Source organism: Bos grunniens, chromosome 8, assembly GCF_055505025.1.
Source record: "Bos grunniens cultivar Pamir isolate PY7600 chromosome 8, Bosgru_T2T1.0, whole genome shotgun sequence".
NCBI lineage: Eukaryota > Metazoa > Chordata > Mammalia > Artiodactyla > Bovidae > Bos > Bos grunniens.
In genome coordinates this window covers 101,332,144-101,596,512 of record NC_141172.1, presented here as the reverse complement: position 1 = coordinate 101,596,512, position 264,369 = coordinate 101,332,144, and the positions used below count along the sequence as shown (strand labels likewise).

General features: G+C 39.9%; 3 protein-coding genes across 23 annotated transcripts; 1 reads left to right on the top strand and 2 right to left on the bottom strand.

Annotated features, from left to right (window-relative positions):
• The first annotated feature begins 11,958 nt into the window (after nt 1-11,958).
• On the top strand, nt 11,959-30,581 carry INIP (INTS3 and NABP interacting protein). 11 transcript variants are annotated; one of them, XM_086315996.1, is made up of 7 exons: nt 14,871-14,946; nt 18,541-18,583; nt 19,805-19,980; nt 22,309-22,456; nt 24,471-24,573; nt 26,629-26,719; nt 29,843-30,581. In XM_086315996.1, the coding sequence occupies exons 5-7, from the start codon at nt 24,536-24,538 to the stop codon at nt 29,936-29,938; spliced, it is 225 nt and encodes a 74-aa protein (XP_086172122.1). In that variant the 5' UTR covers nt 14,871-14,946; nt 18,541-18,583; nt 19,805-19,980; nt 22,309-22,456; nt 24,471-24,535; the 3' UTR covers nt 29,939-30,581. The 11 variants fall into 11 exon arrangements, with proteins under 11 accessions (XP_086172118.1, XP_086172121.1, XP_086172124.1 ...); XM_086315995.1 differs by lacking the exons at nt 18,541-18,583; nt 19,805-19,980 and adding an exon at nt 12,480-13,315; XM_086315998.1 differs by lacking the exons at nt 18,541-18,583; nt 22,309-22,456 and adding an exon at nt 12,480-13,315 and having other exon boundaries at nt 19,859-19,980.
• A 23,739-nt stretch (nt 30,582-54,320) lies between these two features.
• On the bottom strand, nt 54,321-184,131 carry KIAA1958 (KIAA1958 ortholog). Of its 7 annotated transcripts, XR_015132137.1 has the most exons (6): nt 183,870-184,131; nt 120,365-121,556; nt 111,649-111,733; nt 88,374-89,423; nt 70,636-70,808; nt 54,431-56,269 (listed from the first exon to the last, which is right to left on the bottom strand). XR_015132137.1 is itself a non-coding variant. In XM_086315970.1 (5 exons), the coding sequence occupies exons 3-5, from the start codon at nt 111,710-111,712 to the stop codon at nt 55,463-55,465; spliced, it is 1,044 nt and encodes a 347-aa protein (XP_086172096.1). In that variant the 5' UTR covers nt 111,713-111,733; nt 120,365-121,556; nt 183,870-184,131; the 3' UTR covers nt 54,321-55,462. The 7 variants fall into 7 exon arrangements, 5 of the variants coding, with proteins under 5 accessions (XP_086172096.1, XP_086172093.1, XP_086172094.1 ...); XM_086315970.1 differs by lacking the exon at nt 88,374-89,423 and having other exon boundaries at nt 54,321-56,269; XR_015132135.1 differs by lacking the exon at nt 111,649-111,733.
• A 6,352-nt stretch (nt 184,132-190,483) lies between these two features.
• HSDL2 (hydroxysteroid dehydrogenase like 2) lies at nt 190,484-251,194 on the bottom strand. Of its 5 annotated transcripts, none has more exons than XM_086315984.1 (11): nt 250,907-251,194; nt 233,728-233,891; nt 232,506-232,604; nt 225,848-225,962; nt 223,684-223,787; nt 220,183-220,281; nt 210,783-210,977; nt 208,945-209,016; nt 201,511-201,660; nt 197,957-198,085; nt 190,484-191,202 (listed from the first exon to the last, which is right to left on the bottom strand). In XM_086315984.1, exons 4-11 carry the CDS (start codon nt 225,880-225,882, stop codon nt 191,090-191,092), a joined length of 897 nt encoding a protein of 298 aa, XP_086172110.1. In that variant the 5' UTR covers nt 225,883-225,962; nt 232,506-232,604; nt 233,728-233,891; nt 250,907-251,194; the 3' UTR covers nt 190,484-191,089. The 5 variants fall into 5 exon arrangements, with proteins under 5 accessions (XP_086172110.1, XP_086172107.1, XP_086172111.1 ...); XM_086315981.1 differs by having other exon boundaries at nt 251,085-251,194; XM_086315985.1 differs by lacking the exon at nt 250,907-251,194 and adding an exon at nt 245,842-245,943.
• Between the last annotated feature and the right edge of the window lie 13,175 nt (nt 251,195-264,369).

Genomic DNA, 264,369 nt, shown 5'->3' with positions numbered 1-264,369 from the left:
TTTTTTTAACACCCAGGCCACCTTCCCATAATCAAGATCTTATTTTATTCAGACTGCACACAGCTTTCTCTTCAGAATGCCAAGTAAGAGTGAAAAGGGACCAATATTTGAATTCATGATTGCAAACTCTAAGTGGGTGACCATGAGCAAGTCACCTAACCTAAATGAACCCATTTCCTAAACCAAAAAGGACAAGAAGCAGGTAATAAAACTTACTTTACTTGGTGGTTGTGAGAACAAAATAGCATTTGCTATCTAACATTCCCAGCAAAATGCTGGCATGGATAGATGTTCCCTAAATTTTAATCCCCTTTCTTTCCCTCTGTGCTTTCTCTACTATTCTTATGAAATGATAATCATAAAGCTTTCATAAACATGCTACTCTCCAAACTCCTCTATTTGCTCATTTGGGGTCAGTGTATCATTTTTCTATGCTCCTACCATTTAAAAAAACCAAAAACAAAACAAAGTCTCTGAAAGCCCATATGAAACAGTTTATTTTCCAGTTTCCTGGTTGGTCAATGGCTTGTGGCCACAATGATCCAGTGGGTAGTCATCAAAACTAAAGAAAGTGAACTTCTATGGAAAACATTTTAGAATACAGTTTCCACCATTCAAATTTAGCCCAGGACGGCCTATTCATACTTACCATTTCCTGTTGTATTTCAGTGTTCTTTGTGGTGGAAAACTGTCACTGAAATAGAGCCAGTGTCCCGGACTATGCGCCTGTGCTTCTACTAAAAGTTTTTCAGAGCAACATGGTGGCAAGGAGGAAATGTGAAGTGTCTGTGTCGGAGCGAAAGGTTGTACTGTTGACTGGAATTTATGGAAGGAAGCTTGGGTTTCTAGGGCTCAGCTCTGAGGAAAATGCACTGGATGTGTGTGCATAGGGGAGGTGCCCGCAGAACCCAAGAACACAGCATGGGGCCTTCCCCCACCTCCCAGGCCCCTAATCCCTGTCCATAAGGACTCCCAGGCACTTAGGCTGGAACCTTGCAGAAGACAGGGCCTTAGGCCCCAGAATTCGGTAAGTACGCCTGAATCCTGAAACGTCATAGCAAGTCTCAGGGCTTTCCATGAGCACCCAGACCTCAGAAACAAAGCAGAGTCACAGCAAAGCATTCTCTCTTTCCCTCCCCTGGTACAGCATGTGCTTAGGCCTTATTCATGTTTGTGTTAGCTGCTTATCCTCTTCTGGTTTTTCATACAATCATAGCTTTATTTTATATGACATCCCAAACCCTGCCTCAAAATAACACCACCACTTCTGAAGTGGACGGCTGATGAGGACAAAGGAGGGTTTCAGAGGGCATTCAGAGTGACATGTAGAAAGCCACAGTGGGCCGCCTCCAACAAGAGGGGCAACTGAGAAGGCGCTATCGCCAACAGAGGCAAAATTGTGTGCACAGTTGAATTTAGCCAGTGATGTCCCAGGAGAAAGCAAAAGCCAGAAGGTCCACTGGAGGCCTTTTGCAAACAAGAAATTAGAACTTACCCCAGAAACAGCAGAGAAGCTTGTGGGTAAGTGAGAGGATTGTTTCGTCTTTCCATGTAGAAACTCCTAGCTTGAAAGCGTGGAGACCCTCTGCAGCAGGGAATGTAATACAGATGGTGGAGCTGGTGCCTAAGAACCACCAGTGAGTTTGTTAAGATGCAACTTTCTAGACCCACCTAAGAGAGTCTGATTTAGGGATGATGGTGTCTGGAATCTGTATTTCTTAAAACAACATCCTAGTGATGCTGATTCTGGTCTATACAGACTATACTTTAAGAAATACTGTTTCTCATAGCTCCACCCATTTCTCTAAATCATATACTGATATGCCTCTTTTTGTCAATAGCACTTTTAAACTTGTTACTTTGGAAAATTTTCCTGTTTGATGAAAAGTTGCTTAGAAAGGCAATTTTCTCTTATAAAATTCTAATTATTTGGTCCTTTTGCCCTTAATTTTATGCTTATTTTTATTGACCATTTACCAGGTGCTTAAAATCTGGGCAAAGAGCTCAGATGAACTATCTGCTGACAGATTCATATCAGCTCTGGTTGTAAAGACCCTCACAATGAAGTAGATGTTTTCCAGAGCTCCCCACTCCAGACTTCTCTAGCTAACCCTGCAGGCTTCCCAGAGCTTCATCTGGCCACGGAAATGTGATTCATTGCCAGTACAGAGTTACCTGACTGTCTTTACAAGATGGCTCTGGAATGCGTAGGTGTATGTATATTCCTTGTAGTGTCTACCCATTTGAGAGGCTAGGCTGGAGAAGAGTATTGAGCTGACGAGTACTGGAAGCCTTGGTATTGAGGCTTATTAGTGAATCTTTGGACAGAATGGAAAGCCTGTTTATTAGCTGTGTGACCCGTGATAGTCTTTGGTTCCATCACGAGGAATGATCTTGAAAAGCATCTAGAAAAGGAACATTCAGACATCATATGACTCAACAGTTCCACTCCTAAAACATACAAACAATGCATATGTATATTCATCAAAAGATGGATTCAAGAGGGACTTCCCTCATAGTCCAGTGGTTAAGACCCCTTGCTCCCAATGCAGGGGGTATGGGTTCCATCCCTGGTCAAGGAGCTAGATCGATCCCACAAGCTGCACAGCATGGTCCCCTCCCGCAAAAAAGAAAAGATGGATTCCAAAATCTCAAAAGAAGCAGATATTTATAGTAACCAAAACTAGAAAAAACCCACCTGACTGTCAACAGCGTAGTGACACAAATATAATGTTATACCTCAAGGAGAATGAAGAAACAGTGGTGGGGAGATCCCTGGTGGTCCAGTGGTTAGGACTCTAGGCTTTCACTGTGTGCGGTGGTCTGGCTTCAATCACTGGTATGGGAAACTGAGATCCTGAAAGCTGCACAGCGTGGCCAAAAAAAAAAAAAAAAAAACCAAAACAGATGCAACATGGTGAATGAATTTCACAAACATAGTGTTGAGTGAAAAAAGCCAGATATGAAAGAATGTCTCCAGCTGATTCCATTTGTATAAAGTTCAAAGACAGACAAAACTGATGTACTGAGGTAAAAGTGGGATAGTGTTACCTTTGTGAAGGTTTCTAAGGTAATGGTATTGTTTCTTAATAGGGAGGCTGCTGCTGCTGCTGCTAAGTCGCTTCAGTCGTGTCCGACTCTGTGCGACCCCATAGACGGCAGCCCACCAGGCTCCCCCGTCCCTGGGATTCTCCAGGCAAGAACACTGGAGTGGGTTGCCATTTCCTTCTCCAATGCATGAAAGTGAAAAGTGAAAGGGACGTTGCTCAGTCGTGTCCAACTCCTAGCGACCCCATGGACTGCAGCCTACCAGGCTCCTCCATCCATGGGATTTTCCAGGCAAGAGTACTGGAGTGGGGTGCCATTGCTTTCTAGTTCTTTGTAAAAATTCATCAAGCAATACCTTTCTGATCTGTGAGCCCTTATGTAATACATCAGTAAACAGCTTACCTACATAAGGCATCTAGTCTATGACCCTCACTTCCTAAGTGTGGAAGCTGAGGCTCAGCGGTGTTAAATAAACTGCGTGAGGTTGACCAGTTAATTCTACTGCTCGTGCCCCTCCTGATGTGGTGTGGGTTAGCAGAATGCTACTTCAGGTAAAGCCAAAAGGCAAAGGAGGGAGGAAGTAAGCAAGAAGGAAAGAAATGTGAGCAGCTGTGAGTTGGCTGTCCCTCCTTTGCCCCTCATGACTGCTTGTGTCCCTGTCTTCCTCTCCCTTCAAATGCAGCCTTGTGAGGCCCTGATGCCTGGAGCTGCTACTGCCATCTTGTGGCCACCAGCGAGACGTTCCCAATACCCCGAGGATCACTGAGCGCATAAATGTAAAGTGTGTCTTTGATGGCATCATTGAGCCACTACACTTAACTCCGGCCTTCTTAAATGGAAAATGCACATCCCAGGACTTCCCTAGTGGTGCAGTGGCTAAGACTCTGCACTCCCAATGCAGAGGGACCGCGTTCAATCTCGGGTCAGGGAACTAGATCCTACATGCTGCAACTAAGTTTGAATGCTGCAACAAAAGATTCTGCATGCCTTGTCAAAAGATCAAAGATCTTGTGAGCTGCAACCAAGTTAAGACCCAGCACAGCCAAATAAATAAATATTTTTAAACACAAACACACACACACACATCCCTAAAGTCTCAGGCAGTTTAATGGGGATCCCTGTAACGTGCAGCTGAACTCATCCTTAGGGATTCAGAAGATGAGGAATACAAGCAGGCAGGGCAAAGTCTAAGAAGAGAGCATGCCTTGGTGGCAAGCAACGTTCCCAGCAGCAGCAGCATCCTTCAATAACATGCATTCCCAAAAATGCGAGGTGAAAACCAGTTCTTGGGTGCCGGTGAGGGGAGCAAATAGTCTTAGACATTACAATGGCTGTGGCCTGGCAAAGCTCAGTCCCCCCACCCCCAACAAAATCTGATTCCTTAGTATTTAGTTATTTATTTTCGCTTGGGAAATCTGAAATCTCATTAACCGTTCCCCTCTACAGGTAATGATAATGAAAAAGAAAAAAAGGTGGAAAGGAAAAAAACACTACTCTCTAAAGATGCAGGAAAAGCTCTAAAATAGAAGAGCAGTTTCATGCATTGGAGAAGGAAGTGGCAACCCACTCCAGCGTTCTTGCCTGGAGAATCCCAGGGACGGGGGAGCTTGGTGGGCTGCCGTCTATGGGGTCGCACAGAGTCGGACACAACTGAAGCGACTTAGAAGCAGCAGCAGCAGCAGAAGAGTTCCTGCTTCCCTAAGGCAGAGCTCCTGAGCCTTCCCCAAACCTTTGAACGCACCACCAGCTCTTCCCAGATCCTTGCCACCCTGGTGGCTCAGGGCAGGCCTGCTCTGCCCAGCCCCTTCTGTGCTTTATACACGGTGATAAACGATCATGCAGGCCCACAGACTCATCTTCATTATACAGAGGTAGTGAGACTGTGCAGGCATGAGGCCTTGTCTTTCTAACTGCTAAGCAGTGTAGCAAGATGGTGCTGAAAGTTACACTCAGGACCCAGATTTATGGGCTTCCCTGGTGGCTTAGATGATGAAGAGTCCACCCACCATGCAGGAGACCTGGGCCCAATCCCTGGGTTAGGAAGATCCCCTGGAGAAGGGAATGGCAACCCACTCCAGTATTCTTGCCTGGAGAATTCTATGCACAGAGAAGCCTGGCAGGCTACAGTACACAGGATTGCAAAGAATACAACATGACTGAGTGACTAACACACACACACAGCAGATCCAGATGACTGTGTGCGTATGCTCAGTTGTGTTCAACTCTTTGCAACCCCATGGACTGTAACTTGCCAGGCTCCTCTGTCCATGGAAAATTTCCAGGCAAGAATACTGCAGTAGGTTGCCATTTCCTTCTCCAGGGGATCTTTCTGACCCAGGGATAGAACCTGTGTCTCCTGCATTGGCTGGCAGATTCATTACCACAGTGCCACCTGGGAAGCCCCCAGATGACTGAAAACTGGCTAAATATCAAGGACAACAAACTTTATTTTTCATATCTGGGGGGGGTCTGTTGATATTTAATATGAGTAGCAAAATAAATATATAAACAGTTTATAAAATTAATTTCTCTTGCCTTTATAGCAGCAAAATATTTACATTATAAGATGATAAGATTTTTCACATAAATGGTGTGTTCAAAGATAAACCGAGGTGACTGGGAGATTGGGATTGGCATATAAAACTACAATGTGTAAGATGGATGACTACAGAGAATGACTGTATAGCACAGGGAACTCTACTCATTACTCTCGTGACCTGAATGGGAAGGAAATGCAAAGAAGAGGGGATATATGTGTACATACAGCTGCTTGACTTTGCTGTTCAGCAGGAACTAACACAACACTGAAAAGCAACTATGCTACAATTAAAAAAAAAAAAAGATGAACTGAGATGTATTCAAAGTTCTAAGAGTATTTCTCAAAAATTGTAAGAGTTTATTCAAGCAAAAATCTACTTGAATCAGACAGCGCCAAACCGGAAGTGGTTAGGAGTGCTCCATGGATAGGAGCTGGGGAGAGACTTCAGGAGAAAGGGCAGAAGTAAAGAAGTGATGGGTTGTCTCTAACTTAAAGACTACTTGGCTGTTAGTGATTGGTTGTTCAATTTCATAACCTTGAGTCATTTACAGGCTTACCTTTGGGTTTGCCACAGCTTTAGAGCCACCTCAGCCTAATGGCCTCCTTGTTTAATTTAACAAAAGTAACGTCAAACTGGACAAAGTCTTCCAAGTGATTGTACTTCTCAAGACAGTTTTAAAAATTAATTTCAATTTGAAGAAAACATGTTCTCTGGAAAGTAAACAACTGAAGTTGCTGATTAAATTCTTAATATTTAGATTCAGAAATGAACCAAATTTTACATATCATATTAAAACACGGAAATGGGGATACATATGATAAATGATTATCATAGTACATTAAAATATATTTTATATCATAAATTATCTTATATTGCAATTTATACCATCTCTTAAAGCAATAACTAGAGGCAGACAGTAAAGAATCAGTATTATGCTTCACTCTGGGTTGGGAAGATCCCCTGGAGAAAGGAAAGGCTACACACTCCAGTAATCTGGCCTGGAGAATTCCATGGACTTTATAGTCCATGGGGTCGCAAAGAGTCAGACACAACTGAGCCACTTTCACTTTCCTAGTACATATAAACCGATACATATACAAATATGAGAGTACAATTGTTTAATATTGCAAAAATGTCCCTCAGTCATAGTCCAACTGTACTAACTCATGAGCAACTCCAGAATCACAAGTGAGAATAAGAAGAAAAGCAAAGAAATGGACATTCAGCACTAAAGAGAAATGACTGTTGGTTGTGCAAGAATTTATTGAATTCACCTGGTATTTAGAAGTTAATAATTTGTTTTCCTTCTTACCTAAGGACTTCTGCTCCTTAACTATTCCTTGCACCAAAAAGCAGTGTCCATTTTTGACCTTGTGAGAAAATAGAAAAAATATATATTGGTTTCTGCCTCCCATTCCCCACCTCGTTCCTGGCACAGAGTTCGTGAAACTCTTGTGAATTCCTAAGTGATAAGAACACTAGGAGCATCTGCTATTCTAATTGCTGGCCTTTGCCTCTGGTTTCTGAAACAGGGTTCTTAAATCCATTGGAACTTTCTGGGTAATAGGATTGGGTTTGTTCTAATGAGGTGATTCTGGGTGGGCTCCTGGATGGTAGTTAAATCACCACCGGAAAGACCAAGTCATGATCAGAAGTTTGGGATTTTCAGCCCTATTCCCCAGTCTCCAGAGAGGGGAGAGGGGCTGGAAATGGAATTAATGATTCACCATGCCTACATGATAAGGCCTCCATAAACATCCCAAAGTATGGGATTTGGAGAGCTGCCAGGCTGGTGAAGTCCCCACATACCAGGAGGGTATACACCCCAACTCCACCGTGACAGAAGCCCTTAAGCTCAGGATCCTTCCAGACCTCACCTTATGTATCTCTATCTGGTTGTTCGACTGTATTCTTTATCACTGCTAAGCACAGGTGTTTCCCGGAGTTCTTTGAGTTCCTCTAGCATATAATCAAATCCTGGTGGAAAGGAGGTAACAGGAACTGCCAATTCGTAGCCAAGTCAGACAGAAGTTGTGGGTAACCTACTTGTGATTGAGGGGACTGGGGGTGGTGGTGGGGGCAGTCTCCTGAGACTGAGCCCTTACCCTATAGGGTCTAATGCTATCTTCAGGTGGATGGTGTCAGAATGGAGTTAAATTGCAGAGCACTCAGCTGGTATCCAGCTTCCCAGGTAGCCTGGCAGTAAAGAAGAATCTGACTGCCGATGCAGGAACCGCAGGTTTAATCTCTGGGTCGGGAAGATCCTCTGGAGGAAGGAATGGCAACCTGTTCCAGTACTCTTGCCTGGGAAATCCCCTGGACAGAGGAGCCTGGCGGGCTGCAGTCCACGGAGTCACAAAGAGTAGGACACGACTGAGTGCAGCACAGCTGGTGTCTCAGAACAGTGTGAACCAGCCCCCCCCCACTTCTGCTGTCGGAAGTGCTGTGAGTGTGACAGTAGTGTAAAGGAGACATACAGGAGGGAGACTGCGTTTTTCCCCAACCCAGACCTCAGTGTGGACAAGACCAATAAACCTGCACAGGATTTCAGCCCAGCTGCCTTTCGCTTTAGAAGCAGAGGGCAAGAGATATGAAGTGTTTCCATGGGGCTTGAGTAGTGTTAGGAGCAGATGTTCTAGGCTCTAGGTTGTGTTGGGCCAGTGCCAAGGGCCAGAGGTTCTCATCTGTTCCTTAAAGAACGTGCGTGTGAATGGAATATTACTCAGCTATTAAAAAGAATGCATTTGAATCAGTTCTAATGAGATGGATGAAACTGGAGCCTATTATACAGAGTGAAGGAAGTCAGAAAGTAAAATACCAATACAGTATGTTAACAAATATATATGGAATTTAGAAAGATGGTAATGATGACCCTATATGCGAGACAGCAAAAGAGACACAAATATAAAGAACAGACTTTTGGACTCTGTGGGAGAAGACGAGGGTGGGATGATTTGAGAGAACAGCATTGAAACATGTATATTACCATATGTGAAATAGATCACCAGTCCAAGTTTGATGCATGAAACAGGGCACTCAAAGTCGGTGCACTGGGACAAACCAGAGGGATGGGATGGGAGGGAGGTGGGAGGGGGTTCAGGACGGGGGACACATGTACACTCATGGCTGATTCATGTCGAGCAAAAACCACTACAATATTGTAAAGTAATAACCCCCAATTTAAAAAAAAACAAACGTGTGTGTACATGTGTGTATTATGCAAGACCATCTAAAAGGTGGAGGCAGGAGCCTCTTTTGCTTGGGCCTATTGGTAGTACTGGGCCAAATGAAAGCCAAGTGACTTCACATTGTGCCAGAGATGAAAGTTTACAATCTTGAATAGAGAAAACTGGTGGAAGAGGCAAGCAAACCCAAAGATGCATGCAGCTGCTAAAGGCATCCTCTTGACACTGTGAATAGTGGCCAAGTTTGCCAATACATCAGTGTCACATAAAATTTAATGTAGTAATCTGAATGAATCAATTTTGTGAGTTTTTTTCTGTGATTAAGTTGTAAACAACTCTTACTTTTGATAAGTATTGTCATATTTACCTTGAAAATCTTATAAAGATAAGTGGGAGTTGTTGCCTTACAGGTGTTAGGAATAAAGTATAGAAAATGATCATACCTGGTGTTGCCAATGAAAAGATTTCTCAAAATGATAAAATGATGTTTGCTCTGGGATAATCACATGCTTTAAACTGCATCAGTGTAAGAAGAGAGATAGGCATGTTATTAGCTCAAAGTTATAGTCACATATTTAGATATTAGATGGTAGATACTGTTCAAGAAAAATGAAAATGGAGTCAGAATTGCTAAAAGACCTCTTTAAGTATAGCCAGGGTAATTCCTGGAAGTCCAGTGGTTAGGACTCTGTGCTTTTACTACTGGGGAGTTGGGTCGGGTTTGATCCCTTGTGGGGGAACTAAGATCCTTCAAGCTGTGTAGTGGGACCTAAAAAATTTTTCTTTAAATAAAACACAGCTGGGAGGCCACTGAGGAAGTATGCCTTATGTACGTCTCAGCCCAGATGGCAATCTGACCTTTGACCACTTACTGTCTTATTAAGAAGCATCCAGAGCATCTGCCCAAAGTTCCAGAAATTCAAGATATTTAATGGACCCTCGCCTTAAAGCAACTTGTGACAGCCATCCCTTCAGGATACACATTCCCTTTCTTCTGTCCGAGCGCATGGCTCTGTACTTTGTACTCTTCTATTATGGCTTTTGCCTTTATAAGCCCCTGACACTTTATCTTCCCCAGAACACTCTTCTGGTTTTACCCAAATCTGTCTCCAGAACTGCAATTCTTAAACCCCCCAATAAACTCTTATTTGAAGCTTTCTGCATTATTTGGATTGACCTTACTGAGTAGGAGCCTTCCTTTAAAACCATGGGGAAATACTGTAATAGCTCTTTTAACAGGATAATGTTGGTGCAAAAATTTCCTGTCCAATTTGTCTAGTATCATCCACATTGCCCAATATGCTACTTTGCATGTAGAAAGTATTCAAGGAAATAGCTGCTGCTGCTGCTGCTAAGTCGCTTCAGTTGTGTCCGACTCTGTACGACCCTAGAGATGGCAGCCCACCAGGCTCCCCCGTCCGTGGGATTATCCAGGCAAGAACACTGGAGTGGGTTGCCATTTCCTTCTCCAATGGGTGAAAGTGAAAACTGAAAGTGAAGTCGCTCAGTCGTGTCCGACTCCTAGTGACCCCATGGACTGCAGCCCACCAGGCTGCTCTGTCCATGGGATTTTCCAGGCAAGAGTACTGGAGTGGGGTGCCATTGCCTTCTCCGCAATTACCACAATTACGAAATAGCACAATTACCAAAAAAGAAGAAAAACTGCAAAACAATATATATACATATATATATATATATATCATATAGAGAGCAAGATAGAATGTTCACATTTTTATAAGTTTTAAACAATTGAATATGTTTTAGGAATTCAATGTAGCAAAATTTTAAAGATATGTATTGGAGCAATGACAACCAAATTCAGGAGAGTGACTTACCTCAGATATGGATTGAGAGGAACACAGTGGAGGAAGGGTGTCTGGAAGAATTCAAATATACTTGAAATGTTTTGTTTTTCAGCCAGTAAAGTAAGTTCCATGGTGTCTATTACATTATTATATATTTTTATAAGTCTGAATCATTTCATGAAAATGCAACCCAGACAAAAAAGTCTTTCCAGCATTTGTTTCTCAGGTACTCTCGCATGTGCTCTGAGTGAAAAGAAATGTATTACTTTCCTGTGAAGGCTGTAACAGATGACCACAGACTCGGTGTCTGTACACAATAGAAATTTATCCTCTCCCGGTGTTGGAGATGAGAAGTCCAAAATCAGTTCGTGCTGAAACTAATGGAGGGGAGAATATTCTTGCTTCTTTCGGCTCCTGGGAGCTGTCAGGAATTCACTGGTTTGTTGCTTCATCACTGCAGGCTCTGCCTCTGTGATCACACATCTTCTCTTCTGCCTGTGTCAACTCTCCCTCTCTCTCTTATAAGGATGTTTGTGATTGTGTTCAGGGTTCACCTGGGTAATCCAGGATACTCTCCCCACCTCAGTACCCTTAATGAAATCACATCTGCAGAGACCCTTCTCCCATATAAGATAACATTTATATGCATAGGTTCCAGAATTCAGGATTGCATGCTGACCACAAGGTCCTGGGGGGCTGCCCAGGTGGTGCCAGTGGTTAAGAATCAGCCTGCTAAAATCATTTGACGAAAGGATTAGATCAGCTTTTCAAGCAAAAGTGAGATTCTGGCCTACACACTCAAAAGCATCCTATAGAAAAGGACACATCATTCAGCCTGTATTTTTATTAAACTTCTATTGTAAATGAACGGAAGGGCACATTTATGCTTCATTATGTTTAAAGATCCATCAGCAGGTGTACCTGCTTAGCACTCTTCTGGGGATTTTGAGGACACTGGCATGTCCTGGAAACCTGGTCCCTTACAGGTGACCACATTAGAGGAGATGACATGAAGCACTACACTGCATTCAGGCTGCCAGGCCCCAGAAGGGCTTAAAGAAGTGTCATGAATCCTCTATATAGCCCATGAAAACAGTAGGGTTCAGTCTATTTAATTAAAGGGACAGAACAGTGGCAAAATAAAAGTTTCTATTTTAAGTCAATCAGCCTGGACTTCCCTGGTAGTCCAGCTGTTAAGAATTCTGCCAATGCAGGAGACACGGGTTTGATCCCTGGGTCAGGAAGCTGGAGAAGGAAATGGCAACCCACTCCAATATTCTTGCCTGGGAAACTCCATGGACAGAGGAGAATGGTGGGCTATAGTCTGTGAGGTCACAAAAGAGTTGGACACAACTTAGTGACTAAACAAGTTATCATACTGGCTTCAGAAGGAGGCACCTCACAGACTGTTACCTGGGAGTTTCCTTACCAGTTAACAGAGCCCCAGGTATATCACATGCATTCCTTTTGTCTTGGACTTTCCACTAGTAGATATGTAGGATTTACATACTTATCAAACCAGTCAATCCTAAAGGAACCAACCCTGAATACTCATTGGAAGGACTGATGCTGAAACTGAAGCTCTAATACTTTGTCCACCTGATGCAAAGAGCCAATTCATTGAAAGAACTTGATGCTGGGAACGACTGAGGGCAGAAGGACAAGGGGGTGACAGAGGACGAGACTGTTGGATGGCATCATCAATTCAACAGACATGAGTTTGAGCAAACTCCAGGATATAGTGAAGGACAGGAAAGCCTGGCATGCTGCAGTCCATGGGTTGCAAACAATTGGACACAGCTGTGAGACTGTACAACAACAACAAACTTACCTGAACTATTGACTAGATAGATGGGTGACACAGTGGTAAAGAATCTGCTTGCCAACGCAGGAGACTCAGGAGATGCAGGTTTGATCACTGGGTCGAGAAGATCCCCTGGAGGAGGAAATGGCAACCCACTCCAGTATTCTTGCTTGGAAAATTCCATGGACAGAGGAGTCTGGTGGGCTATATATAGTCCATGTCATGTCGAAAAGAGTCTGACATGACTGAGCAGGCACATTGACCAATATATCCAGTAAAACACAGATCTTTTTTTTCTTTTCTTTTTTAAGAGTTTACATTTTGAAAACTTTAACATTTTCCTTTTTCAAACTGTGGTTTCAGATCTGACTAGACAATGTATTGATAGGCATGCAGCTCTACTGTGCTGGCATCAGGCTATCCTACAAGGAGTGACTTCTTGATCTGAGATGTGGCATATCCACTCCTTAAATACACATTATTGCAACTGCACAGCAGTAAAAAATTTCTACAACTTTAGTGCTTATGTTTAATTAAAGTAGAAAAGTATCCCCGGGATTTGTGTACACTAAGATGCGCAACCCCAAGATGGTTGTTAAAGCTCGCTCTCCGAGTGCCAACCGCAGCTCCGCCTCAGTCCCAACCTAAGGGGATTCACACTTGCTGGGCTGGTGGCTTTTCTCCCCCCAGCGGTCTGGACGGAATAGCTACTTGCGGTGCTAGGGACCCATTCTGTCTCTGCCCCGCCCCTACGTCACTGCGCGCCCCGCCCTTTTCGGGCCCGCCCCCGGCCTGCAAGCTCCCTGAGCCTCTCTGGCTGCCACTCTTTGGAAAGGAAGTGGCGTATGCAGGAGGTTGGCAGTTAAAGTACGAATCACCGTGAGGAGCGGCAGTTGGGTCCAGGCGGGAGGCGGGACTTCCGCTCCCTCGTGGGTAAGTCTCCGGGAGGCGGAAGAGCAGCGGGCGCGGGAGGGTTGTAGAGTTGCAAGTTGAGCTCGAGTTGCGAGTCTTTAAGTGGTCGCGCCCCCTTGGAGAACGCGACCTGACGGCTAGGCGGTCCTGGCTCTTCCGCCTCGTGGTAAGTAGGATCGCCTGGCGGCACCGGTTATGGAGGTGTGTGGCCCCGTCGCTGACCTGCTGCCGCCATCCCTTGCTATAGGGTAGTGGCTTCCCTGTCAGCTTTGCCTCCCAGCATTCACTCCCCGTGTTGTCCTGGGTCTCGGCCGCAGCCGCAGTGCCAGCCCTCCACGCACGCCCCAGGGACCCTTCTGAGACGCTGGTACAACCTTGTCACGTCCCTGCTTGACGTCCCCCATCACAAGATGGCCCTCTTGTTCCTCCCTTCCTAACCCGGTTTCGCCTCCTCTGTACTTAAGCCGCAGAAGACACCTAACATTATTTTGTTCAAAACCGACATGTGTTTACTAGCTCTTGTCCTTTCGTGCGCATATTAAAAGGCATACCTCGTCGCCAGTAGAATCAGTTCGTCTCTGCTCACAGAGCGTTGTTTACGCCTTGTAAAAAGCGCGTGTTAAACTTTTAGTATGGTTGCTTGAATGAGACAGTGTTTTCCCACTGGATTATACATTTCATGAGAGCAAGAATAGGGTGTGCTCATTTGGGATCTACCCAAGGCCTAGTTCAAAAGCACGAAGTTTAAAACTAACAGTATTCGCACTAGCTTCGTGACCGTGGGCACAATCTCCCCATTTATAAAGTGGTGATAAATAAGATAACTAATTTCAGTCATATAGTGTAGAGTGCAGAGTATATACTGGAGAAATATTCGGCTTTTTTCCCTTTTTAGCCTTAAGTAGTATACACAGTAGTTGTTAGCTGCTGCTGCTGCCGCTGCCAAGTCGCTTCAGTCGTGTCCGACTCTGTGCGACCCCAGAGACGGCAGCCCACCAGGCTCCCCTGTCCCTGGGATTCTCCAGGCAAGAACACTGGAGTGGGGTGCCATTGCCTTCCCCGAGTTGTTAGCTAGGTATCTTAAATGAATCCAGAGGCACTATAGTTGAGAGGTTTTTGCTTCCTAGCCCTGTAATCGCATTGATACCATCAATTAGTTGATACATTTGGTAGTATTTGGTAAACATAACCTAATGATGTAATTAAAGAGAGTAATGCTAACTGTTGGTATCAACATCTGCAAGAATAAACATTTGACTTTCACTCTCTAAGTGGGCTTCCCAGGTGGTGCTAGAGGTAAAGAACCCATCTGACAATGTGGAAGACATATAAGACGCTGGTTCCATCCCTGGGTCAGGAAGATCTCCTGGAGTAGGAAATGGCAACCCACTCCAGTATTCTTGTCTGGAAAATCCCATGGACAGAGGACCTTGCAGGCTTTAAGGTCACAGAGTCAAACATGACTGGAGCAACTGAGCCCTCTAAATAACTTGAGGTTCTTGCTTTAAGTTGTGTGCCTTTCAGACATATGTTTCTGAAGAGATGAAGATAAGTGTGTACACATTATTTTTTACAGGTGTTTGTAAAGTGCTGACCCCTGAACATAGTTGAAACAGAAAATAGGAAGATGGCAGCAAACCCTTCAGGACAAGGTAAGTGCATCCTGGAATTTCTTTTATTCCTAGGAACTTTTCCCTTCTGTAGTAAAGTATTTTGATAGAAAATTTAGCATAGGGCAGTTATTGTAGGCAGAATTAAAAATGAGTAGCAAAAAAAAAGACTAGCAAAGTAAAATCGCATATTTGAAGCAATTCCATCATTTTGTCTATATGTCAGTCAGTTCAGTCACTCAGTCATGTCCGACTCTTTTCGACCCCATGAACCAAAGCCTGCCAGGCCTCCCTGTCCATCACCAACTCCCAGAGTCCATCCAAACCCATGTCCATTGAGTTGGTGATGCCATCCAACCATCTCATCCTCTGTCGTCCCCTTCTCCTCCTGCCCTCAATCTTTCCCAGCATCAGGGTCTTTTCAAATGAGTCAGCTCTTCACCTATATGTAACATCCTTAATATCTATTAATCCTATATATTCAGTTCAGTCACTCAGTCACGTCGGACTCCTTGTGACCCCATAGACTGCAACACGCAAGGCCTCCCTGTCCATCACCAACTCCCGGAGTTTACTCAAACTCAGGTCCATTGAGTCGGTGATGCCATCCAACCATCTCATCCTCTGTTGTCCCCCTTCTCCTCCCGCCTTCACTCTTTCCCAGCATCAGGGTCTTTTCAAATGAGTCGGTTCTTCACATCAGGTGGCCAAAGTATTGGAGCTTCAGCATCAGTCCTTCCAATGACTATTCAGGACTGATTTCCTTTAGGATGGACTGGATGGATCTCCTTGCTGTCCAAGGGACTCTCAAGAGTCTTCTGCAACACCACAGTTTAAAAGCATCAATTCTTTGGTGCTCAGCTTTCTTTATAGTCCAACTTTCACATCCATACATGACTACTGGGAAAACCATAGCTTTGACTAGATGGACCTTTGTTGGCAAAGTAATGTCTCTGCTTTTTAATATCTTGTCTAGGTTGGTCATAACTTTGCTTCCAAGGAACAAACGTCTTTTCAGTTCATGGCTGCAGTCACTATCTGTAATGATTTTGGAGCCCCCAAAAATGAAATCTGTCACGGTTTCCACTGTTTCCCCATATCCCATGAAGTGATGGGACCAGATGCCATGATCTTAGTTTTCTGAATGTTGAGTTTTAAACCAAATTTTCACTCTCCTGTTTCACTTTCATCAAGAGGCTCTTTTTTTCTTCTTTTTCTGCCATAAGCGTGGTGTCATCTGCATATCTGAGGTTATTGATATTTCTCCCGGTAATCTTGAGTCCAGCTTGTGCTTCATGCACTCCAGCATTTCTCATGATGTACTCTGCATATAAGTTAAATAAGCAGGGTAACAATATACAGCCTTGATGTACTCCTTTCCCGATTTGGAACCAGTCTGTTGTTCCATGTCCAATTCTAACTGTTGCTTCTTGACCTGTGTATAGATTTCTCTGGTTAGGTGGTCTGGTATTCCCATCTCCGTAAGAATTTTCCAGAGTTTGTTGTGGTCCACACAGTCGAAGGCTTTGGCATAGTCAGTGAAACAGTAGATATTTTTATGGAACTCTCTTGATTTTTGATGATACAGCAGATGTTGGCAATTTGATCTCTGGTTTCTCCGCCTTTCCTAAATCCAGCTTGAACACCTGGAACATCTAAATCCTATATTTTAATCTGTGTTAATATTGCTCACATTGTAAACTTAGGTCCTCCTCTGACATTAGTTCTCTTACTTTTTTACTTGAGATAAGAACCACTTTTAAAGAAGTTAATGTTGTCATTGGGCCATATCCATGCCTTTATTTTCATTTGCTTGAAAAACTTTCCATACACATTTCATGTGTGTTAAGAGCTCCCTTAAGCAAATCAAGTTAGAAACATCCCGAGTAAGGAGTTTTTGTTTTGTTTAAAAATAAGTTTTCAAAAACAAAGTTTAATCTCCAGAAAGTATTCAGTTCCACCTTGTGAAACTTACAAACTTACAAACCTACTTGAAAAATTGAAACTTCTGTTTTCCTCTCCGTATCAAAATTAAGCGTCTATTTGACAGATCTTATTTTTAAACTAAGCTTAGTCGTGTTTCATTTTAAACGTCATGTAAACATGTTTGTGTCCAGCTCACACTCACTGTACTGTCTGTGAGAATCATCCATGTTGTGCCTTGTATCAACTGTTTATTCTTTTTTACTGCAGACTAGTATTCCATTGGGGAGAAGGCATTGGCACCCCATTCCAGTACTCTTGCCTGGAAAATCCCATGGACGGAGGAGCCTGGTAGGCTGCAGTCCATGGGGTCGATAAGAGTCAGACACGACTGAGCGACTTCACTTTCACTTTTCACTTTCATGCATTGGAGAAGGAAATGGCAACCCACTCCAGTGTTCTTGCCTGGAGAATCCCAGGGACAGGGGAGCCGTCTCTGGGGTCGCACAGAGTCAGACACGACTGAAGCAACTTAGCAGCAGCAGCAGCAGTATCCCATTGCATGAATTTACCACAGTTTCCTTATTCGTTTTCCTTTTTGGAGACTTTGGGATTCTGTCAGTTTGCGTCATTGTGAATAAAACTGCTTTGAATATTTAAGTCCTTTTGCAGATATTTGGATAAATAGCTAGGGGTGGAGCAGTGGAGTGTACTTTACATTCCTTCTGGTAAAGTGTGATATTTCTGGTTGCTCCCTATAGAGCACTATTGGTCTTTTCAATTTTAGCCATTTTAGAGGGTGTAAAGTGACATCTCATTGTAGTATTAGCTTGCATTTCCCTGATGACAAATGTTGAGCACTTTTTAATATGCTTATTAGCCATTGCAAATCTTTTGTGAAGTGTTTATTCAGACTTCCTTTTGCTTATTTTTTTAAAAAATTGTTTTTATTATCAGTTTTTTTTTAAGAGTCTAGATACAGGTTCTGTGTCACTGCTAATTACATCACCTAGATCATTTTGGAGTTGGTTTCTGTTGACCGCATTTTTTTTTTTTTTTTTTTTGGAGCATGGGTCACATTTTTCTTTTTCTTACTGTAAAAGTGAAAGTCACTCAGTCATGTCCGACTTTGTGACCCCATAGACTGTACAGTCCATGGAATTCTCTAGGCCAGAATACTGGAATGGGTAGTCTTTCCCATCTCCAGGGGATCTTCCCAACCCAGGGATGGAACCCAGGTCTCCCACATTGCAGGTGGATTCTTTACCAGCTGAGCCACCAGGGAAGCCCAAGTTTCTTACTACACTTAGTGACTTGTTATGAAATCTGGGTACTATGACTAATAGGTTATAGAGACCCTGGATTCTGTTATATTCCTCTGAAATGTGATTTTTGTTCTAGCAGATGGCTTGGCTCAACTCATACTCCAAACAAATTCTTGTCTCCTTTACGTTGGGCTGCAGCAGCTCAAATCTTGCTCACTTTTTTTTTTTTTGTCTTAAACAACAGTCTTTATTTTTACACAAAGCAGTCAAAATGGGGCAGTTCCTCAAAGGGTACTTGGAATTAGAAAATCCATCCTGGGTGTGAAAGTTTAAGTTGCTAAGTTGCGTCCAACACTTTGTGACCCCATGGACTGCAGCCTGCCAGGCTCCTCTGTCCATGGGATTTTCAGGCAAGAATACTGGAGTGAGTTCCCATTTCCTTCTCCAGGGAATGTTTCCCAGGATTGAACCTGAGTCTTCTGCCTTGGCAGGTAGGTTCTTTACCACCAAGCCACCTGGGAAGCCCTTTATAGAAGTGCGGTATTGTAAAAACCTAGCTGTGGTGACCGCTTTACTGGGTGTAACCAGCTAATGCAGTTCTGTTCTCTCAAATACCCAAGAGTGATTTGTGTGTTCTATGGACTAATTACAGGTCAGCCTTCCCCTGTGGTCTTTGACCTCTTTTCAACAGGTTATAGGGATTCAGATTAAAATTTTAATTTGAACCAAAATGAAACTAAGAGAAATCCATTTTGGAGAGAAAATATGCTTCCAAAAGTCACATCATGAAGTCCAAATGAAAACAAAATAAATGTTTTTATCCTTCTGTTGTAATAGCACAGATATTCAAGATTTATAATTTTTTTAAGCAGTTGGAATAAAACACAGTCATTTTTACTGTTGCCTTTGATTGATCCGTAGTCAAATCCACTGTGAAACATCCCCTAAATAGAAGCAAATTTAGGTTAGTCCTTTGACTTCTGTTGCTCTTTTGTCAGTGATTTTTTGGTGTCATGAGCTGCTGCTATTAGACACCAGCAGAGGGAGTCCATATCATGTTGTGTAGACTCTGAGACTCTCAGGGAAAAGAAACTATTTGGAGCTACTGCATTTTACTCTTTATGTTAAATTACTTCTGTACTGTTTATGTGTATTGGAACTACTTACTATGAAGATTGAAGACAAAGTTCCATAATTATCTGACAATAATAACTGAAAGAACAATGACGTTTACAAAAATCTTCATCTGTGTGGTGTAATGTATTAATGTCTCTACTGTAGGGGACAGGCCATCTTTTATTTAGATCTAGCAGTCTTATCATACTACAGTAGCAATCTGAACTGCTAAATTTCACAGGCTCTTCAGACAGTTACTGAAGTCTCTCAATTCTCCTTAGCGTTCATCATAGTGTAGAACATTTGATGGGTTCATAACAATTATTTGATTGATAAGTAACATTTTGAGAATTTAATATGTAGAGGCAGATTGTCAAACTGGAATTTGGCCAAGTACCATTCCTATGGAAAGAGGCTCTCATGACTGGCAAATATCAGAGTCCTTGATCATGTGTTGGCAGTTGGGAGATTCGTCTAACCTGATTTTAGCTACACAGAGAAACCTGGTGAAAAACTAAGTAACATCCTAGTTCTTTTAGTTCTTTTATCGTTATCTCATAATGCTTGGAGTAATAACTGTAATTCCTGTAATCCAGTGATGGGAACTATTGATTTGGGCCCACTTCGGATGTTCGTGGCTGTGATTTCAGGATGCTGTGTAGGATTGGAGTAGCGTAGCTCCTGGGAGGTGTCTTGGTGACCTCAGACCCAAGTATCTAAACCATCTATGTTCCAGAAGGAAAGCAAATTTACCCTTCAGGCTTGTGCTAAGGTATGCTACCTCTCAATTAAGAATTTATCCTAGTGATGCATAAAAATCACCTTAAAATTCTTATATTTGTACCTTTTTTAAAGATGAGAGTGTGGATGCAAAGACACAATTTGGAGTTGATTTTTTAAAGCTAGATTTCTAAATAAATAAAGCGAGATTTTTTTTTGTCTCATTTTTCATTGCCAAGGCAAAGGCACTACAGTAGTTTTCTGGTGCTGGAATTGATCTATAGGCCCAGGTTCAAATAGGAATGAAACTGAATTGAGGCAGAATGTTACATAAACTAGAATGAGATTGTTTGTATAGTAAAAGAGAGCTTGTGATCCCCAGGTCCATTCAGACTGACCTGGGAGGCCAGTCATGTGAGTGTAACCTTGAAAGCTGTGCTAATCAGTTGTACCCTTTGTAATGGAAACCTGTTTACTGAAAGAGAATTGTCAGAATGGGGCTGACAAGAATCTAGTGAGGGACTTTTCCCTGGTAGTCCAGTGGCTAAAACTCTGGGCTCCCAATGCAGGGGGCCCAGGTTCGATCCCTGGTCAGGGAACTAGATCCCACATGCCTCAACTAAGACTCAGCGCAACCAAATAAATATATATATATATTTTTTTAAAGAATCTAGTGAGGTTAACAAACTAAATGACAGAGAACACTAAGTGATAATAAAAGTAATAGCTAGTATCTAGTAAGCATTGGAAGGACTGATGTTGAAGCTGAAACTCCAATACTTTGCCCACCTGATGCAAAGAACTGACTCCTTGGAAAGACCCTGATGCTGGGAAAGATTGAGGGCAGGAGGAGAAGGGGACGACAGAGGATGAGATGGTGGGATGGCATCACCGACTCAATGGACATGGGCTTGGGTGGACTCTGGGAGTTGGCGATGGCCAGGGAGGCCTGGCGTGCTGCGATTCATGGGGTCACAAAGAGTCGGACACGACTGAGTGACTGAACTGAACTGAATGAATCACGTGGCAGGCAGTATGCTAGGTACTTTATTTATATTTACTGTATTTCATATAACCATCCTTCAAAGTTGTCATTGTTATGCCCATTGGTCCTGCATAGTGAGGTAATTTTCCCAATATTAAATAGTAACTGGTAGTACTGAGATGAGAACCCAAATTGAGTCTGTGCCCAGGTTCCCTGTTGATTGTTTCCCACACTGCACTTTTGCTGTGGGTTAGAACATTCTAATTAGAGCATCCAAGAAAAAATTGGGAGCTCTAAACTAGGGGCAGAAGACCTCATCTTTATTTTTGTATCTCTTATGCAGCTGTTATTAAGCAGAAAATCCTTACTATAAACTCTAAAATATAAAATCTTAACTATAAAATCTAAAAATAAACTATTTACTATAAATAAACTCAGAGAAATGAGTTTATCTGTAAGAGGAAATGAAAAATGAGTGAGGAGGAAAGGGTGATTCAAGCAGAAGAGATTTCATCATCTTATTTAGCCACTGATGAAGACAAGGAACCTCAATGGATAGAAAAAGAGGCAGCAGCTTAAAGGGATAAGTCCTTGGGGTCTAAGAGAGAAAGAACTTGAACACAGGGAGATCACCTGATCAGACATCAGGGCTTATTCTTTTCCCTGATCTGTGTTTTCAGTAAATTCTGAAAGGTGGCTAAGAGTTGAATAATTTTTTTTTAAGAGTTGAATTTTTTAATCTTGCAAGTTATAGGAAGTGTTTGCCATTAACTAGCAATCTAGAAGACCAGATACTGCTACTACTTAACTCAGACTTAGATGCAGGCAATCTCTCCTGAATTAGTATAAGCTTGAAACACTGAATACATTTTATGTATCATTAAGGAGGCAGAATAATATTCTGCCTTCCTACCCTCCAAAAACGTGGCAACCTGCTCCAGTATTCTTGCCTGGAAAATTCCATGGACAGAGGAGCCTGGCGGGCTACAGTATGGGGTTGCAAAGAGTTGGACATGATTATTCCTTATTTCCTATTGATTCTCTGATTGTCCCGTTGATTTAACTGCCCAAAAAGCTCTTGGGTTTGTTATGTCTGTTCATTTCTCTGGCCATAAACAACCTCTCATCTCTAGCTTGTTCTACTGGCTTTTTTTCTCTTATCTAGTCTATTCTCAACCTTGTAGCTTCCATGATCTTTCTACCAGGGGAAGGGTTATTTTGTCCCTCCACCCCTAGTTAAACTAATTCGTCTAACATTTCAGCTCAAGCATTCCTTCCTGGAGGAGACTGCTTTGACACTGCTCCCCCTCCTTCCAGTCTGAGTCAGGCTGATTCAACATTGAGTCCCACAGTGATTGTTATAAATGCTGATAGAATTTTATTTCTTTATTTCAGACTGCTCATCTTAGACTTTAATTATACATTCATCTGTGTAACTATTTGATAATCTCTATCTTCACTGGAATGTTTAAAGAACCATGAGAGCTAGAATGAAGTCAAGTTGTGACACATTGTTGCATTCTTAGCATCTGCCTTAGCGCCTGTATGTATGTCATTTATACACAATAAATAACTTAAAACATGTTGAACTAATAGTTTATTAGTAAACCAATAAACTAATTGGAGGAGTGGACTCCTCCAATACTAAACGGCTGTTTTGTTTTTTTGAGGACGGGACTCACTAAGCTTGTAGGGTCTCGGTTACCCAGTCAGGGATTGAACCTAGGCCATGGTACTGAGAGCGTGCCGTGCTGACCAGTAGGCCACCAGGGAACCTCCCCCTAAACAGCTCCCTCAGGATGATATAGTTCGATTCACTGTAGAGTTGTGAAGAGTATATAGCTTGTAAGATAACTATTTGAAAGATTTGAGTTTTTTAAATATCTTTAAAAATAATCAGTTATGAAAGCAGTATAATAACTGTAATTGGAAAGTATATTATCCATACCCGCACTTATCAAACAGTAATTTTCATTCTTTAGTTTTAGATTTTTTCAATAAAAAGATTTCCTGTTAGTCCTTGTTTAAGTGTCATAGAACTATTCACACAATGTGAATTATTAGCTGTTAGGTTTTAAGTGCAATTTGATGTAATGCTGGTTATTCCAGAATATTTTTAGTGACACAGAAATGTGTGGTATTAAAATGTTTCTATAAGTGAATGTGGAAATGAGGGTACATATGATTGTGAATGGAGACAGAGTTATAGTTCTAAAAGTGGAACTTTTAGAGTGTGCTGCATTATAAAATAATTTTATTAGGAAAAAGTTTAGTTATGAAGAAATAGTATTTCCTACTGTACATGAGATAATATGTTTTACTACCCTTATGCTTCTAAGAATGTAAAAGTTACCTTTACCTTTAAGATACATGTAAAACATCATAAAAGTAAAATACTGAATTATGGCAAGGATGGTTTGTCTTAAAACAGTGCATGTAGTTGACTGTAATAGAAGTTCAGTTTTATATATCTATGCCCTTGAGTTAAGTTTGTGCAAACCTTGACAGTGGGAGAATCTTGCTCTAGAAAATTATACTTAACTGCTTCACATAACTCACCTTCCCAGGTGGCTCAGTGGTAAAGAATCTGCCTGCCAGTGTAGGAGACTCAGGTTCAATCCCTGGATCGGGAAGATTCCCTGGAGGAGGAAATGGCAACCTGCTCCAGTAATCCTGCCTGAAAAATCCCATGGACAGAAGAGCCTGGAGGGCTGCAGTTCATGGGGTCGCAAAGAGCCAGACATAACTGAGTGACTAAGCATAATGCACTTCATGTAACAAATAGACTACCTAGTATTTTGCCTTAAGTTTCAAGTTTGAAATAAGCTATTATTGTTACTTAAGTTCTATTGACTATATATGTCTATAATATAGTAAATGTTTTGTGCAAAAACTGACACATAAATTATTTTTGAAAGGTCAAGAAGGAAGTACAATTTTGGGACATCAGACAAGATCAGAAAATAAGAGCCCTATAGACCTGACCATAGCCTTTCCCTTTCAGTTACGTTCCATCTCTCTCGCAGAACTGTTTGCTAGTCAGTTGCAATTCTTTGACTTGTTCCTTGAAAGACTGTGTGTGTCATTTCTGAATGAAAGTGTTGAGAAAAAGAAATACTGTTTTGACCTGAGTATATCTAGTACTTTTCATGCTTTCCACTTCCAAGAAAGAGGCATTCATAAAGACTCCTAAAACTGAGAACTAAGAAAATCTCCACTTCAGAGATTGACTGAGCAAGGGAGAGATTGGTCCCTGCAGGATTTGGGGCCGCAGAGATTTTAAGAAACAAATGCTGTTACCCATCTTTGGCGATTAAAATTCTGTAGAACTCACTCTTAAAAGTCCTCAGTCAGTATTATACTTTGCTTTTATCTGCATATAATGCCGTTACAGTTGGTTGAAGACAGGCAGTAGAGAAGGAAACTGCTTACTAGTAGTTTATTATCATGTTAGAGAATAAAGTTTTGCTTTCTGGATGTCTAGGTAGCCTAGGCTTATAAAATAGCTCTAATCTGTTTTCTTTCTTTCTCATTCCGCCCCCCCTCTCTTATTTTAGGTTTTCAAAACAAAAATAGAGTTGCAATCTTGGCAGAACTGGACAAAGAAAAAAGAAAGTTACTAATGCAGAACCAATCTTCAACAAATCATCCTGGAGCTAGGTATAGAATAATCTGGTTTTTATATTTAGTGATATAAAAAGTGTCTTGGACAGAATTAAAATTGGTTGGCAGTGATTTGTTTCTTTAACATGTGACGTTTTATTTCCTAGTTGGATTTGAAGAAATTAGATTTTTAAAAATTGATTAGATTTTAAATATTTTCATTCTAATCAGAATATTTAATTTTCTCTACAGGCTACTTGCAAAAAAAAGAAAAGAGTTTTGTGTTTTTTGGTTGTTGTTATTCATGAAATTATTGTTAATGTCCCACTTTTTAAGCATTATGCCAAGTAGGTAAAATTGAGGTAGCTTAATGATCTTTATTTCATTTCTGCCATCTTAAATCTCTTCCCTGACACCCATTATTCTTTTCAGCCACCACCTTAACTTCCCCTTCTCTCTTTCAGGCAGATCTCTTAAAGGAGTTGTCCGTACCTGCTCATCTCTGCTCTCTCACTTACTGACTCCTTAGCTTACTACAGTCTGACTTCCAGGCCTCCCCACCCTAGCCCCAAAGAATGGGTTGGAACCCAGGTCACTTGCAGCTTCCTTGTGGCTAAATCTGATGAACCAAAGTCCTTTTCTTGTTAGACTGCTTATCATTATTTGAAACCACTGATTTCTTCCTTTTCAAAAAATGGAAATGTAGTTACTGTACAGTATTGTGTTAGCTGCAGGTTTACTGCATAACGATTTGACATCTGCGTACATTGTGATCTGATCACTACAGTAAGTAACCATCTGTCCCTACACAAAGGTGTTACAACATTGTTGATCACATTTCTTATGCTGCATATTACATTCCTGTGACCTCTTTATTTTCCAACGGGCTGGTGCCTCTTAATCCCCTTTACCTGTTTCTCCCACCTCACACCCCTTCCCTCTGTTAACCAGTTGTTTATCTGTGAGTCTGGTTAATTTTTTAATTTTTATTGGCATATACTTGATATACAATATTGTGTTAGATTCAGGTGTATAGAAGTCTGTTTTCGTTTTGTTTTTTAGATGCCACATATAAGTGAGCTCATATGGTGTTTGCCGTCACAAATGACAAGCTTTTTATTTTTTTATTCCATTGTATACAGCTTCCTCCTCCTTAAAGGACTCTTCTTGGCCTCCATTCATTCACTGTTACACTGTCCTGGTGTCTACTTTAGCCATTTCTCCACCGCCTGTCTCTCGAATGTTGGTGTTCCTCTGAGTTCTGTTCTAGAGCCAGTCGCCCAGTCTGCGTCTTTTCACTGGCAGTTGCGTCCACTTTCACAGCCTGTTATTTATGTGCTGATAACTTTTACACGCTTACATCTCTAGCCCATTCCTCTCTCAAGCACCAGACTGCCTCCTGGACATCTGCACTTTGATGTCCTACAGGCATCTCACACTTGGTGTGTTTCATACTGAACTCATCTCCCCTCTCTACCTACTTAGTATTCTTGGCTTACTTGTTGCCATGAGTGGTACAGATCTACTAGTAATCAAAGTCAGAAACATGACCTTTAATTGTTTATTATTCCCTCTCACTTCCGTCTCTAAGCATTTATCATTCTCTTATGTTTAATTTCCTGGCCTAGGAATCGAATTTCTTGATTTCTTTCACAAGGCTGTACATGTCCTGGTACCTGCCTTCCTTCCTAGACTCATTTTTTGACAACCCACTTCTCCCCTCTCCAGACCTCCAGTCCTACTGAACCATAAATTTCTTCAAATGTGTCAGGTTTGAACCCTGCCTTCGTATGCTCTACCATCTGCTTGAAATAGTCAGCTCTTTAGTTTTCATCATAAATGTAACTTTATGATAGACCAGAGTACCTCAAATCAGTTTGAAAGCAGAAGGCCATAAATCATTGATAAAAAGGAGATAATCTGAAGCACTAGTAAATAATATGTATGGGCTTTTCCATATAAATTACTGTAAACAGTGGAAGAAGGGAAAAAGACTTATTCAGGAAGGTGTTTTGGTTTTTAAATAATCCCTATATGGAATATCTAATGAAAAATGTGATTCAGAAGTAAAGGAGTCTCTAAATAGTCAAGTAACTAAGATTCTCATTTTAGCATTGCGCTCTCGAGACCCGCCCTCAACAAGGACTTCCGGGACCACGCTGAGCAGCAGCATATTGCAGCCCAGCAGAAGGCAGCTTTGCAGGTAAGAAAAGTGTGACTGACATTCTTCTCTCACCAGAGATTTCCCGGGGCTTGGAAACCAGCACAGTTCTTATTTTGTATTGCATTGGAGCAGTATCAATAAAAATGTTCCATACATAATTGCAGTGGTTTGCTGATGTTCAGTCATGCCCAAAGGATTTGAAGGAGCAATACAGGAGTAATGAAAGTATCTTTTATATTGTTGAAGTGGTCATGATTGATTTTTTGCCGCACCTGGGAAGAGACTGCTTGTGCACAAAAGAGTGTAGGATATTTGGATGGCCTGAATGAACGCAAGAAGCCAAACTGGCTGGCTAGTTTAATAGTACATACATATTTTTCAAATTGGTCATGCTGTTATGTCCTTTGATAGTCTTACTGATTTATTGTTGCTTGGATTCTTTTTTTAATGGTCAGCATATCTGTTTTGAGTGGTGCTAGTCGTAAAGAAGAGATAAGAAAGCCTTCTTCAGCGATCAATGCAAAGAAATAGAGGAAAACAACAGAATGGGAAAGACTAGGGATCTCTTCAAGAAAATCAGAGATACCAAAGGAACATTTCATGCAAAGATGAGCTCGATAAAGGACAGAAATGGTATGGACCTAACAGAAGCAGAAGATATGAAGAAGAGATGGCAAGAATACACAGAAGAACTGTACAAAAAAGATCTTCACGACCCAGATAATCACGATGGTGTGATCACTGACCTAGAGCCAGACATCCTGGAATATGAAGTCAAGTGGGCCTTGGAAAGCATCACTACGAACAAAGCTAGTGGAGGTGATGGAATTCCAGTTGAGCTATTCCAAATCCTGAAAGATGATGCTGTGAAAGTGCTGCACTCAATATGCCATCAAATTTGGAAAACTCAGCAGTGGCCACAGGACTGGAAAAGGTCAGTTTTCATTCCAATCCCAAAGAAAGGCAATGCCAAAGAATGCTCAAACTACCGCACAGTTGCACTCATCTCACATGCTACTAAAGTAATGCTCAAAATTCTCCAAGCCAGGCTTCAGCAACATGTGAACCGTGAACTTCCTGATGTTCAAGCTGGTTTTAGAAAAGGCAGAGGAACCAGAGATCAAATTTCCAATATCCGCTGGATCATGGAAAAAGCAAGAGAGTTCCAGAAAAACATCTATTTCTGCTTTATTGACTATGCCAAAGCCTTGACTGTGTGGATCACAAGAAACTGTGGAAAATTCTGAAAGAGATGGGAATACCAGAACACCTGATCTGCCTCTTGAGAAATCTGTATGCAGGTCAGGAAGCAACAGTTAGAACTGGACATGGAACAACAGACTGGTTCCAAATAGGAAAAGGAGTTCGTCAAGGCTGTATATTGTCACCCTGTTTATTTAACTTATATGCAGAGTACCTCATGAGAAACGCTGGACTGGAAGAAACACAAGCTGGAATCAAGATTGCCAGGAAAAATATCAATAACCTCAGATATGCAGATGACACCACCCTTATGGCAGAAAGTGAAGAGGAACTAAAAAGCCTCTTGATGAAAGTGAAAGAGGAGAGTGAAAAAGTTGGCTTAAAGCTCAACATTCAGAAAACGAAGATCATGGCATCCGGTCCCACCACTTCATGGGAAATAGATGGGGAAACAGTGTCAGACTTCATTTTTCTGGGCTCCAAAATCACTGCAGATGGTGACTGCAGCCATGAAATTAAAAGACGCTTACATCCTTGGAAGGAAAGTTTTGACCAACCTAGATAGCATATTCAAAAGCAGAGACATTACTTTGCCAACAAAGGTTCGTCTAGTCAAGGCTATGGTTTTTCCTGTGGTCATGTATGGATGTGAGAGTTGGACTGTAAAGAAGGCTGAGCACCGAAGAATTGATGCTTTTGAACTGTGGTGTTGCAGAAGGCTCTTGAGAGTCCCTTGGACTGCACGGAGATCCAACCAGTATATCCTGAAGGACATCAGCCCTGGGATTTCTTTGGAAGGAATGATGCTAAAGCTGAAACTCCAGTACTTTGGCCACCTCATGCGAAGAGTTGACTCATTGGAAAAGAGTCTGATGCTGGGAGGGATTGGGGGCAGGAGGAGAAGGGGACGACAGAGGATGAGATGGCTGGATGGCATCACTGACTCGATGGACGTGAGTCTGGGTAAATTCCGGGAGTTGGTGATGGACAGGGAGGCCTGGCGTGCTGCGATTCATGGGGTCGGTCGCGAAGAGTCAGACACGACTGAGCAACTGATCTGATCTGAGTGGTAAAGAACCCACCTGCCAATGCAGGAGACATAAGAGACACAGGTTCAATCCCTGGGTTGGGAAGATCCTCTGGAGGAGGGCATGGCAACCCACTCCAGCATTCTTGCCTGGAGAATCCCATGGACAGAGGAGCCTGGTGGGCTGTAGTCTGTAGGGTCGCAAACAGTTGGACACGACTGAGCAAGACTTAACTCTTAATATGGAAATCTGACAACCCATCATCTTAAAAAAATTGACTGTGATGAACAGTTTTAGTATTTCATTGATCTTGGATAATTTAAGATTCTCAGAGACCTTGGACAAGACAGTGTTACTGATGCTTTTAAGCCTTAGAATCTCAGAATTGCAAGGGACATTACACTAAAGATCATCTCCCTTTAGACCACCTATAAACAGTCCTTTGTTTAGTGACAAAGGACATCACTGGTGGTTTTGTTATTTACATTCCAGCATTCTCTACAAAATGTTGGCATCTTAATCACCAGCCATCAGCTGCCTTCCCCGTTCTCCTTCCAACTTCTGCCGTTCTTTCTCACTCTCCTGCTTTATTGACCAAGGGCAGAGCACTCTGGGACCTTGTTGCTAGTTTTCCTTCCCACTTGCAGGAACAAAGTAATTCACGTCTTTGACTCAATTACTGACTGATGAGAACCACAACGAAGAGAGTAGGGAGGATAAATTAGTACCTGGTGCAACTTGTTAATGTGAATTCTTTATTATTGTAGATCTTCTGTGTATTTAAACAAAATTAGCAGCAGCAGAACTGGCTTTTAAAACAAATTTGGTCTTAAGCACTCAGAAAGGGTAAGTAATTTTAATGCCTTGGTTGAAGAACTGTGACTCTTAATAACTAAATTGCCTTTTTTTCTTTTTTTTAAACCTCTCTTAGCATGCACATGCACATTCATCGGGATACTTCATAACTCAAGATTCTGCATTTGGGAATCTCATTCTTCCTGTTTTACCTCGCCTTGACCCAGAATGAAGAAAACATTTGTAACGGAAGTGACTTTGTAATATCAAATGCCAAAGCTACTATCATTCAGTGCTATACAAACTGTGACTTTCAGAATTTTAGTGGACTTTTTTTAATATGTTTTGTTTCTTTAAAAGAAAGATATGTTTAAGTGAAAGCAAAAAAAGAAGGCTGACCAGGATGATGAAAGCTCTGGAAGCTGTATTATCTGGGAACTGATGCTGCTGCTCAGGACTATAATCTGTGTGTAAGGCAGTTTGATTTTTAATTCTGAATCAGACCCCAAATTGGGTGTGGTCACAAAACCCACCTTCCAAACTAGTTGGACTGAATATATCATGTCTACAGTAGAGTTTCAAGAACCATTTAAAGTACTTTATAAACAAATGAGGGTGCTTTTTAAAAATGTGAACCAATAAGCTTAAGCTACATTCACATTTGCTGTTTATAGAATTGATATCAGTGTACCTTTTGTGTTTATAGTCATCAGATCCTAAAATATCCTTTAACTAGTTTCCCTATTCTCAATTTTAAAAGAAAACCCAAGATGCGAGTAAGTTACCAGCCAGTCGTAAATACCTTTTATAAACCTATGCCACTGTAAATTATGTGATTAAATGCTATTAAAAACAATAAGAAATATAGCTTTAAATTTTGTACATGCTCTTATTTAGTGTTACTACATAAATGGTGTGCCTGAACAGTTTTATTGCCCATTTTTGCTCTAATTAGAAGCAAAGTTGAGCCCCTTTTCAGTTAAAGAGGAAAGAATTAGGTTAAGCAAGTTTCTCAACATGATACAACTTTGAACAGAATACAGGATGCTTACTTAAATATGCAGTCCCCACAACTGACCTTCAGTTCAGTTCAGTCCAGTTCAGTTGCTCAGTCATGTCTGAATCTTTGCGACCCCATGAACTGCAGCACGCCAGGCCTCCCTGTCCATCACCAACTCCCGGAGTTCACCCAAACCCATGTCCATCGAGTTGGTGATGCCATCCAGCCATCTCATCCTCTGTTGTCCCCTTCTCCTCCTGCCCCCAAATCCCTCCCAGCATCAGAGTCTTTTCCAATGAGTCAACTACCTTAGTCCTACGCAATTAGTGTCTCTAATTCAAAATAAAGTCTGAAAACCATGGGCTAGAGAATTCAGTGTTCACCATATCTAAAAATCCATACATATGTACGTCCCTGAACCTTAGAGGTCATTGAGCTAACAGTATTTTTTTTTATTTTTAATAGGATTGAAATTACGTTTTATACTATATCACAGATATAGTATTTTTTATAACTGACCTCATCTTGGGCTTAAGTCCCCATCCTGTCTGGTGGTAGGATGAGATTTTAAACTGGAAGTTACAGTTTGAGTCAAGAATTAGAAAAGTTTATGTCCCTTTTTGAACAGATTCTCCTTCCTTCCCTTAGGTATTTGTTCCATGCACTCAGCCCCATCTCACCTAAACTGTATGAAGCAGGAGTGGACAGTTCTAGATATGGCTGTGCCATTTAGATTCTCTCTGTTGAGAATTGGGACTGGTTTTCCTCATTTGCAAAGTTGGCAGCTGTCCCCACTGTAATGGTCACCGTTACAGCAAAGGTGCCCTTTCTCCCACTGCTGGCGAGCACCCGGGCCTTTGCCTCTGCCTGTCCAGGTTCACACAGCTAGCCTTGGCCCTTCTTTTCTTGAATCAATGTAAGTTACTCTTCCGTGCAATCCCTGAGCAACTGGCATCATTCTAAATCTACTGATGCTAGGGATATAACATTTTTGGATTGAATAGTTTTTATACTATTGATGCTTCTACCAAACATGTAACTTTTATAACCTGGGTGAAAAGATCTTTTTTCCCAGTGGTATCTTTTCTGGTCTCAGCCCTTATATATCACCTAAACATCTGAATCTTTCAGTCCTGTCTTATAAGCACTTCCTCTACCCCTCTCCTTACAAATTCAGTTCAGTTCCATGCGTATTTACTAACGCCTGCTCTGTAAAGCGCTGTGCTTTAAGGGGAAGAGCTAAGACCTGCTCGTAAAGAAGCCGCAGTGCAGAGGAGCCCACTCTGGTGCAGCATCGAGGAAGCAGCATCCAGTGTGGGGCCCGGAAGCAGCCAAACCTGAGCCACGCGGTCTAGTCAGGCCTAGAAGGTACTAATGTGGTCTTCCCTGGCAGGGAGAGAAGGTCTGCCCCAGGCAGAGCTCAGGATTTCATCATCAGAGTAGGGGCTGCGACAGCAAGGACCACAGAGGATAATGGGGAGGGTGGCAGTGGGCTCCAGTGGTGCTCCCTCGGTTGCAGGTGAGTGTGGCTAACCCACTTAACCTTAGGACTTGCCTGTCGCTCTGTCTCGTCTGTAAAAGGGGAACAATGCACACACGGCCTAATGCATAAAGTACCTAGACCAGTATTTTTCAGAGTGCAGGTCTCAGTACATTACCGAATTGAGAGACCAACTAAATGGCTGAATGGGGTGTGGCCCGCTTTGTTTTTTTAATAGAAAATAACAGAGTACATGGCATGTAGAACTAGGAGGTTTTGGTTCGTGAATCTTCCTTTTCTGTGCGTTTGTGAGTTTACTTTATCATAGGCTCCACCTGCATGTAAGGCCTTTGAGGGCAAGGGCTTTTGTTCTTCCTGTTTACTACTGTATCCTGCTGAGAATAGTATTTGGCATATAGTAGGTGGTCAATACTTAATGAAGGAATGAATGAATATGACCTGAATTGTGATGTAAAGGGTATTTTTTTTTTATATACTATGAGTCATGGCAAAAATGTTTTGAAAGCCACTTCTAAATAATACAGATGATAGTGCTTTGTATGACTCTGGAATAAAAACTGAAATGACTCAGTAATTTCAAAGGCTGATTTTTTTCCTGAAAAAATTTTAAGCTGTCTCATTAAGTTGTCTTAGTTCTTTGCTTTACTTTGGCAATAAAAACTCAACCTTGCTATGCATTTAAGACCTGTTGAGGCAAATGTTTTGGCAGATATGGTTACATTCAGAAACGGAATATCAACAGAGGACGTCAGTTCGTTAGTGCAGCTGGTCCCCCTAATTGGAATCCCTTCAGCGGGCATGAGTCCCTTTTCAGTAGCATTAAGCCCAACTAGTGTCTGCTCAGTGCGGCTTCCTCACCTCTGTGTGCATAGTGACTGGTGTGCAGTAGACACCCACAGTTTTTTAAATGAGCAAATACAGAATGAATTGTGCTGGAGAAGACTCTTGAGAGTCCCTTGGACAGCAAGGAGATCAAACCAGTCAATCCTAAAGGAAATCAACCCTGAATATTCACGGGAAGGACTGATGCGGAAGCTGAAGCTCCAGTACTTGGGCCACCTGATGCGAAGAACTGACTCACTGGAAAAGATCCTGATGCTGGGAAAGATCGAGGGCAGGAGGAGAAGACGGCATCAGAGGATGAGATATTAGATAGCATTACCGGCTCAATGAGTTTGAGCTCATTGAGCTCATGCTCATTACTGGACATGAGTTTGAACAAACTTCAGATAGTGAAGGACAGGGAAGCCTGGCATGCTGCAGTCCATGGGGTTGCAAAGAGTCAGATACGACTTAGGAACCGAACAACAACGAAAGAATGAACATGGATGGAGGAGGAGAACCTCACTGTCCTCAAGAATCTGACAGTTTAGAGCAGGCGACACTAGTAGCAAAGGCTAACAGCACACCAGTACTGAGGAAGGGACGACTACATGAGCGTAGGACTAGTGAAGGCTCCTTCAGAGAACAGTCATTTGAATTTGGCTTTCGAAATGAGAGATTCGGCCAGGAGTGGTGGTAGACCAATATTCACAGCATAGGAAAAACCTGCACAAAGGCAGGCAGGAGAGCTGGTGTAGGGGGCGTTGTGAAGCAACCAAAAGTCCTGTTTGGTTGATTTCTTTGGACAGATTTGGATAAATTGGTTCAGTTCAGTTGAGTCGCTCAGTTGTGTCCAACTCTGCAACCCCATGAACCACAGCACGCCAGGCCTCCCTGTCCATCACCAACTCCCGGAGTCCACCCAAACTCATGTCCATTGAGTCAGTGATGCCATCCAACCATCTCAGCCTCTGTCATCCCCTTGTCCTCCTGCCTTCAGTCTTTCCGAGTCAGCTCTTCGCATCAGGTGGCCAAAGTATTGGAGTTTCAGCTTCAACATCAGTCCTTCCAATGAACAGCCAGGGCTGATCTCCTTCAGAATGGACTGGTTGGATCTCCTTGGAGTCCAAGGGACTCTCAAGAGTCTTCTCCAACACCACAGTTCAAAAGCATCAATTCTTCTGCACTCAGCTTTCTTTATAGTCCAACTCTCACATCCATACATGACCACTGGAAAAATTGGTATACAGCAATAATTAGAAATGAGGCCAAACACAGGCTGTACTCATTCTAGAGAGTTTGGAATTCCAGGGTGAGGCAAATGTCTCTAGCCTGACATAAAACAGCTGGGAGCAACTGAACATTTTTGAGCACAGACAGGTACAGAGATGAACAAATTAGGCCCTAACCAGCTCTGGGGAAAGGGGAACTTGGAAGGCACCAGAGGAATATTTACTCTCAATTTCTTTTGAGAATTCAGACAGGCATGCTCTCGTTACATCCATGCCTCAGCTCTAGTCCCATCCAGCTCCGCTCTCTTCCATTTAGTTCTTGGATCCTTAACTCAAATTTCTTGTTTTCTCACCTCCTTCCACCCCCATCTGCCTTTCGTCTCTCCCACAGCTCTTCCAGAGTGCTACCTCCAAGAACCGTTAAGAAAGAAGAAGCATGGCACCCTTGCACAGTATTCGTTGAGTTTGCATGATGGCTCAGTTTATGAGTAGACAGACATTCTTAGTAATCTACTTGTTCTCCTTCCTAATAGTGTGTGCATGCTCAGCCGCTCAGGCATGTCCAACTCTGTGACCCTAGGGACTGTAGCCTGCCAGGCATCTCTGTCCATGGGATCCTCCAAGCAAGAATACTGGAGTAGGTTGCCATTTCCTACATCAGGGGATCTTCCCAACCCAGGGATTGAACCTGCATCCCCTGTCTCTTACATCGGCAGGTGGATTCCTTACCATCAAGTCACCTGGAAATCCCATCTTCTTGACAATACTCAGATTTTATTCAGCATGAGCCTTCCCCATTACAGCCAATATGCTGACTGTCTCAGCAACAGATGGGCCTTACATGCTCCAAACTGATCAGGACAACTCCCTTTTGCCATAGCCAGTCGACACACGGCATTTCACAGACCATGAGAACTAGTTCAAGAGTGGACATGTTACCCAAATTCAACCCCAGTGAGACTGCTGGAGAGGTTTTCTGGGTGTATAGAGGTGTGTTTACATTTTTCTGAGACTGCTACTAAAAGGGAGTCATTCTAAATGTCTCAGTTCAGTTCAGTTCAGTCCCTCAGTCATGTCCGACTCTTTGCGACCCCATGAATCGCAGCACACCAGGCCTCCCTGTCCATCACCAACTCCCGGAATTTACCCAGACTCACGTCCATCGAGTCAGTGATGCCATCCAGCCATCTCATCCTCTGTCATCCCCTTCTCCTCCTGCCCCCAATCCCTCCCAGCATCAGACTCTTTTCCAATGAGTCAACTCTTCGCATGAGGTGGCCAAAGTACTGGAGTTTCAGCTTTAGCATCATTCCTTCCAAAGAAATCCCAGGGCTGATCTCCTTCAGAATGGACTGGTTGGATCTCCTTGCAGTCCAAGGACTCTCAAGAGTCTTCTCCAACACCACAGTTCAAAAGCATCAATTCTTCTGCGCTCAGCCTTCTTTACAGTCCAACTCTCACATCCATACATGACCACAGGAAAAACCATAGCCTTGACTAGACGGACCTTTGTTGGCAAAGTAATGCCTCTGCTTTTCAATATGCTATCTAGGTTGGTCAAAACTTTCCTTCCAAGGATGTAAGCGTCTTTTAATTTCATGGCTGCAGTCACCATCTGCAGTGATTTTGGAGCCCCCCACCCCCAAAAAAAGTCTGACACTGTTTCTACTGTTTCCCCATCTATTTCCCATGAAGTGATGGGACCGGATGCCATGATCTTCATTTTCTGAATGTTGAGCTTTAGGCCAACTTTTTCACTCTCCACTTTCACTTTCATCAAGAGGCTTTTTAGTTCCTCTTCACTTTCTGCCATAAGGGTGGTGTCATCTGCATAACTGAGGTTACTGATATTTCTCCCAGCAATCTTGATTCCAGCTTGTGCTTCTTCCAGTCCATGTCTAGAAGGAAATTATGCATTTTTTTCCTGAGTATTCTTGGCAGCCACCATGTGACCATGAGGTGAAACCAGTCTTAGAATGAAGCCACCACCATAAGAGGTGCAACAGAGAAATATAAAGAAACTGGGTCCTTGAGGACGTAACTGCACAGCTGAGTCAGTTCCTAAAGTGCTGCCCTTCCTCTTTGGAAGGGTATGTATGGGAGTAATAAGCTCTCATTATTGTTTAAGCTAGATTAAAGTAGCTATCTAAACACAAGATGTGGAAAATTCTTCAAGAGATGGGAATATCAGACCACCTGACCTGCCTCCTGAGAAGTCAGTACACAGGTCAAGAAGCAACAGTTAGAACTGGACGTGGAACAACAGACTGTTTCCAAGACAGGAAAGGAGTACATCAAGGCTGTATATTGTCACCTGCTTATTTAACTTATATACAGAGTACATCATGAGAAATGCTGGACTTCATGAAGCACAATTTGGAATCAAGATTGCCAGGAGAAGTATCAATAACCTCAGATATGCAGATGACACCACCCTTATGGCAGAAAGTAAAGAAGAACTAAAGAGCCTCTTGATGAAAGAGGAGAGTGAAAAAGTTGGCTTAAAACTCAACATTCAGAAAACTAAGATCATGGCATCTGGTCCCATCACTTCATGGCATAGATGGGGAAACAGTGGAAACAGTGACACACTTTATTTTGGAGGGCTCCAAAATCACTGCAGATGGTGATTGCAGCCATGAAATTAAAAGACACTTGCCCCTTGGAAGAAAAGCTATGACAAACCTAGACAGCATATTAAAAAACAGAGACATTACTTTGCCAACAAAGGTCCATCTAGTCAAAGCTATGGTTTTTCCAGTAGTCATGTATGGATGTGAGAGTTAGACTATAAAGAAAGCTGAGTGCTGAAGAATTGATGCTTTTGAACTGTGGTGTTGGAAAAGACTCTTGAGAGTCCCTTGGACTCCAAGGAGATCCAACCAGTCCATCCTACAGGAGATCAGTCCTGGGTGTTCATTGGAAGGACTGATGTTGAAGCTGAAACTCCAGTACTTTAGCCACCTGATGCGAAGAGCTGACTCATTGGAAAAGACCCTGATGCTGGGAAAGATTGAGGGCAGGAGGAGAGGGGGACGACAGAGGATGAGATGGTTGGATGGCATCACTGACTCAATGGACATGAGTTTGAGTAGGCTCTGGGAGTTGGTGACAGACAGGGAGGCCTGGCATGGGATTGCAAAGAGTCGGACATGACTGAGCAACTGAACTGAACTGAAACACAGGATGTATGACCTTGCTAAGTGACCTCTTAGGCACACAGCTAGCGGGTGAGAGAGCACAACTCCTCCCACCTCGCCTCCGGTGCTGCCCCCATTGCTGGCCTTCTGTTCTCAGTCAACACCTGAGTGAGCTGCCAGGGCTTCCCTTCCTTGCGGTTCAGCCTCTGGCCATGCACCCGCGGCCCCCAACCCTCCCACAACGTGTCCTTTCCTGATGATACCCTGCTGTGATCTCTGGAATTCCTTTGGTTCAATCACCAAAATACATCTACAGGTGTGAGCTCTTCCTAGTTCCTGCCTTCCTCTCAGGGTCTACAGGTCTCTGGTGTCTCTCAGGGGGGCAGATCAGGGGTTCGCATCCCGGCTGCAGGTTCACCTAGTGTCGGGCTCAATGACCATTGCCACTTTAGAACATTTATTTTCTTTCAAAATTCACTTCTTAAAAATCCCTGCCCCCTCCTCCCCTTAAAGACGCCAGCACCGCCATTGCCAAGGATCCTGCCTAGGCGCTCCCTTACCTTCCTTCAGGTCCTGTGTCCTACTCCAGATTGTCTCCTCCCCTGTGTTATCCCTGCTACTGTCCTGTGGATACAGGCAAACACTTTGGTGTGAACTAATACCCTAGTCTCCCAGGGTTCCAGAGGACATCCTGGGTTCCAGAGACTGCCCTCCCCCTTCTCCAGTCACCACTTGGGCCATGCTCCTTACCTGGATGGGCCATACCTCCTTACCTTACCTTATCCCTCTTCCTTCCCAAGTTCCACTGCTATCATCTTGTTCCAAGCCACCAACACCATATACCCAGACTACTGTGTGTATGCATGCTAAGTCGCTTCAGTCGTGTCTGACTCTGCGACCATATAGACTGTACCCCGCCAGGCTCCTCTGTCCATCCGGGGTAGAATATTGGAGTGGGTTGTCATTCCCTTCTCCAGGGGATCTACCAGACCCAGGGATTGAACCTGTGTCTCTTTCATCTCCTGCATTGGCAGGCGGGTTGTTTACCTGGAATCACCTGGGAAGCCCCTCTAATTGGCCTTCATCTCACCTCACAGTTGAGAATTTCAACACAGCAGCCAGAGTGATATTCAGCTGGCCAAAGAGTTCCTTTGGGTTCTTCCATAAGATGTTATGGAAAAACCTGAATGAACTATTTGGCCAACTTGATACTTTAAAAATGTACGTAAGGCCTCTGAAAAGATGATCAGCATCTCTAATCATTAGGGAAATGCAAGTAAAAAACCACAGCGAGACCACTTCAGACCCAGGACGGCTGTTGTAAAACAAAAACAAAACAAAACAAAACCCAGAAAACAAGTGATGGTGAGAATGTGGCGACACTGGTGCACTGTTGGTGGGAGTGTAAATGGTGCAACTGTTGTGGAAAACAGTAGGATGGCTCCTCAAAAAATTAAACACAGAGTTATCATGTGATCCAGGGATTCCACTTCAGAAGATCTGAAAGCAGGGACTCAAACAGGTATGTGTGCACCCACATTCATACCAGCATTATTCCCAAGAGCCAAAGGCGGAAATAACCCAGATGGCCATCATCGGATGAAGGAACAAAGTGTGGTATATACATACAACAGGATATTCAGCCTTAAGAAGAAATGAAATTCTGATACATGCTACAACATAGATGAACCCCAAAGCCATATGCTAACTGAAAGAAGCCACAGAAGGACAAATATTGTATGAGTCCACTTGCATGAGGTGCCTAGAACAGTCAAATTCACCAGAAACAGAAAGTAGAGCGGTGGTTACCCAGGGGCTGGGAGAAGGGGGAAATGAGTTATTGTTTAATGGGTACTGAGTTACACTGGGAGAAGGCAATGGCACCCCACTCCAGTACTCTAGCCTGGAAATCCCATGGACGGAGGAGCCTGGTAGGCTGCAGTCCATGGGGTCGCTAGGAGTCGGACACGACTGAGCGACTTCACATTCACTTCTCACTTTCATGCATTGGAGAAGGAAATGGCAACCCACTCCAGTGTTCTTGCCTGGAGAATCCCAAGGACAGGGGAGCCTGGTGGGCTGCCGTCTATGGGGTCGCACAGAGTCGGACACGACTGAAGCGACTTAGCAGAGTTACGCTACTGGGTGGTGAAAAAATTTTGGAAATGGATAGTTGTGATGGTTACATAATAATGTGAATGTACCTAACGCCACTAAACTGTAACATTTAAAAATGGTTAAGATGATAAATTTTATATATATTTTACCATAATTTTAATGTAAGATCATGTCTTTAATAAGTTTCCATCTCACTAGGAGTAAAGCCAAAATCTTCATAATGGATTACGAATCTACAAAATGTTGTCAAATGAGTCTATTTGTTGGAACAAAGAGAATTTAGCTGAAAACAGGCAATCAAAGTTAAAATTTTCTCCCCCTTGAATCTTAATATACTCTCTTTTTCCCTTATAGTTAGTAAGCTTTTCTACTGAGAGGCTGTTGATCTCCTGAAAATGGCCAGTGACCAAAATGACGATTGGAAATTTGAGCCAAAAGTTATATGTGCTTTCACCTCGTGAAAACTAACAGTTTAGTTAGTTTTTCTAACTCGTGTTAAAACTAACAGGTTTGACTGATAATGAATGTTGCTCCCTGGTCCAGAGTGATACTCTCTGCCGCTCTGGTTAGACAGACTAGCCTGGTCCATCCAACAGAAAATGGTTTGACCGGAGATGCTCAGTGGTTCCACTCTGCCAGGAGGTGGTGATATTTTCTCAGACTCTGCTGTCTGCCTTAATGTCAAGTAAAAGTAACTTTGAAGAGATTGGGATATCCCCCAGGTGTTCACTGCTGATCCCTCTGCTTGGCACGCTCTTCTTCCCTTTACCCATGCTGTTATCCATGTAGCTTGCTCTCTCAGAGGTCTCAAGTCTTTACTTAATGTTATCTTTTCAATAATGCCTTCTTGGACCACTGTATTCAAAACTTCATCTATCTCAAAACAACCTTGCTTACTTTTTCTCTGTGATGCTTGGCACCCTCTAATATAGAATGTAATTAACTTTTTAATTATCTGCCTTCTCCCACTAGAATATAAGGGCTGTAAGTGCAGATACTTTTCTGTGTGTGTGTTTTACTGATATATGCCCCCAGTGCTTAGGATGCGTGCATACTCAGTCACTTCTGTCGTGTCCTACTTTTTGTAACCCTATGGACTGTAGCCTGCCAGGCTCCTCTGTCCATGGGATTCTTCAGGCAAGAATACTGGAGTGGGTTGCTGTGCCCTCCACCAAGGGGTTGTCTCAATCCAGGGATTCAACCCACATCTCCTGCATCACAGGCAGATTCTTTACCGCTGAGCCACCGGGGAAGCTGTGCTTAGGATAGTGTCTGGCAAATTATAACAAGTGTTCATTTTAATGAATAAATGAAATAAGTCTAATCATCCAAAGAGAAAACTGGCATCTTGGTCCCCAGCATGGACCCTCTCCCCAAGCAAATGTACACACAGACATTCAAACTACGCCTATAATCTTAGGGGATTCCTAGACTCCTTGAAGCCCAGCCATGGGTGCCAGTTAAAACCCTTTGGTCAAAACCAACATAGCTGTACCTCTTTGGATGATTTTTCAGTGCAATCTTTTGGAAACCATCTCCATGCCACAGATGTTATATCTACTGGGAGTCTCCCAGGAGATTCCAGAGCCTTGCAATATTGTAGCAAACACAGTGAATCTGGCAGCCATAATTCTGTTAAGAAAACAGGAGTGTGTGCCAGCCCCTCATTATTCATTACTGAGCTATTAATTCAAGTTCTCTTAGGAAAACATCCAACAGTGGAAAGACAGGCTCTGAGCAGCCACAGCTGAAGCGCAGCCCCTTGCCTGCTCTCCAAGGTTAGCCAATTCGTGGGGCAAAGGCTCAGCTGCTCCCTTTGAACACACCTGGCTCCTTGGGGATGGGAGTGGCCCTGTAGGGTGACAGTGACCAGCTAGTAGGTCCAGTTCAAAGTTGCTAACTCGAGAGGCTGCTAACCCAAGAGCATCGGCTGCTCCTTAGAGGAGGAGTTCACGTGTCCAGCATGCTGGACGAAAACTGAAGATCAAGACTTTCACAAAAGAAAGGGGTGAAGGTAGAGGAGTGGGTGGAAGGAGAGGGTATGCCAGGCAGAGGTGAAGGAGGCGCTGGCCCAATGCAGAGAGGAGAGAATGGGGTAACAGCACGAGCCGGCATCCACATGGAGGATATGGAGCTTTATCATAAGGGCTTTGGAGAACCATGGGTGGGAAAATGACGTAATAAGGTGTGCACGTACTGAGATTTTCCAAAGGAGCAGTGGAGGATAGAATCGTGGAGGCATGAAAACCACTGAGGTTGATGTATGTCATCCTGGGGCAAATGGTATGGGCTGACCAAGCTGGTGGCAGAAAGGAGAATGGGAAGGGAAGAAATTCAAGAATTATTCCCTGTAGCCCAGATGGTAAAGAATCTGCCTGCGATGCAGGAGACCCGGGTTTGATCCCCGGGTTGGGAAAATCCTCTGGAGAAGAAACTGGCAACCCAAGCCAATATTCTTGCCTGGAAAATCCCATGGGCAGAGGAGCCTGACGGGCTACAGTCCTTGGGGTCACAGAGAATCTGACATGACTGAGCAACTCACACTACTAACACTAAGTCAGTAGTGGGATTATCCAGAGACGGAAACACAATGGAGGATGGGAGGGGAACGCGGGAAGAGGGAAGACGGAGGTCGGAGAATAACTGCCAGGCTTCTGCCTCGGGCAGCACGGTGGACATGGGTGCCATTTCCTTAGGGAGACGTGCCGGTGGGCCAGGGGGCTGGGGAGCCTTTCTCAGCTGGGCTTCCGCTAGAGCCGTAAGCGCTAAGGCCTCACCATCTGGAAGGAAGGAACATCTCTCCCCTGATCTAGAAAGGCACTAGCTGTCCCTGGGAGAACTGAACGAACAGGCAGTTGAGTCGAGTTCTGCGTTCTGTGGTTTGGATGGAGAGCCCCAGTTGAGAAAGGTTTCGATAACATAGGTCTGCTTATGCTCAGGCCCTGGGAGTGGGTGAAATCACCCTGACCAAGTGTATAAAACTGAGTCAGTATGAATGAGAGTCAACGGATGAGATGCCTGAAAAAGAATCTAGAGACGCAGCGAAAAAACTTGGAGACAGTGAGGCCTTAAGTCATGGAAGCCAAGGAGAATGGTGGCCAAGCTGCTTCCCACAGGGTGGTTATTGTGTTACGCTAGAGAGGATTCTTGAGGTGTATATGGGTGAACATTTTTAACTTCAGTAGTTATGTATTTTTATCTCAATGTACTGCAAGTAATACAGCAATTATGTGGCAATATAAATAACCAGGCATGCGTGTGCGCTAAGTCGCTTCAGTCATGTCCAACTCTTTCCGACCCTATTGACTGTACCCCAGCAGGATCCTCTGTCCATGGGATTCTCCAGGCAAGAATACTAGAGTGGACTGCCAGGCCGTCCTCCAGGGGATCTTCCCAACCCGGGGATCGAACCCGTTCTCTCTCACGTCTCCTGCACCGGCAGGCAGGTTCTGTTATTAGTGCCGTCTGGGAAGCCCATAAACAAGCGTAGCTAATGGTTATTATTTTTTGACAGTTGCTAGGTACTGGTCATTGTACTAAGTGCTCTATATATGTTAAAATCCTTATTCAATCCTCACCACAACCCTACAAGGTAGGTATTATTATATCCATTTTAAAGATGAAGAAATGGAGGCAAAGAGAGGTCAAATACCTTGCCCATGATCACAGAACTAGGAAGAGGCAGACTTGGAATCTGAACCTGAGAGGTTTGACTCCAGGAACTCTGATTTTTGAAGAAGTACTTATTTCTAGCTTTAAAATAAATTCAAGTTAAAAAAAAAAAGGATCATTAAAAAAAATAGTAAATAACAGAATAGCTATCACAGAATTGTGGAGGAGGGACATGAATGACTGGCACTTGGGCAACAGTGCCCTGTCTGGGTTGTTACACTAAGGGAGAAATGCGTGACAGAGGACTGTGCATAGTCTGCACATATCCTGAGACTGTAGGACAAAAGGAGCCATCCGGATCATGCTGTCCCCTGCCTAGGGGAAGACTCAATTATATCCTTTCAATTCTGGGCCATTGTCCTAGGGGACCGACAACAGCAAACCACAAATACAGTATTAACTATTAACTGTTGAAAATGTTATTTGCTATTGGTGGGTGTTAGATTCTGTAATAATGTCCTGAAAGATTCACAGGGTTCTTTAAATGTGACCAAACTCTTACACATTATTACCATACTTAAGTGTATTAGAAATGTGCTAAATTACTTCCTTGATTGCATTTGGAACATTTCAACAGCTGAGTACATTGTAAATACTCCGGCAGGAATTTTTATTTCTCATCCTTATTTCTTTGGGATCCCATGAGAAATACAAGAAGCTTGTTTATTGCTGAAATAGATCTTGTTTAATGTCTTTCGTGTCTGTCCCTGGTGTGTTCCCAGCAAAAATGGTAGTGAAAATGGTCCTAAGCAGAGCAGGAAATAAAATGGAAACCGAGCAGAAACGGAAAAGGAAATGTGCTGGGGAAGGTAGACAGGCTGCACACCGGCTGGGGCTCCAGGTTCTAATCTGGGAGAGTGAGAAAGAGGAGATGGACAGACCGAAACAAGCCAAAAGGCATGGGTCACGAGAGAGACCCTCAGGCATTGAGAGATACTGTCTTGACACCCAAGGGAGAGTGGGGGCACCAGGCCACGGACACGTCTGTGTCTGTCCACCCTACATTTGCAGCCTTGCTGGCCCTTGTCTGCAGGTTCTCTGTTCTTCCAAGATTCTGGTAGCATGTAGTTTCCAGAGCAACACCGTGAGGAGTATTTGTCCTCAAGGCCAAGAAAGCCCTGTGCTACCCCAGGCCCTTGGGACCCCAGCTCAGGGTGGCCATCTTCACAGCACTTTCAGTGTGGTGGATCACATCTCCATCGTTAGAGACCTGTTGTACCCATCTCCACATCATACCTAAGACCACGGGAATCAGGAGTTCCCCAGATCTTCTCTCTATATTAAACTGAGAGACAAAAATGTGTTCCCATCTGGTAGAAATTTCACTTGTTTTTGCCCTTACTACTGCAACTCAGCATTCTTGCCTGAAAATTTCCCTCGGGTATTATCTAGAGGATCTTTCTTATCAGCATCGTTACTCTTGACTTTCCTTAGGTCCTTCTTTTCAGCTTGAAAATTCTGTGAATCTCTACGATTGGTGAGGAGGGTTGGGGAATCTCTAATAAAAGAATTTTTTTGTGTGTTTGTTTTAAACTCTGCCTTAGAGAAAATTTCAAATATATCTACAAAAACCCAGGAGAGTATAATGAATTCTCCTGTACCCAATGATCTGTTTTCATAATGATCTACTCTGAGGCCAGTTTATGTACTATCTACACCTCCACCTTCTCTATCCCTCTGGATTATTTTGAAACAGATTCCTAACTATTTTAGCATAAATCTCAAAAAGATAACTTTTAGAAATCTAGTGCAGAAGTTTTTAAATGTGGGTTTATATGTGTAATGTTGCATGCAAATATGGATCTTCTTCAGAAGATGACCTATAGCGCTCATCAAATTTTTTAACTGGTTCAGGAGTCTTTTTAAAAATTATAAGCAAAACAATGAGCAGAGATGAAATTTGCCTTTAGGGTCAATAACTGTGAAGGAAACTTCTCATCTTTTCACTATTACCACATTATACTTATCCTTAAGTATTTTTCAGAAACTTGTTTCTTAGGAATTATTTTAACTCTTATATATCTAGAGAGCAGTAAATTTCAACTTTAAAAGGCTTTAGGATTAAATGCACTCCCTTAAAACCATAAATGCCACCTGATGCAAAGAGCCAACTCACTGGAAAAGACCCTGATGCTGGGAAAGACTGAGGGCAGGAGAAGGGGGCAAGAGAGGATGAGATGGTTGGATGGCATCACCGACTCAATGGACATGAGTTTGAGCAAACTTGGAGAGATAGTGAAGGACAGGGAAGCCTGGGCATGCTGCAATCCATGGGGTCGCGGAGTCGGACACAACTTAGTGACTGAACAACAACAAAGTCATAAATACTAATTTAAAGAGCAGAAAAACATTAGAGACATATATACAATGGTCAATATACAGTCACTGAAATTTATTGCTCTCTCTATATACAACAGTTAAGATCATTCCTAACAAACAAGTTTCTGAAAAATACTTAAGGATTTGAGTTTCCCAAATGGGCTCTCAGCCCACCTAGTGAAGAAACTCAAGTCAAAGAACCAGAGGGAGAGTCAGTCAGAACTATTTCACCCAGAGCAACAGCCAGGAGACACAGGATACAGGTACAGAGCAGCTCAAAATATCCTAACATTTTGCAAAATACAAAGGAAAACATATTTCCAGAAACATGATACTAAAATAAAAAAATCCAGAAACCATACATACTGCTGAGTAAGTTAAAATGACTCAGTTATTTTAATAAAACAGACATAAAATATACATTAACATTTTATTTTTAAAAATCTGGGTTAAACAGTCAAGCTGCATGTACGTAAACCAAACCGAACAATACACCAACAGCTTAAAAAAAAAACCCAGAACCTTGCAAACCGTTAAGACTCCACTAGACTATCAATGAGAGGGCTGGGCTAAATGAACAAGAAACCCTGACACTCTTATGACAGAAAATCAAGGTTTTGCACGCTTTCCCACTCAGGAGATCACATGTGCACAAAAATAGGAGTAAATGTGCAGGCCACACTGGAGGAAGAAAGAAAAAGTTGAAAATGATACAATAAAATAATTCAAGGTACTGACCATTTCCTCTGTCATTCAGAATGATGTTCCCAGTATTAAGAAATTATGGACAGCCTCTCTACATTAAAAAAAAGATCCAAGACAACAAAAACATCAGGACACAGTTTTGTTGCTATCTTTTGGAAGATACAACTACAGAGAAAGCATTACCATTTTAAATAAAAGCATCGTGTTTCTTGTCCAAATAGTTAGAGTGAACAGACTTTTGTCAGTTATAGCCAAGCAAGAGGAGACCCTGCGAAAGGTTACACTTGGAATTTATCCGTAAGAGACTCCTTCCATCTGGAAGAGGTTTTGCTGTGCTTCAGAAGAAAAACTAAACAAATGCAAAGCAACCCACTCACTTTTCTATCGCTAAATTTAAAGCAAACGTGCTAAGGCTGTTTAAAATGTAAATTCCAGTTTCAATTGTCATGACCACTTGGGGGCACAGACAAAACCTTCATACCACCAGGAAGGACCTGAGCAAGGTCAACGATACTCAGTATTACTGGGTGTTTTCAAGTCTGTCCAGTGCAACCAAATGAAAACCAAAACGAAGCAACCCAGGTTTAAGTTCTAACACTGACACTGTAGACCCTGGAAGTAACTTAGTGAGCTCTTTTGTTTTTGTTTTTACTGCTTTTATTCTCTTACTGTCTGAATTTAAACACAATTACGTAAAACTTCAATTACAGCTGAGGAAAGCCCCTCAAATGCCTCTGGCCAGTTTCCTGTTGTTGAAACTGAACTTTTCTGGCATTTGTACTCTTGTAAAACAAGTTTCATTTCTCCTGGTCTCTTGTTACAACACACATTTATCTTCTGTAATTTTCTACTTTTGCACCTGCTGTTAGTTCTGAGTTTGGGAATAGTGGAGAAGCACACAGGACGGCCTCCGCAAGCTCTGGTCTGGGCTCTCAGACCCCAAGACAAACGTGGGGACCCCCCTCCCTGTTCTCATATGGAAGCAAGGGACCATCAAGATAGTGTTTTAAATGGTAGTGAGGAAAATAGAGCAATTATACTTGTAAAAAGATATCTAAATTTTCTATTTATACTATGAAAGTGAAAGTTGCTCAGTTGTGTCCGACTCTGTGACCCCATGGACTGATAGAGTCCGTGGAATTCTCCATGCCAGAACACTGGAGTGGGTAGCCTTTCCCTTCTCCAGGGTATCTTCCCAACCCAAGGACTGAACCCAGGTCTTCTGCATTGCAGGCAGATTCTTTACCAACTGAACTATTTGGGATCAAGTATTACTTCAGTAATTAAAAAATGAAGAAATATGATGCTGTGCGGTGGCAACTGTTTTTCATTTTCTTGTATTAGTTCAGTCCATTTAGTGAGTGAGGACTTTGGGCATTTTGGGATACGTGGCTTCTGGCCATATTATCTATTTAAAAGCAAACATATCTTTCTTCTAGTGGGTAATGATCTGATACTGCAGAGTCCCTTGAAATCATATTCAGTAAAAAAAAAAAAAAAAATTAACCAAGCTTTGTAGGTTGCAGTATATCTTTATAAGAATAGTACATAATATGGTTTCTTTCTTGAATGTCATAAGAATATGTCCCTTATCTTTACACATAAACTGTGTACAACACATAAATGTTATCATATCCCAGAGTCACTTTCCCCCTCAGAATTCCCTATTGTTTCCTGGCACTTACTTGGTGCAACAGCGAAAAGTCAGTCTGGAGTCTGACTGAATGAAAGGCTGCAGGATTTTTCATTCTCTCTCCCTGGTAGTTTAAAATTTTGCCAGGAGGTGATTAGGAACAAATTTCACTTTTGGCCTGGAATGCAGTGAGACCTTTCAATCTAAACACAGATTTTCATTTCGTTCAGGGAAGGTTTCATTTTTATAGTCTAATGATTTTTTTTGTCAATCTGGTCTTTCCATCAGGAAAGCAAATGTCAGTAGTATTTAGCTAATGTTCTGTTTTTTGAATCCATTATCTTTCCCATATTTTCTTCTCCTGTTTCTTTTGAAAGAACATTAGGAAGAAAATATCAAGTTTGTCCTTCACGTTTAGTTTTTTTTTTTTAAGCATCAGTATTATTTTCTATTTCCAATGTGGATTTTAATCTGTTACTGTGTTTTTAGCTCCCTTGAAATCCTTCTTTCTGGTCTTTTTCATTGTATTCCACTGTCTTTCTCGTTTAGTCCATCCCCATCTTAAGGTAACATATTACTGCCACATAGAAGTGATTCTTCAGTTCCTTCAAATATGACACAGAGAATTCTAAAATTTTGTTCCCTGCAGGAGATCACTTTCATTTTCAAGTGTTCTGGAAGCTATTCATTTTCCTTGGTTCAGTCATTTTTTTTTTTAATGCCCCGTTTTTTTCTCTATTCTCATACTTAAATGCTGTCCTTATCCCTCAAACTCCGTATTTGCCTTTGGTTATGCCATCTGTCCACCTAAGTGTTTGTCAAATCCCTTCTTTTGGATGTACAGGTTGAGGGTAAAGAGATGTGCATATTTCCAAGCCCAATTTCTACTTTCACACTTTGCTATTGAAGTGGCATCCTCTTCCTTTTTACTGCTTGGTTTTCTGGATCTCTCTATGATCCTACACTGTATGTGAAAAATCACAATATTTGCATATTCTGCTACTTGCTTATCTACTGTTCCCGTGTTTTTCTCAAAACGCATGATGCCACTGATAGGCCCTCTCTGCTTTCTGCTCACGTGTTAGCCCCAGGACTTGGAGTTGGACTGAATGAAGAGGAGGTGGCTGGGGAGACGGAAGAAAGGGCGGGATAGAGAATCTGGTTAAGAGAAAGGATAAGCCAGTTACTTCTCTAGCGCCAGGGCTTTGAGTAAGGAGACAGACATGGTTAATGAGAACAAGTATTAAATACCTTTCAGATTTTCTGTTTCACAGAACCTCTGTTTCATGAGTCAAAACAAAAGAAAGCAGTGAGCTACAACCTGAAACGTTTTTTCTCAGTCCGCCTCCAGATGCCTTGTAAATTGTAAGATTTCTCCTAGATTCTAGAATTGAGAGGCAGCCTTCTTCTGGGTCTTTATGAGTGTTTTTCTGGGAAGGCTGGAACTCACCAGAGGCTTCTGCTAGCCAGATGTTCTGCCAGACGCAGTCCCGTTAATGAATTTTAAAAAAATCCAAATCTTCCCAGCTATGGTATAGAAGGAAGATTCTGGATTAATTTTCTAGTCTTCACTCCACTACTTATTGTCTTGCTGACCTTGGATGGGCTCTTTGGTATCTCTGAGTTTCCATTTCTTAATGGTAAAATAGGGGGATTTGCCTAGGCTATCTCAGAGTTAACAATCAAAACAACCAGAGCCTTTTGTTTTTTTAAGTCTCATAACAGAAAAACATGTACTCATAAAGGAAAGAACAGAAAACAAATGACTAAATAAGTATATTTTGCTATAAGCATGCTTTAGCCTAAAGATTGTAAAAATTCTCTGATGTCAAAATTAAAAAGCAAAAGTAAAAACCCTGAGCATATAATTGTGACGTAGGTTAGGAGGTCCTTTACATTTCAGCAGTAATACCCATGTCAAAAGAGGTACACTTTGTAAACGACTTGACTTTTATTAGACTAAACTGGCATGATCATCTCCCTTTAAGGTGGACAAAAGATAACACAAGTAATTTACTGGATAAACACAGAAGGTTCTCGATAAGCAGACTATGTCATACTCATTCACAAAAAACAATCAGGCTTTCCAGGAATTATTGAATTATATAAAAATACTGAATTAGTGAGAAAGCACATACAAGGTATGACACAATATGGTTTGAGAAAAAATATTTCCCAAACAAGCAGAAACTGTTTAATTTTTCAAAAGCTCTGTGATAGGGAGTTCACTGGTGGTTCAGTGGTTAAGACTCAGGCTTCCATTCCAGGGGACATAGGTTGATCCCTGGTTGGGAAGCTAACATCCCACATACTGGACAGTGTGGCCAAAAAATAAACATTAAAAAAAAAAAAAAAAAGCTCTGTGATAAATTGACCTCTTTGGGCCTGAAGAAGGTAGTTTAGGGTTGGGGTTTTTGTTTGTTTTTTTGGCTACCCATGTGAGATCTTAGTTCCTGACCAGGGATTGGGGTTGGAGTCCATGTCTCCTGCTCTAGGAGCATGGAGTCTTAACCACTGGACCATCAATGCCTTGAGCACATTTGGAGTGAGAAGACTTGGGCTCAAACTTAAGTTCTCCAATTTATTAACTCTGTGAGACTTAGGGAGATTTACTTAACTTCTCTGAGCCTTGGTTTCTCAGTTAATAGGAATAATTAGACCTAGCTTGCAGAGCTGTTGTGAGAATTAAATGAGAATACAAGGCAGCCATGAGAAGCACTTACCATAGTCAAATCTGAATCTTTCAGAAACTTATTGGAGTAAATCAGTAACAATAACTACGGCTAAATGTAAATTAATCAAATCTGTTTTACTGTTTTATTTAGGAGCCCATTCTCATCTCAATGTCAGGGAGGGATCTACCTAATTGCTTTTAATATTAATGGAAGCAATATGCATCTACATATAATCCAGTGATCTTTTTCTGGGTCTTAATAACTATTTCCTGAAATTATTAATTTCCAAATGAACCACATTAGATAAATAATAAAGTATTTTAATTGAGCATAAAAATCTGATTCTGATCAACAATGAAAACATAAGGAACTTCTCTGGATTTCTTGGGCTGTAAAGAACTAGAAGTGCTGAAAACCATCATCATCATAATTGGTGAACTTGGCCAGGACAGGACACCTCCCCCAGAGGAGTTTTAGGAAACCCCCCGGTGTCAGGATACATGGGTACAGAACAGAGCAATTTCCAGATAAACTAGTTCTCATCTCCCAAAGCCACCTCTTCTCTTAGAAAGGGAGTTCGGCTTTAGGTCATCACCAGTCTCCCCCTCATATTTTTGCTCAGATAATAATTATATGGGAAAATACAACAAAGATTCCTACCTAAGAACTCTGCCTAAACAAATTTGTTTTCTCTTAAAATAGAGCATCATTAAAAGATCACCCCCAAAGTAAAAGCATTTAAAGATACACATGAATTTGAAACTTTTAATGTATTCTTCGGCTCAGGGCTGTTGGTTACAGTTACTCAGTATGTATGGGCCTTAACTTAGACTAAACTGGAGCTCCTTAGAGGAAATGAGGTAACTCTTCTTTGAGGTCTTCATTGTTTGTATTCCTGGATGGCTAAAGGTAATTGGTTACTAGCTCAAAAATGGTGAGCAATCCAGATTTCAAAAAAAGCAACAAAGGGATGTATTATCTGATAAGCGTAATATTTAAACATTTTAAGTGGTAACAATACATGTTAATTACCAATGGTCATTAGGTGTTGGCCTAATCTAAGAAAAATAATCAATATTCTGCTGCCTCCAGAGGTAACAAAATATTAATTTTAAGGAGTTGTGAAACTTGAAGAAAATTATTATTCCTAAAGAAAGCATTCCAATATACTGAGAAGCACTCATTGAGGAGACTAAGTGTATGGTCTTGAGGAATTAGGAATTCTGCCTCCTGGTTTTGCCACTTCCTGACTAGATGGCCTTAAGGAACTGCAGGGACGTTAACACTGACCACTCTGGAGATGATCAATTCCAATCATCTCACCGCACAGCTGAGGAAATGGAGACCAGCACTGACCACCCGAGGAGAGAAGGCGCTGCCAATCTGGCCATCCTTCCTGTATAGCCAGAGGCTTCCGCTTCTATGGGAGGACTATTTTGTCTAGATTTTCTCCACGGCTGTCTATGAACATGCTGATAGAAGTAGGCACAGTGCTTGATGTTCTAATAAGGCTGAATTGAGATAAAAATCAAAGTAACAAGAGTTTCACACTTCTACAAACACCATGAGTCAGTCAGGGCAGGTTAATACAGCACATAACCCAAGGAAAGCTGGGAAATGCCACATCACTGAGGAGACCAATCCTTTCACAACTTTGGTTAGGTTTTCCCATAACACTCCCCTTTGCAAACACAGTAAACAATGGAAAGCTTTCTCACAAAGCCTCTCAGGGCTTCTCTGAAATTCTTTAATCGTTTTTGCTTATATCTGAGGTATCCGGGCTTCGAGGTGTAGGAGGTAGAATTTGATGTGTTGGGTATAAATGTGACCAGATTATAAGGTTTGGTTTCCTCTTCAAGTTTAACAGTTTAAAGGAGACTTTCCATCATGGAAGGAATAAGTGGTATAAAGCAGATTAGCTGAATATCATTATTGCTTTTCCCAAAGACTGTAACTAAATAGGGAAGACTTATTGCATAATTAACCGTGTGTCCAGTGCTGTGCTAACGCCTTTACATTTCAATGAATCACTCCCTTAAAGCTGATGCCCCAGGTGTCTCTGGCAGAATAAACTTCCCAGGGGAGACTGGGGAGATTCTGGGGAGGAGGTACCAAGCAAGCAGGGCTCCCTTTAGAGCAGATGCAGAAACACTGCAGGCAAGAGCTCACCCACAGGACTTGCGGGGTCCTCCCGAAGTACCTTCAGCCCCACCATTCCTGACAGGAGCCACGGCAACTTCTGCCTCTGTGAACATGCCAATTCCCCCTACTCAATTCCACTTATGAATTAAAAAAAAAAACAACAACTACAGGTAAGTGGAGAAAGTACTCATAACCTTCCCCTTTCTTCTCTTGGGGTTCTCCCTTCCGCTGGCTTATCAGGCCAAGAGGAGAAAATCCCCGAGATCCCAGCAGGTATGATTTAGAGCTGGCTGAAAAGACAGAACGACGGCCTGAGCTCTGAAGGCTAGAGAGCTAGCTACGCAGCCCCCTTAGATCGTCTGACCGTGGACACAGCCGTGTAGCAGGACAGGTGTTTGCCAGGTTAGCGGGTTTATTATGTGTTCCTACCTATAAGCTTAAAGTGTGCACACACACACCCCTACATACAAATACACAGTGGATGGCGCAGAGCAACACCTGATACATGTGCTCTTTCTCACTCCCAGTCCCCAAGGAGGAACGGGAAGGGCATTTAGGGCAGTTTGATGAAGGGCAGTTCGGACAATGAGATAATGACTCTTTCCTTCCATCAGGCATCACTGGAGATTCTACCTCCTGACTCTAATCATAATCATCCCCTTTAGAACTCTGAGGGTTGAAAGTTCACCACATGGGTGATAAGCGACAAAGCTGAGGCAGAGACTGTTATTCAGCTGATGGAAAGCCACTGTCGACAGAAAGATTATAGCCTCTGGATCAGTTATTACTACTTTTGGAAACGTTAAAATCTGAAAAGATCCCAGCGACACCTAACGGCAATTTTTTCTTGAATCTATTTAAAATAAAAATGGAAGTCTTATTAATTAGGCTGCAGGCTCTGCCCAACAGTTTCACATAGGTTATATTTCTGTTTAAGAGCAGTACTGACAAGAAAAATGACCATTTGCTATCTTCAAGTGAAATTTCCTTTGGGTGTTCAGCAAGTGAGGGAAACTGTACCTCAGGTTCTGTCTCTTTTTAATCAAAATCCTAAAATCCCTATAGGAAACCACAACAGAACAGTAGTCACTAGCTTATAATACTGCTTATTACATATTATCTGTTATTTACACACAGATGGAGACATACCAAAGTTAATCTACATTCAGGAAAGATCAACTAATAAAATAAGTGTTGCAGGAACTAAAAAGGGAATAACATGAAACCTTAAGGCAGCATTGGTTGAGTCCTCTCCAGTAAAGGAAGTATTACATATTTCAAGGGCCAGTGAATGATTTTTTAAAAACAATTAATACTGAAACAAAATTTTGAAAAAGAAATATGACTAATTTTAGGACTCCTGCAAAATGAACGTATACTGGAATTTTAATTGTGGGTTAGAAAGCACACACAGGAACAAAATGGTGTGAGGTTGTGGCAGTCTTTCCTCAGATACAAAATGAAGATTCCCTAGAAGTTATTTTTATCAATTAGTACTCTTTGGGTTCCTTTTTTAATTTATAATTGAGAGCAGTTATTGTAACTTTCTGTTAATGTGTGAATAACATATGGTCAGATTAAATCCCACCTGAGTGAAATGTGTTCACACTGTTAATAGCCTATCACCGGTCTGATTTTTACCATTATGTCCTTGATGCTGGGTTTGCTTACCTGGTAGGCTGGCACATCATCGTGTGCCAAGCATTGGTGCCAACCTCAAATGATGACATCTCTTGTGGCTGAAAGAGTCGTACTTTGACAAACATACTTCAAAACTCTTTAATAAAAACACATTTGGGGATTTTTTTTTTCTTTGCAGCTTATTTTGTTGGATTTTTTTCCTGGTTAAGCCTGAAAATTACTTTCAGTTGTTTTACAGATCCAGTGCTATATGCTGACAGAACAACTGCAGGGCACAAAGAACAGATGAAAAAAAAAACACAAAAAACCTCTAAACAGTGTTCAAACGAAAACAGCTTTCACAGCACACTGAGAAAGAAAATGTAGGCACTTCTGCTTCAGGAGGTTTTTCACGTTTTGATCACAGATCGCTTTTCCAAGACACTTTCTCTCACTGCAGGATGTTCCCTCGAACCACCTCGTTCACTGGAAATCTTGTTCTCACAAGCACTGTTTGGTGTATTAATCTTTTTTCATAAAACTGTCTCCATTGATGCAGAGCTCAAGTTCCTCCCAGGGCTGAGAGCAGCCCTGCTTTTCTATCAGCATGACTGAGTGGAGCTCCATGACCTTCCACCAAGCAAGGCTGCATGCTCTGCAGGGTCAAGTTATCCACCAACCAAACACAGAGAGGAGTGCCAAGCACAAGTTTTCTCCCGGAAGTAGTTAACCTGTCTGCCTCTCTCCTCCTAGATCCTTACTGTAATTCATTAAAGTGTTTAGAGTCTTCAAAACATTCTAAAGCTACTAGGCTACTGGGATTTTTTTTTTTTTTAATGACTACTGAAAGTTTTTTTTCTTCTTTTTTTGAGAAAATCTGTGCTAAAAAGGCACTAGATAAAATGAACTTCTTTGCTTTTGTGTATGTAGTCATTTATACATTGTATTAGATACTATAATTTAACAGAGGTGACACACATCTGGATAAAACATTCTAAGTCTTCACTTGTCTACTTTCAGTTAAAAAAACAAATCTGAAGTCAAAGAAACAGGAAGTCCCACACCCTGACCATTAAGTTATGGTCATCCCGGCGGCCTCGGAGCTCTAGCCTTGGCTGCAGGGGGGAGCGCCCCCTGACTAGGATGAGCCGGGTAGTGGCCGGGACGCAGGGGGCACTCACTGGCAGCAGCTGTGGGAGCTGAGCCTTCTGGACACCTGAGTGAATGAGACGAAGGTAAAGTTCTCACAGTTTTCCAGCTTGACCTTCTTGGCTAAGTTCGGGACAACTCCCCGAAGAGACCGCAGGCCCATCCTCTGCTCCTCATACCACACCCTGCCCATGTCTGCAGCCTCCTTCCTGGCTGTAAGGTAGAAAGGGGACTTGGCCTCCATTTGGGTGGGCGGCCGGTGGACATACATGTACTTGTAGAGGAGGCAGTAAGGACACTGTTTGTGGCCCCTGGAATGCTCGTGGTAGATCTTGCCATGGCAAACGCGGGTGGAAGCGCTCCGGCTCTCCCGCTTGACGCTGTCTGTCCGGGCGAAGTAGGAATGGTTCTGCGGGTCTGTGAGCAGCTCGATGTCGCCGTACATCAGGTCGGCGTGCTCCTGCAGCGTCCTCATGTTCAGGTACTGGCTGTTGTACTTGACCACGGTGGACAGGAGCGTGATAGGGCTGTCATCCCCCAGACACCCCGTCTGCCACATCTCCTCCTCGTCCGAGACGGAGAAGTAGACGATGTTGCGAGAGCGGGCCCCTGACATCCCTGCCTTACTCAGCACCCACAGCTTCTCCTTGAGTTTCTTGGTGGACGAGCTGAAGGTGCTGCTGGTGATGGAGAAGCCCACCCCTGCGTTCTTCAGGATGCGGTCCAGGCCTCGGCGAATGGCGTGCAGTGACGTGGCCAGGAAGTCTGAGCCGTCACTCTTCTTTACGGTGACGTAAAAGTTCTCGAGCAACTCGTTCAACTTCACTGCAGGGATCTCAAATGAGACAAACACTGAGGTTACACGTTTTGCGGACACCCAGGTAGCCAGACCCCTCCTTCCTTCTCCTGATCCTCACTGGGGGCTGTGCTGGGGACAGCCCTCTAGAGGGCTGCCTTCTTAGCATGAAATAATGGAAAAAACAGTGGGCCTCACGCTGGGAGATCTAGGTTCTACACTAGGCTCTTTAGACATCAGTGTTTCAAGCAACAAGACAGGAAATAATAATTATACCTTCTCAAAGAATTATTGTAATGCTTAGGGAGATCTAGGTTCCACACTAGGCTCTTTAGACATCAGTGTTTCAAGCAACAAGACAGGAAATAATAATTATACCTTCTCAAAGAATTACTGTAATGCTTAAAGTAGTGGACATGAAAGGGTTTGTAAACAGTAATGAACACATATACATACAACAGAAGTATATATACACATATGTTTTATTACTGGCCTTTGTAACTATTTGTCTCTGGAAAGCCCTTTCTTCTCTTCTCTAGCAAATCATTTCCTTCCCTCCTCTTCAATAAAATCCAACCATCCTCTCTGAACCATGCCTGAATTAAACTGATCAAACTGAATCATTCCAACATTAATTTCCTTGATCTCTGCACTGTGTGGCACAGCTGGTATGAAACATTCTATAGAGAAGGACGACTGACATGTGCAATTTGTACAGCAAGATTTTGCCTTGATTTTTTACCTGAATTTATCTGAATAAGTCTGGAAATATCTCTGACTTAATGCTCCACAGAGTTTCAATATCAATATTTGCTCAAAAGATATGAAAAACTTAATGATTATACTGACAATTAAAGACTGCTCCTTAGGTATGGTAGGAGGAGCAGGAAGGTTGGCTGGAAAGAAAGCTTTACTTTCAAGAGGAAGTCATAAAGATAAAACCAGACCCTGCTCATTGTCAATTTAGGTTGAATACACATTCTAGGACAAAAGATCGTCTCAATACAAAATGTTTTAAAAGTAGACACTATACAGGTAACTTTCATTCTTCTAAGAGCCCTTGGGTCAAAGAGAAAATAAAAACAGAATTATACATTAATGAATGACCCAGAGGGATGGTATGGGGAGGGAGGGGGGAGGGGGGTTCAGGATGGGGAACACATGTACACCCGTGGTGGATGCATGTTGATGTATGGCAAAACCAATACAATATTGTAAAGTAAAATAAAATGAACCAAACTGAAAACATTAGATATCAAAATGTACGAGATGTGTCCAAATACATTCCAAAAACATCACAGCCTTAAATGACTTTGTTAGATACTTTATTGAAAATATGAGAACATTATTCAACACAAAAGGCTAGAAAAAGTAGATCAAATTCAAAAATAGAATGAATCAATAAAAATAAAACAAATTAATGAACTGGAAAAGATCCTAGCAAATATGACAGAAAGAAAGAGAAGGAAAAGGAAATATACATATAGACAATTTCAGGAATGAGAAAGACTATAAGTACCAAAAACAACGAATATTATAAACTTTATTCATATTAATTTGAAAATATAAATAACCTGAACAATTCCCTAGTAAAATATAAGTTACCAAAGTTGGTTCAATAAGAGGTAAAAGATCTGAGTGAAATGATTGCCAAAGATGGATGTCACTCATAAAGAAATGGCATTATGGAGTCAATTCAGCTTTTCTTTTGTATTTAAACAATTTCAGAGCACAGAAAAAAGAAGCGTTCTTCATTTTTTCCCCTAATCCAACTCTGTCAGATATTATATCAAAAAACAAAGTATATGAGTATAAATGTAGTAAGTAAAATACTGGTGATTTCTGTTTTGCAAGGCACAAATGTTAAACAAAATGTATACATGTTAGAACCATGCAAACAAGGACATGGCTCTGGGCTGCTTATGATATCACATCAAATTCAGGACTGCAGGAAAGCAATGGACATTGAGACCAGCAGGGATTATGACAGAATGTAAGGACGATTCAAACGTAATAAATAAGGTAACTAACTTATTCTATATTCTAAGGAAAAGTAATATGAACTTGATAATTACTGAAAAATTATTTGAAAGAATGTGCTACCCCATTTCAAATTTTTAAAAATTCAAACTAGGAACTTCCCCGGTGGCACAGTATATAAAAGAATCTGCCTGCCAATGCCAGGGATTTTGGTTCAAGCCCTGGTTCAGGAAGATTCCACATGTCTGGGAGCAACTAAGCTGGTATGCCACAACTACTGATCCAGTGCTCTCGAGCTGAGAGTCCCAACTACCGAGTCCGAGAGCCATAACTTTCGGAGCCCGCACACCTACAGCCTGCGCTCCGTAACAAGAGAAGCCACCGCAATGAGAAGCCGGAGCACCACGACGGAGCGCAGCCCTGCTCACCGCAACTAGAGAAAGTCTGCGTGCAGCAATGAAGACCTAGTGCAACCAAAAAAATAAATTAAAAGAAAAAAATTCAAACTAAACTCAGATTGGAAGAAAAAATACCCTCTCAGTATGATGAAGACTATTTTACAGACATGAACTATAAAAACTATACCCAAGATGAAGACATTAAAATCTTTTTTCATGAAGTGAGGAATAGGATAAGAATGATGAATATCACTGCTATTACATAACACTGCTCTAAAGATTCTGACCAAGAGACGAAAAAGAAATTACACACACACACACACACGTATATATGCATACAGGAAAGCAAAAAGACAAAATATAACCTCTCTGATAATCTAAATGTTGGTCTAGGAAACTCCAAGAGATTCAGTCAAAAAGCCATCAGAAAGAGGAGAGTAGCTGCACATAAAATATAAAAAGCAGTAGCTTTCTCACATACCAGTAAGAGTTAATATAACTTCCAATTACAATGACCCCAAACTCAGCTGGTTTCAGATTTTTATGCTGTCATTTGAAACTCCCTACGTGCAGGTGTTAACCTCTCTTTGTATTAGCTGGGATTCCTGTGGTTACGAGAGAGAGAGACCAGACTTGAACACGCCTAGGCAAAGAGGGCTATCAGAATTGGTGGATTCCAAGGCCTTCAGGATTCCATCTCTCACCTTCTGCTTCTCTGTACAAAGCAGCTTTCTTTATGTAGCCACCTAGCACTCCACAAGGTTTCTATCTCACAGCTTCAAATATTAGCAAAAGGCCAACCCTTATTTTCAGTAGAACAAAAAACATGAAGGGAGGATTTCGACTGGCCCACTCTTGATGCAAACAACTGACGAAAGGGTGGACCACTTACTAGCGTAACGGCTTCCGTGGCAACCACGGGGACTGCAGGACAGCGCTGGTTTCTTACATAAGAGGTTTTGAGCAGAAAATCCCATTACCTTAGTGTCTAAAAATAAAACAATTAACTTCTGATAGCTTCCTGTTGCCCTTAGGATAAGTTCCAAATCTTTCCCTTATATGCAAGTCTTCACAATCTGCTTCCATACAACAGTAGACTGCTTGCAAAGACGGACACCACGACCTCTCCCCATCCTGTTCCTATCCGTTCAGTTCAGATCAGTTGATCAGTTGTGTCTGACTCTTTGCGACCCCAGGGACTGCAGCACAACCAGGCTTCCCTGTCCATCACCAACTCCTGGAGCTTGCTCAAACTCATGTCCATAGAGTCAGTGATGCCATCCAACCATCTCATCCACTGTTGTCCCCTTCTCTGCCTGCCTTCAATCTTTCCCAGCATCAGGGTCTTTTCCCACGAATCGGCTCTTTGCATCAGGTGGCAAAAGTAGTAGAGCTTCAGCATCATTTCTTACAATGAATATTCAGGGTTGATTTCCTTTAGGATTGACTGGTTTGATTTCCTTGCAGTCCAAGGAACTCTCAAGAGTCTCCTCCAACACCACAGCTCAAAAGCATCAATTCTTTGGTGCTCAGCTTTCTTTATAGCCCAACCCTACATCCATACATGACTACTGGAAAAAACATAGCTTTGACTAGATGGGCCTTTGTCAGCAAGGTATGTCTCTGCTTTTTAATATGTTGTCTAGGTTGGTCATAACTTTTTTTCCAAGGAACAAGTGTCTTTTAATTTCACGGCTGCAATCACCATCTGCAGTGATTTTGGAGCCCAAAAAAATAAAGTCTGACACTGTTTCCACTGTTTCTCCATCTATTTCCCATGAAGTGATGGCACTGGATGCCATGATCTTCGTTTTCTGAATGTTGAGCTTTAAGCCAACTTTTTCACTCTCCACTTTCACCTTCATCAAGAGGCTTTTGAGTTCCTCTTCACTTTCTGCCATAAGGGTGGTGTCATCTGCATATCTGAGGTTACTGATATTTCTCCCGGCAATCTTGATTCCAGCTTGTGCTTCATCCAGCCCGGCATTTCTCATGATGTACTCTGCATATAAGTTAAACAAGTAAGGTGTGAATATACAGACTTGTCGTACTCCTTTCCCAATTTTGAACCAGTCCATTGTTTCATGTCTGGTTCTAACTGTTGCTTCCCAACCTGCATACAGGTTTCTCAGAAGGCAGGTCATGTAGTCTGGTATTCTCATCTCCTTAAGAATTTTCCACGGTTTGTTGTGATCTACACAGTCAAAGGCTTTGGCATAATCAATAAAGCACAAGTAAATTTTTTCTGGAACTCTCTCACTTTTTCTATGATCCAATGGATGTTGGCAATTTGATCTCTGGCTCCTCTGCCTTTTCTAAAACCAGCTTGAACATCTGGAAGTTCTTGGCTCATGTACCACTGAAGCCTGACTTGGAGAATTTTGAGCACTACTTTGCTAGCATGTGAAATGAGTGCAACTGTGCGATAGTTTGAACATTTTGGGGCATTGCCTTTCTTTGGGATTGGAATGAAAACTCTTTTCCAGTCCTGTGGCCACAGCTGAGTTTTCAAATTTGCTGGCATATTGATTGCAGCACTTTCACAACATCATCTTTTAGGATTTGAAATAACTCAGCTGAAATTCCATCACCTCCACTAGCTTTGTTCATAGTGATGCTTCCTAAGGCCCACTTAACTTCACACTCCAGGATGTCTGGCTCTAGGTAAGTGATCACACCATTATGGTTATCTGGGTCATGAAGATCTTTTTTTGTACAGTTCTCCTGATGAGGTCACAAAGAGTCGGACACAACTGAGCAACTGAACTGAACTGACTCTGTATTTGTGCCAACTGACTCTGTGTATTCTTGCCATATCTTCTGCTTCTGTTAGGTCCATACCATTTCTGTCCCTTATTGTGCCCACCTTTGCATGAAATGTTCCCTTGGTATCTCTAATTTTCTTGAAGAGGTTTCTTGTCTTTCCCATTCTATTATTTTCCTCTATTTCCTTGCACTGATCACTGAGGATCTCCTTGCTATTCTTGCTCCTCCTTTCTTTTCTCTGCTTGCTATTCTTTGGAACTCTGCATTCAGATGGATATATTTTTCTTTTCCTTCTTTGACTTTTGCTTCTCTTCTTTTCTCAGCTATTTGTAAGATCTTCTCAGACAACCATTTTGCCATTTCCTTTTCGTAGGGATGGTTTTGATAACTGCCTCCTGTAAAATGTTACAAACCTCTGTCCACAGTTCTCCTGGGACTTTGTCTATCAGATCTAATCCCTTGAATCTATTTGTCACTCCCACTGTATAAGTATAAGGGGTTTGACTTAGGTCATACCTGAACGGTGTAGTGGTTTTCCCAGCTTTGTTCAATTTAAGTCTGAATTTTGCATTACGGAGTTCTTGATCTGTTCCAGTCAGCTCCTGGTCTTGTTTTTGCTGTAGAGCTTGTTTTGCTATTGAGCTTCTCCATCTTCAGCTGCAAAGAATATAATCAGTCTGACTTTGGTACTGACCATCTGGTGATGTCCATGTGTAGAGTCGTCTCTTGTGTTGTTGGAAGAGGGTGTTTGCTATGACCAGTGGGTTCTCTTGGCCAAACTCTGTTAGCCTTTGCCCTACTTCATTTTGTATTCCAAGGCTAAACTTGCCCGTTACTTCAGGTATCTCTTGACTTCCTACTTTTTCATTCTAGTCCCCTATGATGAAAAGGACATCTATTTTTTGTGTGACAATTTTCTTTATACTCTGCTTTCCAGCCTCACTGAACTCTGTGCCAGTCATATAAACCACAAGGCTCTTTCATGCTTCCAAGTCTTTGCATATGCTACTTCCTCTATCTAGAAAGCTTTTTTCCCCCACTAATCTTCTCTATTTGGAAAACCTCTATTCCTAATTTCAGATCTAGCTCAAAATAGAAGACTACTCAAGCTTCCCTGAGCAAGTTACTCTCTCAAGTGGGATCTCATGAATCTTTTTAGAACAAATAACTGTGTTTATTTCTTTTTGGTTGTGCAGGGGCTTCATTCCTGCTCTGGCTTCTCTCTAGTTAGGAGAGAGTGGGGGCTACTCTCTGGTTGCAGTGTGTGGGCCTCATGGCAGTGGCTTCTCTTGCATGGACTGCTGGCTCTAGGGTGTGCTGGCTTTAGTAACTGCAGACACGTGGGCTCACTAGCTGTGGTTCCCAGGCTCCGGAGCACAGTCTCAGTAGTTGTGGCACAAGGGCTTAGTTGCTCCGCAGCATGTGGGATCTTCCAGGATCAGGGATTCAACCCATGTCTCCTGCATTGGCAGGCAGATTCTTTACCACTGAGCCATGAGGGAAGCCCCCCATTTATAGGTCTCTCAAAGTGGACTGAAAGCTTCCTGAAAGCAAGAATGACATCTCATACACAACTGGTTCTTTATGTTGAAGATCCCCACTAGCAGGTCTGAACTGTTATCATTGATACCCCATGCATGGACAAACGTGGGTTAAAGCAAGGAGTTAACCTCAGAGTCAAGAGAATCAAGCTGACTTAGGGTGCAGATCATTTCTCTTGATTTATACCACAAGTTTCAAAGAAAAATTACAGCAAAAGCAATTCCTGGAGAAATGTCAAGTCACAAAATTTATATTCTCAGCACACAAGAAACTCTTCATTCTGGCCCATGTTGGCTGCCTCCTTCGTTTTCTCAGATTGAGTTTTGGATGATGGTCATTCCTCCAGGTCTTTAATTTGTTATGAAGACATTGCCAAAAACTATTTCCCTCCATGAGCCACTCTGAATAGATTTACTACATTAAATTCACTATGGATTGCAAACCTGGCTTCCTTGATGTGAAAATGACCAAAGAGAAATAAGAGCTTGGTCATGGGGCAGACGATTCTAAATAGGAAAGAACAGTATAAGAAGACTGACTTGCTGATAAATCCCAAAGTTTTGGAACTATGTAGTAATCCTTGGCAATTTAAAGAATTGTAAGACATGTAAAACCAAGAGTTACTTTTGGGGAATGCCTCGAACTTCCTTTTGTGATAATCTTGAACAAGGGATGAAGAAAGTGGAGAAAATGCTCATGAACTATATATACTCTAATAGGAAAACAAAACAAATCTTCAAGTAACCATTGCTGACAACAAAAATGATTTCACTTTTGTAGCTACCAAATTTCCATTTATTGAGAAAGACAGATACAAACTTCAAGAGACTCTATTTTCTCAGTAAGGCTAAGGAATATATAAATCAATGAGACAGCAACTTTGAGAAAGACGTATTAGTGAGGATTAGATTACATTTATGAAGAAAAAACACTCTGTGGAACACATGTAGTAGACCACAGAGTAATGAAAGAGTGAGACTGGCAGGGTTCATTCTGCTTATTGAGATGAATTGAAGTCTGATCTGATTCCTTGCTTTCCTCCTTAAAAAAATAAAGAAACTAAATTTGAGGTCTGAAGTGAAGTGTTAGCTGCTCAGTCATGTCTGACTCTTTGTGACCTAACGGACTATAAGCCTGCCAGGCTCCTCTGTCCATGGGATTTCCCAGGCAAGACTACTGGAATGGGTAGAAATTTCCTTCTCCAGGGGATCTTCCCAACCCATGGATCAAAGCCAGGTCTCCCACATTGCAGGTGGATTCTATGCTGTCTGTGCCACCAGAGAAGCCAGCTGCCAGACCATGATCAACGGCTGTAACTATCTTGTCTGCTGCTAGCTATATCTATCTTTAGAGACACAACTAGACTCAAAATACCTTGCGCTGGGACCAAAAAAATGAGATTAAAGACTGTAGACCTTGATGCCACAATTCCTTTTAACTGAATACTGCTGATTCTCTAAGAGACTGGCTTTTCTTAAGAATTTATCATTAAAAATATTTAAGTGGCCCATGTGAGACAGAGGACTGAAATACATTTTCTTCTTCATCCACATTCCTCTAGACAACACAGGAAAAACTACCCAGAAGGCACACTCAACTGGACAGGTGAGATATTTTCACCATCTGGGATGTATGTATGTTACCTAAGCTGTGGAGGTTGTGGGGATGCGGCTCTTTCCACGGGTTCCTGCAAGGAAGTGGAAAGCTTCCCAGTAACAGATAACTGTCTTCATAGCGACTTCACAAAGTCTGGAAGACAAGATCCTCTGGCCTAGAAAACGTTAAGGTTAAGGGCTGAAGAAATGGTGATGAGGGCCTACGAGAATAGATGAGTTTTTATATTTTTATGAATGAAGGTGAATTGTTACATTTACATTGATTTGCTAGGTTATTTCAGTAAGATACACATACAATTTACCATCTTAATAATTTACGAGTGTACCATCCAGTGGCACTAAAAGTACATTCGCATCACTACTTATTTCCAGAATTTTTTAAAAAAGAAACTGTACTCATTAAACAGTAACTTCACATTTTCTCCTCCCGCCACCCCTAGTAATCTCTATTATACTTTTTATCTCTATAAACTTGACTGTTCTACGTGCTTTGCATAAATGGAATAAGACATATTTGCTCTTTTGTGTCTGAGATTTCACATAGTATAACACATTCAAGGTTCATCCATGCTGTAAGCCATGTATCAGTACTTCATTTCTTTTTGTTGACAAATAATATTCCATTGTATGGATATGCCACATTTTGTTTATCCCTTTATCTGCTGATGGACATTTGGGTTGTCTGGATTATATTTTGGCTACTGTGAATAATGCTACAACAAACACTTGTGTACTGGTTTTTGCATAAATATATGTTTTAAATTTTCTTGAGTTTATGTCCATGAATGGAATTTCTGGGTGATACAGTAACTCTATGTTTAACTTTTAGGGAACTGCCAGACTTTCCAAAGCAGCTGCATCATTTTACATTCCCACCAGTACCGTGTAAGAGCGTATGAAGGTTCCAATTTCAACACTTGTTATTATCTTCTTCTTTTTCATTCTAATCTTCCTACTGAATGTGAAGTAGAATCTCATGTGGTTTAGACTTGCATTTCCCTGAGGTCTAATGAAGTTGAGCATCTTTTCATGTGCTTTTATCTTCGTCAAAATAACTGCTTAATGTCCTTGTCTGCTAATTCTAAAATCTGTATCAGTTCTGGATTGGTTTTGATTGATTCATTTTTTAAGTGATATATTTTCTTGCTTATTGGCATGTCTGCAAATTCTTGCTTAGTTGTCAGACATTCTGAATTTTATTTCTTGGGGTCTGGATATTTTTATAATCCTATAAATGTTGTTAAGGTTTGCTCTAGGACATAGTTAAATTACTTAGAAACTGTTGGATCCTTTTGGGTCTTGCTTTTTCTTCATTAAAAAATTAAGATGTAATTTCTATATAACATTGTATCAGTTTTGGGTATATAAATAATGTTTTGAAATATATATATATTGCAAAATGATCACCACAATAAATCTAGTCAACAGCCATCACCACATATAGTTTAATTTTTTTCCTTGTATTGAGAACTTTTAAGATTTACTCTCTTAGCAACTTTCGAATACACAATACAGTCTTATTCACTGTAGTCAACAAGCTGTAACATTACATCCCCAGGCATTTTGACTACCTTCACCCATTTCAATACCCCTCATTCCCAATGTCTAGCAACCACCAGTCTGCTCTGTGTGCTCTGAGGTTTTTGCTTTTAGATTCCACATAAAAGTGAGATCACATGGTATTTGTCTTTCTCTGTCTGAGTTATTTCACTGAGTGTATAATGCCCTCGAGGTTCAAACATGTTGTTGCAAATGGCAAGATTTTCTTCCCTTTTATGGCTGAGTAATATTCCACTGTGTATATAACACCATATATTCTTCATCCATCTATGGACACTTAGGCTGCTTCTATGTCTTGGCTATTGTAAACAATGTTGCAATGAACAGAGGGGTGTATATATCCTTTTGAATTAATGTTTTCACTTCCTTTGGATAAAGGATTGTATGGTAGTTCCTGTTTTGATAATGGCCATCCCAACAGATGTGAGGTGACAGCTCATTGTGGTTTTGAGTTGCATTTCCCCTATGATTAGTGATGTCCTACCTTTTCATGTAGCTGGGCCTTGCTTTTAAGATTTGCTGGGTGGGATCACAGCAAAGTTTGTTCCATGGCTAATTCTTCTCCACATGTGATGCAAGACCTCTCTGAATACTCTACCGAGTGAATCCTGAGGTCTCTCCAGTCTGACCGGTGGGGAGAGGCACTATCTCCAGCTCGGTGGAGCCCCAGGTTCTAACACCTTTCATTCTTCAGGTGTTTCGTTTTGCCCTCCTCAGGCAGTTTCCTCACATGCAGATGTTGATCAGTATTCAGCTCAATATTTGAGATGGAATATGTTCAGTTCCCTCAGGTTTTCTCTCTGGGTAACTCCACTTTCAAATATTCTGTTATGACAGTTCTAGTCACCTGGGTCTCTCTGGACTCTTAGCTCCATTTCCTCAACTCAGCACGGGTGCTGGGCTCTGCCTGCATGCCCTCTCCCTGTACCACAGCCCCGCAGATTCTCAAGGCAGCACGCTGGGACGCACCTAAGGCTCACCTTGTTTCCCGTCTCTCAGAGATCAGGGCCCTGTGTGCGTTACATAGTAACTTGCATATTAGTTGTATCATTTGTCTGCTTTTTGGTTGTTTTTGGCAGGAGAGCAAATCTCCTTCAACAAATTGGTTGGAAGTGAAAGATTTAACTAATTTTTCTCCTGGGTATGGGTTACATGTTCCCATCCCATGAATAGCAACTTCTGATCGGATGCTAGAAACTATGGATTTTACATTATTAAATTCTGGAATTGTTCCATCTTTTCAATGAATGTTGTAATTTCTTTTTAGTTGTTCTCATGTCCCCATCCTCCCTGAGTTCTGATTTCTGTCTCCCCTCAACTCAGCAAGATTGCCAGGCTCAGTCTGGGTTCCCCTCTCGTCCCTGAAGTTTAGAAACTGTCTCCAGGCAGAGAGCCTGAGAGGGGGTGGCACTCGTCTTAGGGATCAAGCCTGTGTTGTCTGCTCTGTTGGAAGACTTATTCCAAACATTCTGCTCAGTTTTCCGGTTGTTACAGAGGGTAATTCTGGGCCCTTCTATTCCCTTATGATCACAAGTGGAAATGATCTGCTGGATCATTTTGATTAGTGTGGTGTTGCTTGTTCATTTTTATAATTCTTTTCATTCTTTCAACAAACATTACATACATGCTTAGCCTATAATCTACTATCTGAAGTTCCTGCTGTCTAAATCTGTTTTCTGTTTCTAATCATTCTCATTCATGGTGGTTTATTTCCTTAAGTAACTCGTGATTTTTTTTTTTTTTAATGAGCACATATTTAGTTGATCTTTATTAACCTGTGAAAAATTTGCATCTACATGTTGGATGTTTTCCTTCAAAGATTATTAGCATATGACTCTGCAAGGAGCCAGGGTATGTTATTGACTTAGAACTTCTTTAGACCCTTTCAGGGTCTTCTCAATAAAGGGTTCTTCAGTTTCACTCCTAGTCACTTTCCTTCCTCAAAGGATGCTATTAACATAAGCCCTGAGGGGAGAGCCTGATTTTCATATGTGCTTATCTCACACCACTTCAGTTTCAGCCCTTGGATGACTCCATTCCTTTTTGCAAAGGTCCCTCACAGTATCTAGGGCACCATGCTTCCAGAAGTAGAAATGTGGATTTCCTACTTTATCTTTAGTTGGTACCCTAAACACATCACCCAGACCTAGAGGTATCGCTCGCCTTTGGGCTTCAACTTTGACTTCTATTTGCAACACCTCTGAATCTAGACTTCCGGCTTTAATACTTCCCCCATGTTTGAAATTCATGTTCCCAAATGCTTATTTGACATATCCATCTGGCAGATGTATCTATTATTTAGAAGGCAATGGCACCCCACTCCAGTACTCTTGCCTGGAAAATCCTATGGACGGAGGAGCCTGGTGGGCTGCAGTCCATGGGGTCTCGAGGAGTCGGACACGACTGAGCGACGTCACTTTCACTTTTCACTTTACTGCATTGGAGAAGGAAATGGCAATCCACTCCAGTGTTCTTGTTTGGAGAATCCCAGGGATGGCGGAGCCTGGTGGGCTGCCATCTATGGGGTCGCACAGAGTCGGACACGACTGAAGCAACTTAGCAGCAGCAGCAACATAACCAAATCAAAGTACGTATTTCTCTTCTTTTTTGTCTTAAAAAAATGTTAATTTGATATAATTTTAGACTTACAAGAATAGTAGAGAGAGTCCCCAATGAATCTTCACTGAGCTTCTCCTAATGTTAATATCTTACAGAACAGTTATTGAAACCAGGAAATTAACATTCTTGCAATGCTATTAGCTAAACTTCAGCCTTTACTCATATTTCCCCATTTTCCAGCAAAATTTTCTTCCTGTACCAATATAATCCCACATTTCATTTAGTTGTCTTGTCTCCTTCAGTTCAGTCCAGTCGCTCAGTCATGTCCGACTCTTTGCGACTGCATGGAATGCAGCACGCTTTCGTTTCCTCTGAACTGTGACCATTTCTCTATCTTAATATCTTCTGTGACCTTGATACATCTGGAGAGTACCAGTTAAGCATTTTGTAGAATTTTCCTCAATTCGGATTTGTCTGCTTTTTTTATCATGAGTACACTGAAGTTATTAATTTTTAAGAAAAAAATCCCATACATGCAATGTGTTGTTCTAAGCACATGGGAAATATTAATCTTGATCACTATTAAAGTGGCATCTGCCAGGGTTCTCCTCTGAATAGTTACTATTTCTCTCTAGTACATATTTAAGAGGGTCTTACGTTGACGCAACACAAAAATCCTGTTTATCTTTAAACTTTCACCACTAATTTTGCCAGTACCAGTGGATCTTGCCTGTAGCAATTATCATTGTGGTGTTCTATGGTGATTTTATACCTCTCTTGTTCTACATTTTAAAAAATTAATTTATTTTAATTGGAGGCTAATTACTTTACAATATTGTGGTGGTTTTTGCCATACACTGACATGAATCAGCCACAGGTTTACACATGTTCCCCATATCAAACCCCCCTCCCACCTCCCTCCCCATCCGATCCCTCTGGTTTGTCCCAGTGTACCAGCTTTGAGTGTCCTGTTCAATGCATCAAACTTGGACTGGTCATCTATTTCACACATGGTAATATACATGTTTCAATACTATTCTCTCAAATCATTCCACCCTTGCCTTCTCCCACAAAGTCCAAAAGTCTGTTCTTTATATCTGTGTCTCTTCTGCTGTCTCACGTAATGGGTCATCATTACCATCTTTCTAAATTCCATATATATGCATTAATATACTGTACTGGTGTTTTTCTTTCTGACTTCTGTCTCTATACGTCCTAGAATTTTTCCTTCTATTAACAACTGTCAAACATTTCAAGTTAGAAGAGATTTTAAGAGCTTGTTTTACAACTGGGAAAATTAAGAATCTATCAAATACATTTTTGCTCATCACTTCCAGTTAATTGCTCTAAAATGTTACATTTCTTACATTCTTTCCTGCTAAAAAAAAATTCAGTGTTTCCCTTTCACCTGACCCTTAGGACACTTGCAGATCCTGTGGTCAGTGTTCCCTGTTACGACAGTCCCTTCCCTGCTGCTCCTGCAGTCATCTTTCAAATAAAATCTCTCCTTATAAAGAAACACAGGAAAAATCTTTAGTGGCCAATATTCATAAGATTTTACCTTGGCATTTAAGGGTTATGAGAATCCAGCTTTTATAGTTCATTGTTCCCATACGCAAAGCCTCTGCTGCAGGCAGGTGAATATGTCCCTCTGAATTTTACTCTTTCTTACATGATTCATTTAGAAGACTCATGTCTTTATCCAGTTCTCTTGAAACTCTACCTCTTTCTCAAAATACAAAATTAAGTTTAAGTATCAATTCCTTTGTCAGTCTCAACAAAGTGAAATTAATTTACCCATCTGGATTTTTTGGCATTTAAATTCTTCTTTGTACTGTGGATATTTTTCTATTTTAGGGTCTTTTCCAAGTTTCCCCAGACAGAAAGCACCTGTTCCATGTTCCCCAGTGCTTAGCACCCTGCCTGACACAGGCAAGCTCAGTAAAGCTGGCTGTAAGGAGAAGTAAAGTCAAGAGTTTCTTACCTTGGTGATGTCTGTGTGATCTTTGAGCCCATTGGTCATGCACCAATATCGCCACACATTCAGGGCATACCGCGTGGCTTTGGTCGTGTTTGGGCTTACTGCACTGGTACATAGATCATTCAAGTCATCATTAATATTAAATACAGGAAATTTGTTGAGCTTAGTAGAATAGGCTAGAAAGAAAAACAATAAAAGGCATTAAAATAATTTGCCATTCCCATCTTTGGAGAATTAAATCTTTGGATCATGTTAAATAACAGAAAACTTCTAGGAGACAACCCTTTAAGAAAAGAAAGTTTCTATCAAGTATATCTATATTAGAATATAGTATATATATATATCTATATATAGAATATAGTATATATATATCTATATATAGAATATAGTATATAATATAGAATATAGTATATATATATATATATAAATATATTTCTAACTTTAAATCATGCAGTATCCTTGGATTTAATCCCCCAAATTTTGCCATATATACTAACTGATGCACTAACGCAGGCATTACAGTAACAGTTGTGGAAAAATGAACAAGGAGAAACAAAGAATGATTCTAAAATTTTCACTGAAAAACATAGCATTTCAACTAGAAAGAAGGGAAAGAAAAGGGAAGACAAGTTATACGTTCTTCCTCTTTACCTTAAGCACATGTAGAACTGTTATTTTTCTGTAATAGTCTCAAAAGTGTTATGTGTCATTCTGGGCAGCTTCAAATTAAATGGTATTAGCATATTTCTTTATTTCTTTTCACAAACTGACAGACAGAGATTTCAACCCTGAATCTACAACCCATCTGTTAGCTCAGAATCTGAATGGAAGGTCAAGTAGAATATTAGGGAAAGAGAAGGGGTACACCAGACAGGCTCTCGTCTGAGAGTGAAAAGATTGTAAATTGTAACTGCTAAATGATTTTAGATGAAGACTCTTCTTTTTCAATGTGTCCACTGGTTGCCAAAGAGACAGCTAAATCTACAACCATTAGCTGGCCTTTCTTCACACTGTGATCTACTAAAGCTGGGCTTAAACTGTTCAAATTGTTGTCTTTCGATAGAAAAAAAAGTCAAGGTAAAAACCACCACAAAGTTAAAACAATGCCAACTTGTACTCTAACCAGTGATTGTGACCCACTTTGGAATGTTTCTGTATTCAAACCAGGCTCAAAAAGGCTGAGAAACAGCAAAACCCATAGCTAACACATTACCAAGGTGATCTGCAAAGTGCTTGTATCTGACTCACCTCGCCTGTCTCTGCTCCCAGTGAGGAACCCAAACCACCAGCCTCCTGTGTTTTCCAGCATCCACCTGTGCCCAAGACACCACATCACCCCCTCCCCACACACCCTGAGAAATCTCACTCAGGTCTTTGTGCCGATCAAACAGCGTGTTTTTTCAATTCCAATTGCAAACTCGTTTCCCTTACAATCCAACTCCCTTATTCTGGCTTTGGGTATGAGCCCCACATTTGCTCTCTTATTCCTTAGAACTAATAATCTAATTTTGCCTGGAAGATCTCTTCAGTTGGTTTATATGCTCCTTAAGACTGTGTCTTCACCCTTTAAGGTGGCTTTGAATTGCTGAACACACAATCTGCTTTAATAAATGCTTAAAGTAAGACAGAAACAATGCTAGAAATGCTTTCCAAAGCAGCTGAGACATGTAGGCATATTCCTCTCACCACCCTCCTAAACTGACATGTAGCTTCTATTATTTCTGGGACTTGCTTGATATTAATGAAAGAATTCTAGTATAAAATTTACTATTATGTCCAGCACTAATTAAATGCTCACTATAGGCTAAGGGTCATATAAATTATCTGTGTCTCTAAGCAATCCTACTGTTATACCTATTTTACAGGTAAGGAATCTGAACCTCATACACTTAGTAAGTTCATCCATCATTAATCCAGTATTTACTGAAGTACTCTCTCTGTACCAGGCACTGTGCTGTCCCAAGTTATGGAGTTGGAAAATATTACAGCCAACTCCTGGTTTGCTCCTGGGTCCTGCTGACTCCACTCTGGTCACTACAGCAAAGGAATCAGGTACTATAGGGATACAGCGTTTAGTAAGGAACACAATTTAGGTACTAGCCATTTGTGCTTCTGAAAAACATCCTTGCCTCCCAATTTACTCAGACTAACCTTCATAAGTCTGATTTAAATAACCACTATAGTTTCACTATAGCTTTTCTGAACAACAATACAAAAATGACTTATTTGCAACACTGTCTAGTCCCTATCACTTTAATATACATAGGAGTAGAAAAGAGTACATTGCAAGACAGGATGCCTAAGTTTAATTATTACATTAAACAATTATAAGGGCTTAAATAATTTAGTTTTCTATCACAGAAACAGAGACTGTACACTGACAATGGAAACCAAGTCCTAGTATATAAAGAAACAGGGAAAGAATGCTTGTATGCTTACATAATGGGAAAAGAAATCTGTGAAAATAAAACAGCATACACGGTTCCTTATTGACTGTATTTAAGGATTAAATTATGTCTCTTTAACTGCTTTTTAAAAATTCTGAGTATAAGTTGTAGTGTTGTGGTGCTGGGGACATTTTTAGGAGAGCATCCTCATGAAGAAACAAACAAAAGTAAGAACTTACAGCTGAATACAGGGAAAAGGAGGGACTACTAAAGAAGCCTTTGAATGTTTCCCACTAGAGAATAGGCAAACTCTGAGCTCAGAGTTAGGAGGGGCCGTGGGAGTAGAGCCTAAGGATGGCCAGATCTGAACGATTATCCTACTTTCTATACACAGCTTCCACTTACATCATTTACAGCACAGTGTGTAAAGTGAGTGGATCTGCAGTGGAAGGCTACTACCCCCAAGGTCAGAGAGAAAAGGGGGCACTGCCTAAGGTAACTCTGGGCGGCCCCACTGGATAGAGAGGGGAGAACAGGAAAGCAGCTATAAAAAGTAAGAAACCCCCAACGTGCTCCATCTCTCAGGTAGCACCCCTGCTGCGTCTACACTGGAGAGGGCTCCTGGCTCCCAGCCTGTCTTCTATTTTATACCGTGCAGGGAAGCTTCTTCATGGATACTTCTTTGTCCAGCATTACAGCCGGGTGAAGTCCACCTGCAGAACCCTGTGCTCAACTATTACCCACAAAAGTGAGCTCTGCCCAGGCTCAAACAGGACCCTTGAACATGGTCTAAGGAAATCCCTATAAGCTATCAATGTTAAATCCAGACTTTCATTTTAAAATGTGAGCATACAAACAAGCATCACCTGGCAACTGGGTAAAACTTAAAGGCGTGGAAGTTAACAAGTTATACAAGCAGAGCAACTAATTTCATGTTCCCTATCCTCTACTTGAAAACAGACAATTCAGAAAACCAGAAAAAAAAAAAAAAGAATTTTAAAGATCAATACAGAGGTTTGAGAGGATAATGCATACTTAAAACAAGAACAGTTCTTATTGTAAAAGGAAAAGAGAACCAAGGGGAAAGGGGGTGGGTGGGAAGAACTGGGAGGTTGGGATTGACATATATACATTATTGACACTAGTATAAAATAATTGATGAGAACATACTGTATAACACAGGGAACTCTAATGAATGCTCTGTGGTGACCTAAATGGGAAGGAAATCCAAAGAAGAGGGGAGACATGTACATGTACAGCTGATTCACTTTGCTGAACGGCAGAAACTAACACAACGGAAAGCAACTATACTCTAATAAAAATTAATTTTTTTAAAAAAGGAAAAGAGAAGAACAAGAAAGATCCTGGAAAGTTTAAATGATGGAAAAACACATTTTAAAAATCCTCCGAAGAGCTGAGTATTAGAATGAACATGGCTAAAGGACAAATTAGTTACTAGGAAGCACTTTTCCATGAAGGGCAGGCAAAGTAGTAAAAAACTGATGAGAGTGAAGCTAAGAGGCATACAAGATAGACTAATGAAACTAAAAATCCATCTTATAAGAATTTAAAAGAAAAAGTTAGAGAACAGGATAAAATAATCCAAGACATATGAAAACCCCATTGATCAAAGACAGATTTTAATCCTTAGAGTGTTAAGGTTCATGAACTGTCTAACACACACATTGAAAAGACACATAAACATATCTTGGTGAAATTTCCAAAGCTTGAGAACAAAAAGAAAACTTTGTAATCTTTCTAGAGCAGGGGCTGTGGACAGCCACTGCGACAGTAACAAGAATTAGATTTTTCAGCTGTGATACCAAATACTAAAATACATTGACTCAAGTCTACTCAGAGTTGTGAGGGAAAACAACCAAAATTAAGAATTCTATTACCTAACTAAAGTATCACTTGAAAAAGAAAGGTATTATCAATCATAAAGAGAGTATCATCCAAACATCCTTTCTTAAAAAAAAAAAAGGTCATGGATATTTGCAAACAAAAGAAAAACTGAATCAAAGAGAGGGAAAGATATTGGGTACAAGGTATAGTGAGTGAGAAGCAAATAATTTACTCCTAACGCTAGGTAATGTGGCAACTGAGCTCAACACAACTGTTAAGACTGTGAAAAGAGATGGGGTGTGATGGAACAAAATCTTGAACTAAAATTCCCCATAATTTCAATAATAAGGGAAAAAGAAGAGAAGAAAGATATTAAAAAATATGATTAGGATCTCATCCTCTTTGGGAAGGATAAGGAACAAAGAAGAAAAAAAGGGAGAGATGACCAATGTGAATTAATTTTTATATTAAATATATATATTTAAATTTGTTAAAAACAAAAAAAAACATGAAAGAAATTAACTATTAGAATGTATTTTCAAATCAGAGAGTAAATAAAAGGTATTAGCCAGAAAAAGTTAAACAAAAACAGAAGTCTAACATCTGCAACCTATCAAGCAAAACTTGAGACAAATTAAAAACAAAATAAGGAACCAAGAAAGCAAGTATTATGTAAAGAAGACATACAGATGGCCAACAGGCACATGAAAAGATCCTCAACATCACTTATCACTAGGCAAACGCAAATCAAAACCACAATGAGATACCACCTCACACCTGTCAAGAAGACAAAAAACATAAGTGTTGGTGAGCATGTGGAGAAAAAGGAACAACTGTGCCCTGTTGGTGGGAATGAAAACTGGTGCAGCCACTGTGGAAAAGCACACTTGTTCTTTTAGACATAAAGCTTATTGCACACTTAACAGACTACAGCATAGTATAAACATAACTCTATGCACTGGGAAACCAAAACTCTACAATTTATCCCGGAGAGTAAATAATGCTTAAAAAAGCAAGGCAATTATTGCTTTCACATTTTTAGATCATTATGAATTTCAATAAAGCAAAAAATATTCAGTCTGAAAATGTTTGCCACCAAATTCAATGTTTTTTTAAAGATTACTTTTTAGATATAGTACCAACATTAAATATTTTATACATATTAGTTATTTTTAGTAATTTGAAACCTTCTTAGAAAAGATTATCATTAATTTAAAATAGATGAATAAAACTTTTAAAAAGAAAACATTTTCTGACTTGTAGGGTAAATATTCCTCAACTTAAATTCTAATATTCTTCCCCTACTGGGAAAATAAAATTTGTTACATTTTAAATGCTTAACTTGTAAACACATTTAAAGATGAATCCCTTGTGTCTAGAGTTCTAAAAACACAAACTTAGTTATAACTATTTATAAAGTAGTTTCCAATACAATTTAAAGTATTATAATACAAAAATACAGTAATTATTTCTATTAGGAATATTCAGCTTTCTATGAATAAATACTTTGGGAGACTATCCACAGATATGGAAGAAATTTATTTGCACTTTTGCAAAATAATGAACTGTGAGAGAGAACACTATATTTTCTGGGGATTTATTAAATAATCTTAGTGACACAACAAGGATGTGTGAAACTGATAATTATAATCATTTTGAACAACCATTCCTATTCCAAAGAACATTGTCAAATGTGCTAAATGCAACAAATTGCACACAGAGAATTGTATCTGAACCGAAAAATTTTCCTAAAAATGAGGAAGTCTAGAACCTGACATCTACTTAGCTTGGCATGACTTCATACAACTGGCTGACACAACTCCACAGATGGACAGAAAGACCGAGTTTGCAGTGGAGACTTCTGCTCCACCAACAGGACTTTTAGGCCTGGGGCTCCAGGAAGCATATGATTAATTAGCTATAAACGCCTTCCGAAAGTGTCTTCCCTACTCAGGAGCTTCGTCCGCAAGTGTCTTCCCTACTCAGGAGCTTCGTCTGAGCACTTGCATGACCTGCCCTCCTCAGTGGTTAGAAAACAACTGACGCAGAACGCTCCGCTCAGTCTGCACTGACTGTAACCTGGGCTAATGCGTGGTGACAGGACAAGTTTTTTTAACTGTGGTTTAACTCGCCTTTTAAACTGTTTGTTGTAGCTATAAAAAATCAGCCAGCTTTGCAGAAAACCATTGAGTAAATGAATGAAGACTAGTCATACCCAACCACAGATAAAACACTAGGATTAAAGCACGCTCTCATTATAGAGACATCACTGATGTTCATTAACTGATTTTATTGGATTTTTTTATTTCTATAAGTTTTAGGCTGTACCAACAAATACTGAAAACGATAGAAAGTCACACTACATTAGAGATAACCATTATCACATAACAGAATAAGCCACTGGGACATAAAACTATAATTTTATTTAGAGCACAGGTACACAGACAAATATGAAGCAAAAACTGAACTGATAAAGATGAAAACATCTTGGTGTTAAAGATCAGTGAGCAGCAAAACAAAAATGAAACCAACAGTATATTCTTAATAACAAAAAAATTCTCCTGTATTATTACAAATATCAAAAGGCAGAGGATTAATTAACCAAGGGTATCACAGTTACACATTTTAAATATTAACAGAAATTTCCCTCTTCCTCAATTCACCTTTCTCTTTCTTCTTTCATATATTATAATTGTAGCAGCTTAAAAAGAGAATTTTAAATATGGTTTGAGTGAACAGGCACACATATGCTTTTTTTCACGTAAATCAATTAAAAGCTAAGTGGCCAGAAAATATACATTCATATTGACAATCCATCAAAAGGGGGGAAATAAATCCATCTTCAAAGAACAGTACTGTATTTTTCCATATGACTTTTCTAAGTATTAACTGTGGTGATTACATTTCTAAACAGATGCTTAGTGTTAAATTATACTAAATTGGTAAATCTACCTTTTTATTCCCGATTAACTTGTAAGTGGTAGAATAAAAAGAATCTTAAAGTCATTCTTCCAAGAAAGATGGAAGAACTTGAGTTGTGTACAGCTTTCATTTTATGAAATCACCGAGTTCTTTACATTAACAAATAAATGAGTTTCTATAAGAGATTCTACTGAATCCAAAATGTTTCTAGTCATCATCTACCAGGCCTATGGGGTTATAAGCTACATTTTCAGGTTACAACAAAAAATGTCCAAACTATGAGGCTAATCTGGCAAATCTATGTCTAACTTTAGCAATGAAATAAAGTTTAAAGTCATGGTGAGAACAAACTCTATACATTAGAAACCTAATAAATATATATGTATTATTTGATTAAAAAGTTGCCCTAGGCATAAAGGCCTCAGGACAGACATACAAAATGTACAAAAGACCCAAAGAGGGCAAATAAACCCAAAAGCAGGACTCAATAAATGTATCCATAGCTATTTAATAGAAACTATTAGTCATCGTTTCAGGACATATCATGCCAGAATCTTTGGTGTTCATATAAACAGAATTCTAAGTACAAAGATCTTGCCTGAAAACTCCAGATGCAGGAAACAAGAAATATTTTTGTGTCACTCCAGAGGCCACTGTACAAGGACATGATTTCTTCAGAACATACATAATTGAATTTCCTTTATTTCTTTGTCACCTCCATTGAGTAACAAATGCTTAAAGCATATTCTGGAGAAAAGGCTCAACATAAAATATACCTTTCTTTTCCTATAAGCAAAGAAGTGGCCGGGGCTTTGATGAATTCATTTTAATATTCTTAGAATTAAACCAGAATTTCAGAAGCAACGTTTCCAAATACAGTATTGCCTGTCACCGACAGTCACACAGAAAGCCTCAATGTAACTCAGAAGACTGTCCCTTTATTATAAAGATATTATAAGTATAAACCCACTGAACAGACAGAAGGAAATCCTGCACTTGAAGTGAGGAGTTTTGCAAAGTTGGTGTGAAAAGGTTCTTTAAGAAGAGCCTTTTTTCTTAACATTTTATGATATTTCCCTTCCATTTTAAGTGAAAGTCACTCAGTCGTGTCCGACTCTTTGCGACCTCATGGACTATAGAGTCCAGGGAATTCTCCAGGTCAGAATACTGGAGTGGGTAGCCTTTCTCTTCTCCAGGGAATCTTCCCAACCCAGGGATCAAACCCAGGTCTCCGCATTGCAAGTGGACTCTCTACCAGCTGAGCCACAAGGGAAGCCCAATAATGTATTAAGTACGTATGCAATTTACCTCCATTAAATTTTAATAAAGTAGAATTAACCCACTGAAATAATATTCTAATGTCACAGTAAGTTGGGAATTGTTGAGGCAAGTCACAAATATCAGGAAGCAAACTAAAGACAGGTGGGCATGAAAGGATTCTGATGGTCATAAGACAACCAGGTATGTTAAGTCTATGCAGATGCTGAATATAAAAGTTAATATTTGGGAACTCTGGGGTTTTCATATTGTTGTTTAGTTGCTAAGTCATGTCTGACTCTTGTGACTCCTTGGACTGTAGTCCGCCAGGCTCCTCTGTCCATGGGATTTCTCAGGCAAGCCTACTGGAGTGGGCTGCCATTTCCTCCTTCAGATCTTCCCAACCCAGGGATCAAGCCCCTGTCTTCTGCATTTGCAGGTGGATTCTTTACCACCTAGCCACCTGGGAAGTTGGGCTTTTCATGGTCCCTTATAAACAAAATGAAAATGCTAAATACTCTTTATTAAATGAAATTCAGACAATATGGCATGATAACCAACAAAGATAATGTATCCGCCACCACAGTCTTCTGTTATTATATTCTTCAACCTAAAATACCTAGATCAAGGGAAATTATGCTGCTACACTGACATTCTATGGAATTTCTCTAGTATTGGGGGAAAAAAAATTTACGGTGGGGGGTACTAGGAAAGCTCAGAATTCTTGCTTTCTCTTTTTACAAATGTTTCCCTTTCAAAGAGTTAGGGAAAGTGCAGAAGGAAAGCTGACCTGGAATTATAAATATGAAGCAAGAGTTTGACGTTGGCATCACCTGACAACTACAACATTTCCTTCTGTAGAGGCCACTAAGTACTGGCTCAAAGTATCAAACAGCGAAGTACGTACTTTCACAAGTCACACGTACAAATGTTGACGGGCACAGCCTCTTCGCACAGTTTTTCAGATTAACTACAATAAGTGATAGCAGCAATGGTTAACAATTCCACATAAACACCACAAACACACATATGAAAGAGCACCTACAACAACATGCAAAATCTCAACAGTGACATCACAGAATATACACAATGCATAGAGACTGTAATGGTTTTTGGCAAGATGGTGTTTTTTTTTTTTGTAACAAATACTTTATAAAACAAAATTCTTTTGTTATAAATGCTATTTAAAAAGTTGTAATATAATGAATTGTAGATATAAAAGTTCAGTTAATCTGAGTGGATAATACTAAAATGAAACTTCTACTTCATCCAGCATAAATAATCAATTATAAATTAATTTCTAGTGGAAGTATGCTAAGGTATTTGATTTATAAAATTTAAGAATCACAGAAAGTAAACAGGCATAAAAATCACTTAAATACAGTATGCACAAATACTGTTAGGACTCTATATTGCTGATTCTTCCTAATTCTACTTACCACAAATAAATAAACTATGCCAAAGCATTTTTAAAGCTCCTTAAAATGAGTGTATGACGGAAAAATGTCTAAGTCCAGTGTAACACCAAGAACATTAGAACCCTAGAAAAATCCAACTCTGCATTCAAAAGACAAATAATTCCCCTGTACCTTTTAACATCTTAGAATTTCATCTTTCATTGTCAACTATGATCTGGTAAATATAACTTACAAAATAAAAATTTGTGAGATTTAAAGTATACTTGTTTGAATCCTTGTTTAGAAGAGTAATGTGGATAATATAGAAATTTACAAACAGTTTGTATCTGTGGATCTTCCTGCTGTAGGCCTCTTTCATTAGTTCCCATTTTCCTTCCCCTGTCTATCTCTAAATACATTTCACAAACATCCTAGTCATGTTGATAAAAATTTAATCGTTTTGATTCAAGATGTCCCAACCCTCTAAGACGATTTTACCTACAAACTAAAAACTTTCCAGGCTAAAAAAGAGCACAGTACATTAAAAAACCCAATAATACAGATGCTATATATCTGGATAGTCAAAAGAATATCACTTTAAATAAAAAGTTACTTTTTTAAGTTCATAATCTATGACTGGAATTCACATATTTGAAAACTATAGTTTGTTTCTCCTCTAGAAATGAAAACTGAATATAAATGGGGTAGGCTGAAAGATGTTAAAAGATGACTGATTATATTTAAGGATTATCCCATCAAATCTCAAAAGAAGTTGCTGTAATCCAGGTATAACATTATACAATGAAATGTAAAAGTTCACATGCAAAATAGCCTATTTGGAAACTGGCAGTTTGAATCTATTTCTTAATAGAAACTTGAGAGCTTAAAAAACTATTAAAATTTTCAAAACAAGAAAAGGATACCGCTTCTTACTCAGTGGGAATGTAGGGTTGTTCTTCCTAAGCCCTATCTACAGACTGGAAGTCAGGGTGTCTGGATTACACTTCGGCTCTAACAAAGTGTGTACATCTAGGTATTCATCTCAACTCTCTGGGGCTGTTTCTCTCTTCTATAAAACAAGAGGGATGGATTAGATGAGATGTTTCCAATCTTATTTTCCAGCCTGGCACACAAGAAGGATATGCAATAGAGGTAGTTCATTCAGTCTAGTGAGTCTCCAAGTAAGAAGTTAGGAGCACAGGGAACATGAGAATTCCTGGGGGATCTGTTTTAGAAAGTGCTCCCTATGCAATCTCCATCCATCTGTTTGCCCTCCCTGCCCCCGCCTCCTAAGAAGACATGGTGACTCCTCACAGCACTGAAAATCACCAGGCCTGATGATCCTAGGTCCTTTCCAGGTCTGCTGCTGCTAACTCACTTCAGTTGTGTCCAACTCTGTGCGACCCCATAGAGAGCCCACCAGGCTCCCCCGTCCCTGGGATTCTCCAGGCAAGAACATTGGAGTGGGTTGCCATTTCCTTCTCCAGTGCATAAAAGCGAAAAGTGAAAGTGAAGTCGCTCAGTCATGTCCGACTCCTAGCGACCCCATGGATTGCAGCTACCAGGCTACCAGACTGCAGACTACCCTACCTGGCTCCTCCGTCCATGGGATTTGCCAGGCAAGAGTACTGGAGTGAGTTGCCATTGCCTTCTCCATTTCTAGGTCTAGCCTTTATGATTATAATTCACTCAATAAAGATGAAGGTTACTTTAATACTCTGACCTAATTAATATTCCGATCAAATTAGTACTATGACCTAATTAAAGAGTCTAATTCAATAAAGTCATGGTTTACATAAAAACACAATTTAAAGGTATTACAATGCTTTCTTTCAAAAACTAATGCAATCTTCAATACCAAATTATGTGTTTCCTTCAGCCTTGGCAGGCCCAATCAGTCAATTCACAAATAGGGCGGTGTACGAGAGATTTTGATTCTTTCTTTTCTGTCTAGAAAGTGAAATCACAGTTGTAGGGGGTTTAGCAAAATCATCCCCTCTTTTCTGTTTTTGTATCATTAGATACAGATCAACCACCATGAGACTTCTCTGGTGGTCCAGTGATTAAGACTCTGTGCTCCCAATGCAGGGGGTCTGGGTTCCATCCATGGTCAGCAACTAGATACCTCATGCCAAACTAAGACCCAGTGCAGCCAAATAAATAGACGTATTTAAAAAATTACACCTGCCACCAAAGGATGATCACGTAGTACATTTCTTTATCCCAGAATTTTGCACGACAAGATCTTTTAAAATCATATTTTCATCACTTTGCCTTATGAGAAGCTATGCATTCATCACCTCAGCCAAATTCAATGGGGAGAAGAAGCAATTATTTGAATACCATGCTTGAATACCATGCATTAAGGGAAAAATGAAACAAAAAATAATCGAGGGTGCCCTTGCCAATGATGTTTCTTATTAAGTAACTATATCATATCATACGGTAGATATGTAGAGATAAATAATACCTTGTATAAAGGAGTTCTATTTGAGAGAGATCTTTCACACTGATTGATAAAGAACTTGTTAATTCCTTAGTATTTATAACTACTTTTTCATGAATAAACCTTTTAAAAATACCTTACTGTAATAAATTATCATACACTCTCCCAGATTTTTCTCCCTAGGTTTAGAAATTTATTTCTGTTATCACATGGTAGAGAGTTTTTATCTATAGATGTTAAATAGTACAGCTTTATTTTGGCCAGAGGAACAAAGATCAAAACTTTTCTTTCCTGTAGATAAAGAAAACTAATCAGAAGAAAGCTGATTAAAATCAGAAGTGTCTGTCTCTAATATCTAAAACTGTGGAGATAGTCAAAGTAGAAAAAATTTGAGTGGTTCTAGTTGATCTCCAATACTGAGAATCACAGGATAGCATTTTCCTGCAGTGTTAGTCCCTGAGTCGTATCCAACTCTGTGACCCCATGGACTGTAGCTCACCAGGCTCTCCTGTCCATGGAATTCTTCAGGAATTCCAAGAGTACTGGAATGGGTAGCCATTCCCTTCTCAAGGGGATCTTGCCAACCTAAGGATCGAACCTGGGTCTCCTGTATTGCAGGAAGATTCTTTACCGTCTGAGCCACCAGGCTTTCTGTTAAAAACAATTCTGACTGATTAAAAAACCAAAACAAAATAATAACAAAATCCTCTATTAAATAGTTAATTTGCTAGCACCGATTTGCAGAGAAGACTAAACTTTCTGGCAGACTGGCAATCAAAATTCAGTATCTAGTGGATGACAATATCAGCTCCTGGGCTTAAGAGAGCTATTCCCTCTGCCTAGAACCTCCCCTGTTTCTGTCTAAATTAGAAGAAACTTTTGAAATAGGATTTTTGGTTTACATGGGATAAAAACAAAGGACAACCATTTGTTAAAAATATAATTATTTGTGCATATGCACATTCACCAGAAGACAAAACTAAGAGTTCTTTAAAGAATGATACAAACTTTTGCGCTCTATTCATGGCTAAGCAAAAAAAAAGTAAAAACTTTGCTGAATGTTTCATCTCAAAAGAACCAGTTAGAGGGGCTTATACAATTTTATGCCAACAAATAGCCAGGTGAGGGCGCTGCTCTCAATTCAGAGTTGAAAAAATATGGATGATTTTATTACACCAGGAATTCCATTTATAATTTATCACTTCAGAGAGTCCACAGAAGCACAGTAAATCATCTGGTGAACAGGCAGCTACAGCAGAAAAGGCCAGTGCTTAATGGTATCTGGATCTAGTTTCCGTTCCTGATGCCCTTATGTATTAAGTGATGTGGGCAACCTATTTGACTTTTCTGGATTTCCTCATTTGTAAAACAGAAATGATGATACTCTCACAGGCAATTGTAAGAATTAAGTGAAACAATCTAGAAGCACTCAGTACCATGGTACACTGTAAGAACTCAGTAACTGGGATAACCGGCACCCACGGACGATCATCTGCACATTCCTATGCATGTGTGCCTCTATGTAAACACATTGGATGGTGTAGAAATGGCTTTGTCTTATTACTGACTTTAAAACAGGTCTAAGGAAGATCCACCACAAAATACTCAAAGCAGTATTAAATATTCTACAACAAACCAACACATTAAATGGCTAAATAATGGTCAGACAGTATGAGTACAAAGTTCGAGAAACTATGCAAAATAGTCCTGGCATAGAGTATTTTGCTGGGCTCTCAAAAATGAAATCAAACTTTTATCACGGTATCTTTTATAAACCTTTTGAAGGCAGGAACTATTTTATACATCTCTGTACCCCTCTTAGTCTCCAGACACTAGGTTTTCAAGTATTTGATGATATGACTATAAATTTTCATCTCAGTTAAGTCGTCTGATTTCACGGTACCTAGAACCTAAGCCATGTGACTTAGACAAATTAATTCAATGAAAGTATCGGCTAACCAGGGAGACCCGATCTTCACTTCGACCATTCTTCTGCAGATCAGAAGTGATTTAATATAGGGAAAAATAACTATAATAAAAATACTTCAAGTACCTGATATAGTATAAATCATATTCAGACCAGCCCTAACCATGGAAACAGATGGACTCTTCAGAGTAAGTTCCGTTGGATAAACATCCTGAATATCTCTAACCTTTCAAGCACTATGTTTGATTTTTTTTAAAAAAACTGCTACCGTCTACGATGTTCAATAGCCAGTCACTCACATGAATATAGAAGAAAAACTAAATTATGCAGCTATGTCATCCAAATGCTGACAAATGGGTTTGGCATTTTTGCTGTAGACAGACCAAAACTTCCAGTCATAGGAGGGGCACTAGAAAATTTCTTACATGACATTACACTGACCTTAAAGTGTAAACTTTGCAAATACGGTCTTATTGTCTTTGTATGAACCATGGGATTGCCTGGAAAGGCAACACGGTCAGTTATAGTGAAGACTGCTGGACTGCTGAATTTTTGCTAAAGCACAAACACGATTTTGGCATCTACTACTGCCACAATATGGATGTACGTTTTTTAAAGTTAAAATAACAAATAAAAAATATGGCATCTGGCAGTAGTATATCCTCAGTATCGTTTATACAAAAACACAAAATTTAGAGGTAGCTGCCAATAATTTTTCATAATTTAATTATCCCAGATAATACAATTCAGTGAAAATTCTACCAAGTCACTCTTCGGAAGACAGTTTTCTAAATCTAAATGTCACAACGTTCCTATTTGGTTTAAGTTACTAAAGCAAAATATAAATAAGTAAAAAATAATTCACAATCTGCATTCTTCCAAATGAAAATGCTAGAGGATTAAACAGGAGCTTTTCACTTTCGTACCTCAACATACATACACAAATAGAAATTCGAAATTTCCTAGTTCTGCTTTCTAAGAGCATACTGACGAACCTTCCCCATGACAAACCTACTTTGCTGTCAAATAACAAATTAAGAATTTTTAAAAGTATGTCAATGCAAAAACAAAATGCACGATGTAAATCTTTTTTTATGAGAGGTAACCTATGTTAAAAAAGAAAAATTGTTTTAAAAAGAGTTCTTCCACAGTAGGCTGTCATGTGCATTTCTGAGCCCACTACAGAATAAGAAGAGGAATGTTTTTCAAGAGAACAGGGAGAATGAGGCTCTGTGGTTCAAAATAAGCAGAAGAGGGGGGACTAGAGGACAGACAGTGTGCCATTATGAAAGATCACTCAGTCTTCCTTTTAATCAGATAGACTTGATAGATGGGAAGACATTGTGTCCCCATCTCTGGCTCAAATCACTGGAAACTAATTACAGGCTGGAACTCAGGTAAACAGAAAAAACTCTGGAGTCAGACAACAGTACCATCTCCCTAGCATATAACCTGTTATGGATTGATCTCAACGTAAAATGGAGATAATTAACCTTCTTTTCAAAGTTGTGGAAGGGATTAAAGATTACGTATACAGAAATAAATATGTATGTACTGAAATCTGAATATATAGTTACCAAAATATTGGGTTGGCCAAAAAGTTTGTTTGGGTTTTCTATATGATGTTATGGGAAAACTCGAATGAACCTTCTGGCCAACACAATATTAACAGTGGTTATTTTTGGCTAGCAGATTTATGAGTATATATTTTGTTTTCTGTATGCTTATCTGGATTTTCTAATTTTCATAAATTAGTTCTACTTATATAAGGAGAGCATGTGCATCACTCAGCACACACACTGCTGGCGCAGAGAGTGGCTCAAAACTAGTGGCTATCATCATCACTAACACAAAAAATTAAAGAAAGGTATCTTCTGGTCTTGTTTTTGGCTGCTTCTCTATGACAGAAAAGTCATGAAATGAAGCTGATTGCTTAACACAAAGGCCATGGCAGACTTCCCACTCCTAAGCCAAGGAAAGGTCACAATTTAGAGAAATGGGTTTATGTGTTTACGACTTAGTGTTGGGAAGAGCTGCCTGGTCATGGGAAAGCTCAGCTAACAGGATGACTCAACAAAGCAAATCAAAACAAAATGTGTCCTGGTCGTATAATTAAAACATAAAATGCCACCTACCTTCCTAGCTAATGTGAATTACGAGGATGCTTTGAAGAACAAATACTTGCCAACAGGAAGCCCAGATCCAACAAAACAATTAAGATTGGGACTTTTTTTTTAATGTGTTAATGATTATACAGGATAGGAACCTTGCTCATCTAAACTCCTTTATTATTATTAAAGTATCTCAAGTAATAATTCACCACAGGCTTAAAAATAAAGACCTTGGAAAAACCACCACGAAGGGTTGCTTAATCAAAATTATAATTATTATGATTGAGGATTATCACACATAAATGCATTTATATTTACTGTAGCAGAAACAGCACATGTTCAAGAGTGCTTTGAATTCAACTAAATTTGATAATAAAATGTTCCCTAAAGTGAGTGTCAATATTCCTTTGATCGCAACTACAGAGTCAAGCAATCCCCTTGGGAAAAGACTGAAATTCAGTCCTAATAAATAAAGTCAGGGGATTTGGGCTTCGAAGAGTGTACGTTTTTTGTGGTCCTGACTAGTGTTTCTCGATTTTCAGTAAGACTTTTCCATTTTCTACTCTCTCTTTATGTTTGATACACAATCTAATGCTTGGGAACATTTCAAAGCTTTGGTAGTTTTTTAAATTTCTTGTAAATCTGATAATAAAATTTCATTTACATTGATTTCTTAGAAAACAACTAAAAAATTCTATTCAGGTTCAAGAACAATAAAAATGAGCTAGTAACAGTCTTTTTTTGCCATAATATTGGACTTTGCATATTAAAAATTATACAGCTTCTAAAAAGAAGGGCACCTTCATTCCCACCTTCTCACCCGCTTTGCCCCACAACAAGTTAGCTAAACATCTAGATTTTCATAAATTGCAAAAAATGAGGCAGAGAAGTTAAAATCTAACTATTCTTAAAAAAAGGCGTATAAAAATCTGTCCAGTTGATATCAACATTTTCATATTCTGGACCTGACAGTTTTGCGTAAGCAGGAAAGTTAGTGTTGTCTCCTCCTGATTAATGGAGAATTTTAAAAATTAAAAAGATACTGCCATTTATTAAATAGACTAAAAATGAGAGGCAGGGGGGTGGGAAGGAAAAGCAAGAGTTGAGGACACAAGTATCTAGGCTGACTCTCAGTTTCCTTTTTGACAGTTTAAAAAAACTCCAAAAACGAAACTCCTTCTCTGGTTTGTGTTGCCTGAGAATATGGTTTTGTAAAGTCTTTAACAGTAATTACATTTCATCACCACAAGTACATTTGTTTTAAGCCTATAAATGCTATGTCAGTAATACTAAACTATCTGCATTGACTTATTTGTAAAAAGAAAAATATATTATATATTTATATTTGTATAAAGTTAATACTGAGGGCAGAGGAAAGGGAACAAGAACCAGTGCTTAATCACAGTTTCTCTGGACACAATAACCAGACTGGGATCTTGCCCAAGCCACCTGGTCAAGCCGTGTCTGAGGACGAGTCATAGGAGGCAGAGACGATGAAATTGCCACTGCTGGAGTGCCCAGCCACTGACTGGGCGGCCTGCTGGCTCAGATTGTTACAGATAAGCACCAGCTGGTTGCTCTGGGCCTCGGACAAGGTGCTGCAGCTCTGATACACACTGAAGTTGGTCTTCCTGCCCGGGATGTTCCCCTTCTCGCACATGGTCTTCACCATCTTGGCCAGCTTGTTCTTGCCGAGGGCCTGGCAGTTGTACCAATGCAGAGCCGCCAAGTTCACAACTGGCTTGATGGACAAGTAGAAAGGGGCATCCTCATAGCGCATGGCAGGAGGCCGCCGCTGGGCATACTCCTTATAGTCCTGTACGGGGCAAGTCTGTGGCGCGTGCTGGGTGGCATACACACGGGAGTCTGTGCCCCCTCTCTTGGTTTTGGCATTTAGGTCACCAGTGTCTTGACCCATCCACTCCAAGTACTCCAGTCCCGTTTCTGTTACCCGGAGCCGAATGTCACCCCACTTCAAGGTAGACCCGTGGAAGCCTGTGCAGTGCCCAAAAGCTTTTGTGTTGTTGAGCCAGACGAGGTTGAGCAGGCCCTCAGGGTTATAGCGACTTAGCAGCCCTCTCTTTCGCAGAATGAGCTCATCAGCAAAGGTGAGCTTCATGGACTTGTGTGGCTTATTTCCTTTTCCTTTGCAGCGGAGTTCAATCTGCTTCTGTTTCAGTGCCTCTTGGGAGCGCTTGAATTCCTTATCCCTGGTGATACTGTAGCCATACCTGTGTTCTTTTAGGTACCGTTCAAGTCCACACTGGTAATTGGCCAAGCTGTTGGGTTCATACTCGGATCCATCCTTCTGCCTGGCATCCACAAAGAAAGAGGCCAGGTAGGCATCCAATTCCTTGCAAGGGATGACATAGATCTCTCTTGTTTCAGAAGGATACTTGGAGATGAGGAACTCCCGGAAATTGCGGAGCGCAGTCTGCGTGCTCCGGATGGTTTTCTCGTTCTGCTCCCTGCTGAGCTCAGCTGCTCTTTCATCCTGGTCTGCAACAAATTGGGGAGGGGAGGGATAGAGAGGGTGTTCATGAGTTCAGACAATGCACTTTCTACTCTGAAATAAAGTTTCCTTTTATAATGAAAAGGGGAAGAAGGAAACAATTTTACAGAGATCACTGATAAATGTTATTTACATACCTGTTGCATTATAATAGCCAACTTCAGTTTCACAAATGATGTACTAGACATGAGATGACTCAGTATCGTCAAAATGAGCTTCTCATGTCACTGGCACATAGTTTAGTGCACGAAGATTTGTGGAAAGAGTGAAATTAGAGGTAGCCTTTGTTTTAGGGGGGGAAAAAGAAAATAACAGAAATGTGCTATTTATCTTAATGCAGTGTGCAAGGGCCCCATGAGAGCAACAAACTCATTTTGAACCACTTCATTTGTGAAACCAGAGGTTGTACTGGTTCCATTTTATTGAATTAAAACAAAAATATTCAAATTTGTTATTTAGCATTAACTCTATAGAGATCTATATTTAATAATTACTAAATAGATCATTTATAGCAGTTAATGTGACATTCTACAGCAATTCAGGTAAACATAGTTTATAAATATTCCATATGTAATTACAGGGCAGATTATAAAAAGTGATAAAAAATATTCTATGTTTTGCAAAATGAAAACAGACTCACAGATACAGAGAACAAATGGGTAGTTGTCAGATGGTAAAGAGCTGGGAGGGTGGGGCAAAATAGGTGAAGGGGAGTAAGAGGTATATATAATAAATAATTCACAAGGATGAAATACACAGCATGAGGATTATGGCCATGAATAGTATAATAACTATGTATAGGGGCAGATGGTTACTAGATTTATTGTGGTGATCATTTCATAATGTATTCAAATGTCAAATAATTGTGTAATATACCTGAAACTAATATAATACCATACATCAACTATATTTCAACACACACAAAATTTGGTGTTTTGGGAAAGTAATGAGGATAAAACTTCATAGCTAAAAAGAAAGGACAATGAAATCTGAGTAAGGCTATTATAAACAAGATGTCAGGAAGGAGGTATGTTTCCTGGATAGTTTTACTTTATTAATTTATTATTTATATTCTGCCACCAAAGATTGGAGGTACCTCTTTCCATTATGAATCACTCATGATTAAGTAATGTTGCTCTGGAATAGCGGTTTTCACACTTCAGTAAGTTTCAGAATCACTTAAGATCCTCAATCAAAATCAGATTCCTAGGTCAGGCCCAGGAATCTGCATTTAGCATTACCTCTAGGCTCAGGGTAAGGTTCAAGAGAACACACTTTGAGAAAAAGTTCCAGTGTTTATGGCTTATGAAGGAAGCCCTACTCTGTTTTACTAGATTTTTTTAAAACAATGATTAAATTCAACGGTATCATTTAAACAATTTCCTCTCAGTAACATGTAATTTAAAATTGGGATGTTAACATTAACAATGAAAACATTTGTCAAAATTACCACAATTATGTCAGACATGGTCTGGGTGAAACTCAAAAGAGAAATTCTAAAAATGAAATCACACAATAGAAAAACCAGGTTATCCTAAGGATGTTGAGAGGCAAACACTAAGGTTAATTTAAAACAACATAAAAATATAATTTCTGACTCTATAAAGTATAATATAAAATTATTTTGTTTATCCCAATTATTTTATTTAGGAAAACTTTAATTTGTAAGGCTGTTTGGTAGGAAGTCTTTGAAATAACCACAAATAAGAAAAATAAAATTTCTAATAAGTTGAATTTTATTCACAAAGCATACTATTTTTGTATTGTACACATTTATGAATGTCCATTATTATTTTAAAATGACAGTTGTAAGGTATAACCGCTCAAGTCCTCGTAACTGTATAAAATGAAAAAAAAATCACTAAGCTAGCTAGCTAATTAGATATTTTTATAGGCATATTTTTGAGATATTTCCAAAATTCCAATACACAACAGTGTATTTTATGCTTCATTAGACTTAACTTTTGGCTGTGCTACCTTCTTCTGGTTGAAACTGTTTCTGGATCAACAATAAAAATGTATATCTTTCCATTAGAAAGGTGAAGCCACCTTAACCTTTTACCATGCTGACTTCCCTGTTTATGTGCAAAGCCAAAGTGGTCAGCACATCTGTTCATTGTGGCTACTTGTTCAAACATTTATCACAAGAGTTTTCAAACTTTAAACAAAGACTTTTTAAGAAATAAACATTCATAGACAACTTTAGGGGAAACATTTCCAGTTCTTCAACTTTCACATGGAATCTTCTCTAAAACTTATTTTTCTCAGATGAAGATCGAGTTTTCCATCTCAAACCTATTGTGTTATGTACTCTGGGGATATCAAAGGCTTTGAGAAGCCAAATAAAATTTAACTTTAGTTTAAGGCAGGTACTAACATATTTCCTCCTAGACAGCCACGTAGCTGTTAATTAACAGAGGTGATCAAGGTTGTAGAGAAGCCAACGGTCAGCATAATCTTTCTCCCTTAGGGATCTCTTGATTGCATTATAGGAGTGGGAGCTGCGTAGCTAAATGATTATTTCTGTATCTGTGAATGGCTATAACTTTACTGTGCATCCATCTTTTTTTCTTCTGGTACACAGTGTGCCCTTCCAAGCCATAAATTCAAGCATTTCTCCACTGTCTTATCACCACAGCAAGTGACTTCCTGCAAAGACGGCAAGTGTGTCTGTGGTTCTCTATTCAGTCCTGCTTCCTCTACTATTCTCTGGTGGCAAACAGGGGCCAGGGAAGCTCTGATCACCAACCCAAGCTCGCCATTCCAGTTCTTCAAAAGTGATTATTAATTTTTTCATTTTTTGGCCACATCCCACTGCACGCGGAACTTCCCTGTGCCAGGAGGAAACCCACGGTCCCTGCTATGGAAGTGCTACCACAAGGGGAGTCCAACAGTGACTGCTAATTCTGCTGCTCAGCAGAAGAAAGCTGAGGTCTCACAGCTCCATCTGATAGTTACAGTCACATTTCTCTTAGCAGCATATCCAAATCCCTGTTTCATCACTGCATTTGGCAGCCTTTCTTTACATACCATGGTTCCAGCTGAAGATTTCTAGTTTTATTTGAGAAAATGTTTGTTTCTGCTGCTTTTTGTCTTGAAGTGCTCTCAAACAGTAGTCAGAATTCTGATGCAGCTCTTTGTATCTGAATGAGACTGCTGCAACTTCAGTTAATTTTTTTAATTTTACTTTTGGCCCACACCACGCAGCATGTGGGGTCTTACTTCCCTCATCAGGGTCGAACTGGGTCCCCTGCATTGCAAGTGCAGAATCTCAACCCCTGGACCGCCAGGGAATTTCTAACTGTTGCAACTTCTAGTCCCTGACTTGGTGCCTTGCACTGAACAGGGATCCCACAAATGTTCACTGAATGCTTTCTGATCCATGGAATATACTCTATGAAGTAGTGTTACATTCCTGAAAGATTCTGACATTCATCAAAAACTCAGCAAACTTCATTAAATTTTGCTTGAATGCACGTGGTAAGAAATAGAATTTGGATTCTAAATAACAACAAAAATTGTTTTCAACACAAAGATAAAGATCACTTTCTATTTTCTTAAAAGAAGTACGTATATGGTTTAGCAGACAAACTAAATGAGCCACTGTCATTAATGAATAAAATGCACTGAGATGAGCACAATGCTTTTATTGTATCAAGGAAGTTGTGATTAATAACAATTTTTTTAAACTGAATGTGGGTAAAATCCCAAAGGTCTTAAAAACTGGATGAAGAAGACAAGGTGGCAGTCCAAAATATGCAAGTACAAATTTTATTTTCTAAACAGGTCGGGCATTTAACAATTAGAAACTAAGTTTTACAAACGATGAATGAGTAAGCATCAGAATCACGTTTCCTCTGCCTACTTTGACCCTCACACACCAGCCTAATCAATGTAAGTACCCAGACCTAAAACGTAGCTTAGCCCTGTCTCCACAAATCTGCTCTTCCACCCAGTCAGTGCCTCCACCACCAGCCTATGTTCCCTAGCCTGAAACTCGAGTACCATCCTTGACACCTGCTTTCCCTCCCTGCTACAGCTAATCCATCAAGTCCTGCTGGGCCCGCCACATTTCAAGCACATTTAATAAGTAACTAAAACATGTCAGGAATTAAGTAAACTGAGTATGAATGGATGAGTGTTTTTGTGGAATGTATCATAGACTGAAGGAAACAGACAATAACACAAATAAATAAATTTTAGACAAACTGACAAGTGCTATGAAGTAAAACAACTGAGTACTCTGAAAAAGAATTAAATGACCTGCTTAAGGATGGATGTTCCAGGGAGGACTCTAAGACCTTTCAGGTGAGACCTGAAAATGAGAAGCCGATTACACAAAGTATAGGAGGAAGTAGGAGAAGGCGATGGCACCCCACTCCAGCACTCTTGCCTGGAAAATCCCGTGGATGGAGGAGCCTGGTAGGCTGCAGTCCATGGGGTCGCTAAGAGTCGGACCCGACTGAGCGACTTCACTTTCACTTTTCACTTTCATGCACTGGAGAAGGAAATGGCAACCTACTCCAGTGTTCTTGCCTGGAGAATCCCAGGGACGGGGGAGCCTGGTGGGCTGCAGTCGGACACGACTGAAGTGACTTAACTAACTATAGGAGGGAACAGCACGTGAGAAGCTCCTACAATGGAAACTGAGTTAGAAGACCTGAAAGAACGTCAGTGTACCCAGAGAAAAGTGATCCAAAGGACAGTGGCACAAGGAGAGGTCTGAAAACCCACAGGCCAGATGTCGTCGGGTCGTGTCTGTAAGTCATTATTAATACACTGCATTTTACCCTAACAAAACTAGTTGCTCAGAAAACTACATGGTCAGATTCGTACTACTCTATTATGATATAAACCTATCTCCTCCCATGCTAAGAAAATCTTCAACAAACTCTGCTCTATATTAAAATAGGGGTTAGTTCACATCTGCATGATCTGGTGGAAAACATTCCCAGACAATGAAATGATCCATAACCTGAACCTCTTCAGTAGAAGCAGAAGGTCAGAGCCTGAGGGAACAAGCAGAACATCCAAGTCAACACCCACCTCCCCTCCAAGAAAGGGTATTAGAAAAGGTATGAAGTTTTAAAGCAGATAGCTTTTCTATACTTATTTATAGTCTCTATGCCCCATTAATCTTCCCTGGTGGCGGTAAAGCATCTGCCTACAATGCAGGAGACCTGGGTTCAATCCCTGGGTTGGGAAGATCTCCTGGAGAAGGGAATGGCAACCCACTCCAGTATTCTTGCCTGGAAAATCCCGTGGACGGAGGAACCTGGTTAGGCTACAGTCCATGGGGTCGCAAAGAGTCGGACACAACTCAGCGACTTCACTCATGCCCCATTAATTACATTGCTTTTCATGTATTTATCATCTGTGAATTCTGAGTAGCCGGCATGTGTTCCAGCACACTAGAGCTACCAAATGGTGACTGGGTTTGAAGACTGCCTGAATATGTACCAATAGTTTTAAATCCACAGATCCTGCACATGTATTTTAAATGACTCAACATCTTGAATTTTGGTCTAAGTCTGATACAAAAAGGGAGAACTTCTGGACATGCATGGCTTGCAAAAATGGATTTTAAGAAGGTCTGCCCCTCCCCCAGACCTTCAGTCTAGATTACGTCCCTTCTCACCACATCACAAGCCTGCTGGGCTACTGCTGCTATCACTATCACTAGTATGGTTTTGGTTATAAGTTGAGTGGATAAGCTCAGTACACAGAAGATGTGAGTGACCTTGGTTCTTCGGATCAATGGTTACTTATTTCTTGCCTGTACCATCCATAATATTTATTGCCATAATATTTATTACTAAAACGTACTCAAAGTTTCTAAAAAAGAGAAGCCACCCCATAAAACTAGTGTAGTGACATGGGCCTTTGACAAATGTAGCCAACAGACTGAAAGGTTTTAGATTACTGACTTTCAAGGGATCTATGATTTGGAGAAGGGCCCCAGGAAAGAGCCTCAACACCGGCCCAGGGACTCTTTGGAAAGCCTGCGTAAAGTTTTTATGCAGAGAGCTTTTCTGTACTTATTTACATAGTCTCTATGCCCCATTAATCCAATTATTTCCTCCCTTGTTAGGAGATAGCATGAGAAAACACACAATTAGTTCAGTATCTTGTGTTCTCATTTAATCTGAGGAGATTTATGTTAGATTTAAGTTCAGAGCAGTTTACTCCTATTGCTGTGGTACTCAATTTAACAAAAAATAAACTTACCTATCTCATCCCTTTTGTGATTTTATTAAAGCCATACATCTGAAGCAATAAGAAACATTTAAACATTTCCTGATGTTTAACTTCTTTTTAACTCATTCAAGAAGACTATTTTGTCTTTTTACTTGATACAGAAATGATGTTCAAATTCTAAAACCAGTGAAAGATAAGCCCATAAGCTTATTAAATAAAAGTATATTTTAAATTTGAAAAGTAAAGAAAGTAAAAGAAATCTGGTGTGTAGATTTATATTTATGAGGCTGCAGTGGAATTAATATTTAATCCACATGTGTGAGTACACACTGTGCCCTACCTAGCATTTTAAGACGACTTGTGGGGTGTAGTCAAAGGCAAGTCTCTGAGGCTTACACAGATGGCATCGAAGAGAGAAGAAACACACATAAAACTAATTAAAAAGACCATGCACGACTGTGTAATTAGGCTCTGAGTTTGTGGCATGGGTTGCAGATCCTACAGGAATTCAGAAAGAAAAGAGAGAGAAGTCAAAATGAGTTTGAGATGGGTTGGAGCTCTATACCATGGGGGAACAGAGATTTGGGTTAGGTATTAAAGGATGGGCATCACTTGGTTACACAGAACGGGAGGGCAGAGCATTCCAGGAAGAACCGCATGCGCAAAGGGCAAGGGATGGGAAGGTGTGTGCTCATGAGGACTGTGAAACACTGACCCTGGCTCATGGGTGGGAGAAGGGGAATAAAGCGGGATGGGAGGTGTGTGCTCATGAGGACTGTGAAACACTGACCCTGGTTCGCGAGTGGGAGAAGGGGAATAAAGCCAAGCCAGCAGGATGGACACTTAGAGAGTCTTATATAGTAATTATAAAGATATACATTAAGGAAAGGAGACTGAATGTACTAAGTACAAAGATCCTCCACATGCTAAGAAAGCTACTTAAAAAAGTAGAAGCTACTTAAAAAAAAAAAATCAACCCAACATTTCTCCACCTCTGACAGTCTCTACTCCTCTTTTTTTTTTTTTTTTTTTCACCTTTAAAAGCTCTAATATATTTTTCTGGGTCCTCTAGATAGTTTACCAGATCCTCCTTGATTCTTTGTATTTCTTGGTAAGAGAAAGGCTTATTAACTCTCACAGACTGATTATTTCTCCCGGTGGGTGTTTCATAAAGAGGCAACAGCTTGTGTGGCTGTTCCTCAGTCTCTCTGGCTGTTCTGCGCACATGATCCCAGGGATAGATTGGAGAAACCTGTTTTTCCTCTTCTCTTTGTCTCCTGTCCTCCATCTCATCTCTTACTTCGATGCTCTGAGTTTCTACTGAAAGCAGAGTAGTCTGAGGTCGTACTGGGACAGGAGTTGTTTGGACCTCCATGTGGGCAGTTTGAATCTCAGTTTGGATTTCCACTGAGACCAAGGCAACCCTTCTGAGGGGGGTTCTCTGGCTTTCAGTTTGCTCAGCTTGGAGCCCCGGGTACGGGGGCAAAGTGGGAGGACAGGAGGGAGCTGAAGGTTTCACGCCCAAATCTATACCCTTAGGACATAAGTCTGGCATATTTCGCAGAGAGAAAAAGGGCAACACATATGCCATTTCTACCCATTTCCCTTGTTCCTTACAGAACCGGTCTAATTATAGAACAGTATTAAGTATCCCTCCAACTGGCCACCGTTTGCCGTCCTCCAATGGATACAGTGGCCATGCAGTATCACATAGGAAGACCAGGTATGTCCTCTTTAAAGCCCTGGGGATCAAATCTATCCCAGTTTTCAGGATACAGTTCAAAGGAGTGAGGCTGGAATTGTTAGCTCCCATCTTGTCCTGAAGGATCCCGGACGAGCCTCCAAGATGAAAGGTTGTTGTTGAATCACACGAAGACACTGGGATTCTTGGCCCCCGGAGAAGAATTCAATCTGGGGCCAGAGACGAGGCTTGATCGCTCAGAGCCTTTGTGTAATAAAGTTTTATTAAAGTATAGAGGAGATAGAGAAAGCTTCTGACATAGGCATCAGAAGGGGGTAGAAAGAGTACCCCAGTCTCTACTCCTCTTACGCTGTTATTTTCTTCCATATACCTACTACCATCTAACATAATATATATTTACTCAACAACCTATTTAGCATTTATCTCTGCCCAGGTGAGCTGTGAGCTCTGTAAAAGCCAGGACTTTGCTGCTTTATTCCCAGGGTCTGAAAAAGCTCTTGAGAAGTAGGAGCATTCAATAACCATTCATATTTTGTTGAATGAAGTAACATCAAAGCTGAAAGGACAGTTTCGAAATAACTTTGTGTGCATAATTATACAATATACTTTAGACCAACTGTACTGACTGCATTTGGGAAGAACTAAAAATTAAAATAGGTGACATAAAATTCAATTTGGGGACTCACAGAGTCTCAAAGTCACTTTATCCTTTATTAAGGTTCTTCAGAGTCAGCTGTGGTCAGGAACAGTGATCTGGATGTCTGTAATAATGAAATGACTTATAAGCCCACTGAAAGCTTTTCCTAGGGCTATTTCCTTAAGAAATAAGGATCTATCAGCTCTCACACAAATTGCTACAGGACAGTATCTTTATCTTACTATTGGGATAAGAAAAAACAAGTAGTAATTCTTTAACCATACCAGAATTAATATATCCACAAAAATCAATATATCCCCCCAATCCTAACCTCCACTTTAAAAAGAGATTATACTGGCATTTTGGTGTCATCCATCTACTACGTTCTTACTTCTTCTATACATATGTTCATTTGATATAAATTTTCTTACGACTCTTTCTATGTTCAAGGAAAATGATCTTGGTACTTTAAAAAAATATGCCCTTGTTGGTAATCTTATGATCAAGGCCTACTTTAATTTTGTGAGGGGATCCAAAGTCATATTTGTCAATATTCATGTTTCATTTTTAAAATACAGCAATAGCTTCTAACCCCTGTAAATTTATTTTAAAAAAAAAAACAGGTATATTTACTTTATAGGTAGAAAACAAAGTGAGATACCCTTATAACTACCATAAAGTGTATTAAAAAGTCAATGTCTTCTTTCTCCTTTAAACACTCAACTCATTGCACATTTCAATGCTTTTTCCTTAAAACCTTAAAACTCAGGCTATTTCCTAGGATTGTTAACATAACTAATTGAAGCCGGACTTACATGCTATTATAGCTACCTGACCAGCAAATTATTTTTATGCTCGGTTAATCATTTCCAATAATGGCAGTAAAATATATTTCTTACATCTACACTCAGGAGCATGAAAATTTAGCATGATAGTACCAGTCAGTCTGGTATGATTTCTGATAGTATTTTTCACTGAAGCAGAAATCACTTAAACATGAGTCATCTGCTCATTTCTCCAGGTTGTACAGCATGTGACTCTAGAATCTCTGGACAGTTCTCTCCTTGCTAAAAATTTAGAAAAAAATAGAGCACAAAAAACACCAGTATTCATTAAATAAACAAAGTGCAGGCCAAAGAAACTGAGGCCTCTTCCTCACCCATATTCACTGCTGTCTGCATATATGAATTAAATCAGGCCAAGGAGCTATGTTTGTAAGGTAAGGTAAGACATCACTTGTGTAAAGACTAGGCACTGACTTGCAGATCCTTGCAACAAGGAATTAATTTATGGCCAACAGGGTGCAGAGTCTCCATTTTTAATGAGTTCTCAGGTGGTTCTAATAGAGCTGTGGGTGAATAGGCCATGCTTTGAAAAACAGAGCTTCATCTCTACTACCCCCTACAAGGCCTAGAAAATGACTCTTCCTTCAAATAAGCCTCAGCCCAAGTCTCAGAGCAGCTGCCACACTGCTGGGATGGCCAGATTTTCCAATCTGAACGTTTTTATGTCCCAGACAGAAGAGGTGCTTCCTAAGTGTTTAAGTGACTTCTATTCAGTGAAAAATACTATAAAAAATCATGCTGGACTAATATTGTCATCCAACAAAACAACGGATGAGTCAAAGAATTGTTTCCCTCTGAAACCCACTGGATTCAGATTTTTTTCTTTCATAATACCTCCAAATTTATTAAGTTCAATACTGCTTCCCTAATTGCCAAACATCATTTTTAAACTCTAACCTTGCCTGCTCCATCCTTCAGGGCAGTTGATGTAGGCAGTGTAGTGAATGGTTAATGGCTCCTGCTGATAAGAACACCTATGTTCAAATCCCAGCTCTGCTACTTAACTAGTTATGTGAATCTGCATACGCTTTTAAACTTAAGCCTCGGTTTTTTCCACTGTTAAAATGGATATAATAATTGTACCTATGTCTTTAGAGTTGTATGAGAATGAAGGTCGGAAAGCAAACCACTTAGCTCAGTGTTGGACACATAAATAATCTAATTCAACTCTTTATACATATCACTGCTGAGAAATGTCTTCCAACTCACTAAATCAACGTCTTCCTACTTCACTCGAGTCCTTCTCTACTGATGCTTTAATCTGTAGCAAATATTTACTAATTCTTCCAAGACAGATTTATAAAGGCCACCAACATTGGGCATAAGTGAACATATCCCACCATGGGCACATGGAAACAACTGGAGTTAACATCTATCTCTAAAACGGCTCTCAGGAGACCTTTCATTCCACATGACCTAGAATCCTGTGATTTGACAAGCTCAGTGTGTCACTGTAAGAAGATGTGACTGTATGACTCCAGTAAGGCACTAAACAAAGGTATAAGCATGGAATTCTCTCTTCTAAGAAGGCTGCTATTTTGAATTAAATGAAGAAAATGAAGATTTTTCCTCAATTGCTCCTCCTACTCAAAAAGAGATGCAGCAGCCCAACTGTGACGCAGTAAGTCTTGAGGGCAGTCCCGTTAGCTAGGGAAGCTCAAGGCCAGCCATGCTTGCTTAGAAGGGAGTAAATTCAAACAGGCTTCACAAAGAGGAGATTCAACATTCCGTGACAAACTAAGGAGACACAAAAGGCAAAAGGGAGACCAGATGACAGGCATGAATAAAAAACTAGATGAAGCTTCTCAAATCTCAAACTTAATTTCAAGTCACAGAAAAGAAATTCAGTATTCCAAAGGCGAAAGCGTAGAACGAGAGAATAAATATTGTACTGTATTAATCACAATAAGGAGCACTTTCATCTGGGCCAAAATATATTCTTAAATCAACCTTCGAATGTGGCTGCATTTTCAAGCTTAGCAGCATGAAACCCACATGACTGTAATTAATGTAATAAATCATGTTGTGGAATTTTCTACAGAATCTGACAGCGCTCATTGATATACTGCTTATTAGAGACTAGAGATTTCTCCTGCATTTTTTTTTATTATACTGCCAGAGACACTGAATCAACAACACCTTCTGATGTGTCTGAAGTATCTGCTGCTGGTGTGATACATAAAATATACAGTGAGCTGCTATCAGACTTGGATATACAACACTTAATACCCAATTTCCAAAAAGAATTTGTTTTTTAATTTTTACTTTTCTTGACTTAGGTCAGTCACAGAAGATACATTGATTCACTAGAGATGTGACGTTCATATTTTCCACGGTTTCAGTCCTGAAGTCACATGCTTCACAGCGTGACTCTCCTACTCAGTATATTTCATGACAACTCCGTTAGTTTCTAGTGCGGAACACTGTGAAACAGGCACTATTTCACCAACCTCTGTGTGTCCTTTCCCTGTCTTTCAAAATCTGACTCCTGAGTAAAATGTTCTTGAATGTTAACCCCTTTTCAAAAGTAAATCTTAGTCCTTGTGCAGTTCAAGAATTCAGCCATGAATGCATTTTCCCTCAGTGGGTTTACATACTCTTAAATATGCTTTACATATGTAAGCATTTTCTAATTTAGAAATACTGAAAAATTTTTAAATACATTAAAAATTTTTTTACTTTTAATTGGAGAATAACTGCTTTACACAACACTGTAAAACAATTATCCTTCAATTAAAAAAAATTTTTTTAAACCCACACTAAAAACATATGGCTTAATGGCCCTTTATTCACACGGGTACCTATTTACCTGAGGAAAAGATCAAGTATACTTCCCCTAATAAAAATAATTTTATTCATTAATCATGAAAGTAACACATTTAATAATAAAAATAATTTTATTCATTTTATCATAAAAGTGACACACTTAATATAAAAAATTTCCCCAGAAAATAAAGGTTAAAAAAGGGAGAAAAACTGCCCATAAATCCATCCTTCAAAGACAGCCACTGGATACATTTTGGTATATATCTCTTCAATTTAAAATTTTAATTAAAAATAGTATTCTTTAATCACCAAGAGTCTAGTCCATTCTGTATTAACTATACACTTTTCTTGCAGTTTTTTTCCTGAAAATATTGCTCTGTCTCACATTTAAGAGGAAAACTTTAACATGGTAATTCCTGGATAAGTTACTATTTCTGACATATTCCTTTTGATCATCTGAAATCACATATTTTAAGACTTTAATAAGAGTTTAGAACTGGATTTATTATCCACTGATTTCACAGAAATTCCTTTCTTAGCTATTGAGAATTCCCTATGTCCACTCTTGCCCCTTTTCAAACTGTTTTCCACACAGCAGCCCTAATGAATTTTCCTAAAACAAACAGGAAATGAACGTTATCTCTTATTTTCTTTCTGGAAATTTTTGTATTTGCATATTTGGTTTACCACTTAATAAAAATATATTTGGTGCTTCAACACGATAGGCACTGTTGTAGGCACATCTGTACACGTCTCCTCAACTGTTAATTTTCATCCCCTTGTGGTGGAGACAATTAGACAATAAAAGCAGATGGAAACTGGAACTAAAAAAGAAGAGTAAAAGTTTTGGCAAAGTTTTGGGGAAATGAAAAAAACTAAGGGAAAACTGGGCCACATCCTAAGAGGCCTGTTACGCGCTAAAATGATGAATGCTGAAATGTGTAGGAGAAGAATCACCACGGTGAGTAGCCTAGTGGTGAAGAGCATGAAACCTGGGAACCAGACTGCCTAGCTGAGAATCCCAGCTCCCCCATCCTCTTATTGTCTGACCTTGGGCAAGTTCAACCTGCCTTAGCCTTAGTTTATTCATCTGCGAAATGGAGTTAATTATAGTCCTAACTTCACAGAGTTGTGAGAAATGAGTTACCGGAAGTAATTAGTGAGATAATAAGCAGTCTGTAAGTACTAGCTATTATAACTGCTATTCTGCATGCAGTAATCAGAGAGCTAACCGTATATGACCCTGCCTACTGACGAGGATTTTGAAAGTAAAACAATCATCACCATTTGTTGTTAACAGTTCATCAGTATGTCAGTACTGAGTATTTGAAAAGTGACTGTTCATGAGTTTGCTAAAATTCTATGGCTTCAATGAGTGAGAACAAACTCAAGCACAATACATGAGGCAACATTTGATGAATTTAGGAGATGAAATGGTATATCACAATGGAAATGGTTACAGAAAACTTCTTTTTATTAGAAACCATTTCTTCCTTTAAATGTCCATGCAATTTACAGAACTGCATATCTTAATTAATAAGGATCAAAATGTGACAGTATCTTTTACTGAAAATGCATAATACAGTAAAAACCACAAAGGAATTATTCATCAACTCGGAAACAAAAGATGTATGGCACATAGAGTAAAAGAAAACAGATAACACGTAAAAATGAAAATGCACAAAACTCTAATAAATTATCCCCTCCTTTTCCGAGTGATGCTATTAATATTCATTAGATTCCATCCAAGAAGTAATAACCCATTGGATAGGAAGATGCCAATTCCTCTTAATTGAGTCAATGGATAATAACAAAACATATTTTTGAAAAGTTCATTATAAAATAAAAATTTTAATATTTATCTATATGGGTTGGCTTTCTATTGCACATTTATAAGTACAGGCAAAACAGGAAAATAAAGCCCTTTTCTTAACAATGAGATGGCTGTTTTCCATTATATAAAATAATAACTTAGCAGCAGTAATTATAACAGTATGAAGGTGTTGAAAAGCTAATGACTTGTAACATAAATCTGAATATACTCCAGAGACTAAAAATACTATATGAAATATCATTTCAGGTATTAATAAATATGTATTTCTTATTCACTGAACCAAACACTAAAGTCAAATTTACAGGCACAGCACATTCTAGGATCATAAAGATCCTTTATTTTTCTTGCTGAATGAAGTTAGGTAAAAAATTAAGTAATACTTAAATCATCAAATTTTTAAATTTCTCAGGGCGTGACATCAGCAAGGTGGCCAAGTAAGACATCCCCACCCTGTCTCCCAACAACAATCTGGCATCTATCCATGTACAAAAGTGCCTTTGTGGGAGCTTTGGGACTGGGTCAGAGATTGTGAAACCCTGGTACAGTCCAACAGCAAGGATGGCTGTTTTGAGAAGGCAAGCTCGCGCCCAAGTGGCTGACTCGCCGACTACGGTCCTGGTTACAGAGCCAGAAACAGTGCCATATCATGAGGGACTCAGCTACGCCCCCGTGTGGCTGTGATCCTGTCACCAGCACTATATGCCAAGAGACGCAGAAGGAGTCACGCCCACCCATAGGCTGGGTAATAGCGTACAGATTTCGGTTCTGGCTGTGGACCCTAAGTGCCTCCAGCTTCTCCTGGCTGCGGTGTGGAGTCCCAGAGGGAAGCCCACACAACTTAGTCTGGAGATTCTGAAAGGGCCTGCAACAGGGCTCTGGCCCATCCCAGCCACAGTCACCAACAGTCAGGTTGACATAGGGACCTCGCAGGAGATACACTCATCCGTGCCCCTGGAAAATCGGAAGGGACCCTGAACTTGGCTCCAGCCCCATCACAGGAACAGGCCTGCATGCCCAAGGACACAGAGGGAGATGCTCCTGTTCACACGACTGCAGATGCTAAAAGGGCCAGACAAAACTGCTAAGAAAACTGAACAAACACGTCATGGCGGGAGAGCTGAGGCCTCTAATGTTGCGCTGGTGCCTGAGACCTGCCTTTGGAGGCCTGCTGACCAGTCACCAATTTTCCAACTCTTCTCTCTACAGAGCCCTGCCTGGCAATACCTGGCAATACATTTCACTCAGGAAAGGACCGAGGGGAAGCAAACCTATTTACACAACTAGAGAAGAAACCAACACCAGATTCCTGTCCTGCGTTCTTCAATGTGAACAATTAGGTGAGACATCAGAAGAAAAGCAGCTGCACTGAAGAGAAGAAAGAAGAAAAAAGAACACAGACAAGAAAGGAAAAAAATTCAAAGACAGAAAGTAGTTTTTTTTAATCGAATTTAAATTCTCAAAGATTTGATAAATTATTATAACTATAATCTTCATAAAAGAAACAAGTACTAATGGAAAACTTTCAAAAGTTATTTCAGAAAGGAATTTTCAGCAATTTAAAGACTCAAAGTTTACTTCCTACCTATCCATTCTTGGGAAATTATTTGATGAACACCAAAAAAAAAAAAAAGGAGAAAGTAAAGGGAAACATGAAATCTAGAGAACAGTGGTTACAACCCAGGGGAAAACTCAGGATAGGTGGGAGGGTTACCTCAGGCTTACATTAAATCAACTTGTCCAAACTGCAGCAGCAAGGCTGAAGGCCCAATGTGCGAACGTTGGTGGGACCACAAAGCTATGTAAGAACACACTGTTCTTTTGTCAAAATATGCTACCAAAATCTTAGGAAAACACATACACACACAAAACCCCCAAACTAAAATCATACCATATTTCACTGACTGTAAGATGCACTTCTTCACATTTTAACAGCTCTGAAAGTATGCTGGGACATACTTGGTGAGAACTTACTCTCTGTACCAGGCAGTTTTAAACCCTTTACATGGATTGAGTCATTAATCCACATAACAGCCCTTAGGAACATTCTCCTTTCAGTGTCCCAAATGCTGTGAAATTCATCAAAATGAAAAGTAATTCAATCTGAGAACACTAATAGTTATGCACAATATGTACACTGTCAAAACAATATAAATGGTTTTGGATGCTTACAGTCAACCTAAGGATAAAGAAGAAAAGACCAGTTATGGCCACAGAAGAAAATGAAAATCCTGACAATCCTGTGAAGTTAAGAAGATGACAAGAAGAGGGGGAGAACAGCAGAAGGCAGCATATGAACACTAACACCTTCACCCTTGGGTTGAGAAAGCATATTTATTTCTTCTTTCATTATCTTTAGTTTTCTGTTGGGAACTGTGTGTTTTAGTGACGTTATAATCAAATAATGGGAGGGTAATACAAACTGAGTTAAATCCTCACCATTGATAACAAGGAATCTGAAGATATTTTCTGAAGTTGATAAACCAAGAAAAAAAAATCAAGAAACAGAAGTATAAACAGTTTATTTCAAATTTTGGAAGAACTAAAAATAGAAAGACTCAAAAGAAGTTTCCTTTGAAGAGTGGAATTATGAGGTGATGAAAGATGAGGTGAGACTGTTATTGTTCAGCATTTATGGACTGCCAAATACATTAATAACTTTGACAAAAATGAAGAACACTGAAGAAGGCAATAAAATTATTGTTTTTGTCTAAGAAAGCAATCAAAGTTTTAGGGCAGTACTGAAGAATCAGGCTGCTACGTGTATCATAACTGAAGTCAATAAAGCACCTAGGATGCATCAATCACTAAGTCAGATTTACTGTTCTCTGATCACTGTACTCATCACTGTTCTCATCTAAAATAAAGCTTAAAATTACCTTGCAGTCACAGAAGCACAACTCATCATTTTTGCCATGTTACATAAATACTTTTTCTGGGTCTAATACACCCTTGGGAACACAAGCCATTAGTTATATAAATGAGATCCAGACTGAAAGAGAAGTTATTGCTGGGCCTGACTACAGTGGGTCACCTGCACTCTGCCCACCCCTGCTGAGACCCAAGATGGTCAGGCAGCTCAATCTGGGAGGAGCGGGAGGAGCCTGCTGCTTCTCTCAGGAAACAGAAACAGGGATGACGTCTGAAGCTAAGACTGCGGTACTCTGACACTGACTTGTCTGCCCACAGGTTGTACATTATTTCATCTCTCCAGACCACAAGGGATGAATACCATGGCTAGAAAATCAAGGTCAATGCCTCCTCAATTCTGAACTGGCGCCTGGTTTCCTAGCAGTCTTACTCAAATCCAAATTCACTGAAGAGAATTAGATCTTCAGGTTTACAGCAATTTGCCAGGCTCCTGTATTTGGATGCATTTTGCATATCTGGGAGGTCTCAATCATATGCTGATGAGCTTTAAATATATAAAAACAACAGTTTTTGCTACTTTTACTGGTAAAATAGAAAAATGCCTCTATTTTAAAGAAATAAAAAGTCAACTGGGAAGATTTTCCTGTAAAATATTAAGACAAATGATACTTAAAAAAGAAGTGAAGCATTGGGAAAAAAAGCTGATAAAACTGATTAATTTCTCAGAAAATTATGCATTTGTACAACTGAGAGCAATTAACTTGATGTTCTACTTCTGCCTTTCAGAAAACTAGTAAACAATTATATTTGTAATTCTTAAAGAAAGATCATTAGTTGTCTGTAAAAATAAGCAATATTACAAGTTTAACTAAGTTCATGTTATTTTTAGGTATGTAAAAAGTGTCTCAAATAAATTACGATGTGAAATAGGTTGCCTATAGCCCCTGTACTTTTAATTCCCAGCTGAGAAAGACCTTCCTTTCATTTATCATAGTGGCCTAATTGTTCACTTCATCACTTTTAGCCATATATCACCCTCATCTTCATAAATATGCTCTCTAAAGGCAAATAATTCAGTCTTATAAAGTCACTGATAGTTTAACAGCATCTTAGCTCAGGATATATAAGACAAGGTTTTGTTTTTTTCAAACTAGGAATGTTTTGAGAGAGGAAGAGTTAAATGCCTATCTCCCATTTAGAGGGCAGGCAGAGTAAGAATCATGTTTTTGTCTTGTTCATTACTTGTCCATTGAGTAACTGCAGTACCCAACCTGGACTTGGCACTTGGTAGGCTTCCAATAGATATTTGCTGAATAAATGGTCATAGCATGTTTCAGAATTCTTAATGGCTGTTTCATCCTATATACAGAGAACCTTGAATATATTATAAGTATTTGGGGTCCTGAAGATCTTTCAGTGTTACTTAAATCAGTGTTGCGCCTTGGACAGAGAAGTCATCAAGTCTAATTCCCAAATCATCTACCTGTCTCCTGCTCTCCAATGCCTTTGTTGTTGCCTCATTTGAGCATTTATTGCCATTTCCCATCTGAATTATTGCAATTTTTACCCTGTAAAACAGTCCTCAGTCCCAGTCCCTACTTCCCCATTGCTCTCAGGGTGATCTTCTAAGATCACACAGAGGAACTGTGCTCCTCTGCTCTCCCTTTAAGTTTGTGACTTCACGTGCAGTCTTCCACAGGTGGCTGCAGTCCATCTTTCCAGCAGCAGCTCTCCTGGCCTCTTTGAAATTCACTCGCACCACACTCAGACCTTTGCCTCCCTGCGTGCTCATGCGCCCATGTCTTTGCTCATGTCGCTCCATCACCCTGAAATACCCTTCCTTGGGTCCCAAAGGCTGAGACAACTGCGTTTCATGTGTTCCACAGCATTTTATATACCTCTTAGATATGGTCTTGTTGGTCTGTCTGCCTCCTTCTCTACGCAACGGTATTCTGGGGTCAGGGAATCTGCCATTCATCTTTGTATTTTCACTAGTCCTGTCACAGAGCAGATCTTGCAATAAATGTTTAATAAACTGAAGTGCAAGCAACTTGTCCAGGGGTTTAGTAGAAAAAGAGACTGTGATACATGTTTCCTGCTTCTGGTTAAGTGACTCCTTCTATTAAACCCTAGGTTTTCCTAAAAATGATTCTCAGAAAAAATAATCGCTTTATGATATACTCTAGCAGCCCAAACTCTGGAAAAGTGATAGGCATGACCTAAAAATGAAAGAAAGGGGAGGAGAAACAATTTGGTGTGGGCTATTCCTACACCAAGACAGCCAGAGATAAGAGACCAGGGACCAGAGTACCAACCCTTTCTCTCTTAGATAAAAAGTAGGAAACTACACTTTTGGAACTCCAAGCAAATCATCTAGTACTTCACTTCCAGTCAGTAAACTAAAGGAAACAATCCCTTCTTCACAGAACTCAAGTAGTGTTGATCCTGGAAATGAAAGTGCTATATATATAGATAATACAGGACATTTTGCTTTTGTGGTTTTTATTCATTCCAATAGAAGAACTCAAAAAAATAATTCACCCATCATATCATAATCATAAGGAGGAAAGCCAGAGTGAAATCTGTGAGACTAATTCTCTAATTCTTTGTCTATAAACAAGTATACTGGGAGACAATGTTAGTAAAATTTGCTTTCTTACCAAAAAACCTTCTATATTCAGTAATAACAATAATGTCATAAAGCCTTTATCTCATAAATATTCCACAATCAACTTGATGCTTCATGAGCTATATTATAAAAGTACTCACATTTAAAAACATACAAAAAAGCATACTAAATTACGCTTACCAATGAACCAGAGGGCTTTATATGGATTAATTTAACCCTTATATCAACCCTAGGGAATAGATCCACTATTTTCTTCATTTTACAGATGATAAAGCTAAGAGACAAAGAGGTTAAATGACCTGCCAAAGTCACGCAGAAAATAAGTAACGGAGCTGGGACTTGAACCTAGGCAGTTGTGTGCCCAGATTTTCATAATGAAGCACTGTGCTTCTGTTACCTGTATATAACATGAACTCGTGTTTCTGCCAGATTTAATACATGTTAATAATGTAATATGTTCCATAGTTTTAAAAGAAAACATCATAGATACAGTTCAAGTTTCCGTGTACTCAATGTCATCCCTCCTCTCTCCCAAAGGCACACATCGTGTACTGGTATGTCTCCTTCCAGCCTACGTTTCGTAACTACACGTGGTATGTGAGAACGTAACATACAACACACAGTGAGGTTTATTCACTTTAAAGTTTGGTACTCTATCTATTAGTCTGCAACTCCATTTCAAAGATATATCTATACTAATTAATGCAGATCTGGCTGATGTCTATATTCCACTGAAAAATATATCACAATTTATCTTCTGACAGACACTAAGGTTGTTAACCGATTTTTCTTCCTTGTTATCACAAAGGAAGTTGCAATGTACACCCCTGTACTTTTCTCCTTTTCCATGTTAGGAAGTTCTCTAGGACAGGTGCCTAGAAACTGGACTCCAAGGTTGTATGATATGCACACACTTAACTTTATAAGATACTATAAATTGCTCTTCCAAGTGGATGTGCCAAGTTATATTGCTGCCAGCATTTCTCCATAGTTTAAGCAACATTTGGAGTAAAGTTAATAATTTTTGCCTTTCTGATGGTATCATATTGCTGTTTTAATTTGCGTTCCCTTGATTACCAGTGAGGTTGAGCATTTTTCATATGTTTATTAACTATATGGGTTTCCTCTTATTAGAAATGCCTCTTCACTTCCCTTGCTCATTTCCCTACTGGATTATTTGACCTTTTCCCTACTGATCTGTGGCAGTTCTTCACATATTCTGTAAATGAATATTCTTGGTTATGTGCATTAAAATCGCACAGATTATTGCTTGTCTTTTAACTTTACAATATCCCTTGTCCCAGTTAAAATTTTAATAGCTGTCAGCATTTTCAATATTTTCCTTTATGGTCTGTGCTTTTTTTGCATGTCTCATTTAAAAAACTGTTCCCAACACCAAGGCCACTTAGCAAGATTTCCTTAAAGCTGTTTCAAGTTTTATATTTTCATATTTAGATCTTTATATGAGACTTACTATCATGCCTGATGTGAGGTAAGGATCTAACTTTATCTTGTTCTACATGAGAGACCAACTGTGCAATGCCATCCACTGTCTGGTGGATCCTCTCCCACTGATCCATGACACCTCTCTTTCACATACGGTTCCCACACACGTGTAGGTGTCTTTCTGGGTTCTCTACTCTGTTCCATCGCTCTATTTGTCTATCTTTTTGGTCAGACTATTCCACTTTAATTATTACAGCTTTATAATAAGTTATATATAATATAAGTTATCATAAGTTATAAACTATATTATATAAGGTATAATGGGTTTTCATTACTGCCTTGGTAAAACTTTCTTTATAAAAACCTAAATACTCTGAAAAGACATGACAATATAATCAATTCTTTTTTAGAACAGAGGGTGTATGTACTTAATCACATTATCTCCTCCCTATCCCCTTCCCCAAGTGTAGAAAACAAGCCCAAAAACTAACTTAAAACCACAACTTTTGTCTTGTCTAAGAACTACAAAAAAGGAAGGAAAGAAGGAAGGAGGAAAGTGCCCCTCAGCCAGAGGCTGGAGACCACCATCCCCAGTTCCTTAAACTCATTCTGATCACAGGTGTTCTGCTACACATGATAAAACCTAAGACAACTCCCACCACCACCACCACCACCACTCTGAGAACTGCCCTTTGATCGGCTGGGGAGAAGGGAATCTGTGACACTTAGGTAGCGGACAGGAGACCCTGTGACACTCAGGCAGGAGAGTTAAGAGGTGGTTATCTTCATGTACAGAAACAACTGAGACCTGTGACACTCGGCTGAAGAGTAGAAGGTAGCCTCCAAAAGGCTATGGGAAGGGGTGCTGATAGAAATATCTTAACAGGTTCATAGTGTCAGTAACACGTTTAAGGATATGCAGTTTCATCAAGGTTTCGACCTGCTCTTTCTTCCTTTGGACAAGAAGTCCGTATCATAATGGGAGAGAGGGACCTGATTTCCTCCTTGTGCAATTAGGTGAGTGAAGAATTGAATGGAATAAAGTCATTGTTTTTAGATAATGTTGCAAATACCAAGCAGTGAGTCCTGGAAACTCCTAGGAGCAGGTATTTAACTTCCCCCTGGATACATTCTCAACATTGACTACCTATCAACACATGACTGCATGGGTACTGTGCACAACGCGTTGGGATTGAAGAGAAGAGTGCTTGGTAGCTCCAATAAGCCGCCCTGAGCATTACAAGAGAAGAAGCATGAATAAACTCGGTAAGCATCTAGTCCACTTACCTTCTTTTAAGAGGTCTACGACAAGCTGTGGAAAATTTTTAAAGAGATGAGAATACCAGATCATTTTACCTGCCTCCTGAGAAACCTGTAAGAAGGTCAAGAAGCAAGAGTTAGAATGGGACATGGAACTACAGACTGGTTCAAAATTGGGAAAGGAGTACATCAAAGCTGTATATTGTCACCTTGCTTTTTTAAAATACATGAAATGCCAGGCTGAATGAATGATGAATCATGAGCTGGAATCTAGACTGCTGGGGAAAATATCAACAACCTCAGATATGCAGATAATACCACTCTAATGGCAGAAAGTCAAGAGGAACTAAAGAGCCTCTTGATGAAGGTGAAAGAGGAGAGTGAAAAAGCTGACTTAAAACTCAACATTCAAAAAACTAAGATCATCACTTCATAGCAAATAGATGGGAAAAAAAATGGCAACAGTGGCAGATTTTATTTTTTTTGGACTCCAAAATCTCTGGGGATGGTGACTGCAGCCATGAAATTAAAAGATGCTTGCTCCTTGGAAAGAAAGCTATGACAAACATAGACAGCATATACTGAAGGACAGGGAAGCCTGGAATGCTTCAGTCCATGGGGTTGCAATGAGTCAGACATGACTTACCAACTAAACAACAACAAGAGGCCTAATGAAACAAAGCTCACTCTCCCTTATTAGATCTTACCAAACTTTCTGTATTTTTGCTACTCACTACCGAAGGCAATTCAAGGGTAAAATTATCCAGAGGTTCTATTTCTCCAGCTTCTTTGTTTAAAACAATGAAAGCCCAGTCTAGTTAGTTTAGGCAGAAAAAGAATTTAATAAAGGCCACATAATTTTCGAGAACACCAAGAAACCAGATATGGAAGTGGTCAAGCCACTGATTTGCCCTGGTGGAGACAAACCAGCCACCAAACTCCAGCTTAGGCCTCGGATGGTGGAATCCTGTTCCTGCTGCCTCTAGAAATTGGAATGTATTTTCCAAAACAGATTCCTGTAGGGAGCTCTTTACTTATTTATTTTTGGCCATGCTGTGCAGCATGTGGGATTTTAGTTCCCCTAACAGGGCTCGAACCCATACCCCCTGCATTGTAAGCATTGAGTCTTAACCACTGGACGGCCAGGGAAGTTTTAGGTACTTCTAGTTAGAGTCTACAGTGAGTGCATTTGAATGGCAAAGCCTCAGGTCACAAGATTGTGCCCTCACTGAAATATCAACTTGGAAAAGAGAGTTTCTGGCCTCTCCAATGGGGTAGTGCGTATACACAAAGGAGGGAATTCTCTCAAACAGGAAGAGTGTTCAAAGTCACTGTGCAGTCAGAAGGAGTAACAATGTGCCATCTAACGTGGAACCTGCATTTCCTACATCCCTGCTTCTCATGTTTCAGTGTGCATACAAATTACCTAGAGATCATGATTAAAATGCAAATTCTGATTCTGTGGGTTTGGGGTGGAACCCGAGAATCTGCATTTCTAGTAAGAACCCAGGTGATACTGGTTCATGGACCATTTTAGTAGATGAATGAATGTTAATGCACAAAATCAGAATCTACTTGACTATTCAAGAGTATTGAGCACAATCTAATAATAGCAACAATGATAATGAAAAGAATAATGATGGAGACTACTGTTCATTGAATGTTTATCATATGTCATATACTCTCTTTAGTGCTTCACCTATACTTTGCATTTGGTCCTCAAACAATCCTGTGAGACAGACAATTGTTATTACTTTTCAAATGAAGAAACTGAGTCTCACAGAAATGAACTGAGTTAAGGTCACAAGGCCAGTAGGAGACAGGGCTGGGAATCTACCTAGGCACGTCTGATCCCAAACTCTGAGTGGCCAAGCTCTACTAGCTCAGTGCTCACACTCCCTGCCATATCAATCCTCAGATAAGCACCCCTTTATAACAAGGAGGAACTGATGGTATAAACTAAGCCTGACTTTTAATTCTGCTTCTCTTAGCTTTCAGAATTTGTGTTGCACATCCTCCTGCAGGAAGGTGCCAGAAAGACTGTGCCTAAGAAAGCAAATTTAGTATTGGTGCATCTGATAAGAAGAGTCATATATTTCTTGTGGAATAAGGAACTTATAAAATTATGTCTGCATGTATATGTATGTATACATATGCATACATATACACATAAGCATATATTTACTTACGCATATTTTTATCCCTTAGATTAGAACATTGTTCTAGTACATCCAGCATTTGAATGATATATATATAACTCCTCTATCTGCCTCACAAAGAAAACTAAATGATCAAAAAACCAAAAAACAACAACAAAAACTAACCCTATATAAATAATAGTAGGTAGAGAAGGGAAAGGCTACCCACTCCAGTATTCTGGCCTGGAGAATTCCATGGACTGTATAGTCCATGGGGTTGCATAGAGTCGGACATGACTAAGCGACGTCCAAAAAAAAAAAAGCAGTAGGTATCTCTGGTATGCTGTCTCTTTAAGATTAGAATCCAGAATGGCCCTGGAAGAACACTGCCATCTGACTCCCACAGTCAGCGGTGTGGTCTGCTGGTCTCGGTATCCTTTCCAGGGCAGGAGTTTGACGCATCACTGGAAACAAACTAAATGTTCACTGACAGATGAATGGATAAAGCAAATGTGGTACATGTATACTGTGCAATACTCAGTTCAGTTCAGTCACTCACTCGTGTCCGACTCTTTGCAACTCCATGGACTGCAGCATGCCAGGCTTCCCTGTCCATCACTAACTCCCAGAGCCTATTCAAACTCATGTCCATTTCGTTGGTGATGCCATCCAACCATCTTATAATCTGTCATCCCCTTCTCCTCCCACCTTTAATCTTTCCCAGCATCAGGGTCTTTTCCCATGAATCAGCTCTTCACAGCAGGTGGCCAAAATACTGGAGTTTCACCTTCAGCATCAGTCCCTCCAATGACTATTCAGAACTGATTTCCTTTAGGATGGACTGGTTGGATCGCCTTGCAGTTCGAGGGACTCTCAAGAGTCTTCTCCAACACCACAGTTCAAAAGCATCAATTCTTCGGTGCTCAGCTTTCGTTATAGTCCAACTCTCACATCCATACAAGACTACTGGAAAAACCATAGCTTTGACTAGATGGACCTTTGTCAGCAAAACAATGTTTCTGATTTTTAATATGCTATCTAGGTTGGTCATAACTTTTCTTTCAAGGAGCAAGCATCTTTTAATTTCATGGCTGCAGTCACCATCTGCAATGATTTTGGAGTCCAAAAAAATAAAGTCTCTCAGTTTCCACTGTTTCCCCATCTATTTGCCATGAAGTGATGGGACCAGATGCCATGATCTTTGTTTTCTGACTGCTGAGTTTTAAATCAACTTTTCCACTCTCCTCTTTCACTTTCATCAAGAGGCTCTTTAGTTCCTCTTCACTTTCTGCCATAAGGGTGGTGTCATCTGCATATCTGAGGTTATTGATATTTCTCCCAGCAATCTTGATTCCACCTTGTGCTTCATCCAGCTCAGCATTTTGCATGATGTACTCTGCATATAAGTTAAATAAGCAGGGTGACAATATTCAGCCCTGATATACTCCTTTCCCCATTTGGAACCAGTCTAAATGTCTGGTTTCCGTGTCTAGTTCTATCTGTTGCTTCCTGACCTGCATACAGATTTCTCAAGAGGCAGGTCAGGTGGTCTGGTATTCCCATCTCCTTCAGAATTTTCCACAGTTTGTTGTGAGCCACACAGTCAAAGGCTTTTGCGTAGTCAATAAAGCAAAAGCAGATTTTTTCTGGAACTCTCTTGCTTTTTCAATGATCCAACGGATATCGGCAATTTGATCTCTGGTTCCTCTGCCTTTTCTAAATCCAGCTTGAACATCTGGAAGTTCACGGTTCACATACTGTTGAAGCCTGGCTTGGAGAATTTTGAGCATTACTTTGCTAGTGTGTGAGATGAATACAATTGTGTGGTAGTTTGAACATTCTTTGGCATTGCCTTTCTTAGGGATTGGAATGAAAACTGACCTTTTCCAGTCCTGTGGCCACTGCTGAGTTCTCCAGATTTGCTGTACTACTCAGTCATAAAAAAGAATGAGATAATGCTGTTTGCAGCCTGGTGGCTCAGATGGTAAAGAATCTGCCTGCAATGCAGGAGACCAAGGTTCAGTCCCTGGGTTAGGAAGATCCCCTGTAGAAAACCCACTCCAGTACTCTGGCTTAGGAAATCCCATGAACAGAGGACCCTGGCAGGCTACAGTCCAGAGTCACAAAGAGTTGAACACAACTATCACACACACACAGATGCAACTAGCGATGACCATGCTAACTGAAGTCAGAAGGATATACCACATGATATCACTTGCACGTGGAATCTAAATATGGCACAAACGAACCTCCCTACAAAACAGAAACAGACTCACGGACACAGAGAGCAGACTTGCGGTTGCCAAGGGGATGGGGCAAGGAAGAGGGACAGACCGGGAGACGGGTCGCTAGGGCTTCCCTGGTGGCTCAGATGGTAAAGAATCAGCCTGCAATGCAGGAGACCTGGGTTCGATCCCTGGGTTGGGAGGATCCCCTGGAGGAGGGCATGGCAACCCACTCCAGTATTCTTGCCTGGAGAATTCCATGGACAGAGGAGCCTGGAAGGCTACAGTCCATGGGGTTGCAAAGAGTCAGACTTTACTGAGCGACTCAGCATACAAACAGAGGAAACGATTACATTTAGAATGGATAAATAACTAGGTCCTACTGTGTAGCACAGAGAACTATATTCAATATCCTGTGATAAAAGATGATGGAAAAGAATATAAGAAAAGAAAGTATGTATGTGTATAACTGAGTCACTTTGCTGTATAGCAGAGGTTGGCACAATACTGTAAATCAGCTATACTTCAATAAAAAATGGGAGAGTTCCTGCACAAAATCATAAAGGAAGCTGTGTGTGTATATATATATTTAATACACACATAAAAACTCAACTTATAATACAATAAAAAATTTAAATTTGTGACAAATGCTCCAAATTTACATAAAAATCTCAAAAATTAATAGAATCCAAACCACTTGGAGATAGTCAATAATTCTTCTAACAATGGATATCCTCTTTACGCATGACTGCTAAGATTTGAGTTGAGCTTTCTAACAGAGCTAACATGAAAATTGGTAATTTTATCCACACCTTGTTAACATTTTATAACTCTGTGAGTTTAGTTCTGAACAGAAAAGAAATAAGAATGGCTTTCCAATAGGGGGAGGGGGCATGCTGTAGCCTATGGGATCTTAGTTCCATGACCATGGACTGAACCAACGGCCGTGCTGGTGAAAGCACGGAGTCCTAACCACTGGCCCACCAGGCACTCCCAGGAAACAGAATTTAAATGGTATCAGTAAAACTAAACAAAATGCACAGTTTCTTCTTGTTTCTGGCTAACTCAATAGTCATTTGTCAAATTATTTATTTTAAAAATATTATTCAAAGATACACAGTATTTCTACAATGATCTGATAAATACTTGAGCGTATATAACATCCATTTTAAAAGTGCCCGATGTCGCTTTCAGCTAGTTCTTCTAGAGCCTCTCCTTGCTTCGTCCTAAGCACGCTTTACACAGTAAGTGCTTATTGTCCATCTGCACATATTCACCCACATACATTTGGATGTGCTGGATTCTGAATTTCTTTTTAAAAAAATCTATGTTTCAAATAAATTTATTCCATTACTATCAGGGCTTCCCTCATGGCTCAGATGGTAAAAAATCCGCCTGCAATACGGGAAGACCTCGGTTCGATCTCTGGATTGGGAAGATCTCCTGGAGAAGGGAATGGCTACCCACTTCAGTATTCTGGCCTGGAGAATTCCATGGACAGAGGAGCCTGGCAGGCTACGTTCCATGGGGTTGCAAAGAGTTGGACATGACCAAGCGACTTTCACTTCACTTCATTTTATTACAAATAGGCAAAAAACACAAATACTGATAAATAAATAAAACTTTTAAGAGCACAGAACATAGTTTGGGCTCCACAAAACAAAGGTAAATTGTAAGTTAACTTTATATCTCTCTCATTAAAGAAAAGTGTCAATCAGATTTTCATCGGTCTCATTGATGCTTCCAGTTCAGAAAGTGTTTCTCTAAAGCCAATAATTTCCTAACAATATAACATCTTTCATGGAACAATGGATCAAAATATCAGGATCACTCCTTAGGAGATTCCCGTTACAGTTAGTTCAAGCTTTAATTTCTAATTTACTATACACGTACAGTGGACTAATATCCACTAGGCAGATGCAAGGAAATCTTGCAACGTGCTTTCTGCATGGGTAAATTATTAGGATACACACCACAGACGGCAGTTTACTGAGCTGGTTGGTTTACTGGACCACTTTGTAAGATACATTTCTGAATTCTATCCTCAAACGTCAAGTAGCATGTAGAAACTGTTGTCAGGCTGTCTCCTATTTCACACACAAAAAGGGGAAGGGGACAAGTAAACTAGATTCACAACTATTTAAGTGAAAAGGTACTACTTATATCCTACAGATATCAAGAATCAGATTTCTTAGAAAAAACTTCCACCAGCCTAATAAAGACAATGTTGTGTCTTATGATGGGAAGATTAAGTCAAAGACCATTTTGTGATTAAGTGATTGAAGTAAAACAAGAAAGGAAGGACAAAGGAAAGACAGCCCAAGGAATGGGAGAAAATATTTACAAAATGTATATTTAATAAAAGGCTTAAAGCCAGAATTCACAGAGAACCCTTACAACTCACCAATAAAATGGCAACATAACTAGAAAATGGGCAAAGGATCTGAACGAATTTTTCTCAAAAGAAGATATACAAATTAAAACCACAGCAAGACACCACTTCACACACCCAGCAGGATAATTTTTTCTTTTTAATGGAAAACAAGTGCTGGTGAGCATATGGAGAAGCAGGAATCATTTAAAATTGTTGGTGAGACTGTAAAATGGTGAAGATGCTCTGAAACACAGTGTGGCAGCTCCTCAATAAGTTAAACGGAGCTACCATATGACCAGAGACTCCACTTCTAGACAGCTGCCCAACAGAAATGAAAATGTCAGTTCAGTTCAGTCGCTCAGTCGTGTCTGTAGGTCCACACAGAAACATGTACATAAAAAAAAAAAAAAAGAAAGAAACATGTACATAGATGACATTAGCAGCAATATTTACCACAGCCAAAGACTGGAAACCACTTAAGTGTCCCTCAGTTGATGAAGGAAAAACAAAATGTGGTCTATCCATACAAGAAATATTATTTGATAATGAAATGGAAAATAATGCTCGTAGACACGACCACAGAGATTAACCTTAAAAAAAGTATGCTAAGTAGTACAAGAAGGCTGTCACGAAAGGCCATAAAATAAGAATCCATTTACATGAAATGTGCACAACAGGCAGATCTATAGAGACAGAAGTAGATTAGCAGTTGACAGGGGCTGTGACAAGGGGAAAAAATGACTGCTAATGGGTACGGGGTTTCTTTCTGGGATGATGAAAATATTCCAAAATGAGACAGTTGCAACAGTTACACAACTCTGTGAGTACACCAGAAAACACCAAATTGTAAAACTTTAAAAGAGTTATTTTAAGATACATGAATTTTATCTCAATAAAGCTGTTCTTTTGAAAAGAAAGATGAATAAACTGAAAACCACAATTCTGAATCAGATATGAGTATTTTCATTGTATATTTTATTATTAATATCAAGATTATATTTGGAAATCATAAATTGAAGATTTCCTTTTGGAATCTTAAAGCTGACACTAAAATGGGGAAAGCATGTTTGCAAAGCAATGTCATTTCAGGAAGTTAGAGCGTAAAAGCATAGGTATCTTGGCTTCCAGAAGCTTTTCCTAAAATACATGACTTTATGAGAAGAACTAATATGAAACCAAAATGTGCCACGAACGTCTGCTTTCTACATTGTACTCTGCATGTCTGTTCATCCCTTCCATGTTTCCGCTTCTGGCCTATCAGATTTGAATCATGAACCCAAAAGCATGACACTCAAACCCCTTCTATATAACAACAGCTCAGATTAAATAAATACTGAATGCTAGAATTACAGAATGTTTAGAATGTTAGAATTACAGACAGGGGCCTCATGTAACTATTTTCTTCTCCTCTCAATCCAGTCTAGGTAGATCCATGTATTTCAGAAATGCAAGTTATCTGATTATTATATATTTTGAGAAAAAAGATAAACTACTTCCAGATACATTTGGGTGTTTTGTTTTGTTTTTATTTTTAAAAACCTGTCTTAAATTGCCACACCACTAAAATGAATAAAGTGCTAAATTGGTTCCTATAAATAATAGTGGCAAAAAAATTATTAGGTTTATTTTCGTTATATGCCTAACCCAACATCATTTTGGCTTCAAAACTGTAACCAAATACCTTGATACTGATAGGAGAGCAAAGCTTTCAAAAATCATTTTACTATATAAAAATTCAGCTTCAGATCAGATATAAACCTTAAATCTAGCCATGTGATATCAATAGCACAATCCTACAGCTGTCCTCTCAGCCCTGAGGTACATCGACTGGATGATGAATTTCCTTTTTATATCACCTGAGTATATTATATTTCATTATTTCTATCTTTCTGAGAATAACAAAGGCCCAAATTCTAGCAAATTGGGCCAAAGGTTTTAGGAGTGCTGACGGCGCACAAGTCTCTGATGTACATGAACGAGGGACTCTGTCACCTCACGCGCCATACCTGGTATGCACTGTGCCGTGGCCTCGGTGGTTATGGTTGGAGCGACTGGGGGCTGCTGCTGACTGGAGCTCACTTCTGGCTCTGTGTTAACTGAGGGAGAAAGGGCCACCTCACAGGAGGAGACCTGGCTGGGCAGATGGGACAGGAACTCTTCGGAAGCAACTTGTTCATCCTGTCCTGGCAGCTGCAGGGCAGACAAAGGGATGCTGATCTGTTTGTTAGGATGGGATGTGCTCACGGGCATCTGCATGGCCACGTGCTGGCTGGTGCCATGGGAACTAGGGGGTCCTCTGTTAGGTGAAGCCAGAGATACCCTGGTGGTCTTCTGGACTACTGGTCTAGACATCACAGAGGGGGATGCGGACACACCATGTGGGTCTAGCTCTGAGCTGATGGCAGATGTTACGTGGGAAATCAGCTTAGCAGACCCTAAGGAGGGACCAGCATGAGTCTGAGACTTAGGTTTTGCCATCTGTGTCAATGACAGGGCTGGTCCATCTACCCCTCCAGTCAGCTCTGCATTTGCCACAATATAGTAATCTTCAGGAATCTCTTGTTTGATCTTCTTAATGATGACATCACTGCTGCATTCATCAATCATTTGAGTTTGGGAGCTCGAATGAAGAGAAGATGGTACTATTCCAGGCCTTTTTCGCGCAATGCTTTGAGGCCTCTGCGGTTGGGGTTCAAAGTCACTATCTTCATCAGTAACAGAAGACTCACAAACCATGTCAAACAGAGTGTTTTCATCTTCATACTCTTCAACAGCTTCATCCAGTTCAGAGGGCTCACTGCAATAAGAGAAGTCACAAGAGTCTCTGGTCCGATTACAGTCTAGCTTCGTTTTCACTGGTCTCCCAGGGTACCTTTCAACGGGGCTAGTTTGAGTCTCAGAGGGCACACCAATTATACTTGGACTATCAGAGTTAAAACTTCTGTTATCCTGGAAACAGACCCTTTCCTGGGAGCCAGCTCTGCAAGTAGCTGTCAGTGGCCAGTGATAAGCGTGGCCTGCACTACAGCCCCACATTGCTGTCAGGTTCCCATGGGAACCTTCTGAAAGTAAATGTTTCAGGTTTGGAATGAGGCTGCAAATGGTCCCATGGCTGTGGGCCCAGCTGACCAATTTGGATAGATTCTCAGATGAGGTATGAAGGCAATCCTCCATGTTACAGGATCAGCAGTGTCTTTCCTAAAAGGAAATAATCAAAATAAGAAGCCATTATTACCCAATATATTCCCAGATCTCAATCACTTCAATTTCCTTGAACTATGATTAGGTGGCACACAATAAAAGTAACAGTTAATATCACGTATATGGGCAGAGACTGGAAGAGAATGTAGGGGAAAAGTAAAAACAGTTTATGGTTTCTGGCTGTGAGATTTGAGAATTTTCTGTTATTTCCTTTACTATTATTAATATAATGTCTACATAAGAAAAAAAAGTGAAAAAAAAAACAAGCAATAAAATAGAGGTGAACTTTCTCATAGCACATTTTACTTTCATAGCACATTTCTCTTTACAGAGAGACAGGTTCAATTAACCAGGAGGATGAACTTCCCCTTTCACCTTCCACCACCATAAACTTCATTACTAGAGGAAGAGTCAACAAAGGCTCAGATTCATTCTAGGATGGATGGGAAAGAAGGGAAGTCTGGCTGTTTTCTGCTGGATACCAGAAAACAAATGACATTACTGGGAGTCCATGAAGAAAATGTGGGGCTAAATCAGATGTGGGGAAGAAAAATCTTTTAACAGAGAAGAGAAAACAGACTGAAAGGAGAGCCACTAGAGGCCCCTGCTGGGATGGGGCGCGGGCAGGCTGCAGACCAGAAGCAGGGATGGGTAGGCCGGGTGCCAGACCCTAACCAAGTCTTAGGAGCAGGCTTCCCATCTTCTTGCTGTCTGAAATTCCTGAAACACTGCCTTTACCTCACAATTCAGGTTAAAAACATTCATCCGGTCTATTTTACCATCTTAGGTTCCTATACACACAAGCTGGTATATAACCAACTACCAAATAGAAATAAATCATTCTTTATTGGACAGAGGTCAAAAAGAATACTTGTTACGGGTCCTTGACTGGGTAAGAGTAAGGACAACATAACAGGCAAAAAAAATGAAAAAAGGTACAGACGGAATCTGTGTGCGATTGGAAACGTCTAACAAGGCTCTGCCAAAAGGAAGACCCTGGGAAGAACTAGCAAGAAGGAACAAGGATCTTGATGTGTGTTCCCTGGTCATCTGCAGCTGGAGTAACAAGAGGCACCTCGCTGGCAGTGGGCTCTGTACTAAGGTGCCATGGTCCAACTGCAATGCCATGTGACCACACAGAAGGGTGCATTTGAGCCTCTATTCTCTGCCCTGCTCCATGGCACACCATCAGCAGAGTCTGGTAAATTTAAACCCTTTAACACATTTCATAATGTGTGCTACAACCTCTCTAATACAGCCATGGCCACAGTCAACGTCCCAAGCCTCATTTTCTACTACGGCCTTCTCTCACATTTCTTGTGGCCTCCTCCTCCCTAAACACAGTTTCTCACTGGCCCTGGGCCGCTAAAAACTTTCTTTGCCTTGATATGCAGCTGCCTTCTTTCTTTACCTGGAAAACCCATTCAGGGATGACCTCAGGACCACCTTCTGTTGAAGTCATTCTAGATCCTCTTTGCACCTCAGAGATTTTAGATTCTCTTCCTGTACTTCCATCATCTCAAAGAACCTGGCCTTTACTGTACCATTATCACTGACTTTCTTATCCATCTCCCAGACTTGCCTAAGGATTACCTGAGGACAGGGACTATGACACAATTTTTCATTCATCAATGAGGACCTACTTAGGGATACAGAAACTAATAAGATACGGTTGTGCTTGAAATCTCATAATCTATTGTACATGTTGAATATATAAATGAAGAGTGAATGCATAAATATATAAATACTGAAAGAACCATCCACACTAACAAACCAACATATAAGACCCTCAAATAAGAAACATGAAATTCCCTATGACTTTTATTGTAATCATTTAAGGGATAAGAGGACTTTCTCCCCAAGGGTGTAAACAGAAACAAGCTGTCTTGTGTATGTAGGAGAGTAATACATGAACAACCAGATTTTATGAAGCAGCACAAGCTGGGAAGATCCCCTGGAGGAGGAAATGGCAACCATTCTGGCGTTCTTGCCGGGAGAATCCCTTGGACAGAGGAGCCTGGCGGGCTACAGTCCACGGGGTTGCAAAGAGTCGGACACAACTGAGTGTTTGAGCACACAGACACAACAGATCAAAAGACCAGGGACTGGTGTGGGAGTCAAGAACTTCAGATTTTCCTTCTAGAACTTACGTCTTTGGCCTCTAATAATTCACTAATTATCTCTAAGTCTAAAATGACAGGACTATGATCTTCATGTTTCTTTCATGATCTAGCAATTTAGGATCTTATTTCATTCATATTCCTTTCATATAACTTTAAAGTAGAAATGCAGATAAAAGAGAAAGACTGGGGGAGGCGTTGGTATTTGTTTTTTGAACTTTCTTAACATACCTGCTTATTAGTTAGTGTGGCAGAGACTTCTATTTGCCTACCCAGTATCCATTCTCTCTTATTTATTACAGAGTCCCAGTCTGTTGGGGCAGCAATATGCTCACCTAAAACATATTTCCCAGCTTCCTCTGATATGGAAAAGATCATATGACACAGTTATAGCCAATGATACACAAACGGAAGTCACTGGGTGGGGCTTCTGCCAAAGCCCTCAGAAATATAGACTTGTCCAGTTTTTGCCTTTCTCCCTTTGTCCTTTCCTTTCTTCCTGCTGGGAACAAGGACATGATGGCTGGACCCCTAGAGGTCATCTCAGGAACAGGAATTAAGGACTTAAGGATGGGAAAGAATAGCCAGAGGAGCTTGGCAATATGATGGAGCCGCTGCATCAGCTCTGAACTGCCTAAGATTCCTTGTTACACAAGGGGAAAGATTAAACCCTGATCTAGCTTAAGTCACTGCCACTGAGTATTTGATTATACAAAGCTAAACGCAACTGCTAACACAAAAAAAGAACATTCACGTCTGGTTTTAGAAACCTTACAGCAGAATCCTTCTTTTTCTTTGCACTATGCTCTAGGACAATCGTTCCTCAGGCTGGATCCAACAAATGAGCCTTGGGAGGGCTACGATTCTATGTCGTAATGTTAACCCTTTTCATTTTTATCATAATACAATTAATATAAGCATATTATGCATCATCTAAATCTTATATCTAAGTATTGCCTTGTAATTTCAGTTCTGCTCTGCCTTTGTATGTATACTCACATTAGTGTCCATAATCACCGAAAGTGACATCATTCAACTTTCATTTGTTGGGAAACCCGTTCATGATGTATTTTTACCAGATATAAATACAAAACTACTTTTCTGCATTATTAATTGCCAAATGAAAAGTATTATGATCTGACATCAGGAAAATGGCATATTGGAAGGACTGATGCCGAAATACTTTGGTCACCTGATACAAAGACCTGACTCATTAGAGAAAGACCCTGATGCTGAGAAAGACTGAAGGCAGGAGGAGAAGGACGACAGAGGATGAGATGGCTGGATGGCATCACTGACTCGATGGATGTGAGTCTGAGCAAGGTCCGGGAGTTGGTGATGGACAGGGATGCCTGGTGTGCTGCAGTCCATGGGGTTGCGAAGGGTTGGATATAACTGAGTGACTGAACCGAACTGAAACGGCATATGTGATGGTGAAGTAATACACCTCTTTAAATGTCACAGGCTAATGAGAAAAGAAGTAAATGATAGGCATGCTCATAGGAAAAAATCATATATATTATGGTACAGTATTTAAATGATAACTGTTCAAACTGTAAAAATGTGGCAGAATCAAAATACAAAACTGTATATGCCTGTGGAAGTCAAAAGTACTTATTGGTCCAGGTAAAAGTTACCATACAGAAGTAAAATAGTATGTTTGCTAAAGACCCACAGCCAGAAAAAAGTAATAATTAAAAGGCAAAGTGGATAAAATTTTATATTTTATTAAAAGCTTAGCCACTTAATTCTATAATAATCATCAACTTTAAGAACAACAGGTAGTAATAATAAGTCATTTTTATTACATTCTGAAACTCACTTGCAATCTCATGAAGAGGCTCTTAAACTTTTCTTAAGTACCATAAAATGAAAATATTTTTCCAGTATTACTATTAATATAATTTAACCAGGCAACCAATGTTAACTGGTAGTTATGAGAACATAATTAGCTAATATTTAAGGTACTTAAATGAACTGAGTCTAAACTGACAAGGAATAGCTATCAATATACTACAATATATTCTAAGTTTATACAAAAGAGAATCAAAAATAAGGCAATCAAGGTATTTTCAAACTACTGAGAATAGGTACAGCCAGCTCTTGAACAATGTGGATTTGAACTGTGCAGGTGTACCTGTACACTGGTAGTTTTCAATAGTAAGTAGTACCACGGTACTACACAGTCAACAGTTGATTGAATCCGTGGTTGTTGAGGAACCAGAGATATGGAGCTCCTACTATAAATTATATACAGATTAACCCAGAAGCAGTTCAAGGATGAACTATAGTTTCTAGAATATGCTGATTTCCTTCAGCAGTTTGATGACAAGCTCTATGCTGAAAAATAATGCTTTTTCTGTATTTTCAAGAATTCAAAATAACTTCAGGAAAGATTTTCCCAAATCGTATATGGATGATGATTGGATTAGACACTCAATGTTACAGATTATGGGACACCTCATTAAAAATATCATGTATGAAACGAGATGCCAGTCCAGGTTCGACGTACGATACTGGATGCTTGGGGCTAGTGCACTGGGATGACCCAGAGGGATGGTATGGGGAGGGAAGAGGGAGGAGGGTTCAGGATGGGAAACACATGTATACCGGTGGCGGATTCATTTTGATATTTGGCAAAACTAATACAATTATGTAAAGTTTAAAAATAAAATTAAATTAAAAAAAAATTTGAACCTCAAGGAGGCCTGCCTAGCAGAGTCTAAGTTGAGTATGAGATCTGATTATCCTAAATCAGCAAAGCTATAAAGTTATTATCACCACACCATATGTTAACCTAAGTAAGCAGACATTCTATGTGTTAGTATTCATATCGTTAAAGCCAAAATCAGAAACATATTAAACATAGAATCAGACTTACTACCATCAAACCTAACATTAATCATTAGGTTTCAGAATGACAATATAAAACAATTGTTACAGTTAATATTTATTGAGCAATTATTGATTGCCAGGCACTACTCTAGGACTTGACATCTTAATAATTCTATCAAAAATCCTAATAAGTTAGGTAACTTATCATCTTGGGAAAAATAATGGTAGAGCCAAAATCTGAACTTCGGTCTTAACTCTAGAGCCCGTGCTCTTAATTAATATACTATACTGCTTCCAGCAATATAACAGTAGAAAAATACTATCTCAAGTCTAGTCCTCTAGCACATTAATGTTGTGAACTTGAGCCTATGTTGGTTTTATAGTTTTACTTAGTTGAATTTGTATATCTTTTCTGATTTATAGCTTTATCAGAACTATAAGCATGCATTTTATGTATAAACATACTTAAGTAACATTACGATAAAAAATAACTTAAACCAGCACTAGGTATAAAGAAGACTCATGAAAATATTTTTTTCAAAAGTTTGAACAAAGTTTTCTGTAGGAAAAAAAAAAGGTATAAAAAATGATGTCACTTTTCCAAAACCTGACAAAGCGGGCTACCAGTCAAATACTGTGAATATCTAGTTGGCTTTCACCTGACTTTGGTTATAACAATCGCCCCACAGTTGTTGCAGTCTCTCTCTTTAAGAGGTAGTGAACCTTTCAAAGGATTTGTTATTTTAATACCATTAAACGTGGTGGTAGTTTAGCTGCTAAGTCACTAGTCAGTAAGTCCAACTAATGCAACTCCATTAACTGTAGTCTACCAGCGCCTCCATCCATGGGATTGCTCAGGCAAGAATACTGGAGTAGGTTGCCATTTCCTTCTCTGGGGGATCTTCCCAACCCAGGGACTGAACCTGAGTCTCCTGTGTTGCAGGCAGATTCTTTACCAGTGAGCCACCTGGGAAGCCAGTATATTAAATACTTAGGAATAAATCCAAGACTTCTATACTGAAAACTACAAAATGCTAATGAGAGAAATTAAACATGACCCAAATAAATAGAGATATATACCATGTTTGTAGATTGGGAGGATTCAATATTCCTAGGATCAATTCAAGATCAATCAATTCAGGATTCAATTCAGGATCAATTCAATCCTGAACTGATTTATACATTCAATGGAATCCCAATGAAAATTCTATCACATAAAATTCATATGGAAATACAAATAACTTAGGACAAGCAAAATTCTAAAATAAGAATAAAGTTGGAAGACTAACCCTACCTGATTTCAAGACTTAAAATGATTTCCAAGATTTTTAATCAAGATCATGGGGGTACCGACGAAAGAAAAGACACGTACATCAATGGAACTGAGTAAGCATCTAAAAACAGACCCACACATATTTGGTCAACTGATTTTTGACAAAACTGTAAAGATAATTCAATAGGAAAGGAAAATCTTTCCAACAAATGGTGCTAGATCAACTGGATATCAATTTAAAAACAAATCGACCTTCAGTTACACTACACATAAAAATCAACTCAAAATGGATCAGAGATCTAAATCTAAAACCTAAAACTAGAAAACTCTGAGAAGAAATCATAGACTACCTTTGTAAACTTGGAGTAGGCAAAAGTTTCTTTGGATGCAAAGAGCACTAGCCATAAAAAAATTCTAATAAATTTTACTACATCAATTGTTAATGGAATGTAACTATTAGGCCTTATCAGGGATGGAGAGGAGATCCATTAAACTTAAACACACTTAACATAGTTACTTCTTTCAAGAGTTCCCCTGAGTAACATTCAGTGCAAAGGAAACTTGGGTATGGTCTAAAAAGCTGATGATGTCTCACTAAACTAACAGATCAGTGACTTAAAAACCCAGAAACAAAAGAAAATAAAACAAAAAATGGGAAGTACTGGCTCTTTAAAAACAAAAAAACAGAAATAAGGTTACCCTGTGTTTTCTTATTTACTGAGGATGACACAGCTTTCTATTTTACTTGCCCACTAACTAGGACTCTTAGAACCTAAGAAGTAGATCACATAAGCTTAATTTCTCCATATTCCCATTAAAGAATACAATTTATTATATAGGTTAAATATGGAAAACTACTCAACAGATTTTCCAAAAAAAAAAAAAAATATGAAGAAAAAAGCTACAACATTAATGTAAAATAGTGTGCAGAAAGGAGGTACAACTTAAAAAAAACAGAGTAAAGGATATAGACAAAAAAAAAAAAAAGGATATAGACAGGGTATTTACTGCTATTGAGGCCTACAATGTGCTTTCCAAATTTAAAATACATCTATTGTTTCAAAACTTTTACATGTAAATTATATAAATTAGTACAGACATTAAAAGCGGACTTAAAAATAAAGAATTCAAAGAATATAATACTTGCTTTTACTTTTAATATAGTATATTTATTAATTTTTAAATGTCACAAGTACCATGTAACTATTATGTAATTTTTTGAAATAGATAAATGTAAAAGATACTTTGTACATAGTAATTTTGAAAATCACACTAAAAATATTTTAATTATATATCATGACTGTATAACATATATTTATATTTCAATTCAGTACATATCTACTGAATACTTACAAGCTAAACACTGGAGTAAGTTGTATCCCCTCCAAATATATATTTTAGTCCTAACTCCCACTACCTCAGAATCATCTTTCTTGGAAACAGGGTCATTGCAGATGTAGACAGTTAAGTTTCGATGAGGTCATAGAGAGGTAGGGTAAGGCCCTAATCCAACATGACTGGTGTCCTTATAAGAAGACAGATACCTACGGAGAAAGCCATGTGACAGTCAAGGCAGAGACTGGTGTTCCGCAGCAGCACGCCAAGGAACACCAAAAACCGCCAGCAAACCACCAGAGAGAAGCTGGAAGAGGAAAGATTCCCTGCAGTTTTCAAAAAGAACATGGTCCTGCCAGCATCTCGATTTAGGACTTCTAGCCTCCAGAACTGCGGGACAATAAACCTGTTTTTTTTAATGCCATCCAGTTTGTGGTACTTTGCTAGGCAGCCCCAGGAAACTAAAGACATTGTATGAAGCATTCCAAAAAAGATACACAAAACGAGTGTTCCTAACTTCTACAAGTTCAGAGTTTAACAGCACACTGTGTAAGTCAATTAATTAATACAATGTAAGTAAATGTTTCAAGTATGGGGATAATGATTAATTCTACTTCTTGGCTGAGGAATGCAAAGGAACTCAGGATCTGCTTCCCGAAAGAGATTCTACACAAAGGCACAGTGACTTGAAACAGTATGGTGACTTTAGGCAACTATAAGGATTCAGATATTACTGGCCTGTGTCATGTAAGATGGGAACAACGGAAAAAGATTAAACTGCAGAAAAATGCAGGGGCAAAGCATGATGATCAAAGAGCTGGAGAGTTTACCTTGTGAAGGACCTAAACCAGAAACAAACGCATGGGCCAAACTTGTATAAAGATCATTTCTGAGGCAGATTAAAAGGTAGCAAGGGGCAGAGGAGGCTATTTTAGAAGTCTAGACCAGAGGCCTAAGGAATTAAAAACAAAGAGAAAGAGAGTACAGATCTGTTAGAAGATAACAGGCAGCAACTGGGAATGAACTGCTTTTGAGGAACAAGGGTGAAGAGAGAGGTTGGAATAATTTCCAGGTTTCTATCCTGAGGGCCAGCCAGAATAGACCTGTTCTCAATCAAGACAAATATCGGAAGAAGAGCAAATGTACAGGTTAGAAGTGATGATTTGTTCCATTCCCTTTAAAAAGTAATAGACTCAGGAATCACTGATATTAATAGCACAGCATGAACAATCTATGCAACTTACACATAAAAATCTCCCAATTTATCTCCCAGGTAGACAAGTGTGCCTTTCTATGAAGGGTATATGCCTTGTCTGACTTTGCAACACCAGTTAAGGTAATTTGAAAACTGAAAACCATTTCAGTTGACTTTTAAAGTCATTTTAGTCAGGTTTCTTGGCTAAGAGTATACAATACGTGCCTTCAGAGAGATTCAGTGTTCACTGAGTCAAATGTAAAACGTCACCTGTCAACCATACTTTCAACAAACGTGAATTAAGCATTGTGAAGCACTGGCTGCATCCTGGAAAGAGAAGCGTGATAAAGACTCACAGTCTGCATCATCACAGAGCTTAGTCCAGAGGGCAGCCAAACGATAAAACAAGACATGCAATCAAGCGTAGTAAGTGCAACAAAGAGACAGAACGTGGTGTTACAGGAACACAGGCATGGGCATCTAATCTGGACCAAGACGAGTCAAGGAAAGTTACCTAATGATGTGCAAGCTGCGTACAGAGGGATGCATAGAAGCTAGTGGAGCGAGAGGCAGGAAGAGAGTCCCATTTGAAGGTTCAGAAAACACAGAGAACAACAATGTTTGAGAAAATGGAAGTTGTTCAGTACGGCTGGACAGAAGAATCTAAGGAGGGATCCACAAGGAGTGAAGAATGTGTAAGATGCATCTGAAAAAACAGGTAAGGACCAGTTCAAGAAGATTTTCTAGACTATGTAAAAAAAAAAAAAAAAACTTTGGGCTTTATTATAGAGATAATAAAAAAGTATTCTATGATTATAAGAAAGTGACTTTTGAATCATCATTCTAGTAATAGTTGGAAGTGGGCCAAGTTGGAGATACTGCTAAGTCACTTCAGTTGTGTCCGACTCTGTGCGACCCCATAGATGGCAGCCCACCAGGCTCCCCTGTCCCTGGGATTCTCCAGGCAAGAACACCGGAGTGGGTTGCCATTTCCTTCTCCAATGCATGAAAGTGAGATGTGAAAGTGAAGTCGCTCAGTCGTGTCCGACTCTTAGGCGACCCCATGGACTGCAGCCCACCAGGCTCCTCTGTCCATGGGATTTTCCAGGCAAGAGTACTGGAGTGGGGTGCCATTGCCTTCTCCAAGTTGGAGATAAGGATCCAGATAGGAGAGAGAATGCAGTAATTCAGGCAAGATATAATGGTAACCCACCCTGGATAGTGGTAGGAGGGATTTTATGAGAATGACAGATTTGAAAACCAACTTAAGATGCAGAAGATGAAAGATTAGATTTGGGAGGCAGAAGGAAGGAAGAACTTGGCTACTGAGAAAAAGTTTGGTTTATGCCATATTAGTTTAAGGTGCCTTTAAAATATCCAAAGGGAGGTATCAAATAAACAACTGAATATATAGAGTTCAGTTCAGTTCAGTTCCTTAGTTGTGTCCGACTCTTTGCGATCCCATGGACTGGAGCATGCCAGGCCTCCCTGTCCATCACCAACTCCCGGAGTTTACTCAAACCCATGTCCATTGAGTCCATGATGCCATCCAACAAGCTCATCCTCTGTCGTTCCTTTCTCTTCTAGCCTTCAATCTTTCCCAGCATCAGGGTCAGCTTCCCAGCAAATGAGTCAGTTCTTCACATCAGATGGCGAAAGTACTGGAGTTTCAGCTTCAACATCAGTCCTTCCAATGAATATTCAGGACTGATCTCCTTTAGGATGGACTGGTTGGATCTCCTTGCAGTCCAAGGGACTCTCAGGAGTCTTCTCCAGCACCACAGTTCAAAAGCATCAATTCTTCTGTGCTTAGCTTTCTTTATAGTCCAACTCTCACATCCATACATGACCACTGGAAAAACCATAGCTTTGACTAGACCAAAGGTCCAACAAAAGGACCTTCGTTGGCAAAGTAATGTCTCTGCTTTTCAATATGCTGTCTAGGTTGGTCATAACTTCCCTTCCAAGGAGCAAGCATCTTTTAATTTCATGGCTGCAGTCATCATTTGCAGTGATTTTGGAGCCCCTCAAAATACAGTCTCTCACTGTTTCCACTGTTTCCCCATCTATTTGCCATGAAGTGATGGGACTGGATGCCATGATCTTCATTTTCTGAATGCTGAGCTTTAAGCCAACTTTTTCACTCTCTTTCACTTTCATCAAAAGGCTCTTTAGTTCTTTTTGCTTTCTGCCATAAGGGTGGTGTCATCTGCATATCTGAGATTATTGATATTTCTCCCCGCAATCTTGATTCCAGCTTGTGCTTCATCTAGCCCAGTGTTTCTCATGATATACTCTGTATGTAAGTTAAATAAGCAGGGTGACAATATACAGCCTTGACATACTCGCTTCCCCATTTGGTACCAGTCTGTTGTTCCATGGCCAGTTCTAACTGTTGCTCTCTGACCTGTATACAGATTTCTCAAGAGGCAGGTCAGGTGGTCTGGGATTCCCATCTCTTTCAGAATTTTCCACAGTTTGTTGTGATCCACACAGTCAAAGGCTCTGGCATAGTCAATAAAGCAGAAGTAGATGTTCTTCTGGAACTCTCTTGCTTTTTCAATGATCCAACGGATGTTGGCAATTTGATCTCTGGTTCCTCTGCCTTTTCTAAAACCAGCTTGAACATGTGGAAGTTCACGGTTCACATAGTGTTGAAGCCTGGCTTGGAGAATTTTGAGCATTGCTTTGCTAGCGTGTGAAATGAGTGCAATTGTGCAGTAGTTTGAGCATTCGTTGGATTGCCTTTCTTAGGGATTGGAATGAAAACTGACCTTTTCCAGTCCTGTGGCCACTGCTGACTTTTCCAAATGTGCTGGCATATTGAGTGCAGCACTTTCACAGCATCATCTTTTAAGATTTGAAATAGCGCAACTGGAATTCCATCACCTCCACTAGCTTTGTTTGTAGCGATGCTTCCTAAGGCCCACTTGACTTCTCATTCCAGGAGGTCTGGCTCTAGGGGAGTGATCACACCATTATGATTATCTGGGTTGTGAAGCTCTTTTTTGTATAGTTCTTCTGTGTATTTTTGCCACCTCTTCTTCATATCTTCTGCTTCTGTTAGGTCCATACCATTTCTATCCTTTATACGTATAGATCAGTATCAAAAGATGGATAAAAGGAATGATGTAAAGTATATATGAACATTTTTCCACAATCATAATATAGAGGATAAAAACTGGACATACAAAATGACATTAGCATTAGCCTGGTGAACTCTGAACTCAAGGATTTTGAGTTCATTTAGGGAATTACTTAAATTTGTCATGGTGCTGGGGGAAAAGACGGGGAAGCGTCACCTTGGCAACTGACGGCTAACTTTCCTTTATCTCAGTGTTGTACGTCCCCTCCCCCGTTTCTGTTTCTGTATACAGGAATTCAGGATGAAAGGGAATGAAATGTATGACCTTAAACTGAGACTGCAGAAACACCATCTGACAAGTGTCAATGTTGAGATTACCTGAGAGATGAGATGCGGAAAATCAAAATAAGGATTATAGGAAGACAGATACAAAAGGACGTTGAGGTCACTCAGGTGCAAAGCAAAGAATCAGGAACATTCTCCAGTGACTAATGTAGATAAAGGGACTTCTAAGTCTCCCAAAAAGCGCCTCACTGGTAGAAGTTGTGGATAAGTCTGGTTAAGTGAAGGTTACATCAAACTTTCTAGAAATCCAACTCCAACCCTCCTCCAAAACCAATCTTACATTAAAAAAATAAATAAAACTAAAGTAGTTGTGTACATAGACTATTCTGGAAGTGTACAAAGGGCCATCCCGTGTGGGCTGGGATAGCACAGGGGGTTAGAGCAGGCACTCCACTGCCAGATGCCTGAGTTTGCATGGTGACTCTACCACTTGCTAGCTACTGACCTTGGGCAAGTTACTTCACTTCTCCGCACCCCAGTTACCTAATCTGTAAAATGACAGTAAGAATAGTATCAACCTCAGGGACTTCCCTGGTGGTCCAGTGGTTAAGACTCTGTGCTTCCACTGCAGAGGGCGTGGGTTTGATCCCTAGTGGGGGAACTAAGATCCCACATGCCTCACAGCATGGCCAAAGAAAAAAGAACACCACCAACTTCATACTGTTATTGTCAGGATTAAACTTTTCATACTACAAAACACTCAGAACAATTACTTGACAACTGTTTAACTGAAATTAGGGGCTTTCCCCCCCATTTTGGTGGTCTGAATATTGCACAGAGAACATGAGATACAGCACCATACACTCACAGAAGAATGAGATTAAAAAAAATAACACTACAGTATGGTATGCTCAGTCAAGAATGAGGTCCTCATTTAACTTTCTCAGACTCTTCAGATTAACACAGACCCATCAAAGTCCACTCCTAAATTCAGAGCAGCAACACAGAACAAGGCTCAGTTACCCTGACATCCCTAGGAGTCATGCATATAGATCCTTAAACTCGATACAGGACTTATTCTGCAGCTACCTTAAAAGTTCAGTCCCAGTGTTTCTAAAGAACAATCTTCTGGACTTCCCTTCATCTACCATTACTGAATGACCTTAGGCCATTAGGAATACTAGTGAGCAAGACAGTCACACTCTGTCACTACACAAAGCTCAGGGTAGCAGGGTGGGAGGGGACAAACAACTAATCATACGTGAAATATTTTTGTTGCAATTGTGATAAAAATTTTGCAAAGTCATATATATTGAGTGCTAACAGAGCATAAAAGCAGAGAAACTTGTTCTATTCTGGGAAATCAGAGAAAGCTTCCCTGAGAAAGTGGGATCTAAACTAAGAGCTGAAGGATTAGTGCAATTCATAGATGAAGGTGGAGGGGGCAAAAGGAAAGAAGAGATTACCGTAAGGCAGAAGCAGAAGCATAAGCAAAGGGCCTAAGAAAGGTTCTGAAATTCCCCCTTATAAAACCACCTTTAGCAACTACCCTGCCACATCCTAGCACACCACGCTGCTGCTGCTGCTGCTAAGTCGCTTCAGTTGTGTCCGACTCTGTGCGACCCCACAGACGGCAGCCCACCAGGCTCCCCCATCCCTGGGATTCTCCAGGCAAGAACACTGGAGTGGGTTCCCATTTCTTTCTCCAATGCATGAAAGTGAAAAGTCAAAGAGAAGTTGCTCAGTCGTGTACGACTCTTAGCGACCGCATAGACTGCAGCCCACCAGGCTGCTCTGTCCATGGGATTTTCCAGGCAAGAGTACTGGAGTGGGGTGCCATTGCCTTCTCCAAGCACACCACGCAGGGTCAGGATAATAGACGCAGCAATGTGAAGTAGTTCTTACACAACCCATTCCACCACAGTTCACCCACTTCCTCCTAACAAATGCTGTTTACCATCTCTTTGACTCATCTATTTATAAGTCCTAACTTAAAATACACATTTATATCATATAAGCCAGTTACGCCTTTACCAGGAAAATAAGTAATTTAAAAAATAATTTTAAATAAAATTTCTACTCTTTTTTTTTTTTAAATTTTATTTTATTTTTAAACTTTACATAATTGTATTAGTTTTGCCAAATATCAAAATGAATCCGCCACAGGCATACATGTGTTCCCCATCCTGAACCCTCCTCCCTCCTCCCTCCCCACACCGTCCCTCCGGGTCGTCCCAGTGCTCCAGCCCCAAGCATCCAGTATCGCGCATCGAACCTGGACTGGCAACTCGTTTCTTGCATGATATTCTACATGTTTCAATGTCACTCTCCCAAATCTTCCCACCCTCTCCCTCTCCCACAGAGTCCATAAGACTGTTCTATACATCAGTGTCTCTTTTGCTGTCTCGTACACCAGGTTATTGTTACCATCTTTCTAAATTCCATATATATGCGTTAGTATACTGTATTTCTGTTTTTCCTTCTGGCTTACTTCACTCTGTATAATAGGCTCCAGTTTCATCCACCTCATTAGAACTGATTCAAATGTATTCTTTTTAATGGCTGAGTAATACTCCATTGTGTATATGTACCACAGCTTTCTTATCCATTCATCTGCTGATGGACATCTAGGTTGCTTCCATGTCCTGGCTATTATAAACAGTGCTGCGATGAACATTGGGGTACACGTGTCTCTTTCCCTTCTGGTTTCCTCAGTGTGTATGCCCAGCAGTGGGATTGCTGGATCGTAAGGCAGTTCTATTTCCAGTTTTTTAAGGAATCTCCACACTGTTCTCCATAGTGGCTGTACTAGTTTGCATTCCCACCAACAGTGTAAGAGGGTTCCCTTTTCTCCACACCCTCTCCAGCACTTATTATTTGTAGACTTTTGGATCGCAGCCATTCTGACTGGTGTGAAATGGTATCTCATAGTGGTTTTGATTTGCATTTCTCTGATAATGAGTGATGTTGAGCATCTTTTCATGTGTTTGTTAGCCATCTGTATGTCTTCTTTGGAGAAATGTCTATTTAGTTCTTTGGCCCATTTTTTGATTGGGTCATTTATTTTTCTGGAGTTGAGCTGTAGGAGTTGCTTGTATATTTTTGAGATTAGTTGTTTGTCAGTTGCTTCATTTGCTATTATTTTCTCCCATTCTGAAGGCTGTCTTTTCACCTTGCTAATAGTTTCCTTTGATGTGCAGAAGCTTTTAAGGTTAATTAGGTCCCATTTGTTTATTTTTGCTTTTATTTCCAATATTCTGGGAGGTGGGTCATAGAGGATCCTGCTGTGATGTATGTCAGAGAGTGTTTTGCCTATGTTCTCCTCTAGGAGTTTTATAGTTTCTAGTCTTACATTTAGATCTTTAATCCATTTTGAGTTTATTTTTGTGTATGGTGTTAGAAAGTGGTCTAGTTTCATTCTTTTACACGTGGTTGACCAGATTTCCCAGCACCACTTGTTAAAGAGATTGTCTTTAATCCATTGTATATTCTTGCCTCCTTTGTCAAAGATAAGGTGTCCATATGTGCGTGGATTTATCTCTGGGCTTTCTATTTTATTCCATTGATCTATATATCTGTCTTTGTGCCAGTACCATACTGTCTTGATAACTGTGGCTTTGTAGTAGAGCCTGAAGTCAGGTAGGTTGATTCCTCCAGTTCCATTCTTCTTTCTCAAGATCGCTTTGGCTATTCGAGGTTTTTTGTTTTTCCATACAAATTGTGAAATTATTTGTTCCAGCTCTGTGAAGAATACTATTGGTAGCTTGATAGGGATTGCGTTGAATCTATAAATTGCTTTGGGTAGTATACTCATTTTCACTATATTGATTCTTCCAATCCATGAACATGGTATATTTCTCCATCTATTAGTGTCCTCTTTGATTTCTTTCACCAGTGTTTTATAGTTTTTTATATATAGGTCTTTAGTTTCTTTAGGTAGATATATTCCTAAGTATTTTATTCTTTCCGTTGCAATGGTGAATGGAATTGTTTCCTTAATTTCTCTTTCTGTTTTCTCATTATTAGCGTATAGGAATGCAAGGGATTTCTGTGTGTTGATTTTATATCCTGCAACTTTACTATAGTCATTGATTATTTCTAGTAATTTTCTGGTGGAATCTTTAGGGTTTTCTATGTAGAGGATCATGTCATCTGCAAATAGTGAGAGTTTTACTTCTTCTTTTCCAATTTGGATTCCTTTTATTTCTTTTTCTGCTCTGATTGCTGTGGCCAAAACTTCCAAAACTATGTTGAATAGTAATGGTGAAAGTGGGCACCCTTGTCTTGTTCCTGACTTTAGAGGAAATGCTTTCAATTTTTCACCATTGAGGATAATGTTTGCTGTGGGTTTGTCATATATAGCTTTTATTATGTTGAGGTATGTTCCTTCTATTCCTGCTTTCTGGAGAGTTTTTATCATAAATGGATGTTGAATTTTGTCAAAGGCTTTCTCTGCATCTATTGAGATAATCATATGGTTTTTATTTTTCAATTTGTTAATGTGGTGTATTACATTGATTGATTTGCGGATATTGAAGAATCCTTGCATCCCTGGGATAAAGCCCACTTGGTCATGGTGTATGATCTTTTTAATGTGTTGTTGGATTCTGATTGCTAGAATTTTGTTAAGGATTTTTGCATCTATGTTCATCAGTGATATTGGCCTGTAGTTTTCTTTTTTTGTGGCATCTTTGTCAGGTTTTGGTATTAGGGTGATGGTGGCCTCATAGAATGAGTTTGGAAGTTTACCTTCCTCTGCAATTTTTTGGAAGAGTTTGAGCAGGATAGGTGTCAGCTCTTCTCTAAATTTTTGGTAGAATTCAGCTGTGAAGCCATCTGGACCGGGGCTTTTGTTTGCTGGAAGATTTTTGATTACAGTTTCAATTTCCATGCTTGTGATGGGTCTGTTAAGATTTTCTATTTCTTCCTGGTCTAGTTTTGGAAAGTTGTACTTTTCTAAGAATTTGTCCATTTCTTCCACGTTGTCCATTTTATTGGCATATAATTGTTGATAGTAGTCTCTTATGATCCTTTGTATTTCTGTGTTGTCTGTTGTGATCTCTCCATTTTCGTTTCTAATTTTGTTGATTTGATTTTTCTCCCTTTGTTTCTTGATGAGTCTGGCTAATGGTTTGTCAATTTTATTTATCCTTTCAAAGAACCAGCTTTTGGTTTTGTTGATTTTTGCTATGGTCTCTTTTGTTTCTTTTGCATTTATTTCTGCTCTAATTTTTAAGATTTCTTTCCTTCTACTAACCCTGGGGTTCTTCATTTCTTCCTTTTCTAGTTGCTTTAGGTGTAGAGTTAGGTTATTTATTTGACTTTTTTCTTGTTTCTTGAGGTGTGCCTGTATTGCTATGAACTTTCCCCTTAGGACTGCTTTTACCGTGTCCCACAGGTTTTGGGTTGTTGTGTTTTCATTTTCATTCGTTTCTATGCAAATTTTGATTTCTTTTTTGATTTCTTCTGTGATTTGTTGGTTGTTCAGCAGCGTGTTGTTCAGCCTCCATATGTTGGAATTTTTAATAGTTTTTCTCCTGTAATTGAGATCTAATCTTACTGCATTGTGGTCAGAAAAAATGCTTGGGATGATTTCTATTTTTTTGAATTTACCAAGGCTAGCTTTATGGCCCAGGATGTGATCTATCCTGGAGAAGGTTCCATGTGCGCTTGAGAAAAAGGTGAAATTCATTGTTTTGGGATGAAAAAAAATTTCTACTCTTATGAAAAACAAATACCTCAGTCTTAGTCAATAATTTGGTACTGATAGTATATAAAAAATGCTTTAAAAATATTAATGTATCTAAAATACTTACCCCATTAAAAACCTCCAAATTCTTGATAACTCCCAGTTATTCAAGATTTTAATTTCTGTAGTTTATACTAAGCATAATGTCTACTACTATTAGAAAAGAATTAAAACTAATTACAATTACAACAGCATTCCATTCATTCCAAATGTTCCCTGTGCTGACTAGTAGTATTACTCAGTGACATTTTTAAAGTGGCTTTCCCGTCAATGAACATGATTTGACAAGATGATTCAGGCTTTACAGCCCACTCAAAGAAGCACAGTAAATAGAAAAACTGAAATTCTATCTCAAAGTGACTGATGTTAACAATTCTAAAGCTGGGTTTAAATTCACACAGCCTCATCCTCCTGATGGAATCTTCCAGGACATAAAGGTCTAATAATGAAGAATCTGTCCTAGAAGCTGAAAATACAGCCCCGTCTTGGTAAGCGACGTAAAGGAAGGCTGATACCAGATTTCAGAGAACAATGTGCAAGAACACGCTGCTCTACTGTCCATTGCAACCGCTCTGACCAAGGTCAGCAGTAACCTCCAGGCCAACGACTTCACCCGACATGCCTCGGTTCTCTCATTTAGCTCTCAGTGGCTCTCAGAGCTGCTCTCGCCTTACTAGAAACTCTAATTTTCCTTGGATTCCATGATACTGCCTTGTTACTTTCTCAGTTTTCTTTGCTGGGATCCATCATCTTTTTTTTTACTTTTAAAATTATAATTTATCAATAATCCTGGCATTCTTCTCATATTACTCACTCACCAGATGATGCTCTCATCCACCCCTACAAATCTGGTTATCAGGTACATACCCTGACAATTAACATCCAAATTAATACTGCAATAAATGGCATTACCATCTCCTCACTAGATGAAGTCCAAACCCTACAAGTCACCTTTGACTCCAATACGTTCTTCACATCTCTATGCAGGAAAAAATGGGAACAGTGATAGACTTTATTTTCTTGGGTTCCAAAATCACTGTCGACGGTGACTGAAGCCATGAAATTAAAAGACGCTTGCTCCCTGAAAGAAAGCGATGACAAACCTAGATAGCATATTAAAAAGTAAAGATATCATTTTGCTAACAAAGATTTGTCTAATCAAAGCTATGGTTTTTCCATTAATCATACAGGAATATGAGAGATGGACCATAAAGAAGTTTAAGTGCCAAAGAAGTGATGCTTTTGAATTGTGGTTTGGAGAAGACTCCTGAGAGTCCCTGGGACTACAAGAAGATCAAACCAGTCCATCCTAAAGGAAATCAGTCCTGAATATTCATTGGAAGGACTGCTGCTGAAGCTGAAACTCCAATACTTTGGTCACCTGTCTCAAAGAGCTGACTCACTGGAAAAGATCGTGAAACTGGGAAAGATTAAGGGCAGAAAGAGAAGAGAATGCCAGAGGATGAGATGGTTGGATGGTATCACCAACTCAATGGACATGAGTTTCAGCAAACTCCAGGAGATAGTGAAGGACAGGGAAGTCTGGTGTGCTGTACAGTCCATGGGGTTACAAAGAGTCTGACACGACTGAGCACTGAATTGAACTGATTTCTATGCAGAGGAACCTCCTCGCCTGGTTCAATTCTAAGACCTCACCTCTGGCCACTTGTTTCCAAAATTTCTAGATTTTACAAAGCTTCTAGTTTACATTACTGCTACACTTCTAAAGCATGTAATAAAAGATGAAACATTCAGACAAAGATGTATTTTCTTTATGCAGAGTGGATAAATCTTAAACATTTAAAATGTGGTAATAAGTTTTTTAATAAGTGTAGATATAATTACATAATATACAGCTATATATATAGCTATGTAATACATAAATTAGTTCTTATATCTTAACTGATTCTCAGAAAGGCAGGACAGGTCTTTCTTATTAATGTGAAATATTTGCTTCTGTGAATGAGATTTTGAAACTACTATATATATCTTATTAACAGTCTCTCTATTCTGACTCCCATTTTTAAGAAAGAAGATGGTGAGTACTGAAAGGGTAATAATTGTTTCAGATGAGATGGTGAGTAAGTGACAGGAATTGAGAATGTGAGTAACCTATTTTTGTTCATAAAGCTAAATATTTTAGAAACTCTGAAAAAGGTTTAATAGGTATCAAGATGACTTGAATTTCAGGGCACTGGTAATAGGACTAAATCCTCCAATTTAAGACCACAGCATTCATCTGTGTACATACTCAGAGAAAGAGACCATTTCCCTAAGAAATGCAAAGGAATTTAAAAAGTCATATGGTTTTGGTTGAGAATTATGGTCCCTTTGCAAAAGCACAAAAATTTCCTTGCTTTTAAATATATTTCTATAGTTTATATTCTGATTCACTGATCTATGTATCTATTTGATAATACTGAATCATTTAAAATCCCAGTAGCTGAATATGTTCTTATATTTGGGAAGACAAATCCCTCTTTGTTACCCTTACATTTCAAAAGTATTTTCTGATTCTTAATTTTATGGCCAGGTTAACAAATTATCATGTTAAATGTTTGTTCCTAGTAAGCTTTTAACTATGTTAAAAATGTGTTCTAGGTTTCTTAATTAAAGGATGTTGGATTTTATCAAGGATTTACTCAACTATACATGTGATCTTTTTTCTTTTTTACATCATAAGTTACATGTATAGATTTCTCAGTCTTGACCAACCCTGCATTTCTGCCCCTACGCCTCAATTTCTGTCATTATACCACCTCTCAGTGATGGTCCTGGACCCTGTATCCACACCAGGCTCAGTGTGCTCCCCAACCCCTTGGCCCATCAGAAAGGGATGATGTGCTGCAGCGCTCTAAAAAATGGTACTCAAGCTTGATGCCAACTTGAGCTCTTGCATCATTCAGTAAGAGATAGCTCCTCCCTTGCACTTTCACAGCTGCATCCATTTCTCCATAACCCCCAGGTACTAGAGAAGGAAGATTTTCCTTGTTTCAAAATTAGTACTCCCCAATTCACCCATGCTGATAATTTTTTGGTAATCATCTCCACATTATAACATATTAGAACATTAAGCACCACTGTTTCATGAGGATGTGGGGCGGGGCGGGAGGGAAGTCCAGTTATTTCTGATTTACAGACTTCTCAGGCTAAGAGTGACTGCTTCATGTGATGACTCTGGTTGACACAGAGTTGGTGCCCATAGGCTGGCAATCTGTTTCTATACTCACATGTGCATTAGGTCTATAAACACTAAGGATGAGTACTTTGAACACAGTGTGAGCAGACAAGACATTAGAAACTGGGAAACTTGTGAAGGCTTAAAACCAAAAGCTTCTGTCATTCTGCCAAACTTTTTAAAGTATGACAACTTAAAGAAACACATTCTGTGGGATTTCTGTGAGGAGCATTCACTTACTTTGGGCCCTGAGTGAATTAATGAGCTAAATTCTCTAACAAATTATTGAGCATTCACTCACTATTCTCATGAAGTACAAGAGTCCTCATTATCCAGATACATTAACCATGACCCTATCATGAGACTGTGAAGAGAAGCAAAAGTTGTCATAACACAAATATTCATCAATGAGCTGACCAGTCCTCACTCCCTCTCTAAATACTAGAACCTCTTTAAGTCACTCTCTCACTTTTGAACATGGCAAGTACCTGACCACGTAAGTGCCCCAAAAGTGAAAGTGCTAGTGGCTCAGTCATGTCTAACTCTTTGCAATGCCATGGACTGCAGCCCCCTGGACTGTAGCCTGCCATGGCTCCTCTGTCCATGGAATTCTCCAGGCAAGAATACTGGAGTGGGTAGCCACTCCCTTCTCTAGGGGACCTTCCCGACCCAGGGATCGAACCCAGGTCTCCGGCATCGCAGGCAGATTCTTTACTATGTGGGCCACGAGGGAAGCCCACATAAAAGCAGGATGAATGTAAACTGAAATTACAAACTTTTCCAAAAATGCATGCATGATTTGAATAAGTTGCTGAAAAATGCTGGAGAACTGCTTTAATCACATGCAAAACCATTTTTACAAATTAATGTCTGGCAGACTCAGACCAGTTAGCAAATGTGGAGAATTCTCAAAGATGATACAGTAGATATTCCAAAAAAGAGTGAATTAAATCTTCTGGTACTAAGAGAGGCCCTTAGGGAAACTGAAGAAACCAAGGACATTTCTGCAAAAATATCCCTTTTCCGACCTGGCTCCGTGAGATGAGACTGGCGAAGCGCACTGTATTGTACTCTCATATACTTTTGTCAGAAAAGCATGCCCCTCAAATGATCATTCTAGCTCTTCTTCATTCTAAGGGTTAGCACAGAGCTTCAATCATATAAATTTTGTTACATACAAGATTTTTAAAAAACTGTTATTAATTTAGGTTTTTCCCCCAAGTTGAAGCCTGTATAATAAAGAAAAGTGTTAAAAAGGAAAGATTCTAATTACATGCTGGAACATGGAAAGAAATTCTAATTACATGCTACAACATGGATGAACCTTAAAGATACTACGCTAAGCGAAGTCAGTCAGTCACAAAAGGACCAATACTACATAATTCCACTTACATGAGTTATCTGAAACAATCAAATTCAAAGAGACAGGAAGTTGAATAGCAATGACCTGGGGCTGAGGGAGACTCGAATGGGGAGTAACCATTTAATAGGTACATATAATTCAATTTAATATAATTTCAATTTCAGATGAGAAAGTTCTGGAGATGAACAGTGGTGTTTTGACTGCATAATAAAGTCCAATGTGAATATATTCAATACCACTGAACTGTACACTCAAAATGGTAAATTTTATCATAATTTTTAAAAAATCATACTAAATCAGGAATAAAACATAATTTCCTTAAACCTTAAAGAAAACAAAAAACAAAAAAGCCCATGCAGTAAAAGGTTAATTCAGCAGGCTGCTGCTGCTGCTGCTAAGTTGTTTCAGTCGTGTCCAACTCTGTGCGACCCCACAGACGGCAGCCCACCAGGCTCTGCCGTCCCTGGGATTCTCCAGGCAAGAACACTGGAGTGGGTTGCCATTTCCTTCTCCAATGCATGAAAGTGAAAAGTGAAAGTGAAGTCGGTCAGTCGTGTCTGACTCTTCGCGACCCCATGGACTGCAGCCTACCAGGCTCCTCCGCCCATGGGGTTTTCCAGGCAAGAGTACTGGAGTAGGGTGTCATTGCCTTCTCCAATTCAGCAGGCTAGGGTTGCTCAAACCCTGTACATTCAATGAAAGGAGAAGTAACCCTTTACCAACTTTTGGGAGATAACCCCTAAATTCCTGGAATACCCTGCCTAATAAAGAGCATTTTCTATGCCTGAGACTGGGCCACAATACGTAGTCTGACCTATGCATGGTTTCTCCTGGACTTCACCCACCTGCCTTTTCCCTTAGCTAGCTTTAATCTATATTCTTTCACTGTAGTAAATGGTAACAGTGAGTGTAAGAGCTTTCCTGTGATTCCCAGAAAGTCATCAACCCTGGGAGTGGTCTTGAGGACCACTCAAGACAAAGCTCCCATCAAGTCTCCTCACTAGCTACTATAAAATTTTTGTCCCTAATTTAAGCGGCTCAGTGCCAATTATCCTCAGCTAACAAGGACCTCCCTTACACAGCCTCATGAATAATCCTTAGTAGACAGTAACCAGGAAGAGTTCAGACGTGATAGAACAACTGTTCTCAGTCACAGTGCTTTACCATCGTATCTACTGATAAACAGATTTGTTACTAGTTATCAAGTGCCAGAGTTGTATAAACTGTTTACCTGTCAGTGAATTTACCCTAGTGTGTGTTCAGGGTTTGCCTAGTAAAATCACTCTCCATCAGTCTCCAAAAAGCCAAGGAGAAGACATTCCAATTTTCTCAACATGGCTTTTTGAGGCATGTGGATAGGCCCTGCTAGTGAGGCTTACTGCTCTAACCTAATTCATTCCCATTCAAAGGCTGAGCTCCAGCCATATGAATTCATTCTTGTTTCCAGCTGTGGTATCTTAACTAACTTCAGATATTTACAAAAACTGCTCTTTTTTTGGCCTAACTAAGTATCATCCTACTCAATCTTTGCAGCTTGATTTAGTGCGAGGTTTTTCACCCATCAGCACTACTGACATTTGGACAGGATAATGCTTTGTTGTGGTGACCGTTCTGTGCACAGGATCTATGTATAGCTTCCTTGGCCTCTACCCACTAGAAGTGAGTAGCACACTCCCTCCCACTCAAGTTGCGACAAACAAAAATATCTCCAGACATTGTCAAATGCTTTCTTCTATCCCAATTCCATGAGAATCAATGATTTAGAGGCATTTCTTCAACCCCGTTCCCCCCACCCAAAGACTCTGTAGGTGCCACTTCATTTGCTCCTCCGGGACTTATGTTACCCTACTTAAATGTCCACCTCTGTTAAGAGTGTTAACAGAAGTGGCTTTTCAAATCCACTCTGAGCATGATTTTATTCATTACACTCTCAGCTCTGAGCCCAGTGCCAGGCACATAATGAGGTCTCAACAAATACTTAGACTAACTAAATGGATAGGGTTGGGATATGCAGAATGTCAGAATTATAGGGAGGAAACAATGTTGAGTAAAGGAAAGAAGGTGGGAAGTTCAAGATGTACAGAGAAGAGCAAATATTTTCATTTGCTTGAGAATGGAGGAGATAAGGAACATGGCAGAAGGAGTTAAGAAAAATAGACTGAAATAACATGGAGAGTTACAAAGGTCAAGCTACAGAGCCTGAACCTTACTGGGAAGATGAAAGCAGGGGACTGAAACAGAAGCTATTTGCTACAGTCCCTTCCACGTGAGAGTCCCTTGGACTGCAAGAAGATCAAACCAGTCAATCCAAAAGGAAATCAACTCTGAACATTCACTGGAAGGACTGATGCTGAAGCTGAAGCTTCAATACTCTGGCCACCTGATACAAAGAGCTGACTCACTGGAAAAGACCCTGATGCTGGGAAAGATTGAGGGCAAGAGAATAGGGCAGCAGAGGATGAGATGGTTAGATAGCATAACCAACTCAAAGGACATGAATTTGAGCAAACTCAGGGAGATAGTGAAGGACAGAGGAACCTGGCGGGCTAGTCCATGGGATCACAAAGAGTCAGACATGGGTGAATTGAGCATGCATGCACATCTGATGTTGAGAGGGTTCTAAATTAATTTGCCAAAAAACTATTCACTAGGAGCCAATTCATAAACAGATCAATTCACTAAATGTACCAAATTTATACTTTCACTCTTTGAAGATTCCAGCGAAATTTCAGTATTTGCTTTAGTATTTAGTATTTGCTGCTTTTCAAAGCAGCATTTTAAGAACTATTTAATTAAAAAAAAAAAAAGCAAGAGCTATAGAGTGGTTTAGTTTTCTTATGAATATATTCTTAACAAATATATTCAATAAAAGTGAATATATTCTTTGTAAGATTATATTCATGAATATACCCTCCTTATGAATATATTCACAAATATATTCTTCTTTGCCCTACTGGGAAAACGTTTTAACGCAGGTTAAAAATTAATGAATACCAATATATTCATGAACATTTTCATAAGTTTATATTCATATTCATGAGCTATGTTCTTGACCATATTGGGGAATTTTTGAACCTGGTTTAAAATTTAATGAATATCAACACTATTCATTAAGATGATATTCGCATTTTCATCAGCATATATTCATATTCATGACCTGTACTCTTGACCATAATGGGAAATTTTGAGCTCAGTTTAAAATGTAATGAATATCAATAGATTTGTTAAGAATATATTCATGAGACTATAATCATATTCATTGTATATATTCAAGAAGAGTATTATTTCTCAAGGCAACTAACCTATCCAACGTTTTAACCTATGACAAAATGAACATTCCTTTAAACAGTGCTAAGAATATATGTTTTTATTGGTGAATTGGCATGCTTCCCTCTAGAAGGGCTTTTATCTCCAAGCATACATTAGCCCCAGGATTTACCCAATGAAACCTATTTGGGCATGCACCAGTACTACCCCAGTGCTTCTTGGATCTCTCTGCTTTTCTTCTTTTACGCTAACACTCTATATTGATTTGGCATACATTCAGGACTAACAGGATTTTTTTTTTGCCTGAATGTAAGAACTTCTAGCAATCCTATCAGCTGATTACTCCTCTCTGCCTTCATTAATCATTTCTGTTCTACTTTTTAGAATTGTTTTTCATCAGTTTTTTTCCCATTTAATTCTCTGATTTGATTGTTCTGTTTTACCTAACTAAAAATTTTACTGTTAGAAGAAAACTTCATTAATCCAATAAACAGTATTTATCCCAAAACATAAAATCTTAAAACTAGAACAAGAGATTGCCATCAAAAATTAGAAATTAATAGTCTAATCATCATCATCATCATTCAAACTGCTCAAAATGTGCTAACCTAGCTCTACAATACAAGGACACACTAAGAAGATGCCTGTGAATGAGAAGGAAAGATTTCATTAGACTTCGAATCAGCCGGTGCCATGACTCTGGACTTCCCAGCCTTCAGGATTAGCACCCCAAAGTTAATGTCTTTTTATGATTAAAAATATTCTGGAGAGCAGCCAAGATGGAGGAGTAGAAAGACCCTAAGTTCACCTCTTCTCATGAGAACACCAAAATCACAATCTGCAGAACAACCATCCTTATTAGAAAAGACTGAAATCTACCAGAAAAGATCCTCTACAACTAAAGACATGAAGACAAAATCACTAGGAGGAGGGGTGGACTCATGATATAATCAAACCCTATACTCCTTCAGTGGGTGACCCAGAAACTAGAGAATAACTATATTACAGAGGTTTTCTTGCAGGAGTGAGAGTACAGCCCCACAGGTAGGCCCCTGACTGTGTGGGATCTGGCACCAGAAAGAGGAGCCCCCAGAGCATTTGGCTCTGAAGGCCAGCAGGGGATGACTGCAGGAGCGCCACAGGATTGGGAGCTTGAACACATTATATTAATGGTCCATGGACGGACCTTGAAAACATTATCTCAAGTGAAATAAGTCACTTATGGGACTGAAAGTGAAGTGAAAGTGTTAGTCACTCAGTCGTGTCCGACTCCTTTCGACCCCATGGACTGTAGCTCGCCAGGTTCCTCTGACCACAAAATTCTCTAGGCCAGAATACTGGAGTGCGTAGCCAGTCCCTCCTCCAGATCTTCCCGACTCAGGGACTGAACCCCAGTCTCCTGCAATGCAGGCAGATTCTTTATCATCTGAGCCACCAGGGAAGCATACATATCACGCTTACATGAAATGGGCAGAGTAGGCAAACCTATAAAGACAGAATGTAGACTACTGTTTGCTTACAAACAGGAGTGAGTTTGAGGGAAAACTGAAAGTAAACACTAATACATACCAGGTTTCTTTTCAGGGTGATAAAAATGTTCTCATTGACTGAGAGTGATTGGATTGCAAAATTCTACAAATATGTGAAAAAAACATTGCATAATTTAGCTTAAATGGGCATATCTATAGTATGTGAAATATATCTAAAAGTTATTAAAAACAAATTAGTTACAGTGATATCAACTGACTTCTTTTTTTAAAGGTGTTCCCCAAAGTATGCTTATATAAGGAAAGCAAGATGCAGAAAAATGTGCATACGATTTCATCTCTGTAAAACAAGACAAAATTGCATATATGAATATATGTGTATGTGTAATTATAACAGCATGGAATAAATATGGAAGGCTACATACTAGGATGTCAATATGAGTCACCCAGATAGGGGGTGCTAATGTGAGGAGAGGGTAACAGGAGGGTAAGGGAGTAGTAGCCGGGCAACAGGTGGTCTGTTCAGACAAACTGTACTTAAAAAGAAAGCCATGATGTGTCATGTCTGCAACTTACTTTCAAATGGTTCAGTGAGAAAGTCTGCGTGGGCATATGCACACAATTTCATATGTACATATATACATACGTGTATATACATATACACATAAAGATGGATAAAGTAAACACGACCACAAGTTAACAAGTTTTTTATTATATGATATATAGTTATATCTCAATTTTGAAATAATTTTTGGAATAGGTAGGTTTTATTGCAATGATTTTGAAGGGCTACTCCAAGGGCCATTATTAAGAAAAGAAACACTGCAGTTTTGTAGTTTTTTATCATTTTCGTGTACTTACCAATCCCATTATGAAGAATTCATGGGCATTCTACTAAAAGGTACATTCCTCTATCAAGACACAGGACAAGCTGATACCACAAACTGGCACACCAGCAGACTGGAGGATCTAATACCCCTCACATCATGAAATGAGGGTACTACTAGAATGCAGACCCCAGTTTTGATGTTGCAATCTTAACTCCAGAGTCAGGTTACCAAATGCTGCGGGAATGACTCCACTATTTTATATATGAATCAGAATCTTCTATTAAAACAGCCCAGGAGGCAACCAAGTAAATAATCACTCCAGTCTTTCTTCTCTTGCATGTCAAAGTATTTCCTAGTGGCAGACAAGTGTCTTATAGAAGAAATCTTCCTCTGGCTTAAGGCCAAAAATAATGTTCCTTTGAATGTATCTTTAAACATAAACTTGGAAAGAAAAGTATGATCTACTTTTTTTTTAAGGCTTTACAAAAAGAAAAGATTGTAAACGCATCTGCCTTTGTGTTCAGTTCAGTCGCTCAGTCGTGTCCAACTCTGCGATCCCATGAACTGCAACACTCCAGGCCTCCCCTTCCATCACCAACTCCCGGACTTTACTCAAACTCATGTCCACTGAGTTGGTGATGCCATCCAACCATCTCATCCCCTGTCGTCCCCTTCTCCTCCTGCTCTCAATCTTTCCCAGCATCAGGGTCTTTTCAAATGAGTCAGCTCTTTGCATCAGGTGGCCAAGGTATTGGAGTTTCAGCTTCAACATCAGTCCTTCCAATGAACATCTAGGACTGATCTCCTTTAGGATGGACTGGTTGGATCTCCTTGCAGTCCAAGGGACTCTCAAGAGTCTTCTCCAACACCACAGTTCAAAAGCATCAATTCTTCGGTGCTCAACTTTCTTTCTAGTCCAACTCTCACATCCATATGTGACTACTGGAAAAATCATAGCCTTGACTAAAGAGACCTTTGTTGACAAAGTGATGTCTCTGCTTTTTAATATGCTGTCTAGGTTGGTCATAACTTTCCTTCCAAGGAGTAAGCGTCTTATAATTTCATGGCTGCAATCACCATCTACAGTGATTTTGGAGCCCAAAAAAATAAAGTCAGCCACTGTTTCCCCATCTATTTGCCATGAAGTGATGGGACTGGATCCCATGATCTTAATTTTCTGAATGTTGAGCTTTAAGCCAACCTTCTCACTCTCCTCTTTCACATTCATCAAAAGGCCCCTTTAGTTCTTCTTCACTTTCTGCTATAAGGGTGGTGTCATCTGCATATGTGAGGTTATTGATATTTCTCCCAGCAATCGTGATTCCAGCTTATGCTTCATCCAGCCAAGCATTTCTCATGATGTACTCTGCATATAAGTTATATAAGCAGGGTGACAATATACAGCCTTGACATACTCCTTTTCCTATTTGGAACCAGTCTGTTGTTCCACGTCCAGTTCTAACTGTTGCTTCCTGACCTGCATACAGGTTTCTCAAGAGGCAGGTCAGGTGGTCTGGTATTCCCATCTCTTTCAGAATTTTCCACAGTTTGTTGTGATCCACACAGTCAAAGGCTTTGGCATAGTCAATAAAGCAGAAATAGATGTTTTTCTGGAACTCTCTTGCTTTTTCCATGATCCAGTGGATGTTGGCAATTTGATCTCTGGTTCCTCTGCCTTTTCTAAAACCAGCTTGAACATCAGGAAGTTCATAGTTCACGTATTGCTGAAGCCTGGCTTGGAGAATTTTGAGCATTACTTTACTAGCGTGTGAAATGAGTGCAACTGTGTGGTAGTTTGAGCATTCTTTGGCACTGCCTTTCTTAGGGACTGGAATGAAAACTGACCTTTTCCAGTCCTGTGGCCACTGCTGAATTTTCCAAATGTGCTGGCATATTGAGTGCAGCACTTTCACAGCATCATCTTTCAGGATTTGAAATAGCTCAACTTTGTGTTACTCTTGCAAGTTTTGTGAAGGCTGGAACATGTTTGTAAACTACAATTACCTACACCCAGAGACATCAGTCTACAAAAGCTATTCTGCAACTTCCAAGGCTCAGTTCACCTCCCCTTCACCACCATAAGCTAAAAAAATAAGAAGAAGAAGAATCAAAGCAGATAGCCCAGGTATTTTCAATCCAGAGAGGCTCCCCAAGGTATCCATTGAGGCCATCAGTCTCCTATGAGAGAAATGTAAGGCTGTCCCTCAAAATGTGGTCCCTCTTGTTAGCAGCTGTGGCAGCAGCAGCAGCAGCAAAGCAGCTAAGGCTTCTGTGGCCTTTGAGGCCCTGTGTCTCCACCGCTGCCCCAGTGGAGTGATGACCATTACCAAAGTCATGGTTTCAATACATCAACACCAGAGGTTAACCTCTGATCCATTTGTGTGTATAATTGAAGGAAAATCTATTAAAGATTTTAGATGAAATAGGATATAGTCTAAATCTGTAAACTGTATTATTATTATAAAAATAAGAACTGACTCACCAGATCATTAGTGGAGAAACCAACCAAATTACAGAATATTTTTTAAAGGCCATTTAACTTTCAATATTCAGAATGGAGCAAACAAATTCTCAACTAACAGAAATCCTTTTCCCAAAATTCAAAAAAATGCCCTCATTTCCTCATTAAACAAGTAACACATGCCAACTTTTTTTTAAATTGGAAAATAACAGGAAAGTTGTGTCACACCACAGAATAAGAGACAGAATAGGCATTCACTATTAATAATTTCAGTTTTTACCTTCTAGTCTTTTATTTGTACTTGGGGACACTCAGATTTCCTTTTAAACAAAAGTTATAATCAAACTAAATATTACTGTTTACATGCCGTTATCTTAAGCATTTCCCATGGTGTTGTATAATCACATGTCATTCGTTATTCCATCAGTTGTAACTCAAGAATAAGCTGAACATATAATACATAATGGAATTACTGACAGTTTCATAACAGTCTCTGAAATATTTAGTTAGAGATAAACATATGAGGAATTCCAGGCTTCTAAAAGCTAAACTTAATTTCTGGCAAGCACGACTGGTAATTATAACCAAAAGCCAAATATTATGGAGTCCTTTTTTAGACTAAGCAATCTTACCACTCAGCATACATAATCACTGAAACACTTCCAGCATAATGATATCTGCTCAGCTACTGGCAACCATAAATTTCTCTGAAAGCCAGAGAAATGTAAAAGTTCTCTAATATGAGTTGCAAAGCAAAAATTACATCTGAACAAACTGAATGTATAAAACTGATCATAAACATAATATATTCTGAGAAAACTCATATATATATATATATATTTATCTATGAGAAGTAGCTAGGCTTCCCTGGTGGCTCAAGTGATAAACAATCTGCCTGCAATGATGGAGACCTGGGTTCAATCTCTGGGAGAAGGGCATGGCAGCCCACTCCAGTATTCTTGCCTAGAGAATCCTCATGGCCAGAGGAACCTGGGAGGCTACGGTTTGTGGGGTCGCAAAGAATCGGACACGACTGAAGCAACTGAACACATGAGAAGTAGCTACATAAATCATCACAGAAATAAAACCAATCAATATTGAAAGATGTTTTATCTACCTAATAATAGTCTTAAATTCATCAGTTGCTCAGTAGTGTCCAATTCTTTGCAACCCCATGGACTGTAGCCCACCAGGTTCCTCTGGCTGTGGCTTATTGTAGCAAGAATACTGGAGTGGGTAGCCATTTCCTTCCCTAGGGGATCTTTCCAACTCAGGGAATTGAACCTGGGTCTCCTGCATTGCAGGCAGATCCTTTACTATCTGAGCCATCAGGGAAGCCCTATAAGCACATCAAATTATTTTCAAACTCTATATGAAATCACTGAAGGGAAACTAAATTTTCAATAAAAAGGATATTCAAGCACCCTGATATTATCAGAAAATAAGAAAATGCTCAAAGCACAAACCTACAGGAATATGCCAAAGGAATACAGAGCCAATTCAAAGAGCTCCAAATGGCCCAAAGTAGAACAATTTGAGCAATAAAATAAAGCAGAATTGGATTATAAACCAAAGTCATAAAATAAATATCCATCAGTCCATACTGATATAAATAAATGATTGCCAATAAATGGGAGAGTAGAGACAAGTCTACTGTACAGAAGAATTCAGAAAAACTTATGTAAATGCAGCTTCCTCAAGAAGGTGGAGCATCATTCCCCAACCCTTAAATGTGGGATCCACATAGTGACTTCCTTCCAAAAAGTAAAGAATGGTGGCCAGGGAAGAGGGTAGTACTTTAGTCTGTAAAAACCTGATAAACACTACCTCAGCCAAGTGATATCTGAGTCAAGGCCTCAACAGTGATAATGCATGTTGATAGCATGCACCATTAATATGATGTGCTGAAAATGGCACTTTACCACTGCAGTCTTCTCCCCCAAGAACCCGTAATTCCCATCTAATCATGAAAAAAAAATCAGACAAACCCAAACTGAGAGGCATTCTCAACTCTACAGAATGCACCACCACTCCTGAAAACTGTCAGGGTCATCAAAAACAAAGACTCCGAAAAACTGCCACAGCTCAGAGAAGCCAAAAAGGGTATGACGCCAAATGTAACGAGGTCATGAATAGGATCGTGGACAGAAAAAGAAGATCAGGAACAAACTAAGGATTTGGAATAAAGAATGGACTTTATCTTCACTGCTTTTCCGTAAATCACAAACTATTCAGAATTAAAAGGGCATGTATATATACAGATACATGTGCATACATCCATGTACATACACACACACACAAATACACAGATGACCCTTGAACAGCATGGGAGTTAATCCAGATATCATTTATCGTCAGTCCCCTCCATATCTGTCCTTCTTCCACAACCACAAATCCAACCAACTGCAGGCCATGGAGTAGTACAGCGTTTACTGAAAGATATCTGAGTATAAGTGGGCCCGTGCAGTTCAAACATGTGTCGTACAAGGGTCAACTGTGTGTGTGTGTGTGTGTGTGTGTGTGTGTGTGTGTGTGTGTAGACAGACAGAGAGATCAAAATGGATATACAGGAATAGACAGATTATACACACATCTAAGTTCCAAGACAGCAGGGACTTTGTTTTTTCACTACTCATGCTCCACTGTTCTCCAGGGAGTCTAATAAACATTTTTGGAATGAATAAATGAACATTTATGTTATGTGACACTGGTTTTATTTCTATAATTTCATCCACAAAAAGAATACAATATAAGCTATCACCTAACACCAGCCAAGAAATTATAAAACATTAACAGATCCATGCAACAAACATTTTATCTTTACTATAATCTAAAAACTGTGATGGATGTTGGGGATTCAAAATCAAAATATACAAAATTCACAGTCTAATACTGAAAAACAAAGTTAAGTACCTGGTCAATTCATAGATGACAAAGACAGAAAATGATTAAGTATCAGGGTCTTGCTTTGAGCACCATGGGAGGGCATACCAAAGTGCATCTAACTCTGAGTGAGATGGCAGGTGGAGAAGGATTCATAAACAAAGAAGGTCAGGTGGGCCCAAACAAGTTCTGTCTACGGGGTACAAAGCATAGTGATGGCTGGTGCGTGAGAGGCAAAGAGCACCAGACAGTCCAGGGGTCTAGGGAATCACTAGAGGGTTTTAAGGAAGACAGTGGCATGGAAAGATGGGTGGGACAGGGTTCAGGCAGAGCGCTATCAGTTGTGAAGTTGTGGGAGCAGATCAAAGATGGTGAACTGAAACAGAGGGGAGGGGACAGAGTTAAGAACTATTTAGGAGGTAAAATAGGCAAGTCTGACAATTATTGAATATGGATGGTGATGCCTCTTACTTCTCCATTTTACCCCTTGCCATCTTCAATCCATTCCCCCCACAGCAGATATAATTATCTTTCTAAAGCAGGGCTTTCCTGGTGCTCCAGGGGTTGTGAGTATGCCTTGCAATGCAGGGCACTGATTCCATTCCTGGTCCGGGAAGATCCTACATGCCACGCAGCAATCAAGCTCACGTGCCACAGCCACTGAATCCCTGTACCCTACAGCCTGTGCTTTGCAACAAGAGAAGCCACCACAGTGAGAACGTGCCCACTGAGATGAAGAGAGCCCCTGCTCTCCGCAACTACAGAAAGCCCATGCACAGCAACAAAGACCCAGGGCAGCCAAAAATAGCTAAATATGTAAATTAAATTATGTTTTAAAAAAACCTCACCTGCAAATCTTGTGAATTTTATTTAAAAAAATAATAAAGCAGATCATCTCACCCTTGCAATTAAAACCTGCCAATGCCTTCATATTAAATATTCCAAAACTAAATTTCTCAGTGTGGTCTCCAAAAGGTAACATAATCAAATTCTTGCTTTCTTTTCCAACTTCATCATGTGCTATCCTCCTCCAGCTACAATGCTTTTCTTTCATTTCGTTAAATACATCAAGCTCCTTCCATCTTAGAGCCATTACTTCTGCCTGAAATATTCTTTGTCTATTTGTTCCATGGATCTCCACTTAAATGTTACCTCAGAAAAGGTTCAAACCAAAAAGAAGGTCTCTTTCTTATCAATCACTCTCCATCACAGCATCCTGTTTCCTTTTTGCACTTAATATAATTTACAAGTACAGCTGATTCTTGTTATCTGCAGTGGTTATGTTCTGAAAATCACTGCACTGAATTAGTGAATACTGAACTCCCAGAGGAAATATATGGTTAGGTTCCTGTGAGCCTCTGGTCAAAAACTTTTCACCAACTGAACACCACATGATTTTGTTTTATCTGTGTTTCTGTTTAAACGATACCTATTCAATACACGTACAGTATTGATTCATGAACACTGAATTCATGGCCAACAGTGCTATAACTCATGCCTGAACAAAGCTTTTGTTGCTGTTCACACTAAGTCGTGTCCAACTCTTTGTGACCCCATGGATACAGCACGCCAGGCTTCCCTGTCCTTCTCTATCTCCCTCAGTTTGCTCAAATTCATGTCCATTGAGTTGATGATGCCATCCAATCATCTCATCCTCTGTCGTCCCCTTCTCCTCCTACCTTCAATCCTTCCCAGCATCAGGGTCTTTTCCAGTGAGTCAGTTCTTCCCATCAGGTGGCCAAAGTATCAGAGCTTCAGCTTCAGCAGCAGTCCTTCCAATGAATATTCAGGGTTGATTTCCCTTAGGATTGACTGGTTTGATCTCCCTGCTGTCCAAGGGACTCTCAAGAGTCTTCTCCAACACCACAGTTCAAAAGCACCATTCTTCGGTGTTCAGCATTCTTTAGGGTCCAACTCTCACATTCGTACGTGACTAATGGAAAGACCATAGCTTTGACTAGATGGACCTTTGTTGGCAAAGTGATGTCTCTGCTTTTTAATATGCTGTCTAGGTTTATCTAACAAGTACTTTCTCTGTAAGAGACATCACAGCTTCTCGTGTTAGGAATACTACACAGCACTCTGGTGCGCTCTGGGGCCACGAACAGTGGAAAGACCAACAAAAGCACAAATACACAAAAAACACACGGCACCAAATAGACCATGAAAAAGAGATTTGTGTATAGTATGACAGGTGAAATAAGAAGGTCAAACATTGCCCTGTTCAGCTTCAGCTGGGAATGTGTGCATCAATTCTAATTTTTCGCTGCTCTGTGCATGTCTGTGAATGACTACAGACGTGCAGCAAGTACTGATTTCAGTTACACACTAATGTTAGCAAGTATGCAGCTTCACACATTATGTCAGAGACCAGGAGTGTTTGTCCTCTTAGCATCTGGTACTCAGAAGACACTCAATAAATATTCAAGAATAAATAAACACATGAATGTCTCATGAATGTCTAACAGGTATGTGGATATAGAAACGTGAAGGTCAATCAGAGAAGAAGCTTAAGATAAAATACAGACGTGAAATAATCACAGATATGGTTAAATGCTGGAAAAGAATTTAAACAAGGTGCTATATGATATGGGCTTCACTGGTAGCTCAGGTGGAAAAGAATGTGCCTGCAATGCAGGAGACCCCAATTCGATTCCTGCGTAGGGAAGATCCACTGGAGAAGGGATAGGCTACCCACTCTAGTATTCTTGGTCTTCCTTGGTGGCTCAGACGGTAAAGAATCCACCTGCAATGTGGGAGACCTGGGTTCAATCCCTGATTGGGAAGATCCCCTGGAGGAGGGGATGGCAACGCACTCCAGTATTCTTGCCTGGAGAATCCCCACAGAGGAGCCTGGCAGGCTATAGTCCAAGTGGTTGCAAAGAGTCGGACACGACTGAGCAACTAAGCACAGCTATATGATAGAGAATTATTGAGGAGACTTAATTAAGATGGTTCAGGAAGGCAATTCTGAAAAACTGACTCAAGCTGAGAACTGAGAAATATGAAGGAGCAAGTCATGAAGCTGAGTGAGGGGGAAATTTCCAGGCAAAGAGAACACTGAGTGTAAAGAAAATGAAACAGCCAAGTGTCTTAATGCCTAGAAAATACTTTCTATTTAAAAGCTGAGATGAAAAGGTGGATACATGAACGTGTCAGTGCCTGAATGACTTCATCACAAACACCTCCCAAGCTTTTAGAACCAGTAACTTCAATCAGTTTAGCGCTTCTCAAAAATGTACAAAGGGAGTTACTTTCACTCAACTCTGTAGAACAACTTAAATAAATATGGACATCAAGACTCCTGACAGTCAAAGATTAGGACGGCACTGAGGGGAATTAATTCACAGGGATAAGTCAAATAAAAAACGTAAAGGGAGTTTTCCAACTTCTCCCACTCCCAGTGCCCTTAATAACAGGGCCTGAGTCCCTTTGTTTTAGTCCTCTTTGTGCTCAGATTCAGTAAGTTAAGGGTATGTTTGTTCCTATTTGGACTATACAGTAAGTCTACAAAACAGAAACAATAATCAAGGGCACAATGTGGCTTCTCTCATCCAGAGGAAGTACCAACCGGGACCCTATGAGGACTAGAAAATTACTTACAAGAGAGATACATAATAAATTTCCCTTCGTGTAACAAGTACTGGGCAAAATTACTTTTATATATGAATAATTGCAGCAATAAACAGTAATGGCATCATTAGGATCAGCCAAATAATGCAGGCAACACACAGACCGCCAGTGGTCCCCAGAACCAGCCTACTTCACCTTACTGAGAACAAACCATTATGAGTAGATGGAAACCACAGGAAATGCTCATTTTCTCAAGATTTGTATGTTTATAGAGAGGTCAACTGCTGTGGATTCCAGGAGAGAATGTACTTCTAGGGTTTATGGTCCTGAGAGGATGGGCAATGGGTGAATAATGGGAAACCAGAATAAAGGAGAAAAGAAAATGTCACAGTTAACTCATAGCCAGCACAGTGAAATGTTCTCTGCTTGTTCAGTATATCGAACACCTGTCCAAATACCTTTAGGGATGGAGTTATCTCTGACACACCAGTTAAGAGTCAAAATGTGTTAAATCTGCCTTAAATACATTGTGTTGCAACCCTCTGTGGAGGGAACCTGGGGAAATACAACACATGGCAAGTCTCTTCGAGAAGACTGAGGCCCACAGATGGTAAATCAACGGGTACAGGCTACAATTAAGGATTTTATCATAAAACACTGCTATTATGATTAGGTTTTCAGGTCACCCAAAAAAATTCATTTAGCCCACTGTGTTGACCAGAAATACAGAACTTATACTTCTACTTGAAATAGCCAATTAAAAACTTTTATCATTTCTATGAGAAAATGCAGTCCTAATTTACCATAGACAGTAAGCAGTGACTCCTTTGGAGGCATCAAAGCCCTATCCAGCAAGACCCCTAAGGCATCAGTGCGGCACTAGGGTCACTGAAGTCTTACTAGCCCTCTTCTGCCGTGGCTATTTAAAGTAAAACTTAATGAAACATAAGTAAAATTTTGGTTCCTTACCAGCCACATGCAAAACGCTCACAGCCACATGAGGCTAATGGCAACCATATCAGACAGTGCAGAAAGAGAACATTTCTAGAACATTTCCATCATCGCAGCAAGTTCTAGACAACACCACTCAACATCTTTATGAAGGAAAGCATCTCAGAGCACCATAAAAGAGCTCTCTGGGAACAGATGGTAGTGATGATAGCACAACGGTGTGAATGTACTTAACGCCACTGAACTGCACACTTAAAAAGGGTTAAGATAGTACATTTTATGTTACCCACCCCCAAAAGGCAGATTTCTCAGTTACACTCTCCCCTCGTATTCCAAGGTGTGGCACAAACTGTGGCTAGTTAACTAAACTGAATCCCCGTCAACTGTGGGCCTCACCAAAGCCAAGAATTTGTAAGTGGTTCTAAACATATGAAAGAAGGCTAATGCCTGCAGTCCGTGTGCAGGACCGCTACCCGCGCTCTGGTTTTGAGATTTCACATATCCTTAGTTGGATCCATCCACACTCTATTTCAACAGCATTGTTATTAGACTGTTCTCAAATCCACCAGCCCCAACACACACACACACAATTCCCCCCTTCAGAGTTGTTAATCCCTTGGCACTAATATCGGTGCCACCATTACATCTTGTTGGCTTTGCATACATGGGAATACAGATGGGAAATGATGGATCAATACTGAAAAAAGGTGGGGGGGTGGGAGGGAGGTTCAAGAGAGAGGTGATACACGTATACTTATAGCTGATTCACTATGATGTACAGCAGAAACCAACACAACTTACAAAGCAATTATCTTCCAATTAGAAAGAAATTTAAATATTTAATTTAAAATAAAAAATACTGAAAAAAAGAGCTGAAATCAACAAGAGAAATAAGATGGGTGGAGAGAAACACCAAAAAACCCACAAAATTCCATTCTTTAGAAATTCAAATTAGAAATGGTAAATCAGTTTGCAGGACAGAACAAGGGCAGCAAAAGCCTGCGGGGTAAAGGGGGGGGGTGGGGAGGGAGGTGGGTGGAGTTGACTAAGGGCCTAAGGTAAGAATAGCTCAAAATCTCTGTAATGTGATCTATAATTGTGCTTATTATTCAACTACCATCCTCAGTGCTCCCTCAGTTATGAAATCTTACTCAAAAATCCTGCTTTAACCTATGAGGAGGGGTTGCCCATTTGGAACATATTTGATATACGCAGAGACTTCTAAGAACACAACTCTCCACATAAGCAATGCCTACCCACCCATAGGTCCGAGAATAAAAATGGAGCCATTTGAATCAGAGCCAACTTTATCACGTATTTCCATCTGGGGTTTTGATTTAGCATGTTCTTTATATAGAGAGAAATGCTAATAACAACTTTATCAACCATGCTTAGGTCATATACACTGAATTTTCTATGGTTCTGATAAAATACCCACACTTAAACCTTTCCAGTCTGATGGAACAACCTGCCTTTGAAAGAACCCAACATGCCTGAAATGGCATCATATGTGTGATGTGGGCTCGCCTGTAACAATACACCAACTCACTCAGATGCACTGTTGGATGGATCCTGAACACACCAGCCCTCATCCCAAACACAAATCTTAAATGTAAGGGCTACTTGCAAATTTCCATTCATGACAAAGTTCCTGTTAAGTCTGTCTGTTAAGACAGAGTAGGACAAACTTAGAGCCTTTTTTTTTTTTTTTCCAGAATTCAAGAAAAGAATTTAAGATACACATTACCCCATAGGTCCTATCTCATCTGCTGCACACAGTAGGTCAGTACACCATGCACAAGCTTTGGCATCAGACAGATATGTTTCAAATCCTGGCTCCAGCAATTACTAGCTGTATAACTTTGAACAATTCACTTAACCTCTAAGACTCAATTTTCACATTTTAAAGATGAAAATAATAGTACCTTGGTTTTACGGCTGTAGTAAGATAACACATGTAAAAGACTGACATCATGTCCAGCAAAAAAAAAAAAAAAGGCTTTTAGAAACCTCTGCACGACTGCCACTGCCCACTCCAGTCAATCCCCTCTCCAGTTTTGCTATATATTCAGCGCTCAAGTCACATAGTCCATCCTCAATAAGTGGTCACTATTATTTTTACAGAACAACACATCTCATCCAAACTAGCCCTATCCCCTGACCTCACCTCTGCTAGTTTGCAGATTCACCGATCCCATCTGCTCACTAATTATGGCACCTCAGAGTACACTCTTCAGCTAGCCAATGCCCCTTCCTCTCTCCACATGGCACCCTGACACCCCCTCAATAGCTGATTCGGCAGTGCCTGCTAATACTGGGCCGGTTTCATAGAGGCCTAGACTGACAACCTATACTAAAATGATGTTAGAGCACGTGTTCATATACACACCTTCCAGAATGATTTTGCACAAAGGCTCACTTTTAATCATTTTTAGAAAAACATTTCACTAAGAAATTCTAAACTACCTTCCCTAGGACTTCCGAAAATGTAAAACAGGATGAGGAGATTCCAGGCCCGAGATCAGACTGACAAATGGCTTAAATTTCATGTAATCCAGGACAAAGCTTCTAAAGCCACATGGTTTGTGCTTTAAAATCAACATATCTAATAATGCGTCTATCTGAAAAATCTCACCATCTTTCCAAAACCATCCTCTATCCTTAGCATCTGATTCTGATGTCACTTCTCAAATTAGGAGTCATGAGCACCAAAAAGAAATCAGCCTCGGATGAGTAGTTGTCATGATGGATGGCTATGATGGCAGAAAAGATACTGGCCAGTTGTCATCACACAGCCCTGTATCTTGCAGATGCTGAATACTAGGTCCACATAATGAGACTGAGTCCCTGTACCAGTGCCATGGGCAGCTATACCAAAGACCCACTGGGGGCTAAGCCAAGTCCTCCTGAATTAGTATATTCATCTTGCCCACATGTAGACTCATGCATAAAGGGAATAAGCTTTATGGCTATACCCAAGGATCAAGCCACAGAAAAGGAGATAGGACAGATGGAAATAAGGAAGCTGATCTCAATTGGGCTCAACAAGGGTCAGGGTCTATGTCAAAGCAAGCAATGAGAATGACTGCATATTTCAAGCCAATCGTGTCCACGGCATGGAACCAAGGAGGAGGGAATCATTCATGGTTCTTTCAAAGGCACCAGGAGCTGAGACAGGTGTAGGAAGCATAGCAACAGGATAGATATCAAACATGGTTCAGGCAAAGGAAAGCTGGCCTAGAGCTACTTAGAGATGGTAGAATACTAAATACCAAGACAGTATTAAGATTTGGGTGGCTATTACTGGAGAGCAGTTATCAGGGATAAAGCACTAAAACAGAATGTGAGTTACTTCACCAGCAACATAAAATACTAGAGGACAAGAAAGATCTATAGTTTCTTGGGGAAAAGCTATTCAAAATCAGAATTCTATGTCCAGCAGTGATCATTCAAGTATATGGACCAAAACAAAGTCATTTCATTCAGGGCATTTAAAGGTATAAAATAATCAGCCCAATTCACTTTTACTGGGGCCAAAAATAGACACTGTACTCTGATAACATGAAAAATAAATAAGAATAAAGATTCAAAACAGATAAGAAAAAATCAGAAAAACAGAATTAGACCAGAATAGATATAAAATTTTTTTCAAATAGAGAATACACTCTTTCAATGCACATAGAACCTTTCTGGAAAATGATAATGCAATATGCTAAAAAGAAACTCTCAAAGTTCCAAAGCCCCAAATCATATACAGATCAGGGGATTCCCTGACAGTACAATGGTTAAGACCCCATCCACAATGTTATCGCTGAGGGCCTGGGTTTGATCCATGGTTGGGGAACTAAGATCCCTTAAGTCATGTGGCATGGCCAAAGAATAAAATAAAATACATTAAAAAAAACAAACCAAAAAACATAGAGACCCTATTTATAATCAAAATGTACAACCCAGAGGGAGGGTAGGGGAGGGAGGAGGGAGGAGGGTTCAGGATGGGGAACGCGGGTATACCTGTGGCGGATTCATTTCGATATTTGGCAAAACTAATACAATATTGTAAAGTTCAAAAATAAAATAAAATTTAAAACCTGTTAAAAAAAATTTAACAAACCTGAAAATTATAATAATAATCAAAATAAAAAGCATTTTTAAAATACTATTTTAAATAGTAGTGTGTAATTTGGAAATACAAGACTCTAAGAATATCACACTTTAAAACCCAAGGAGAACAGGCAAACTAATGGACCCAGGAAGAGGACTGCCTTATCTGCTTTAGAAAATTAGAAAAAATGTTTCAAAAGATTGAAAAATTTAAAAATTAAATATTAAACTAACAAGCTTGAACATGATACAAGAAAACAGAAGAGATTATAAGGTAAAAGGAGAAATTAACAGAATCGAAAACAAAACAAAGGAGGAGATGGCAACTTAGCAAGTCACATGGTAAGGGAGAATAAAGATCAAATATAAACATCATTTAATAAGCACCGCCTAGCTCCAGGCACTGTATGCCAGAATTGGGGACAGAATTGAAAAAGACCAACATACTCTGGAGGTCAAACCACAGACGGTCTAGAAAGGTTTACTAGAAGGAAAACTTGACATTAGCATTTCTAGCTCCCATTTTTAATCTTTGTAGTTTGACTTTGGAAACTGAGTTTACATTTATTTGTATTTAATAATACAAACTTTTGATGATCTGGGCTTTTTCCTCTTTTAGAATACTTAGAGTGAAACTGAAAAGTTTACATTTATTTGTATTTAATAATACAAACTTTTGATGATCTGGGCCTTTTCCTCTTTTAGAATACTTAGAGTGAAACTGAAAAGTTTACATTTATTTGTATTTAATAATACAAACTTTTGATGATCTGGGCTTTTTCCTCTTTTAGAATACTTATAGTGAATAGTTACAGTGAAAAAAATCCATGTTATTTCTCACAGTTTCAAGTCTTGTTTACTTTTCTGTTCCTTCAGTTTTCTTTCTGATCAGCGCTTCCGCTTCCCCTGCCACTCTCTTATCTGTAGGTTAAGCTTGTGGGTGTTAATTTACAAAGGATGCCCACAATTCTTGACTGTAAAAATGTTCACCTAGGACCAACATATCTACTTACCTGGAGTACAGAGTGTTATATAAGTGGTGGTAAAAGCATCAGATATATGCTGTTGTTTTATCAGACATACTAAATAATGCACAACTAATTCAAAATATCCATTTCATTCTGTCTCTAGTTACTCAAGATTATACTACACATTATCTTATCTACAACTGAAGGGCAGTACTTGTACTCAAAGCCACTGCTAGACTGAATTAAATTTACTTGTAAATAATATACACGTAGTTTATCTACCTTTGTCTTTTCTATTTTCCATCTTAAGAGTCTTTAAAATGTAAAAGCAATTTGAATTATTTGCTTCCTCTCTATTAGCCAATTTAATCGATCAAGCCAAGTGTAAAATAGCAAAAAACTGTTTTCACTTTGCCATTTTCCCAAACACATGAAACTTAAGAACTCTTTGATCTTAATTAAGATGACATTACCGAGGGGACCGAAACACCTCTCCTCTATTATACTGGTCCACTTCCCACAATATTGCATAATTAGGAACAAGAGACAAAGTGATGTATTTATATTAGCACTTACTGAAATACTAATTAAACGCTTTAATAATTCAACAATTACATGAACATAGTCCAATGGGATCAAATCATTCCCATGCAGTTTTATCAGAAACAAGTTAGTATAAAAATGTTTTTGAGCTCTGAAACGTACATCAGCACTTCTCATTATTATCACTTGTAGCAGCAATATTTAACTGCTGGAAATGCCTGAAAGAACTGTACGATTTGGAATTTATTTTCATGATCACCACACCTATTTTGCTTCTTTTAAACAGTATTTATTCTTCCAATAAGCAATCACTGAACACCTATGTACCAGGCATGAAGAAAGGCACAAATTATTACAGAAATGTTTAGAAGAGACACAAGGATAATTCAAAACCGCAACAAGTTCCTAAAGGCCATCTATATTTGCCTTTGATAAGGCTTTTGTTACTGTCAAATAACACTTAAATACCAGAGCATGTGATGTCTCGCTGTGTCCAACTCGTAAAAACTAGATAACTTGCCATTTGTGACAACATGGATGGATCCCGAGGGTATTGTGCTTAGTGAAATGTCAAATACTGTAGACAAAGACAAATACTGTATCATCTCACTTATATGTGGAATCCAAAAAACAAAACAAACAAACAAAGCAAAATGAAAACAGACTCACCGATACAGAGAGCAAACTGGCTGGTGGTTGCCAGAGGGGAAGAGGCTGAAAGGTTTGGCAAAATAGGTGAAGAGAATTAAAAGGTACAAACTTTCAGTAATAAAATAAACAAGCCAAGGAGGATACAGTATACAGCACAAGGACTATAGTCAATAATACTGTAATAACTTTGTATGGAAACAAATGATTACTAACCCTACTATAGTGACCATTTCATAATGTAGGGAGATATCAGCATGCAGCACACTTGCAACGGACATAATATTATACATCAACTTACATTTCAATTAAAAAAATTAGATGATACTTTCAAAAGGATCCTAAACAGTTTGCAATGCTATGATCATAATCTCAGACATCAAAAAGAAACATCTAATTTGTGTTAAATCTCATGTTAGTATAATAGTAGTATAGATTAATAAAAACCACCTGATGCTCTATAGAGCAATCTATACAGAAATAAATAATGAGTTAAAAACAGCAAGGAATGATATTTCTTCTGCTTTATTTGAATGTCACTTATTTTAATTTAATTCTGATTATTTTGTTTATATTTATTTTATAGTTTTAGCTCTTACATATTTTTGTTGATCCATTTTGAGTTAATTTTCACATTATGGCAGTCACTATGGAAAACAGTATGCAAGTTCCCCCCAAAATTGAAAATCAAGTGGCCATATGATTCAGCAATCCCATTCCTGGGCATGTATGCAGACATAATGCATATCGAACTATAATTCAAAAAAGTACACGCACCCCCATGTTCACAGCAGCACTATTTACAGCAGCCAGGACATGGAAACAACCTAAATGCCCATCCATAGATGAATGGATAAAGAAGATGTGGTGTACACACACACACACACACACACACACACACGAATATTACTCAAGCCATTAAAAAGAACAAAATAATGTCACCTAGAGACCGTCATACTGAGTGAAATAAGTCAGAGAAGGAGAAATAGCATATGACAGCCTTATATATAGAATCTAAAAAGAAATGATACACATGAACTTACTTACAAAACAGAAACGGACTCGCAGACTTAGACAGCGAACTTACGGGCGCCAGGCAGGGGAAAGGTGGGTAAGGGGTTAGGGGGTTTGGAATCAATGTGTGCACACTGCTATATTTAAAACAGATAACCACCAAAGTCCTATTGTATAGCACGGGGCACTCTGCTCAACGTTATTTGGCAGCCTGGACGGGAGGGGGTTTGGGGGAGAATGGGCACCTGTGTATGTGTGACTGAGTCCCTTTGCTATCCACCTGCAACTACTGCAAAATTGTTAATGGGCTATACTCCAATAAGAAATAAAAAGTTTAAAAATTTTTGTGAAATAAGTCAGAGAAAGACAAACACCACATGACTTCACTTATATGTGGAACTTTAAAAACAAAGTAAAACAGAAAACCAAAATGAAAACAGACTCATAGATACAGAGAACAAACTGGTGGATTCCAGAGGGGAGAGGGCTAGGGATGGGAGGGTTAAATAGGTGAAGGGGATTAAGAGGTACAAACCTCCAGTAATAAAATAAGTAAGCCACAGGGATGCAATATACAGTGTAAGGAATTTGGTCAGTAATACTGCCATAATTTGTATGAAGACAGATGATTATTATGTTTATGGTGATCATCCATAATGCATGAAAATGTACATCACTATGTAATAAACCTGAAACTAATATTGTACATCAACCACATACTTTTAAAGCAACAGCAAAATGGTAAGAATATATTAAAAACAAAACAAAAAACAATTCTCAAATGTTTAATAATATATATTTTTAAGACATGACTTTCAGCTGCTGTCTCACCTTCCAGCTAGACTGAATCAGATTTTAAACCATCCTATGGCATTGTACATATGCAGGGAGCAAACACAATCTATTGAAGCGAAGCAGTGTGTGTAAAAGGGCTCAATTAAATGGTGGAATGTTTCTTGTAAATTAAAGCCCTACTGAATAATCATCTTCCATGCAAATTATCTTTCATGGGGTGTTCCAACAATGTGCCATCATCATATGTAGCCACTTTAATACATGCTTATTTGTAATGCTTGACATAATGAATTCTCCCTCTTTATTCCATAGAAATGAGAATGAGAATTTAAGCTTTTTAATTTTTCCTTGCTAGACTGCCTTTGTGAGTGCACCAGTAGTGAGACACTATTTTTTTAAAACCTATAGTGCAGAAAACTGATTTACCCAGATGCACACTACTAGCGCATTTATCAGAAACAGCAGTTTAAATGGATTTCTGATGAAGAAAAAAAAACCATATTATCCTCTTCTCCTTCAACAAAGTAAAATTTCCCTGGATGCCCATGAGCTCACTCTCCGAATCCTTATCTCAAATCTTTAAGGTTTCTATCCTTAAACAAAAAGTCATATGCTAAAACAAAAATACACAAAATAGAATTTGCTGGCATAATGCATCAGGGGTCCACATATTTCCTAAAATTTATACAAAATCAGATGTTGCATGTGCAAGTGTGCACTTTCTGAGAAGGCAGTTTTTTATTCTTTTCAAAAAGTATTTTATTGAAATACTACTGACTTATAACGTGTTAATTTCTGCTGTACATCAAAGAGACTCAGTTTTATAATGTACACACATACACATTCTTTTTTCATATTAATTTTCTATTATGGTTTATTACAGGATACTGAATATGTTCCCTGTGCTACATTAAGTAGGACCTTGCTGCTTGAGAGTGCAAAGTTTTTAATCTGATTCCTAAAGGGGTGAAAAAAAGACAAAAAGATTAAGAATTAACAAGTAAAGCTAAAAGATACACTCTCACAGAGTCATAGTTGATGGTACAAGTACAGAAAGTTTGACTGATGTCCAACGGATACAAACTTAGTTCCCTTGGTGCTAACATGCTACACATTTATCACACAGAACAAAGATTTCTACTCAAAAGGATCAAATTAAAATACTCATAGTCATTTCTTTAAACCTAAAGAGAGATCCCACACATCCTTCCTAAGCACTCCAGATTAATTACATGCATTTGAAGTATCAACTGAAGCCCTGAAAAGAGTAACTGACAAGGGTGTTAAGGGGGAGTCATATCTGAGGACAAGAGCCTGGTGTACCAGCAGGAGGCTGGTCAAGACAAGCTAATTCAGGGGCACAGTTTCATGTTTCACGAAGGTCTCTGTAAACATAAGGTTTCCTTCTCCTCCCCCTAAATGGTCCTAAAAGTCCTTAGCTTAACTATTAACTAAACCATAAACACTGAACTACATTTTAGAAAACTTCTCAGAAGTCTTTCCAATCACTTTAATATAATGAACTAGAAAAATTCCCAAGCACCTGTAGGTTCAATTAAATACCACAACTGCTACAACAGCAATATACTACTGAGCACTCCAGTACCGGAGTCCTGTTAGGAACTCACTACGAAAACCGCTACACTTCTAGTTAACAAGCACCATTCCCAGGTTCTATTCAAAATTAATGTGCCCACAGAAACCCTAAGTAACAACGCATGATTTTGCAAGGGAGGCAGAACTTTCTTATAAAGCTCCTGTGGCAGAAACACTGCTGACCGTATCTGCATTGATCCAAATATGTTTAAAAAATTTCTTTAAGAAAAGCAGCTTGAGGAAGGGCTACTTCTGAAGACATAGCACTGAACAATATCAACATTGCAAAAAAATTTCAGTTTTTTCCGAGTGAGTATAAAGCAACAGAATCTTATGCAATCCACTAATAGGCAAACATACAAAATACATTAGGGACATTCTATGTGTATAAAATTATCTTTAACTAAAACAAAGAACACGAAGGAAAACACAATTAACTTTTTCCCCGCACTTTTTTTAATAAAACGTCACAGTACGCTGTAAGTTAAATTTTATTTGTCATATTTCAAACTTTACCAAAAGCTTTCCCATATGATATTTTGGAAACTGTCATTTTCTAGAAAAAAAACTTAAATTGTTAATTCTTAAATACAACCATTACATGAGCTCAATGGCCTTTAGCCTGTCTGAATTTAGGGAACACCCAAATACTAGAATCCTGGTTATATACCTCAAAGGACAGAGTCACAGCCTCATGTGTCACTCTCTATTTGATCCCCTTTCCCTACTGTGTGTCCATTTAATAGAGTTCTTTACTGTCCTGACCTACATACTCACAAAGCAGAGTTCTTGCACGCTCCAGTAAACCAGCAATCTTCCCTAGAGGTGGCTGGACACTGTCCTTTACCTTTTACCACTCATTCTGCCCCACGTCTCACTACATGACCCACTTAGATCTAAGACGAGTCTCTCCTACTGAAATAAAAATAAACACGATTTTCCATGAACTCTGATAACCATATGTAAGGGTTTATAGTGTAAGTGCTACAACTGTTGTTGTTCAGTCGTTCAGCCACGTCTGACTCTGCAACCCCACGGACTGCAGCACGCCAGGCTTCCCTGTCCTCCACCACCTCCAGGAGCTTGCTCAAACTCATGTCCATCAAGTTGGTGATGCCATCCAACCATCTGGTCTTCTGTCGTCCCCTTGTCCTCCTGCCTTCAACCTTTCCCAGCATCAGGGTCTTTTCTAATGAACAAGAACATAGTGTGAGTGCTACAATAGCACACTGTTTGAAGCCACTGTGCTGATTAAAATGATTAGGTTGTGGTGCTGGAGAAGACTCTGGAGAGTCCTTTGGACTGCAAGGAGATCATGCCAATCAATCTTGAAATTAACCCTGAATATTCATTGGAAGGATTGATGCTGAAGCTGAAGCTCCAGTACTGTGGCCACCGGATGCAAAGAACAGACTCACCGGAAAAGACCCCGATGCTGGGAAAGATTGAGGGCAGGAGGAGCAGGAGACAACAGAAGATGAGATGGTTGGATGGCATCACTGACTCAATGGACATGGGTTTGCGTGGACTCCGGGAGTTGGTGATGGACAGGGAGGCCTGGCATGCTGCGGTTCATGGGGTCGCAGAAAGTCGGACACGACTGAGCAACTGAGCAACACATTCTTAATAAATTCCTATACGCCAGCTTTGCAACCCATGGACTGTAGTCTACCGGGCTCCTCCATCCATGGGATTTTCCAGGCAAGAATACTGGAGTGTGTTGCCATTTCCTTCTCCAGGGGATCTTCCTGACCCAGGGATTGAAGCCAGGTCTCTCACGCTGTAGGCAGACGCTTTTACCGTCTGAGCCACCAGGAAGTCTATGTGCCAGCTATGAAGTCAAAGTAGAGAGGCATACACAGACTTTCAATAAAGAAGTATCTGTTGAACTTGATTTTCTCTAGGATCTAGTGTTTAAATGCCTTCCCTTGTAGATACCTAAACCTCAATAACAATCTGTCCTATATGCCTCACCTTCTGCTCACATAAATTCATTTAATGTTCACAACAACCCTATGAGGTATATACTTAGTATGCTGTGTGCTTCAGTTGTGTCCAACTCTTTGTGACCCCATGGACCATAGGCCACCAGGCTCCTCTGTCCATGGGATTCTCCAGACAAGAATACTGGAGTGGGCTGCCATTTCCTTCTCCAATACTTAGTATTATATCCTTTTTATAAATGTGAAACTAAAGCACAGAGAGATTAAGTACCAATAAGGATCAGCAACAAAATTTAAACCGAGGCAGTCTGAGTCCCAAATCCATGTTCTTAACTAGGGTGCTGGTCAAAAGAATTCATTACTATCACCATATTTGCTACAATAGTTCTGTGCTGAGAAGGTATCAACAGAACAGATTTAGACATTATTATTTGCAAGAATTTTCAAGTTAAAAATTAGGTAAATTATTAATCATAGAAATCACTGAAGTGTTAAGAAAACCTCAGATTAAATGGTGCTGAAGCATACAAACACCTACAAAAAAGAACTAGAAGCCCAAATTCTTTCTCTCCTCTTGATCATTTTCTTATCCATAAAATATAAGGGCTAAAATGTAAAACAGATCATTCCTACAATGTACAAACACTGAAAAATTAATCATTAAAAAAACAGCTATGGGGAACTCCCTGTGGGCCCAGTGATTAGAACTCCTAGCTTTCATTGCCGAGGGCCTGAGTTTAATCCCTAGTTGAGTAGCTAAGATTCTGCCAGCCATGTATGTGTGAGTGTGTGTTTGTGTGTCTGTCTTAGTCACTCAATCATGTTTGACTCTTTGTGACCCCATGGACTGTAACCCACCAGGTCCTCTGTCCATGGAATTCTCCAGGCAAGAACACTGGAATGGATTGCCGTTCCCTTCTCCAGGGGATCTTCCCAACCCAGGGATCAAGCCGGGACCTCCTGCATTGCAGGTGGATTCTTTACCAGCTGAGCCACCAGGGTGGAACAACCAAAAAAAAACCCTCCAAAATGCAGCAACTCCTCAGATGATTTAAGACACTGCTGCCTACCAGCAGATTACAATAAACTTCAGGAGGATCTAAAGTACTCAATTTCTAAAGTATTCAAAGACAAAGATATCTTTTAAGTTTCTTTAAAATCCTTTTAAGTTTTAAAATATGTTTATTATAAAACATGGCCAAATTATAAGCATTGGTGCTATAGTGGTGAGCATAGCTGCCTTCCAAATTATAGAACGTTTAACAAAAAGAAAAATGTAATTCACAACCCAGGACATTAGCATGTTAGTGTGTTTTCTTCCAATCTTTTCCTTATGTATTGCTTTGCATAACTATCATTATTAAACAGAGAAAGAGGGAGGGAAAGTAGAAGAGGGAAAGAGCTTTTTTTTAAACCTGAACAATTTATAGCAGGGATTTCTCATGCTGCCACAAGGCCCTACATGATCTGTCATCACCCAATACCCTGTGCAAGCTCAGCCCTTGGAACTCTTCCCTCCTCCTCTCCGCAGCAGCCCTTTGCCTTATTGCTAGTCCTAGAACACCAGAGTCACATTTCCAACTCTGGCCTTTTGTCCTTTCTGTTTCCTCTGCCTCAGAAGTTCCTCCTCCATCTACCTCAGTGTCAGGTCCATACACTTATTTTAGGTCCTTGCTCAAAAGCTATTTTCTCAGTGAAGTCTTCTTTAGCAACTGAAATGTCAAGCCCTCACCCTGAAATGTTTCACATCTCCCTTCCCTGCTTTACTTTTTTCCATCTTAGCACTTACCCCACTTCTCTGTTGTTTTCCATATTTATCTTGTTTATTCTGTCTCCTCAACTGAAAGTTCAATGAGGGAAGGAATTTTTCTACTAATTTCCTGACACTTAGAAAAGTGCCTAATAAATAGCAATGCCCAATAAATATTTGCTGGATGAAAAACCTCTATAATCACCATTTTAAATGGCTATGTTCTAGTCCATCAAATGTTTACACCAGGATTTATCTAATAACTTCCCTTATGATGGATATAATGGTTATTGCCAATCTTGCACTATTCCATATAATGCTTTATTGCAAGAGTCATCAAGTTTTTTCTGGAGAGGGTTAGGTGGCAGACATTTTCTATAACAACTTAAATCTGCCACTAAAACAGCACAAAAACAGCCATAGACAAGGAATGGTTGTGACTGGATTGGGGCTGCATCAGGCCAGATTTAGCCTGTGGTCCCTGGTCTCTGCTTCCCTAAATCCACTTCTGTAGTATCTTTTCCTATCTTTGCAATTACTAGAATCACTAGATAAATGGGTATGAATACATTTATGGTTCTTGATATATTTTATCAAACTGCTTTTCAAAATGATTAACATGAGGAAGGGAAACAAGAACGGAGACACACTGGTGGTGGTGGTGTCGATAGATACGACTACTTTGAAAAACAAACAGTATTTACTAAAGCTGAACATATATAACATATACCCCATTACTCAGCAGTCAGAGTATCTGTTTTTCTTCAGAAAGGCTGTGTTAGACATTGGAAGGAATATAAGAGGTTCTGCAGGGGTGCTGATAACACTGCTTATTGATCACAGTGCTAGTCACAGGTTCAATCTGTAAAAATCTATCAAGTGTACACATGACACATTCATTTTTGAATGTAAATTATACTTAAAAGGGGTTCATAACATGCCATCCCCTAAAATATGCTGCTTTGGCATACTGATTATTTTGAACTGATGGCATTTGAGAATCATCAGATGCACAAAAGGCTGACCTCCCTCTTTCTACCTAAAAGCAGGTCATAAAGTTTCCCATGAGAAAGATGCCCTCTTTATACAGGAAAAGAAGAACATTCTTATCACTGGTAACTAGGAGTCAATGCCAGAATGCATCTATACAAACAAACCTACTAAAATAACCCTTATCTTCAATTAAGTGTCCCCATTTACTTCCTAGTCTGACAATTTACAGGCCCTAGCTAAAACTCCTTTGCCTACGTCTTCTCTACAAATTTATCATTTGTTAAAAATACAAAAAAGCTCTCAATCCTAACTGCTTCTTTGGGTCTTCAATTTCCTTATGAAGACTCCTATGTGCACACAAAACTATTAGCCAAATTTGTATGCTTTTCTCCTAATCATTTGTATCAGTTTAACTCTTAGGCCAGGAGTTGCATTAGTCTTTCCTTGGATTAGCTGTAAGAAAAGAGAACTTGGAGGGCAGTGAAAAAATCTTGAAAATGTCTCTGCTATCTGCTTGGACTCATCCAGATGCCAGGAGATGATTCCTCTGGCAAATTTCTAAAAGCAACTGAAATGCCACCTTTACTTAAACTACACGTGGGGTCCATTTTCATTAAAAAGGATTAAAATCTTAAGTTTTGTCCAGGAGTTAAATTTTAGTTATACAGAAATGCTTTAATATAGAGTTTCTTGTTTTCTCAAGATGCCACATAAATAAAGAATATTATTGAATCATGCTGCTGCTGCTAAGTCACTTCAGTCGTGTCTGACTCTGTGCGACCCCATAGACGGCAGCCCACCAGGCTCCCCCGTCTCTGGGATTCTCCAGGCAAGAACACTGGAGTGGGTTGCCATTTCCTTCTCCAGTGCATGAAAGTGAAAAGTGAAAGGGAAGTCGCTCAGTCGTGTCTGACTCTTCACGACCCCATGGACTGCAGCCCACTAGGCTCCTCCATCCATGGGATTTTCCAGGCAAAAGTACTGGAGTGGGGTGCCATCGCCCTCTCCATTATTGAATCATAACTGTCATGAAAATGTTAACAACCTAAGTTAGAAAAGAATTAAACTCTCTGAAGCAAATACATAAGGGCTTATCACTATATTATAAAACAGACAAACTACAAAATTATTAAATTACTGCTTATCTTCTTTTTAAACCTACACAGATACCTGTCCTCTTCAATCAATAGGAAAAAAAACAATATCCAATCTAATAACAAAAAATCATTCAAAGGAATAAGGAGTTCTAAGCAAGCAGGATAGTGGCAGAAGCTTAGTTTTGGACTCTCCTCAAATCTACTCATAAAAACAGATGGAGCAGACCAAGATATAGACCCACACATATGCTCAACTAACTTTTTACAAAGGTGCAAAAGCAATTCAATGGAGGAAGGATAGCCTTTTCAACAAATGCTACGGGAGCAATTGGACATCCACAGGCAAAAATGAACCTCGACCTAAACCTCACACCTTAAATAAAAATTAGCACAAACTGGATCATACACTTAACTGCAAAACAACACAGGAGAAGATCTCTGAGATTTAGGGCTAGGCAGAGAGTTCTTAGACTTGAACCAAATGCAAGATCCATCAAAGGAAAAATTGGTAATACTAAAACTTCTGCTCTGTGAAAGCCCATGTGAGGACGATCAAAAGACAACTATAGACAGGAAGAAAGGATCTGCAAACCAAATCTCTGACAAAGGATTAGTATCTAAAACATATAAAGAACTCTCAAAAGAGTAAAACAAGCAAACAGAAAAACCAATTAGAAAATAGACAAAAGACACAAACAGACATTTCACAGAAGGGGATGTACAGATGCAAATGGGCAAATGAAAAGATGTATAACATCAGCCATTAAGAAAATGCAAATTAAAACTACAATATTATTAAACACACATCAGAACAGTTAAAATAAAAAATAGCACCACCACCAAATGCTAACAATGATGGGGAGAGACTGGATGTACTGCTGCTGGGAATATAAAATGGTACAGTCACTCTGGAAAAGTCTGGCAGTTACTTAAAAAAGTAAACCTGTGGATTCCCCTGGTGACAGTGATCAAGAATCTGCCTGCCAACGCAGGGGACACAGGTTTCATCCATGGTCGGAGCACTAAGACCCCACCTGCTGCGGGGCAGCTAAACCTATGTGCACAACTAGAGAGTGTGTGCACCTCAACAAAAGATCCCACAGGAGGCAACAAAGATCCACGTGCCACAGCTAGGCCCCAACACAGCCGAGGAAATAAACATTAAAAGAAAAAATACAGCAAATATGAAAAATTAAAAAGAACTTGAAGGAAGAGACATAAAAGATAAGCAAAGAAGATCCAACATAAATTTAACAGAACACCTCAAAGAAGAAAATAAAAAGAATGAAAATGAATAAATACCAAAATATAAAACTGATGAAAATATTTATTAAAAAAATTGAGCCAACATAATAAAACACACTGTATATCTGGAAAACTTAACAGGACAGACAACATTTAAGATATATTCTAGTAAAATTATCTGCCTTTAAAGATGAGGGGAAAAGGTCTTTTCGGCATCTAGGGAAAAAGATAAGACACTTAAAGAAAATCATACTGGTATTAAGACTCTGACAACAACATTTTTATCAGAATACAACATAGTAAGACTTAGCAGACTACAGCTTACGGGCCAAACATGCCGACTTTCCAGTTCTGTAAATAGAAGTTCTGACTGGGACACAGACATGCTTGTTCATTTATACATTCTCTAAGGCTGCCTTTGCACGGATGCTCATGTTCACGCTGAGTTGTGTCTGACTCTTTGCGACCCCATGGACTATAGCCCTCCAGGCTCCTCTGTCCATGGAATTTTCCAAGCAAGAATACTGGAGTGTGTTGCCATTTCCTACCCCAGGGGACCTTTCTGACCCAGGGACTGAACTCGTCTGTGTCTCTTGCCTTTCCCGCACTTGGCCGGAGGATTTTTTGCACTGATATGGCACAGTTAAACAATTGTGACAGTGACCTATGGCCCACAAAGTCTAAAATAATTACTATTTGGTCTTTTTAAGAAAATATTTGCCAAATCCTAAAACAGAATAGCATATTTAAGATTCTTGAGGGAAGAAAATGCAGGCCAAGTAATTATATTCAGACAAACTGACCTTCAAGTACAAAAGCCACGGATAAACAGTTTTAAATGTGAAAGACAGAGATAATACTCACATGAGCTATTTATGAGGATTCATTGAGTTTCAGACTATCAAATGATTACAGAAGGCTTAACACAAGGACTTATGCTATAAACTGAATATATGCAAGTGTAACTAAACCAATGATGGGCAAAGGTGACAGGGTAGTATGTGATTTGTCTGGGGCAAACAGCAGAACTGAGAAATCTTGGGGAGCAGGAACTGACTGCTTTAGGACCTTGATTCTATACAGAAAATAGGACTGAGAATAAGGGAGAAGTCACAGATAACTCAATTTCTGGACTGGGAAAATGGATGGACAGAACCACTCACTAAGCTAGGGAATGGTTCCCTAGTTAACAAGACATGGATTTTAAGAGAAAGGTAAGTCAAGTTTGGGGCATGCTGAATGTGAAGTGTTTGTGGAATATCAAATGATTGTGTCCAGCTGGTTGGTACATACATCTGAAATTCAGCAGAGATGCCCTGAGTGGTTATCAGATTCAAGAGTCATCAGCCAAGGAAGGTGTGAAGTTATCAGAAAGGTGTGTAATTTACCATGCAAGTTATCAAGACCAATATCTGAAAAACACCACCAAAAGAACCAGGTTCTTAGAATTCATAAGAAAACAGCATTAGCAGTTTCATCATATTTGGCTCCACTGAGATTCTCTTGCATTTGAAACCAATGATTAAGACTTTTCTACTTAAAACTATTCAAAATAAAGCATTTAAAAATAATATGAAAAGCCTTTAACTACCCATTTTGGTTATTTTTAATGCATACAAAGTTGATGATGTTGCTGTCTACTGGGCCCTGCACTCAAGTGAAAAAATGCTGAGTAAAAAAGGTATTAAAAAGATGAAAACGACTATAAAATTACACACATGGAGTGAAGTATGTATGTATGTATGTATGAAAGACAAGGTGAGTGACAGTCGCTCAGTTGTGTCCAATTCTTTGCAACTCCATGGACTGTCACCCGCCAAGCTCCACTGTTCATGGAATTCTCCAGGCAAGAATACTTGGAATGGGCAGCCACTTTCTCCTCCAGGTGGATCTTCCCCACCCAGGGATCAAACCCAGGTCTCCTGCATTGCTGGCAGATTCTTTGCCATCTGAGCCACCAGGGAAACCCATGAAAGACACCGGTGAAAGAACAGGCTGTTATGAGCTGTAACTGTATTCCCCCCACTCCATACACTGATGTCCTAACCCCCAGGACTTCAGAAGGAGACTGTGTTTGGAGATAGAGCCTTAAAGAGGGCATTAAAATAAAATGAGGTCATTTAGGTGAGTCCTAAGGATACAGAATGATGTCTCATTGGAAGAAAGGAGATGAGGACACAGAGAGGCACACAGGAAGGACCATGTGAAGATATCTTAAGAAAACAGGTATCTACAAGCCAAAGAGAGAGGGCTGAGAAGAACCAACGCTGCCAACATCTTGATCTGGGACTTAAAGCTTTCAGAACTGTAAAAAATGAATACATTTTTGTTGTTTAAGTGACCCAGTCTGTCTTACTTTGTTTCAGCAGCCCTTGCAAATGAATACAGGCTGGAGAGAGAAAGTAGTGTCCTAGTCGGGTAAGAGTTCACAGATACTGATAATAATTCAGTAAGTATGAAGCCTCAAAACAGCAAAGTAGAGCTTTTTCTATCTGGTGACTATGGCTTATATGCAGCAATGAAAATGTTTAAACAGCAAGTATTTACAAGGGAAAACAGGGAAGATATTGATAAGGGGAAGTGAAGGGATGCAATACCGGCAATTAGAAGAGGACAGAAAAGGTTAAAGGGTCAGTTTTGAGGAAAACCAAGAAGAGACAGACAAATCCAACCAAGATGTGTCCTATTCCTGAAATCTGAATTAAGTAAAAAGATAAATAATCCAAAAACAATTTAGCCAAGCAAGGGAGAGTGAAGTGAAGTGTTAGTTGCTCAGTCATGCCCGACTCTTTGTGACCCCATGGACTGTAGTCCACCAGGCTCCTCTGTCCATGGGATTTTCCAGGCAAGAATACTAAAGTGGGTTGTCAATTCCTTCTTTGGGGGTTTTTCTGACCCAGGGATAGAAACCGGGTCTCCTGCACTGCAGGCAGATTCTTTACTGGCTGAGCTATGAGGGAAGCCCTATTTATAAAATAAAGTCTGTCAAGGTTTCCATACTGGGGTGGGTAGCCTTTCCCTTCTCCAGGGGATCTTCACAACCAGGCTTTGAACCCAGGTCTCCCACATTGCAGGTGGATTCTTTACTTGCTGAGCCACAAGGGAAGCCCAAGAATACTGGAGTAGGTAGCCTATCCCTTCTCCAGTGGATATTCCCGACCCAGGAATCGAACCGGGATCTCATGCATTGCAGGTAGATTCTTTACCAACTGAGCTATCAGAGAAGCCCAATGGGGGCAACTCTGGATAATTCTCCAAAATTCAAAAGAATTTTTTTTTAATTTCAGCTAATGGAATCCTTGATGATTAACAAATAAAAATCAATTTTCAAGTATCAAATGAAAAGATACTTGCAATGGGTATTAAAAGACAGACAGCAAAAGGAGAAGGGGGCAGAGAGGATGAGATGGTTATATAGCATCACCAACTCAATGGACATGAATCTGAGCAAACTCTGGGAGACAGTGAAGGACAGGGGAGCCTGGTGTGCTGCAGTCCATGGGGTCTCAAAGAGTCAGACACGACTTAGCCACTGAACAAAAACAACAATTTATGGAATTCTTTGGAAGTTATTTGTGTGGGTTTAAACACACACACACACACACAAACAGGTAACAACTGCTAGCAACTGCACTACTTCTTGCCTGCATCCAGAGGTACAGAGGCCTGAGAGTAAAGTAAGGTGGAAGGGAAAGCTATTCTCCAACCTGAAGACCTGCTCCCTGACGTCAGGCCAGTCCACATTCAAGCAGATTAGAGGGGGGAAAAAGCTAGGAGAAAACTGCACCATTTTATGGTAAGATTTTTAATGTTTTTAAAAGTTTCTTAAATGATTTAATGCCTTCTTAGAGTTTTTAAAAGTTCTTTTTCACATAAAGTTGCACAATTTATCTTTTGAGACATCTTTTGATACTACTTTTCTTTCAGTACAAAAGGACCAATTACTGATGTCCTAGACCACATCCCCTTGCTTTCTATATTAAGTGTGATAAAGTGTTTCTGAAATACATCTTCTTCGTCACTAGAGACACTGGTTTTACCAATATGCAATACTCAAAAATCTCTTTAACTGTTTGAGACTGTGCAAGACAAACCCGAATAATGCTGCATAAATTGTCTTTCTCTAGAAAAGGGTATTAAACTTTGTTGACACTGGCTACAAGATGAAATGCAAAAATTTGCATTTTCAGTACTTTTAGTTTCTTGACCTTTATTTGAATTTGAGACTAAGCTTTACCAAACAACAGAATTTACACTGTAACTAGCCAACCACAGTCCTCATTATGGAATCTATGCAGTGCATTTGTTACCTAGGAAACAGAAGAGAGCACAGGCAGAGTGCAATTTCAGTATAGTTAAAGAATTCTCCAATCATGCTGGTAAATAAAGTCCATAAATCAACTAATCAGAAGCTAAGTCAAGAAGTACCACAGAAGGGTTAAGCTCTATGGAAACTTTTTTCAAGGCAAAAAAGAAAACCTGTGGGGTTTCTTCAGGCAACTATGTGGATCTCTTCAGTAAATATTATGAGCAGGTTTCTTTACAAACACAAACTGTCAAAAAATAAACTGTTCAAAATAAATGGCTTCTCTCCAGTCTTCAGCTTCTCTATTTTTGACAGTATTTAAGAGAAAAAGCTTCTTTAGAGCCAGCCTCATACATCTGGTAGCAGAATATTAATCCAAGAATGAATTCTGCATTTTTCCATGAGAAGCAGAGTATGTACTGCTCTTAAACAATGCAGGGCGATAAAGGCTGGAATGAGAGGTCCCTGTCCTCACCTCTGACAGTCAGGCCTGCTTTCCCAATCTACAACAGGCTGCCTGAAAAGAACTTGAAAGTCACAGAAATTATATAAAGAATATAATTGTTAACTTTGCAGCTTTCCCCGTGGTGATTACTAATGATAATCCTAGTCATTTGAGGGTTCCAGGTAACATAAAGTGGCCATTTTGAGTGTCCTTTAATGGCAACACACTAATAACCAACAAACAGGAAAAGACTAGAAAAGCCTATGGATTTTAAAGTCTGTCAAATTTAACCATGGACAACTTAGTGTTTAAAAAAAAAGAAAACTGATAAATATCAGATCCTACTACTCAGCTATATTTAAAAATCCAGATTTGCACAAATTCACAATTTCTGGAAGTAGCATTTGTCATAATCAAAAGCAGCAAAAAAGTTTAAACCATGAGATGTGAGAAATAATTTACATCTTCCTAAACACCAATATACAAGAAACATTAGTTGAAATATGAAAGATTATCTGGAATGCTTTAACTAAAACAGTACTGTTAATTGTAAAAAAGCAAATTATTTAATAGTAATAATATCTACATATCACAGTCAAAAAACAAAAACAGACAAAAAAAACTAGGTGTTACCTTTTAGCCAGCCCAAATAAATCCTCCGTGCCAATCCCAGAAAACTGTTAGACACAGCTGCAACTCGGCCAAGCAATTCTCAATGCAAGGCCACACTTTCTTAATGTTTAGTTTACACAGTGACTCTCTGTTAAGCCTTAATGCCACAACTGACAGCCATGTAAACCAATACAATGTGTTAGCTTACCTTTCTTAATACTGGGGAGAGCTGATGAAGAGTGTGTATCTGAGAGCTGCAACCATGGGAGTGTTTTAGAACTCCATTCCATCATTCATGATAAAACCTGCACAAATTTCTATACTTAACCTCTTTGGGCCATCCTTATTAGAAAAGGAAGAGGCATCCTGCTCAAGGGTTTTACCAGTGCCTGGCACAGAGCCCTGTGCAGAGTTTAAATTCATTTATCTAATCTAGGACAGAAGTCAAAGCAGGAACTAATCAAAGAGGCTGGCATGATCTTTGTTAGATGTAGCCTCTTCTAAGTTTTAAGAGTATAATAATGTACACTCCAGGCATATACAAAATGAGGCATGCAATAATATTAATCTGTTAATGTAAAACTAGGACAAGAATCTAGGATACCTTTTTCTCCTAGAAAAAGACCACTATTTTAGGCATACTTAAACTGTCTCCTCTTTATAATGACAAAAATCAGTTTGCCTAGTTGATGCTACCGTATATTGTTTTCTGACGAATTTCTACATCTTACTTAACAAAAATTTAAATAGCAAATATTTTTCCACCATAATATTCCTTCATGTTTGGATGATAATACTTTTTATTTTTTAAGAAAGATTCCGTTTCCTACAAATAGCTATAGATATAACTTAGTGTCCACAGAACTTTTTTTCTTAATCTCCTTGGTAATCATCAGATCTAAGTTTGTCAATAAGGATTCTCACACAATAGGCAAAAAAAAAAGAAAAAAAAAACCTCCAGAAATGACCAGGTAGACGGAGGTTAATGCAAAGATATAAATCCATACCTGCGTTAAAAATCTGAACAATTAATTTTCTGGGCGCTTACTCGACTTTATTATTTGAGTATCTAAAAATACATAGCAACCGTCCATGAAAAACTGAGATAAATAATATAAATCAGAAACATCACCCACGACACTTTTCAAAAATTTTATCCACCATATACAACGCGATAGGTTATAAACAGAGAATACAGAAATACATATAATAAAACAGGGAGAGCATAATCACAGGGGGAAATGATTAGTTCTAACATTTATGTTCTCCCCATACGTCGTGAAAGGTCTCATATCTTAAATCAGCGAAAATAAAGGTTTTAGCCTGAACAGAAAGCTAGATAATTGTTTATCACACTCCAGTTTAACTAATCTCCACTAGGGAAGCTGTTTCTACCTGATTTGCTTGTTAACTATTTAACAGGTAGAAGATTCTGTCATGTTAATCCTAAGGAGTCTGGGAAATAACAAAACTTTACCCCCTAAAGTTATATATACACAAAATATACATATATGTAAAATCACAGCCATATTTATCTTTTATTTCCTCCCTTTAAGTCCCCACTTAATCTTTAAAAAAAGAAAGAAAGAAAGAAAACTACCAGAAAACTACAAAACGTTCTTTGATTTTGATTTGATTTTCGTCAGCCCAACCTCCTCCTCCCGAAGGAAATCTATATCTCGATGTATTTGATAACAAACACAAAGCACTGTGCGCAGCCTCAGACCGGGTGGGGGGCGGAAGAGCCCTTCGGAGAAAGCCCTCCTCCGTTAGAAACAATAAATAAGGGACCGAAGCGATGCACGTTCCTTCACACACGCCCCAAAACGCACCTCGGCGAGCCTCGAGTGAGGGAAACAAGTCGGGCAGAGCTCCGAAAACACCTCTCTCCCTCTCTCTCCCGTAACCTCCTCGAGACTTGGAAACTAAGAGAGATTTTTTTCTCCCCTTCCCGCCCTCCTGCCCACCTCCAACAGACCCTGGAGCTGGAGCCGGCGAGCCAGACTCGCAGCGCGCCCCCGGCCGCTGCGACAGGAGACAGCCGGCGGCGGGCCGGCCCCGGAGAGACAGCCCAGAGCCGCGGCCCCGCCGCCGCCGCCGCTGGCCCGGTCGCCGGGGGTCTCTACCCGTTTCCCGCCCCCCCAGCCCGTCGCAGGCGACGTCCGGCCGCCCGGCTCTCAGCCCTGACTCTCGCCTTTCCACGCCCCCGCCCCCCCTCCACCCCCGCAGAGGAACAAAAGGAGGGTTCAGCCGGGTCACCGCTAGGCCGCCGAGGGGGCGGCGGCGCGGACCCCAGTGCGGCCGCCCCCCACACAAAGGGGCTGCCCACCCCGGGCGCAGCGTCGGCGCGCTCGTCCCCGCCCCTCGCACGGGCTCTCACCCACCTGCAGGTGTCTGTGCGTCTGTCCATAGGAACGCGGGCAGCGAGGGGGGCCTGCGGGAGCCGGGCAGAGCGGGCTGGACGGGGCGGGACGGAGGGGAGGGACGGAGTGAGCGCGGCCGCGGGGCCGGGGAGCGAAGGCAAGTGGAACAGCGAGGGCCACCGGCTCGCCACGGACAGCGGGGAGGGAGGGCGGGGGACGCCAGCCTGACTCGGCCGACCGGCGCGCGCCGCTCCGTGCGCCCCGGGCTCCGCGCGCCGGGCTCGGAGCGCGGCGGGCAGGCGGGGGGCGGGGCGCGGGCGGGGCGGGGCCGGCGCGCGGGGCGGGGGCTCGGACCCCGGGCTCCAGCCGGCACCGGAAACGCGCCGTGGTCCGCGAGACCCACAGGAAGTGTGTAACGGCACCTCCCACGACGCGCACCGAGCTAACGGCCGTCGCTGCCCGGAGGCGGTGTGCACCGACCTTCCTACTACACACACGCGCGCGCGCCCGAGCTCGGTCTCCGCAGCCCGACAGGTGTGGGATCCACGATCCCCACTGAGTTCTCAAGTGGGCAGCACCCCTTTCTGTCACACTTCCCGGGCCAGCGGTCTCCGCTGCCCCTCGGAGCTCTGTACAGCTGCACCCTAGAAGCCAGGATCAGAGCTTGCAGGACACTCCGTTGGTCAGGCGTGTGACATCTGTTTTAACGCGCTGAGTGGAGTCACCTCTACACCCAGGCATTGGCAAGAACACCTCCCATCGACAGATGTGCAACCCACAGTCACGTTGCGTGGTGGAAGTTTCTAAATCCAACTAAAACCACACGCACCCATCCCGTGGAGGGAGCCAGATCGCTGAATAACACCTAAAACACACTAAAACCTGGGAAGCATACAGTAACACCACCTGCACACCTGGGCACCAGGGAGGTAAGGCTGGACCAGGTGCCCTCCACCTTCATTTTATCTAGCAAACGTGGCACGAACTATGTGCTTGGGGTTCACACTAAGTGCTTAGCGAATACTGATTTACGTAATCCCAAAGATGCCACGAAGTGGGTGGGGTTAGCACTGCCACTTTCTAGAGGCGACACAGAGATCTTAGAAATCAGCCCCAAATCATATAGTAGCTGGAGGAACCCAGATTCATCCCAAGTAGTATGCCTCCGTGCTCTTCTCTTCCTACAGCACTGTCTCCAAAATTATAATAATGATAATAAATAGCGTTTAAAGCATATCTGATTAGCTGTATGTAGTGCTACTCTTGCCTGGAAAATCCCATGGACGGAGGAGCCTGGTGGGCTGCAGTCTATGGGGTCGCTAAGAGTCCAACACGACTAAGCGACTTCACTTTCACTTTTCACTTTCATGCATTGGAGAAGGAAATGGCAACCCACTCCATTGTTCTTGCCTGGAGAATCTCAGGGACAGGGGAGCCTGGTGGGCTGCCGTCTCTGGGGTCGCACAGAGTCGGAGACGACTGAAGCGACTTAGCAGCAGCAGCAGCAGTACTTACATCTTGACCTCATCCCAACTGTGACAGGGAAGCCGCAGTCCCTCCTACCCTGAGGTAGGTGAGAGGAAAGAATATGACTGAGCAGGAAAAGAGTAACTTCTGAACAAAATAAAAAGGATTCGTAACACCTTTGTCTGTAAACATTCCTCCTGGTCAAGGCTGAATTTAAAAATCTGTAAAAATTTTTGATAAAATAATGTGTCCAAAGAAGCCCCAATTAATTGCCACATTTCAAATACATAATCCTGTGGAAAAATGGAAACCCTGTGCACCGTTAGTAGAAATGTAAAATGTGTGCAGCCACAATGGAAAATACTAGGGAAGTTCCTCAAAAAACTAAAACTGGGGGCTTCCCTGGTGGTCCAGTGGCTCAGACTCCATGCCCCCAGTACAGGGGCTCTGGGTTCAATCCCTGGTTGGGTGGCTAGAGTTCCACATGCAGCAACTAAGACCTGGTGCAGCCAAATAAATACAAGATACACAAAAAGGAACTTACCAAAAAAAAAAAAAAAACAAAGCTGAAAAACTAAAAATGTAATAACATATGAACCAGAATTCCCACCCCTGGGTGTATATTCAAAAGAATTTGAAGCAAGACCTCGAAGAGATATTTGCAACCCATGTTCACTGCAGCATTATTCACAACAGCCCAGAGACAGAAGCAGCCCAGATATCCATGGATGGATGAATGGGTAAACAAAATGTGGCATATACATATGGTAGAGTCTTATTCCGGAGAAGGCAATGGCACCCCACTCCAGTACTCTTGCCTGGAAAATCCCACAGACGGAGGAGTCTGGTAGGCTGCAGTCCATGGGGTCGCTAAGAGTCAGACGACTGAGCGACTTCACTTTCACTTTTCACTTTCATGCACTGGAGAAGGAAATGGCAACCCACTCCAGTGTTCATGCCTGGAGAATCCCAGGGACGGGGGAGCCTGGTGGTCTGCTGTCTATGGGGTCGCACAGAGTCTAACACAACTGAAGTGACTTAGCAGCAGCAGAGTATTATTCAGCCTTAAAAAAGAAATCCTGTCACATGCTACAGCATAGATGAACCTTGAGGACACTATACCAAATGAAATAAACCAGTCACAAAAAGGACAAATATTTTATGACTTCACTTGTATAAGGTACCTAGAGTTGTCAAAATCATGGAAACAGAGTATTGTGGTTGCCAGAGACTGAGGATGGGAATATGAAAAGTTACTGTTCCATGTAGAGTTTTAGTTTTGCAAGATGAAAAAGTTCTAGAAATCTGTTATACAACAGTGTAAATGTAATTAAACCACTGAACTGTACGCTTAAAATTGTTAAAAAAATAAATTTTATATTATTTGTTTTTATCACAATGAACTTTTTAAGTGCAATCTCACTTGTTTCAAGGATATTTCCATCTTGATGAGTTTTTTAAAATAATGCATGCTTCTAGCTATGATGAGGTACTTGGTTGAACCAAGTAACTCTCCCCGCAAAATACTATAAAATGTGCATTAAAATAAAAAAGGCTGTATAAATCTGTTATATAGCAACCACCCAGGCAGCCAAGGGTTGAGAGTCCCAAAAACCCAGCAAGAAGGGAAACACACTAAAGTGAATACTCCATCCTCAGCTACCTTTCCTTCTCAGAGCTTTGTTGATGTGTGTCTAGAAGTATAGAAACCACACAGAGGCACCCTAGTGCTCTCAACAGTCTGATTGGGCTGGAGATACACATTTTGGAGATCAGGTCTATCAGGGCAGCTTGGACTTGAGAGGCTAAGAGTCCAGAAGAAAGGCAATCACAGTAAAAGGAGTCAATCATTGTCATGACACCCCACTCCAGTACTTTTGCCTAGAAAATCCCATGGACGGAAGAGCCTGGTAGGCTGCAGTCCATGGGGTCGCTAGAGTCAGACATGACTGAGCGACTTCACTTTCACTTTTCACTTTCATGCATTGGAGAAGAAAATGGCAACCCACTCCAGTGTTCTTGCCTGGAGAATCCCAGGGACGGGGAAGCCTGGTGGGTTGCCGTCTATGGGGTCGCACAGAGTTGGACACGACTGAAACGGCTTAGCAGCAGCAGCAGCATTATACATACCATTTCACCTCAAAGTATTTGCTGATTCCTAACTTGTTCATGGAAGAGTCAAGAAGTTAGGAAATAAAGCAGAAAGCAGTTCGTTAAGAGAAAAAAAAATCTAAATCTTTCGCCATCTCAAGTTGTATCACTGGTAAGAGAATTAAAAAACAATTTATTGAAAGGGCAAAAGTATTTGCAAATACCTGAAAATGACATATATCCTGAATATATATCAGTTCAGTTCAGTCGCTCAGTCGTGTCTGACTCTTTGCAACCCCATGGACTGCAGCACGCCAGGCTTCCCTTTCCATTACCAACTCCCAGAGCTTACTCAAACTCGTCCATCAAGTCGGTGATGCCATCCAACCATCTCATCTTCTGTTGTCCCTTTCTCCTCCCACCTTCAATATTTCTCAGCATCAGGGTCTTTTCCAGTGAGTCAGTTCTTCACATATATATATAGAGCTCCCAAAATTCAATAATAAACAATGGAATATAATGTGGGCAAAGGTTTGAGCAGACACTTCATCAAGATATACACATGTCAAATAAGGACATGTAAAGTGGCTCAGATGGTAAAGAATCTCTCTGCAATGCGGGAGACCTGGGTTGAATCCCTGGGTTGGGAAAATCCCCTGGAGGAGGGCATGGCAACCCACTCCAGTATTCTTGTCTGGAGAATCCCCATGGCAGAGGAGCCTGGTGGGCTACAGTCCATAGGGTTGCAAAGAGTCCAACACGACAGAGCAACTAAGCACAGCAAAGATGCTCAATTGCATCAGATTTGGAAGTTAAAATACAATGAGATACCAATACATACTTATTAGAATGGCTAAAATTTTAAAGACTGAATATATCAAGTGTTAATGAGCATGTGGAGAAATAAAATCCAATACATTATTAATGAAATGTAAAAATAGTACAACTGATTTGGAAAAAAGTCTGCAATTTCTTAGAAAGTTAAATATACAGATACCATATGATCCAGCCATTTCATACCCAAGAGAATACAAGGACTCGGTACATGAATATTCATATCAGCTTTATTTTTAATAGCTAAAAGCTGGAAACTACCCAAATGTCTATCACCAGGTAAATGGATAGACAAATTGTGGTATATTCCTATAATAACAAACTACTCAGCAGTAATAAGAAGGAATTAACTATTGATATAGATAATGACAAGAATAAATCTCAATCGTGCAGATTGAAAGAAGTCAAACAGAAAAGAATATATACTGTATGATTCCATTAAAATAAAATTCAAGAAAATGCAAACACTTGTTGTGTCCTCACTTGGTGAAAGGGATCAGCTAACTCTCTGGGGTCTCTTTTATAAGGGCACTAATCTTTATCACGAGGACTCCCACCTTTGTAACCTAGGTGGCACTGCTGCTGCTGCTGCTCAGTCATTTCAGTCGTGTCCGACTCTGCGCAATCCCATAGACGGCAGCCCACCAGGCTGTGCTGTGCTCGGGATTCTCCAGGCAAGAACACTGGAGTGGGTTGTGGTAAAGAAAGCCACCTGCCAATGCAGGAGATACAAGAGACGTGGGTTCAACCCCTCCGTCAAGGATCACTAAAAAATACCCTGATGCTGGGAAAGATTGAGGACAGGAGGAGAAGGGGGCAACAGAGGATGAGATGGTTGGACAGCATCATTGACTCAATGGATATGCGTTTGAGCAAACTCTGGGAGATAGTGAAGGCAGGGAAGCCTGGTGTGCTGCAGTCCACAGCACACAGTTGCAAAGAGTCACGACTCAAGAGTCTGAACAGTGAACAACAACAAAAAGTACGAGCGTTTAAAAAAAAATAAGTTTTGCTTTTTTAAAGAAAGAAATGGAACAAAGCATGACCCTATGTGACTGTCCCAGGTACAAAACTTTCCTGTGTTCAGTAGGCTTCATTCAGCCTCCTTGACCTCTACTGAATTACAAAGGGCAGATTCAAACCGTTGCTGATCAGAGAACGGAGGGGAGGTGAGGTGAGGTGCAGTAGTCAAGAAACAATAGTGCCTGGTGGTCCAGTGGTTAGGACTTCAACTTCCAATGCAGGGAGTTCAGGTTTGATCCCTGGTTGGGGTGCTAAGATCCCACATTCCTGGAGGTAAAAAAACTAAAACATATAACAGAAGCAATATTGTAACAAATTCAATAAAGACTTTAAAAATGGTCCACATCAAAAAAAAAAAAAAATCTTACATAAGCAATAGTACCACCTTGGGGCAGGGTCCTGGTTCCTCCTCAAGGGATACATCCTCAAGGGATACATATATAACAATACTTTTGATTTTACTGCAGGAACTAAGGCTCCCCCTCCCAGGTGGAGAATGGTTAACTTCAGGCTCACCTCAAGATTCCTGACACACCTCCCTGTTACCTCACTACCAACTAATCAGAATAAGGTCACACACCCTGCAGCCCTCACCCCAAAGTTTGCCTATTAAAAACTTCTCCCTGAAAATAATTGGGGAGTTTGGGTTTTCTGGGCAGGAGCCACCCGTTCATTCTCCTTGTGTGGGTGACCCTGTGATAAACCTTTTTCTTCTCCAAACTCCCATGTTTCCGTTTGTTGGCCTCCACTGTGGGTCAGGCACAGGAACTTGTGTTTGTAACATAAATACAAACGAACTATTGTATTACTTTGCTAGAACTACAATAACAAATGCCACAAACTGGGTGGCTAAAGCAACAGAAGTTTCTTCCACTTCTGGAGACGCGTCTGAGATCAAGGTGTCAGTGGTTCGGTTTCCTCCGGGGCCTCTCGCCTTGGCTTGCGGGTGACTGCCGTCTTGCTCGCCCCCCATGGTCATTCTGTGCCTCCCTGGTTTCTGTGTTGTGTCCAAATTTCCTCTTACAAGGATACCAGTCAGAATGGATTATGACCCACCCTAAAAGCCTGGTTTTAACTTAATCGATTGTTTAAAGGCCTCCAAACACAATCACGCTCTAAGATTTTCAGGGTTAGGACTTCAGTATATAAAGGGGGCATACCATTCAGCCCATAACCATCTATTTTAATATTATCATTTCAAAACACTGTGACCAAGTGCATGCTTCTGGAAAGAAAGTATTTTATTTTAGAATATCCTTACATAATTTAAAATAGGATCTATACTGCAATTAGTTGAATTATATCAATAATATTTTCCTATAGGTAACTTACATTTAGAAAAGTAGTTAACAAAATGAAAAAATGTTTTTAATTCATATTCACAAACAGTATTTATTAAGTAGTCTATTATATGATTTCTCTGAAAATGCACTATAAAAGATCTTCTTTAAAACAAATTTTTAAACCTAAAATATCATTAGTATACAATCCTAAACTGAAAATTTGAAAACAGTCTAGTCTCATTTTACACAGGAAGAAGATACGAAAAGAGTTAATGTTACTGCCTGACCCTGACTGATCACTAATAATACTTTTCCTAGAAGATGATGGTATATGAGATACAAGACTACTTAATGATGCTTATGTCTAGTTGGATAGCTGTTTTAATTACAATTTCAAATCTTATAGATACAGAAATTCTATTTTTTTTCCAGAACAAACATGCATATCCTTGTAATATAATGGGGATGAAAAGAAACATTCAGTTTTAACTGTTGAGGCCTTTTACTTTTTGAGCTTAGCAGTCAACATATTTTCTTTTCTCTTTATAGCTTGGAGTTCATCTGATTCATTAGCTTCTCCAATTTGATTGCCAGGGCCATGTTTCCTTTAATCTTCAATTTTCCTGACATGAATGCCATTGTTGGTTTTAGTTTCCCTAAAATGAGAAAATGAGAGAGGAAAAAGCAGCATTAATGCCCGTAGGGATATACCACTTCAAGAACATGCATTATAAAAAAGAATTTCTGAGTTCTATAAACCTCTGAAGCACAAAAATTTCTTTTATACCATTTTTTTTTATCAGTGTCTTGGGAATCCCAACTCCTCGATTTAGATTTTAACAGTATCTTATAAGAGATAATATAAAAACAACAATCAACAAAAGATGTCAAAAAGCTGCAACATTTATATGTTAGATACACAACACTAAAGAATAGATGGCCCTCAAATGAGTTGTAGTAAACAAATACTACCTATTTTAATTAATTTTTCAACCTTTGTAGTTCATTAAAACTCTTAATATTTCAAATTTAGATTCAAAAACTCAAATGGCATAAATGAGTATAACAGTTTTAAGAAATGACAGTAAAAGTATAGATACAAAGTATGTCTCAACAGTATTTTAACCACAGAAATGCCAGAATATAAAATGGAGAGCATTAAAACAGAATTGTAGGCAATAATAACATATAATAAATAGGAGCTCCTGGAGGGACAGAACTTTGTTTTTGCTTGCTGCTTTCACTTCCCGGTCTTTTCACTGTTAGGCTTCAGCTAAAAAACTGCTCCTTGCTCTCTCACTCTCTAGTAAAACCCACCATAGTCCACAGCCCCACTCATGCATACACAGCTTCCAATCAGCTTTACAGAGCTTTGCCTGTAAAGATGCTGCTGCTGCTGCTTGGACATCAAATGGAGACAAATATCTCTGATATATATATATATATAGATCACTCCAAACCAAAAACAGATGAAAGCAATTTGGGGGAAACAGACTGCAGGCGCAGGAAAAATGGAAAAGTAGTAAATAAACAAAATTCATGTCCTCATTGATAAGAGAAGCTGTAACAATGTATCAAGAACTGGATGCTGGAAGAAAGGGTCTGGGAGGAGCAGAAGCCCTGGAAAGGGAGAAAAAGAGGAGGGGATGAAATGCAGGAGAGAAAAGAGGAAGGAAAGGAAGGGGGAGAAGCAGGTGAAAGGGAACAGAATGGAGTAGAGTGAAGAAGAAGAAGGGGACAGTAAGAACAAGAAAGAAACTGAGAAAACGTGAGTGAACTCTTGGAAATTAAGATTTTGATACATCAACAATATTAAAATGTAATAGAAAGGAGACACTTGCAATCTTCTTCTGATCACAGCAGTCAGTCTCTTTATTGCAATACTCCTCCTCTCACTACTAAAAAAGCCTCTCTCCACAAACTAGTCCCCCCATACACACAATAATCTTTTCAGAAGAAGTCTCTCCTTACTATCTACATATACATGTAAAGTGAAAGTCGCTCAGTCGTGTCCGGCTCTTTGCGACCCCACAGACTATGCAGTCCATGGAATTCTCTAGGCCAGAATACTGGAGTGGATAGCCTTTCCCTTTTCCAGGGGAGCTTCCCAACCCAGGGATCGAAACCAGGTCGACCGCATTGCAGGCAGATTCTCTACCAGCTGAGCCACAAAGGAAGCCCAAGAAGACTGGAGTGGTTAGCCTATGCCTTCTCTAGTGTATCTTCCCAACCCAGGAATCTAACTGGGGTCTCCTGCATTGCAGGCGGATTCTTTACCAACTGAGCTATCTACAGATATATATGTATATATATGTAAAGGAATACAAAGGAAAGAATAAGAAGGCCTTAAATGTGAGATGATTATATCAGAGATATAATATTTCCTTCAGAATGTGAGAAGTGAGAAAATTGAGAACTAACAAAGAAATAATATAAGATACATTCCCAAAGAGCCCATCAACTATCCAGGAAGATGAATGAAAAATGACCAGACCACCTAGGATCATTGTGAAGTTTCAGAACACTACAGAGAGAGAGACCGTTTTGATTCCAAAACTTTCAGAAAGAGGAGGAGTTGATACAAAAGATTAAGAATAAAGAATAATATCAAATCCTCCATGGTAATCTTAGAAGATGGAGCAATGACTTCAAAATTCTAAGGGAAGATGAATTTCAAGCGGGAAATCTCTACCCAGAAAATAATCAATTCCACTCTTAGGAATCAACCCAACAGAAATGAAGATATATATCTATACAAATATGTGTATGAAAATATTCACGGCAGCATTATTCATAATAGCCAAAAACTGTTTGAAAGTGAAAGTCGCTCAGTCTTGTCTGATTCTTTGTGACCCCATGGACTATACAGTCCATGGAATTCTCCAGGCCAGAATACTGGAGTAGGTAGCCTTTTCCTTCTTCAGGGGAGTCTTCTCAATCCAGGGGTCGAACCCAGGTCTCCCGCATTGCAGGTGGATTCTTTACCAGCTGAGCCACAAGGGAAGCCCAAGAATACTGGGGTGGGTGGCCTATCCCTTCTCCAGCAGATCTTCCTGACCCAGGAATAGAACCAGGGTCTCCTGTATTGCAAGCAGATTCCTTACCAACTGAGCTATAAGGGAAGCTGTTTAAACAACCCAAATGCCTGCCAGCTGGTGAGTGGATAAGTATGAGCTATATCCATATAATGGAATATTATTCAGCAACGAAAAGGAACTGAACTATTGATACATGCTACAACATGATGGATGAAGTAAAAGAAAATGAAAGACTATATTGTTTAATTTCATTTATATGAAATGTTCAGAAACAGCAAATCTATAAACAGCAAGTCAGTGTGGGCTGGCTGGGCAATAAAGAGGAACTGACTGCAAAGAGACAGAGAATTTTGGAAGGAGTTATAGAATGTTCTCAAACTGGATTATAAGTGATGTTGTACAATCCTATAAATTTACTAAAAATCATATACACTGACAGTAAGTGGATGTTATGGTATGTAAGTTAACAAAACTGTTAACAAAACTGTACTTTAACAAAACTGTTCTGAAAAATACTGCTAGTAAGCACAATCTTTTGTCACCCTGTTTGTTTAACTTATATGCAGAGTACATCATGAGAAACGCTGGGCTGGAAGAAACACAAGCTGGAATCAAGATTGCCGGGAGAACTATCAATAACCTCAGATAGGCAGATGACACCCCCCTTATGGCAGAAAGTGAAGAAGAACTAAAAAGCCTCTTGATGAAAGTGAAAGTGGAGAGTGAAAAAGTTGGCTTAAAGCTCAACATTCAGAAAACGAAGATCATGGCATCCGGTTCCACCACTTCATGGGAAATAGATGGGGAAACAGTGAAAACAGTGTCAGACTTTATTTTTACAGGCTCCCAAATCACTGCAGGTGGTGATTGCAGCCATAAAATTAAAAGACGCTTACTCCTTGGAAGGAAAGTTATGACCAACCTAGATAGCATATTCAAAAGCAGAGACATCACTTTGCCAACAAAGGTCCGTCTAGTCAAGGCTATGGTTTTTCCAGTGGTCATGTATGGATGTGAGAGTTGGACTGTGAAGAAGGCTGAGCGCCGAAGAATTGATGCTTTTGAACTGTGGTGTTGGAGAAGACTCTTGAGAGTACCTTGGACTGCAAGGAGATCCAACCAGTCCATTCTGAAGGAGATCAACCCTGGGATTTCTTTGGAAGGAATGATGCTAAAGCTGAAGCTCTAGTACTTTGGCCACCTCATGTGAAGGGTTGACTCATTGGAAAACAGTCTGATGCTGGGAGGGATTGGGGGCAAGAGGAGAAGGGGACGACAGAGGATGAGATGGCTGGATGGCATCACTGACTCGATGGACGTGAGTCTCAGTGAACTCCGGGAGTTGGTGGGAGTTGGTGATGGACAGGGAGGCCTGGCGTGCTGCGATTCATGGGGTCGCAAAGAGTTGGACACGACTGAGGGATTGATCTGATCTGATCTGATCTGAAGCACAATTTTATATGTATGCGTGTGTGTGTGTGTGTATTTCTCCTCCCAAAATACTAATCAGGTAAATCTTGTACAATTTATTTTCTTTCTGTTATAATGTTTTACCATACAGTGGCCTCTACTGGCCAAAAGGAGAGATTTTGATATTAATAACACATCCAGATTAGGTCACAGACATGGCTATGGTTTCTTAAAGGAAAATGCTTACAATATGAGGCCTAAATTGCACCAGTTCAAAGGAGAGTAGATGGGATAAAGAGTAAGAATGAAAAGACGTAAGAAACAGAAACAAAGCTTATCTGTTCCCAATCTGAACTGCTGCTATAAATCTTGTAAGAAAAAAAAAAAAAAAAAATATATATATATATAAATTACTCATTTAGCTGACTGACCTCCCCCAGTCAATCCAGGGGCACGTTCACAGAAAGACATAAATGTAAAGTTCACTGTTACAAGTTTATTTTACATAAATAAAATGTAAATTAAAGAGGTCACTGGACTCTTTCTCCTCTGAAGGGCAAAATACCATAATGATTTAGAAGAGTAAGAGCTTGGGAGTTAGCTTGGATTCTAATCCTAACTCCAACATTGACTCACCCACCAAGTGACTCTGTATTTATTATTTAATTCATCAATACTTTAGTCTTTCTTTTTATAAAATGGAGACAATCTTTTATCTCAAGCCATTATTGGGAATATTGCTTAACTCAACAGTAATCATATACATGTGAGCTATAACTACTTGTGAAATGACAATAATATTTTTTTAATTTTTAAATATTTTTAAGTTCAAAATATTACGTATTTATAAGGTTCAAAATCTCCAAACATTTACTGAGCATCCAAAGCACTGTGTTTAAGCCCTACAGGGAAACAGATTTTGAAATACTAAACAAACACTAAAGAAACCATTAAAAATGATTACAAAGATAACTCTTCATTAACATTAAAAGATGTTGTAATAAGTGAAAAAGGTTACCAAACAATGATATAATCATGTTTTTATAAGCACACATACATATTTATATACATTCTATATATATATATATATATATATATATATATTTTATATTTATAACATATCCACTATATAGATTAGGTCACAGACATGGCTATGGTTTCTTAAAGGAGAATGCATTTAAACCAAACATATTTTGCTTAAACTTTAAACCAAAAATCAACTGATGGTCGTTCTTCAGTAGTACAATAAAGATATTTTTATTTACTTTCCTTACTCCTAAGCATATTTTCTAATTTTTGAACCACGAATATTTAGCATTACTGTTTAAAAAATAGGGGCAGGGAGCAGATGTTGAAGAAACCTCAGTCATTAGTAACATCATACACATCAAACACAAACTGGCTCTGATAGTATGTAGGCCATGAGCATCCCGGGCTAGAAATGGAAAACAAGATTTACACACCGCAGAGTACATTCTGACTGACCTTCGATTTATGAAGGTTAAAAGAGAACAAAGAATAACATTCATAACTCAAATGAATCTGTAGGATCTTGAGGCTAAAATGTTATAATATTTTTGTTTAAAGTGCTACTATTTCAGTATTTGAGCTGGTGGCTCAGATGGTAAAGAGTCTGCCTGCAATAAAGAAGCCCCAAGTTCAATCCCTGGGTCTTCTTAGGTTCAAACCCGGGAAGATCCCCTGGAGAAATGGCAACCCACTCCAGTATTCTTGTCTGGAAAATCCCATGGATGGAGGAGCCTGGCAGGCTACATACTATGGGGTTGCAAAGAGTAGGACACAACTGAGCAACTTCACTCTATAAGTACATGTGTTAATTAACTACCCATCTGGAGTTGTGTTGCAGAGTAGAAAATAGAAAAGATTACCCTAACATTTTTCTAGTACAATTAAAGATACATAGGCAGAATAGAAAATGATGTACAAGCTTTTCTTGGTTATGGATTCCTCAGAAACAGGGTCACTGGGCCATGGGATATGGCTACAGTTTCCTATTACAGTAGCTGGCAAGACTGAAGCATGATCTTACTCTCTATAGATGAGCTGCAGCTAAGTTCAGCACCTCCCGTTTCCAAGCTGTTATTGGAAATGATATCTTAGTCCAATTGGCAGAAATGAAGTCTACCTAGGAGTTCTTCTGATTTCTCTCTCAGTTCCCAATACTGTCTTATTAGCTTTTCAGTCATGAAAAAAGAGTATTTTCACATCTGTGCCCCATTGTTGGATGAAGTAGAAAGGTCAGTAGAGGTAACAGTAAGAATCACCATTCCAAAACTATGTACTCTTCAAATCAACAAATAGTCACTAAGATTGCACTGCTACAACATGTTTGAGTCTTGATTATTTGAAAAGGGATAAAGTAAAATGTAATGTAAAGCAGAATATTAAAAAGCAGAGATATTACTTTACTGACAAAGGTCCATATAGTCAAAGCTATGGTCTTTCCAGTAGTCATGTATGGATGTGAGAGTTGGATTATAAAGAAAGCTGATCACCAAATAATCGATGCCTTTGAATTGTGGTGTTGGAGAAGACTCTCAAGAGAGAGTCCCTTGGACTACAAAGAGATCAAACCAGTCAATCATAATGGAAAGCAGTGCTGAATATTCTTTGGAAGGACTGATGCTGAAGCTGAAACTCCAATACTTTGGCCACCTGATGTGAAGAACTGACTCATTAGAAAAGACCTTGATGCTGGGAAAGATTGAAGGCAGGAGGAGAAGGGGACAACAGAGGATGAAATGGTTGGATGGCATCACCGACTTAATGGACATGAGTTTGAGCAAGCTCAGGGAGTTGGCAATGGACAGGGAAGCGTAGCATGCTGCAGTCCATGGGGTCACAAAGAGTTGGACGTGACTGAGTGACTGAACTGAAAGAAAAATGTTAGAACAAAATTTTTCTTGAGCAATCAGTCAACTAGTAAAATTTAAAAACTCACCTGAAAACATTTTTACAAAATCATCAGTAGACATACTCATTACCACATCTGCCTGATCAGAAGGCTCTCCATATCCAACATTACCACCCTTGCTTTTAAGATCAAGAAACCATGTTCCACCATCTTCACCTACACAGAAAACAAAGATATAGAAATAAATGTCAATGAAGCTCTGTTCTTCTTAATAACTGTACAGTTAGAATAATCATACATAATGCTGTTACCCAGGCTGAAATTCCCAGGCCTCTATAAAATTCAATATTTAAGAACTTATTATGTGCTAGGCACTAGGCTAGGCTCTGAACACTCTGCAATACATGGTTCATGCAAAAGACGAAATAGAGGGCAATGTGGAGTCAGGAAAGTTCAGCCAAAGCAGAGATTTAAAAGTTAGGTAAGAATTTGCTAGAAGAGGAACTGAAAAAGTACAGAAGATAGAAAGAGAGTGGATGGTGGCCTCCGATGAACTCATAAGGCAGTCCCTGTCTTTATTCCATGGGATATACCATGGAAGGAGAATGGCATTAGGTTTGCACTTTACAGCAGTGTAGAGAATACTATGTTAGAGAGGGATAAAGAGGATGCAGAGGGACTTTCCCGATGGTCCAGTGGTAGAGAATCTGCCTGCCAATGCAGGGGACATGGGTTCAATCCCTGGTCTGGGAAGATTCCACATGTTGCGGGGCAACTAAGCCCATGAGCTGCAACTATTGAAGCCTGCCTGCCCTAGAGCCCATGCTCCACAACCAGAGAAGCCAGAGCAGTGAGAAGCCCACGCACCGTAATTAAAGAAGAGCCCCACTCGGCACAACTGGAGAAAGGCCGTGTGCGACAGCGAAGACCCAGTGCAGCCACACATAAAGAGAGGATGCAGAGGACAGTTTAGGAAGGGACTGGGGCTGTTCAGGAGCTTGAGGCTGTATGCCTGGGTCAGGATCACAGCAGTGAAAATGGGTAAAAGTTGGCATATGTGAGTGAGAACTTATCAAAGCAGTGCCACAGAATTAGGTAACTGATTGCATATGAAGAGGGAAAGGCAGGGAGGGTGCAGAAGAATGATTTACTTTGCTAGTTTTTGGCTTGGGAAGCTGGATAAATAATGGTGGGTTGTTTTTTTTTTTTTTTTTTTTCTGAGAGAGGACTATTGAAGAGTAGATTTAACAAGTAGTGCCAAAGGCGGGTATTGGGAATGGTGAATTATTATGAACATTTTCAGACTGAGGCATCTTTGTGATAGCTGGGTGAAAATGTCACATGAAGTCTGACCAGGCTAGAAAGAGAGATACATAAGGAAGCAGCTCTGATGGTCACTGAAGCCATGTGAGTGGTTGGGGTTTTCCTAGACAAAGTCTGGAGAATACAAAGAATTCCAAGACAGTGACCTGAAGAATATCAACATTTAAGAAAAGGATGGAGAAGCATGTAGCACAGGAGACTGACAAAGCATGATTACAGACAGAGAAGAAAAGCAAACAGACATTTCCAGAAGGAAAGCGTGGTCAACAGTATCCAGTGTTGCAGAGTGGTGACAAGGCAAGAATGACAAATGCCCATTGGTGACAAAAAAGTCACTGAGGACTTTGGTGAGAGCAAATTCAGGGGATGGAAGAAAATGACACCAGAGCAGAGAGAGTTGTACGTGAAAATAAGTTTGGCTCTGAAAGGGAGAAGAAAGATGGGGGGTGGGCAGTGTGATTGGAAGGGTTGTATTTTTTTTAAAGATAGAACAGACTTTGGGAATGTTAAAAAGCCACTGGGAAGGAGGCTTCAGGACAAACAGGTGAAAGAGACAACACATATTCCCTAAGGAGGCCAGAGAAAAATGGGATCTAGAATTTTGCTACTCAAAGTGTGATCCACGAACTGCAATACTGTCATCACGTCAGAAATGCAGACTTCAGACCCTACCTCAGACCTACTGAATCAGATTCTGCATTTTAGCATGCCCTGCGGGGATCAGTATGGATCTTAAAGCTTAAGATGCACGCATCTGGAGTTGAGCTCGACCTGCTGGGAGAGGAAGATGAGAGGTCTATCGGTTTGGTATCAGATGGCAGGAAGCCAAATAAATTCCTATCCGTTGGCTTCCCTTATCTCTGTGAACGAGGAGGTGGGATTATCTGCAGAAATGTGCAGGAAAGTGGTAAAGGGAGAGAGAGGAGATTTGAGGAGCACTGAAAGGTTTAAAATAGTCACTGTGGAAAATGAGGCAAGAAGCTGACTATGGAAACAATGAATTCTGATGTACTGCTTAGACCCCAGGTGCAGAGGGCCAATGATGAATTTTTATTGGTACAGATTCACTGGTGGTGTGACTCCCCTCCCCACATTTTCCCAGCAAGACTTGGCAGCCTGGACTCGAGTGTGGAGCAGGCAGATAGTCTGATCATCCAGGACTAGGATTTTGATAGTTGGTGACACAAGCAGTAGGTGAGGAAGTTCAGGATACAGGCAAGACAGTGACTGAAGCAATGGACTGTGGCTTCTAGGGAAAGGAAGTAAAAACAAGAAGATGCAGATGGATTAAGATAAAGTAGAAGTGATAAAGGATAAAAGAATTGGTAATGTCAAAGTTTGTGTGCAATGGGACTGTGATAGCTAATTCTTAAAACTATCATTAACATGTATTAAAACTGTACTGAGAAGAAAAATATTGAGAGATTTTAAAAGCTGACTGCATTCAGACTGATCAGAATAATCTCAAAGATTAAAAAATAGCAAGAGCATTCCCTGGCAGTCCAGTGGTTAGGACTCAGTGCTTATCACTGCTATGGGCTCAGGTTAAGTCCTTTGTCAGGGAAGTAAAATCCCACAAGCCGTGTGTGGTACAGCCCAAAAAATAAAAAAGGCAAGGTGCCCATGGTTAATAAATTACTGTATTATACTACCTGTCTTCTAAATAAGATTTTCTCTCAATTTCATACACCAAGATGTTGTATGAAAGGAAGTAAGACTGGAAGTATCTATGAGGAAATTTTATTTTACATATGTCCATATGCACTGATATTAACTTAAAAATACAAATAAGAACTACAAAAACAGGTAGAAAACAAGTGTATCACTTATATGTGAACTACCAGTTTAAAACAAGTAGATATAATTATAGGTTGACATATAGGAACCCCAACATAACCACAAATCCAAAGCTTTGATGTTGATGGTTTAGTCTCTAAGTCATGTCTGATTCTTGCAATCTCATGGACTGTGCCTGTCAGGCTCCTCTGCCCATGGGATTCTCCAGGCAAAAATACTGGAGTGGGTTGCCATTTCTTTCTCCAGGGGATCTTCCCGACCCAAGAATCAAACCCACGTCTCCTGCATTGCTGGCAGATGGTTTACCAACTGAGCTTTGACAGACGCAAAAAAACCAAAAAGAAAACACAAAAATACAAATCAGTAGTTATCTGCTATTCTTAAATGTCTACATTCTAGGGTAAAGAATTCTGGATATAGCCATCTATCCAGGTGATTACTACCGGAAGCTGATATACTTCTATAGAAAATACCCTACTTTGTTTCAATAAAAGCTACAGATTACCAGAAGTAACCGTTACCTGAGAGTTCAAACTGATAGAAGGCTTGAGTGGCTTTAACAATGTCATCACTGAGCGAGTCCTTAACAATTCTGAATGTTTCCTCCACAGCTCCAGAACGTGCTTTTGGTGGTGGCTGCGTCTTCTCTTCTTTCAATTCTGGAACAGCACCTATAAAATGTTATTGATGTGAGTGCTTTTAAGGCCCAGGCAATGTAAGGTGCCACACAAAATTAATTAATTAGCAGAACAGACTTGCTACCATTTGACCAAAATGACCTTAAATATGTTCAATGGCATCTTAAAAGCACAAATCAAACATATGGAATGACAACCAAACACATCAGTTATGACTGCAAATCTAAATGGTTTATACTCTTCAAGTAAAAAGCTCTCAAGATTAGGTTAAAAAAATTACAAACTATACAGTGTTTATAGTAAATAGATCTAAACAAACTACTGGAGTTTTAGTGGTAACAATTAATCACTCCTTCATCATCACCTCTGAGTTCTAAAACCAAATGAGGAAAGAACACCATGGAGTCAGAAAGATGGAGATCAGAATATCACTATATAAATTAGTGGAATTGAACTGGAAACTGCAGCTTGAATCAACAGCCAAGTGAACTCCTCAACAATTTTACCTCTAAATTAAACTTATTCACCTAGTCTCTTCATCCCTGGGTTGGGAAGATGCCCTGGAGAAGGGAAAGGCTACCCACTCCAGTACTCTGGCCTGGAGAATGCATGGACTGTATAGTCCATGGACTGTACAGCATGGACTATACAGTCCATGGGGTAGCAAAGAGTCGGACATGACTGAGCGACTTTCACTTTCACTGCATCCCTGGATTGAACCTGCCTCCTCCTTTCAGGGAATGGAAATGCCTCTTTAAGTAAAAATCATGTAAAACCTGAGAATATCCTACTCTGAAAGAAAGAAGGCTCAAAATGTCTTAAATCACACAAACTCATTACTTTTCCCAATTTCAGTCCAATTGGTCCCTCCCACTTGATGAAGAGAGAGATCAAACCACGTATTAGTTTCATGAAGGCCCCACTGCCTAGAAACCAAGGCCATGGGAATACAGGTTGCAACATTTTGTATTCACTTAAACCACTGGCAATGACCAATCGGCATACGATGGACCAGGGGAGAAGATCTGCAGTGCACAGGACTGTTCGTATCCCTTAGTATGAAGCTGTCCCTCAACATGAACAAGTCTTTATTTATCCTCTTGGAATCATTTGTGGGCAGTTTGGCTGCACCCAGAAACAGGTGAGAGTAATTTGTTACTTAACTCAAAGGACAATCTATACTTTAGGCTGAAGATCAGTTCTCCATCTATTTCCCAACTCAAATTATACCTAGTCATATTGCCCAATCGGAGAAGGCAATGGCACCCCACTCCAGTACTCTTGCCTGGAAAATCCCATGGTCAGAGGAGCCTGGTAGGCTGCAGTCCATGGGGTTGCAAAGAGTCAGACATGACTGAGTGACTTCACTTTCACTTTTCACTTTCATGTATTGGAGAAGGAAACGGCAACCCACTCCAGTGTTCTTGCCTGGAGAGTCCCAGGGACAGGGGAGCCTGGTGGGCTGCCGTCTATGGGGTTGCACAGAGTCGGACAAGACTGAAGCAACTTAGCAGCAGAGGCAGCAGCAGCATATTGCCCAATAAAACTCACCAAAGGCTATTAAATAAAATCTAATCAGCAGCACAAAGATATACCTAGGACAATATAATCAATTAAAAGTATCTTAAATTTGTTGAATACAAATTACCTTCCATTATGCTTCCACAGACAAATTAAAAAAACAGTAAAAGCCTTTTCCTTTTCTAAAGTCCAGCAGATTTTAAAGGTGGAATACTTAAGATCCAAGGACTAAGGTATTATTATTTAGAAGCCAATTAAAAAATTCAGATATATATTTCAATATTTAATGCTGACAGCGCAGTGAGGGAGATACTCATATACAACCAGTATTTATAATTCTGGAAGGAAACTTGGTAATATGTGTCAGGAACCCTCCCATTGCCTGATCATCCACTTTTAGTGATCTACTAAAAGAAAATCCTGTAACATTTATACAATGAAACAATTATGAACCACTAAAATAAACAGTACATTCATACAACAGGACATTCACTCAACACTAAGTTGCCATTTCAAAAATTTGTTTTTGAAAACATGGATAATAGTCAGGATATAATATTAAGTAAAATGAAGCATATACAATTAAATACAATATGATCCAATCAGGTGAAATATATATTTGTAGATATGAATTTTAAGTTATAGTTTCAGAAAATGTAAGTGACTGGAAACAAATAAACCAAGACACAAACAGTATTTATATTTGGATGGCAGGTTACACATGGTTTTTGAATTTTTCTTCATTCTTTCTATACTAAGCTTTTTATATATAAATTGATTTAAAATGATATCAGAATTGATTAAAGTACATTACAAAATCTCTTGGATGTGGACAAAGTTATATTAAGGGGGTAAATGCGCAGTCAAAATAATTTTATTATTTTTAAAGAAATAAAAATAAAGTATTAGCCTAGCAAGCATGAAAAGAACAAAAATATGCAATCTGAAAAAGAAAACAGAAAAGAAAGAAATAAAGCAAGAAAATTTTAAATTAATGAATCAAATGGTTGCAGAATTTTGTGAATATACTAAAAATTACTTAACTACATACTTTAAGTATGGGCCTTAGAAAGCATCACTATGAACAAAGCTAGTGGAGGTGATGGAATTCCAGTTGAGTTATTTCAAATCCTGAAAGATGATGCTGTGAAAGTGCTACACTCAATATGCCAGCAAATTTGGAAAACTCAGCAGTGGCCACAGGACTGGAAAAGGTCAGGTTTCATTCCAATCCCAAAGGAAGAAAGGCAATGCCAAAGAATGCTCAAACTACCGCACAATTGCACTCATCTCACATGCTAGTAAAGTAATAATGCTCAAAATTCTCCAAGCCAGGCTTCAGCAATATGTGAACCGTGAACTTCCAGATGTTCAAGCTGGTTTTAAAAAAGGCAGAGGATCCAGAGAACAAATTGCCAACATCCGCTGGATCATGGAAAAAGCAAGAGAGTTCCAGAAAAACATCTATTTCTGCTTTATTGACTATGCCAAAGCCTTTGACTGTGTGGATCACAACAAACTGTGGAAAATTCTGAAGGAGATGGGAATACCAGACCACCTGACCTGCCTCTTGAGAAACCTATATGCAGGTCAGGAAGCAACAGTTAGAACTGGACACAGAACAACAGACTGGTTCCAAACAGGAAAAGGAGTATGTCAAGGCTGTATATTGTCACCCTGCTTATTTAACTTATATGCAGAGTACATCATGAGAAATGCTGGGCTGGAAGAAGCACAAGCTGGAATCAAGATTGCCGGGAGAAATATCAATAACCTCAGATATGCAGATGACACCACCCTTATGGCAGAAAGTGAAGAGGAACTAAAAAGCCTCTTGATGAAAGTGAAAGAGGAGAGTGAGAAGTTGGCTTAAAACTCAACATTCAGAAAACAAAGATCATGGCATCCGGTCCCATCATTTCATGGGAAATAGATGGGGAAACAGTGGAAACAGTGTCAGACTTTATTTTTCTGGGCTCCCAAATCACTGCAGATGGTGACTGCAGCCATGAAATTAAAAGACACTTACTCCTTGGAAGGAAAGTTATGACCAACCTAGATAGCATATTCAAAAGCAGAGACATTACTTTGCCAACAAAGGTTGGCCTAGTCAAGGCTATGGTTTTTCCAGTGGTCATGTATGGATGTGAGAGTTGGACTGTGAAGAAGGCTGAGCGCCAAAGAATTGGTGCTTTTGAACTGTGGTGTTGGAGAAGACTCTTGAGAGTCCCTTGGACTGCAAGGAGATCCAACCAGTCCATTCTGAAGGAGATCAGCCCTTGGATTTCTTTGGAAGGAATGATGCTAAAGCTGAAACTCCAGTACTTTGGCCACTTTATGCACAGGGTTGACTCATTGGAAAACAGTCTGATGCTGGGAGGGATTGGGGGCAGGAGGAGAAGGGGACGACAGAGGATGAGATGGCTGGATGGCATCACTGACTCGATGGACGTGAGTCTCAGTGAACTCCGGGAGGTGGTGATGGACAGGGAGGCCTGGCGTGCTGTGATTCATGGGGTCGCAAAGAGTCGGACACGACTGAGCGACTGAACTGACTGACTGACTGTCTGACATACTTTAAAATGATGAGTTTGGAGTATATGTAGATCATACCTTAAAGTTGTAATAGAAGTAAAGAATCAGTAAAGAAAAAAGCAGAAGTATGAAAAATGAAATAAAATTTAAAACCTGGTTCTTAAGAGCAAAAAATAATAAAATACACTAAAATTGAAAACTTTCTAGAAAACTAATCCAAAAAAAAGGAGAGAAAAATAAACTCAAAAGAGGGATAAATAAATAAAATAAAAAGGGATAAAATAGACAAAAAACTTAAATTATAAATGAATACTACATGACAATACTTAAATAAATTTTAAAACTTTAAATGGCTGGTTCTGGGTTTCTTCATTTAAAAAAAAAATCATTAATTGACTGAGAAAGTAAAAATATTTTCAAAGAAACAACTTCAGAAAAGACTCAAATGACTTAGTGAGACATTTCAAACCTTCAAGAAAAAGAACATGGAAAAACAAAGTTACCCTAATTGATGCCATATTCAAAACAGAACAAAAAATAAAACATAGGAAACAATAACAAAAATTTAGACATTAATCTAAATAACTGATGAAAAATCTTAACCAACATCTAACATCTTACTTATGGATAAAATCTAAAGATTTTCTCAATAAAATTAAGAATAAAAGAAGAATACCTAAAACAAATAATTTCAATAAATATTTCCAAATGCTTCTGGAAGTTTGAGTCAGTAATATTAAGATACATGCCAGAAATAATCCTGTAAGATACTATTATATGCAGATAATAAGTGTGACCACTTAGGAAATTCAAGAAATTACTCAATGATAATTATACCAACTTATGCATATAGAGAATTTGCTATATAAAATTCACAACATGATACTCTATCATACCTAACCTCATGATACTTGTATAAGGAAAGTAAGAGATGAGAAAACTGTTTCAAAGAGCTGAAGTGACTTGTCCAAGGTCAGAGACAAAAGTAGCAGGGACAGGACTCGTCCCCAGATCTGTCTTACTCCAAAGTCTATGCTTTCAGTAACTGTTTCTCTATGAGAAACTATTAGAAGTCTAAAACAAAACAAAACAAAAACTCATGAAGGTGACCAGATATAAAGTCAATACAAAAAGTTAGTTTCTCCTTATTGTTTATAACATATCTTGTTTCAGAAAGCACGTCAGTATGCTTAATAAAATAAACGCAATTCAGGATTAAAGTAAAAAGAAGTGAGTGAGGTTCTAAAAATGGCAACTGAAATACCCACCCAAGGTTACACAGCAGTAAGTGGCACAGCAGGAATCCCAACCCAGGCAGTCTGACTGGGTAATATTCCTCCACATTGTGTTCTATATCTAACTATGTAATTTTTATATAGCCAACATACAGGCTGGGCATAGCACTAAGACAGAAACTCAGCAGAACTGGACCCAGCAGAGGCTGCTAAAACTGCAGAAGGCAAAGACATAGGCTTGCTTCATGTTTCTGGAGGCAGGAAACATATAGGGATGTATTTGGTTTTAGAAGGCACATCAGACAGAACTAAGTTTATCATACAATTACTGTTGGAACACCTCTCTTACTAATAGGTGACTACTTTAGGTGACTTGTCCATTAATCAAGATATATCATCTGTATCATCTGAGGTGCCAAAGAGATGGCAATGAAAACTTCAGGGTAGTCTTGAAAGACACTTGCCAAGGGATAAACTGCATCATTTATCACCTAGACTATTTAAGCAGAGCATGATGACTACACAAGAGAATAAAACTATAGGAGACAAACAAACCATAGTATATTTCAAAGGGACAGTCAGTAGACAACAAACATGGAAACTTTTGGGAAGGAAATGAAATCAAGTTCTCCTAAAATGAGTCTAGTAAGTTATGACTAACCTCTATATCCAAAACTTCATTCCTTTGCTTGTTTCCTCTGATCTCAATTCTGTGCTAACTGAATACCAATTAACTAGAGTTGACTAAAATTCCTGTTGTTGGTAACATCACTGATGTATTAAAAATGCTGCTGTAGATATCACTAACACACGAGATGAGCTAACAGGCCTCTGAGCCATGGACCACCTGGCCAGAGAATCCTAAACCAGAGACATCCTGACTCCCAAAACTACAACGTAGAAATGTCACAGAGGACTTCCCTCGTAGTCCAGTGGTTGAGAGTCTACCTGCCAATTCGGGGGACACAGGTTTGATCCCTCATCTGGGAAGATCCCACATGCCAGGGGCAACTAAGCCGGTGTGCCACAACTCCTAAGCCCACTCTCTAGAGCCCACACACTGCAACAAGAGCAGTCACTGGAATGAGAAGTCCATGCATTGCAATGAAGAGTAGCCCCATTCACCGCAATTACAGAAAACCCAAGAGCAGCAACGAAGACCCAGTGCAGCCAGAAATATTAACTAATTTAATAAAAAGATTAAGCTGGAAATAAGGTTTGGGACTAAAATGCATTGCAGTAAGGTTCTATAGGTTTGCTAAAGGTACAGAAGAAACGTTGTCTTCAACTTTCTAACCGCATCTAAAAAATCTATGGTCACTTAGGAGACTCAGTCTATAATACAAAAATAAGGTGCGGGTCCAGAGGAAGCGCCACTATTCTTGTTAATAAACTACGAGAGAAATTCTAATGGGTTTTCACTGAAGAGTGTTTCTTCTGACACCTTTCAGTAAGTTAGTGGCATAATGCCAGAACACAAAGATTAAAATGTAAACTCTGGACCAATTTAAGGGAGCTGTTGTTTCTAAATTAAAAAAGGAAACAAAGAAATCCAAACCTCCTTTGAAGTTAATTTCACAGCACAAACTCTGTGAATGGTGTCAGACGTACTATAACGTGACACATTTTCCCTCAAAATAAAATATCAACACAAAACACCTAAAAAGGGTGCCAAGGAAAAGAAATAAAACTGTTAAAAAGTGCATTTTAAAGACAACTTTTTTTTCCTTAAATGAAAAGAATATAATAAAAACTTCCTACTAATAGAAGGAAAAAAAAACACCTCCTCTGCTAGAATTAACTACAACATTACTTGTCTAGTTTAAATTACAAAAATAGGGAATTCCCTGGTGGTCCAGTGGTTAGGACTCGGCACTAAGATCCCTTAAGCCGTATGGTGCGCTGCCCCCAACTTCCTGCCAAATACGAAATAGTTTAAAAGCAGAAACGTACAATTCTACATTTTGGGAGATATACGTAAGCTAGTAACTTTATTTTCCCACAGAAAATCCAGTCTACATCTTACCATATGAGTCTGCTTTCTTTGTAACCATAGCTGGCTGTTCATCCAAGAAGAAATCTGGTAACAAAGGATGGCCTGAAAAATTGATCCCCAAACACTCAGGTTAATGGAACAACTTCTGCATTCAGATTTTAACATCTGTTTAAGAAAAATTATATGTTTTTATTACACTGATCATTCTGGAGCTGTGGAAAAGACTCCCAGGAGGAATATCAAACTCTGACCTTCATTAAGCTAAAACTCTTTTCCAGTAACGTAGTTATCCTCCTCTCCTATGGAAAATTTCATCTTTAAGATCCAACCAGAGTTGATAAGCCCTAAACTGCTCTCCCCAGAGCTTTCTACCCCTTCTCATCTACTCATGCAACCCTTCTGTCCTACCTCCCTCCAAAATACTCAGGGCTCATTTCTTACCTGGCCCCCTTAAGACAAGGGGGTTCCTCATTAAGAACTTGGTTTCCATCTCTGTCAGTGTGTGTCTGTTTTTCCCTCTCAGAAGATTAAAAAAACTGGAGGGCAGGGATGCACCAGTCTTTGTTATATCCTAACACTTAATTGTAGTAGATGATCATATTGTTTTCAATACAATATGATAGAATTTTTGATTTAAATTGAATTTAAAATTTTGTGTATAATGACAAGTTTTAAAACCTAAACTGACAGTTTCACTATACTAGAATCCAGAAGACCTGGGTATGGTTCAGGTTCTGACACTTACTAGCAGCTGACTGCTCTTAGGCAAAGGCTTAATCTCCTTGGAACCTCTTTCCACTACAAATATTAACTACTGAATACTCTGATTGTACCACAAGCCAGGCACTGTGCCAAGCACATGATATACATTTTTGCATTTAGTTCTTACAAAAATCCTGTGTAGAAGCTATCTTTCCCGTATTTTAACCGATAAAGAAAGTGAGGCTCAGAGGAAACAGGTGACCTGCCTAAGGCCGCCCCGCTAGTGAGCAGCTAAACAGAACTGGGAACTGGGTTGTCTCTTCCGAAACTCCACAATTCCTAATCTCTGCACAATACTGCTTCCTTCAAAGGACTGCTATGAAAGTTAAATAAACACTATATAAAAAAATGTTTTGTTAAACTATATAGAGCTACTTCATTCAATTTGTTTCAGACTGAAGAGACAGGGACAATACAAATAGAAACATGTGGTTTCTGTCACCAAGGAGCTCAACTTAATTACTAATATTTAAAATACACTTCTGCACAAATACAATTCCCATTTGGGACTATGATTGTCTATTATACATTATATTTTATATGTAAAGTAGAAATGCATTATCATCACTATCATCCCCTGTAGTTACAACAGGAAGAATTATTTTTGAACAAGGGGTCTTCTGAGAACTTCTCAAATCCCTGCCTGGTATGTGAGGCAGACCCTGTTCAGTCACCTTCACCATTCATCATGAAGCTACACTTAGACTGCACTTAAGAGATAACGGTTGGAAAGAGACAACAAAGTTTTTGTAAGAAACTTATCACTGAATCATCTGTACCATGTGCTTGAACAAAATCTCTACTATGTTATTTTAAGACCAACTTCAGAAACTATTTTTCATTTTTGGCTTTAAGATTTAGAAAGGGTTAGAAGCTGAGGGGACCTTTTCTGTATATCTGTTAAAAAGTCTTCGGGCTCACTTCTGTTTTCCCTTTCTCTTTTTTGAAAGTTGTGTTAGTCTGGGTCTTTCCCTTCCCTGGGAAGACAGTTTTTAAAAAGAGTGTATCAATGTTATAATCACATAAAACGTACACAAAACAGATGTATGTCCGTCGCAGACAACATGGACAAACACATCACTACTTTTTAAAACTAAATGCATTACCTGGTGTAACGGCATAGACATCAAAATTTTTTATTCCTTCTTCTTTTAAGATATTTTCATCGATAATAAAGTTGCCCGTAAAACTTTTTGGCTTTTTGAAAATGCAATATGCAGCATCTGCCATGATATCGACTTTTCTACATTGGCTTTCGACACCAGATCCTCCCAGCATATCCATAGCAGCAGTGTGTATGGCTGTAGAGAAAACAGACATACACGGACATAAGTTAAACTGAGTAACAGAACTGCGTGAGGAACAAGCAAGACAATTTATCTCTTTATAGCTCAGGTGATGAAAACATAGTCCAGAGAGCTTAAAGGATTTGCCAAATGTTTTACTGACATAACTAGGTAGACAACACGTTCCTTACTCTACACAACACTTCCTTATATAAGACTCCTTCATGAGACTCACAGCGAAATTAGATTGCTGATTAAGAATGCTCAAAGAATTTGCATACCGTTCTTGAGAGACAAGAAAGCCGGTGAGGAATACTAGCAAGAGCGCCGAACTGTAAATCAGGTCAGTGATATTTTTATGCCAACTACGCTGAGATTTTTGGCAGGCCACTTTAACATCTTTAGGCTTTGGTTTCCTGTCTCTAAAATATGGAGTCCCTTTCCTAAGCTTATTTTCTCTTTTCCCTCTACTAGAATAAAGAAACTTTATCTTTCTGGCTTATCACTGTATCCCTAGTGCCTAAAACAATGACAAGTATACCATAAACATTTGATAAATACTGGTTGGACTTGAGGGCCCTTTTACATCCAGATACTACTTTCATTTATGAAATACTAGAAAATAAGAGAAGGAAATAGAAAAAAAAGTGTTGTTTATTTTTTGACTGCACCTCACCTCACAGTTTTGTTCCCTGACCAGGGATGATGAATCCATGCCCCATCCAGGGGAAGCTCCGAGTCTTAACCACTGGACCATCAGGGAAGTCCCAAGGAAGAATGTTTAAACTATCTATAATCCTTCTCCCCAGAGAAAATTATTATTAATGTTTGCATATAATTTCCACTGTTTTCGGTGCATATGATTTTTAATTAATTAATTAATTTCTGGTTGCACTGAGTCTCACTGCTTGGTGCGGGCTTTCTCTAGTTGTGGCGAGTGAAGGCTAATCCTCCTTGCGGTGCAAGGGCGTCTCACTGCGGCGTCTTCTCTGCTTGCGGAGCACAGGTTCTAAGGCTCGCAGGCTCAGTAGCTGTGGCCCTCAGGCTTAGTTGCTCTGAGGCACATGGGATCTTCCTGGACCAGGGGTTGAACCCATATCTCCTGCACTGGCAGGTGGATACTTATACACTGTGCATCAGGGAAGTCCCATACATATAATTTTTAAATTATGTTTTTGTGAAGTAACCTGAAACTCTACCATTAATACTACATTATTAATTACGCACTGTCAAAGTTGTGAATAGTAACTTATCTCAATTTACATTTAAAGCAACGAAAATCAATTTGTTTAAATGTATTTTAGGCTTCAGTTTCTAGTAATTTAGATAAACGCCTCTCCATTCTACTGTTAAACCACCATTTGAAATCATTACTTACTGAAATAACCTATGTAATTCAGTCCACAAGATGAAAAGTTTGTAGTTTTTAAGAGCTACTGACTCTTCCTCATTCAACAGTTACTGAATGTCATTTAAAAAGGCAGGCACTACTGGGGGTACTGGGCACAGATGAGTGGGCAAAGCACACAAAGGCCCTACTTTCATGGCAATTACCTCCTAGCACACTTCCCTCTTTCAAAGCGTACACATGAACTTGGGGAATTTCTCAAGTGCACTGAATTAGAAGATACTTCACATTGTAACTAAAATTCCTTTTCTAGGAATATATTTTTTAACTTTACCAATAGTTCAAGAGCTCTGGCCTCACTCTTGAAGTGGTACCTTATGAATGAAAAATAGCAGCTAACATTTATGAAGTGTACCCTGTGCTGGGCATGCTGCTACATACTTTACATATATTATCTGAATGAATTCCACAAGGCATGCACCATTATTATCCTCATTTTACAGATGACAGTACTCAGGCACAGAGGGGTCAAGGAGCTAAGGTCCAAGGTTACAGGAGCTAGGATTCAAACAGCTGGCAGCTGGACTTCAGAGCCAGGCCCTTAGCCGCTATGTGATTAATGGGTCGTACTTTGTTAATCAACATTTGTAGAGTTCAGTTATCATCTTAGTCCTATAAACTCAAGAATTTTTCTATAAATATTTCAATACAGACAATGAGACCGTAGGCATACATACACACTCCACTCTGTGTACTATATTAATGGTATGCAAAGTCTTAAAAATGATTAAGAATATGTCATGTACGTGTGTGTGTGTATATTTACACACACATGCAATATAAGAATAAGGGATGGTTTCCCAAACAACCTATCATTACTTTAATTACTTTTCTATGGAAAATACAAACAAGGCATGAATAAACCCCCTAAATCAGGAAGTGAGCCATGCAGTTGCTCTCAACAAAAGTTTTGCAATGTCAACAGGCCAACCCAAGAGCTAATACAACTGACAATAAAAGCAGATTAATAACAGGATGAATCAAATCAAATTCCCTGATGATTTCTGGCAAAAAAAAAAAAGAAATCAAGATTTATAATGAAAGCTGATATGCCTTGGATCACAAGAATCCTAAAGCAACCCTGAAACTTAAGTCTTATTAAGCAATAACTGGAAAGTATGGCCCTCCTGATTATAGCTTGGTATATGAAAAAAAATTTATGTCTTCTAAGCACAAGAAATAATTTTAGTTTTGTTTCTTTTTTTAAAAAATACTTTACTGAAGAGATGAATACATATTTTAACCATTTTCAATCATATGTACATATATTTTAACCACTTTTTTGCTGGAGTGCATGCAAAATCGCTTCAGTTGTGTTCGACTCTTTGCAACTCTATGGACTGTAGCCTGCCAGGCTCCTTTGTCTATGGGATTCTCTAGGCAAGACTATTGGAGTGGGTTGCCGTGCCCTTCTCCAGGGGATCTTCCTGACCCAGGGATTGAACCCACATCTCTTACGTCTCCTGCACTGGCAGGCGTACTTCACCACCGGAGAAGCCCTTTTGATGGCGTAGGTGTGTGTTATTGGTTTTCTTTCAGATTAACCTTTTTTAAAAAAAATTAATTTATTTATTTTAATTGGAGGCTAATTACTTTACAATATTGTAGTGGTTTTTGCCGTACATTGACATGAATCAACCATAGGCACACATGTGTTCCCCATCCAAAACCCCACTCCCGCCTCCCTCCCTATCCCATCGCCCAGGGTCATCCCTTGGCACCAGCCCTGAGCATCCTGTATCATGCATCAAACCTGGACGGGCAATCTGCTTCACATATGATAATATACACGTTTCAATGCTACCCTCTCAAATCATCCCACCCTTGCCTTCTCCCACAGAGTCCAAAGACTGTTTTTTACATCTGTGTCTCTTTTGCTGTCTCGCATACAGGGTTATCATTACCATCTTTCTAAATTCCATATATATGCATTAGTATACTGTATTAGTGTTTTTCTTTCTGACTTACTTCACTCTGTGTAATAGGCTCCAGTTTCACCAACCTCATTAGAACTGATTCAAATGCATTCTTTTTAATGGCTGAGTAATACTCCATTGTGTATATGTACCACAGCTTTCTCATCCATTCATCTGCCAATGGACATCTAGGTTGCTTCCATGTCCTGGCTATTGTAAACAGTGCTGTGATGAACATTGGTGTACACGTGTCTCTTTCCCTTCTGGTTTCCTCAGTGTGTATGCCCAGCAGCAGGCTTGCTGTGTCGTATGGCAGTTCTATTTCCAGTTTTTTAAGGAATCTCCACACTGTTCTCCATAGAGGCCATACTAGTTTGAATTCCACCAACAGTGTACGAAGGTTCCCTTTTCTCCACACCCTCTCCAGCATTTATTGTTTGTAGACTCTGATAGCAGCCATTCTGACTGGCATGTGAGGGTACCTCATTGTGGTTTTGATTTGCATTTTTCTGATAATAAGTGATGTTGAGCATCTTTTCATGTGTTTGTTAGCCATCTGTACGTCTTCTCTGGAGAAATGTCTGTTTAGTCCTTTGGCCCATTTTTTGATTGGGTCATTTATTTTTCTGGAATTGAGCTGCAGGAGCTGCTTGTATATTTTTGAGATTGATTCTTTGTCAGTTGCTTCGTTTGGTAATATTTTCTCCCATTCTGAAGGCTCTTTTCTCCTTGCTTATAGTTTCCTTCGTTGTGCAAAAGCTTTTAAGTTTACTTAGGTCCCATTTGTATATTCTTAGTTTTATTTCAGATTAATCACTTTTAAGTGCACAATTCTTTGGCATTAAGTACATTCACAATGCAGTACATCACTGCCATCCATTCCCAAAACTTTTCAAAATATCTTTTAAAAAATTATCTCAATAAATTGGTTTATAATAGTATAGATGTTTCAGGTGTTTATATTTAGACTTCTGTATACACTACAGCATGCTAACCACCGAAAGTTTAGCTTCCATCCATTACCATACAGTTAATCCCCTTTACCGATTTCACCCTCCCCACACTTCCCCTCTGGTACCTGCTACTCTGTTCTCTGTATCTGCACATACACATATATTCTTGTATGTGCTCACTGAACCAAAGATACCATTGATTATCAAGTGTAACCACCAAGGAGAAAAAACCTGCCAGTTAAACTATAACACATCAACTATATATGAGCAACCTGGTATCAAAGATGTAAACCTGAAAACATGGGCATCTCAGAATCAAGGAAATATGGTATAAACTGCTTAACCTAGTTGATAAGTAGGTCCCTTGAAAATGGAAACCAGTTTTGGTTTTGGTTTCTAGTACCACAGAGGCCAGCTGCCACCTTGACCTCCCTGGTTAGCTGAGTTTTCATGTCTGGACCACGCTATATGGTCCAGAAAGAAAAGATGTGTCTTTTAAATAGAGGCCTCAGAAACCGCGAGGAGCCTGAACACCCTTTCAAATCCATTTTCAGTGTCTCCATCATAAATAATGCAATATTCTAGCTAGGTTTCCTGCCTCCTCTTTCCACAATCTTACAAGTTAGCCTATTCAGATGCTAAATTAAACTTCCTAAACCTCATCAACAAACCACTCCTCCTCTTTGCCTTCTGCTTATTATTGCTCTCCTGCCTCTAAAATTCTAAAGTGACTCTCTACTGAATACAGGTTAAAATTCAAGCTCCTAAACTTGGCAATCAAAACCCTTGGACTCAGTCTGTCCATCTCACCCACAACCGCACACCCACCCAACATCCAGGCCAATCCGAACTATTCGCCAGTCGCTCCAGTTCAGAGGGAAATAAAAAGTCCACACCCCATCATAGATACACCATAACACCTTCTTGCAGTTCCACCAAACATCCAGTATTTTCCCATACTTCAGACTCTGTTGTTCCCTCTGCCAAGAATGCCTTGTTCAGTTCTCCTTGTTAATTCCAACATCCTCAGTCTTATTTCAATTGTTTCATTAAAGGACCTCCCTTTCTGACTTTTCATCTGAGCTACATGGTCCTCTTGCTATGTTTCAAAAGTATCCTTTACATCATTCATCATGCCATGTAACATAAGGAGCATGACCGTAAATTCAATTCACTATATTATACAAGTCTAGGACCCAAACGATACCAAGGGTTCCAAGATGTCAAGTAAACCTTCTATTAATAAAATGAACATCTCAACTAAAGCAAAGATCTAGGCAGTGAGCTGATTTCTCCTGCCAATCCTGATAATGTCCTTCACATTCCAAGTCATACAATATTCTTCCCCTTTCTTATATAAACCTTTTATTTGGAATGTCTGTTATGGACCTACATGGAAACTAATCATACTGCCTTCATTCATTCATCAATATCAATATTTATTGAACGTCTGTAATGATGATAACCAAATGGACAAAACAGATACTATATCTTTAAGAAGCTTTTCTAGCAAGAAAGACATTAAACGACTATTGTTATTGTTATCAGTAATTTAAATTCAAATGCTGTAAGTGATGTGAAGGAGATGTAGATACTAACTTTCTGACTCTATCAACTTTAACAGCAAACAGCAGTGATTAAGGCAGGGAGAGGAAGCTGAGAAAGGATGAGAGAAGGAAAAGAAGCTGAAAAAAAGAGGCAAAGAAAAGTCCAAGTTTTAAACTGTTTTACTGTGATTCACAATAAGTAACAGTTCTTATGAGCAAGACTAAAAACACATAATACCTACACATAAACACTCATAAACATATGCATGTTTCATTTATATAGGATATTCATATATAAGTTTTAAAGTTTACCAAAAAACACTATTACAATGTGAAATGCTCTCTAATATTCTCTATTTCAATTAAAAATAAAATGAAACAACAGCAAAATTCTGGCTGCTATCCACTAAATCAATTTCACAATCCACCAAATTGATTTCATGCCTCACTAAATTGATTTCATGACTCACCAGTGAGTCTTCACATGTAGTTTGAAAATATCGTAGAAGCAGTTTTTTCACTCTCATCTTTTGCCTGATTGCAACAAATACCATTCTCTAGAAAATCTTAAAAGAATTTTGTCTGCTAGAGTAACATAAGGGAAATGAAGAAGCAATAAATCATGGTTCTGATACCCTGGTAGATTAGGAAATAAAGGAATCTTGGTCAAACTGGCAGATGGAATATTAAAACAAAAATTGATTCCTCATAAAAAAAAGTTAAAAATAGAACTGCCACATGATCCAGCAATTTCACTTCTGGGTATTTACCCAAAGAAAATGAAAACACCAATTCAAAAATATTTATGCATACCCATGTTCACTGCAGCATTACTTACAATAACCCAGATATGGAAGCAACCTAAAAGGCCATCAATAGATAAATAAGATGTGGTTATATATAATACATACATACACAATGGAACACTACTCAGCCATTAAAAAAATGAAATCTTGCTACCTGTGACAACATGGATGGATTTAGAGCATATTATGCTAAATGAAATGTCAGACAGAGGAAGACAAATATCATATGGTTTCACTTATGTGTGGAATCTGAAAAACAAAATAAATGAACAAAACAAAATGAAAACAGACAGATACAAACAGGTGGCTGCCAGAGGAGAGTGGGGTACAGGGTGGGGCAAAATAGCTGAAAGTGATGAAGAGAGACAGACCTCCAGTTATAAAATAATAAACCACAGGAATATAACATGTAGCATAAGGAATATGGTGAATGTTAGTGTAATAGCTTTGCATGGGGACAGATGGTTACTAGACTTATCACAGTGATCAGTTCACCACGTACGCAAGCATCAAGTGCCAATGTTGCACACCTGCAACTACCGTAAAACTGTAAATCAGCCGTGTTGCTGCTTTGTAGTCACCAGGTTGTGTCCGACCTTTTTGCGACCCCACGGACTGTAGCCCGTCAGGCTCCTCTGTCCATGGGATTTCCCAGACAAGAATACTGGAGTGGGTTGCATTTCCTTCTCCAGGGTATTTTCCCAACCCAGGGATCAATCCTGCATCTCCTGCATTGGCAGGCGGATTCTTTACCACTGAACCACCAGGGAAGCCCTACATCAACTACACTTCACATAAAAACCTTTTTTTTTAAATTCCTGGAGTTCTTATTAGAAAACAAAGATGGTGATGAGAGAGCTGGGTGCAATGGCTAAATTTTCCTGACAGTTACATTAGCAACATATCCCAGGGCTCCATAAATTCTGCCCCACAGCCTCCTGTTCTCTCAGCTTCAATACCATAGACCATTAGGCCTCTCACCAGTGCCAGGGCTGAGGAAATGTCCTCACCTGCACACAGTAGATGGGAAGTGAAAGAAACCCCTCCTTTGTTCCTAAGCTACGACTCTGGGTACAGTCCACACTGCTGTACGTGGCAGTTCCATTCAAGAGCACCTCTAGGGCCATTATAATTTGCCAAAATACTAAATTAAATGTTCTTTTGCAGACAGCTCTATCAACTGACTCATTTACGAGCTGAAAAGGCCAAAGAGGTGTCCACTGAACCCTGCACAATGTCTGCCCCATGGCAACTGTCCACTAGGTATTCGTTGAGTGATGAATGAACAAAGAAAACAATGCCAGAAGGAAGAAGAATGGGAATAAACAATATCAAGGTCCTTAGAAGATATAGGAATACATTAAATGACCCAATGGGGAGAATCAGGAAAATCCTGTATTGACCCTAAGGAGATTCCCTAGAAAGGGGTCACACTAACTTACATGTTGGAGTTCTGATGTTAGTGCAACAAAGGTTCTGTTGATTTTTTTTTTAAGTGAAATGAAAAAGTGATTCCCACTATGTTTTCTCTTTTTCATACTTTTGTGGGGTAGGATTGTCATTTAGAGTGAAGAAAATAAAAGAGGTTAAGGTTTTCATAGGCACTATTAAATATATGAAAAAAAGGTAGAATAAGAATAGTTTTTTTTCTTTTTCTTCCTTTAAGTTGTTCTGATATATAAGTGGAGGATAAGTAGGACAAGCCTTCCCTTTCTGTCATTTTCCTCCCCTCATGTTTACACAACATGTTCCCTAACCTGCAAGCCATCAGCTTCCACTGTACATTTAACTCAAAAGCTGCATACAAAGCCCAGCCATAGGCAGGTTACCCTGTCACCCAAAGGGGATCCAGACACTCTGTGAACTCAGAACTTATGTGAAAGTACAGAAAAGTCAGCTTCTCATAAAGGAAAAAGACAAATCAGTAAGAGTACAACAAAGTAAAGAAGCATTTTCTGGGATGTGTGAGGAGACAATAAAAGTAACTGCAAGAGAATCTGCAGAATTTAAGGTACCAAAGACAAGGGTGGAAAAAAGGTTAGGGAAGTGCAGCTGGCTTCCTATGGGCTTTTATGAGACTCTTCCAGCGTTAGTGTTTCTAGTACAGCAACCATGTAGTCAAATAGAAGGACTGAAAAGGGTCCTTCATATACAATAAAAAGCTGAACTTGTTTCCAGACATACTGAGGTTTCCTTTTGATGATCTACTCATTTGCACCCACCCCACCCACCCAGTACTCTTGCCTGGAAAACCCCATGGATGGAGGAGCCTGGTGGGCTGCAGTCCATGGGGTCGCTAAGTCGGACATGACTGAGCAACTTCACTTTCACTTGTCACTTCCATGCATTGGAGAAGGAAATGGCAACCCACTCCAGTGTTCTTGCCTGGAGAATCCCAGGGACAGCAGAGCCTGGTGGGCTGCCGTCTATGGGGTTGCACAGAGTTGGACACGACTGAAGCGATTTAGCGGTAGCAGCACCCACCCGAGAGTGTCTAAGTGTGTCTAAGTGTCTAAGAGTGTCTAAGTGTCTAAGTGTCTAAGGCAGTAAATGAGAATCCAACAAATGGGTTTCTTTCATAAGTACATACCTGTTTTAGGCCACAATGCATTGACTGCAATTTCACCTTTAAATTCTTCTGCCATTCCAAGTACACACATAGACATACCATATTTAGCAATAGTGTAAGCTGAAAGAAACCATCAAGAATTTAATTAGGAAACAAATTAATTTGTGAGTATAAATAACCAATTTCCTTCTATTACTGTTTTTCCTTGATACATTTTTCAGAATTATTTAATATTTATATTAGTACAAAAACTTTGGGCTTGCCTGGTAGCTCAGACGGTAAAGCATCTGCCTACAACGCGGGAGACCCAGGTTCGATCCCTGGGTAGGGGAGATCCCCTGGAGAAGGAAATAGCAACCCACTCCAGTATTCATGCCTGGAAAACCTCATGGACCGAGGATCCTGGTGGGCTACAGTCCATGGGGTCACAAAGAGACGGACACGACTGAGCAACTTCACTTCTTCATTTCACAAAAACTTTTAATGTACTATTTTTAAAAGAACAGTTTTCTATGTAAATAATTTTATATATATCAGGGATGAACTACTTTAACATATTTCCATCCTAGTAATTGTTTAAAAAAAAAGAGGCAGTAATAAACTTTTATTCCTCTGAATATTATGGGGATAAATTACATTATTGTTTCTTTTTTTATCCTTTTTTCAATGAAACTGGCCATTTAAAGGAAAACTGCTGTTGCTGCTGCTGCTAAGTCGCTTCAGTCATGTCCGACTCTGTGCGACCCCATAGACGGCAGCCCACCAGGCTCCCCTGTCCCTGGGATTCTCCAGGCAAGAACACTGGAGTGGGTTGCCATTTCCTTCTCCAATGCATGAAAGGGAAAAGGGAAAGTGACACGACTCTTAGCGACCCCATGGACTGCAGCCTACCACACTCCTCCGTCCATGGGATTTTCCTGGCAAGACTACTTCTAGTAAAACATAAACAAAAGGTTGCAAATTCATTTAACGGAGTCAATTAAAACAGAACTTGTTTTAGTTTTGTTCTGTGGGTTCTTATTCCAAATGTCCTCCTTTCCAAATTTTATGGAATTATGTTGAAATAAGGAGTAAGTATATGATACAATAAACTCAAAGGAGGCACCTGTACATAAATCTTGTTATTTAGCACAGTTACTTCTTTTTTTTTTTTAAGGGTTTTATTTTTATTTTTTTTTAATTTTTAAACTTTACAATATTGTATTGGTTTTGCCAAATATCTAAATGAATCCGCCACAGGTATACATGTGTTCCCCATCCTGAACCCTTCCCCCTCCTCCCTCCCCATACCATCCCTCTGGGTCGTCCCAGTGCACCAGCCCCAAGCATCCAGTATCGTGCATGGAACCTGGACTGGCGACTTGTTCCATATATGATATTATACGTATTTCAATGCCATTCTCCCAAATCATCCCACCCTCTCCCTCTCCCACAGAGTCCAAAAGACTGTTCTATACATCAGTGTCTCTTTTGCTGTCTCGTATACAGGGTTATTGTTACCATCTTTCTAAATTCCATATATATGCATTAGTATATTGTATTGGTGTTTTTCTTTCTGGCTTACTTCACTCTGTGTAATAGGCTCCAGTTTCATCCACCTCATTAGAACTGATTCAAATGTATTCTTTTTAATGGCTGAGTAATACTCCATTGTGTATATGTACCACTGCTTTCTTATCCATTCATCTGCTGATGGACATCTAGGTTGCTTCCATGTCCTGGCTATTATAAACAGTGCTGCGATGAACACTGGGGTACACGTGTCTCTTTCCCTTCTGGTTTCCTCAGTGTGTATGCCCAGCAGTGGGATTGCTGGATCATAAGGCAGTTCTATTTCCAGTTTTTTAAGGAATCTCCACACCGTTCTCCATAGTGGCTGTACTAGTTTGCATTCCCACCAACAGTGTAAGAGGGTTCCCTTTTCTCCACACCCTCTCCAGCATTTATTGCTTGTAGACTTTTGGATCGCAGCCATTCTGACTGGCGTGAAATGGTACCTCATAGTGGTTTTGATTTGCATTTCTCTGATAATGAGTGATATTGAGCATCTTTTCATGTGTTTGTTAGCCATCTGTATGTCTTCTTTGGAGAAATGTCTATTTAGTTCTTTGGCCCATTTTTTGATTAGGTCATTTATTTTTCTGGAATTAAGCTGTAGGAGTTGCTTGTATATTTTTGAGATTAGTGGTTTGTCATTTGCTTCATTTGTTACTATTTTCTCCCATTCTGAAGGCTGTCTTTTCACCTTGCTTATAGTTTCCTTTGTTGTGCAGAAGCTTTTAAGTTTAATTAGGTCCCATTTGTTTATTTTTGCTTTGATTTCCAATATTCTGGGAGGTGGGTCATAGAGGATCCTGCTGTGATGTATGTCGGAGAGTGTTTTGCTTATGTTCTCCTCCAGGAGTTTTTTAATTTCTGGTCTTATGTTTCGATCTTTAATCCATTTTGAGTTTATTTTTGTGTATGGTGTTAGAAGGTGCTCTAGTTTCATTCTTTTACAAGTGGTTGACCAGTTTTCCCAGCACCACTTGTTAAAGAGATTGTCTTTAATCCATTGTATATTCTTGCCTCCTTTGTCAAAGATAAGGTGTCCATATGTGCGTGGATTTATCTCTGGGCTTTCTATTTTGTTCCATTGATCTATATTTCTGTCTTTGTAGCACAGTTACTTCAGTCATGTCTGACTCTTTGCAACTCTATGGACTATAACCTGCCAGGCTCCTCTGTCCATGGGATTCTCCAGGCAAGAATACTGGAGTGGGTTGCCATGCCCTCTTCCAGGGGACCTTCCTGACCCAGAGATCGAACCTATGTCTCCTATGTCTCCTGTATTGCAGGTGGATTCTTTACCACTGAGATACTGGGGAAGGCCTGTTATTTAGCATACTCATCTTACATCATTAGGTGTGAAAAGTAAAGTAATTCATGGACAGTTTTTTTTTAAATTTTATTTTATATGAGTTTATCAACAATGCTGTGCTAGTTTTAGGTATACAGCAAAGTGATCCAGTTATGCGTATACACATATCCACTCCCTTCCAAATCCTTACCCATTTAGGCTGTCACACAATATTGAGCAGAGTTCCCTGATCCAGACAGCAGGCTGCTGTTGGCTATCCATTTAAAACATAGCAATGCATACATGTCAATCATGGTAGTCTTAATCAACTTTATTGAAGAATAAGTTATATACAGTAAAACACACCCACTGGTACTTGAGGGAGCTTTCCAGGATGGTGGATATCCATATCTTCATTTGAGTATTGGTTATTCAGGTGTATCTATTTGTCAAAACTCATCAGACTCAACCATTAACAACTATGCATTTTATTTAATGTAAATTATACCTCCATTTAAAAACTGACAGATAAAAGATTAAGAATCTACTTACCAAAATGCTACCAACTTCTGCAGAGAAAACTTAATGTTATCAGTATGTACAAACTGTGATTACATCATCAATACACTGATTTAATGTGAAACAGATTGACTAAACAAGTCATCCCCTCACCTACCACCTACCACAGTGCTGTTTGAACCACAGTGGATTCAGGTTCAGAGGTGGGCTGAGATTGAGGATATGAGCAACTTTACTCTTTTTCAAATAAGGAATGCATGCTTTAGATCTGAAAGCAAAAGAAAACACAAGTCAAACTGCTAGCTTTCTAACAGCTTCATTACTTTTTTAAATCATATGTTAAACTACTTCTACAGAGCAACTGAACTTGTTCAGTAATTTATAGGATACTTTTGTTGGCTTTTTTCCCATTTATCAAGAATGAAGATAGGAAAAGCAACTAATATTCATCCTTTGAAACTTTATATAATGGCCTGACAATATGATCTGCCTGATGAAAACAATCAAGTAAGTAGCACATTAGGCTTAAATCCAACTTAGATTATCTTCAACTACATCATTCCAAGTCAGACAGACCTGGGTTCAAAGTCTCCTTCTGCCCTTCATCGTGTGATCTGGGGCAGATACATAGAGTATTCCGATTCTCAGTTTTCTCATTTGCAAATGCTGGTAATACTTGCTACTATCTAGGACTGACCAAAGGATTAAAATGAGACAATATATATGAGGTACTTAGAACAGTACATATATTAAACATGAAATAAACAACTGAAATTATTAGTTTACACATTCTGATTTTTTTCATCTTGGTAGGTATGGTATTTCTACCACAAAGGAACTGTAAGTTAATAATATTAATTCTCAACACATTACCTAACTTAATTTGTGCCAACACACAATGCAATATTCCTTTGGGGGCAATTTTAGTTGTTTTTTTAAAAATCCCATTCAAAAAGATAGGTATTTTACAAAAGACACAGGTCCAATATTTTCAAATATTTAACTATTAAGCTATAATACACAGCTTAATAACATATTGTAGCTTACTAACTTCATAGTGTTTAGTTTTATTTCACATTCAATAACTTCTAGGACTTGAAACTAGTCCATTCTTCTTAAGTTAGTTTCTTTCTTATTAATGTACAAAATTCTTGTTACCATCTACAATGTCATTTTAAGTTTATAAACCAAATACAATTAATATCACTAAAGTAAAGGGTTTTTGTACATATTGTTTTTCCATTCCAGAGGTATTTCATAATTATGGGAGTGAGAAAGAAGGACAAACAACATTACCACTGATAGTCATTAGAACAGTGAAGCCGCACCTCAAAACACTGATAGGAAACAAACAACCTATTCCAAGCAATAAGACCATATTTCACACTCAAAGGAAAAAATTCATTTTATTTACATTATAAACATGAGCTTCTCCTTTGATCTATTAGACAAAACCTTTCCACCAGCACTTTGCTTGCCTAACCCTCAGCATCACTAACCCTAACCAGGTACATTTTCCATGGCAACATGCCCTATCTTACTCATTATACTGAAAACTCAGCGCCACACTTAGATACTAGTATCTTGAGCTTAATAAAGCAGCTAAGTTCACTGTGTGCTAGGCACTGCACTTCTTAGCTTTCACATGAATCATGTTATTTTGAGTGCTGTAAGCTCAAAGGCCTACAGGGCATTTGAATAAATGAATAAAGTGAGCTGGGTATAAGAAAGATCAACTGTTCAAAAATACAGTTGAGCCTTATTATAGAATCTCTATAAGCATGCATTTAACATGATACAAACACATATAATACTGGAGATGATAAGTTAAGTGTTAGTTGCTCAGTTGTGTCTGACTCTTTGCGACCCCATGGACTGTAGCCCTCCAGGCTTCTCAGCCCATGGAATTTTCCAGGCAAGAATACTGGGGTGGGTAGCCATTCCCTTCTACAGGGGATTTTCCCAACCTAGGGATCAAACCCAGGTCTTCTGCACTGCAGGTGGATTCTTTACCATCTGAACTATGAGGGAAGCCCATTGGAGATTATATGTTTAATTAAAACTTAGAAATACAAATAAGGATTGACTAGATTTCAAACTGATTGCTAACCTATTCAAATATGTTCACAACTAGTTCTCTGACAAAGCACTGCAACACTCATAGCCATTTTTTTCTTTTAAGTATTTATTTGGCCGCTCCGGGTATTAGCTGTATCACGTGGCATCTAGTTCCTGACCAGGGATCGAACCTGGACCTCCTGCATTAGGAGCAAGGAATCTTAGCTACTGGACCACCAGCAAAGTCTGTCCCACAGCTCTTCAACTTACGTAAGATAGGTGCCTCTGGTGTTGACGTTCATCATCAAATCCACTTTCTTCGTAGGTGTTTCCAATGTGTTGGTCAAGCTAATTGCACTGGCATTATTCACCAAAATATCAATTCCTGTTTTCAAATAATCAACTTCTTAGTAATGTCATTTAGACTTTACAACAGAAAGAAATAAACAATATTTATACAGTTGAATCCTGAGTTCACAAACACTTCTTTTAGATAATATGACTGACCAATTTCCCAGCGTAGGACTCAGTAGCTATGTCAAAACAGCACGCAAATGATTTTCACTGGCACTGTGAAGTCAGCCCATCATCAGGGCTCCACAGGAAACCACAAAGACGCTTAGTCCTCAGTAGTTTGTCGCTTCCGTCCTTATCTGTTCTCTTAATTCCTGATCTCTTAATTCCCTCTTTGTCTCCAAAACCTTAGGTCAACTTCCTTAAAGTTTTCCCTCCTCTCCAGCATCTTTCCAAGGTCTGCCTTCCTTCCAAGGACACTGGTCTCCCTTCTCCCTTTAAGGCCCTTACTTAAATGAAAGAACTCCTTTCTGGTCTTGGAACTGGGAAAGTAGAAATGACTCAGAGCTTCAATTCTAGGCAAATCATCAAAGTAGATAAACTTATACACAAAATAAATTAAATCTAGAATCATAATTATTTCTGCATATTCTATCTAGTCCTTATCCATATGTAACATTTATGGCTACAAGCTTAAATAATGTTAAATGAAAATGGTAAAATACAAAAGCATCTCAACACATTTTTGCACTTCTACATGGCCTTCATAATTCATTTTTTTTCAAACTAAAGTAACGTTGATTTGCAATGTCAATTTCTGATATACAGTAAAGTGACTCAGTTTTACATATATATACATTCTTTTTTATGTTCTTTTCCACTATGCTTTATCTCAGGATATTGAATATAGCTCCCTGAACTATACGGTTGGATCTCGTTGCTCATCCATTCTATATGTAATGGTTTGTACCTGCTGATACCAAACTCCCAGTCCTTCCCTCCCCACCCCTCTCCCACCTGGCAACCACAGGTCTGTTCTCTGTGTCTGTGCGTCTGTTTCTGTTTCATAGATAAGTTCATTTGTATCATATTTTAGATCCCACATATAAGTAATACTACAGGGTATGTCTCTTTCTGACTTACTTCATTTAGTATGATCATCTCTTGTTGCATCCACGTTGCTGCCAAAATTCTTTTTAAAGAACATTTAATATTTTGTCAAATAGATATATGACAACTTCTATTGCTGGGGTTAGACTGTTGCCATAAATGTCTTTTACTATTCTCTTGACTTTGCTTTGCCCCTCTCTCACATTGTGTGAATAATGGTTTAAATGAGGTTATTATGAGTGAGTGAGTGAGTGAGTGATAGTCGCTCAGTCATGTTCGACTCTGTGCGACCCCATGGACTGTAGCCCACCAAGCTCCTCTGTCTATGGAATTCTCCAGGCAAGAATACTGGAGTGGGTTGCCATTTTCTTCTCCAGGGGATCTTCCTGACACAGGAATAGAACATGGGTCTCTGAATTGCAGGCAGATTCTTTATCATCTGGGCCACCAGGGAAGCCTACTATTAAGGCATTTCTAAGTTTAAAGACAGGTCTTTAACTTTTCAGTTTTAAAACAGGTCTTTTACTTTTACTTGAAAAGTATTAGCAGATACATGCTTGACTTTATCTTATAATCCATAGACAATACATTAGAATATGTAATGAATTCATCCACCTTTCTAAAGGAATACCCGAGACTGAAGTAGCAATAAAATTACAAGTGACAATTAACAATCAGATGAAATAATTTAGATGAAGCTTTATCTCTCAAAGAAATGGGGACTGGGCAAGTGGTCAGAAAGGAGATACAATGTGCTTTTAACTTTGTAGGAAAAATAATGTTCAGTTCCATGTTGCTGAATATAGTTCTGTTTTTGCCAAATAAATCCTCTAGTGAGCCCCAAAGCAAATGAAAGTAGATGAGGACTGAAGCTACAGATTGTGCAAACTGGATCTGACTTGCCAATGATAAAGAAAAAAAACCTGGGTCCAATTAAGGGGTAACAAAATTTTTAGACTCAGATGAGCCAAATAAAAATATTAGGTTGGTGCAAAAGTAATTTAGGTTTTGCATTGTTGAACTCTGCCATTTGATATTGAAATACATTCTTAAATAAATGTGATTATGTTATATATCATTTTAATGCACATTTCTTGCTAATGAATTATTACTTGCTGCTTATTTTATATGTATTTTAGACTATGGAAATAATGTTAGACAAAAAGCAAAACTCAAGAGATTTTCTTATGTAAGTTCAAAATGGGTCATTAAGCAGCAGAGACAACTCACAACATCAACAATGCATTTGGCCCAGGAACTACTAATGAACGTTCAGTGCAGTGGTGGTACAAGAAGTTTTGCAAAGGAGATGAGAGCCTTGAAGATGAGGAGAGTAGTGGCCAACCATCAGAAGCTGACAATGACCAATTGAGAGGATAACTGAAGCTGGTCCTCTTACAACTACACGAGAAGTTACCCAAGAACTCAACAGACCATTCTGTGGTCATTTGGCAGTTGAAGCAAATTGGAAACATGAAAATGAAAAAGCTTGATAAGCAGGTGCCTCATGAGCTGACAGCAAATCAAAAAAAATCATTTAAGTGCTGTCTTCTCTTATTGTATGCAACAACAACAAACCATTTCTCAATTGGATTGTGACGTGACAAAAAGTGGAATTTATACAACAACTGGCCATGACCAGCTCAGTGGCTGAACCAAAAAGAAGCTCCAAAGCACTTCCCAAAGCCAAACCTGCACCAGAAGAAGGGTCATGGTCACTGTTTGGTGGTCTGCTACGAGCCTGGTTCACTACAGCTTTCTGAATCCCAGCGAAACCACTATATCTGAGAAATATGCTCAGCAAATTGATGAGATGCACAGAAAACTTCAATGACTGCAGCCAGCACAGGTCAACAGAAAAGGCCCAATTCTTCTTTACAACAACACCTGACTGCACTTAGCACAACCAACGTTTGAAAAGTTGAATGAACTGGGCTACAGAGTTTTCCCTCATCTGCCATAGTCACCTGTCCTCTAGCCAACTCTCACTTCTTCAAGCATCTCAACAACATTTTGCTGGGGAAATGCTTCTACAACCAACAAGATGAAGAAAATGCTTTCCCAGAGTTCGTTGAATCCCAAAGCATGGATTTTTATACTACAAGGATAAACAAACTTATTTCTTGTTGGCAAAATTGTGTTGACTGTAATGGTTCCTATTTTGATTAATAAAGATTCAGGGTCTGAAACCATAATTACTTCTGCACCAACCTAACAGATCAGGGATGGGACTTCCCTGGTGGTCCAGTGGTTAAGGTTCCAGGCTTCCAATGCAAAGGGCACAGGTTCAGTCCCTAGCTGGGGAACTAAGACTCCACATGCCACATGGTACAGCCAAAAAGAAAAATTTTTTTAATGAATCAGGGCACAATGGTGGGAAATGATACAGAATAAGAAGCATGTATGCCTGCTGCAGAAAAAAAGATGGCAGGAAATATTATATCTGTGGTTGATGAAATAGTGTAATCTACTCAAGGCGTAAAAACTATGAAGATGAAGGAAGGCAAGATGATAGGCAGTACTGTGTGGCAGAGGTCCCCAAGGGGCACAGGGAAAGCATCATCCACTGCTCAGGACTTTGTTAAGGATAATTCCCTGGCAGAGAGAAAAGTTAGGAGAAAGGTAAAGTCTTCTCTAAAAGGCAGACTTCAAAGGCCTACAAAACTCCAAACCACACCATAACAGCAGCAACCACAGCATGGAACTGAAACCAAACAAACCAAAAATAAAGGCTTGGAAGATCTAGAGGAAAAAAATACACAGAGAAGAAAAGAGCAGGCCTTGAATCATCTCATAAATGTGACATCCATCCTGATTAGGAGGTAGCAGCAGTTGAGTTGCTGAGCAGAGCTCACCAAAGAATTAAGATTCTGCATCATTACGCCAGAAAAGCAGAAGTTCATGGGCAAATGGAAAGCAAAATATTTTAAATACATCAACGTGGATCCTAAGGAGGAGGGAAGGAAATGTTAGGGAAGATTCCAAGAGAGGTAACTCCACCACCAATTTGCACTTTAGCAAGAAAACAGAAGTGTTTCAGATGCCCATCTCAACAACAGGAAGCAAAATACATTGGCAGATTTTCTTCCCCCAAAGATATGAAAAGTATATCTTCTCTTTTTTTAAAGTCTTCATTGAACTTCTTACCATACCTCTTGATTATGTTTTGGTTTTTTGGCTGCGAGGCATATGGAACCGTAGCTCCCTGACCAGGGATTGAACCTGCACTCCCTGCATTGGAAGGCAAAGTCCTAACCACTGGACGACCAGGGAAGTCCAAAGCATATCTTCTTGACTGAAGATTTCTACCAACTCAGCTAAGTTCCAGGATATGAATGCCAAATCAATTAATATGGATCAACTGGCTTCTGAAGAAACAAAAAACAAGATTTGCTTTGGTCCCTTTCATCTTCTCTGTCTGTTCCTGGGAAAGTAGATCACTTGATAGACAAAGCTGGATCAATCCCACACTGAAGATGCTGAAGGAATGATGCCGGGTTCAATGGAAGACAATCTAAGCCATGGTGGCTAAACCAATCGAGACCATCCATGCATCTGAGTGAAACTTCCTTGGCTGGGACAAAACAGAGTTAGGAAATTGGAGAGGAGAGATTTCTGGGCTTTAATTCTTCCAAGAAAGAGATTTCAGTTTGGCTCTTTAAATTCTCTGTGGCAACAACAGGAGAAGAAACAAACTTGTGAGATGCCAGCTACTCTGGAAGAGCCCCAACCTGGAAAGTGGAGGTCTTCACATTTTGACACTCAGGTGCATATTTTTGGACTATGCTGTCACTAATACACAATGTGTAACTCCTTCTGGATCCAGCTAGAATTCAAGATGGGAAGTTAAAAAGGAGGTGAATTCTGGGCTTATTATGGTATGGCCTTCAGTATCTATAGTTAATGTCCATCCTGACCCATTTCAGAGGTTTCTTGGGACAACACCAGACAACAACTGAACTGTTCATGTTCTCTAACAGAATTAGAGGACAGAAACTAAGACTGAGAAAGGACACAGACAAAGGTGGTAGCAGTCCTCCCCTACATTCTGATGATCTCCGTCTCCAGAAAGGATAAATTCACTCTCAGTTGACAGAACCAATGGATCAATGGAAAGAACTAAAACTGGATGAATACAGAGGAAGGAAAAGCTCTATTCTTCTACCCTTACCACCTTATCCCTTAATTCCTTCCTAAAAAGGAGTGGCTAAACTAATTAGGTTAAATCCTAATTGGCACTAATTGGTCACTTTTCCTAGTAGGTAGAAGTCTCACTTTCAAACTAATTAGGTAAAGTCCTAACTGGCACTAATTGGTCACTTTTCCTAGTAGGTAGAAGTTATTTTAGATAAAGGTCCCCCATTTGAATGTGGCTTCTTCTTCTTCCTTCATATTTTGGACCCTATCAGTAAGAAGAAGAAGGAAAAAAAAAAAAAAACACCCAGTAATTTTGCATTCTCTCTCGTCTTCTCTCAGGGGCATTCACATTACTTTGGGAAAGGTTGCCAGCCAGGGGTAAGATTTTGAATTTAAAGGAAGAGATCCCATTTGAGTCAAAGCTTTGTGCTCCAGTCCAGAAGAACATAGCACTCTCCATTAGCGGTTATAAGCATGAGACTTGCTAATAAAGCACTACCTTGTTCCCCAATATCCTCTGCATATACATACAGTCTCTGGAATAATATAAGGAGAGAATGGTAATGGTTTGGACAGGATTTGGACACAGCTAAATACCATGCTATAATACCATCAAAGTCTTAATTCAACTCCCAATACTTGCCTTCTAGGAGATTACGAATTAATTTGGGAAAAGAAAAAATACTAAGATCTGAAGTTTTACAAGAAGAGGACCAAAGGAATGTTCTACGAATTCAGAGAAAGAAAAATGTACATTTGTGATTACTTTGCATAGTTGGGAAATTGGCTTCATGAAGTAGATGAGATTTAAGCACAAATATTTCTAAAGAAAAAGAAGGGGTCATTTCAGGAAGGGTGGGAGGTGGAGGAGTGGTCATTGAGGAGCTTCAGGAATGGGATGAGAAAAGATGAAGAGACAAAATTAAGGTAAGGAAATGGAAGCAAACTCTTTTGGCTGGATTAGGGAGTTTACATAGGCATATAGAAAGAATATGGAGCCAAAACACATCTGTTAACATCAGAATGCGAAATGTCTTGAAAGCCAATAGGTAATCTGCACTTTACTCAATAAATATTAAAAAGTCATCAAATGATGGGTTACGTGAAAACAAGTGGATGCGATCTGGGGTATAGATGTATATGTTATGGTCAAGGTCTTAACTTTACGTTGGATGGGAGATTGGTTATATTAAAAATAATTTTTAACAATTATTCAGTTACTCATCAGATGGTTTTAAACTGTGCTTCTGTAGGAACAAATACTTATTTCTGGCTATACTCTGAAGACTTAAAGAATAAAAATATCAAAAGAAAGTTAAAAATTAAAGTGATAGTTATACCGATACTTTACCAATATTCAATAATTATCTCAGAATGAAGGCACTACCTCCAAATTTTTCCACTGCCTTCTCCACAGCACTGCTGATTTGCTCTTCATCTCTTACATCAACAATACATGGCAAGGCCTTTCCTCCAGCTGCTTTGACTACAGAGGATAAATAAAGATGCATTCAAATGTTAAAACTTTCATCGATACCACACCTCTGACATAAGTCAAAAGGAAAAAGTACCCCATTTTCAGAAAATCAGTATAAATAATGATGTCTTCCAACTACTAGCAACTCTGTCCTGCTGTAGGACAGACTGAATTCATAGCCATCTACAGACTAGCCAGGTCATCTCTATTTAAAAAACAAACAAAAAAGAGGGCAATTTTTAAAAATGCTATTAAAAAGAAATAAGGGGGGAAGGTAATTTAAAAGATGTTTACTATGGAAAATTTCTTAAAATGTACAAAAATATAAAGAATAGTATAATGAACTATCATGAATCCATTAACTATCTTCAATGATTGACCATGTTTTGCAGTAAATTTATCTACCACCAATTCTGTTTCGTTTTTTGCTGGTATGTTTCAAAACAAATCCCAGGCATCACTTCATTCATAATTGCTTCATATGTATTCCCTTTACATAACCACAGCACTATTAACATAACTAACAAAACGAGCATATCAGCTGAAGCTGAAGCCCTCACTCCTGGCACAGTGCCTTGAATATAAGCACTCAATAACTATTTGTGTTCCCTCGGCTCGGTAACAACCTAGAGGGGTAGGATGGGGTGGGAGACGGAAGGGAGGTTCAGGAGGGAGGGCACATATGTATATCTATGGCTGATTCATGATAATGTCTGGGAGAAACCAACACAGTATTGTAAAGCAATTATCCTTCAATTAAAAGTAAATAACTTTTTTAAAAGAAAAAAAGTAACTGTTTGTGACCTGAAAGTATTAAAATAATGACTTGCAAATTATGCAGAGAACAGGTAACATGGAGCGTTTTTTCATTCACACCATACACCTCTTAAATTCTTTCCTCTGCTTCTACTCTTCTGCTCTTTGCTCTCATCCAAGAACCACTGGCCTCATGACATATGATTTTTAACAGAAATCACTCCCATTACTTAAAAAAGCTAGGGAGAAAAATGATCCCCAAACACCACTCTAAGGTGACAAAATATTTCTTTAACCAGATAAAATTATTTATAGGATAGACTTCAGAAAGATATAATTAAACTTTCCAGCAAATTCTCGATTTACTGAAACATACTTTCTTCAGCAGCAGTATAGATGGTGCCTGGAAGTTTGGGGTGTGCCTGGGCAGTCTTCGCAGCAATGACTATGTTTGCTCCATCCTTGGCTGCTTTCAAAGCAATCGCTTTGCCAATGCCACGGCTTGCCCCTGTGATGAAGACAGTACATCCTGCTAACTTCCTACAACAGAACAAATATGGCCTTATTAGAAATCTCAAAGTTTCTATTTATTGATATCAGTACCAAAAACTCATGCACATATTCACAAAACATGTTTCCTCTTCTATCAAACTTTCTCTAAACCCTCCTCCTTCCCCATCTGATACCTGATTACTCCCATTGTATAATGATCTATAAATTATTATAACTGCAGTGGCCGGATTTGCTATGATTTTTGCAAACAAAATCTGCTCAAATGAGTAAATCTTAAAAAGAAATGAGGAATTAATGAACTACATGAACATTTATTTTTTTTCCCCACAGAAAAAGTGTTAAAGTTTTTTTTTGAAAAATTTGTAAAAGGACCTTACTTTTGAATGGTGGGATTATGAATAAATTTTATCATAGTCTTTATATTCTTCAGGGTTTTTCAGTTTTCTGCAATGAATACATACCACTTAAAAGGAATTACGTAAAAGCTAATAATTATTTAACAGATGCTCATCATTGCTTATAATAGCTAGAGTGGAAACAACTTAAATGTTCATCAGCTGATGAATGGATAAAGTAAAATGTGTTATATATAACTGATCACAGGGACTGTAGCCTTGTCTAACTCAATAACACTATGAGCCTTGCCATGCAGGGCCACCCAAGACGGATGGATCACGGTGGAGAAGATGTTCTGACAAAACGTGGTCCACTGGAGAAGGGAATGGCAAACCACTTCAGCATTCTTGCCTTGAGAACCCCATGAACAGTATGAAAAGGCAAAAAGATATGACACTGAAAGATGAACTCCCCAGGTCAGTAGGTGCCCAATATGTTACTGGAGGAGAGTAGAGAAATAACTCCAGAGAGAATGAAGAGATGGAGCCAAAGTAAAAATGATGCCCAGTTGTGGATGTGACTGGTGATGGAAGCAAGGTCCAGTGTTGTAAAGAGCAATATTGCATAGGAACCTGGAATGTTAGGTTCATTAATCAAGGCAAATTGGAAGTGGTCAAACAGGGGATGGCAAGAATGAACATGGACATTTTAGGAACTAGTGAACTAAAATGGACTGGAATGGGCAACTTTAACTCAGATGACCATTATGTCTACTACTGTGGGCAGGAATCCCTTAGAAGAAATGGAGTAGCCATCATAGTCAACAAAAAAGTCTGAAATGCAGTACTTGGGTGCAATCTCAAAAAACGACAGAATGATCTCTGTTCGTTTGCAAGACAAACCATTCAATATCACTGTAATCCAAGTCTATGCCCCAACCAGTAATGCTGAAGAAGCTGAAGTTGACTGGTTCTATGAAGACCTACAAGACCTTCTAGAACTAACACTCAAAAGGGATGTCCTTTTCATTATAGGGGACTGGAATGCAAAAGTAGGAAGTCAAGAGATACCTGGGGTAACAGGCAAATTTGGCCTTGGAGTACGAAATGAAGCAGGGCAAAGGCTAACAGAGTTTTGCCAAGACAATGCACTTCTTATAGGAAACATCCTCTTTAACAACACAAGAGAAGACTCTACACGCGGACATCACTATATGGTCAACAGAAAAATCAGACTGATTATATTCTTTGCAGCCAAAGATGGAGAAGCCTTATAAAGTCAGCAAAAACAAGACCAGGACCTGACTGTGGCTCAGATCATGAACTTGTTACTGCCAAATTCAGACTTAAATTGAAGAAAGTAGGGAAAACCTCTAGACTGATCATGTATGACCTAAACCAAATTCCTTATGATTATACAGTATAAGTAACAAATAGATTCAAGGAATTAGATCTGATAGACACAGTACCTAAAGAACTACAGACGGAGGTTTGTGACATTGTACAGGAGGCAGTGATCAAGACCATCCCCAAGAAAAAAAAGTGCAAAAAGGCAAAATGGTTGTCTATGGAGGCCTTACAAATAGCTGAGAAAAGAAGAGAAACTAAAGGCAAAGCAGAAAAGGAAAGATATACCCATCTGAATGCAGAGTTCCAAAGAACAGTAAGGAGAGATAAGAAAGCCAACGGTACCCCACTCCAGTACTCTTGCCTGGAAAATCCCATAGACAGAGGAGCCTGGTAGGCTGCAGTCCATGAGGTTGCTAAGAGTTGGACACGACTGAGCGACTTCACTTTCACTTTTCACTTTCACGCATTGGAGAAGGAAATGGCAACCCACTCCAGTGTTCTTGCCTGGAGAATCCCAGGGACGGGGGAGCCTAGTGGGAGGCCATCTATGGGGTTGCACAGACTCACACAACTGAAGCGACTTAGCAGCAGTGATCAATGCAAAGAAATAGAGGAAAACAATAGAATGGGAAAGACTAGAGATCTCTTTAAGAAAATGAGAGATACCAAGGGAACATTTCATGCAAAAATGGGCACAATAAAGGACAGAAATGGTATGGACCTAACAGAAGCATAAGTTATTAAGAAGAGGTGGAAACAATACACAGAACTATACAAAAAAAGAGCTTCATGACCCAGATAACCATGATGGTGTGATCAATGACCTAGAACCAGACACCCTGGAATGCGAAGTCAAGTGGGCCTTAGGAAGCATCACTACAAACAAAGCTACTGGAGGCGATGGAATTTCAGTTGAGCTATTTCAAATCCTAAAAGATGATGCTGTGAAAGTACCACATTCAATATGCCAGCAAATTTGGAAAACTCAGCAGTGGCCACAGGACTGGAAAAGGTCACTTTTCAATCCAATCCCAAAGAAAGGCAATGCCAAAGAATGTTCAAACTACTGCACAATTGCACTCATCTCACACGCTAGCAAAGTAATGCTCAAAATTCTCTCCAAGCCATGCTTCAACGGTATGTGAACCATGAAATTCCAGATGTTCAACCTGGATTTAGAAAAGGCAGAGGAGCCAGAGATCATATTGCCAACATCCGATGGATCATCGAAAAAGCAAGAGAGTTCCAGAAAAACATCTACTTCTGCTTTATTGACTACATCAAAGCCTTTGTCTGTGTGGATCACAACAGACTGTGGAAAATTCTTAAAGAGATGGGAATATCAGACCATCTTACCTGCCTCCTGAGAAATCTGTATGCAGGTCAAGAAGCAATAGTTAGAACTAGACACAGAACAACAGACTGGTTCCAAATCAAGAAAGGAGTACGTCAAGGCTGTATATTGTCACCCTGCTGATTTAACTTATATGCAAAGTACATCATGAGAAATGCTGGGCTGGATGAAGGACAAGCTGGAATCAAGAATGCTGGGAGAAATATCAATAATCTCAGATATGCAGATGACACCACCCTTATGGCAGAAAGTGAAGAACTAAAGAGTCTCTTGATGAAAGTGAAAGGGGAGAGTGAAAAAGTTGGCTTAAAACTCAATATTCAGAAAACTAAGATCATAACTTCCAGTCCCATCACTTCATGGAAGATAGATGGGGAAACAATGGAAACAGTGACAGACTTCATTTTGAGGGGTTCCAAAATCACTGATGGTGACTGCAGCCATGAAATTAAAAGATGTTTGCTCCTTGGAAGAAAAACTATGACCAACTTAGACAGCATATTAAGAAGCTGAGATATTACTCTGCCAACAAAGGTCTGTCTAGTCAGAGCTATGGTTTTTCCAGTAGTCATGTATGGATGTGAGAGTTGGATTATAAAGAAAGCTGAGTGCCGAAGAATTGATGCTTTTGAACTGTGGTGTTGGAGAAGACTCTTGAGAGTCCCTTGGACTGCAAGGAGATCCAACCAATCCATCCTAAAGGAAATCAGTCCTGAATATTCATTGGAAGGACTGATGCTGAAGCTGAAACTCTAATACTCTGGCCACCTGATGCAAAGAACTGACTCAATGGAAAAGACCCTGATGCTGGGAAAGATTGAAGGGAGGAGGAGAAGGGGGTGACAGAGAATGAGATGGTTGGATGGCATCACCGACCCAATGGACATGAGTTTGAGCAAGCTCCGCGAATTAATGATGGACAGGGAAGCCTGGAGTGCTGCAGTCCATGGGGTCACAAAGAGTCTTACACGACTGAGCGACTGAACTGAACTGAACTGAAAATGTGTTATAAATCAATACACACAAAGGGATACATTCAGCAATAAAAGGGAATGAAGTACTGATCTGTCCACATGGATGAACTTTGAAAACATGCTCAGTGAAAGAAGCCATCACAAGGCCTTCATAATGTATGATTCCATTTATATGAAACGTCCACAAGAGGCAAACCTAGAGACACACAGGACTAGTGGCTGCCTGGGACTGGGGGTGGGAGGAGGAGGGGTACGGGGTTTCTTTCTTGGATAGAAGAAATATTTTAAAGTTGACTGTGGTGTGTACACAACTCTGTGACTATACCATTTAATTGTGTACTTTAAATGGGTAAATTGTGTGGTGCGTGAATTACATCTCAATAATGATGTTAAACAAACAAACATAGAAAGCTGACAAAGAACTGTGGGTGTTGTTCAAAAGATTCTCTGATCCAAATGTGAGGGAAGTTCTCCGTGCCCATTCCCTTTTTTTATAATATATCCAACCACCCACTTTTAACTTTCTACTTATTCAGGTGTTAGATGAGAAGAAAACCTGAATTAAGTCAGAGCGGGAAACCCATTTCTTATTTACTTTCTAAAGGCATATAAAGTTCAAGGAGAAGGCTGAAGAGAGGGCAGCAAAGTGACAATGACTAGCAGAAAAAGGGGCAGTAACCAGAGACAAGGGTAACAGATAAGCAGGCTTGCTAGGAAAGAATGTAAGGCTTTTGCCAAGATCAGAAAGACTACACTTTAGAAGCAAGTTCAGAGGTAAAAGTGGGAGAAGTGTTTCAAAACAAGAAATAAACGGTTTAATAAGAAAGAAGGGGAATAAAGAGGTGTTCTTTTTACTACTTTTAGTAAAAAAAAAAAAAAAAAACCCACAAAATACAAAAAATATATATAAATAATGTGTAAAGCTTAAAGATCAAAATAAAAAGCATACCAAGAAATAGAATATTATCAATACCCTAGAAGCCACCTGTTTACTCCTCTCTATCCTTCTTCTTCCTTCCGACCCACAAAGTAACAACTACTTTAAATATTATTACTAATTTCCTTGCCTTTTTTTTTCATTATTCCTAATACCTACTTATCTATGTCTAAGCCAGGGGCCAAATCCGACCCTCCATCTGTTTGTGTACAGTGTGGGAGCTAAGAACAGTTTTGAACACTTATGTGTATGAACACGTATGATCGATTTTGAACCCCAATTCAGCAAACACTATTTCGCTATTATAAATTGAACTGTATTCACCAAAATACAATTGTACCTCCCTGTCATAGATTGAATTTTATCTACCAAAGTGTTAGGGTATTTTGAAGTCCTAACCTCCAGCATCCCCTAATGAGACCTTATTTGGAAACAGGGTTGCTGCAGATGTAATTAGTTACAATGAGGTCATACAGGAGTAGGAAGAAAAGAAAGTGAAGTCGCTCAGTAGTGTCCAACTTTTGGCAGCCTCATGGACTGTAGCCCACCAGGCTCCTCCATCCACGGAATTTTCTAGGCAAGAGTACCGGAGTGGGTTGCCATTTCCTTTTCCAGGGGATCTTCCCAACCCAGGGATTGAACCCAGGTCTCCCACATTGTGGGCAGACGCTTTACCGTCTGACAGTAGGTGGATCCTTACTTCAGTTTGACTGTGCCTTTGTAAGAGGAAGAAAGACTACATACAGACAGACACACAGGGAGGACACCGTGTGACGAGAGAAGTGGAGAGTGGAGTAAAGCAGCCACCAACTAAGAATGCCAAGGACTGCCGATGATAACCAGAGCTAGGGAGAGGCAAGTAAGGGTTCTGCTCATAATTTCAGAGGGAACACTAGCATTGCTAGGGCACTGCTAACACCTGGACTTCAGACTTCAAGTCTTCAGAACTTAAATCTCCATTTGAAGCCACTCAATCGGTGGTCTTTTGTTATGGCAGCCCTAGGAAATAAACACATTCTTTCTTCCCCTCAAAAAAGAATTTCATTTTTGTTGTTGCTGTTTGTTGTTTTAGTTGCTAAGTCATATCTGACTCTTTTGCGCCCCCATAGACTTCAGCGCACCAGACTCCGCAGTTCATGGGGTTTTCCAGGCAAGAATACTGGAGTGGGCTGCCATTTTCTACTCCAGGGGATCTTCCTGACACAGAGATGGAACCTACATCTCCTGCACTGGCAGGTGGATTCTTTACCAGGGAGGAATAAAGGGAGCCACCAGGGAAGCCCAAGAATACTGGTGTGGGTATCTTCCTGACGCAGAAATTGAACCGGGGTCTCTTGCATTGCAAGTGGATTCTTTACCAGCTGAGCTACCAGGGAAGCCCTTCATACAGTATATGTCATTCTATAGTTTGCTTATTTCACAAAACATGGAGACATATCCATACTGGTGTAAACAGTTACACTTACTTTATTTAATATACAATATTTTGCATATGAGCATGTCCATGGGGTCGCAGAGTCAGACACGACTGAGTGACTGAACTGAACCGATACTATTAGGTATTTAGTCATTCTACTGTTTATGGACCTTGAGGAGGGTTTCCAGGTTTTTTTTTTTCTTTTTTTTTCCTATTATGAACAATGGTGCTAAAAGAATCTTGTACACTTCTTCCAGTCACATGTACAAGAGTTTCTCCAGGGCATATGCCGACCCGATGACCTACATTTTCCCCGACATGGACAACCAACAGTTCCAGTCTGAAAAGCCTATCTTTCCCACAGATCTTGAATGCCAGCTTTGTCATAGACTGAGTCTCCAGAAACAAACAGATCTATTTCTAGGCTCTGTCTTCTGTTTAATTTGGTTAAATGGATTGCACTATCTTAACAGCTTTCTTGGCTATACTTGGATCTTTGCTTTTCCACATATTAGAAATTAGCTTATTTAACTGCACATGCAAAATCAGTTGGGATTTTGATAGAATTCAATGGACAGAGGAGCCTGGAGGGCTACAGTCCATGGGGTCACAAATAGACACAACTGAGCGACTAAGCACACAGCACAGCAATGTGAGAAGAACCACCAGCTTTAAGACATTGAGTGCTCCAGTCCATGAACACGGTATTACTCTCTATTTCACACCCAGAACCACAGGATGTCCCTCTGTAATCAAAGGTAATATTCTGACCATCCAATCATGGTGTTATCAGATTTTCCCATTATTTAATTACTCTAGTTTCCCTCGCAATCAGTGCAAAGTTACTTAAAGACCATTTTTTATTATAGAATTTTCAAATATTTTCAAAAATACAAAAATACTGTAATAAGTATCCATGTTTATTTAACAATTCAACAACAATCACAATTTTGAAAATAATTATCAGAAAGCAAACCTCAAAAGTCATTTAATTTCACTTACAAACATTTCAGTATGTACCTCCAATTTTTATATAATAATGTCATTATCACAACTAAGAAAAGTAACAGTAATTCCTCAAAATCAACTAGTACCTATCCTTATGCAAAGTTTCACAACTCTCTCAAAAATATCTTTTTACAGTGGGTTTGATCAAATCAGGATCCTGTAAGGACTTTACATTGCATTAATTTGTTACAGACACACCTTGAGAGATTGCAGGTTCAATTCCAGACCACCACAATAAAGTGAATATTGAAATAAAGTGAGTCACACAAACTTTGGTTTCCTAGTATATAAAAGTTACACTTACATTGTGGTCTTTTAAATATGCTATAGTACTATGTCTTAAAAAAATGTGCATATTTTAATTTAAAACTATTTTATTGCTAAAAAATGCTAACCACCATCTGACAAAGCAGGGTTCCCACAAACTTTCAGTTTGTAAAACACAAAATATCTGCAAAGGGCAATAAAGGTACAGCACAAATAAAATGAGGTATGCCTGTACATCTTTTGAGTCTCTTATAATCTATAACAGATTTTAGATTTTCTTTATGCCATTTATTTGCTGAAGAATATAGATCTGTAGAACAACCCATATTCTGGATTTTGAACTTCTCATTTTTATAGCCATTGTACTGTACTTGCTGGCTGTTACTTGTGCGTGTGAGTGCATGCTAAGTTGCTTCAGTCATGTCCTACTCTTTGCAACCCCATGGACTGTAGCCCACCAGGCTCCTCTGTCCATGTGATTCTCCAGGCAAGAACACCTGCAGTGGGTTGCCTACCCTCCTCCAGGGGATCTTCCTGACTCAGGGATGGAACCGGAGTCTCTTACTTCTTTACCACTAGCGCCACCTGGGAAGCCCTTTTGCTTGTGTGCAGAAATCTAATTTTTATCATTGACTTTTGTATCCTGACAGTGTATCAGACTCTTATTAAATCTAGTAATTTAGTTGTACATTATTTTGATTTTCCAGTTAGATAATCATATCATCTGCAAATAATGACAGCATTATTTCTTTCATTTCAAGCCAAATATTTTTTCTTTCTTTCTCCTGCCTTATTTACTAAAGAAAGAAAAAAAAATGTTTCCAGATGGAAGGTCAGAGCTACAGGAAGAAATAAAAGCCAAAGATAAATTAAGTACAGAAATCTAAAAAAAGTTTTTATACTGCTAATTAGTAATAATATAAATGATATAATAAATAATAACATTTAGAGGTTAAAATAGAATTAAAATATATTATTACAATAACAAAAGTTAAACTGGAATGACTTAAGTTCAACTTTTCTAGATCCTTGTATTGTTTGGGGGAATGATAGAATTTTATGTACTTCAGACACTGGTAAGTTATATACACCTTTAAACTGTTTATGTTAAACATGATAAATACAAATTCCAGGTCTTAACAGTTTTTGTGACAAGAATGGGATTCTAAGAAAGACATGGCTTTCTAACAGAAAAAGGACAAGAAGTCCGTAAGACGGGTTGTAAAGTGAAAGTTGCTCAGTTGTGTCCAACTCTTTGCTACCCCGAGGACTACACAGTCCATGGAATTCTCCAGGCCAGAGTACTGGAGTGGGCAGCCTTTCCCTTCCCTTCTCCAAAGGATCTTCCCAATCCAGGGATTGAATCCAGGTCTCCTGCATTGCAGGCAGATTCTTTACAAGCTGAGCCACAATGGAAGCCCAAGAATACTGGATTGGGTAGCCTATGCTTTCTCCAGCAGATCTTTCTGACCCAGGAATTGAACCTGCATTGTAGGTGGATTCTTCACCAACTGAGCAATCAAGGAAAGACAGGTTAGAGAAGAGAAGAAGACTCCAGGAACACACTCTCACTCGTGGCAGAGGGAAGGGTAAGGATCACTGGTTCTTCTGCTAAAGAATCAGACCAAGAAGAGGTGGTATATTAATATTTATTAATTTTATTAATATTTATTAATACTGTAAGATGCAACAGTATTCAAATTACTACACTAATACAACTATCAATAATAAATCTACCAAGTACAGTTCAAGATTTCTTTGTACTCTCTTGTCCTTAGAGCAGATGTCTCTAAAGGTATACAAATTACTATGTTAAAATTATTTGAATTATTTTTCTATGTATATTTATGTGAAAAGCTTGACATACAGTTAAGGTCCTCTGTTTATGATGACAGTCCACTTTAGTTTATCACTTTCCCCTCATCTTTGATGAGGGATACTATAAAACCTATACTTGATTTAAAAGTCAAATCTGGAAATTCCCTGGTCGTCCAGTGCTTAGGACTCCTGTGCTTTCACTGCCAAGGGCCTGGGTTCCACCCCTGGTTGGGGGAACTAAGATCCTACAAGCTGCACTGTGTGGCCAATAAAAAAGTCAAACCTTATAAATGTGTGTATTGAAAGAAGTTCAATCCTTTGTCTATAGATTCCTTATTTTCCACTTACCCTTATTATATTTCCTTTTTTAAAAATATGCAGACACACACATATATAAAACATATCCTGTGTGTATGTGTAATTTTCCCTTCCTTTTTATACAAAAGGTAGTATACATAGTGTTAAAGTAATTTTTAAATGTAAGTATTTAGATGAAAACGTCCCAATTATTGCTTTAAAAAGCCCTATCCATAGCAGATACAAACTATTACATATAGGAAGGATAAACAACAGGGCCTACTGTGTAGCACAGGGAATTGTATTCAATATCCTGTGATAAACCATAATGGAAAAGAATATGAAAAAGTAAAAGTGAAAGTGAAGTCACTCAGTCATGTCCGACTCTTTGCGACCCTGTGGACAATAGCCCTCCAGGCTCCTCTGTCCATGGGATTCTCCAGACAAGAACACTGGAGTGGGTTGCCATTTCCTTCTCCAGGGGATCTTCCCAACCCAGGGATCGAACCCGGGTCTCCTGCATTGCAGGCAGATGCTTTATCCTCTGAGCCACCAGGGAAGGGAAGCCCCATCCAATGATGGAGGTAGGTTAAATAAATAGAACATTAAAAGTGAGAAAGATCTAAATGTACTGAAAATATGTCCCAAGACATATTAAATGACAGGTAAAAATAGCAAGATGCAAAACGGGGCTTTGCTACTATTTTGTAAAGTGGGGAGTGTGTTTGTACGTGTTTAGGATTGTGTACCCAAATATGTTTATAAATACACAGAGTACCTTTGGAAACCCACCAGAGAGTAAGTAGGGGATTGAAAGTTAAGAATAAGGAAACTCACCCTTCTGAGGTGTTTAAGTCTTTTGGCCACGTGCCTGTATGTTTCAAGCTAACTTCAGAACGAACATGTCACTCAGCTCAAAACATCCATACAGTACATAAACGGAAAACAGAATGGGATGGGAGGAGGATACAGAGTTTACTTCTCAAGTCGAAAAAGTTCTGGAAACTGGTTGCACAACAGTGCAAACATATTTAACACTACTTAACTGTACACTTAAAAACGGTGACGATGGCAAACCTTATGTGTATTTTAGCACAACTTAGTATCATCTCAAAGTAAAAAAAAAAAAAAAGCCTCGCCAAAGACACTCATCCTTTAAGGTTAGCTTAGTTTGTTACTAACTTGAAATCCCTTTTTAAACACCCCTTATTTTCTCCTTCCAGAACCTCAGATATGCAGATGACACCACTCTTATGGCAGAAAGTGAAGAGGAACTCAAAAGCCTCTTGATGAAAGTGAAAGTGGAGAGTGAAAAAGTTGGCTTAAAGCTCAACATTCAGAAAACGAAGATCATGGCATCTGGTCCCATCACTTCATGGGAAATAGATGGGGAAACAGTGGAAACAGTGTCAGACTTTATTTTTCTGGGCTCCAAAATCACTGCAGATGGTGACTGCAGTCATAAAATTAAAAGACACTTACTTCTTGGAAGGAAAGTTATGACCAACCTAGATAGCATATTCAAAAGCAGAGACATTACTTTGCCAACAAAGGTCTGTCTAGTCAAGGCTATAGTTTTTCCAGTGGTCATGTATGGATGTGAGAGTTGGACTGTGAAGAAGGCTGAGTGCCGAAGGATTGGTGCTTTTGAACTTTGGTGGTGTTGGAGAGGACTCTTCAGAGTCCCTTGGACTGCAAGGAGATCCAACCAGTCCATTCTGAAGGAGATCAGCCCTGGGATTTCTTTGGAAGGAATGATGCTGAAGCTGAAACTCCAGTACTTTGGCCACCTCATGTGAAGAGTTGACTCATTGGAAAAGAGTCTGATGCTGGGAGGGATTGGGGGCAGGAGGAGAAGGGGACGACAGAGGATGAGATGGCTGGATGGCATCACTGACTCGATGGACGTGAGTCTGAGTGAACTCCGGGAGTTGGTGATGGACAGGGAGGCCTGGCGTGCTGTGATTCATGGGGTCGCAAAGAGTCGGACACGACTGAGCGACTGAACTGAACTGAACTGAACTGAACTGAACAAGTGGGGGACTCATTAAGTGCACAAGAGTTTCGGTGACCTTTCACCCAGAACTCGCGACTTCCAGCAGGACACACAGCTGTATGTCTAAACCCAAAGTGGGGACCCTCTCCAGAGGCGGCGGGATACCTCACTCGGGATCCTTTATGTGTGAGATATTAACACGACTGACACCCTGAAGTACATACCTCTGCGCTACTTTTCACAAGTTACCGCAGGTTAGACGAACACTGCATCGAGGGCCAAACAGCGTTCCAGATCGCTCCGAGCAGTATCATTAATCCTCCCACATGAAAAAGAATGTTCATATCCTTTTCCATTATGGTTTTGAGAGAGTCAGTTCCTAGGCAGGTTGATAAGAAGTCCGGGGTTCCCCAAGGAGAGAGGGGTCTGGGGTTCTCCAGGAGGAGAAAAGGACAAACTTTTTTTTTTCCTCTACATTTCTTAGTCTTAATCACATAAAATGTTTATTTTTTTTTTTCCTTTAAGCCCAGAACTGATGATAACACAACAAACAACTCAGTTTCAACTTTGTACTAGGGATTATATAACAACAAAGTATCCTGCTTGAGGACAGTTTCTCCTTCCTGAAAACCTTCCTATTAACCCTGATATTTTAGAATGTATATTATGGGAGTGGGTCTGGTAGGATCTTTCTATTGTTAAATTCTAATCTGTTATCCTAAAATGTAAATTGTGGGAGTGGGTCTGGTAAAAATTTTACAACCTTGAGACATTCTTTTGATTTACTATAATAACTAATTTAAAAAGTATATAACTCCCTTGCTAACACTAGCAAAGGGAGGCGTTCTCCGACCCCTTCTGATATCTATGTCAGAAGCTTTCTCTGTCTCTTTTCTTACTTTAATAAAACTCCGCCACACAAAAGCTCTTCAGTGATCAAGCCTGATCCCTGGTCCCAAAGCTAACTCTTCTTCGGAGATCACGAATCCGACATTGTTCCCCATAAGCTATCAGTTTATATATATACATATATATGTTTGTGGGTTTCCCTGGTGGCTCAGACGGTAAAGAATCTGTCTACAATGCAGGATACTTGGTTCTATCCCTGGGTCGGGAAGATCCCCTGGCGAAGGGAATGGTTGCCTGGAGAATTCCACGGACAGAGGAGCCTGGTGGGCTACAGTCCATAGGTTTGCAAAGAATCAGACACAACTGAGCAACTAACACACACATACATGTTAGTGTGTGTGTACATATATATGTATAATTGACTCACTTTGCCATACAGCAGGAATTAACACAACATTGTAAATTAGCTATACTTTAATAAAATAAATTTAAGAAAAAAAAAAAAAAAAGCTCTACTCCTTTGCCTTTGGTCCACTTGGATTGATTCCCAGTAGGATGAAGGGCATTTTCACGCTGAAGGTCTCAGGCGTTGGCACAAACAAGGGCAAAGTCCGCTTTCCTCTTAACCTGAAAACCACTGGGTCTATACCTCCATTTCTAAAGCATCAGAACCAGAGTATAGAAGGTGAGAAAGCAAAAAGATTCCAAATTCCTCATTACTACTGGTAGATGACTAAAACTTGCTAATGCAGAGTTAGCACTACAATTTACCAAAATTCCCTAGTACCTCAAAATCATGGTAAATGTGATGAATCTTTAACTATTTAAAGAAAAAAAACAATCACTTCAAAAAACACTATACAAGTTAAAGTTCATTTAGAAAAATAAACATCTGAAAGTAACAAAGAAAATTCTGAAAAAAAAAATCCAGATGAGGCAGTAACTAGCCTTCCAAGATACTAAAACACTTTATAAAATTAGAGTAATTAACATAATTTAGCACTGGTACATGAACAGATAGACCAAAGTAATAGAATAAAAAAGATCCCTATACATACAAGAATTCAGAGGTGGAATTTTTAACAGAAAGAACAAATAGTCAGTAAATGGTGCTGGAAAAACTGTACAGCCAGCCATCTGAACCAAAATGAAGTGGGTTTCCTAACTCACTTGCTATGCTGAAATCTGAGTTGGTGGGGAGGGGGGAGGGGGAAGCCCACAAAAATTCCAGAAGAATACTTATAAATTTAAAAAATCTTTGTTTAAGATGGCCTTTTATAGCTTTGTCACAAAAACACAAAAGTCTTAAAAGATAACTTGATTATCATTGATAACTCTGATTCAATAAAACCACATGGTTCTGCATGATAAACAAATAGCATCATCAAACTCAAGATGCAATGAAAAAACACTGAGAAAAATTTTCTAACATGTATGATATAGAACAAATTACTTTTCAGTAGAGAGATCTCAGAGATCAATCAAAAGCCTAACTGTGTAAGCCAGGCAAAGGGAAAGATACACAGATGGTTTTAAACCAGGATTTCTCAATCTCTACACTATTGACGTTTTGGACAAGATAATTCTTTACTGTAGAGGGCTCTCCTGTGCCTTATAAGATGTTTGCCAGCATCCCTGGACCCCCCATTAGATGCCAGTAGCACCCCCACTACATTGTGACAATAAAATGTGTTCCCAGATATTGCCTAATGTCCTATGGGAATCAAAAATACTCCTCAACAAGAACTGCTGCTTTAAACATATAAAAAGATCTGCTTCCTCACTCTTTGGTGCAGATTTTAACTATAATGAGGTGCCATTTTTTTCTCTAGTTAGATTTTTATTATCAAAACAAGTATTTTTTTTAATCAGACATTTTGCTGTTTACCAGTATATTGGGTTAGGAAATCGCATTAATTCTTTTCAGCGTGCAACCTCTTTGGAGAGCTTTTGGTATTAACTATGACCTGCCTCTTGAGAAATCTGTATGAAGGTCAGGAAGGAACAGTTAGAACTGGACATGGAACAACAGACTGGTTCCAAATAAGAAAAGGAGTACGTCAAGGCTGTATATTGTCACCCTGCTTATTTAACTTCTGGACTGGAAGAAGCACAAGCTGGAATCAAGATTGCTGGGAGAAATATCAATAACCTCAGATATGCAGATGACACCACCCTTACGGCAGAAAGTGAAGAGGAACTTAAAAGCCTCTTGATGAAAGTGAAAGGAGAGAGTGAAAAAGTTGGCTTAAAGCTCAACATTCAGAAAACGAAGATCATGGCATCCGGTCCCATCACTTCACGGGAAATAGATGGGGAGACAGTGGAAACTGTCAGACTTTATTTTTGGGGGCCTCCAAAATCACTGCAGATGGTGACTGCAACTTCTTGGAAGGAAAGTTATGACCAACCTAGATAGCTTATTCAAAAGCAGAGACATTACTTTGTCAACAAAGGTCAGTCTAGTCAAGGCTATGGTTTTTCCTGTGGTCATGTATGGATGTGAGAGTTGGACTGTGAGGAAGGCTGAGCGCCGAAGAATTGATGCTTTTGAACTGTGGTGTTGGAGAAGACTCTTGAGAGTCCCTTGGACTGCAAAGAGATCCAACCAGTCCATTCTGAAGGAGATCAGCCCTGGGATTTCTTTGGAAGGAATAATGCTAAAGCTGAAACTCCAGTACTTTGGCCACCTCATGTGAAGAGTTGACTCATTGGAAAAGACTCTGATGCTGGGAGGGATTGGGGGCAGGAGGAGAAGGGGACGACAGAGGATGAGATGGCTGGATGGCATCACTGACTCGATGGATGTGAGTCTGAGTGAACTCTGGGAGTTGGTGATGGACAGGGAGGCCTGGGGTGCTGTGATTCATGGGGTCGAAAAGAGTGGGACAAGACTGAGTGACTGAACTGAACTGAACTGATCAAATTTGAAATGCTTACATTCTTTGCTCCAGCAGCTTCATTGCCAAGAATTTATTATGTGGATACACTCAAATATGTGAAAAACAAGATATGTAAATATGTGAATACAAGGATAATCATGGCAGCAAAGATGGAGTAACAGAAGACTAGAAATGATCTCGGAGAAGGCAATGGCACCCCACTCCAGTACTCTTGCCTGGAAAATCTCATAGACGGAGGAGCCTGGTAGGCTTCAATCCATGGGGTCGCTGGGAGTCGGACAGGACTGAGCGACTTCACTTTCACTTTTCACTCTCATGCATTGGAGAAGGAAATGGCAACCCACTCCAGTGTTCTTGCCTGGAGAATCCCAGGGATGGGGGAGCCTGGTGGGCTGCCGTCTATGGGGTCACACAGAGTTGGACATGACTGAAGCAGAAATGATCCGGTATCCAATGATGAAAATTAAAGTGAAAGTGAAGTCGCTCAGTCGTGTCCGACTCTTTGCGACCCTGTGGACGGTAGCCCTTCAGGCTCCTCTGTCTTTGGGATTCTCCAGGCAAGAACACTGGAGTGGGTTGCCATTTCCTTCTCCAGGGGATCTTCCCAACCCAGGGATCGAACCCGGGTCTCCTGCATTGCAGGCAGATGCTTTATCCTCTGAGCCACCAGGGAAGGGAAGCCCCATCCAATGATGGGGGTAGGTTAAATAAATAGAACATTAAAAGTGAGAAAGATCTAAATGTACTGAAAATACGTCCCAAGACATATTAAATGACAGGTAAAAATAGCAAGATGCAAAACGGGGCTTTGCTACTATTTTGTAAAGTGGGGAGTGTGTTTGTACGTGTTTAGGATTGTGTACCCAAATATGTTTATAAATACACAGAGTACCTTTGGAAACCCACCAGAGAGTAAGTAGGGGATTGAAAGTTAAGAATAAGGAAACTCACCCTTCTGAGGTGTTTAAGTCTTTTGGCCACGTGCCTGTATGTTTCAAGCTAACTTCAGAACGAACATGTCACTCAGCTCAAAACATCCATACAGTACATAAACGGAAAACAGAATGGGATGGGAGGAGGATACAGAGTTTACTTCTCAAGTCGAAAAAGTTCTGGAAACTGGTTGCACAACAGTGCAAACATATTTAACACTACTTAACTGTACACTTAAAAACGGTGACGATGGCAAACCTTATGTGTATTTTAGCACAACTTAGTATCATCTCAAAGTAAAAAAAAAAAGCCTCGCCAAAGACACTCATCCTTTAAGGTTAGCTTAGTTTGTTACTAACTTGAAATCCCTTTTTAAACACCCCTTATTTTCTCCTTCCAGAATTGAGAGTTCTGAACAAGTGGGGGACTCATTAAGTGCACAAGAGTTCCGGTGACCTTTCACCCAGAACTCGCTACTTCCAGCAGGACACGCAGCTGTATGTCTAAACCCAAAATTGGGACCCGCCCCAGAGGCAGCGGGATACGTCACTCCGGATCCTTTATGTGTGAGATATTAACACGACTGACACCCTGAAGTACATACCTCTGCGCTACTTTTCACAAGTTACCGCAGGTTAGAGGAACACTGCATCCAGGGCGAAACAGCGTTCCAGATCGCTCCGCGCAGTATCATTAATCCTCCTACCGCCGGGTCAGGGCCACCCAAGCTATCCACTCCGCCTGGCCCGGTTTCCTCCCCCACGGAGCCAAATTATGCTTACCCAGTGTTGGGCAACATGATTGCGGCAGATCGAAGTCAGAGGCGACAACGGACTCAACGAGCGACCACAGAAAGGCTGATTTTCCCCCAGCATTTAGCCCCGCCCCAGACCCCGCCCCTGGGGCCCCGCCCCCGAGCTCTGCGTGGAGGTGCCGGGCGCTCCAAGAGGCGGGAGGTGGCTGAGTGCGCCTGCGCACGCAGTGGGCCTCGGTGGCGCGCGGCGCTGGTTTCCCTCTCTCCGCAGCCTGCCCTCTGGAAACAGGCGCTACGCGCAAGCTCTGTGAGAAACAACTCCGCCCCGCCCCTCCTGCGGGGTCTCTACGGTGACAATTGGTCTCCAGCCTGCGCGTCTAGAGGTACTGGGCGCGTCAGCCGCCGAGTACGCCTTTTCCCGGCCTATGAACGTTTCCGCGCTGCCACGCGGAATTCCTTTGCCGGGGGGGCGTGGGGAGGATGGCCATTTGAGATGTGCATTAGGGACCTTGAAGGCTGAGATGCGGCTTCCCAGCGGACTTTGGCTCTTGGTCCCCTCGCCGTCCACGCTGGCACCAGGACGCCTGGCTGCCCGCGCGCCCTGGGAGGCCCGTCTTAGGAACGCTTTTCCTGGGCAGATAAACACACTCTTCTCCTAGAAGCCGGCCAGCGGCGCATTTCGACTCTCCCACTGAATCTGGACTAAAGCCAGCCGGAGTGCAGCTAGACAGCCCTGTGGTGAGGAGTAGCTTCTGAATCAGAGCTCTGCAGTAGTCAGTCTTGCCGAAGAACTCAGAGTTAACTCTGATTTTTCTACTCTTTGTCAATATCTCGGCGAGGAAACATCCAGGCTCAGTGCTAGAATAAGGTGAATTCTGGGACTTAGTATTGCTTTTGTAGTATACCTTGGCCGTAACTCAGCTACCCTAATGAACTAGAGACTGGCACAATACTTTTAGGGAGACGTGAAGAAATTCTGTTTTGAAGAGGTTCAGTTCAGTTCAGTCGCTCAGTCGTGTCCGCCTCTTTGTGACCCCATGGACTGCAGCACTCCAGGCTTCCCTGTCCATCACCAGCTCCCAGAGCTTACTCAGACTCATGTACATCGAGTCGGTGATGCCATCCAACCATCTCATCCTCTGTCGCCCCCCTCTCCTCCCGCCTTCAGTCTTTCCCAGCATCAGGGTCTTTTCCAAGGAGTCAGTTCTTCCCATCAGGTGGCCAAAGTCTTGGAGCTTCAGCTTCAGCATCAGTCCTTCCAGTGAACATTCAGGACTGATTTCCTTTAGGATTGACTGGTTTGATCTCCTTGCAGTCTGAGAGTAGAACAGGGTAGAACAAGGGTGAAGAGGTAGAACAGGATAATGTTGTTATGTGAGGACTAGCTGAAGAAACTAACCTGGAAATAGGATATGTGCTCACCAACTCGATGCATATGAGTTTGGGTGAACTCCGGGAGTTGGTGATGGACAGGGAGGCCTGGCATGCTGCGATTCATGGGGTCGCAAAGAGTTGGACACGACTGAGTGACTGAACTGAAGTCTCCCTTTTATCAGAAGCCATTAAATATCTCTCTTTACTCGTTTATATCACTTTCCAGTGTCATAGGCATTTGAATTTTCCATCTATGATATGGTCCTTAGAGACTCCAGAGAATTTACTTATTCAAGAAGTATTAGCAATTATGGGTGCTAGTCAATGGAGATACAGCTGGACCAAGCAAAGCCAAGGTCTCTCCCTATGTAAGAGGAATGAGGAGTAACCAATGTGTTCTTTAGGCTGTCTAACTCTTTGCAACCCCATGCACTACAGCCCATCAGCCTCCTCTGTCCATAGGTTTTCCATGTGAGAATACTGGCATGTGTTGCCATTTCCTTCTCCAGGCAGTCTTCCCAACCCAGGGATCAAACCCCTGTCACCTGCACTGGCAGGCAGATTCTTTAACACTGTGTTGAAATATTGCTGCTACTGCTGCTAAGTCGCTTCAGTCGTGTCCAACTCTGTGGGACCCCATAGACGGCAGCCCACCAGGCTCCCCCGTCCCTGGGATTCTCCAGGCAAGAACACAGGAGTAGGTTGCCATTTCCTTCTCCAATGCATGAAAGTGAAAAGTGAAAGTGAAGTCGCTTAGTCGTGCCTGACTCTTAGCGACCCCATGGACTGCATCCTACCAGGCTCCTCCGTCCATGAGATTTTTCAGGCAAGAGTACTGGAGTGGGTTGCCATTGCCTTCTCCGGGAGTTGACATATTAGGTGTTCTGAAAAGAGTGATGATAGAAACTGTTAGGTGAAAAAAATCCTCTCCATTCATTCAAGAAAGTGAAGACAACCTACAGGACGAGAGAAAATATTTGCAAATCATACATCTGATAAGGTATCCAGAATCTATAAAGAGCTCTTACAACTCCAGCAAGGAAAAGATGAGCAACCTCCAATTTAAACATGAGCAAAGGACTGCAATAGACATTTCTCCAAAGAAAACGTGAACAACCAGCAAGCACATGAAAGGAGGCCCAACAGCATTAGTTATTAGGGAAACACAAATCAAAACCACAGTGAGATTTCACTATACCCCCACTGCTGCTGCTAAGTCACTTCAGTCGTGTCCGACTCTGTGTGACCCCATAGACGGCAGCCCACCAGGCTCCCCCGTCCCTGGGATTCTCCAGGCAAGAACACTGGAGTGGGTTGCCATTTCCTTCTCCAATGCATGAAAGTGAAAAGTGGAAGTGAAGTGGCTCAGTCGTGTCGGACTCTAGCGACCCTATGGACTGCAGCCCACCAGGCTCCTCCATCCATGGGATTTTCCAGGCAAGAGTACTGGAGTGGGGTGCCATTGCCTTCTGGATATTTGTAATAGAAAAGATGGAGCAACTTTCCTGGCAGTTCTGTGGTTAAGATTCCTCACTTTCACTGCAGGAGGCCTGAGTTTCAACCCTGGTGAGGGAACTAAGATCCTGCATGCCACCTGGTGCAGCCAAAAAAAAAAAAGATGGAAATTACTGTGTTGGCCAAGATGTAAAGTAGTTGACACCCTCAAACATTGCTGGTGGGAATGTAAAATAGCACAGCCACTTTGGAAAACAGTTTTGCAGTTCCTCCAAAAGTTAAAGCATAGTTACCAGCCACTGGATGTCTACATACAGAAGAGCAATTCCACTTTTGGGTATATACCCAAGAGAAAGGAAATGTGTTGAGAATAACCACTAGATGGCACTGGTATTTTAAAATTCTCAATTATATAATACTGCAAAACGTTAATTTGTTAACGTTGTGATATATGCTATAATCTGATTTGGATTAAGGCAAAAATAACATAAATTTCTTTATAGGATCGTTATAAAGGGGAAATAAGAGGATGCATAAATTTTAAGTTCCTTAAAATAATGCTTTATATCAGTGAAACAGGATGTGATGGTCTAATCTGTATTACTATTTTTTCAATTATCACAGAATAAGCAAATGTGCCTTCAGTTTGACTTCTAAAGTCTGTCAAGTTTAATTCTTCAGTGTTCGTGGTTTTCAAATACATAGATTGAAAATGAACTTAAATTGAAATATCAAAGGATATGTTAAAAGGGGCATTCCAGGTGGCACAGTGATAAACAATCTGCCTGCCAATGCAGGAGATTCAAGAGACTCAGCGTGGATCCCCGGTTGGGGAAGATCCCCTGGAGTAGGAAATGGCAGTCCACTCTGGTATTCTTGCCTGGAAAATGCCATGGACAGAGAAGCCTGGTGGGCTACAGTCCTTTGGGTCCCAAAGAATCAGACATGACTGAGCACACACACATGATGTTAAAAACAAGTTTAATCTTAAATTATCAAATAAGGATTCTTCTAATCCTGACCTTGTATAATAATATATTTTTTTAAGTGTATAATGCATTCAAGTTTGTTGACCACAACCCACATAAATAAATTTTTTATCCAGACCTAGTTAACTTTTCTATTTTATTTCAATCCATTGTATACTACCCTGTTTTTTTTTTTTTTAAGTTGATTGTAACCTACAACATTATTTCAATGACTCATTTATGGATCATAACCTACCATTTGGAAAACACTGCTTTAGTGTGTTGTAATTTGCCATTGTAATTTTTCAACTTGCCTTTTAAGATATTCTAGGTTCCTTCAGTCAAATGTAAAATTATTATTTGATGGTTAGAAGCCAACAATGGAGAAGGCAATGGCACCCCACTCCAGTACTCTTGCTTGGAAAATCCCATGGACGGAGGAGCCTGGTAGGTTGCAGTCCATGGGGTCGCTAAGAGTTGGACACGACTGAGTGACTTCACTTTCATTTTTCACTTTCATGCATTGGAGAAGGAAATGGTAACCCACTCCAGTGTTCTTGCCTGGAGAATCCCAGGGATGGGGGAGCCTGGTGGGCTGCCGTCTATGGGGTCACACAGAGTCGGACACGACTGAAGTGACTTAGCAGCAGAAGCCAACAATACCATGTGACTAAGAGCAGGTGCTTTCAAGGGCATTTGAAGAGTCAGGGATCACTTGAAACTTTCATTTCTTTCACCCACAAGATAGCACACCCTACTTTAGAAGGTGAAATGGAGAAATCCTTGGGGGTTTTTCGTATACAACAGTGGTTTCTGACAATGTACCAAATCTTCCCAGTAGGACTCCTCGCTGTACCTTTTGTTGTTCAATGACTTTTTGCCACTCATTTAAGATATTAACCTCTTTGCTGTATTATAATGTCTGTATTTTTCTCATAGTACATTATTCCAACAATCTAACAAAAGTGAAACTTTCTCTGTAATATCACCCTTGAGAGATAATCATTGTTAATAGTTTGGCATGTATGCTCTGAAATTTTAATATAGATTTGGTTGCATTTAAAGCAAAAGGGTGGATCACAACAAACTGTGGAAAATTCTTAAAGAGATGGGAATACCAAAACACCTTTCCTGCCTCCTGAGAAACCTGTATGCAAGTCACGTAGCAACAGTTAGAACCAGACATAGAACAGACTGGTTCAAAATTGGGAAAGGAGTACATCAAGGCTGTTTATTGTCACCCTGCTTATTTAACTGATATGCAGAGTACATCATGTTACATGCTGGGCTGGATGAAGCACAAGCTAGAACTAAGACTGCCAGGAGAAGTGTCAATAACTTCAGATATGGAGATGACACCACCCTTATTGCAGATACAGAAGAGGAACTAAAGAGCCTCTTGATGTGTAGGTGAAAAGAGGAGAGTGAAAAGACTGGCTTAAAAGTCAACATTTAAAAAACTAAGATCATGGCATCTGGTCCCATCACTTCATGACAAATAGATGGGGAAACAATGGAAGCAGTGACAGACTTTTCTTTCTTGGGCTCCAAAATCACTGCAGACGGTGACTGCAGCCATGAAACTAAAAGATCCCTGCTCTTGGAAAGGAAGCTATGACAAACCTAGACAGCATATTCAAAAGCAGAGACATCACTTGGCCAACAAAGGTCCATATAGTCAAAGCTATGGTTTTTGCAGTAGTCATGTATGGATGTGAGAGTTGCACCATAAAGAAGGCTGAGCGCTGAAGAATTGATGTTTTCAAACTGTGGTGCTGGAGAAGACACTTGAGAGTCCCTTGGACTTGCAAGGAGATCAAGCCAGTCAATCCTAAAGGAAATCAACCCTGAATACTCATTGGAAGGACTGATGCTGAAGCTGAAGCTCCAATGCTTTGGCCACCTGATGCAAAGAGCTGCCTCATTGGAAAAGACCCTGATGCTGGGAAATGGAGGGCAGGAGGAAAAGAGAGTGACAGAGGATGAGATGGTTTGGTGGCATCACCAACTCAATGGACATGAGTTTGAGTAAGCTCCAGGAGTTGGTAATGGACAGGGAAGCCTGGTGTGCTACAGTCCATGGGGTCGCAAAAAGTCGGACACAAGTGAGTGACTGAACAATAAAAAGCAAAGGGGAGATTGTTAGTGTTACTCACTTAGTCATGTCCAACTCTTTTCGGCCCTGTGGACTGTAGGCCTCCAGGCTCCTCTGTCCATGGAATTCTCCAGGCAAGAATACTAGAGAGGGTAGCCATTCCCTTCTCCAGGGGATTTTCTCAACCCGGGGATCAAACTCAAGTCTCCAGCATTGCAGGTGAATTCTTTACCATCTGAGCCACCAAAGAAGCCCAAAAGGGAGGTTATATATACTCTATTGTTTTGGAACCTGTTTTTGTTTTACTTAGTGTATCACAAACATCTTTTCAAATTTACACCTAAAAGTTCACCTTAAATTTAAAAAATTAGATGTGTTATCCACCCGGGTCCTTAGACTCTTTAATCAGCAGAAATTTGTAAGAGGCTGGAGGAGAAATTCAGGCAAGGCTTTCCTGGGACTTGTACTGCAGCACTAGGGAGAGAAAACAAGTTACAGGTGCCCTTGCTAGCTCTCCTTAAATGGAGTGAGGGTAGGGGCAGCTCCATGGGTCTGACAGAAGGGGTGGCTTAGGTGGTCTGCCACCCTTGTGGTGGTGCTGTGTGCACAGATCACGCTCAGTACCCTGCTTTTGCTCCAGGCACCTCAGAAGTGGCCGTTGGTTTGTGGCCTTTTTGTATCATTGTTCATAATCACCCTGACTGCCATGCATTCAGCTGTTTTTAGTCCCTTATAGTTTCTTTGTATTCTGTTGCTCCATGAACTCCTTTTGTCCAGGTTCAGGCACTCCAGTAAAAGGTCCCTGATCCCAGGTCCAAGACTATCTTAGGTTCATGGTTTTCTTTTATATGAATGTACTCCAAATTAATGTTACCACTTGTGATGGTATTTCAATAGTTTTTATTTTTTATAAACAGTATTGCAATAAAAGCCATTGTGTGTACATCATTGTTCACTAGTCAATGTCTTGCTTAGCAGTGGATATGTTTTCTAGTTCTGGCAAATGTGAGGTCTGCTGGAGAAGGTTTTCTGACTTTAAGAAAGAGACCACTGAATATATCAGCTTTCTTCTTCTAATGTTATTTCTGGACATGATGCTTGGAACAGCTGCTTTGGTCTTGAAACCACGAGAGGAACTAGCCTTCCCCTTTCCATAGCTCCTTCAAAGGTGAACTTTCTCCTATAATATACAGGAAAGGGAGTTAGGGGGCAGTTGTCTAAGAACCCACCTAGGTCTTCACCTAGCTTTCTGATACTCCCCCTGCTCAAAGGCACAGTGTGGGTTTTCCTCACTTTGCAGCTAGCCAGCTCTTACAATTCTTGGAGACAGTTCCCTCAGTAGACAACTGCTTCCTTGCCTGAGTACAGTAGTGGAGTGGGTGTGTGGATCAGGCCATAGTCCATTTTTCGCTCTGTTGGTTTGTTTACTACTCAATTCCCACACAGCTCTTTACCAAAGAGCTGAGGCTTACATGAGGGAACTACCATCTCTCTGTGTGCTGTGTGTGCTAAGTCACTTCAGTTGGGTCCAACTCTTTGCAACTCCATGGACTGTAGCCTGCCAGGCTCCTCTGTCCATGGAATTCTCCAGGCAAGAATACTGGAGTGGGTAGACATTCTCTCCTCCAGGGGATCTTCCCAATCCAGGGATCGAATCTTGGTCTCTTGCGTTGCAGGCAGATTCTTTACCATCTGAGCCACCAGGGAAACCCATCTCTCTCTCTCTCTCTCTCTCTCTCTCTACCATCTGAGCCACCAGGGAAACCCATCTCTCTCTCTCTCTCTCTCTACCATCTGAGCCACCAGGGAAACCCATCTCCCTCTCTCTCTCTCTCTCTCTCTCTCTCTCTCTCTCTGCATGACAACTGCTGTGTCAGACTTATTTGCCTACCCATTACACATTCTCCACTTCTTACCAATGGTATATCTCTATTATTAGAGGTGGCAGTATGCCCAGTAAAAACATTGCATCTCTCCAGCCTCCCTTGACTAGGGGTGGCCATGTGACCAAATTAAGGCTAATGAGGTAAGCGGAAGATATTGGGAAGAACTTCTGGGAAAGCTTCTTTAAAGGGCTTCCAGACATCTTGTGATGTTAAGAATGAAAGCTGTATGTTCGCATACGCAGCACTGTTTATAATAGCCAGGACATGGAAGCAACCTAGATGTCCATCAGCAGATGAATGGATAAGAAAGCTATGGTACATATACACAATGGAGTATTACTCAGCCATTAAAAAGAATACATTTGAATCAGTTCTAATGAGGTGGATGAAACTGGAGCCTATTATACAGAGTGAAGTAAGCCAGAAGGAAAAACAGAAATACAGTATACTAACGCATATATATGGAATTTAGAAAGATGGTAACAATAACCCGGTGTACGAGACAGCAAAAGAGACACGGATGTATAGAACAGTCTTATGGACTCTGTGGGAGAGGGAGAGGGTGGGAAGATTTGGGAGAATGACATTGAAACATGTAAAATATCATTTAAGAAACGAGTTGCCAGTCCAGGTTCGATGCACGATACTGGATGCTTGGGGCTAGTGCACTGGGACGACCCAGAGGGATGGTATGGGGAGGGAGGAGGGAGGAGGGTTCAGGATGGGGAACACATGTATACCTGTGGCGGATTCATTTTGATATTTGGCAAAACTAATACAATTATGTAAAGATTAAAAATAAAAAAAAAAAGAATGAAAGCTGTATGTTCGCATAACAGAACATAAAGGAGACTGGATCTTTGATAAACATGGAATGCCATTGCAGCCCTGAAACCATTACTTCTTTTGCACAATGAATTTTTATCTCGGGCACTATTATTTTTTGTCTTCTGTTATAGGTATCTGGACCTAACTCTTAAATGATACTTTGTCTCAAGGCAAAGTATCAAAAGACTATAAACCACTGAAGGGAGTTCCCTCTGGAACCAACCAGATCCTTGGTTTCATATCTGCATTTTTCCCTGAGAGCATTAGTTTTGTTCAGATTTCTTTCTTTAAAATTGTCTTTAATATTTCCACCACTTTTCAGGAACTCCCAAGCCCTGCTCACAGGAGTTGGTCTCACGCTAACATCCATCCTCCCTTCCCTAGCCATTTTCCCAAGAGTGAATTATTCATTGTATTTATTTTTGTTACTCTTTCTTTATTTGGCTGCGCTGGGTCTTAGTCGCAGCACTGTGGATCTTTGGTCCTTGTTGTGGCATGCAGATCTAGTTCTCTGACCCGGGATCCAACCTGGTCCCTGCACTAGGCGCGTGGTGTCTTGGCCACTGGACCGCCAGGAAAGTCCCCTACTCACTGTATTTAGAATATGACTTTAGCAAGAGATCCGTGATGGTTTAGGTATTCCAAGTCCACTTCCCTTGGAGATAGTCTCACCTAATTCTTCCTGGTATCCAGTAAGTGACTACTATGTTAAACACACCCACCTCTCCCAAACTCAGGCATTACTTCTGAGATACAGTGGTCTACTGTGAGTACATGTACTCTTTCCAAGCCGAGAAAAAGAAACATTTGATTCTTCTGTAATCAACATAGCTTCAACCCTGCTCACTGTAAAGATAGCATTTTATCATTTTATACTGAGGAACAATGTCAGTTTTTTTATCTTCTAACTTTCCAACTGTGCCTACCATTGGGAAAATACGGACATTTTAAGTTAGCTTAAGGATCAGGCCCATAATTGAGCCATCTATCTCTTGCTGGCCATTAGTTTGCTACACAAAGACCAGACTTTGGAATTCCCCCATGTCTTTCTGCTATGCCAAATTAAATTCTCAGAGGTGTCATCCTCCCACTACACTCTACTAAATTAAATTTTTGATTAAGGTCTCCTACTCCCTCTGCTCCAGGAGAAGAGAGGCTATATGAAGACATTATCCTCTAATACAACCAATCCTCCACCTCCAAGAGTGGGGTGTGGAGGTGGGAAGACTTGCTTTTCCAGTTACATAAATAACATTCTCATAGCGAAATCCTCCAGATTGTTCTTTCGTTTTTCTGCTACTGACCTTTTGCTTGTTTGCCTGCTCAAGGCTGAATGTTTGCCTGGTGCCCTGGAGGATCACATGAAGCAAACATCTTCTAGAACTACACTGGGGAGGGACAGCAATCATTTTTTCCAGTTGTCTGGCATCGCAAGAACCATTCCACCAACCTTGTAAACTATGACCAGATTTTTGCACAAGACTATTTCAACCAAGGGCAAATAAGGACAAAGAAAAAATATATATATTCTCTAACCAATCAATAGCCAGATATGACTCCTTGTTAAACAGTTGTATCAAAAATTTTAGGGGAAGGTTTGACTTGACCATAGTGAAGGCTTATTCTAGTGAAAAATATAAGTATTTCCTATTAAAGATATGGTCTCAGATTGCTAAGAAGGGACTATTTTGTCTCATATAAGAACACTTACAATATTATAGACATCTTTTTTTTTTTTTTTTCACTGTGCTGGATCTTCACTGCAGCATGTGGGCTCTTGATTGAGGCTCGTGGGCTTGCTCCAGTTGCAGCACGCAGGTGCTTCTTGTAAAACACAGCCTCTCCAGTTGTGGTGCGTGGGCTGAGTTGCCCTGTGACATGTGGGATCTTAGTTCCTGATCAGCCGGTAAGGGATCGAACCTGCATCTCCTGCATTGGAAGGTGGATTCTTAAACATTGGACCACCAGGGAAGTCCAATAGGCATCTATAATATGTATTGACCTCATATATCTGTAGACAAAAGGAATACCAAGGCAGTAAAGGCAAATCAACTCATTATAGTAAGCCAACTTCAGCTCAGATGGGAAGAGTTACAGGCAACAGGTTCATGGGAAAAGACGGGTGAAAAAAAGGAGTTGTCCCTTTCCTTCTGCTACTCTACTCACAGCTACTCCTCCACGTTCCGTCTTTGAAATGACTAGGGTGAATCTCACATTAGGTAACTGTTTAGGCATAGATAAGTTAAGGGAGAATCATGATAAGGACTGGTGAAAGACAGTATAGAAAGCTGCCAGAGAACAGTGGGAATATTGTAATGAAAGTCATTAGTTATCACATAATTTGCAGGGAAAATGGAAGTCCAGGAAAATGAAAAAAAAAAATGAACCTGAACCAGAGAAAATTTCTAGTATAATAAACTAGGAAACTGACATAACCCTACCACAATATGAAGAATACCCTCCAATTTGTATCCAAATTAAGGAAGAAAGTGACATTTAACAAGTGTTTCTTCTAAGAAACAACTCAGAACCATTTTTAAGAAAATAAATGGGATAGTCCTAAAGGTCCAGCAGCTATCTGAAATTTGACAAAATAAGGACTAGTGCTTCCACAGTATGTGTACTGAGAACGTCCAGATGTTCAAGCTGGATTTAGAAAAGGCAGAGGAGCCAGAGATCATCATAGAAAAAGCAAGGAAATTCCAGAAAAACATCTGCTTCTGCTTCATTGACTATGCCAAAGCCTTTGACTGTGTGGATCACAACAAACTGGAAAATTCTTAAAGAGGTGGGAATACCAGAACACTTTACCTACCTCCTAAGAAATCTGTATGCAGCTCAAGAAGTCACAGCTAGAAATGGACATGGGACAACGGACTGGTTCCAAATAGGGAAAGGAGTACATCAAGACTGTATATTGTCACCCTGCTTATTTAACTGATATGTGAAATGCCAGGCCGGATGAAGCACAAGCTGGAATCAAGATTGCCAGAAGAAATATCAATAAACTCAGATATGCAAATGACATCACCCTTATGACACAAAGATAAGAGGAACTAAAGAGCCTCTTGATGTGGGTGAAAGAGGAGAGTGAAAAAGTTGGCTTGAAACTCAACATTCAAAAAACTAAGATCATGGCATCTGGTCCTATCACTTCATGACAAATAGATGGGGAAACAATGGAAACAGTGACAGACTTTTTTTTCTTGGGCTCTAAAATCACTGCAGATGGTGACTGAAGCTATGAAATTAAAAGATGCTTGCTCCTTGAAAAAAAAAGCTATGACAAATTTAGACAGTGTATTGAAAAGCAGAGACATTACTTTGCTGACAAAGGTCCATACACTCAAAGCTATCATTTTTCCAGTAGTTATGTACGGATGTGAGAGTTGGACCATAAAGAAGGCTGAGCACCGAAGAATTGATGCTTTTGAACTGTGGTATTTCGAACTGAGAAGACTCTTGAGAGTTCACTAGACAGCAAGCATATCAAACCAGTCCATCCTAAAGGAAATCAACCCTGAATACTCATTAGAAGGACTGATGCTGAAGCTGAAGCTCCAATACTTTGGCCACCTGATGCAGAGAGCCGACTCATTGGAAAAAACCCTGATGCTGGGAAAGATTGAAGTCAGAAGGGGATGACAAGGAGATACAGAGTAACTCTTCACTCCTTAAGTATGGGCTGTACAATAGTGACTTCTTTCTGAAGAGTACAGTATGAAAAGGGGAAAAAAATAACAGTGAAGAAAGCTGACAAATATTGTCTCAGTCAGGTGATCAAAGTCAACAAAGCCATATTCATAATATGTATCCTTGACATAATGTGATTCCTCTATAAACTTCCCCAGAATCTATAACCTCATCTAACTGTGAGCAAAAACATCAGACAAATCCCAACTGAAGGACATTCTGCAAAATACTTAACCCGTACTCCTCAAAACTGTCATGGTCATCACAAAAAATGAAAGTCTGAGAAACTGTCCCAGCTAAGAGGATCCTAAAGGGGATATGATAACTCAATGTAATATGGTATCCTGGATGGGATCCTGAAACAGAAAAACAACATTAGGTAAAAACTGATGAAATCTTAATAAAATATGGGTGACAGATGATAACACTGTATCAATATTGATTCATTAATTGTAACAAGTATGTCCAACTAATGTAAGATAATAATAGAAACCGGTGTAGGGCATACAAGAACTCTGTGCTATCTTCACAATTCTTTTGTACATCTTAAAACTGTTCTAAACAATAAAGCTTATTTTAAAAATTTTAAATCTTATAATGCTACATAAATTAAAAAACACACACACACTATTTTAAGTGACTGAATGAATTTGGAAGAAACTAAGGGAAATGTCTAAGGCAATGATTCTTAATGGAATTTACACCCCAGAGAATATTTGTGAATGAATGTCTAGAAACATTCTGCTGTCCCATGTATGTGAGGGATGGTACCGGAATCTAGTGAATGGAGTCCATGGATGCCGCTAAGTGTTCTACAGTATACAGGACAGTACATCCCATCTCCCTGAGAATTATCCCATCCAAAATGTGCTGAGGCTGAGAAACGCTACCCTAATGCATGAGGTTTGGGGACCTATATCTGTGCTGACAGAAATAGGCTAGATTTTGTGCATGTGTAATATTTGACACATCCAAAATATGTATGATATATATGTAAATTATGAGATAATAATA

Excerpts from the sequence above, each read along its gene's own strand:
- INIP (XM_086315988.1), top strand. The coding sequence starts at position 18,544 with ATGTTTCCCAGGATTGAACCTGAGTCTTCTGCCTTGGCAG. Across the intron at positions 18,584-24,470 it reads TGAGTCTTCTGCCTTGGCAG|GTTTTCAAAACAAAAATAGA; the intron begins GTAGGTTCTTTA and ends CTCTTATTTTAG. Across the intron at positions 24,574-26,628 it reads ACAAATCATCCTGGAGCTAG|CATTGCGCTCTCGAGACCCG; the intron begins GTATAGAATAAT and ends TTCTCATTTTAG.
- HSDL2 (XM_086315981.1), bottom strand. Across the intron at positions 198,086-201,510 it reads CTATCAGTTTGAACTCTCAG|GTGAAGATGGTGGAACATGG; the intron begins GTAACGGTTACT and ends TTTTCTGTGTAG. Across the intron at positions 191,203-197,956 it reads TTTTGTAAAAATGTTTTCAG|GGAAACTAAAACCAACAATG; the intron begins GTGAGTTTTTAA and ends TTCTCATTTTAG.
- KIAA1958 (XM_086315966.1), bottom strand. The coding sequence starts at position 121,532 with ATGGAGGATTGCCTTCATACCTCATCTGAGAATCTATCCAAATTGGTC. Across the intron at positions 89,424-120,364 it reads CACGGCACAGTGCATACCAG|ACCAGGATGAAAGAGCAGCT; the intron begins GTATGGCGCGTG and ends AATTTGTTGCAG.